Source organism: Barbus barbus (assembly GCF_936440315.1).
Source record: "Barbus barbus genome assembly, chromosome: 1".
In the NCBI taxonomy this organism is placed as follows: Eukaryota; Metazoa; Chordata; class Actinopteri; order Cypriniformes; family Cyprinidae; genus Barbus; species Barbus barbus.
The window spans coordinates 25,458,196-25,701,988 of NC_136729.1; the positions used below are offsets into that span (position 1 = coordinate 25,458,196).

General features: G+C 37.6%; 9 protein-coding genes across 24 annotated transcripts; 5 read left to right on the forward strand and 4 right to left on the reverse strand.

The window, feature by feature from the left end:
* Window positions 1-62,547: 62,547 nt before the first annotated feature.
* On the reverse strand, window positions 62,548-66,754 carry LOC306870999 (uncharacterized protein). The gene is made up of 3 exons (XM_079418639.1): window positions 65,823-66,754; window positions 65,499-65,687; window positions 62,548-64,234 (listed from the first exon to the last, which is right to left on the reverse strand). The coding sequence occupies exons 1-3, from the start codon at window positions 65,881-65,883 to the stop codon at window positions 62,994-62,996; spliced, it is 1,491 nt and encodes a 496-aa protein (XP_079274765.1). The 5' UTR covers window positions 65,884-66,754; the 3' UTR covers window positions 62,548-62,993.
* Window positions 66,755-66,834: 80 nt separating this feature from the next.
* On the forward strand, window positions 66,835-80,693 carry LOC306871009 (poly(U)-binding-splicing factor PUF60-B). Of its 4 annotated transcripts, none has more exons than XM_079418650.1 (12): window positions 66,835-67,089; window positions 68,653-68,735; window positions 68,952-69,047; window positions 72,213-72,302; window positions 73,231-73,281; window positions 74,470-74,631; window positions 76,438-76,530; window positions 77,407-77,620; window positions 77,919-78,109; window positions 78,316-78,433; window positions 79,154-79,416; window positions 79,972-80,693. In XM_079418650.1, exons 3-12 carry the CDS (start codon window positions 68,967-68,969, stop codon window positions 80,269-80,271), a joined length of 1,563 nt encoding a protein of 520 aa, XP_079274776.1. In that variant the 5' UTR covers window positions 66,835-67,089; window positions 68,653-68,735; window positions 68,952-68,966; the 3' UTR covers window positions 80,272-80,693. The 4 variants fall into 4 exon arrangements, with proteins under 4 accessions (XP_079274776.1, XP_079274778.1, XP_079274779.1 ...); XM_079418651.1 differs by having other exon boundaries at window positions 67,006-67,089; window positions 68,931-69,047; XM_079418652.1 differs by lacking the exon at window positions 73,231-73,281 and having other exon boundaries at window positions 66,856-67,089.
* Window positions 80,694-82,578: 1,885 nt separating this feature from the next.
* LOC306876063 (protein scribble homolog) lies at window positions 82,579-178,038 on the forward strand. Of its 10 annotated transcripts, none has more exons than XM_079426966.1 (44): window positions 82,579-83,709; window positions 131,517-131,634; window positions 132,178-132,256; window positions 132,618-132,707; window positions 133,442-133,498; window positions 133,619-133,682; window positions 133,969-134,043; window positions 134,283-134,427; window positions 135,071-135,189; window positions 135,443-135,642; window positions 135,741-135,907; window positions 136,233-136,363; window positions 136,461-136,592; window positions 139,121-139,297; window positions 139,500-139,895; window positions 141,874-141,936; window positions 145,448-145,537; window positions 145,630-145,707; window positions 145,805-146,134; window positions 147,747-147,827; window positions 149,709-149,951; window positions 150,834-150,944; window positions 151,057-151,233; window positions 151,476-151,592; window positions 151,718-151,906; window positions 152,237-152,356; window positions 152,436-152,492; window positions 152,951-153,007; window positions 153,254-153,334; window positions 156,589-156,660; window positions 157,751-157,798; window positions 157,951-158,076; window positions 159,112-159,162; window positions 160,259-160,408; window positions 160,849-161,008; window positions 161,107-161,317; window positions 162,051-162,140; window positions 162,225-162,407; window positions 166,368-166,507; window positions 166,626-166,663; window positions 168,145-168,219; window positions 171,154-171,208; window positions 171,307-171,340; window positions 175,730-178,038. In XM_079426966.1, the coding sequence occupies exons 1-43, from the start codon at window positions 83,551-83,553 to the stop codon at window positions 171,321-171,323; spliced, it is 5,319 nt and encodes a 1,772-aa protein (XP_079283092.1). In that variant the 5' UTR covers window positions 82,579-83,550; the 3' UTR covers window positions 171,324-171,340; window positions 175,730-178,038. The 10 variants fall into 10 exon arrangements, with proteins under 10 accessions (XP_079283092.1, XP_079283088.1, XP_079283097.1 ...); XM_079426962.1 differs by lacking the exon at window positions 171,307-171,340 and adding an exon at window positions 162,812-162,949 and having other exon boundaries at window positions 175,730-178,031; XM_079426971.1 differs by lacking the exon at window positions 160,259-160,408.
* LOC306876120 (kinesin-like protein KIF9) lies at window positions 177,471-185,263 on the reverse strand. Of its 3 annotated transcripts, none has more exons than XM_079427066.1 (21): window positions 185,207-185,263; window positions 184,983-185,083; window positions 184,065-184,230; window positions 183,877-183,983; window positions 183,566-183,796; window positions 183,091-183,174; window positions 182,848-182,940; window positions 182,526-182,673; window positions 182,239-182,303; window positions 182,078-182,155; window positions 181,876-181,944; window positions 181,627-181,731; window positions 181,468-181,523; window positions 181,295-181,385; window positions 181,063-181,193; window positions 180,064-180,198; window positions 179,732-179,940; window positions 179,426-179,605; window positions 179,086-179,198; window positions 178,418-178,513; window positions 177,471-178,309 (listed from the first exon to the last, which is right to left on the reverse strand). In XM_079427066.1, exons 2-21 carry the CDS (start codon window positions 185,076-185,078, stop codon window positions 178,223-178,225), a joined length of 2,340 nt encoding a protein of 779 aa, XP_079283192.1. In that variant the 5' UTR covers window positions 185,079-185,083; window positions 185,207-185,263; the 3' UTR covers window positions 177,471-178,222. The 3 variants fall into 3 exon arrangements, with proteins under 3 accessions (XP_079283192.1, XP_079283194.1, XP_079283193.1); XM_079427068.1 differs by having other exon boundaries at window positions 184,983-185,128; XM_079427067.1 differs by having other exon boundaries at window positions 184,983-185,097; window positions 185,207-185,244.
* Window positions 185,264-186,979: 1,716 nt separating this feature from the next.
* On the forward strand, window positions 186,980-191,386 carry LOC306872324 (regulator of G-protein signaling 9-binding protein B-like). Its single transcript, XM_079420826.1, has 3 exons — window positions 186,980-187,398; window positions 188,910-189,216; window positions 189,679-191,386. The coding sequence occupies exons 1-3, from the start codon at window positions 187,309-187,311 to the stop codon at window positions 190,044-190,046; spliced, it is 765 nt and encodes a 254-aa protein (XP_079276952.1). The 5' UTR covers window positions 186,980-187,308; the 3' UTR covers window positions 190,047-191,386.
* Window positions 190,886-196,477, forward strand: LOC306872311 (2-(3-amino-3-carboxypropyl)histidine synthase subunit 2-like). 2 transcript variants are annotated; one of them, XR_013784406.1, is made up of 8 exons: window positions 191,395-192,221; window positions 192,304-192,981; window positions 193,230-193,972; window positions 194,113-194,333; window positions 194,426-195,106; window positions 195,286-195,480; window positions 195,589-195,929; window positions 196,068-196,477. XR_013784406.1 is itself a non-coding variant. In XM_079420815.1 (7 exons), exons 5-7 carry the CDS (start codon window positions 194,626-194,628, stop codon window positions 195,744-195,746), a joined length of 834 nt encoding a protein of 277 aa, XP_079276941.1. In that variant the 5' UTR covers window positions 190,886-192,221; window positions 192,304-192,981; window positions 193,230-193,972; window positions 194,113-194,333; window positions 194,426-194,625; the 3' UTR covers window positions 195,747-196,092. The 2 variants fall into 2 exon arrangements, 1 of the variants encoding a protein (XP_079276941.1); XM_079420815.1 differs by having other exon boundaries at window positions 190,886-192,221; window positions 195,589-196,092.
* On the reverse strand, window positions 195,735-201,063 carry LOC306872300 (neutrophil cytosol factor 2-like). The gene is made up of 14 exons (XM_079420806.1): window positions 200,758-201,063; window positions 200,480-200,562; window positions 200,229-200,337; window positions 199,897-200,031; window positions 199,217-199,324; window positions 199,038-199,097; window positions 198,304-198,347; window positions 198,012-198,153; window positions 197,739-197,807; window positions 197,292-197,393; window positions 196,939-197,090; window positions 196,749-196,860; window positions 196,478-196,586; window positions 195,735-196,368 (listed from the first exon to the last, which is right to left on the reverse strand). Exons 1-14 carry the CDS (start codon window positions 200,929-200,931, stop codon window positions 196,271-196,273), a joined length of 1,497 nt encoding a protein of 498 aa, XP_079276932.1. The 5' UTR covers window positions 200,932-201,063; the 3' UTR covers window positions 195,735-196,270.
* Window positions 201,064-201,910: 847 nt separating this feature from the next.
* LOC306852949 (GRB2-associated and regulator of MAPK protein 1) lies at window positions 201,911-208,757 on the forward strand. Its single transcript, XM_079390072.1, has 6 exons — window positions 201,911-202,288; window positions 203,247-203,387; window positions 204,787-204,917; window positions 205,130-206,308; window positions 207,096-207,265; window positions 207,363-208,757. Exons 1-6 carry the CDS (start codon window positions 202,168-202,170, stop codon window positions 208,201-208,203), a joined length of 2,583 nt encoding a protein of 860 aa, XP_079246198.1. The 5' UTR covers window positions 201,911-202,167; the 3' UTR covers window positions 208,204-208,757.
* On the reverse strand, window positions 208,542-243,460 carry LOC306852852 (DNA-dependent protein kinase catalytic subunit-like). Its single transcript, XM_079389963.1, has 86 exons — window positions 243,172-243,460; window positions 242,752-242,828; window positions 242,539-242,643; window positions 242,333-242,407; window positions 242,020-242,128; window positions 241,724-241,836; window positions 241,543-241,642; window positions 241,400-241,455; window positions 241,279-241,309; window positions 241,037-241,194; window positions 240,785-240,931; window positions 240,487-240,651; window positions 240,023-240,191; window positions 239,888-239,937; window positions 239,663-239,797; window positions 239,321-239,470; window positions 239,058-239,170; window positions 238,784-238,943; window positions 238,607-238,693; window positions 238,361-238,480; window positions 233,916-234,075; window positions 233,625-233,731; window positions 233,356-233,446; window positions 233,050-233,213; window positions 232,225-232,377; window positions 231,638-231,745; window positions 231,293-231,519; window positions 231,078-231,172; window positions 230,878-230,977; window positions 230,620-230,753; window positions 227,202-227,432; window positions 226,846-227,075; window positions 226,476-226,684; window positions 226,065-226,197; window positions 225,810-225,968; window positions 225,478-225,681; window positions 224,978-225,166; window positions 224,781-224,885; window positions 224,408-224,575; window positions 223,998-224,125; window positions 223,698-223,905; window positions 223,399-223,577; window positions 222,875-223,043; window positions 222,593-222,658; window positions 222,455-222,518; window positions 222,126-222,268; window positions 221,886-222,023; window positions 221,697-221,816; window positions 221,464-221,607; window positions 221,182-221,333; window positions 220,867-220,998; window positions 220,583-220,694; window positions 220,307-220,434; window positions 220,077-220,226; window positions 219,788-219,961; window positions 219,081-219,179; window positions 218,709-218,919; window positions 218,359-218,551; window positions 217,976-218,182; window positions 217,748-217,863; window positions 217,538-217,669; window positions 217,256-217,435; window positions 216,859-217,070; window positions 216,636-216,774; window positions 216,043-216,231; window positions 215,688-215,912; window positions 215,338-215,446; window positions 215,063-215,165; window positions 214,739-214,901; window positions 214,433-214,607; window positions 214,090-214,274; window positions 213,307-213,487; window positions 212,961-213,118; window positions 212,445-212,656; window positions 212,283-212,370; window positions 211,936-212,079; window positions 211,607-211,814; window positions 211,440-211,507; window positions 211,136-211,356; window positions 210,952-211,044; window positions 210,772-210,852; window positions 210,563-210,634; window positions 210,224-210,425; window positions 209,859-210,047; window positions 209,469-209,608; window positions 208,542-209,249 (listed from the first exon to the last, which is right to left on the reverse strand). Exons 1-86 carry the CDS (start codon window positions 243,335-243,337, stop codon window positions 209,045-209,047), a joined length of 12,360 nt encoding a protein of 4,119 aa, XP_079246089.1. The 5' UTR covers window positions 243,338-243,460; the 3' UTR covers window positions 208,542-209,044.
* Window positions 243,461-243,793: the final 333 nt, after the last annotated feature.

The window sequence follows — 243,793 nt, forward strand, 5'->3', positions numbered from 1 at the left end:
ATTTATTAATGATGTAAATTAACAACAGTTAAATAATGTTGTTTTTAACATTGGTTAATTCACAAATAACATTAAATATTAACAATATATGTTTTACTTTATTCATTTGTGTTAGAATAAATTATTCATGTTAGTTAATGGAAAAATAAATCATTAAAAAATGCTTATAAATCATTAAAACCTTTGGTAACTATAATAATTTCTCATTTGTTAGCATTAGTAAATGCATTAACTAACATCAACTACCAATGAAAAATATATTTTCACAGAATTTAAAGTTTTATATGTTGTTCTGTGTGTGTGTGTTTCACAGAGTTGATGGTTTGGAATAACCCTTTAATTGCCGTATCCCTTAAAACCAAACTGCCAGAGGGTTACTGTAATGTGTGTGCTCGCTGGGCACCGTTTTATCGATGCCACCGGGATGGCGTATGCTGACGGCTTGGGCCCGTCATCGCTGCTCGCAGCTATATTTATTTATTTTTTTTATTTATTTTTTTTTTATTTCAATCATCCGGGCACTTTTGGGGGCCTTAACGTGCCCGAAAACTCTCGAAAATCGGCACGCACATTGGAACCTGCGGCCATTAGGACGCCGCTGAGGCTGGGACCCGGGCGTGGCACAGGGGCTCTACGGCGCCCCCTGGAAAATTGTCAGAAAACTTGATGTATAGCTCACACATACTTGCACGTATTCATATGAAACTCGGTACACATATAGAACTCATTGAGCTGAACAACTTTCACGCTGCATGTCTTAGGCTCCGCCCAACAGGAAGTCGGCTATTCAGGGCTGTTTAAAAAGCGCATGCTCTGGAATTTGATATACTCCTCTGAGGATTTCCATACGATTGCCACCAAACTAGGTGAACATGATCTCAAGACATTGGGGACGCTAAATTGCGAAGATATTTTTGATATGTCGAACGGTTTGCCCGTGGCGAGGCGATGAAGTTATGGCGAAAAATGAGACCCAGGAAATGCCTAATAACGTCCACATACATTGTATGATGTAGATCAAACTTCAGTGATTTGTTCGTTGTATGATGCCGATCGGATAGATGTGACTATTATGACTGAAAGTTATAGCGCCACCAACTGGCTGCAGGAAGTGTGTCGTTTTCAAAATGCTTTGAATTCAGCATCTTATTTTTACTCGATTTGCTTCAAACTTCACCAGAATAATGTCAAAACACGGCCGATGTAAAACTGTGAAGGGAATATTGATATCTAAAATTATGTTGCCATGGCAACGTGTCAAAGTTGAAAATTCGTTTCTGGTGATTTTGAGGCAGATAACATGTTTAGAATGTCATGAAACTCAACACACATATCAGTATTAATGATAGTTAGACACTGGAAAAAGCTCATAAACGGGCGTGGAAGAGGCACTCTATAGCGCCACCTTTTGTCAAATATGAGGGGGTTAGTTTTAGCTACAGACCCCAAACTCGGTACATAAATTGTTCTAATTAATCCGGACAACTTTCTAATTTACAGTCATTAGCTACGACCAACAGGAAGTCGGCTATATTTATTTTAATGTGGGTTTTTTTTAAAAACGGGCTGTAAACAAATTAATACTCCTCCAAGCAGAAACACGGAAATCACACCAAACATTTTTTATCATGATGCCAAAATACTGAAGATGCTAAATTGCGGACGGATTTAGGATATCTTGAACGATGATTTAATGGCAATTTATTAAAGTTACAGTAAAAAAGATAATTTTTTTTTTTTTTTTATCTTTTAAGAGCAGCTTCCAAACACTTCATAAAAAATTACATACACAGAACAATACAGTCTGAGGATATGTGATTAATTTCATGAATTTACAATACACTATGCAGAGGAGAAAATTAAAAAACTATCAGAGCTGCTTTTGAGTTAGAGCTCCCTGCCAGCCTGCCTCTGAGTGAGAGGTCCTGTCAGCCTGCAGCTGAGTGAGGGGTGGGGGTGGGGTGTGAGTGACTGTGTGAGTGACTGTGTGGATTGAGGCAGTGGGTGAGAGAGAGAAAGAGAGAGAGGGTCTGTTTTTTAAAATCTTTAAAAAATGCTTATAAATCATTAAAGATTTTGATAACACTTTATAATAAGGTCTCAATTCTTAACATTAGGAAATGCATTAATTAACGTGAACTAACAATGAAAAATATATTTTTACAGCATGTTAATTCTTCCATGATAGTATGAACTAACAAAGAACAATTTTTTTAAAGCATTTATTAATCTTTTTAATGTTAGAAAAATAGTCATGTTCAAAAGATAAACTTTAAAATTTAATAATATATAAACACATTTTGGATTAATATTGATCAACATTAAATGGTATATAATTATTAATGATTATATATATATATAATGATAGCTACAGACACCAAACTCGGTACATAAATTGTTCTTATTAATCCGGACAACTTTCTAATTTACAGTCATTAGCTACGACCAACAGGAAATCGGCTATTTTTTTTTTAATGTGTTTTTTTTTTTTTAAAACGGGCTGTAAACAAATTCATACTCCTTCAAGCAGAAACCAAAAATTCACACCAAACATTTTTTATCATGATGCCAAAATACTGAAGATGCTTCATTGCGGACCGATTTAGGATATCTTGAACGGTGATTTAATGGCAATTTATTAAAGTTACAGTAAAAAAGAACACTTTTTTTTTTTTTTATCTTTAAAGAGCAGCTTCCAAACACTTCATAAAAAATTACATACACAGAACAAGACCGTCTGAGGATATGTGATTAATTTCATGAATTTACAATACACTATGCAGAGGAGAAAATTAAAACTATCAGAGATCTCCTGTCACTGCGCTCCTAATGTGTGCGGTGGGTGACTGACTGTGTGAGTTCAGTGAGTGTGGAGGGGGAGAGAGAGAGAGAGGGTCTGTTTAAACTTCTCAATAAAATCCTTAAAAAATGCTTATAAAGCATTAAAGGTTTTGATAACACTTTATAATTAAGTCTCATTTGTTAACAGTAGGGAATGCATTAATTAACATGAACTAACAATGAAAAATATATTTTTTACAGCATGTTAATTCTTCATTGATAGTATGAACTTACAATGAACTAACAATGAACAAAATATTTTTAATATTAGAAAAATAGTCATGTTCAAAAGATAAAACTTTAAAATGTAATAATATATTAACACATTTTGGAATTGATTTTGATCAACATTAAATGGTATATATTTATTAATGATGTTAACTAACAACAGTTAAATAATGTTGTTTTTTAACATTGGTTAATGCACAAATAACATTAAATATTAACAATATATTTTTTACTTTATTCATTTGTGTTAGAAAAAATTATTCATGTTAGTTAATGGAAAAATAAATCATTAAAAAATGCTTATAAATCATTAAAACCTTTGGTAACTATAATAATTTCTCATTTGTTAGCATTAGTAAATGCATTAACTAACATCAACTACCAATGAAAAATATATTTTCACAGAATTTTAAGTTTTATATGTTGTTCTGTGTGTGTGTGTTTCACAGAGTTGATGGTTTGGATTAACCCTTTAATTGCCGTATCCCTTAAAACCAAACTGCCAGAGGGTTACTGTGATGCTTGTGCTCGCTGGGCACCGTTTTATCGATGCCACCGGGGTGGCGTATGCTGACGGCTTGGGCCCGTCATCGCTGCTCGCAGCTATATTTTTTTTATTTTTTTTTATTATTTTTTATTTCGACTATCCGGGTACTTTTGGGGGCCTTAACGTGCCCGAAAACTCTTGAAAATTGGCACGCACATTGGAACCTGCGGCCATTAGGACGCCACAGACGCTGGGACCCGGGCGTGGCACAGGGGCTCTACGGCGCCCCCTGGAAGATTGTCAGAAAGCTTGATGTATAGCTCACACATACTTGCACGTATTCATATGAAACTCGGTACACATATAGAACTCATTGAGCCGAACAACTTTCACGCTGCATGTTTTAGGCTCCGCCCAACAGGAAGTCGGCTATTCAGGGCTGTTTAAAAAGCGCATGCTCTGGAATTTGATATACTCCTCTGAGGATTTCCATACGATTGCCACCAAACTCGGTGAACATGATCTCAAGACATTGGGGACGCTAAATTGCGAAGATATTTTTGATATGTCGAACGGTTTGCCCGTGGCGAGGCGATGAAGTTATGGCGAAAAATGAGACCCAGGAAATGCCTAATAACGTCCACATACATTGTATGATGTAGATCAAACTTCAGTGGTTTGTTCGTTGTATGATGCCGATCGGATAGATGTGACTATTATGACTGAAAGTTATAGCGCCACCAACTGGCTGCAGGAAGTGTGTCATTTTCAAAATGCTTTGAATTCAGCATCTTATTTTTACTCGATTTGCTTCAAACTTCACCAGAATAATGTCAAAACACGGCCGATGTAAAACTGTGAAGGGAATATTGATATCTAAAATTATGTTGCCATGGCAACGTGTCAAAGTTGAAAATTCGTTTCTGGTGATTTTGAGGCAGATAACATGTTTAGAATGTCATGAAACTCAACACACATATCAGTATTAATGATAGTTAGACACTGGAAAAAGCTCATAAACGGGCGTGGAAGAGGCACTCTATAGCGCCACCTTTTGTCAAAAATGGGGGGGTTAGTTTTAGCTACAGACACCAAACTCGGTACATAAATTGTTCTTATTAATCCGGACAACTTTCTAATTTACAGTCATTAGCTACGACCAACAGGAAGTCGGCTATATTTATTTTAAAGTGGGTTTTTTTTTAAAACAGGCTGTAAACAAATTCATACTCCTCCAAACAGAAACACGTAAATCACACCAAACATTTTTTATCATGATGCCAAAATACTGAAGATGCTAAATTGCGGACGGATTTAGGATATCTTGAACGATGATTTAATGGCAATTTATTAAAGTTACTGTAAAAAATAGATTTTTTTTTTTTTTTTTATCTTTTAAGAGCAGCTTCCAAACACTTCATAAAAAATTACATGCACATAACAATACAGTCTGAGGATATGTGATTAATTTCATGAATTTACAATACACTATGGAGAGCAGAAAATTAAAAAACTATCAGAGAGTTATTAAACTGCTGAGTGAGAGCTCCTGCCAGTCTGCCTCTGATTGAGGGGTGGGGGTGGGGTGGGCTGTCAGTGACTGTGTGGATTGAGGCAGTGGGTGAGAGAGAGAAAGAGAGAGAGAGGGTCTGTTTTTTAAAATCTTAAAAAAATGCTTATAAATCATTAAAGATTTTTATAACACTTTATAATAAGGTCTCATTTCTTAACATTAGGAAATGCATTAATTAACGTGAACTAACAATGAAAAATATATTTTTACAGCATGTTAATTCTTCCATGATAGTATGAACTAACAAAGAACAATTTTTTTAAAGCATTTATTAATCTTTTTAATGTTAGAAAAATAGTCATGTTCAAAAGATAAACTTTAAAATGTAATAATATATAAACACATTTTGGAATTAATATTGATCAACATTAAATGGTATATAATTATTAATGATTATATATATAATGATAGCTACAGACACCAAACTCGGTACATAAATTGTTCTTATTAATCCGGACAACTTTCTAATTTACAGTCATTAGTTACGACCAACAGGAAATCGGCTATTTTTTTTTTTATGTGTTTTTTTTTTTTTTTAAACGGGCTGTAAACAAATTCATACTCCTCCCAAGCAGAAACCAAAAATTCACACCAAACATTTTTTCACATGCTTCCAAGATACTGAAGATGCTTCATTGCGGACGGATTTATGATATCTTGAACGATGATTTAATGGCAATTTATTAAAGTTACAGTAAAAAATAGATTTTTTTTTTTTTTATCTTTTAAGAGCAGCTTCCAAACACTTCATAAAAAATTACATACACAGAACAATACAGTCTGAGGATATGTGATTAATTTCATGAATTTACAATACACTATGCTTAGGAGAAAATTTAAAAACTATCAGAGAGTTGATATACTGCATCTGAGTGAGAGGTCCCTGTCAGCCTGCAGCTGAGTGAGGGGGTGGGGGTGGGGTGTGAGTGACTGTGTGAGTGACTGTGTGGATTGAGGAGCTGGGTGAGAGAGAGAGAGAGAGAGAGGGTCTGTTTTTTTAAATTTTTAAAAAATGCTTATAAATCATTAAAGATTTTGATAACACTTTATAATAAGGTCTCATTTCTTAACATTAGCAAATGCATTAATTAACGTGAACTAACAATGAAAAATATATTTTTACAGCATGTTAATTCTTCCATGATAGTATGAACTAACAAAGAACAATTTTTTTAAAGCATTTATTAATCTTTTTAATGTTAGAAAAATAATCATGTTCAAAAGATAAACTTTAAAATGTAATAATATATAAACACATTTTGGAATTAATATTGATCAACATTAAATGGTATATAATTATTAATGATTATATATATACAATGATAGCTACAGACACCAAACTTGGTACATAAATTGTTCTTATTAATCCGGACAACTTTCTAATTTACAGTCATTAGCTACGACCAACAGGAAGTCGGCTATATTTATTTTAATGTGGGTTTTGTTTTTAAACAGGCTGTAAACAAATTCATACTCCTCCAAACAGAAACACGTAAATCACACCAAACATTTTTTCTTATGATGCCAAAATACTGAAGATGCTAAATTGCGGATGGATTTAGGATATCTTGAACGATGATTTAATGGCAATTTATTAAAGTTACAGTAAAAAAGAGAAAACTTTTCTTTTCTTTTTTTCTTTTAAGAGCAGCTTCCAAACACTTCATAAAAAATTACATACACAGAACAATACAGTCTGAGGATATGTGATTAATTTCATGAATTTACAATACACTATGCAGAGGAGAAAATTTAAAAACTATCAGAGAGTTGTTAGACTGCTTCTGAGTGAGAGCTCCCTGCCAGCCTGCAGCTGAGTGAGGGGTGGGGGGTGGGGTGGGGTGGGGTGGGCTGTGAGTGACTGTGTGGATTGAGGCAGTGGGTGAGAGAGAGAAAGAGAGAGAGAGGGTCTGTTTTTTAAAATCTTAAAAAAATGCTTATAAATCATTAAAGATTTTTATAACACTTTATAATAAGGTCTCATTTCTTAACATTAGGAAATGCATTAATTAACTGAACTAACAATGAAAAATATATTTTTACAGCATGTTAATTCTTCCATGATAGTATGAACTAACAAAGAACAATTTTTTTTTAAGCATTTATTAATCTTTTTAATGTTAGAAAAATAGTCATGTTCAAAAGATAAACTTTAAAATTTAATAATATATTAACACATTTTGGAATTAATATTGATCAACATTAAATGGTATATAATTATTAATGTTTATATATATATATATATATATATATAATGATAGCTACAGACACCAAACTCGGTACATAAATTGTTCTTATTAAGCCGGACAACTTTCTAATTTACAGTCATTAGCTACGACCAACAGGAAGTCGGCTATATTTATTTTAATGTGGGTTTTTTTTTTAAACAGGCTGTAAACAAATTAATACTCCTTCAAGCAGAAACACGGAAATCACACCAAACATTTTTTATCATGATGCCAAAATACTGAAGATGCTAAATTGCGGACGGATTTAGGATATCTTGAACGGTGTTTTAATGGAAATTTATTAAAGTTACAGTAAAAAAGAGAAACCTTTTTTTTTTTTATCTTTTAAGAGCAGCTTCCAAACACTTCATAAAAAATTACATACACAGAACAAGACAGTCTGAGGATATGTGATTAATTTCATGAATTTACAATACACTATGGAGAGGAGAAAATTTGAAAACTATCAGAGATCTCCTGTCACTGCTTCTAATGTATGCGGTGGGTGACTGACTGTGTGAGTTCAGTGAGTGTGGAGGGGGAGAGAGAGAGAGAGAGAGGGTCTGTTTAAACTTCTCAATAAAATCCTTAAAAAATGCTTATAAAGCATTAAAGGTTTTGATAACACTTTATAATTAAGTCTCATTTGTTAACAGTAGGGAATGCATTAATTAACATGAACTAACAATGAAAAATATATTTTTTACAGCATGTTAATTCTTCATTGATAGTATGAACTTACAATGAACTAACAATGAACAAAATATTTGTAATATTAGAAAAATAGTCATGTTCAAAAGATAAAACTTTAAAATGTAATAATATATTAACACATTTTGGAATTGATTTTGATAAACATTAAATGGTATATATTTATTAATGATGTAAATTAACAACAGTTAAATAATGTTGTTTTTTAACATTGGTTAATTCACAAATAACATTAAATATTAACAATATATTTTTTACTTTATTAATTTGTGTTAGAAAAAATTATTCATGTTAGTTAATGGAAAAATAAATCATTAAAAAATGCTTATAAATCATTAAAAGCTTTGGTAACTATAATAATTTCTCATTTGTTAGCATTAGTAAATACATTAACTAACATCAACTACCAATGAAAAATAAATTTTCACAGAATTTAAAGTTTTATATGTTCTGTGTGTGTGTGTGTGTTTCACAGAGTTGATGGTTTGGATTAACCCTTTAATTGCCGTATCCCTTAAAACCAAACTGCCAGAGGGTTACTGTGATGCTTGTGCTCGCTGGGCACCGTTTTATCGATGCCACCGGGGTGGCGTATGCTGACGGCTTGGGCCCGTCATCGCTGCTCGCAGCTATATTTATTATTTTTAGGGCCCAAGCCAGTAAGGCGCAGGGCCCTATTGTTCTTCTAAGGATTATTAGGGCCCAAGCCAGTAAGGCGCAGGGCCCTATTGTTTTTCTAAGGATTATTAGGGCCCAAGCCAGTAAGGCGCAGGGCCCTATTGTTTTTCTAAGGATTATTAGGGCCCAAGCCAGTAAGGCGCAGGGCCCTATTGTTCTTCTAAGGATTATTATTTTTTTTTTTTTTTTTTTTTTTTTTTTTTATTTCAATCATCCGGGCACTTTTGGGGGCCTTAACGTGCCCGAAAACTCTCGAAAATTGGCACGCACATTGGAACCTGCGGCCATTAGGACGCCGCTGAGGCTGGGACCCGGGCGTGGCACAGGGGCTCTACGGCGCCCCCTGGAAAATTGTCAGAAAGCTTGATGTATAGCTCACACATACTTGCACGTATTCATATGAAACTCGGTACACATATAGAACTCATTGAGCTGAACAACTTTCACGCTGCATGTCTTAGGCTCCGCCCAACAGGAAGTCGGCTATTCAGGGCTGTTTAAAAAGCGCATGCTCTGGAATTTGATATACTCCTCTGAGGATTTCCATACGATTGCCACCAAACTCGGTGAACATGATCTCAAGACATTGGGGACGCTAAATTGCGAAGATATTTTTGATATGTCGAACGGTTTGCCCGTGGCGAGGCGATGAAGTTATGGCGAAAAATGAGACCCAGGAAATGCCTAATAACGTCCACATACATTGTATGATGTAGATCAAACTCCAGTGGTTTGTTCGTTGTGTGATGCCGATCGGATAGATGTGACTATTATGACTGAAAGTTATAGCGCCACCAACTGGCTGCAGGAAGTGTGTCGTTTTCAAAATGCTTTGAATTCAGCATCTTATTTTTACTCGATTTGCTTCAAACTTCACCAGAATAATGTCAAAACACAGCCGATGTAAAACTGTGAAGGGAAGATTGATATCTAAAATTATGTTGCCATGGCAACGTGTCAAAGTTGAAAATTCGTTTCTGGTGATTTTGAGGCAGATAACATGTTTAGAATGTTATGAAACTCAACACACATATGAGTATTAATGATAGTTAGACACTGGAAAAAGCTCATATACGGGCGTGGAAGAGGCACTCTATAGCGCCACCTTTTGTCAAAAATGAGGGGGTTAGTTTTAGCTACAGACCCCAAACTCGGTACATAAATTGTTCTAATTAATCCGGACAACTTTCTAATTTACAGTCATTAGCTATGACCAACAGGAAGTCGGCTATATTTATTTTAATGTGGGTTTTTTTTAAAAACGGGCTGTAAACAAATTCATACTCCTCCAAACAGAAACACGGAAATCACACCAAACATTTTTTCTCATGATGCCAAAATACTGATGATGCTAAATTGCGGACGGATTTAGGATATCTTGAACGATGATTTAATGGAAATTTATTAAAGTTACAGTAAACAAGAAAAAACATTTTTTTTTTTATCTTTTAAGAGCAGCTTCCAAACACTTCATAAAAAATTACATACACAGAACAATACAGTCTGAGGTTATGGGATTAATTTCATGAATTTACAATACACTATGCGGAGGAGAAAATTTAAAAACTATCAGAGCTGCTTTTGAGTGAGAGCTCCCTGCCAGCCTGCCTCTGAGTGAGAGCTCCCTGTCACTGCTGCTGAGTGAGGGGTGGGGGTGGGCTGTGAGTGACTGTGTGAGTGACTGTGTGGATTGAGTGTGGATTGAGCCAGTGGGTGAGAGAGAGAAAGAGAGAGAGGGTCTGTTTTTTAAAATCTTAAAAAAATGCTTATAAATCATTAAAGATTTTGATAACACTTTATAATAAGGTCTCATTTCTTAACATTAGGAAATGCATTAATTAACGTGAACTAACAATGAAAAATATATTTTTACAGCATGTTAATTCTTCCATGATAGTATGAAATAACAAAGAGCAATTTTTTTTAAAGCATTTATTAATCTTTTTAATGTTAGAAAAATAGTCATGTTCAAAAGATAAACTTTAAAATTTAATAATATATTAACACATTTTGGAATTAATATTGATCAACATTAAATGGTATATAATTATTAATTTGTATATATATATATATATATATATATATATATATATATGATAGCTACAGACACCAAACTCGGTATATAAATTGTTCTTATTAATCCGGACAACTTTCTAATTTACAGTCATTAGCTACGACCAACAGGAAGTCGGCTATATTTATTTTAATGTGTGTTTTTTTTTTTTAAACGGGCTGTAAACAAATTCATACTCCTCCAATCAGAAACACGGAAATCACACCAAACATTTTTTGTCATGATGCCAAAATACTGATGATGCTAAATTGCGGACGGATTTAGGATATCTTGAACGATGATTTAATGGAAATTTATTAAAGTTACAGTAAAAAAGAACACTTTTTTTTTTTTTATCTTTTAAGAGCAGCTTCCAAACACTTCATAAAAAATTACATACACAGAACAAGACAGTCTGAGGATATGTGATTATTTCATGAATTTACAATACACTATGGCGAAAAGAAAATTTTCAAACTTATCAGAGTTCTCCTGTCTCTGTGCTTCTAATGTGTGCGGTAGGTGACTGGGTGGGTGACTGACTGTGTGAGTTTAGTGAGTGTGGAGGGGGAGGGGGAGAGAAAGAGAGAGAGAGAGAGGGTCTGTTTAAACTTCTCAATAAAATCCTTAAAAAATGCTTATAAAGCATTAAAGGTTTTGATAACACTTTATAATAAGGTCTCATTTCTTAACATTAGGAAATGCATTAATTAACGTGAACTAACAATGAAAAATATATTTTTACAGCATGTTAATTCTTCCAGGATAGTATGAACTAACAAAGAACAATTTTTTTTTAAAGCATTTATTAATCTTTTTAATGTTAGAAAAATAGTCATGTTCAAAAGATAAACTTTAAAATTTAATAATATATTAACACATTTTGGAATTAATATTGAACAACATTAAATGGTATATAATTATTAATGTTTATATATATATATATATAATGATAGCTACAGACACCAAACTCGGTACATAAATTGTTCTTATTAATCCGGACAACTTTCTAATTTACAGTCATTAGCTACGACCAACAGGAAGTCGGCTATATTTATTTTAATGTGGGTTTTTTTTAAACCGGCTGTAAACAAATTCATACTCCTTCAAGCAGAAACACAGAAATCACACCAAACATTTTTTCTCATGATGCCAAAATACTGAAGATGCTAAATTGTGGACGGATTTAGGATATCTTGAACGATGATTTAATGGCAATTTATTAAAGTTACAGAAAAAAGAGAACTTTTTTTTTTTTATCTTTTAAGAGCAGCTTCCAAACACTTCATAAAAAATTACATACACAGAACAATACAGTCTGAGGATATGTGATTAATTTCATGAATTTACAATACACTATGGAGAGGAGAAAATTTAAAAACTATCAGAGATCTCCTGTCACTGCTTCTAATGTGTGCGGTGGGTGACTGGGTGGGTGACTGACTGTGTGAGTTCAGTGAGTGTGGAGGGGGAGAGAGAGAGAGAGAGAGAGAGAGAGAGAGAGAGAGAGAGAGAGAGGGTCTGTTTAAACTTCTCAATAAAATCCTTAAAAAATGCTTATAAAGCATTAAAGGTTTTGATAACACTTTATAATTAAGTCTCATTTGTTAACAGTAGGGAATGCATTAATTAACATGAACTAACAATGAAAAATATATATTTTACAGCATGTTAATTCTTCATTGATAGTATGAACTTACAACGAACTAACAATGAACAAAATATTTTTAATATTAGAAAAATAGTCATGTTCAAAAGATAAAACTTTAAAATGTAATAATATATTAACACATTTTGGAATTGATTTTGATCAACATTAAATGGTATATATTTATTAATGATGTAAATTAACAACAGTTAAATAATGTTGTTTTTTAACATTGGTTAATTCACAAATAACATTAAATATTAACAATATATTTTTTACTTTATTCATTTGTGTTAGAAAAAAATATTCATGTTAGTTAATGGAAAAATAAATCATTAAAACCTTTGGTAACTATAATAATTTCTCATTTGTTAGCATTAGTAAATGCATTAACTAACATCAACTACCAATGAAAAATATATTTTCACAGAATTTAAAGTTTTATATGTTGTTCTGTGTGTGTGTGTGTTTCACAGAGTTGATGGTTTGGATTAACCCTTTAATTGCCGTATCCCTTAAAACCAAACTGCCAGAGGGTTACTGTAATGCTTGTGCTCGCTGGGCACCGTTTTATCGATGCCACCGGGGTGGCGTATGCTGACGGCTTGGGCCCGTCATCGCTGCTCGCAGCTATATTTAGGGCCCAAGCCACTAAGGCGCAGGGGCCTATTGTTCTTCTAAGGATTATTATTTTTTTTTTTTTTATTATTTTTTATTTCGACTATCCGGGTACTTTTGGGGGCCTTAACGTGCCCGAAAACTCTTGAAAATTGGCACGCACATTGGAACCTGCGGCCATTAGGACACCGCTGAGGCTGGGACCCGGGCGTGGCACAGGGGCTCTACGGCGCCCCCTGGGAAATTGTCAGAAAGCTTGATGTATAGCTCACACATACTTGCACGTATTCATATGAAACTCGGTACACATATAGAACTCATTGAGCCGAACAACTTTCACGCTGAATGTCTTAGGCTCCGCCCAACAGGAAGTCGGCTATTCAGGGCTGTTTAAAAAGCGCATGCTCTGGAATTTGATATACTCCTCTGAGGATTTCCATACGATTGCCACCAAACTCGGTGAACATGATCTCAAGACATTGGGGACGCTAAATTGCGAAGATATTTTTGATATGTCGAACGGTTTGCCCGTGGCGAGGCGATGAAGTTATGGCGAAAAATGAGACACAGGAAATGCCTAATAACGTCCACATACATTGTATGATGTAGATCAAACTTCATTGATTTGTTCGTTGTGTGATGCCGATCGGATAGATGTGACTATTATGACTGAAAGTTATAGCGCCACCAACTGGCTGCAGGAAGTGTGTCGTTTTCAAAATGCTTTGAATTCAGCATCTTATTTTTACTCGATTTGCTTCAAACTTCACCAGAATAATGTCAAAACACGGCCGATGTAAAACTGTGAAGGGAATATTGATATCTAAAATTATGTTACCATGGCAACGTGTCAAAGTTGAAAATTCGTTTCTGGTGATTTTGAGGCAGATAACATGTTTAGAATGTCATGAAACTCAACACACATATCAGTATTAATGATAGTTAGACACTGGAAAAAGCTCATAAACGGGCGTGGAAGAGGCACTCTATAGCGCCACCTTTTGTCAAAAATGGGGGGGTTAGTTTTAGCTACAGACACCAAACTCGGTACATAAATTGTTCTTATTAATCCGGACAACTTTCTAATTTACAGTCATTAGCTACGACCAACAGGAAGTCGGCTATATGTATTTTAATGTGGGTTTTTTTTAAAAACGGGCTGTAAACAAATTAATACTCCTCCAAGCAAAAACACGGAAATCACACCAAACATTTTTTATCATGATGCCAAAATACTGAAGATGCTAAATTGCGGACGGATTTAGGATATCTTGAACGATGATTTAATGGCAATTTATTAAAGTTACAGTAAAAAAGATATATATTTTTTTTTTTATCTTTTAAGAGCAGCTTCCAAACACTTCATAAAAAATTACATACACAGAACAATACAGTCTGAGGATATGTGATTAATTTCATGAATTTACAATACACTATGCTTAGGAGAAAATTTAAAAACTATCAGAGAGTTGATATAATGCTTCTGAGTGAGAGGTCCTGTCAGCCTGCAGCTGAGTGAGGGGTGGGGGTGGGGTGGGCTGTGAGTGACTGTGTGAGTGACTGTGTGGATTTAGGCAGTGGGTGAGAGAGAGAAAGAGAGAGGGAGGGTCTGTTTTTTAAAATCTTTAAAAAATGCTTATAAATCATTAAAGATTTTGATAACACTTTATAATAAGGTCTCAATTCTTAACATTAGGAAATGCATTAATTAACGTGAACTAACAATGAAAAATATATTTTTACAGCATGTTAATTCTTCCATGATAGTATGAACTAACAAAGAACAATTTTTTTTAAAGCATTTATTAATCTTTTTAATGTTAGAAAAATAATCATGTTCAAAAGATTAACTTTAAAATGTAATAATATATAAACACATTTTGGAATTAATATTGATCAACATTAAATGGTATATAATTATTAATGATTATATATATAATGATAGCTACAAACACCAAACTCGGTACATAAATTGTTCTTATTAATCCGGACAACTTTCTAATTTACAGTCATTAGCTACGACCAACAGGAAATCGGCTATTTTTTTTTTTATGTGTTTTTTTTTTTTTTAAACGGGCTGTAAACAAATTCATACTCCTCCCAAGCAGAAACCAAAAATTCACACCAAACATTTTTTCACATGATTCCAAGATACTGAAGATGCTACATTGCGGACCGATTTAGGATATCTTGAACGGTGATTTAATGGCAATTTATTAAAGTTACAGTAAAAAAGAACACTTTTTTTTTTTTTTTTCTTTCAAGAGCAGCTTCCAAACACTTCATAAAAAATTACATACACAGAACAAGACAGTCTGAGGATATGTGATTAATTCATGAATTTACAATACACTATGGCGAAAGGAACATTTTAAAACTTATCAGAGTTCTCCTGTCACTGTGCTTCTAATGTGTGCGGTGGGTGACTGACTGTGTGAGTTCAGTGAGTGTGGAGGGAGAGAGAGAGAGAGAGAGAGAGGGTCTGTTTAAACTTCTCAATAAAATCCTTAAAAAATGCTTATAAAGCATTAAAGGTTTTGATAACACTTTATAATTAAGTCTCATTTGTTAACAGTAGGGAATGCATTAATTAACATGAACTAACAATGAAAAATGTATTTTTTACAGCATGTTAATTTTTCATTGATAGTATGAACTTACAATGAACTAACAATGAACAAAATATTTTTAATATTAGAAAAATAGTCATGTTCAAAAGATAAAACTTTAAAATTTTATAATATATTAACACATTTTGGAATTAATTTTGATCAACATTAAATGGAATATAATTATTAATGATGTAAATTAACAACAGTTAAATAATGTTGTTTTTTAACATTGGTTAATTCACAAATAACATTAAATATTAACAATATATTTTTTACTTTATTAATTTGTGTTAGAAAAAAATATTCATGTTAGTTAATGGAAAAATAAATCATTAAAAAATGCTTATAAATCATTAAAAGCTTTGGTAACTATAATAATTTCTCATTTGTTAGCATTAGTAAATGCATTAACTAACATCAACTACCAATGAAAAATAAATTTTCACAGAATTTAAAGTTTTATATGTTGTTCTGTGTGTGTGTGTGTTTCACAGAGTTGATGGTTTGGATTAACCCTTTAATTGCCGTATCCCTTAAAACCAAACTGCCAGAGGGTTACTGTGATGCTTGTGCTCGCTGGGCACCGTTTTATCGATGCCACCGGGGTGGCGTATGCTGACGGCTTGGGCCCGTCATCGCTGCTCGCAGCTATATTTATTTTTATTTTTTTTATTTTTTATTTCGACTATCCGGGCACTTTTGGGGGCCTTAACGTGCCCGAAAACTCTTGAAAATTGGCACGCACGTTGGAACCTGCGGCCATTAGGACGCCGCTGAGGCTGGGACCCGGGCGTGGCACAGGGGCTCTACGGCGCCCCCTGGAAAATTGTCAGAAAGCTTGATGTATAGCTCACACATACTTGCACGTATTCATATGAAACTCGGTACACATATAGAACTCATTGAGCTGAACAACTTCCGCGCAGCATGTCATAGGCTCCGCCCAACAGGAAGTCGGCTATTCAGGGCTGTTTGAAAAGCGCATGCTCTGGAATTTGATATACTCCTCTGAGGATTTCCATACAATTGCCACCAAACTCGGTGAACATGATCTCAAGACATTGGGGACGCTAAATTGCGAAGATATTTTTGATATGTCGAACGGTTTGCCCGTGGCGAGGCGATGAAGTTATGGCGAAAAATGAGACCCAGGAAATGCCTAATAACGTCCACATACATTGTATGATGTAGATCAAACTTCAGTGATTTGTTCGTTGTATGATGCCGATCGGATAGATGTGACTATTATGACTGAAAGTTATAGCGCCACCAACTGGCTGCAGGAAGTGTGTCGTTTTCAAAATGATTTGAATTCAGCATCTTATTTTTACTCGATTTGCTTCAAACTTCACCAGAATAATGTCAAAACATGGCCGATGTAAAACTGTGAAGGGAATATTGATATCTAAAATTATGTTGCCATGGCAACGTGTCAAAGTTGAAAATTCGTTTCTGGTGATTTTGAGGCAGATAACATGTTTAGAATGTCATGAAACTCAACACACATATCAGTATTAATGATAGTTAGACACTGGAAAAAGCTCATAAACGGGCGTGGAAGAGGCACTCTATAGCGCCACCTTTTGTCAAAAATGGGGGGGTTAGTTTTAGCTACAGACACCAAACTCGGTACATAAATTGGTTTTATTAATCCGGACAACTTTCTAATTAACCGTCATTAGCTACGACCAACAGGACGTCGGCTATATTTATTTTAATGTGGGTTTTTTTTTAAAACGGGCTGTAAACAAATTCATACTCCTCCAAACAGAAACACAGAAATCACACCAAACATTTTTTCTCATGATGCCAAAATACTGATGATGCTAAATTGCGGACGGATTTAGGATATCTTGAACGATGATTTAATGGCAATTTATTAAAGTTACAGTAAAAAAGAGAACCTTTTTTTTTTTTTTTTTCTTTTAAGAGCAGCTTCCAAACACTTCATAAAAAATTACATACACAGAACAATACAGTCTGAGAATATGTGATTAATTTCATGAATTTACAATACACTATGCAGAGGAGAAAATTAAAAAACTATCAGAGCTGCTTCTGAGTGAGAGCTCCCTGTCACTGCAGCTGAGTGAGGGGTGGGGGTGGGGTGGGCTGTCAGTGACTGTGTGAGTGACTGTGTGGATTGAGTGTGGATTGAGGCAGTGGGTGAGAGAGAGAAAGAGAGAGAGAGGGTCTGTTTTTTAAAATCTTTAAAAAATGCTTATAAATCATTAAAGATTTTGATAACACTTTATAATAAGGTCTCATTTCTTAACATTAGGAAATGCATTAATTAACGTGAACTAACAATGAAAAATATATTTTTACAGCATGTTAATTCTTCCATGATAGTATGAACTAACAAAGAACAATTTTTTTAAAGCATTTATTAATCTTTTTAATGTTAGAAAAATAGTCATGTTCAAAAGATAAACTTTAAAATTTAATAATATATAAACACATTTTGGAATTAATATTGATCAACATTAAATGGTATATAATTATTAATGATTATATATATATAATGATAGCTACAGACACCAAACTCGGTACATAAATTGTTCTTATTAATCCGGACAACTTTCTAATTTACAGTCATTAGTTACGACCAACAGGAAATCGGCTATTTTTTTTTTAATGTGTTTTTTTTTTTTTTACACGGGCTGTAAACAAATTCATACTCCTCCCAAGCAGAAACCAAAAATTCACACCAAACATTTTTTCACATGCTTCCAAGATACTGAAGATGCTTCATTGCGGACGGATTTAGGATATCTTGAACGGTGTTTTAATGGCAACTTATTAAAGTTACAGTAAAAAAGAGAAAACCTTTTTTTTTTTTATCTTTTAAGAGCAGCTTCCAAACACTTCATAAAAAATTACATACACAGAACAAGACAGTCTGAGATATGTGATTAATTTCATGAATTTACAATACACTATGGAGAGGAGAAGATTTAAAAACTATCAGAGATCTCCTGTCACTGCTTCTAATGTATGCGGTGGGTGACTGACTGTGTGAGTTCAGTGAGTGTGGAGGGGGAGAGAGAGAGAGAGAGAGAGAGAGAGGGTCTGTTTAAACTTCTCAATAAAATGCTTATAAAGCATTAAAGGTTTTGATAACACTTTATAATTAAGTCTCATTTGTTAACAGTAGGGAATGCATTAATTAACATGAACTAACAATGAAAAATATATATTTTACAGCATGTTAATTCTTCATTGATAGTATGAACTTACAATGAACTAACAATGAACAAAATGTTTTTAATATTAGAAAAATAGTCATGTTCAAAAAATAAACCTTTAAAATTTTATAATATATTAACACATTTTGGAATTGATTTTGATCAACATTAAATGGTATATATTTATTAATGATGTAAATTAACAACAGTTAAATAATGTTGTTTTTTAACATTGGTTAATTCACAAATAACATTAAATATTAACAATATATTTTTTACTTTATTAATTTGTGTTAGAAAAAAATTATTCATGTTAGTTAATGGAAAAATAAATCATTAAAAAATGCTTATAAATCATTAAAACCTTTGGTAACTATAATAATTTCTCATTTGTTAGCATTAGTAAATGCATTAACTAACATCAACTACCAATGAAAAATATATTTTCACAGAATTTAAAGTTTTATATGTTGTTCTGTGTGTGTGTGTGTTTCACAGAGTTGATGGTTTGGATTAACCCTTTAATTGCCGTATCCCTTAAAACCAAACTGCCAGAGGGTTACTGTGATGCTTGTGCTCGCTGGGCACCGTTTTATCGATGCCACCAGGGTGGCGTATGCTGACGGCTTGGGCCCGTCATCGCTGCTCGCAGCTATATTTATTTATTTTTTTTTTTTTATTATTTTTTATTTCGACTATCCGGGTACTTTTGGGGGCCTTAACGTGCCCGAAAACTCTTGAAAATTGGCACGCACATTGGAACCTGCGGCCATTAGGACGCCGCTGAGGCTGGGACCCGGGCGTGGCACAGGGGCTCTACGGCGCCCCCTGGAAGATTGTCAGAAAGCTTGATGTATAGCTCACACATACTTGCACGTATTCATATGAAACTCGGTACACATATAGAACTCATTGAGCCGAACAACTTTCACGCTGCATGTCTTAGGCTCCGCCCAACAGGAAGTCGGCTATTCAGGGCTGTTTAAAAAGCGCATGCTCTGGAATTTGATATACTCCTCTGAGGATTTCCATACGATTGCCACCAAACTCGGTGAACATGATCTCAAGACATTGGGGACGCTAAATTGCGAAGATATTTTTGATATGTCGAACGGTTTGCCCGTGGCGAGGCGATGAAGTTATGGCGAAAAATGAGACCCAGGAAATGCCTAATAACGTCCACATACATTGTATGATGTAGATCAAACTTCAGTGGTTTGTTCGTTGTATGATGCCGATCGGATAGATGTGACTATTATGACTGAAAGTTATAGCGCCACCAACTGGCTGCAGGAAGTGTGTCGTTTTCAAAATGCTTTGAATTCAGCATCTTATTTTTACTCGATTTGCTTCAAACTTCACCAGAATAATGTCAAAACACGGCCGATGTAAAACTGTGAAGGGAATATTGATATCTAAAATTGTGTTGCCATGGCAACGTGTCAAAGTTGAAAATTCGTTTCTGGTGATTTTGAGGCAGATAACATGTTTAGAATGTCATGAAACTCAACACACATATCAGTATTAATGATAGTTAGACACTGGAAAAAGCTCATAAACGGGCGTGGAAGAGGCACTCTATAGCGCCACCTTTTGTCAAAAATGGGGGGGTTAGTTTTAGCTACAGACACCAAACTCGGTACATAAATTGTTCTTATTAATCCGGACAACTTTCTAATTTACAGTCATTAGCTACGACCAACAGGAAGTCGGCTATATTTATTTTAATGTGGGTTTTTTTTTTAAACGGGCTGTAAACAAATTCATACTCCTCCAAACAGAAACACGGAAATCACACCAAACATTTTTTCTCATGATGCCAAAATACTGATGATGCTAAATTGCGGACGGATTTAGGATATCTTGAACGATGATTTAATGGAAATTTATTAAAGTTACAGTAAACAAGAAAAAACATTTTTTTTTTTATCTTTTAAGAGCAGCTTCCAAACACTTCATAAAAAATTACATACACAGAACAATACAGTCTGAGGTTATGGGATTAATTTCATGAATTTACAATACACTATGGAGAGGAGAAAATTTAAAAACTATCAGAGCTGCTTTTGAGTGAGAGCTCCCTGCCAGCCTGCCTCTGAGTGAGAGCTCCCTGTCACTGCTGCTGAGTGAGGGGTGGGGGTGGGCTGTGAGTGACTGTGTGAGTGACTGTGTGGATTGAGTGTGGATTGAGCCAGTGGGTGAGAGAGAGAAAGAGAGAGAGGGTCTGTTTTTTAAAATCTTAAAAAAATGCTTATAAATCATTAAAGATTTTGATAACACTTTATAATAAGGTCTCATTTCTTAACATTAGGAAATGCATTAATTAACGTGAACTAACAATGAAAAATATATTTTTACAGCATGTTAATTCTTCCATGATAGTATGAACTAACAAAGAGCAATTTTTTTTAAAGCATTTATTAATCTTTTTAATGTTAGAAAAATAGTCATGTTCAAAAGATAAACTTTAAAATTTAATAATATATTAACACATTTTGGAATTAATATTGATCAACATTAAATGGTATATAATTATTAATTTGTATATATATATATATATATATATATATATATATGATAGCTACAGACACCAAACTCGGTATATAAATTGTTCTTATTAATCCGGACAACTTTCTAATTTACAGTCATTAGCTACGACCAACAGGAAGTCGGCTATATTTATTTTAATGTGTGTTTTTTTTTTTTAAACGGGCTGTAAACAAATTCATACTCCTCCAATCAGAAACACGGAAATCACACCAAACATTTTTTGTCATGATGCCAAAATACTGATGATGCTAAATTGCGGACGGATTTAGGATATCTTGAACGATGATTTAATGGAAATTTATTAAAGTTACAGTAAAAAAGAACACTTTTTTTTTTTTTATCTTTTAAGAGCAGCTTCCAAACACTTCATAAAAAATTACATACACAGAACAAGACAGTCTGAGGATATGTGATTATTTCATGAATTTACAATACACTATGGCGAAAAGAAAATTTTCAAACTTATCAGAGTTCTCCTGTCTCTGTGCTTCTAATGTGTGCGGTAGGTGACTGGGTGGGTGACTGACTGTGTGAGTTTAGTGAGTGTGGAGGGGGAGGGGGAGAGAAAGAGAGAGAGAGAGAGGGTCTGTTTAAACTTCTCAATAAAATCCTTAAAAAATGCTTATAAAGCATTAAAGGTTTTGATAACACTTTATAATAAGGTCTCATTTCTTAACATTAGGAAATGCATTAATTAACGTGAACTAACAATGAAAAATATATTTTTACAGCATGTTAATTCTTCCAGGATAGTATGAACTAACAAAGAACAATTTTTTTTTAAAGCATTTATTAATCTTTTTAATGTTAGAAAAATAGTCATGTTCAAAAGATAAACTTTAAAATTTAATAATATATTAACACATTTTGGAATTAATATTGAACAACATTAAATGGTATATAATTATTAATGTTTATATATATATATATATATAATGATAGCTACAGACACCAAACTCGGTACATAAATTGTTCTTATTAATCCGGACAACTTTCTAATTTACAGTCATTAGCTACGACCAACAGGAAGTCGGCTATATTTATTTTAATGTGGGTTTTTTTTAAACAGGCTGTAAACAAATTCATACTCCTTCAAGCAGAAACACAGAAATCACACCAAACATTTTTTCTCATGATGCCAAAATACTGAAGATGCTAAATTGTGGACGGATTTAGGATATCTTGAACGATGATTTAATGGCAATTTATTAAAGTTACAGAAAAAAGAGAACTTTTTTTTTTTTATCTTTTAAGAGCAGCTTCCAAACACTTCATAAAAAATTACATACACAGAACAATACAGTCTGAGGATATGTGATTAATTTCATGAATTTACAATACACTATGGAGAGGAGAAAATTTAAAAACTATCAGAGATCTCCTGTCACTGCTTCTAATGTGTGCGGTGGGTGACTGGGTGGGTGACTGACTGTGTGAGTTCAGTGAGTGTGGAGGGGGAGAGAGAGAGAGAGAGAGAGAGAGAGAGAGAGAGAGGGTCTGTTTAAACTTCTCAATAAAATCCTTAAAAAATGCTTATAAAGCATTAAAGGTTTTGATAACACTTTATAATTAAGTCTCATTTGTTAACAGTAGGGAATGCATTAATTAACATGAACTAACAATGAAAAATATATATTTTACAGCATGTTAATTCTTCATTGATAGTATGAACTTACAACGAACTAACAATGAACAAAATATTTTTAATATTAGAAAAATAGTCATGTTCAAAAGATAAAACTTTAAAATGTAATAATATATTAACACATTTTGGAATTGATTTTGATCAACATTAAATGGTATATATTTATTAATGATGTAAATTAACAACAGTTAAATGATGTTGTTTTTTAACATTGGTTAATTCACAAATAACATTAAATATTAACAATATATTTTTTACTTTATTCATTTGTGTTAGAAAAAAATATTCATGTTAGTTAATGGAAAAATAAATAATTAAAAAATGCTTATAAATCATTAAAAGCTTTGGTAACTATAATAATTTCTCATTTGTTAGCATTAGTAAATGCATTAACTAACATGAACTACCAATGAAAAATATATTTTCACAGAATTTAAAGTTTTATATGTTGTTCTGTGTGTGTGTGTTTCACAGAGTTGATGGTTTGGACTAACCCTTTAATTGCCGTATCCCTTAAAACCAAACTGCCAGAGGGTTACTGTAATGCGTGTGCTCGCTGGGCACCGTTTTATCGATGCCACCGGGGTGGCGTATGCTGACGGCTTGGGCCCGTCATCGCTGCTTGCAGCTATTTTTTTTTTTTTATTATTTTTTATTTCGACTATCCGGGTACTTTTGGGGGCCTTAACGTGCCCGAAAACTCTTGAAAATTGGCACACACATTGGAACCTGCGGCCATTAGGACGCCGCTGAGGCTGGGACCCGGGCGTGGCACAGGGGCTCTACGGCGCCCCCTGCAAAATTGTCAGAAAGCTTGATGTATAGCTCACACATACTTGCACGTATTCATATGAAACTCGGTACACATATAGAACTCATTGAGCTGAACAACTTTCATGCTGCATGTTTTAGGCTCCGCCCAACAGGAAGTCGGCTATTCAGGGCTGTTTAAAAAGCGCATGCTCTGGAATTTGATATACTCCTCTGAGGATTTCCATACGATTGCCACCAAACTCGGTGAACATGATCTCAAGACATTGGGGACGCTAAATTGCGAAGATATTTTTGATATGTCGAACGGTTTGCCCGTGGCGAGGCGATGAAGTTATGGCGAAAAATGAGACCCAGGAAATGCCTAATAACGTCCACATACATTGTATGATGTAGATCAAACTTCAGTGATTTGTTCGTTGTATGATGCCGATCGGATAGATGTGACTATTATGACTGAAAGTTATAGCGCCACCAACTGGCTGCAGGAAGTGTGTCGTTTTCAAAATGCTTTGAATTCAGCATCTTATTTTTACTCGATTTGCTTCAAACTTCACCAGAATAATGGCAAAACACGGCCGATGTAAAACTGTGGAGGGAATATTGATATCTAAACTTATGTTGCCATGGCAACGTGTCAAAGTTGAAAATTCGTTTCTGGTGATTTTGAGGCAGATAACATGTTTAGAATGTCATGAAACTCAACACACATATCAGTATTAATGATAGTTAGACACTGGAAAAAGCTCATAAACGGGCGTGGAAGAGGCACTCTATAGCGCCACCTTTTGTCAAAAATGGGGGGGTTAGTTTTAGCTACAGACACCAAACTTGGTACATAAATTGTTCTTATTAATCCGGACAACTTTCTAATTTACAGTCATCAGCTACGACCAACAGGAAGTCAGCTATATTTATTTTAATGTGGGTTTTTTTTAAAAACGGGCTGTAAACAAATTAATACTCCTCCAAGCAGAAACACGGAAATCACACGAAACATTTTTTATCATGATGCCAAAATACTGAAGATGCTAAATTGCGGACGGATTTAGGATATCTTGAACGATGATTTAATGGCAATTTATTAAAGTTACAGTAAAAAAGATAATTTTTTTTTTTTTATCTTTTAAGAGCAGCTTCCAAACACTTCATAAAAAATTACATACACAGAACAATACAGTCTGAGAATATGTGATTAATTTCATGAATTTACAATACACTATGCTTAGGAGAAAATTTAAAAACTATCAGAGAGTTGATATAATGCTTCTGAGTGAGAGGTCCTGTCAGCCTGCAGCTGAGTGAGGGGGTGGGGTGGGGTGTGAGTGACTGTGTGAGTGACTGTGTGAGTGACTGTGTGAGTGACTGTGTGGATTGAGGCAGTGGGTGAGAGAGAGAAAGAGAGAGAGAGGGTCTGTTTTTTTTAAATCTTTAAAAAATGCTTATAAATCATTAAAGATTTTGATAACACTTTATAATAAGGTCTCAATTCTTAACATTAGGAAATGCATTAATTAACGTGAACTAACAATGAAAAATATATTTTTACAGCATGTTAATTCTTCCATGATAGTATGAACTAACAAATAACTTTTTTTTTAAAGCATTTATTAATCTTTTTAATGTTAGAAAAATAATCATGTTCAAAAGATTAACTTTAAAGTGTAATAATATATAAACACATTTTGGAATTAATATTCATCAACATTAAATGGTATATAATTATTAATGATTATATATATATAATGATAGCTACAGACACCAAACTCGGTACATAAATTGTTCTTATTAATCCGGACAACTTTCTAATTTACAGTCATTAGCTACGACCAACAGGAAATCGGCTATATTTATTTTAATGTGGGGTTTTTTTTAAAACGGGCTGTAAACAAATTAATACTCCTCCAAGCAGAAACACGGAAATCACACCAAACATTTTTTCTCATGATGCCAAAATACTGAAGATGCTAAATTGCGGACGAATTTAGGATATCTTGAACGATGATTTAATGGAAATTTATTAAAGTTACAGTAAAAAAGATAATTTTTTTTTTTTTTTTATCTTTTAAGAGCAGCTTCCAAACACTTCATAAAAAATTACATACACAGAACAATACAGTCTGAGGATATGTGATTAATTTCATGAATTTACAATACACTATGCAGAGGAGAAAATTAAAAAACTATCAGCCTGCTTCTGAGTGAGAGCTCCTGCCACTGCTTCTGAGTGAGGGGTGGGGGTGGGGTGTTGTGGGGTGTGAGTGACTGTGTGGATTGAGGCAGTGGGTGAGAGAGAAAAAGAGAGAGAGGGTCTGTTTTTTAAAATCTTTAAAAAATGCTTATAAATCATTAAAGATTTTGATAACACTTTATAATAAGGTCTCATTTCTTAACATTAGGAAATGCATTAACATGAACTAACAATGAAAAATATATTTTTACAGCATGTTAATTCTTCCATGATAGTATGAACTAACAAAGAACAATTTTTTTTAAAGCATTTATTAATCTTTTTAATGTTAGAAAAATAGTCATGTTCAAAAGATAAACTTTAAAATTTAATAATATATTAACACATTTTGGAATTAATATTGATCAACATTAAATGGTATATAATTATTAATGATTATATATATATAATGATCGCTACAGACACCAAACTCGGTACATAAATTGTTCTTATTAATCCGGACAACTTTCTAATTTACAGTCATTAGCTACGACCAACAGGAAGTCGGCTATATTTATTTTAATGTGGGTTTTTTTTTAAAACGAGCTGTAAACAAATTCATACTCCTCCAAACAGAAACACAGAAATCACACCAAAACATTTTTTCTAGTGATGCCAAAATACTGAAGATGCTAAATTGCGGACGGATTTAGGATATCTTGAACGATGATTTAATGGCAATTTATCAAAGTTACAGTAAAAAAGAGAATTCTTTTTTTTTTTTTTTTTTTTTAAGAGCAGCTTCCAAACACTTCATAAAAAATTACATACACAGAACAATACAGTCTGAGGATATGTGATTAATTTCATGAATTTACAATACACTATGCAGAGGAGAAAATTAAAAAACTATCAGAGCTGCTGCTGAGTGAGAGCTCCCTGTCACTGCTTCTGAGTGAGGGGTGGGGTGTGAGTGACTGTGTGAGTTCAGTGAGTGTGGAGGGGGAGAGAGAGAGAAAGAAAGAGAGAGAGAGAGAGAGAGAGAGAGAGAGAGAGAGAGAGAGAGAGAGGGTCTGTTTAAACTTCTCAATAAAATCCTTAAAAAATGCTTATAAAGCATTAAAGGTTTTGATAACACTTTATAATTAAGTCTCAATTGTTAACAGTAGGGAATGCATTAATTAATATGAACTAACAATGAAAAATATATTTTTTACAGCATGTTAATTCTTCATTGATAGTATGAACTTACAATGAGCTAACAATGAACATAATATTTTTAATATTAGAAAAATAGTCATGCTCAAAAGATAAAACTTTAAAATGTAATAATATATTAACTCATTTTGGAATTAATATTGATCACCATTAACCTGTTACCCTGCGCCCCTATTTTTGAGCATTTTGTAAAAAACGATATAACCAAATAAAAATGTCTGTAGCTCTTGAACCCTAAGGTCTATATTTAAAAATCTGGTGTTGTTTGAAACTAGACACTTGATCCTTTGTTACTCTAGAGTCATAATAACTCAAAATTAGTATAGCAATAGAGTAAAACAAGGTAAAATATACATGAAATTGACTCGCGATATGTTTTAATGAAGCTCACTAAGGGAAAAATGGATGAGACTTTCATGCCAAAGGCCTGAAAACACCATAAAGATAAAGCTGAACATCTGACCATGTTTTGATTCAAATTTGAGGATGATACTCCCAAAAATGTAGTTTCTGTAAGCTTTTATTTAAAAAAAATCTAGGCGTCCTTTCAAAAAAGCCATTTGGAGACCCCAAATAGACACTTTGTAAACAAATGTCCAAATGAGTCAAAACTACATAATACATATATGTATATCAATTCAGAACTGCTCTGCCCACCAAAACACACAATAAAAAACTATTTCTGAACAGCATTTGTAGTGCTGACTCATTTAGTCATTTGGTTAGTCTACAAATGGCATTTTTGAAAAAAAACGCCTAAATATTTCCTGAAATAAAATATGAAATAATAAATTTTTTATAGGTAAAGACTTACAGAAAGTACATCTTTATGGTATTTCATTTCAAGAAAAGCTTTGGAAAAGTCATTTGGATATTTTATTTCAAGAAAAGTCTAGGAATCCTTTCAAAAATGCTATTTAGAGACTCCATAAGACACTGCATACTACATATGTATATCAATTCAGAACTGCTCTACCAATGAAACCACAAAAAAACACAAAACTATTTCAGAATTTGAACATAACTAAACAGTCTTTATTCTGAACAATTCCAATAATGAAAACAGTGAACCAAAACAGATTTGATCATTTTTGAACTAGTGAAAACACAAAACATGCAAAATACATTGTTTTTACAACATTTGTATTTTTTATTTATTTTATATGGTGAATATTATGAATATTACTATTTTACTAATATAGTAATAGATTACTATTACTAATATTACTAAATAATAAAAAAAAACAACTATTTACAGTATTTACAGTGGAGGAAGACGCTCTAGCAGCCACTAAAATGGTTTTTTTTCTGACCATCTGGATTCACCAGACCTCTGAAAAGACCGGGAAGAGTGAGAGAAAAAGAGTGAGAAAGTGTGTAAGCAAAACAAATCAAACTTGCAACACTGTTTACATTTTGTACACACACACACACACACGCGCGCACGCACACACACACAATAACCGGGACATACCCACAAACAAACACACCCACCCACCCACACGAACAAAACTCATGTAATCCCCTCATATTATCCCTCTCCGTTGTCATTTTTAGAATCTAAAACAGCTAACATGAAACAAAAGCTGCAAATACATGATAAAGACACATAAACATTCAAGAGGAGGGTGGAGACACTTACGTGCTAATGCTATCCACGCTTCCCAGCGATCTCAGCGCGTATTCGGCTACTAAATTAGCCATTTTTCTCCCCACGTCCTCCAAAACACCACCAAACGCCACAGAAACACTTCTCAAGTCGAAGATCCACGATGGAGAGATTCAGATGTGAGCTTTGGACAACATCTGTTCGCTGATAGCCAGTCTGTGTAGCGCTGCGACGCCATTATGTGTACGCTTCATGCGTAACCCGAGAGCGCACGAAAACACACGGACAATACGCCGAGCTATTCTCTAAACAATCTTACGTAAACTATTCAAACTGTCAATCACTGTAAACGTCCTTGTGGTTGGCTAACACTTCCATCCATCAAAACTGTGCTGGCGAGGCATTGGCTGGGTTCAAACACCCCTATTGTGATGTGTCCGGATTGACACCTCGCTGACCCATTCACGGACGCGCTTACTGTCCCGGGTTATAACAGCTCCTGCGATTGAAGGAGAGAGACGAGGGAGGGCTATTCTTACTCGGAAGAGACGATTCTGCTGGAAATAGATGGCGTTTCAAAGCTGGAATACGAATTATAATCGATATTTATTGGAAAATGGACGCTATCGATAACTATAACTCGAATCGCTTATGTAAACAAAGGAGGATCTATCGTGTTTTCCCCTATTTTTTCGTTGTTTTGGATTAAAAAGTGGATGCATTTTGAAGAGTGGACCCTTCTCTTGAAATGTATGCTGGTGTGTCTTGGAATAGTCTGAGCTGACCAGCGCTATTGGCGATCAAACGTGAGTACTGCGGTTCGCTTTGTTCATTTTAAATGGCCGGTCTTTCAGCATTTCTGTTAACCCTTTCCTCTCTGGTGTATTGATTTCAAAAACAAGCTCACATCGTTAATCTTGAGTGTTTTAGCTTTCAAATGATATATAGTTAATGATAATTGATTGAATATTGTTCTAAAACAAAGGTAATAAAAAGTCCGACCACGCCCGACCACGCCCTTCCGGCCCGCCCGCGGGCCGATGCGGGTTAACAGGTTAAATGGTATATAATTATTGTTGATGTTAACTAACAACAGTTAAATAATGTTGTTTTTTAACATTGGTTAATTCACAAATAACATTAAATATTAACAATATATTTTTTACTTTATTTGTGTTAGTAAAAATTATTCATGTTAGTTAATGGAAAAATAAATCATAAAAAAAATGCTTATAAATCATTAAAAGCTTTGGTAACTATAATAATTTCTCATTTGTTAGCATTAGTAAATGCATTAACTAACATCAACTACCAATGAAAAATATACTTTCACAGAATTTAAAGTTTTATATGTTGTTCTGTGTGTGTGTGTGTTTCACAGAGTTGATGGTTTGGATTAACCCTTTAATTGCCGTATCCCTTAAAACCAAACTGCCAGAGGGTTACTGTATTGTGTGTGCTCGCTGGGCACCGTTTTATCGATGCCACCGGGGTGGCATATGCACTGGCGGCTTGGGCCCGTCATCGCTGCTCGCAGCTATATTTTTATTTATTTTTTTAGCTAGCTCTCACACGATAAGCTGGACTGAAGAGAAGACAAGACATCAATCAAGAAGCAACCACCCATTGCAAAAGCCATTGCAAGTCCCTCTCTAGGCTCAGCTTCTAACCCTTGTGTATCTTTGAGAATTTATATACTCAGAGATTACCAGAACCACTCAATAATGCAGCACATGTATAGTTATTATAGCTAATGTTTTTCAATCATGTTGGTTTGACCAATTTAGTCAAAACTGCTAAAGCAATCTGAGAGAAACAGCATCTTGTTTGTTATTAGATTATTTTGAGTGACCCCAATAAATAGATTTTATATGGATTAATTCATTCAATTTTGTCCTATATAAACACATCCTTACTTTATAAAGCTCCACTTTTCACCACAATGGTATCCCATTGAAATTAAAATCAATCATTCTAAATCCCAACATAATTACACAGTAAAACTATCAAAATTACTTTTAAACAGTTTTACTCTCCCCATTAAGTCCTGTGCAAAGCATGCTTGATTGGCTCACATCCGCCATGCAAAATGTACTCTAGGAGATTGCACATTTAGAGTTACATTAATCAAAAGCAAAAAATATTTTTTCTTTAAAAAAACAAATCAAGTTTAGAAATAAAACACGACAGCAATATGGCTAATTATTGACCCCCTTCCTCTCAAACCGTGAAAAAATATATTGCAATATATACATTGTATTCACAATGAGATGTTTTTAAAAGATAAAGCTATAGATACAGTATGTTATGACAAAGACCATTTGGACACTGGTTGTCAATTATTAATGAAAAAAATCTCATCTTAAAATAATAGAAAATGTTAGTTCTAGAAAAAGTTCTAATAAGGTGCATTTAATGACTATGGATGTAACTTGCAGTAGCCTCCATTTCTTGTGCCGTTTATATCTGACAATTTAATTTTTAAAAAGAAAATGATCTGCATCATTAAAAGGCTTTTTTTATCATCCAAATAGGAAAGTGGATTAATGAGGTGCTAAAGGGTATAAGAGGAAGCTTTCCAAGACTGACAGGCAAGCTAAAACAACCACTCGTGTTTCTTTGTGGGTGAGGACGTCATTTAAAAGAGTGCAACAGTTCTTGTGGCTTAGCATCTTTGCAATTAAAATGAATAAGATAAACACTGTCAACATCAGAACGAAGGCAATATACGCTGTCATGTAAACAAACACTTATTCATGCATGACTAGTTGCCTTTTTATCATCCATCGTACAACTCTGAAAAACATTAAATGAATTGCTCAAGTGACATCTCCGTTTCTCCTCACACATTTTGTTTAAAAAAATTAAAATGTCATATGACTCAGAGTAGTTAGGGACTTTTTAGATGTAATACAGGGTTTCTTTAGTTCTGCATATGCAAGTTGGAGAACACCACAGCACCCCCAACCCCCCAGATTTTGTCAATGTTATCAAAAACAGTAGTATTTATGGCACATTGTGCATGAAGGCTCAACAGTATTAATGCGAGATGACTAGATTGTTGTTGCCTCACCTGCTTTTATCCAGGCTGCCATCATTAGATCTGCTGAAGCACCAATGACACTCTACTAGAAACCCTCACCAAATTATTGCTTTGCTGCCTCATTAAAATATATCTTCCCTCCACCTTAGCCTCTAGGGATGCTGAATCAGAGGGTCACATTCACACAACCACCGCAGGGTCTAACCACCCTGACACACAACGAATTGAACTGCCTGCTCCAGATCTTCTAATGTAAACGTTCTCAAGCCAGCAACCCACACACACACTGACCTGCTTGTGCAATGACAATTACCAACACTGACACCAGAGGTCTAGGCCTAAGACCTCTGAAATCTGGTTCGTCACTGTTTGTATTGATAAAAACCATTTATAAAATATTTCAATAAAAACCTGAACCAAAGTCAGAAGATATATATACATTTGTATTTTTATCTAGGTCATTCTTTTATCATTGATCAGTGTATTTTCAGCTTTTGTATCTGGCTTGTAAAGGTAGTGTCCTTGGCTAAAGGAACAGCTAAAGGAAGAAATTGAAAATGAACTAACAAAAGCAGGATGCTAGCTGCCTTTAGGAATTGTCCTTAACTGGAAAAGAAATATTGCATGAATTTAATTTGCACACTACCGGTCAAAGTTTTGTGTACAATTTATTAACTGCTGCTGGCACATTTTTTTCTGTAGCGGCTTTTGCAAATTCTAGCCTGAATAAACACTTACAACAGACATCTAAGCACTTGAATATTTCTTTGCTTGGTCATATCCTGTTACAGAAGTAGACTCATACAGAGAATTAATAGAATAACCGGTATGTTTATTGAACCAGCAGAGGCAACGGGTAACTGAAGCAGGGGAGTATTAAATTGAAATATGCTGTTTGATGGATAGATATTAGTAATGAGAGCGTCTTTACAGGAACTCGTGGATCTGACAGATGAAGCACACACCTCACACTAACGAGTAGCAGTCTTGATGAGTGTCCTAATCATGTGCAGGTGTGTGCAATCAGGTGTGCGCTGTGATTGGCTGATGGATGAGCCTGGCCGATCTGTGACATATCCACAATAGGCAAAGGTCCAGTCAGTTACCTCAAACAACTTCAGAATGTGTGAAAACAATTGTACAAAAATATGGTAAATCTATTTGGTGATTAACTGTCCTTGATATATTTAACATAATTAAATCTTTATATTTTTTAATGAATAAAAGGTAATTATTAATTATTAATTTTATAAGATTGCAATATGAAAGTTTGTAATGGAAGAGACTTGCTATGTTTACATTTACAGTTTTTCTCAATCACTTTATAGCTCATGCTTTGAAATGGTAACATTCTCTAAACTGTAAGAGCAGTTGTCAACTGTTTTATGGGACATCACAACTCACCCAAACAACAGTTACTCAGCCATGCTTCAAAATGGTATAACAATTTGGCAATTGCCATCAAAATGAAATATTTACTTGTTATTCTGTACTGATCATAATGTTTAGATGGGTGTTTTTTTCACCATGGTAGTCCATAGCTCAATGCCATTGTGTATCACACTAAGCTTTTTAGATCCAGTATAGGTCAAATTTACTGGGAAAGGTCAATACTGTATTAGACAGAAAAATAATATGAATGTGTCCTTGTTACACATGTTACATATACTTATTATTATAATGACAAATAATTATGCATAATTACATGCAAATAACCTTAAGCCGAACCCTAACCATATAAGTACATGTAGTTAATTAATATTACTCAGTACTTAAATGTATGATTACACTGTAACAAGGACACCTTAAAATATGGTGTAACTATTTATTTTTTATACCAGTGTGTTACATGTTAACAGAAAATTCCCATTTGCATCTCCATTTTTTACATGTGAAGTCATACACAGTACAGGTATAGTGAACAGAAAATGACACAAAATGACATCCAGACAAGCCAAAGCTGATATGGTAATATTGTGATTCCGGTTTCATTACTATGGCAGGATTGTTTTGCATGTGATGGCTCAAATGAGAAGTTGTGAAGATTATGACAGTTGAGAGATAATCAGCTCATCAGCTTTTGCTGTGAACAAGAAACTCATTGTATCTGAAATGATTGTTTTTAAGAAAAAAAAAAATGTGAGAATTGAGTCATTAAAAAGCGCCATTAAAAAAACTGTAAATGTATAAACAAGGAACAAAAAAGGAATTGAATCCCTCAGTCCCTTCAGTGCAGAAAGGTTAGGCTTGAATTTACATTAAGAGCTTGCTGAGGGCTGTTTTAAGACTCTAAAGTCTCTGGAGAATGACAGTGGACTACAGTAAGCAGTACAAAGAAAACTCTTCTCCATGGGAACCAGTTTTATTTAGTGACGCATAAGCAATATGTTTAGATTCCATTCGTTTGAAACAGCAGATGTATCTACAATTCTAGTTCAATTTGTTTTAAACAAAGATTATTCGCCTCTGCATGTGTAAAACAGTACACACTCAAAATATTAAAGAATCATTGTTTCAGATGGTTATTAATGTAATGCACTGTCTTCATCTCACCCTTAAGCTATACCAGTGAGCAGGAAACCCATATTAAAGAAAGAAACAAAGAAAGAAAGAAGAGCGTGATCTGTTACAAACTAATTAGAGGTGAGCCAAATCTAATATGATTTTTCTGATAATTACTGCTAAAATGACTGGTGATAATTGAAAGTTAATGATTCATTAGAGGACTTAGTTTAAATTTCAGGAATAAGGCATTTCCCAGGTGGTCTTCAGCCCTCTGGGTGGACAGGCTTGGGGCAATGTCCTCTAAAGTTTGAAAAATTAGAATTGTGCTTCCCCAAGGTCATGTATAGCTAATAGATTCAAGTTGAGCTCAATCTTACAGTGTTTAATGAATAAATAAGCATAGGTAAGAACAATGTCAATTTGCAGCTGGAGAAGACAAAAAAATTACATTTACATTCTGTTCTGGTGTGAGTTCAGATGCCGTTTTTTAATATATAGAATTTTTGTCATTATGCAGACTGGTGTGAAAAATGCACTCAATGGAATATCAAACGGAAGAGACACATTCAGCCATCTTTTTGATTCATCAGCACAGCAGTTCTGCAGACACACATTATATTTTCCAGCATCTCATTTTCAAAACATTAAAAAACAACAACAACCGTGGTCTTGTTTCAGCTGAATTAGCAATAACGACCAACTGATTGTACATTTTGCCAGTTATGCAACAAATAAATAATTAAATAATATAGTAAATAATTTCACTGAGATGCAAGATGGTCCATTTGCATTTGTACAAAATGAGAGATAGCAAGACCATGTCATATGAGAGACATGAAAGTAGCTCTGGTTTTAATTACCCAGATGAGTAAACTAATAACACTGCATTAGATCAAATCAAGTCACATTTATTTGTACAGCGATTTTCACAATACAGTTGCACAAAAAATCATGATGTTAACATTTATAATACCTTATAGTCATATTTAGCAGATGTGAGAATATAATGTGATAATACAGTTTACATTTGTGACAACACAAACAATCAAGCAGCTGAGATTTGTGTGTAGTATATATTGATTTACATGAGTGTACTGTATGAATGCCGATAAAGTTGGATATACTATTATAGAGCTGTGTGATAATATAATTTGTATTTTGCAGCGATATAAATAATCATGCAGCTGAGATTTGCTTTATGCGAGTGTACCGATATGCAGGTAAAGTTGGATATACAATATGTGACCCTGGACCACAAAAGCAGTCTTAAGTCGCTGGGGTATATTTGGAGCAATAGCCAAAATACATTGTATGGGTCAAAATGATCAATTTTTCTTTTATGCCAAAAAATCATTAGGATATTAAGTAAAGATCATGTTCAGTGAAGATATTTTGTAAATGTCTTACCGTAAATATATCAAAACTTCATTTTTGATTAGTAATATGCGTGGCTAAGAACTTAATTTGGACAACTTTAAAGGCAATTTTCTCATTATTTAGATTTTTTTGCACCCTCAGTTTCCAGATTTTCTAATAATTGTAGCTCGGCCAAATATTAATTTTGAAAAATCGACACTTAAGACTGGTTTTGTGGTCCAGGGTCACATATATCCAACTTCTAATATACCACTGGGCAATAATAATGAATGGGCCATGATGAATGTTTGGAAATTTCTGACTGCTGAAAGTCAGTATCAAGTATTCCAGAGAGCTGTATAAAATGTTATTTAAAAGAGCATTATGTGAACGAGCTACACTTGAGCATGTCGGACTGTCTTGAGGGAGATGGAGTGCAGACAGAACCGGTGGAGGACAGAATACAAAGAAACTCAGGCAGGTGGTGTTGTGGTGTTCCGTGTCATCGCTTCAGATATGGTGTTGGTCTCTCTGTCTTTGAAATCTGACTGGCTCCGTGGCAATCAGACAAGGGCACACTCTGTGCTCTCTGTCCATCTGTCATGAACAGATACTTTTTAAAATAAAAAAAATAAGATTTCCAACCGTGTGAACTTTGACCTCGCTGTGAGACCTGCCTTGAAGCAGCAGCAAGCAGTTGCTGAGGGAAGATGTGCTTGGAAAATAATAATTAAAAAAAGCTATAACATTTTAGTAAATAAAATGAAAGACTTAGATCTTGTGTTTTACTGATCTCTTGAGCCTTGAACATTATTTAACCAAATGAGAATGTATTGAAGAGAGCTGTGTTAAGCAGAAGCAAGTGGTTTTGAAAAGAAACCTTCACAGAAAAAAACAAAAAGCATTAATTTTCTCAAATCATTTGTTTTTTAATATATAAAATTTTGATTTAATATTGTTTATTATAAAGGCCATATTACATAATCATATATTTTAGACAAAATTTTATTTGTAGGTCAATATAATATTTCTGAGGATTTTTTACAACTTGTTTTTTAAACCATAACCAGGAGCTAAATTAGCTATAGTATGTAAGGAGAATTTTCTACAGTGGCCGAGAGAGCACAACAAGATGCAACTTCAGAAAACGCATGCAAACAGAAAAAGCACCAACAAATCAAGAAGACATCTTCATCCGTTTGACAGCAGGTGCTGCAAATGCTCACAGTCACAACACAACCAAATAAAGTATGAAGTGAAGCGACATACTGCCAAGTATGGTGACCCATACTCGGAATTCATGCTCTGCATTTATCCCATCCAACGTGCACACACACACAGCAGTGAACACACACACACAGCAGCGAACATACACCCGGAGCAGTGGGCAGCCATTTATACTGCGGCGCCCAGGGAGCTGTTGGGGGTTCGGTGCCTTGCTCAAGGGCACCTCAGTCGTGGTATTGAGGGTGGAGAGAGTGTTGGTTATTCACTCCCCCCACCTACAATTCCTGCCGGCCCGAGACGCGAACCCGCAACCTTTGTCGGATCTGGTTATTAAGTCGGATTACGAGTCCGACTCTCTAACCATTAGGCCACGACTTCTATTTTATTTGCAGTGCGTTTCTTTATTTGGTTGCGTTGTGAGCATTTACAGCATGTGTTGTAAAATTGACGAAGTTGTTTTCTTAATTTGCAAGTGTTTTTTCTATTTGCAGCGTGTTGAGCTCTCTCGGCCACCGTAATTTTCTTAAGACAAAAATTTAAAACGTTGTTAGCTAATGTTTATTTTTTAAAATTTTTATAAATAATGCCGGTTTTAAAAGACTTCAATGTTGTTTCATTTTCTCTTATGTACTTAAAAAAAGTTATGAACAAAAACATACTGTTGGTTTTTAGTAGAAAAACGGAATTAATATGTTCTTGTTAAATGTACTCCAATAATCTGGAATAATCCAAAAAATATTTTTTACAGTATGTATTATGCATATGAAAACTCTGATTTTAAGCCAAATTACTATTTAAAAAAATAGCTTTTTTCTGTAGGAAGTGTTATGTGCTTTTAGATTAACTGGCTTTAAACCAGAAACCATGTTTTTAATTAGACCAATAAAATAATTAATTTGAAATAACACATTTTTCAGTGCCTAATATCTCACACACATGTATATACACAATTTCACTCTTCTGTCCTCATGACAACACTGTAACACTCAAAATGTGCAATAAATGAAGCGCCTTCTTGACTGAAATGGGAGTATGTTGTGTGCCACAGTTAACCCATCATACAGTCTTTTTCACACCCAGTCTCTCTGAACACTTTGCTCTCAGTCCATTGTGCTGCAGTCAGTCATGCGGCTTTATTACAGTGAAAATTGACCTCCGCTTATATGAGTATGCCTTCATCCTTTATCCTTCTTACCATCCCTGCAATTATTGCCCAAAGCATCAGGGGTCACTGGGAATCAGAGACCACAAAAGCAAATTAAGTTTACACTTAATGAATTCAGTTACAAATATTGATAATTGTAAATGTTATAGCTTTTAATGGAGGAGTTAATTATTGTAGCAAACAATAATTAATTGTGTGTGTGTGTGTGTGCGCGAGTGTATATAGATCCTTACTTCAGCTCTCTCAAATTGGGTGCTATCTGACATCACATTTCAACCTTGTTTTTGACAATAATTTGCCTCAACAAATAAATATTCAAATAATTAATATTTGTTGTGTTGCATGAAATAAATCATCTAAATCGCAGCAAGAGGACAAATTAAACTTGCATGAAACAGCTTCATGCTCATTAACATATTTGGTAATTAGAAATGAATGAAAGTTGTTGTCCCTTGATTAACTTCACAGGATCCTTGTTGCTTTGTGAGCATCTTTAAAACCTCTCTGTCAACAGCCTCATATGAGGCATCGGGCAGCGCTGCAAGGCTAATTAACCTGTGATGCTTTCATGAGAGATGATATTTTTAATTACTGTACTGTTTGGTTTTTCCTCTCCACATCTGGACCATCTTTCCTTCAGTTAAATACTCTACAGTTGGATTCAGGGACTATAGGCTAATTAGTGCAGTTGAGCTCAGGGATTAATCAACCAGTCTTATTTACATATTCATAGATGGTGTTGGCAAGTTAATTGAAAATTAGTAAGCATTGGTAGACACTCTACTCATTTGCAGCATTTACTTTCAAAATATTTTGTCTCAGAAACAAGAAAAGATTACAGTTCACCTGCCAATCTGTTGCTACCAGATAAAGATTGAAAAAAAGAAGTCGCTCATGCTCACCAAGGCTGCATTTATTTGATAAAAAAAAAAAAAGGTAAAAACAGTAATATTGTCCCATGTGAGCTTCCCTTAGTTCCTGCGACTGCTGTTCTTGGCTGGTCAGCTTCCTTCAGCATCTTAGCCATGCTTTCCGATTGCCTATACAAGTATGGTATGATAATGCAAATAAATACATTTTTTTGCATGTGGAAGAAAAAGTCAAGATCTGGTTGTGAGAACTGTCCTTCCATTCTGTAGAAAGATTTAGACACAGTGCACTTTTCACTTTTCTTTGTATCGATTTTTTATATTATTTATTTACTTTGCTGCAATATTTCCTTTTTCTGTCTTCCTTCATTCTTTCCTCTGTCCTCGCCATTGCTTCTTGCTACAGGACCTTCTCCTTTTACAGTTCTCTCACTTGGTGTTTTCTACCACATCTCGACTTTTTTCAACCTTCATCTTTCAAAGCAAGTTTTGCATGATATGCATATTCTGTGTTACAGGGCCACTGAAGAGCTTTTTTTTCATATAATTATGTTTTTCATACATAATGAATTACGTAAAAACCAATTTGAGTCAACTAAAAAACTTTGTTACTGTCACGAATCCGGTTTATGAACTTCCGTTCAGTCACCACCAGAGGTCACCCGCTCACCACATGGACTCTTGCACTACACTACTGTTGCACTTCACCCCGGACTATACAGTTCCCATCATCCATTGCACTGATGACACACAGCTGAATGCACTGATTACACAGCTGATTCCTATCAGACATGCTACTTAAGCCATGGACTTCCTCATTCAGATTGCAGAGTATTGTTCTAATGTTTAACACTCTCCTAGTGTTAGCTGCCTTACCGAGCCATTCTGTGTTTGTTTAGTAGTATTGTTCTGCCTTTATCACTCCCCAGATAGCAAGCACACTCGGGCCGATTCTGGCCGAAATGCGGCACTGTCAGTTCAGTCTCGACAACGGTGGGAAAATAATGGGCCAGAGCTGCGCCGACTCTACAAAACACTTCTGGCTGACAAGACGGCTTTTTCTATCTGGGCCGATCTCGGCTGAAACCTGTTGTATGCCCGGCAGGTCCGCACTCAGTGTAGTTGTGTGTATCTTCCTTCGGCCCGAGTTGGTTTAGTCTCTGGCAGGCCGCTGCTAAAATGAAGGAGATCTGCCGCCTGAGAGAAAGATCTGGCGGTTAATACTGAGAAGATTTTGGCGGGCACAGTTCTCAAGAGGAATACTTCAGCTGCAAAAAGTACGTTATTTAACTTTATTTAATATTCAATCTCGTGTTGTTTGTTTTAAGTGCCACGAAGAGTATAGTTTTTAGATGGTTTCTATTAAGAGGTTTGCGACGATAACGTCAAACCATTCGGTCCTAAAAATAGCCTATTGAGTCCTGATGAGTAGGCTCGGTCTCTTTAGAAAAACTGTGTTTTTTTTTTTTTTTAAGTAAAAAAAAACTGAGCTGTATCCAGTGCACGATAATGTTGGCTAATTAAATTGTAATGAGTTCTATTGATTGTTAGAATTCATTCATCTTTTTTCGAGTGATTGAATCATAGGAGTAAGCAGCAAGGAGTAATATCTAAAGTACTTGTTAATTTGTAAGAAGAATGACATCAATGCTTATATTAGGCGCTTGTATACCGTCTCACCCTTATCCCTAGGTTAGAGTAATCAGCTGATCCAGGGTGGACCTGCACCCAGTAACGACCACAACACATCCCTGAATGTCAACGGAGACCATGTCAACTAGATAACAGATCCCTGTGAAGACCTCACTGATGGCCCCGGCGCAGACCCTCAGCAAAGACTACGAGAACCAGACAAGCCCTCTGCATGGACCCTTTTTACCAGCTTCACCTACTGGCATGATGTTTCTTCAAGCAGAAAATGTTGTATGAAATATTCTGAATGATATCAATCCACAATCTGACTTGTGATGCAGCCTGGAATAATCGCACATTAATTTGTTTGGTCAAAGGAGAACTGGTTTCCTGACTGAGCCTGGTCTTTTTTGGGTTCCTTGTCACTGTTGCCTTTTGTCTTGCTTAGTTGAAGACACCTAATATTCAGCAATATTATTGACTTGACTGAACTGACACTAGTATTTATTAGTTATTTTTTACCTAATAAAAATAACCCGACTGCAGTTTGAGATTAATTGGAATGCACCATGAAAACATGATTTTTAAAAATGGAGTCTTCATAATATACAGTAAATATAATTTACTTGTTACTTTGTGGTTTAAAAATGTTAATGTTTATACTGTAGTCATTTGTTAATTGTTAATATTTATATTAAAGTATTTGGTGTCTTTATAATTTAAAGCCGCCTTAATGTTTTTAAATAATTATATTTGTGTTTCACTGCTGAATTACATTTAGCAGTTTCTGGGCCACATTTGGCCCGGGGATCAAGCCGAGTGTCAGCCGGCTCTGGCTTGAAGTGTCTAGAAGTCACTCTACAGTATATGGGCCGCATCTGGGCCAGAGGAAATCGTTTAAGCTGGTTTTCAGTGTGTGGGCCAGTTTTGGGCTGGGGGCCCGGCCAGAAGTGAAGCAAGGTTGTGGGAAGAAGTGGGCCACAACCGTTTGGACTATTGCTCATGTTATTGGACTACCCCTCTCAAGCCCTCTGGATATTGTTCACCGATCAAAGACTCACGCTTGCCCTTGGATTACTCTTTGTCCAGTCTGGTATACCTGTTTGCTGATGTTTTGACCCTGCTTGTGTTTTTGACCACGTCTTGGAATAAAGCTTGCAAATGCATCTGCACGTCTCCCGTCTCCGTAACAGAAACAGTGTTACGGTGCATTTCATTACTGAAGACTTCGACCTTAAGGTAAAATAGGCTATATAATAAGGATATATATATATATATATATATATATATATATATATTAGGGGTGTCCCTGACTAAGGATTTTCATAGTCGAATCTGAATTTTTTAATCTTGCCGATAGTCAACTGATAGTCGAATCATATGTTTTGGGGCAGGGTCAAAATACATAATACCAAGAGTCAAGTCAGACATAGTTACTGACGTTAACACACAGGGAAAATGTATAACGGACGCCTCACAGATACCAAAATTATGTTTTGCATAAAAGAGAGTTAACATTAAACACCTGCGAAACCGTAAGAATTCACAACATTTATTGCAATAGTGCTCTCCTTATAATGTTATATATTAGGGATGCACGATATTATCGGACTGAAATAGGAATTGGCCGATTATGGCTTTAAAGCAATTAGATCATGTCAGCAATGTGGCTCATTCTTGAAGCAAAGTTTTGTATGAATAAGGATTAAATTGACTGTTTTGGATCACTGCATTTAATCTGTGAAAGCACATAGAGAATGATGCGTTCGGTGTGTGATAGAGTGAATAGTAATAGCACGTGCAGGCAGCAGTGACAGCCTCCCCCCAGGTCCTAATGCCCGTTCGGTAAGGAGTTTTAATCTGTAGAGGGCGCTGTTGGCCTACTTCTAATTTAATTAGAAGTAAAATAGCTTACACAAATAACATTTAGACTGCGTTTCTGATTAAATAAAGCAGTAATTGATGTAATAAAATGAGTGTTTTGATTTAATGGTCAGAAGCTGTAGCTTACATGAAAAAAAAAAAAAAAAAAAAAAAAAAAAAAAAAACATGACATTTGTAAATTTAAATGATTTTATATATATGGATTTATTCATTAATGTGTAACATGTTTTATTTTTTAAACAAATCATGAGCTCTAAAAGATTTTCAGAATTTTTCCAACTCTTTTGTTTTAGACCATCTACAAATGTTAAATCTTAAAATAAAATATTAGGGTTAACACTGCATCTTTCTGGGGGGGGGGCGATTGATATAGTTTATTTATTTTCAAAGCTTCAATGTACTATTAAAAAACCTTTATTTCTTATTTAATTCTAATAAATAAGTTATTGTTAAAAACTAACCATTTCTGCACAGGAGAGACTTTTTGTTTCCAAACAAAAGGAAATATATTGGTATCGGCCAAAATGAGTTGAAAAATATTGGCATATCGGCAAAATCCAATATCGTGCATCCCTATTATGTATATGACAGTAGTTATTAATGTTCTGCACTTCTGTTTTGAGCTGCACGCACTGAAGATGACCAGTAGAATAAAGCATTTGATACCAGGCTTTTAATCAATGGGATTTAACTTGTTTATCTCATATAGAATACGCTTCGTTATTTATACAACATAGCCTACAAGTCGTAATATTAACGTTATCAGCACAAAATGCCCTGAATGCACATGAACGTGTCTGACCGGCTCTGAATTAACTCCTTTTATGGACGCGTTCTTCATGCAACAACGCGCAGAAACACGGCAGCTAAACTCTAAAAATTCACAGCGTTTTATTATAATAGTGTTCTCGTTATAATGTTATGTATATGACAGTCCCAGTCATAATTATTAATATTCTGCATTGTTGTTTGTATTGCTCGTGAAGCACGCTGACGAGATAATCACCGTAGTACTTCAATATGAAGCGCTTTACCGCAACTAAATCAAATGCATCTAATTCGAGATAAATAATACTATATACACTATATATATAAACTGGCTTAAATGTTTTGAAATCACTTGTACCCTACTTGATCGAAAAAACAGAGTCTTTCACTGCCTGTGTCTGTCTGTGCCTTGTTAAAGATAGATACGATCCCTGCCGCCAAGATGCTCCTCTGCCAGTCACGGATTATGGAAAGTGAAACTTAAATCTATAGGGGTGGTTGGATTTATTCACGCACGTTAAAATATTGATCTAAAGCTTTTTTATTTTCAGATTCTTATTTACAGCATTATCTTAATAGGCTGTATATTAACTTATGGGAGAAAACCGTAGTTCTATGTGAAATCAGACATTGAGCTCCCACATATATCCAAAATGCAACGAATATTCGACTGTGAGATTGAGATTCGAATCAGGCTCCTCCTATCGAATCGTCGTCTATTCGGGGACACCCCTAATATATATATTCTTATTTATTCATTTAAAGTCTGTCTAAAGTTAACAGAATGTTTAAAAAGTGCAATCCCCACATGTTTACATATGTTTATTACAGTGACTTTGAATTAATTACCTAAATACTGAGAGTGGTAAAGCAACAGATGTGTTTTTATATTTCTGCAATCTACTTTAGTTTGTGTAATTTGTTACTGATTTTATAATAATGTTTACACCAGGCTTATTTGTCAGTGCTATATGTTGTCATAATTATTACATGCGTACAAGGCTGGAAGTTCAACAAATTAGTCAACATACTACTTTGTAGTTGTTAAAAATGTAATTCATATCAATTTATGCATCACCTAATTTCATAATTTCATCATAACATATAGGCCTGGCCTACAGAAAAGAACATTTGATTAATCTAAAATTGTGTTGGTCATACTATACAATGATTTATTGCTTGTCTTTGTTGAATAATACAGAACATAAAGAGTTTAAAAAAAATAATTGCTTATTAAATCTCAATCGCAATATTGGTAAAAAAAAAAAAAAAAAAAAAGAGAAAAAAAATCAGGGAGGAGCAGCGCAATTGTGGCCCTGACCAGGGGGGCCCGCGTTGCCTTGAGTGGAGCAGCTCACGGAGTCGGCGTACGGGCCCTGCTAGCCATCAGAGCCTGCTAATCAGAGGACAGAGAGTGAGTAGCTGACCGAGAGGGCCCATGAAGCTTCCGACTGGAGATCAAAACTCCCGACGTCGGACGAGTGGGTCCTATTGGCTTGGCAGGTAAAAAGAGTTTGGGACGTCCGACAAGGAGGACTCTCGCGATATCAAGACTCACGGCATCAGACGGGTGAGCCTCGCCGGGCAGGTAGGGAGAAAAGGAAAACCAGACTGGGAGGGCTCTCGCAGCATCCGATGGGAGATCAAGACTCAGGACATCGAACGGGTAAGCCTCGCCAGGCGGGGAAAAAAAGATGTGAGGTTTGGCTGAGAGGTTTCGAACAGCGCTCGGCGGGGGGGGACGAGACCCATGGAGTCAGATGGCTGAGCCTCGCTGATCGTCAGACGGAAAGGTAAGGTTGGGTGGCCGGGAGACTCTCGCCGACGTCCGACGGGAGATCAAGACTCGCTGTGTCGGACGGGTAAGTCTCGCCGACCGTAAAATGTATAGGGTAAGTTAGTCTGGGTGGGAGGCTCTCGCTGACGTCCGACGGGAGATCAAGACTCACTGTGTCGGACGGGTAAGCTTCGCCAAGCGCGGGACTTGAAAAGGTAAGGTTGTCTCCCATCGTCCGATGGGAGATCAAGACTCATGGCATTGGACAGGTAAGACAGAAGGGTAGAGTTGAGTGGTCGGGAGGCTCTCGCCGACATCCGACTGGAGATCGATACTCACAGCGTTGGAAGGGTAAGCCTCGCTGGCCGTAGGATGGAAAAGGTAAGGTTGTCTGGCCGGGAGGCTCTCGAAGCATCCGATGGGAGATCAATACTCGCTGCATCAGATGGTTAAGCCTCGCCGGTAGCAGATTGAAAGCCAAGATTGCTTGACCGGATGGCTGCTGTAGCGTTCGATGGTGGTTCGATACTTGCGGCGCGAGCAGGTAAGCGTCACCGGTAGTTGAAAGAGAAACGTATTCTGAAGGCTCGTCGCATTCGACGGGAGATCAAGACTCGCGGCATCTTTCGGGAATGCATCGCCGAGCGAAGGGCGGAAGGGCAAAGTTATGTTGTCGGGAGGCTATCGCCGACATCCGGTTGGAGGTCAATACTCGCTGCATTGGATGGTTAAGCCTCGCCGGTAGGCAGACTGAAAAGCCAAGAATGCTTGACCGGACGGCTGTTGAAGCGTTTGACGGGGGTTCGATACTCATGGCACCGGACAGGTTTGCTCGAGAGGGAGGCTCTTGCTGCATTCGACAGGTCAATACTCGCGGCATCGGACGGATAAGCTTAGCTGGTAGTCGGCCAGAGAAGCAAGGTTGCTCGACCGGGAGGCTCTCGCTGGCATTCGACGGGAGATCAATACTCGCGGTGTTGGATGGGTAATCCTCGCCGACCGTGGGATGGAAAAGGTAGGGGTTTGTCTGGCTGGGAGGTTCTTGCGGCATCGAACAGGAGATCAATACTCACTGCATTGGATGGTTGAGACTTACCGGTAGACAGACTAAAGGGCCAAGGTTGCTTGACCGAGAGGCTGTGGACGGGAGTTCAATACTCATGGCACGAGCAGGTAGGCATCACCGGTTGTTGAAAGAAAAACATATTAGGAAGGTTCTTGCCACGTTCGACGGGAGTTCAATATTCGTGGCATCGGACGGATAAGCTTAGCTGGTAGTCGGACGGGAAAGGCCAAGGTTTGCTCGGCCAGGAGGCTCTCGCCGGCATTCGACAGGAATTCAATAATAACAGCGTCGGATGGGTGAGCCTCGCCGGTAGTCGACAGAGAAACGTATTTGCTCCACCGGGAGTGCTCTTGGAGCCAGGTGCTGAGACCCATGATTTTTTCAAATGGATTGCCTGATCAATGTCCTATTATTGTGAGAGAATTCGTCGAGAGGAAATCGAGGCGTTTATGCTTGAAATGGGGAGTTATGCAGAGCTGATAGATCGATTAGAAGTGCATTTCTTACCCCGGAAATTTCCCTAGCAGCCACTCCAATGGGCTAATTAATCAGCGTTTGCCTCAGGTTTAAATACGAACCACTTTCCGATCGGAGGGATTGTTGGCACGGATGATACTGTTGCGTCCAAATGATAAGAGGATGGAAGCGACACCAGTGGAGGCGAGGTTAAGCCTTGGCGTCGAGCAGAGAGCAGCGGCCGCGGCGAAGCCTGGAGATCAGCAGCCGTGTCTGGCGGAGAAAGACCAATCATGGGGCCGGCATATTGGCCAGAGGATCCAAAAAATCCTCAGTATAGGTCTCGTTGTTTGGACGGGACGAGTTGAGTCTGTAATGTAATGGTAAAAGGTGCAAACCGAATGCTGAATTACTACTGCCCATGTGGTCTGCAGTATATTGGCAAAACTAATCGCCAATTAAAGACCCGCATCAACCAGCACAGAAGCTCCATCAGAAGGATGGATATTCATTCTCCTGTGGCCAGGCATTTTGCAGGCAAGTTTGTGTTGACCACAAACTTAGTGATATGAGATTTTTAGGTATTCAGAGATTGACCAGTTCAAGAAGAGGTGGTGAGTCTAATAAAAGACTGTTACAATGTGAAGCTAAGTGGATTCATCATATGGACTGTGTGTATATCCGAAGGGATTAAACAAAGAACTTCAATTGTCTTGTTTTTTATGAATTGTATTGTTGTTAATTCCAACCGACAACCATTGTTCTCCTATTTGATGTAGATCATCTATTGTTAAATGTACACACATTGTGGTCTTTGTTTTTCTTTTTTTATCTTTAATTTTTATATATATATTTTTTTTTAATAGTGTATATTTATTTTATTTTTATTTTTTTATCAGTGTGTGGTCTGATGATCATGTGATCTCTTAAATAATCATATGATTTCTCAAATTAAGATGGCTCTTAGCTCTATTGTCAGCTTGGCATTGAAAAAGGTCAACATGTGACTGAAACGTTTGCCTTTTATTCAGTAAATTGCTCCAAAAATCATCTTGCTTGTGATTCTCTTTGATGTTTGAGAGTGTGCGGACCTTCTTCAAGCTTTTTTGGTCTACGCACCTCGTTTGGATTATTTTGAAGGCGCGGGGAGTCTCTGGCTGCTTTCCTGGTACTTGGAGAGCCAAATATTTTCTGAGGTGGTACTTGGTATAAAAAGTTTGAGAACCACTGGTCTAACACAGTATATAATCCCACAATGTGTTACTACCCCATATCACCAAGATTTATTCTTCTATTACCTGGACCACATCACTGCAGATTGATGATGCTCTGTTTGGTCACCCGCAATTCCAACAGTGATGTTCTTTGATGAATTCCTGCTCAGAACCTGTGTGCTTTAATAAAAACAAAGGGAAGCATTAAAATGTGTCTTACTTGACTAGTCAAGTTCGTACTTGACTAACTGGGGCCAGACTGGCAAAACGGATCGTCTACTAGCCGCCTCATGTCACAAAAGTCAGTTAATTCTCAGCACAGAGACTCTTTCACCTAGATATCACACTATAGAGACTGTGTCTGTTCCCCGAACTAGAAAATACAGAAAACATCCAAACCAAAGTGAGAGTAACAATTTAATTGATGTTCAACAAATAAAAAACAGATATAATACAGATAAGCAAATGATAAAGCTTGGCTTATTGAATATTAGATCCCTTTCAACAAAAGGACTTTTTGTAAATGACATGATCACTGACCATAAACTAGATGTGCTTTGTTTGACAGAAACCTGGCTAAAACCAGATAACTACATTCATTTAAACGAGTCTACCCCCCAAGATTACAGTTACAAACATGAACCGCGTCCAAAAGGTAAAGGGGGAGGTGTTGCCACAGTTTATAGCAATATTTTCAGTATTTCTCAGAGGTCAGGTTTCAAGTATAATTCGTTCTAAGTAATGGTGCTTCATATAACGTTATCCAAAGAAACAAGTGTTAATGATAAATCCCCTGCGATGTTTGTACTGGCTACTGTATACAGGCCACCAGAGCACCATACAGACTTTAAAGAATTTGCTGATTTTCTATCTGAGGTAGTGCTGGCTGCAGATAAAGTCCTAATTGCTGGATATTTTAATAACATGTTGATAATGAAAGAGATTCGTTGGGATCAGCATTTATAGACATTCTAAACTCCATTGGTGTTAAACAACACGTTTCAGGACCTACTCATTGTCGAAATCACTCTAGATTTAATATTGTCATATGGAATTGATTGAAATATTGCAGCAGAGCGATGATATCTCAGATCATTATCTAGTTTCGTGTATATACCATATAGCTAAAGCTGTAAAGCCAACTCCTTGTTACAAATATGGTAGAACCATCACTTCTACCACAAAAGACTACTTTATAAATAATCTTCCCGACTTATCTCAATTCCTCAGCATATCCAATAGCTCAGAACAACTTGATGATTTAACAGAAACTATTGACTCTGACTTTTATAGCACTTTAGATACGGTTGCTCCTTTACGCTTACGAAGATTATGGAAAAGAGTCCTACACTGTGGTATAATGAGCACACTCGGGCCCTAAAGAGAGCAGCCCGGAAAATGGAGCGCAGCTGGAGAAAAACAAAATTAGATGCATTTCGTATTGCTTGGTGGGAAAGTGCTCTATCCTATAGAAAAGCATTAAAAACTGCTAGATCTGCTTACTTTACGTCTCTTTTAGAAGAAAACAAACACAAGCCCAAGTATTTATTTAATACAGGGGCTAAATTAACAAAAAATATAACATTAGCAGGTGCAGACATTACCCAGCAGCACAGTAGTAATGACTTTATGAACAACTTTACTTCCAAGATCGAAACTATTAGAGATAAAATTGTAACCATGCAGCTGTCAGCCACAGTATCGCATCAGATATATGCACTATAGATCCCCTGAGGAACAATTCCACTCATTCCCTTCTACTGGAAATGAAGAATTGTATAAACTTGTTAAATCATCTAAACCAACAACCTGTATTTTAGACCCTGTTCCATCTAAGTTCCGAAAAGAGGTGCTTCCAGAAGTAATAGATCCTCTTCTGAATATTATTAACTCATCATTGTCATTAGGATGTGTCCCAAAAACCTTCAAACTGGCTGTTATTAAGCCTCTCATTAAAAAAACCACAACTTGACCCCAAAGAATTAATTAATTATAGACCGATCTTGAATCTCCCTTTTCTGTCAAAGATATTAGAAAAGGTAGTATCATCACAACTTTGTTCCTTCTTAGAGAAAAATGATATATGCATGGGCTTGACATTAAGCATTCTCATGTGGTTGTCCTTCGGACAAGTAAATTTGTCATTTACTTGTCCGAGTATAAAAGTTACTTGCCCGGAGAAAAAAATAATAATAATTGAGTTATAAATATAATTATTTATTGTGGTTATACAAAACAAATTTAGTTTAGTTAGATTTTTCTTTTTAAATAAAATAATGAAAAAAATAAAGTGTGATTATACTGTTATATTTTAAAATAAAAAGGGAGTATTAATTACAAATACAATTATTTTATATTAAACAAAAATAAAATGCTAATATTTACTATTTTTTTATATATTAATTTTCAAACTTAAATTTTACATTTTTTAATTAAAGTTCAATTTAATCAGACAATTAGTATAAGACGACATTTGGGCTGTTACCAAACAAATTAAATCAGTATCAACAAAATTCATCTTTGCAATGCAGAGGAAACACAGAAACTGCATCTGAAGTGGAATAGATATATTTACCCACTGTTAATCCAGCTCTGAGGGACATACAGTGGGACAAATAAGTATTTGATACCGTTGGCCCCCCACCCAAAGCAAAACGTCGCAAAAATAGTCTCATTCATTTGTGCTCTGTTTGTGCTGTAAAAAAAATTGTTTGTGCTGCTTTGGTTTGTTAGATATAAAACATTTATTTAAAGGTCATTCTGAGGTCACTCAGCCCCCCACATGCTCCAAATTCACCCCAAATAGCCTCGTTTGTTTGTGCTTCGTTTGTGCCGCTGAAAGTTTTGTTTGTGCTGCTTTGGTTTTTTACATATTAGACATTATTTTATAGGCGATGACGTCATCAGCCCCCCTACATGCTCCAAATTCACCCAAAATAGGCTCAAATGTTAGTGCTTCGTTTGTGCTGATAGAAGTTTCGTTTGTGCTGCTTTGTTTTTTTTTTTTTAACAATACAGTTGAAGTAAGACCCTATTGCACACGGAGTCCGAATTTTTCGTCCTAAATTTTCGCACGTTGAAAAATAAATACGACCTCACGTTTTGTCAATCACGTTTGCACACTGCCTCTGAAATTTTCGTCCGTCAAAAAAAAATTCGGATCGGGTGAGATTTTTTGCGTTTTTCGCATCCGTATAAAGCATTTTGAGATGCTTTGAGAAGGTGTTTTGACCATTCAGAGTGGTCTTCTTTTTAATATGTGGATTCAGTATCGCTAGCAAAGTATCAAACTGAGGCACTGACATCCTGAAATAAACTTTGAATCTCTCTTTTGAATAAAAATGTATCTGCATGGAGCCATTCAGGACAAGGAGAGAGGTAGGAATTCCTCTCTCTTTTTGGGTGGAAGAGCTAGGCCTCTCCAGTTTTCAACAGGGTCTTCCTCTGTTGGATGGATGTTTGTGACAAAGTCAGACTTCCCAGAACAGGAAGCATCCATTTCTGGTTTTACATCTACACTGCAAGTTATAGTTGGTAGTGGATTGGCTTCTTTGACGATCACTGTTGCAACAGCTGCATATTCTTCACCTTTTTTTTTCTTTACTTTTGTTTTGCAGAACAAATGCGCATGTTGCCTTCAACGAAGGACAGATGTCGAGCAATGAATCGATCCACTCGAATCGGCAAGTTTTCATGCTTGAAAAGGCCACGTTTAATGTTTTTGAACTCGGCTTCAACATTGGCTGAACTTGCGATGATGTTGGTGCTTCGGAAGTGAGGGAGGAAGTGCATATTATCATGATCTCCATTAGCCACGGCAAGAGACCTGCTTTCCTCACATATTTCTGTCACCCACTGCCGTAGGTCTGTCTGTGTTTGGTCACTGCTTCACTGAGATCCACAATAGTAATGCTCCGTAGTAGCTCTTTAGCATCGTCCATGGATTGTGAGGTCAATGGCACAGCTTCTTAAATTACAAAGAAATCTTTAATGCGATATGTTTTTTTCTTCAAGCAGTCCCACTGGCAGATCATCTTGATGCAGTGTGCAACATCAACCCAGACAAAACAAGGTGGCACTTTTGCAGACTGTTTACCAAGTAAGATGCCACAACACACATTGATGTAGGTCTTCAAATCAGGATGTGGAGTAAAAGCCTTGACCAAAGCTCCGAGCAAAGCCAGTGAAAAGTCACTTACAACCTCTTTTGGAGTTGGTGCACCTGCACGTATCCATTCTTTCAGCCAATGTGTTGTTGCATTAAGATCATGTTTCTCTGACAGCATTTGCACGACTGGAACACTTGAGCTCTCATCACCTGCCAGAACACCCTGCTATAAGAAGACATGGCCAGGCATGCCGTTTGGTCTCTGTAGTTTCCTCACTACTGAGCCAGTTGCATCAAAACTCACAGTGGGGTTAGTAGATGTCTTTGATAATGACTTGTACATATACATTTGTGTTTGACTCCAATAGTGACAGAAAAACTTGTCTAGTTCAATGTCTTTAATGCTACCACTGTGAGGTGCACTGTAGTTTAACATCTGCAGTGACAAAATAGGATCCTTGTCGCCTAGTTCTAAGGCATTTCTCTCTTGCTTTGCTTTGCGCAGGGTGGCCAAATTAGGCAGATGGCTTGGCTCAGGATCTCCAAAATCCATCAGCTTTGTTGCCTCCGATGCCCTCCATACATGGGATACCATTATACCCTCACACAGTTCTTTGGATATCTGCACACGCAAGTTACCAGACATTGGACGCTTGGAACAGCCAGTGTGCAGGGAGTCATCTGTGTTTTTAATGAAACACTTTAGCACCATTGGGCTGTTCATTTCAGGCTCTCTGTCACATTTTATGTGAATGTGGCCATGACACTGCTAACACGTGCCTCTGATTTCTATGTATTTCTCTGTGGCTGATGGATAGACCTTGGCTCTTTTAAAGGGAAATGTGCAGGGATTCTTCACCTCTTGCCAGATATGATGATTTATCACATGCGTCCAGATGCGAGGCTTCAAAATTGTGTATTCCCTTTTTTGTGTTTTAGAGATCTTGTTTTTGTATTGAACTGTTTCAGGCATAAATTCAATCCATTTCTGAAATGGAACTTCAAGATCATAAGTCCAGCAATCTTCTGGTCTGGGGGAAAGGGACCCTGGCTCAAAGTCAGTGTCATCACTGCTGCCACTTGTTTCATTAACACTTTCATGAGTAAACCCTAAAGCAGTAAACCCTTGTGTCTGTTTAATTTAACAAAAGTGTATAGAGCCTTTGCGGTGATCTTGTTCTCTAGCTGCTTACTAAGCTCTGTCCGGATGCTCTGATTAGGAGTAGCTATGTTGCCATTTTTGACTATGTTCTCTTTTGATGAACACAGGACTGTGAAAATGGAATCCCTGTCGACTGCTGGTTTCTTGGGCATCTGGCATAAGTAAAACATAATAACCCACTTAAATAATCCTGACTCCAAACATTTAATGTATAGTATAAACCTGTATTACTGTATTGTCCTGAATATAAGGATAATATAGTAATAATACAATTTTACTACAAATACCATGGTTAAACTATGGTTAGCAAAACTCATGGTTAATTTATGGTTACCATGGTGTAACTATAGTAACCATGGTTTTATTTGTACTAACACCATGGTTAATTTTTGTAAGGGTAACTAATAACATTGTGAACTGACATTTAAACATACTTACATTGGCCAGAAATTTGAGTTTGTAACTGTATCAACTGTATCTACTAACTCATTTTCCATAAGAGCATCTTGAACAGAAGTGTGACCTTGTGGTGGGAGTGAAGTGTATCAGATGATACTCCTTGTAAATAAGGTCAAAAAGGTGAGAACAAAAGCGCTGAAGTTACATAAAGCTACGACTTGATGGCGTTCGCCCATGCACAAAACCATTTTAAGTGACAGAAAGTGAAGGAAAAAGAGTCCGACAGCAGATGAATATTGAGCTGCTTTTAATAAACACAACGAAACTACAAAAAAATAAAAAATAACCTTGATAAAGAGTTGCTGTTGTATTAAAACATAACTAGAATATAATAACTTGGCAAGAAAGTGAATAAGTGAGGAACCCAAAATAAAATGCTAAATCAAAGCAAAAAAGCAAAGCAGCACAAACAAAACTTCTATCAGCACAAACCAGCACAAACGAAGCACTAACGTTTGAGCCTATTTTGGGTGAATTTGGAGCGTGTAGGGGGGCTGATGACGTCATCGCCTATAAAATAATGTCTAATATGTAAAAAACCAAAGCAGCACAAACAAAGCACAAATAAACGAGGCTATTTGGGGTGAATTTGGCGCATGTGGGGGGCTGAGTGACCTCAGAATGACCATTAAATATTATTTTAATATCTAAAAAAACCGAAGCAGCACAAACTATTTTTTTTTACGGCACAAACCAGCACAAACGGAGCACAAACAAACAGGAGTATTTTGGGTGAATTTGGAGCGTGTTGGGGGGCTGGTGACGTCATCGACCCAAAAATTCAGTATTTAATATTTTAAAAACTGAGGCAGCACAAACAAAAATTGTTACGGCACAAACCAGCACAAACGAAGCACTAACGTTTGAGCCTATTTTGGGTGAATTTGGAGCGTGTAGGGGGGCTGATGACGTCATCGCCTACAATATAATGTCTAATATGTAAAAAACCAAAGCAGCACAAACGAAACTTTCAGCGGCACAAACCAACACAAACGAACTTTAAAACCTCTGTGAAGTTGGGGGCCAACTTCACGGAGGTTTTAACCTGCAGTTACAAATGAATAAATAATGTTTTGATTCATAAAACATTGAAAACTGATATTTGAAATTATAAAAAATTAATTTAAAAAAATACTGTAAATGTGAAATTAAAACAACCAGGTAGGTGGCATCAAGTCACTGTTTATAAGTGAGTCATTGCGACTGAACCAAATCATTTAAACGTTTGATTCATTAAGGAATGAAATATTGTCATGTTGCTCAGAGACGCAAAACAGTGCTTAGGCTGTGTTTGGAATTATTTTTGTTGTTGAAATAGCACAAAAACAGGCAATATGGTGTCTAAAATGTAAGCCTCTTAATGTTAACTTCTTGTTTATTGAACTGTTATAAAATCACATTTGTAATCATGATGCTTTTTGGAGCAAAAAAACAGCGCTTTATCTTCGTGTGAAACAATATGAAATTATATAAATATATACATTTTCAGCTCCCATCTTGAATTTTCTGATCATTCTTCATGCATTGTAATACTGAATCATGAAGTGAAAGAACGCACTCGCACGTGAGCTAGTCTAACCTAGACAACTTTACGCGTGCACTCTGTAGGTGTGTTTTGTTTGATTCTTGCAATACACTCGTTAAAACAACAATTACGAAATTAACGATATATATCGCACAACCCCTTTAACAAAGGCTAAATCATAAATAAAGGCAGTTATTATTGTTTTTGGTATTGACTTTTTCAAGTTACTTGTCCAATTGGGCAAGTAAATTTCTCTTTCACTTGCCCGACCAAAACATTCACTTGTCCCGGACAAGCGTTAATGTCGAGCCCTGATATATGTGAGGATTTCCAGTCAGGTTTTAGACCATATCATAGTACTGAGACGGATCTCATTAGGGTTACAAACGGCCTGCTTTTATCATCTGATCGTGGTTGTATCTCTCTATTAGTGCTACTGGATCTTAGCGCCACGTTTGACACTATCGACCACAACATTCTTTTAAAAATAGACTAGAAAATTATGTTGGCATTAGAGGAAGTGCACTGGCATGGTTCAAATCGTACTTATCTGACCGCCATCAATTTGTGGCAGTAAATGAAGAGGTATCATACCAATCACAAGTGCATTATGGAGTACCTCAAGGCTCAGTACTGGGCCCCTTACTTTTCACGTTTTACATGTTACCTTTGGGAGATATCATTAGGAAACATGGTGTTAGCTTTCACTGTTGTGCTGATGATACCCAGCTCTATATTTCTTCGCGACCTGATGAAACTTACCAATTTGCTAAACTAAAAGGAATGTATAGTTGATATCAAAAACTGAATGACTGCTAAATTCTGAAAAAACAGGGGTGTTAATTATTGGACCAAAAAATTTTGCATGTAATAACCTAGATCACTGTCTAATACTTGATGGCTGCTCTGTAAATTCTTTGTCATCAGTTAGGAACCTAGGCGTACTTTTTGAAAGCAATCTTTCCTTCAAAAAACATGTTTCCAGCATTTGCAAAACTGCATTTTTCCATCTTAGAAATACATCTAAATTACGACCTATGCTCTCAATGTCAAATGCAGAAACATTAATGCATGCATTCATGACCTCAAGGCTAGAAAATGGGTGGTTGAACTCCTGCTGGTTCAAAATGCAGCAGCTAGAGTTCTTACTAGAACCAAGAAGTATGACCATATTAGCCCGGTTCTGTCAACACTGCACTGGCTCCCTATTAAACATCATATACATTTTAAGTTCTTGCTAATTACCTATAAAGCCCCGAATGGTTTGGCACCTCAGTATTTGAGTGAGCTCTTATCGCATTATAGTTGCGTCCGCTGCTAATGAACAAGAAAAAACTTCCCATCCGCTGCTATCTCAAAACTCTGGCCATTTGATAATACCTAGAATATCAAAATCAACTGCGGGCAGGAGATCATTTTCCTATTTAGCGCCCAAACTGTGGAACAATCTACCTAACACTGTTCGGGAAGCTGACACACTGTCGTTTAAATCTAGATTAAAGACCCATCTATTTAACCTGGCTTGCACATAATACAATATCGCATTTCTATAATTCAAATCCATTAAAGGATTGTTAGGCTGCATTAATTAGGTCAATCGGAACCTGGAACACTTCCCAAAACACCTGATGTACTTGTTACATTGTTAGAAGAATTTCCTTATTGCATGGCTTTTTTCAAGATATAGCTAAGCTATTATTACTGTTATTCAAAAACCTATAGTTTTTAACTTATGTTTAATGCAATACACTTATGGCCGCTATATTCACGCAGGATTACAGTGGGTTCTGGTGAGGCACTTGAACGATTTATTCAGAAATCTGAAAGAGTTTGTACCTTCAGAACTTCATCTGAACCAAGCTTATGTGAGCAATATCAAATGAACACGCTCCAAAAGGACTCATTCGTTTCCCTTATAAAGTGCAGAAAGTCAGTTAGAGTAGTACTATTGTTGTTTTTCCCCCCTATTTTTTATTTTTTTTATCCATGTATATTCTGACGGATGTCTTTACGGATTATAAATCGCTGTCAAGGTTTAAAGGGGTGAATTTTCTTATATTCCCGCCCTTCTAAATCCACACAGTTGTCCGTTGAGCTCTGTTTGAACGGTCACTGTACAGTACTGGGCTCAAATAACACATACCAAACTGTATTTTTAACGTTCTCCATTGATAAATGCAGCTCAGTACCGCATGGGAGAATATTTATTTTAATATTTATATGGAAAATACTGTGGAACCGTGTGTTTTTGAAGCTTCAGAGTGCCGCGAAACTAACACTGACATACAACTAGAAAATACGATTAAACCTACTCTTAAACTGTACTCTTCTTAGACAACATACATATATTTTTTACACACATTAAAGCAATAAATACAAATATTTACTTACCAAATTTGTCAAATTTGAGAAAATCTCCAAACATTGTGGAGCTCAGCAACATGGCGACCGTCTTCTCTTCTGACTGCAGTGATGATGTGATGAACGTCACGTGATGTTGTCATTGAATTGATTCCACACATTTTTTTTAAGTTGAGAGGACAAATACTCTAGTTCAGTCAACTTACAGCTAGCTGAGACAGTGAAAACGTTAAATTTTAAGTTGAATGAACAAATTCAGTAACTGAAAGTTGTCAACATAAAATAGATAACTGATTATTTATTAATTTAATAGATTTTTTTTCTTCTACAGTGCACCATGGTGTCACACTGATCCTGCCATCTGTTTTGCATGTTTTAATTGTTTTATGCATAATAAACACAGGATAAAGCAGCTTTAAACATTATGTATTGAAAACAGAAAGATACAACTAGGTGTTCACTGCAGCTCTGGACTTGTGGGAATGACTGCAGCATCTCCACACTCACTCACTCCGAGTCAAACAGAGCAAAGTGGCTTTAGCTTCACCACTCTGGAGGGAAATCAGATTATACCATTTCATTCAGAAAGAAGGGTCTCTTCTTCTTCTTTTAATTGTTTGTATGTTTAAGTGTTTATTTGTGTATTACTTCAGTTATGGTTATGTTTGTATGTTTATCTAAATTGTATGTCTATCATTAAATTTGTTTTGGATTACTGAAAGTTGTCTTCTAATATTTCTCTCCCTGTTGTAATTTGGTGTGAACCCTACTACTTCTGCAGCACACAGTATATGGCATATGAGCTCTATGGCACATTGCTGTATGCGGGTCATAATGATAAAAGGGGGAAAACTTTCAATTGTTTTTATAAATGTAATATTTGTATTAATATTGGTTTCATACATTTAAAAAATATATAGGCCTACTGACATTTAGAATAAATGGTCTAAAAAGTATAAAAAATAACAAAACATCTTTTCTAACTAATCATTCATTTTTGAATATCAATAGACATTATTTAAAAATGTGTTTATATTTGTTTTTAAAAAGCACATGCACTGATTATTTTTTAAATAGTCTCTGTACTGTATTTAGTAAACAAATACTCCATTTTGAATAGCTTGCATTTTTGTTGTCTTTGGTTGTTTTTATGAGCTGCTAGTTGCCTCAGAATGGCCGTTTACATTTTGTTTTACAATTTGGATCACTTTTAAGCCCTTCCCTGTATGTGTGTAAATGTGGAAAAACTAAACTTCCTACTTTTTTTCACTACTCATGTGTTGGTCAGAATCTGAATATTCTCTTAATGTTCCTCAGAAAAATCTCGACATTTACTGGACAAGATCTGATGATAGGTTTTGACTGAATTGTGTATTTTGGCCTGTTCATTATTTATCTTTACTCCCCTAAGCACCATGCTTCACTCAAACCCAAATTGAATTTTTTTTTAGAGTCCATTTTTATAGCATGTCCTTCAGTCGAGCAATTTAGTGTCTGTCAGGTGTGGTTGCTCCTCCTCTCCTTCATGGAGAAATATGGATGATGATAATATTCTGCACCATATACTTCAGACAATGTGTGAGCACAGCAGAATGTTATTAGATTTCCGAATACATACAGAGACCATTCACGCGGTTCACATGATTATTTTGCAATGTTTCAGCAGAATAAGCCACAGCTTTACAGTTTAGCAATGCATAGGGGACTGGTATCCACTCTAGAGATGTGCTGTCATCCAGAGAAGTGGTTGGAGAAAAGTAAAAGGATCACAATGACGCACAAGGTGAATCCTGTTAGATGTTTCAGTGTTTCACAATGTTTTGTACTGCCTTAGTCTCTGACAGTGCATTGATGAAATCAGATACCTATAAATAAAAATAGTCTCATGCTGATAATAATGAGCATTATTATCATTATCATAATAATGATAATAATGATAATAATTCAGCATAATGATGAATCTAGAGTTCAGTGAAGCATTCCTAATCCAAACTTAATTAATAAATTGCTGTTAGTAGCAGCTTTTCCAGACTAATTGCACATTGTTACTAAATGTAAGTTGAGATATTTCTTTTTTCATTTTGATTTTAAAGCATCTGTATAATCTTATATTTGTTAATGAAAACTGATGAATGACATTGGTAACACATACAGTATGAGTTTTTTCACTCTTCTCACTCTCTCCACACATTCTCAGGTTGAATGACATACATCAACATGACAAATGCTCCTTCCCTGTGACTCATGAAGAGAAATGATACCATACAGCACAGGATCATGTGCATCTTATGTCATAATAGCTGTTTTGGACAGCAAATATTGCAGCTTTCTACTGATTTTCTAAATAAAGAAACATTATGTTGTGTTTGAGCTGAAGGCTTATGCCCGGCCTAAATAGTCCAAATAACTTTTGTCTTGTTGGTTTATTATAATATCTAATTAAGTTACCCTTTTAACTAAGACTACCCAGTATTCATTACAATATCATTAAAAATTGAAATAACTGATCATAATCTTTCTTTGTACAGCTCTTCAGGAGTCAGATCAATTAAAGGGGCAATTTAGTAATGCCCACAGAGTGTCTGGTACAGGCATGTATATTTTTTTCTTTTTAATATTCATGATATAATTATTGATATAATTAAGGGAACATATTAATTGGATTAGTTCTCTTTTTAGTTCTCTAAGAGCTAAAGTCCTGTGAGATTAAGAAACCATTACAAACACTTTTGGAAAATGATTTTATCCGCTAGGTTTCTGTATTCCTTGAGGATAGAAGTATAATGGGATTTCTCCATTAAATTTACCTGTGCTATTCTTAGCGGAGCATATAAGGCAGCATAGAGCCGGATTTCTATGCCCTGTAAACAAACAGTTGTGTATAATAGATAAGAGTGGTACAATCAATTGTACATTTGTTGCTCTTTTTAGGAAAATCATTGCAGAAATGGTACCCAACTGTCATTACCTGCAGCTACTATTGACCAATCATTTACCAAAAAGAATGGAATAGTACAAGGAATTTAGTTCATGTCCAAAATTATATAAACATCAATCAGTCAGTCAGTCAAATCTGTCAATCATCTGCTATAAGAAATAAAGATGAACCTTTTAAGCCTTTGTGCAAAACATGGAAATCAGCAATTCAATTGTGCAAACATTTACTGTTGTTTTTTTAAGGAGTTGAATATAATTGCTATTCTTGTGTTTTGAAAAGAGATTTGCAGTGCAAAAGGGACATTAATTATTGCAAAACAACCAAACAAATTATGCAGTATCCTTTCCTAGTCAGGTGTACAACATGATGGACATCCAGGAAGACACTGCAATAAAAGTCATTTCAGCTGTTTATTCTACTTGAAAATAGAAAGTCCTCTGTGTTTCATTGATGTCCTACAGAGGATTCCCAAACAGATTTAATGATGTTTTTATGAACTGCATTTGGATAAAATGACAAACATTAATGCATAAACTGGCAAGCGTGCAAGCACTAACACTAATTGTGACATTCTCATTTACTTACATGAAAAGTAATGAACTCTCAGATTTAAGTGATTTAGCAGGTGTAAAATCCAAACTGCTCTCATTTAGAAACATCTTTTGGTATCAAACCACTGTTATTATTATTTTTACACAAGGTCCAAACCTGAAAAATGTCATTCCCTTTTGAATACATTTCAGTGTTTTTGTCTCCTGACTGTCATTATTTAAAGAGATTTACATATTAAGCAGAAGACATTGTCTGCAATATGTGACAATCAGAGTCAGCATTGTGTGAGTGAAGTACTGACATGCTCTCATTTTATCGCCTATAAACGAAGAATATCACATACAGTTCAACAAGACATTCGTTCCTCACTTAGATGCTTTCAGTGAAGAAGCTATCCTCAAAATCCTTTCTACATGTAGCCTTCTCTACTTTTATGACATCCCTGCCATCTTTTCTCATTTTCAGATCAAGGTTAACACCGCCATGTTGTAATGGTGGATGTCTACAGTAGAAATTGAGTGAGTCAGTCTCACTGATGAAACTCTATTAAATATGTGTTTTATGTAAGATCGCATGTTTTTTTGATGTGTTAACATTTGTTCATTTTAGGTCTGGTGGTGCAGAAAGTTGTGTTTTCAGACAAATCCCTTTTTGGAGGGAATTTTCTTGTTCATTAACATTTTTAAACAGATATTTAAATAAGGTAAAAAGAGCTATGTAACACATGTAACACTGTGCTTAGAGGTAGGTTTGACCTTGTGCAACATCATCCTAAAACCTTTAAATGAATAATGCATTCAAATGAACATACTGCCCTCTTTTGTTTGATCTTGAACTGTACAACGGCTCTTCTACAGGTGACATCCACATGTGTCTAAACTAGTGGCATTTTCAAAACAAAAATTTTGTCATACACTCTTGAAAATATAGGTTCTTTATTGCTACCTAGTTCTACGAAGAACCTTTAACATATGTAGGACTTTTTTATTGCACAACAGGCTCTTTACAGTGGAAAAAGATTCTTTAGATCATTAAAATGTTCTTCAGTCTAAAATAATGGTTCTTTTAAGAACTGTCCACTGCTTAATAATGGATTGCTTCTTTAAAGAACCCAAAATGATTCTTGTGTGGCATTTTAACATTTTCAAAGCTTTTGTCGCTTAGTTTTATGTGGTAATTTATGCTTAGTACACAGCCAAATATCAGGAAAGAATTCATTAAGGTAAGCTAAATCTTTTGATGGCACATCAGTTAAAATAGTTTCTGTTTTATTTTATTGTCAAATGTATTTATAAATGTAAAATAGAAAAAGCAAAAATGTATTCATGTAATGTCAATCTGTTTTTCCTGCAAGTTTTCTTACTAGTATTTTTGAAAAATGTGCTTGTGTACACAATATACTAATATCATTGTTATACATGAAGCATCTCTATGCCATTGTTTTCATGAATTCTGAAGCGTAAGCTTGTCCTTCCAGTAGATGAACTTCCTTAGGTCTGTTTGGTAAAAAAGTAACTTTCACTTTTATAAAAGAGAGAGAATTTATTTGTGTAGATGTATGCGACTAAGGCAAAAAACAGTTCTATAATACATGTAAAAAATAAGTTTACATTATATAAGTGTGTAAAATAAAGTCTTTACATTGTACCCAAAACGTTTCAGCATGATTTAATGATTTTGAATAGAATAAGAAAACAAATTACATATCAGATAAATACAAATGATTAATTTATATTAAATACTTCTCTGTTTTCAACAGTACAAATTAGTTACACCTGCATAAAAACCCTGAAAATCCATACGAATTTCTCAAAGAAAGGTCAAACTGCTCATTTCTTGCTGATGAACTCTAGATGTATAAATAATGAATAAGATATATGATATTCCTGAACATATACTCCCAAAAGCACCTTTGAGGGTACAGCATAAGACACAAATAAGAATAAAATCATCAGTAATATGCATTTACCCAACCGGGTATTCCAGCCAACATAGAGCATTCTTTACTGTGTTCAGCATGTTAAAACCTCACCACTGCAACACTAATAAATATACTGTTTAATCCAAATAAATATATCATATTAATAGAAGAATTTTGTTATTTATGGTGCACTCTCTGGTGTGTTAGCAGGCTTCTCTTGTCTTTGAAGGTCTTCCTACAGTCCAGGCAGGGGAATGGCCTCTCTCCTGTGTGAGTGCGCTCATGCACTCTGAGCTGTGACGTCTGTTTGAAGCCCATGCCACAGACAGAGCAGGGATAAGGCTTTTCTCCAGTATGTACTCTCAGATGTATCCTAAGCTCTGCAGTCCTGCGGAAGCTCTTTCCACACTCAGAGCAAAGATGAGGTCGCGCTTCACTGTGAGTGTTCATGTGCATTTTCAGGTCAAATGACCGGCGGAAGCACTTTCCACATTCAGTGCAAGAGTATGGTCTCTCGTCCGAGTGTGCGCGCTGGTGACTCCTTAGCAAATACAAATGCGTAAAGGCCTTTCCGCACTCAGTACAGTGATGGTGCTTCTCTCCTTTGTGACACTGCTGGTGTTCTTTAAGTTGACAGAAAGCGGCGAAAGTTTCACTACACACGCCGCAGTGAAACGGTTTCTCTTCTGATTGAGGTGGCTGGTGCTCCTTTAGTCTCCTGCTGTCGGTGAAAGTCTTGTTGCATATGGTGCATCGATAAGGCTTTTCTCCTGTGTGAATGCGTTTGTGTGCGATCAAATTGGCATGTCCTTTGAAGCGTTTCTCGCACACGGAGCACACGTAAGGCCTCTCTCCTGAATGAACACGTCTGTGAACTTTAAGTCCACCCAGCTGGCAGAACGTCTTCCCACATTCTTTGCACTCGTAAGGTTTTTCACCAGTGTGGGTTCGCAGGTGAACTCGTAACGCTCCGGATGTAGTAAAGGTCTTCCAGCATTGTGAGCACATGTACGGCTTCTCTCCCGTATGAATCCTTTGGTGAATTCGTAGATCTATAAGTTGCTGGAAACGCTTGTTACACTCAGGGCAGTGATGGCGTTTTTCATTTCTATGAAGTCTGCGGTGATTAGAAAAGGACCCTGATTGAGCAAAGCTCTTTCCACATTCGGAGCAGTGGTAAGGTTTTTCTCCTGAGTGAACACGCAGATGTACTTTTAGTTCAGAGGACGTAATGAACCTCTTGCTACATTCAGGGCAAGCATGAGGCCTCTCTCCTGAATGAACTAGTTTATGTCTTTTAAAGTGAACTGTTGTTTTGAAGCTTTGTCCACATTTAAAGCAATGGTGATTTGATTTGTTAGAGCGGACTGCTGTTTTTGTGCTCTTTGCTGAGCAACTCCTTTTTCTTTTACCAGTTTCTAAAAAGAAAAAAATGAAAGACAATGGACAAAAAGCATATAGTGAGTGTACCCTGAACAATACAACAATATACAATTGATTTTAAAATAGAATTAAACTTCACCACAAATCGCTTAAAATAAGCCAGCCCACTGCATTTTAAAATACATAAGCATTCAAAAAAATTGGGGCTAGTAAGATTTGGTAAAAAGAAATTGTCACTTTTGTTAAACAAGGATGCATTAATTACAGCTTTCATAATTGGGTAATTACTAGTACTGAAATTTAATTTATTTACTTACCTTTCTAGTGTTTTTAGATGTGTTTTAAGTATGTTTTCTGTGTGTATATGTATAAATAAATGTGTACATGTTTCCGTATATATGGGGGAAGTCGTGGCCTAATGGTTAGAGAGTTGGACTCGTGATCCAAAGGTTGCGGGTTCGAGTCTCGGGCCGGCAGGGATTGTAGGTGGGGGGAGTGAATGTCCAGCGCTCTCTCCACCCTCAATACCACGACTGAGGTGCCCTTGAGCAAGGCACCGAACCCCCAACTGCTCCCCGGGCGCTGCAGCATAAAATGGCTGCCCACTGCTCCGGGTGTATGTTCACGGTGTGTGTGTGTTCACTGCTGTGTGTGTGCACATTGGATGGGTTAAATGCAGAGCACGAATTCCGAGTATGGGTCACCATACTTGGCTGAATGTCACTTCACTTCTATTGTATGTTTATGCGTGTATAGGTACATATGTATGTGTATTTAGTATTTATGATTTTGGATTGTCACTTGGAAAACTGGATCCTGAAGCAAAACCAGTTGAGTACCACTGATTCATTTATAATTATTATTAAACTATTATTATCAATATACAGAACAGATCAAAAGTTTGTGGCCAGTACAATTCTTATTTTTTTATTTTATTGTTTTACATATGTTTTCTATTTAAATATATTTTAAAATGTAATTCCTGTGATGGCAATGCTGAATTTTCCACTCTTGTTATTATCCATTATTTGTTGTGCAGATTAAATTATTATTATTATTTTTTTTTAAGAAACCGTAATCATTTTCTTTCGGTATTTAATATAAAATCTATAAGAATTTAAGACATTTTTTTTAACAATGTAAAAGTCTTTAATTGTTTTCATGCTGTCATGTAATACCTGTGCTGTGCATAACTTACTGCACAGATTTATTGTGGCTAGTTGGGAAACCAAACTAAATGTTTCCTAATTCACCAAGGTGGTCTCTATGTAAGCACAGATTTATTGTTTGCAATTTTACCATGTTTGGGGATCCCAGGCTCCTCCCTATCTGTGCGCACAGTTGAATCCTGGTTGTCTGGACACATATCAGAAGCTTCCACAACCTTATCATCATCATCTTTTTTTAACTCCACACAAATGCCAAACACACTGGGGTGATCACAAGAAGGTGGGCTTGGATCTGGCCTCTCTTCATTCACCTTAATCACTAGACAATGTAATTAGGTACAACACATACATATATATATATATATATATATATATATATATATATATATATATATGTTTAATAAAATGATCATGTTATTTTTTTTAAATCATCGGGTCAAGCTGAATTACTCACATTGCTCTTGGTGTCCAGATGGGTTGGTCAGTATCTCTATAGCCGCCAGAAGAACATCCATGTCGGTCCTTCAAGCGGTAAAACACATCAACTCTGTCTGAAGCAGGTGCATATTGTCCTGCGGACCGCAAAGACTCTGTAAAGCACCGGTTAGTAACAGAAGGCTTGCATTTTACTCGCAGTGCATTTATTGGTTTAAAGCACAAATTGAGGACTTAATACAGGTGAAACTGATGACTTTCACCACTGCAGCGTTTAACAACTAACTACACCGAAGATCATGTCAATAATAATTTACGGCATTAAAACCAAAAGTGAACACACACGAAGTACACAAAAGTCGAGTTGCCATCGTAGTCCTGAAGGTGTAATTATTTTCAATATTTACTTCCTTCTTCCGCATTAACGTTTTGTTTCTGCGGGTTCTTCTCGTAAAACAGCTGGTTTACCGCTGACCTGTACTGTATCTGTACGAGCTAAGTTACATGATATTTCTGCCAGGACTTCACCTAAAAAGCAACTCTTTACGATTTAAAAATAAATAAATGTTTTAAACAAACAATCAAATGATGGTAAATCCTATAACGCACCACGACAGTGTTTTATACGGTCACTTCAATATTTATATATGACACATGCATGCTTATATTTACTTTAATAGCTGTGTGTACATACCCATGTACCAGTGTTATCTCAATGTAACTAAACGTGCATTATAAAACCTGAACCAAATATTTTATCTTACAGTAATCCAGAAAAAAAACATATCTTTAAACCAAAAGCATGACCACAACACACTTGATAGAGCAAATATATCTCTAAAACCGTTCCCATTTTGAACTCAACCTGGTGGAGGCGGTATACTTAAATAAGAAAGCGATTGCTAGCAACAGAGAAGAAGATGCTTCTTTGAAATCCTCTGTGATTCTTACAAAACTGGAAAGTAAATTGAAGTAATATCTGCTGGTTTGAGATGTAAAGCCTGCAGGGGGCGTGTCGTGGCTCAAATACCAGTTACGAAACTCACATTTCCACATAAATAAACAAATACATTTAAATATTTAAAAAGTAAACGCGTTTTTCAGAGGCGATAAGTTTAAACAACGCATTCCTAATATATATCAAGTGTTTGTTTGTTAAGGGCTGTTGTTGATCACGTGACCGGGGAGGTGCGGCGGAGCGCAGGCGCGAGCCGCTCCAGGTCCCGCTGTGTCTCTGCAGAGTCCTCAATGTGGATCACTACATGGCGGTAACGCGGAACACTGCGGTAATGATGATTACCTAACACGTTTACTTCAGTATAGAAATATTTTTAATATCTCCATGCTTCTAGTTAACTCTGGGTGAATTTAGTGGATATGAACTTCTTACTGTTTCATTATATCTCAAGTCGTGCCTACACGAGGCCTGCATGGAAGCTCGCTAGCTTCTGTTCATTGCTAACCAGGCTAGCATATTGCTCTCCTTTTCATTCGTGCTTTTTCTGGTTTATCTAGGATTTACCTTATTTTACGGAACGGCTACAGCTTGTTTGAGACTCATATAGATAGTAAGCCCATGAATCCAACACCGCTATCTTAAATCAGTGTATTTAACAGCTGTAAGTCTGCTAGCACCGCTGCTGGTGTAATGTGCGTTAGCAGTACAAGCGCGCCACTGCCGTGTCTTGAACCTTTCTTTGTTGATGTATAGCTATCTGAAGGTACAAAAACCCTCAGTTCACTTTAGTGATGATTGTGTGTTTATGCTAAGCCAAGAATTGCAGAAAAACCAAAACTCAAATGGAGGTTCCTATGAATTGTCCAGTTGTGCAGTGTTTCTTGTACGGTTTTTAAGTGACCACTGTTTTCAGTATGACTACTGTTGGCTTGTTAAGATGGTTTATGTTTCGTTCTGACTGGACCAGTTTGCATCTTGCAGAGGAAATAATCTTGTAGTAAGATAGATTGAACACGAAAAGCGTACAGTATTTTAGCACCATGCTATTGCTAGTAAAGACAATGTAGTCATACTGGAGATATGATAATGACTAGCAGTTGCTTAAAGGGATACTCCACCCCAAAATGCAGATTTGGTCATTAATCACTTACCCCCATATCCTTCCAAACTTGTAAAAGCTTCGTTCGTCTTCGGAACACAATTTAAGATATTTTGGTTGAAAACCGGGAGGCTTGCGACTGTCCCATTGACTGCATAGTAAATTGCACTGTCAAGGTTCATAAAAGTATGAAAAGCATCGTCAGGGTAGTCCATCTGCCATCAGTGGTTCAATCTGAATTTAATGAAGCGACGAGAACACTTTTTCTGCGCAAAGAAAATAAAAATAACATCTATCATCAGTAACGCATGGATACGCTGTTTCCGTTCAAATCAGCGTAAATAAACGTACAATGCGTATCCATGCGTTACTGATGACAGAGAATAGCGTACGCACTTTGCGTCCATCGGATGCTCTCCAAAATGGCGCTACGCTGACAGAGAGGAGGCGAAATGTAGTTATTTTTATTTTCTTTGCGTACAAAAAGTGTTCTCGTCGCTTCATTAAATTCAGATTGAACCACTGATGGCAGATGGACTACCCTGACGATGCTTTTCATACTTTTATGAACCTTGACAGTGCAATTTACTATGCAGTCAATGGGACAGTCGCAAGCCTCCCGGTTTTCAACCAAAATATCTTAAATTGTGTTCCGAAGACGAACAAAGCTTTTAGGAGTTTGGAAGGATATGGGGGTAAGTGATTAATGACCAAATTTGCATTTTGGGGTGGAGTATCCCTTTAAAGTCATAGCTCCCCTTAAACTCTGTCATTACTTTCCATGAACCACAGATCATTGTAAAATTGTGAGTGCTTTGCCAGCAAGTCTCTACTACTTCACAATCCTGGTTGGCGTAATACGGTTCGCCTCATAGGTAAGCTGCAAAATCTTTCCTTAGCATATAATTTACAATCTATTTTGGTTTTGATGAACATCTATATTTTTGTCTGTACCTATTTTGGGCACGCTATAGATTGAAGTCATAAATTCATATGTGCGAACGAATGCTGAGTAGATGGAATATCAGGTCTGGAAATACTTGAATATGTGCTGTCTTTTTCATTCCAAGTCCATTGTATTGCTTTCTCAGTGAGGCAAAGGTCTGATGATGGAGAATGGACAAGGCACAGGTGCAAAGCTTGTATTACCGCCTCTTACTCCAGAGCAACAGGAGGCGCTACAGAAGGTAATAAGAGACCTATACCCCCGGTTTCACAGACAAGGCTTAAGCCTAGTCCTAGACTAAAATATAACTCAGAACTGTTTCAACTGAAATAAACTTGCACTGATTGATCATCGAATATATCAATCCCTTTGTTTTGTCTCAAGATGCAGCCCAGTAATGTTTTTTTTTTTTTTTCAAAGCATGTTTATAAAAATTACTTAAATGTCCTAATTGAACTATGGCCTAATCCTGGTTTAGTCTAAACCCTGTCTGTGAAACCGGTCCTTAGTGTTTTACTTTTATTTTTGGAATTTTATATCTTTGTTAGAGACATGAGAGGGAAAGTAGTGGGGGGAGAGAGGGAATGGGATCAGTACAGGTCATGGGCTGAACTCCAACCTGCTTCACCTGCTCCAGTGTGTCAAGAGCGGGTGTACAACTGCTGTGCCACAGCTCCATCTCAAAATAGATTCTTAATTAAAAGAGTCAATGCCACAGGATGCTTCTCCACATGTCGAATGCTTTTTTGATTTTGTAGGCTTGTGGGTACAAATGTTTAGTTTTTTTTCTAGGCTCACTTTTTAATCAAACTTGACCAGCAGTTGTCTCTGATAAGCCCGGTACACACCAAGCCAATGCCGATGAAAGCAGACTGCGGGGTTGGCTCACGTCGGCAGCGTCTGGGTCCAAAGTTGCCCTGACACACCAAGCCGACACCCGACGGCCAAGTAGCATGTCCGTTCTGCACTTTTCTCGTGCACTGGTTCGCCAGCTGATCAGATGGCCCGACTGACCGACGAGCCCCGATGCCGATTCAGCGTGTCAAATTGGCACCGAGGACCAACTTCAGCCAACCGTGCGGAACACACTGAGAAAAAACTTAGTCGGCCGATGAACAAAAACTGCCCGACAGCCGACTGTCGGCTTGGTGTGTACCCGGACTATAGACTGTTACATGTGGAAAAAAACAACCTCCAAACAAATGTCCACCATTATCATGAATAGAAGCTTAAAACTGACACTGTAATAAGCAATCAGATATGTAGCATGTGGAAATTGGGTGAATAGTGCCCTTATATTGATATAAACTAAATAGCCTGTGTTAATAGTAGGGTTGCAATTTCCGGGAATTTTCAAGACTGGCAACTTTCCATGGGAATTAATGGGAATAAACTGGAAATTTGCAAAATTGCAGGAACTGGAAACTTAAATGTAGTTGAGAACAAAATCTTGCAGCATAATCTTATATAAAACAACCACATTTAATGCAATTTCAGTTTTAATTTCTACCCTACACATTGCTCAATCACATGCACACAGCACACTGCTTACTGCAGGGCTATTGAGGCCACACCCCCTACAGGCACTGTGCTTTCCTCCATAACATGAACAGAACACAAAATATCAAAATGTCCATCTTGGTAAGTGTCATGTAAATTACATGAATATTACAAAAAGTTGTTTAAAACTTCCTTGTGCTGTGTGTAATATGATGTGCAACTAAATTAGGCTACACCATTATAAAAACAAATACACTGACTGAACAAACATTGAGGTGAGAGAATAATTTTAAAAAAGTCTAAAAATGACCCTCCCCCACACACAATCCCTTCTGGTCACCTGAAAGAGGGGGATTCCCTCCATTTTCTCTGAAGCCACACTTGCTGCATTTGAACCCAAAGACTACATCTAAGTTTTGATCATCTAAATATATTTGATCTATGAGATTTAAGTTTAACTAGTAAATACCAAAAAAGTGTTTATACATTAGCTAGACAATTTATAAGGTATGTGCTAGCTAGCTTAAGCTGCAATGTTCTTTCTGCAAGCCAGTTGGTCAAAAGTTTGGACACAATGTTTTTAAACATTGCATATCTTTTGCTCATCAAGCCTTCATTTATTTAATCAAAAATACAGAAAAAAACTAATATTGTGCAATATTGCCCTTATTACAATTTAAAATAATGGTTTTCTGTTGTAATATACTTTAAAATATAATGTATTTCTGTGATCAAAGCTGAATTTTGAACATTATTACTCCAGCCTTCAGTGTCACATGATTCTTCAGAAATCATTCTAATATGCTGATTTATTATCAATTTTGGAAACAGTTGTGCTGCTTAATATTTTTTCTTTTTTTTATTACCTGTGGTTCTCTTTTTCAGGATTCTTTGATGAATAAAGATTTTATTTTATTTATTTATTTTTTAAAGAACACATTTATTTAAAATAGAAATAATTTTTTAACATTACACTGCCCTTCAAAAGTTTGGGGTCAGTGTCTTTTCTCTTTTTTTGAAATAAATTAATACTTTTATTCAACAAGGATGTATTAAATTAATAAAAATTAGTAGTAAAGACTTTGTTAGAAACAGTGTTAATTTTGGCAGGCATTTTTGATTTAGTCTTAGTCTTTATCTTGAGACGAAAAAGCTTAATAGTCTTAGTCACATTTGAGTCTTTCATAGTTTTAGTCTACGAAAAGTCATTGCATTTTTGTCAACTTTTAGCCATTACTTTTAGTCAAACTGCAGTTACCAACATTTATTTTGGTAGCTATTTTATATGTAGTATTCAAACAAAAATAGTCATTAATTCTTCTCTCTTTAGACCAAATCAATTAAGCTTAGTTATAAGAAATTTGAATCAAGGATTGAATTTGGAAAAACTGGAATAAATTTTAATTTTTTGGTAGAGATATAAATTAAACTCATTTTTCAAATACAGTAGGTTTACTTAACAAGTATACATTTTTAACATCTTTTGCTGGTTAACATTTATGACAGATAATTAGGAATGCTGTCCATTTAAGACGGAAGGTATGCATGTAATAGCCTACTGACATACATTCAGTTTTCACCCACCTGTTTAAGCTCACTTAAACCATAACGGACTGTATTTCAGGGGGGGGGGGGGGGGGGGGGGGGGTTGTGAAAAAAATCCTAAAATGTAATTTTAAACTTGTATTAGTTTGCATGCATGTGATCCTATGATCAAACAAAATGTTTATATTTATGTTTATATATAATGCAGTTTCCTAAATTTCCCCAAATTTCCAATGAATTCCCATAACTTCCTGGTAAGTTTCAAACTTGGAATATTTCCGAAGTTCCCATGGGAAGTTTCTGGAATTTTCTTGCCCCTTTGCAACCCTAGTTAATAGCCCATGTATTTTTTTTTTTTTAGGCTAAGAAGTATGCCATGGAACAGAGCATCAAGAGTGTTTTAGTGAAACAGACCATCGCCCACCAGCAGCAGCAGCTCACAAACTTACAGGTGATCTTATATTATAATCTGATTATGCAGAATGCTTTAAATGTGTTGCAAAGTAAATGTTGTTTTCTTATGTGAGAGAATTGAAACATTTGATTGTCAAACCAATAGTGTAACTGAAACTGCATAGCATCACCTCCTGGTGCAGGATTTATAATGCTTGAATTAACTGAAGCAAGTCTGCAAAAAAGGAACTGATCTTTCAGACTTGCATATTATTTCTTTTAATATTGGGTGATAGTGTTTTAATTATACATCAGGGATTAATGAAAATTCAGGCCATTTTAAATAATGTGATATCTGTAAGGACAAATCCTGCAAGCCTTAAATTCCCATTGATAATGGCAAGTTTTTACCCTTAGGTGGTCAGGTTGTCTTTTTTTTTTTTTTTTTTTTCATAAGTCTTGTGAATGCTCTTTTTATTTTGTCAGATTAGCCCCAAGATTAGACTGAAACACTCCACTGGAATAACTCCTCATGCCTTTGTTTGCCCTCCCTCTCTGCCAGTTTGGTTGAGGTCTGCAGTGCTCTTCTGTTTGATCAAAATCTAGAAATTGGACACCATGTACTGCACTACCAAAGCAGACATCATAATGACCGAAGAGTCAACAGCAGTTATTCAAAGGAAACATACTCATACTCACTATGCTCAGTTTATTTCTTGACTTTGTGAACCGATGGAAAATCTGAGCAGCCTACCCATTGCCTTTGTTGAACGTACTGCCTCTTAGTATCTCTGTTGCTTTAATTGTCAAATGTTTCAGGTCTTCAGTCAAATTAAGTGGTGTTTTAATGAGGTGGGCAGAGTTTAAAGTTGAATTCCGAGGCATTGACCAGTCAGAGAGACTGTCTGGAATACTATGTCTGTCTGCAAAGGATAAAAGAGATATCTAACCTTTTTCAGCACTTTTCCATCTTTACTGTGTTTCAGATGGCAGCAGTGACAATGGGCTTTGGAGATCCTCTCTCATCTTTACAATCGGTCAATAGATTAACTATATTTACCTTCTGTATGCGTTTTGGCATAATGACTGTTAGCCTTCTTTAACCGGCATTGGCCCGATACACTAGACATTTGCAGCAGCATATTTAAAAAGCAGACATGGCTTTGTTGTGAATGGAGTGTTTGTTTTTGGTCACCCATTTCATTAAGCAGGTTGCAAGATGACACAACAAGAACTACCTCTATGAACTGACTGTACTGTTTCAGTGTTAATGCCATGGGAGCTGTTTTAAATCACAGGAACAGGATAGAGGACTTGTAATATGACAATTACACAGGACATTCTTCATTTACTGACAGTCCATTTCATATTTGCCATTCTGAATCACTGCATGGCCACCCGTGTGTGCGCCCTCATGTCACTGCTTATTGATCGAAGTTTATTTTTCTACCTGAAGCTCCATATGTCTTAAGAAGTCTTGTGGGAGTTGTGTGTTGTGAATGGTGTGGATGCTCCATTTCTCCTTTGTGAATATGCTGTGGCATATAAATGTCAGCTTTGTCTGCTGTGAAAGAGGGCTAGCGGTCACTACGACAATCCAAATTGAATCTGCCTAAACTTTGAGCCTTGTGTGTAATCGTATACTTTCGTCATGTGGCTGACATGCAATCCAAAACTTGAATTATAAATAATGATTAAACAATGATAAATGTGGTGTTTGGTTGGACTAAAAGTGTTAAACGGATAGATTTGTGCTGATTCTCCCTCAACAGTGATCTGATATGTAAGTCCTAAAGCTCACCTCATGAAAAAGAGAACTGATTTCACCTCCGCTCATTATCCTGGGTATTTAGGGGTTACTTCCACATGTTAACTATTTAGGCTATCAGTATTCTTGGACAGAATTTAGGTCAGTTATAACTACATGTTTTAGTCTGCAAGCACTCACACTAATTTAGGAACGTGCAAGCAGCACTCTCGAAATGGTAAGAAGGGGCTGTGCCACATGTTCCTAATTCACGTTGTTGTGCTTGTCGTTAATGGTAAGTGATGTAAGCATAGAGGACCAAATGAGGTGGGAACTAGTACTAAAACAAGCTAAACACGTTTAATCCCTTGCTATATTTGATCTCATTGTCTTTGGTGCTTTGTGTTTTCTTTCCCCTTTTTTTATTGTTCAGTAGCTAACATTCTCTATTGTTGTCTCTTCCTTTCATGACCGCCAGGTGGCAGGACAGAGGCAGCGAGCACTGGCCATCATGTGCCGTGTGTATGTGGGCTCCATTTATTACGAGCTGGGGGAAGATACCATCCGACAGGCCTTCGCCCCCTTTGGTCCCATTAAGAGCATTGATATGTCTTGGGACTCTGTCACCATGAAACACAAGGTATGCTATGACCCATGTCTGAGTCATATTTCTGTCCAAAGTTTGCTAAATGAATTAAAGGGGGGCCCAATTATACCCTTTTACAAGATGTATTATAAGTCTCAGTTGTCCCCAAAATTGTGCCTGTGAAGTTTCAGTAAAAAAAAAAAGTGTCATGAAACCCCCTGGTTTGACCCCTATTTTTAAAAACCGTTAAAATAGTTGGCGTGGAGGGGGAAGAGGGGAGGCAGACAACTTTGGTTTGACGGTTTCATTTAGCTCCCATCGAGTTAAAAACAAATAAATGGGCGGCCTTTTGCACTCTGCATCGAAAACATATATATGAACACATTGTTGCACCTTCTTGTTGCACAGTCTTATTCTGCTGCATTTATATAAGCCTTTTGACAGGTAGCGCACACGCACAAAGCTCATGTTTTTTCTATATTCCTTGGGCATGATTTGTAGATAATGTAAAAAGCAGAAAAGGGACCCTTTAAATAACACATTTGCAAACAGTAGTGGTTGTTTTTGATGTATTTTTATGTTCAACAAATAACAATTGGATTACAGTCTTTTTACTTTAAAATACTAACTTTTTTTTTTTTTTAAGAAATGCCTAATATAATGCCAGTCTTCAGTGTCACATGATCCTTCATAAATGGTTCTAACATGCTGATTTGGTGCTTAAAGGGGTGGTTGATTGCGATTTAAATTTTTTAACGTTAGTGTGTAATGTTGCTGTGTGAGCATAAACAATATCTGCAAAGTTGCGGTACTGATAGTTCAATGCAAACGGAGATATGTCTTTTAAAATTATGGCAGTTTAATGCCTACAAAAACGGCTCATAGGGACTACAACGAGTTACTTCCCGGGTTTTTGATGTAAGGAACCCAGATAAACCCCGCCCCCGGGAACATGCAGCAAAGGGGCGAGGCCATGTTGTGCTGCTTTAGAGAAAAGGAAGAGAAAACTAGGGGTGCACGTAAAAATCTATTCATATATGAATAGCAATTCTGTCTTCTAACAATTCTAATGGATTCACAAGTTTCAAAATCAATGTTCTAAAGCAGCGGTTCTGAATCATGTTCCTCGCATCCCCTGCTCTTCTATCTCTCTCTCTCGCTCGCTCGCTCTCTCGCTCTCTCTCTCATATATTCAGATCATCAGCTCCAACAATGAACTGTTCCAATTATACACTTATTTTCACATAGATATGAGAAGTGTTATACATGGACGCTGTTGCTGTGCTCTATTAAAGCTTTAATCAGGATAAAACCTTATATTAAAAGCAATCAGAAGCTGTAGCATTTACAAAAAACAGCGTATCTAAAATTGAGACAAAAAACATACCATTAAGAGCAGTGCTTGCACAGGTTCTGCGCGATCCTCTTTACTAATATTGTCTCATTTGGGCTCAAATTGATAAGCAATATTGACGACACCATTGTTTACAATACAACCGGAGCACATGCCACTGAGGCGAGGGGTGTGATGTTTAGATGCGCACTCGGCGGTTTAGCAAATCACAACACACTGGGACAGCTTCATAAAACCAGGAAATCATTGGAACGTTTATTAGAGAAGGGACAGAGCGGTGTAGAATAAAGGTAAATTATGTGAAAAATAATGTTTAAATAACGAAGCATGAACACATGTTTGACTGCACCCCATAAACACAATCAAGCCTAGAAAAACCACCCCTTCAAGAAACATTTCTTATTTTCAGTGTTGAATCTGACATTTGTTAGATTCACATTGCTCTTAAAGGCTGATATCTTGTAGGAAGCATGTAAACCTTGTACACATTGAAAACTCTGTCTCAGGGCTTTGCCTTTGTGGAGTATGAGGTTCCTGAAGCAGCTCAGCTGGCCTTGGAGCAGATGAACTCAGTTATGTTGGGTGGAAGGAACATTAAGGTGGGTTCCAAACAGGACAATCAGTCTTCAACTCTTTATTTTTTTTTTTTTTTTTTTTTACAACTTTCCAACAATGAGCTAGTTTTTCTATTTTGTTGCTTTTGTGTGTTCATGACTCAGAGAAGCTATAAGCAGACTTTTTTTTATTTTTAGCTCTGCCAGTACCCGTGTTGTGTGTGTTACTTGAGTTATTGCTCTCGTTTTCATGTGCATATCTTTCCTCTTTCCTGAATGTGAGTGTATGCAATGCCATGCTTCCACACTGTCATACTGTTTGTTTTCGGAGCTCCGTTTCTCTAGGAGCTGCAGAGGGAGCATTTGTTTGAGACGTGCTCTTCTCTGTCCGGGATGTGCTGATGATGGGCTGCGCCTGGCTGGTGTTTGCTTGGCCGCCCCAACTGCAGCACAGATACCACCAATCCAAAAAAAAATTTTTAACAATCACAGACACAATTACATTCATGAATCAACTTTTTTTTTGTCTTCTGACACATCCATACTCACAGTTACCAGTGACCATCTGCAGGCAAGAATTAGCTAATGTTAAAGTGCTATCATCAATGCAGGGTTTTTTTTTCTCCTGCATTTTGATTTTATTCTGCCTTGAGTTTGTAAAATAATGCATATATTTGAGACTCTTGGGTCTCAGAACATATTTTACATGTATGCATATAGCTAGCTTGGAGAAAAGGTCTTTTAAAAACTTTATTTTTTAAAGGGTTGAGCTGCATTATATTTTTCTTTTACGGTACTTGAGTCTCTTTTCAAACAGGGTTTTTGTTTTCTCAACCACTTTCGCATTTGCATAAACAAGCACACACTCATTCCTTCATACACTTCCACTTAGTGGCCCTTGTGCTGGTATGTGTGCTGTAGGTGGGGCGGCCAAGTAACATTGGACAGGCGCAGCCCATCATCGACCAACTGGCAGAGGAGGCACGTGCCTACAACCGAATCTATGTAGCCTGTATCCACCCTGATCTATCTGACGATGACATTAAGAGCGTCTTTGAGGCCTTCGGAAAGATTAAAAGTTGTATGCTGGTACGGGAACCCACCACGGGAAAGCACAAGGGCTACGGATTCATTGGTGAGCCGTCTAGAAAGCACTGTACACCCTATGTGGAGAATGAGTCATTGCAGTACGTTGTACTTTTGTGCAACTATTCATTTCCAGTGTTCCAGCATCATATGTTTATGAGGTATCTTTCCAGATCCAGATATTTCAAGTGAAGTTGTGCCATGCTTTATACTTATAGACATGGCCAGTTGAAGTATGCAAGAATCAAATGTGTAGACCGATTTCTAAAGCTTCCAGAAATGTGAGGTATGAAAACATATTACAAGCCTAGATTGAAGAACCGCTTTCTCAATTTCACCATGGGTAGAATATGAAAAGCCTCAGTCAGCGCTGGATGCCGTCTCCTCTATGAACCTGTTTGACCTTGGAGGTCAGTACCTAAGAGTGGGGAAGGCCGTCACTCCTCCCATGCCTCTGTTGACGCCTACAACCCCTGGGGGTCTGCCTCCTGCTGCAGCTGTGGCGGCCGCTGCTGCGACCGCCAAGATCACTGCCCAGGTGAGAATTAACCCTTAGATCAGACTGAACACTAGATTACTATTATCGGAAAAATTGGTATATCTGAGATTTGTTAGATTTCAGAGAAGCTGTGGTTCATATGCTGATGCAATTACAGCTATATTATGCATATGTTGTCAAATTTCACTTTGACGTGGCAGCTATCATTTCACATTTGTTTTCACATTGTTTTGATGCTGTTGCAGGAGGCTGTTGTTGGAGCGACAGTGCTGGGTTCTCTCGCTTCACCAGCACACATTCTTAGTCAGCAAATGGGACTTCCACAGGCCGTACTGGCCGCCCAGGCTCCTGGCATCATCACAGGTCTGCAAAAATCAATGAGCACATATTTGAAGCTCGATGCTGTTTGAATTGAAATCCTAACCGCTCTGAAGGCCTGTGCACATCAGGATGATTGTTCAGTGTGAATAAAATTTTACTTTGAGTGAACAGCTGTTAATGCATCTCTTCAGAGACATAAATATTCTTGTGCCATCAATGCAACAAGTTTTATACAGAGAGGGGCTCTATATTGTCTTTTCAATAGTGAAACTTGCAACCTGTAAGATTCAAAGCTTTTGGTAATTTTTGTTTTGTTTGGTCACTGCTGTTACACGAAACTACAACTTGGTAGTTTGTAAAACTCCATAGCAAATACAAAAATCTGAACACTTAATTGAAAATATAAATACTTTGACTTTTTCTTTTTTTTATGTCAACAAGAGAAACAGAAATGGAAAGTTGTGCATCGCTTTATTTCTGTTTTTCTAAATGTGCCACTTACTGTTGGATTGTGAATTTGTGTTTTCATTTCATTTTAACCACATGCCAAAATTGGATTAAATTATTTTCTTACTGAACATTTGTGTTAGTGTAAACGGGTACCATTACAGCATCTTATACAGCAGACTTTCAGAATCATGAAAATCTAGCTGGTTGAAGCTATCACAAAAAATAAAAGTAGTTCAAATATTTTGTAAAACTGGAGAATTTATAGAAATGTTATATGAATCATTCATGTCTCTTCTGTAATCCATTTGGTAGGTGTGACGCCTGCTCGCCCCACTCTCCCTGTAGTCCCTCAGGTTGGTTTGGTCAACCCAGTACTAGCATCTCCACCAGTCACAACTTCTGCATCTGTGGGAACACCAACATCTACAGCACAAACGCATACAGAAGTGAAGAGAGAGGAAGACAACAGGCGGACTGAAGATCAAAGTGCACCAGTCGGAAATGGACAGGACCGTGAACTGGAGCAGCTAAGCGTCAGTGCAAGTGGAGGAAAACAAACAGTCACGCAGTCAAAGGTTAGACAGCATTACCTTGGTTGTATGTTAAAGGTTAGAGACACAATTGTAAATCGGCCAAAGCTCTTAATTAATTAAAGTTAAGAGTAATTTAAGAACAATAATAAAAAATACCTAAAAGTTTCATACATCTGATTTTCAACAACTGTCAGGAAACATTGAATTAATAAATTAAGTGTCTTCAAAGAAATCAGAAATGTTAAAGGCAATTAAGTTATTAGTTCACCCAAAACTGAAAATTGTCTTTTTTTTTAGTCCCAAACCTGTGGGAATTCCTTGCTGCTTTTAAACACAAAAGATGTTTTGAATAGCCATTGACTTCCATTGTATTTTTTCCCTTATACTATGGAAGTCAATGAGGACCATCAACATTTTCGTTACCAACATTCTTCAAAATATCTTCTTTTGAGCTTAGCAGAAGAAAGAAACTCGTACAGGTTTGGAACAATTTGAGGGTGTATAAATTACAACAGGATCTTCATTTTTGAGTGAACTATTCCTGTAATATATAATGTCAGTTTATCCCCTTTTTTATACTTCTTTGCCCATATGCAGTCAACAGTTATGGTGCTACGCAACATGGTGGGCCCAGAGGACATTGACGATGACCTGGAAGGTGAAGTGATGGAAGAATGTGGGAAATATGGCGCTGTTAATCGGGTTATCATATACCAGGAACGACAGGGTGATGAGGACGATGCTGAGATAATAGTGAAGATCTTTGTGGAGTTCTCTGATGCCGATGAAATGAACAAGGCCATCCAGGCTCTCAACAACCGCTGGTTTGCAGGTCGCAAGGTTGTTGCCGAGTTGTACGATCAAGAGCGTTTTAATAACAGTGACCTCTCTGCATAAGACTGTCCCGCAATGGCCTCTGGCCCCGTCTCTTGGCACCTCAAACTCACTCAGCTTTCATCACTGCTGCTTGAGATCTGGGCCTCTTTGAAACTTGTAATTATTTTTTTATTGGTGTTGATAGTAATAATATTATTGGAAAAATCCCAGTGGTGGGATTTAGCTTAGGACAAAAAACATGCTCCTCATTCATTTTCTTTGTGTCACCTACTGTGAAAGACTTGCATCTTTAACAGTCATTATTATTTGCAGGGTTTCGTTTTCTAATTTTGAAGAAAAGATGCAATTTTCCCCATTCCCACCCCACTTTTTTACAAATGGCAATGTTTTCTCCACTTACATTGTGTTCAGACCCTAAACATTGTGTTGGTGACATTGGTCTGCCTTTACCAAAACAATAAATTTCTCTAATATGCAGTGTTGTCCCAGTCTTTAATATGGATGGTTGGATGAGGTCTTAAGGCCTAAGCCATTTCCCTGATGTACAACACACACACACCCCATTATACACACAGTAGAACATAAAACGTAAGATAATTGCTAGCGATTTCATACCAGATAATGTTTGCATGAGTGATGCATTTACTGCAAAAGAAATGAGCATTTGCCTATTTGTGTACATAATTATGAAATAAATTAAAGCTAAGTATACAGATAGTATTTAGAGTATCACCTATCAAACTATGTGTATGAACCTTTTGACCAAGGGTTGAAACAAGTTGAAGTGCATGTCGCTAGCATGTTTCCCGTCTATTGCTGATTCATATACTTCATATACGTATACTTCTGTGTTTAGTGGGGATATTTCTCATTCCTGGTTTTTGTCTCCCAGTGAGTGCAAGTTTAGATCCTAGAGAATTCAGAGTTCTCTGCTCTAATATGTTCAAAGTAGCAAGCCGCTTGGTCATAACTCGTTTACATACAATTCTTTAAAAGTGTAGTATTCCATAGAGTGTGTTAGAAGTGTATTACTGGTCCAAATAGTTAGGCTTAAAGACATCTTTAAGTAAGAAATTGATGTAAATTAAACATTAATATTTTAGGTGAGAATATATCATCTGACATCTATCTTAACCACATAGCAACCATCCTGAATAGCCTAGTAACAATGGCCTAGACACAACTCTTGCAAAACCCTACCAATCAGTTGTCCTTTAAAAATAAAGAAAAATACCAGTTAATAATAAATGGGCTTACATTCAACTGATCCAGCTCTTTAATCAACAAGTGACGTTGAATTGTATTAAAAGCAGAACTAAAATAGATAAAGGAAACGAGCATAAGCTCTATGATCCCCCAAACCTTTCAAAATGAAGTGCATAATGTTAACAGCATCCTCAGTTCCTCTCCCTTGTTTATATGCAAACTGTAAAGGATCTAAATGGTTAGCAACATGGGCTTTTAACAATGACACACTAGCAACCACAGCAATCAATTAATCCTAAAACTTTTGACTTTGATCTTTAGAAATTAATTTCAATGTAAAACGGCTTCAAACTTAATTTTTGTTATGTTTGTTTTTTAAGCATTTCAATCTTAAAACTGCTTCAAAATCTGTCTATCTAGCCTATCTCTCTCTCTCTATATATATAGCTTATAAAGCTATAGCTTTTAAAACTGCTTAAACTTTTAACTACTTCAAAATTAAAACCCTCTGAGTTAAAGCTATTAAATCTACTTTCTGGTCAGGCAAGACAACATAAAGTTTAAAAAAAAAATGTCTGTAAACATTTACTGATGGTTAGTTCAAATATAACAATCAAGAATACGAAATCAGAATCTTGAATCTTTTGGAATCACAAAATGATTCCGGATTAATTCATTTCAATATATCAGCACTCCAGTTTCTGTTAAAAAGTAGCTACAAATACTAAAGGAAACACTTAAGCCAACACGTGTGGCCTTTGAATATTATGTTGGACAATAGAGGGGCCAAAAGTTCAAGTGAAAAAATTTGAGAACTGCTCACACAGAGAGAGATCAAATTAGTTTTGTAGAATGTTGTCTTTTGAGCACGCTTAGCCTACTTTAGAACATTAAAGGTACATGATTTAGCTGTACCCGACAGGGGAACAAATATAGGCTACGTGTCTTTTTAGTAGATAAATAAAAGAAATATCACATGAAAAAAAACGGTGTTTGTAATGAGTCGGTTTTGTGAGGCAACAAAAATTGTTCCGACTGTAGACAGTCCTTTCCGCAGGGCGGCGCAAGTGCACTAGCTAGACTCCAGCGCTCCTCTCCTCCTCCAGACTCCTAGAGGTCGCCATCCGGGGGAGTAAGAGAGATGCTTTGCGCCGCGGAGTTGCGTGCGAGAGGCGCTCAGAGACACTCACAACAGTGAGGCGGAGCTGGGAATGGGTCAGCTCCTGAAGCCATTCTTAACTCAGAACCTCCACACACTCGCCTACAAGAACAGGAAATCCCGCGGCAGATAAAGCCCAGCTGGAGCGTCCTGAGGCCAACCACCTATATGAGGAGGACAGAGAGGTTTGTGACGGATCAGTCCGGACTCGATATCAGGACGGGCAGCAGAGGAGCACAAAACCGGTGGAGTGTCTCTGGAGCGGCTGAGATCAGCCCAGCCCCCCCCACATACACACACACAGAACCGGCCTGCTGCTTCTAGCCTGTTGCTGCTGTGTATGGGATATCTCAGATCGCGTATCTCAGCGACACACACGTCTGTAAGTAGTTCCGAGTGGTTTTGTCTTTGTTTAGAGGCTGGCTGGTGTGTTTTGTAGCGGTTGGCGGACTGCAGCTGGCTAATCAGTTAGCTGTAGCATAGCGTCGTGTTTAACAATACAGCAGCCTCACGAGCGCGATGTAGTTTGATTATTAGACCTCATTTTATTATTACAAGACAAAACATGTTTGATAAAAGGGCGCGTGACATGAACCAACGAGTTTGTCGTATTTGAACTCCTCTGTATGTTAACGCGGAGTCACTTATTCCGTGCGATAATCTCGTTTAATTCAACGAGGAGCTGTTTATGGTGCAAAACTGCGTGCAGCACATAAAATGTGTGTTTTGTTGACTTCATTCGGCTTATGTTGAACCAAACTGGGAATGTGCTGAGTAACTCTGGATCTGGATGTCCCCTGCCATCACTGGAGTTAGTGGACACTTGCGGGAGAACCGTTCGCACAGGGGCTTTTATTTGACTGTTTTCGGCGGATAAAGTCCAGGGAGTTACGAGGCGGCAGTACCAGTCTGTATCCCCATCGTTTGGCTGCTTGAGTGAGTCCCCGATGCGGAGGGGCTGAGTGCTCCGGGACATGCTGAAGTGTATCCCGCTGTGGCGGTGTAACCGTCACGTTGAGTCCGTGGATAAGCGGCACTGCTCGCTCACTGCGGTGCCCGATGAGATCTACCGCTACAACCGCAGTCTGGAGGAGCTGCTCCTGGACGCCAACCAGCTGAGAGCGCTGCCTAAGGTAAGACACTGCTGTGTCCCATCACTTACTCTCATGTGTGTCTCTCTGCATAACAGCCTCAATTGTAAATTATGCAGAGACCTGTTGTGACAGACATGAATGTGGTTAAACCGTTGCTCTCGTTTCAAAGTTTCCCACGGTCATAGAAAGCTTGAAATATCAGGGAAATTTGAGAAGTCACCTTGTATGCTTGGTTGTAAAATGTTTCATTGGCTGTGTTTTGTGTTCTCTTGGTGTATTTGTGTGGGTACAGTCTCTGTAAAGTGATTTAGGGCAAGACACCACAGGCGAATAGCTTACAATTTAAGCAACCATTTCACCATAATTCCCCTGGTGATTAATTATAGTGCATTAAAACATTTGTTTTGCATTACAAGTTTTCTGAAATGTTGTATTCAGATATGCAAAGGAGGCATTATCATATGAAATATTCAATCATTTGCAATGCCATATTCAAAGTTCTTGTTTCTCTTTGTTGACAGGTTAGATTTAAAGGTATTACAGAAGGGAACATTTTTCTGCAGCCAGAAAAAAATCTTATTTTATAGGAATAAAATGTTATAGAAATGGCATATGAACAAAGTCCTTTGTAAAAAAAATAATAATAATAATTTAGGAAAAAACTGGAAAGTTGTGTATGTGCTACTGTAATGTGCAACTGAAAAAAATGAAAAAAAGCTCATTTTGAGAGAACAGCCATTGAAGATATGTATTGTAATTGAAATCTATAGATGCAACTATATAAAGTGCATTAAAATAAATATTTAATGTATGTTTTGCATGTTCTCAGTTCTCTAGTCTGATAGATAAAATTGAGTAAAGTATGAAAAAACTATGGTTTTGCCTGCAGTGTTTGTAAAAAAAAAAAAAAAGGTTCTCATCCAGTAATCTGAGCATTTTGAAAAGTAAGCGGAAGAGCAATTCATTAGTCAAATGTTGTGAATTATTCTGTACTATGGTAAAAAATAAGCGTTGTCTCTATAGCATGTATTCATGGAGTATTTGGTGCCTTGTTTGCAGGTTTTGTAAGATGTTGCAAGCATATGCTCTGCCCCACGCTTACAGAAGTGAAGAAATAATGTTTCTTGTGCAGAAATGGCAAAAAAGGCTGCTGTCTAACATCAACAGTCTATCCTCCTTTGGGTGCACTATAGTGTGTTGCACATCTGTCTCACTAACCACGCTAAAAGCTGTTTGCTTTGTCCTTTTAATTTGGATTTGCTCTGTTTTGTTAGTGTGTGTGTGTGTGAGAGAGAGAGAGATCCTGCTGACTTGGCTGTGAATCAGGTCTAGTAGTCTCTACTTGCAGTAAACACCCAAGTTGTTTTTTATTATTACCTTGAGCATTTACATCCACACATTGGAGTCACGAGACTGTTGGTGGGTTGCCAGAGCTAGCATTCTCTAAAGTACACTGATAGCAAAATAAGCAGACATGCTTAATTCAACATTTAAACTACTGTAAGTTGTTGACAACTGCCGCCCAGTCATTTGAAGTGCTCTTCTGTAGGCTGTATAATGCCAGGACTGTTGGCATAGCCTCATTGGCAGAAGACTCAATCTGTGTTAGCTGGTCTACAGTCAGCATTGCTAACAGGGTCAGACAGAATGGCACAGGATCCTCTGACTGTGATGTGGAATAGCTGATCCGAGCGGACAGGTCAGGCCCTGAGCTTGGGGGTCTGTGTATGTGTGTATACTGTGTGTAGACAGTTGGCATATGGTTTCCCCTCAGCCCTGTGGCAGAGAGAGAGTGAAAGAGAAATGAAAACTCAGGCATCTCTTGTCTGAAAAAAGGTCTGGAGATCAGAAGTGGTCGACTGATACATCTCGTACAGATATAGGGAGAATGAAAAAATTAAGCAGCTGTTTTCAACATTGATGGTAAGAAATGTTTCTTGAGCAGCAAATCATCGTAATAGAATAATTTCTAAATCTAAATTCTAATTTCTTTCTAACACTGAAGACTGGAGTAATGGCTGCTGAAATTCAGCTTTTAAATAAAAAATTCGTAAAAATAATAAAAATAAAATGTTATTTTACATTGTAATATTTAACAATATTAGTGTTTTTTTGAGTGTTTGTGCATTAGTGTATTTTTGTAAGTATTTTTGCCATTTAATGTTCGAGTAAAGTTTTTTTTTTTTTTTAGTTAATATTTGTATGAATATATATATATATTTTTTTCAACTTGTTCCAGGTTTTGTAGTAGTGCCCTTTTCGTCCGAGTTGTGCTCCGTCACACATTTACTGTAATGTTTAGATTGAAGGTCTCAGCAGGCCTGAGCCTGTGCTTTTGAGAAGGCCATATGGTGACTCCGTGTGTCGCTGCTCCGCCATGTGCTTCAAGATGGGCTTTAAGCTGCTTACAGCTCCTTCTCCACCAGACTCACTCTGGACGCTCTGCTGCACTCGTTACTGCTTGTGATGCTCTCTCAGTATAACATCAGATTTCTTTCCCGTTTTTCTGCTTTTCAGCATTGATAATGTCCACATCTTTAGCTCCATGTACATGGTCATAGTGCAGGATTTGGGATTAGCACTGTACCATGACTCATCTTAATGCTTCTCAGGCCGTGAACCTTTGCAATTGGGTGTGTGAGGCGATGTCAAGTATTTCAGTGTGTTGGGCTGAGGCTGTCTGTAGAAGATAGTTTATGTAAAAACTTCAGCTTCATATGTGTGACCTGGCACAGTTCTTTAAGATGAACAGATGGAGGTTTAGGGTCCTCACCTGAGCGGCTTATGTTCACTTTAACACTTGGATATGTATAGTTCAGAAAAGCACCTTTTATAGCAAGTCCGAAAATAGAAACGTTTGAGAGTTTAACGCAGGGCACAAAGCAGGAGTAAGTGTGGGAAATTACCTCTCAGACAAACAGATGAGCAGCAAATGACTTCGGATCAAGTGTTCTGCCAATTCATATTTTAATATGAGCACCTGGGTGGCTCACAAAGTGCCTTCAGCTTTTTCCAGGAGTTGGTTTAAATGGGAAAACGTCTTGCTAAACAGTCTGGGAAACTGAAGCTCCTGTACTGCCACTGATAAAACTGTAGGCCAAAGCTGTCAGCATTCGAGGAATTCCCCATCACACCCTCCGAAAACATCAACGTGAAGCTTCCACCGTGTTTATTTATTATGCAGTCCCTAATCCTCACTGTTTCTGTGCTATTGTGTGACAAACGAGCACCCGCTCGTCACAGTAAAGACCTCACTTTGGAGATGTTGAGCGCTAACTGGATTAACCCAGAATGCCCTTGTCCACGTTCACAAAGCACAGAAATGGCATTAGCTATAGTTTAATATTTAACAAGTGTATCACACACACACACACACAGTACGTCTGTGGTTTAGGATGTTCCTGGGGAAGCTTTCAGAAATGTGAAGTCTGTTCGTTTTCCCTGAAGGTTTTGGGAGGGAGAAACGCTCCTTGGCTTTGACAGTTGTGGAAGATCTTGTGACTGGTTACATAGTAGGCTCTTTCAGCTAATCTGACGTCTCCCACCCAGCTGCACATATTAAATGTCCAGGCTTATTATCGCAGCTTTGTCGGCATTGTCCTCCTTTATCAGCCGTGACTCGTATGACGACTGTGAAGAAAGAGAAGGAAATGTTTTTTATGCAGCTGGAGTTTCGAATGGGTAAAATACTAGCTGTATGTTTTTATTTGATTTTAGGTCAAGGTTTCAAGCCTTTTATCGGCACCAATACAGCTCTTTCATAACAGATGTTGTCAGACCATTTGGTGCAACATAAAGTAAATCAGCTGACACCACTAACAGGGAACAAAGTATTGAACTCTAACAGTGGAAGTAAGCGAAACGAGGAAATCGAATAACATATTTGACCTATTGCCTAGAATAGCTGTGCTTAATTGCTTTGAACCAGAAAGTGGTTTTTCCAGCCCAAGTATGTGCCTGAGTTTCAAGGAGTTGTTTTAATAGAGGTTCTTAATACAATAGCCCTTAGAAAGCTTGAACGGGTGTGTGCGTTGTGGCAGGTTTGTGCTGTGTTGTCTGCATAACAGGTTTAATCTATGTAGGGCTCCTCCCTGCCCTGCTCTACACATCATATGTTCATTCATAGGTGCCTGTCCAGCAGGTGTTCCTCTCTTACCTGCTGTGAACTATATGTTTGTGCATTGAAAGGGTGTGAAATGATACTTCACATTATATCCTGATTAGGGTTGTAACGGTATGAGATTTTGACGGTATGATAATCGTCTCAGAAAATATCACGGTTTCACTGTATATATTAAACAATTCTTATCAGTAACAATGACTCTTAAAAGAATAAGAACAAGTTATTTGAGTGAACAAATCCTTTATTGCAACAAACTTGAAATCATTTTAATGAAAGTAAGCCTCCCTTCTGAGAAAAAAAACAAAAATAAAGCCATAAGCCTTATGTATATCTATATCACACTTTAACGTTTTAATTAATGTTTTAAAATTTTATCAAATGAAAATTTAACAACACTTATTTTTGGCAAAGTGCTGCACAACAGAGGTATTCTAAGTTAAAACATGGACAAACATGATAGTCCTTAAAAATAATGTTTAAATAAATTACTATAAAGAATATTATTATTGTTGTCATAACTTTTAAGTACATTGTACAATGCTAATTTATTTCTGTCAGGACTTCAAGTTAAATTGAACGTTTATTTTGACGGGTTGTAGCAGACCTTTGAGTTTAGTGTATTTGACTGTTTTTTCTCAAATAAAACTGGTTTTCTCTCAGAGCAGCTCTGCTGATGTTCATGTTTATGTAGACGCTGAAAACACCGTTAGTGTCATGCACGCATACTTCAGTATGTCGTAGATAAAACGGCGCCACTCATATCTACTTTTGATTTATCCATCCATCAGATTGCACGTTTTAAGTGACAACCTCGTTAACGTTATACTGTAAATCCCATGTTCACAACTGCACCGGGATTCCCTCTGCATCACGGAAATTATACAGCCTTATAACTTCTTATAAATGTGACATACCTTTACCTGCGCGGAGGGATGATGTCCGCGAATATGAGCGAACATGTTGGATGTATTGCCTGCTTTTTCAGCTACTTTGCGTCCACATTTTTTGCAAATTGGATTCATCCTCAAGCACAACCCCACGTTCGTTTTTTTTTTTTTTTTTTTTCCAAAGTATTCCCATACTGCAAATTTAAACTTTTTTTTCGGCGGGGGATGGAGATTCAATCTCGGTCTCTGTCATTTCAGCAGAATGAAGCAGCCGAAATAAATTGCATACGCGCGGGTGAGATTATTATATATATATTTTTTTTTAAACCGTAGATATGCAAATGTTTACGGTATGATAACCGTGTACATTCAAACCGCGATAGACCGTCATACCGGTATATCGTTACAACCCTGATGCATCATGCTTCATGAAATTCAGTGGAGAAATGTTATATGCCAAATTTCAGGACCATGTTTTCTTTTTGGGTGCCTTTGGATGCTTAGTCAGAATTGAAAGTAAAAAGTAAATAAAATTTTCTTTAAAATATTTGGCAACACTTTATTTTAATGTGTCCTTGATACACTTGTTACATACATTTGCTATAGTAATAACAGTAAATTATGTATAATTATGCATGAAGCTCCGGTGAGAATATGCTAGCCTCGCAAGAACCAAGTTTTGTTTACAGCAAAGGAAAACCAGTCTCCTCTTGGCTTATATCGAAATCCTCAAACATTTTTCTTTAAAAATCCTTGTTGTGTACTTCTAATTCTTGAGTGGTGTTTTGTTTTCTCCTCTGTGCTTCCACGTTCATCACTTCTCACCGGCGCTTACGCTACACCTAAGTCCTACCTCATCCGCTGGAATGCCACTCTCTCGTGAATGCATGTACAACAGTTAGCGGAAGCTAGAGATTACAGTTCATAAAGTTTTAAATATGGCTATGTTTCTTACACAAACACATCACTTCACTTGAGAAGGCCTTTATTACCCCTCCCCCAACTTTATTACCCAATCCCCTCCTCCAGGAGCCGTATGGAGCACTTTTTATGATGGTTTGATACACTTTTTTGGGCTTCAAAATCTCAACCCTTATTCACTGCTACTGTAAAGCTTTGAAGAGCTAGAACATTTTTTTAATGCATACGATCACACCGGTGCACATTCAGTGTATCATGTGATCAATTGCTGAATTCAAATCTGCTATCGCGCTTTGGCTGGCGCGAAGCCAGATCGGACGCGTTGAACGCTTGTCATATTATCATAACTATTCAGTGTTTTCAACCATAGAATGCTTATTTTACATTCAGCAGTAGCGTTTTTAGTCATTTCTGCATATTTTATGTTTGCATTTTAAATACACAAGTACAAGCAAAACCATACATTAATATTTTGTAAAATACGTGCTCCATGTGTTATACAGCGCTATTGTGGCTGCGGTGTCACATGACAAGCATGACGCATCGCCATGGAAATAATAAGGCGAAACATTCTAAAGTAATGGTTGCCTAAAAAAACTCACCCTGGGGGCTCAGCTAGTAGCTATATTTTAAACTCACGTGTGAATGGGTTGATACAACTTCGACTGTATTCGTCTTGACAGAAGTCATATACACCTAGAATGGCTTGAGGATGAGTAAATCATGGGGTAACTTTAATTTTTGGGTGAACTGTTATTTTAATTAATATTACTTGGTACAGCAGAAATGACACAACAAGGACACATTTTAAATAAAGTTTGAACATGCATACATTTGCTTACATACACATTTTCATTCCGTTCATCTAGCTGCTGTGCACTTGAGTTTGCTAATGCTGAACTTTTCAGTCATGCACATTTGTCATTTACTTGTTTCTGGGAATTAAAAGGTAAATCTCTCTTTGTGACGTCCAGAAGTGTTAGAATGACTTATGCTTATCAGTTGTGCATGAAAATGTCACACTTCTAAATGAGCATAGCAGCAGTCACAAGGTCTGTTTTAGCTTTCACTGCAAATGTGTCTTGTTGATGGGATGTTTCAAGGCTGTACAGTGTGAGAGTTTCAGTCATTTGCAAGTGATAATTACTCTACAAATGTGAAATTGTCATCTGACACCTGATCAAATCTCAAACTTTTATTCTATATGAAAAACTCCCTTAACCTTGGACACTTTTACATTTCTCACACTTTTTGTTGCTTTCCATAAAAATATGTTTAATAAGTTGAGGTTTTCACACAAGATGTGTGCTTCTATTCTGGCTGTGTTTTTTTTTTTTAGGTTGCATCTTGCCCATGCCCCTAAGAGTTTTGTGCTGTGTATAGTGATACTGAAATCAGGTCAGTTTTGAGCGCAATTTGAGGCTTGTTTTATACTGTTAAAATCCTTATTTTTAGTCAAAACTATTTCATTGTCCAAACTGATGCCATCTTTGGTACACTGTTTGTGTTGAAGCTGATTCAAACTGAACAAAATAGGCCATCTGAGCATATGATTTAAAAAACAAAGCAAAAAAAACCCTATAAGTCTCTGTAGTAGTGAACAGCTCATTTTGCCATTACTGTACCCCAACCCAGCATCCCTTCTTTATGTGACTGCCCTGGGACCGATTATGGCTTTCATTCATCTGTAAAAACATGTTTAACCCCTTGTCCCCTTCCTCTCTCTGCTGCACGAGCCGTATCGTCCCACTAAGCCCGTCCCTCGAGGGTCTCTTGAGTGGGGTGGCTGTCTGCAGCTGTCCTGCTCCAAGCATACAGTCAGTGCTCGCTGGATGGATGAGATCTGTAGAGAAGTGAAATCAACTACCTTCTGTCTGCCGTCCAGGCCTGTGTTTATTCTGGAGTGTGCAGTCTTCCATGAAATACAGCAGCTTGAGGGTGATGCTAGTGTTTTGTTATGTCGTCAACAGTATTTTTTTTTAAAGCATTTTAAACACATTTTCTAGTTTCTTGGCATCACAGCAATGCTTCGAACATAAGCGCAGTTTATTACTTTGCACAGTCGTGCTCTGCTGTAATTGCAGCAGGTAGGGTCTAATTAGTTTGAGGCCAAAATGTAATCCCTTCACTCTTATTTGGCCAGTTTACGTCATACCACATGCAGCAAAACCATTTAAGATGTGTGTTAGCCAACAGGATTACAAGAGCATCTTGAGAACAGCCAGTAATGTTTTCAGTGGCAAATCCAGCTTGTGACCTGCCATCCATTGCTTTTTTTTATTCTCAGTGGACTTATACAGGATAGTATTCTAGTTACTAGGTCTTTTAAAGTTCATAATGTTTTAAAGGTGCACAAAGCGATTTTTACCGAACATTGTTGATATTTGAATGCACCAAAACAAATACACCCATAGCCTAACAGGACCTCGCACCTATTTTGAAATCTCCACCCCACACGTACATACACAACCCTGGCATAACGACTATCGCGGAAACAAGCGAACAAGACACGCAAGCATATTTAAACAAAAGCCAACACAAAGTTGTGTGAAACAATGCAAAATCAACATTACTTGCCTATCAAAAAGAAACCATGCAAACTCAGCGTCCGATTCGAGCCGTTCCTGCTCCTTGAGTTCTCTCCACTGCTGGAAAGCTGCTCCGATATTTACGCGGGTCCTACCTCTTGCCTGATTGTAACCCTTCTTTTTAATGTTTTGTTCCCCCGATATTTTCCTCTTTTTTTTTATTATTTTTTTTATCTTGCATTTGTCTGTCTATAGTTGATCTGCTAATATCTGTCCTGTACACTAGGGCTGTGCAATTAATCGCATGTGATTCTCGCGCATCTCGTCAGTAAAGCCGGCTCCGTGATTGGCGGTAAATCTCCATCACCTGTTTTCAGATGGAGCGGCAGTTAATACACAGAGCTGTAGTTCACTGTATAAGATAGGCAATATCGCGTTCAATATCGCAGATGAATCGCATTCGATTATGAACGCGATATCACGTAGCTTGTCAGTGAACTAGATCACAGAGCCGGCTTTACTGACGAGATGCGCATGAGAATCGCATGTGATTAATTGCACAGCCCTACTGTACACTCCAATTGAGTGCTCTCTTCTCACTATCATTACAAGACACACCCCCTTACTGCTGATTGACTGCAAGTGTGTTTGGGTCCAACACTGCAGTAAAAAGCATTTTTTTCAAAAATTAGGTCGGTAAGGTTGGTAAGCTTTTGTTTGTTTGTTTGGTTGGGTGGTTGTTTTTTTTTTTTTTTTTTTTTTTTTTTACTATTTTAATATATTTTAAAATCTAATTTATTCCTGTGATAGCAGTTGAATTTTCAGCAACCATTACTCCAGTGTCACATGATCCTTCAGAAATCATTCTAATATTCTGATTTGGTGCTCAAAAAGCATTTCTTAATATCAATGTTTTTTTTTTTTAATTCTTTGATAAATAGAAGGAAACAGCATTTTATAGAATTTAATCTTAATGCCTCAAGGGTATTAATGGTTTTATATAATAAGACTTTCTTCCCATTTGCCTGCTAAACTTCAGTTATTTGCTGTATTTACTGTGTAAATGTTTCCCATTCAAATAATAATTCACAGAATGCCAGCATGCAGTACTTGAACCTTAGATTGAAATATGGTATTTGGACACTAGCTTGGAACATACTACACTGCTGTTTATTGATCTTTTATCAGCTAATATAGAAATTATGTAGGCGTTGTTGTATGTCTTGACTTTTCAGAATGATATTGGGAACTCTGAAATGAGAAGTTAATTAACTAGTGAATTAGGAGCTTTCTTTAGATTATATCAAGACCCTGTCCATCCTTTAATCTGATTGTTTTAGGGTGCTTTCACACCGGTCTCATTTAGTTCGGTTGAATCGCACAAGTTCGTTTTCCCTCTTTGTGTAGTTCGTTTGGGCAGGTGAGAATGCAGCAATCGCACTCAGGTGCGCACCAAAAGCGGACCAAACAAGCGGACCGAGACCTCCTTGAAGAGGTGGTCTTGGCACGCTTTCAAACGAACCATGGAGCGGGTTCGTTTGTGGTGAGAACGCGATCCGACCTTAAACAGACCCAACCGCAAAAAGAACTGCGCATTTTTGGACTAAACCAGCTGCTGTAGTCAGCTGCGCTGTGCATTATGGGATGAGGAAGTGTTTGTTGACAGTTTGCAGTTTAGCATGGCAGGTCGCGGACAAACTTGGGGTTGTGAGGAGGTGCGGAGCCTCATAGAAATTTAATGTAATAGCAATGTGCTGTCTGCTGCATTTTACTCCTGTCTTTGTTTACTTCCGGGAGCACCGTTGGAGTTTTCCCGCACGCTCTTTCTGACCAATAGAAAAGCAGTTTAGGGAATGCGTTCAAAGACACATCTAGCCAACAAGTGAAGTGGATGTTTTCACGTGACTGCATTTTGGTTTGTTTAAGCTGGTTCGATCAGAGGTGTGGTGTGAAAAGGAACCAAAATGACTAAAAATAGATACAATGTAGAATTTTTTTGCCTTTGGTCCGGACCGAATGAACCGAACTACAGATGTGAAAGCACCCTTAGAAACCACAAAATGGCACTGAACAAAGACATCCATTTGAGGGGATCCATAACTTTTTTATAAGTGGATCTTAGAGTGGGTCGGTAGGTTTACTACTGTACCGCAGTCAGAGCTTGTTTAGTCTGGTCATTGTCTTGACTTACTGCTTCTGTCTTGTGAGCCAGCACATGAGATGTTAGTAAGGACTTCCCCCTACGGCCCACAGAACTGGGCCAGCAGTCCACATAAATCACAGCTGCCATTGTGTGTGCTGCAGCAAACCTACCCTCATCCCCCATCCCTTTCCTCCCTCTCGCCTCTTTTCTTTTGCTGCTCAGACTGCAGAGGACTTGGAGATCACACTTTGCTTAGCCTCTTTCACACAGTCTGTTCTCTTGCTCACTTCAGAATTCTGCTTCACTTTAACCACAGCATAAAGATTAGGATAAAGATTTTTAGTTTTGAGCAGTAAAAGTTGCTGAATTTTCATTCTGTAGTCATTTTTAAAGAACATGATTTTTTTTTTAATAAAATGGCTCCTCTGTGTGCATATTTTTTAACACTCACTACCTTTAAAAATGCTTTTTTAAAGAAGTCTCTTATGCTTACCAAGGGCATGCTGTGTTTATTTGATCAAAAATACAGTAAAAACAATAGTGTGAAATCTTTTTGAATATAATTTTATTTATTCTAAATCACTTTATGTAGGGGACATAACGCACAGTTTCGCCCAATCTCATGTTAAAGCGTTAGTTCACCCAAAAATGAAAATTAGCCTGTGATTAGGGTTGGGAATTGAAGATCGATTCCGATTCCAGAATCGGATACTTCAGGTCAGGAATTGGATACTTGTTGTCAAATTAAAATTCTGCCTATCGATTCCTATGCGCTTTTTTTTTTTTCTTCATCTGTGAGGTGTGACCTAGCGATCTGCCAGGACCTTGCTCGCTAATCTAAGCGCTCCAAAGTTTCACTACATTTGCAATCAGAAGCCAAAAAAGCTAAGTATAATATGTGATAGCTAAACATGTTGCAAGAGAGGGGTCACCACCAACATGACATTTAATAGATCGTTAAAGATCGCGAACATGATTCAAACACGTGATTCTATTCCTAAATTACAATGATTCATCGGTTTCATTCCTCACCCTTTGACGTGTGCGATCACAATGTTGTGATCACTTGGTTCGTGCGTGCAGCATACGATCACCCCAGTGTGATTTGAACAGTTAAATCTACATTTGCGCTGCTGCTGACCTAAAGAGAGCAGCTGTCATAGCTTCACAGTCTTTTCAACCACTCAGTATCATTATTTCTGTTACAAACATTCAAATCACAGAAGCACTGCTATAAAAGTTTATAGTTCAGATATAAACTCTGATGTGTACGGTAGCAATTAAAATAGAGTAAATCTCCTTTTTAAAGTAATTTGGCACTTCAAATGAAGATTTATCGATTACATTGTTACGCCAGTAGGTGGCGAAAAGGGTCTGTTAAAATGTATTTGTCATTGAAACATGCAAGAGATTTGTTCAAGGACGCTGATTCATCCAGTAATGAAACAAGTACATCCTGAGTGAGTCATTCATAAATGACATGTGATTTTGTTTAGTTGTCTAATATTTTTTTCCTTCAAGATCATGAGAGAACCACAATTTCCATTGGGGGGGAAAAAAAGAAAAACTAAATTTATCCAGAATCATGCAGTTCGATTTGGCACACAAACAGCTCTTAAAGAGTCCAGTTTTTATGTAGCCTGTTGTTTTTTGTTCATGGTATTCAGCTCCAATAAATGGTTTGCAAAAAAGAGACAGGATAAATGGGAATCGAAAAGAATCTGAATCGATAAGCAGAATTGGAATCGATAAAATTAAAACTATACTAGGGCTGTCGCGATTCGTCGATTTTAGTCACTAATTTTTAAAAATCGTCGACTTCATTTTGCTCGCGTCGACTAACCGGCAAAATACCGGAAGTGGCGCATTTCACGGACGAGAATCCATAAAACACCTTTTTAGACTATTTTCCAAGGCTGCATGATATATTAAACCCATTTAAAAATCATAATTAAGCATAATTGTGAATTCACAAAAGCTATGATTTAATTAAATGATTATATGCGATGCAGTTTAATTATTTCCATGCGTGTAGTTTAAGTTTGTGCGTCTCACAGTGGCTCCGTTCACAGTATTTCCACAGAAACTGTTATCATTTACATGTGGAGCGTCTCAAACTCATCTCTGCATGTTGTTGTGAGTTTGTGTTTATTATAACGTTCATCTGGGAATGCAACGCACACCGTTTCATCAGATTTGTAAGGTAAATCATTTATAAATCTACACAAACACAGGAGAATACATCGCGATTTCAAAATAAAAGCTCAAACCCTCACTCTGAGTTTACACGGTTTGATGTCCACATATTCATTTAATCACAGCGGCTGTAGCATTTCTGTCCTAAAGAAATGGCCAAATAATAAAGATTAAGTGGACATTTGAATTAAAGGGCGCTTGGTCAATATTAAACAGTAATGTGTAAAAACAATCATCAGGCCGTCGGCGCCCCCTGCGGTCCTTTGTTGTGATGCGTAATCTACATTAGCTCTGTTGTTTATAATACAGTATGTATTTTAACAGTTTTGTTCAATAAAACCATATGATTTCTTGCTTTTGATACTTTATTTGAACTAATTATTATTGCATCATTGCTATTATATATGTACTTTAAGTCATTTTAAAAGCTGTTGTTCACTTAGATCCATTTTTATTACCACAAGAAAAATATTATAATTATAGGGCCCTATGAAATCCGTTTTATTTCCAAATTCAGTTTTTAAAATTTTATTAATCAAAATTAATTGTTTTACATTTTTATCTGTACCAAATTCTGTTTTCCATTATTTTCTGGATTCCATTTTAATTGTTCCATTCAATTTTAATAATAAAAAGCATCTCCAACTAATTGATTTTATTTTATTTTTTATATATTTTTTCAGAAATACTGCACATTTACATTTTTCACCAAAATAAATTCTGGTAAATTATATTTCTGGTAAATGCTCCTTTAAAAAGTGTTTTTGCTGATAATTGTATTATTAGACTAGAACACATGGATATGTTGTCATTCTTACACTATAATACTGAACTTTGATTTCAGTGATTTGGACTGAGACACCTGCTTCTTGCACTCTGTTGCACTTGCTTTAAAGGATTTCATAGAAATTTGGATTTCATTTGGTTTAATAAAATATTAAGTAAATATAAAGTATTAAGTTTCTCTTTTTTTGCGGGAAATTAATCGTTTAGATTAATCGATTAATTGAAAAATTAGTCAATAGATTAATCGAAATAAAAATAGTCGTTAGTGGCAGCCTGAAACAATACCCAACCCTACCTGTGATGTACTCACCCTCGAGGCATCCTAGGTGTATATGACGTTCTTCTTTCAGACAAATCCTATCGGAGTTATATTAAAAATTGTCCTGGCCCCTCCAAGCCTTACAATGGGGATAAGCGGGTGCTTTTTGTCAACAGTCCAGAAGACGTGAAATAAAGTGCACGCATCCATAATAAAACATGCCTCACACAGCTCCGGGGGGGTGAATAAAGGCCTCCTGTTGCTAATTTTCATTTTTGGGTCAACTAACCCTTTAATCTTGAGTACCTATTGTCACGGCCAGCTCGTTCCAGACCATAATAAATAGAGAATCACACGCATGAATGAATATTTTCAATTGCGAGATTATTTAAGAAGAAAAAGTGATTGGTTACAGAAACAAAAACAAAAAAACACAAGTCTAGGGATTGAAGTAAATATAAAAAACAATAATTCAATGTGGTAAAGAACATTGACAAAGGAATAAACAACCAAAAGTGTTGGAGCAAAAGACCACCAGAGGAAGTGTTGTTGAGCATATCAGTAACACCTTTTATACTCTTCGCCTATAATGTCTTTACTTAGCAGTGACATCACACGTAGATGTTACACTGCCACCAACAGGCAGAGAAGAAAAGACAGGGTCGTCAAACTATAGGGTAGTATTGCATCCTTCATATCTCCAAAGAGACTTTAGTTTTATTATATTTATAAAAGAAAGATACAGCTTTACGATTCTCTTCGTAAACAGCCGAGCTCCTGCAGATGTGCCGAGGGAGGAGCTAAAGAGTCACGAGCACTTGCACGCCGATTGCCAACAAAATACAGAAATTAGTTTGTTTTACTCACCGCCTGCAGGTACGAATCATGACCGGGATCTTTTATCACTGGGATCGCTCCATCTTTCAGTACCAAACGATGAGCAAATCCAGCGTCGAAAACATTAGTCTCTGAATTTACAGGAACAAAAAAAAACACACTTGCGAAACTCTGTTGCTGCCCCAGAAAAACAAACTGCATCCACTGTTCACGTAACGCTGGGTTCTTTGGGAAGCTGAAGAAGGTCATCTTTCTCTCACAACCAAAAAATCCTTTAAAAAGTCGTTCTGACTCCTAGTTTAATTACCTGTAGTGTAAATTCTACTACTATGTGTTTTTTAAAATTAATATAAATATCTCAGTTAATCTTTACCAGTTTTTGAAATTGAAAGTTTTTAAATGTTTAAAACATCACCAGTTTCCATGACTTTTGCCAGTATGGCTAATGATCATGAAGCAATATTGGTAATTCCTGGTTGAGGATGAAATACCATATATAACCTATCATAGAGTGGCAGCAGGTGCACTGATGCGTGTGTAAAATCAATCCTGTTGCAGAGAGGAAATTCTGGTTAAGGGCAGGAATAGGTCTGTGGTGTTTTAACACGTTGGCACTTAAATCTTGCAGCGGCTGCCAGTTCTTCCAGAAACAATGAACACTGTCTCTTCTCCTGTCATCTTCTCACACTCTCACAGTCACTTCTTTCGTGAGATTATGCTCTTGATTTGGCCTGGGCTGCAGACTGAGAAGCCTCTACTTAAACCGGCCTGAAATGCGTTACCCTGCTTCCTTTTGTCTGAGCCGGGGAGCAGCTGGCTCACACATCCTGTCCCCGCCCTTCTCTGGGAGTTTGATTCCGGAGGAGGATTAACGCTGGGAGCCCCTCACCCTCTCTGAGACTCACTCACTCACTCACTGTCATCTGTATTTCTGTCTTCACTATTGATTGTAGAAAGTGTGTAGACTTGGTGGCATTGTAAACTAAGATCAGCATGGACATCTGTTTTCATGTCCTTTTAATCTCACACGCTTGCACCAGAAACATGAGCCAGTCACCTGTCTCTCTGGGTAAACATGGGCGGCACCAGTCGTTATCCAGTGCGTCAGTGTTTAGTACAGGCCACTTGACTCAAGCTCCACTTCCCTGTGTTCACCTCCGACCAGGAAACACCCCCTATAATCATTTACAGCCACTAAACCTAATGCTTTACCGTTCTGCTTGTTATTCAGGCTCATAAACACACACATACAGCCACAGCGGGGTGTATCTGTTCCTGTTCATACTCTATGGCTGCTTTTCAGCTGTCAATTTTTTTTTTAATGGTCAGTTATTTGGAAAATATTCATATTGTGTTTATTTAGATTAATTAACCTCACTGCCTATTGTTTTATGTTATAGATTTGGGTAGGGATTTTTGGGGCCAAATTCACAAAACATTCTTAAGAATAAATTTATGCAATTTTCTATTATTTTTAGCCTAATGAGTAAAAAAAATCTTTTTTTTTTCTTAAGATTGTTCTAAAGGCAAAACTTAAGAAGAAATGAAGAAAAGAATGGTCGTAATACATATACTATTATTAGGGATGTGCATGAGTTCTCTGAAGTGACACCAGTGGTCGATAGTGTAAACAAACAGAGTTTTTCTGAATTCAGAAACAACTATACAAAAACAAGTCAAATAGGGGCTTTGTTTTTTTGGATTATTAACTTTTTCTGAAGGAGGCACAAAAAGACAGCCTTTGAAGTGTTGAAATTTTATCACTAAGAACCGCCATACAATCAGTTAACGCTAAAGCCTGTCAAGGAGAAAAAGATTCTTGGGATATTTAAGAAGTTCGTAAGGGTTTCCAAGAATTGCACATAGGAACATTGTTGCAAACTACTTCTCTTGTTTTCCTTGATGATTTTCATGAATCCAGCCCCTGGTCACACTTTTGTCCAATTGTTGTTTTGGTGCATACTTCATTTTTATTTGCAGTTTTTGAAGCGAGTAAGTTGTGAGTCTTGATACCTGGGCCGTCTAGACGTTTGAATGGGTCACAGTTACTGTACATTCACCCCCAAGCATATCCTCATGATTACTGTTTACTTGTCACAATATGAATGTTTCCATGGATCTGACCCTTCCAGCAGCTCCTCCTCTATCTGCCTCAACACCTGTCGTGTAAATCTCTCTCTGTGTGTGGAGCACATTGTCCGTGCGTGTTGTGGGACAGAGTAAACACACAGACTCCAGTACAGATGGCCCAGTCTGGCTGATCTCCTCCAGATACTGGGATAGGTGTTACTGTAGATGGCGTCTGTGTGGCACCCTGTCGTCTGAACTCTGATCTCCTGCTTTGTCTGAGAAGGTACAGATCTTTTATTGTAGTAAGCTATTAATAAGGCAAGGGTTGGGCAGGTTTGTCCTATTTGCCTCGTCGTAGATTGTAAATGGTGTGTTTTGCCTGATAAAAGTGATAAAGCATGTTTGATTGAGCGATTTGGATGCAGCGTGCTGATACTATGTGCTAGTGGTCTTTTCTCTCTACAGTTTGCTTGTTCTTGTTGGTGACTCATGCAACACACAGAAGCTTTATAGCAAATCCCCACGGACTCACGTTTCCATGGCCACAGGATGCAAGGCGAGCCCACGTGGAGAGAGCAGTGCTGTTGCTATGTGGACATGTAGCATCTCCCACTCCTACGTTTTATCTTTGTTGGAAGTTAGATGCATTTGCATTTGACTGTAAATATCAACTTGGTATGAACAGCACTGACAAAGGACAGGGTGTGTGGTACCTTACTGAAAACATTGTGTGGTAACTGGCCACATTTTGTTTTTAACAACTTTTATTAAGCTTTATCTGATTTATATTTGAAAAATCAACTTCTTGTTTTTTAAATTTGGAGCATTTGTCATGTGAAAATGCTTTTATTGACTGCAGTGAAAAGCAAAGTTACAAAGGTCTCTCAGTCGAGACAGGAAGTTCATCAGCTATGCACTTTCATATTTTGTTTAATCTCATTGGTGGTCAGGCACTCTGACAGATCACTTCTCTTGCAGCTTTGAAGGTTGATGGACCTGAACACTAGTCCAGCTCCAGAGAAAGAGCTTTTAAAATGGCACCTAAATAAATGATGACTGTCAGCTGGCAGTGTTGGACAACTGCTGTGATTCTCGTTGTGTTGAGGTCATTTCAGATGTGTTTTCATACATTTTGTTTGATTGAAATTAAAATTATGTGCACTATGCATGAACAATATATTAGTGTTATACTGGTTATTTTTGCTGTCATCTATTGCTTGTATGTAATCTTTAATAACACCAATAATAATTGTATCTATAGACAGAAGAGAGTCAACGTAGGACCCTTCAGGAAGACCAAATGATGGATTGGCTACTGTCATTTAACAGATGGTTGTGGGAGGTACATGAATAACAAATTGTAGGGCTGGAGAGAAGGATCTCCAAATGGGACTGAACCTGCAACCTTTTGTATTATCATCCCAGTTTAATACTGAACACTTAACAGCACTTAACTTGTGCATGTAGCTTTTGCCTGGAGATTGAGCTTAGTCTGAAACTGAAAAATCTGTATTTAGGGCTCCTTTTTGGGTCTAGCTGAGCTTTGAAAATGCATTTCTCGTATTTCTCGCCAGTTAGGAATGCCTCCAGTTTCTGCTTCGCAACTGGACATATTTGTAAGAATATCACTCTCTTCTTTTTATATTCTGCTGCTCCAAGGAACTTAATACAATCCAAGTAAAGCCTGAATTCAGCACTGCCGTTAATTAATTGGACATTGATATAAATGTTTGTGTGGGGTGTGTTTCTTTCCATATATCCAACAGATAAACACAACAGCATGGAATTAGAAGCTGAAGTTCATATTTACCAGCATCCTCTGATATTAGAATGTTCACAAGCTTGGTGCTTGGAGCATCTAGATTATTTGGACTATAATGGGCATTTGTTTAAAATGCTAAATTGTTTAAAATATTTTCCATTAATAGTAGAGTAGTGAAGCATCCTTGAAGTCACAGGAGGCTTTAGTCATGCATCTCTCGGGGGTCCAGACTGAACCTCAGAGACAGATGTACTACACAGACCTCATAATACGTGCTGTAAACTCACTCTAAAGTCTTATTCACACCCCAAACAAATATTCGCTTTGAACAAACCCTAAATCAAAACTGCATTCCTGTGGATCTTTTTATACCAAGACCACACTTTGTCCAGTAGCAGAATAGTTGAAGCTCTAAAAACTGACCAGTAAGTTTGTTGTTTTTTTTTTGCGATGGTTGGCAAACCTCAGTATTTTTCTTTTATGAATGTTGAACCAACTAGGAAATCAAGCTCATTGTAGTTTAACCAAGCATGACCGCATTTACCAGTTATTCCTCTGTGTTTCAGTCTCCTGCTATAATCAAAAGTTTCTTTCATGTATCACAACTTAACTAATATTGTACCAGTTTAATGGGCTCGAAAGAAGGACTGTTTTCTGTGTGCTTGTTCATGCGTGTTTCTGCCTGTCTGTGTTTATATCTGTCAGCGTATGACTCCTTCGGTGCCTCGACATGCACAGTGACCAAAATGGCCCTTTGTTTACCACAGGGTGTGTGAGAGTGAGTGAGTGAGGGCTCGGGCGCTGCTGATTTGTTGACCTGTGTGTTTGTCTTGTTGATTCCTCTGTTTTGAGAGTGCTGTGGTGGACAGGAAGTGGGAATAATGGAGAGAGCTGAGGAATGTAGTGTTTTTGTTTTTCAGAGCCTCTCTAACCATCACACTGCTGCCGAGACCAGAGGAACCTTCGCCAGATCAAACGCATCTCTCACTTGCTCTCTTTCTCTTTCTAGCAACGTGGCCCAATCAGACTTTACAAGCTCTTCTGTGTATACCTGAGCTTTTGAATTAACCAGACAAGAGAGGTCATTTGATCAATTTGGTGGTGTCCTATGTTTCCTACTGGTAGCCCTCCCTACTGTCCAAAATCTTGCTGTGGACAGACAAATTGCTTAATGCTGGGAACTTGCATTGTGTCTGGTTTGGACATGGTGTCCCACAAATGTAGAATCTGCTATCATGACGTTTTGTGTAGCAGATTTGGCTCACATTTGTAGTATGGATTGATAATAAGTGTACAGCTCCACAGCCTGAAATGTTTAGTGTGCAGTAGATTTGACTCATAAATCCTGCTCTCTTAAAGGGATTGTTCACAAAAAAAATGTACTCACCGCATGAAGTCGTTCCAAACTTTTATGACTTTTTTCTATGGAATGTAAAAATATATTTTGAAGAATGTTGGTAGCAGTTTAGGTGACAGTTGACTTCCATTGTATGGATAAAAACACTAAGAACATTAGGCAAAATATATAGGGGCCCTATGATTTCCACGATGCAAAAACATGGACGGAATCGTGGATTCCAGTCATAAAAATGGAGTTTACTGTATAACGCAGAATGTCATTGAATTTGGCAAATTTGTAATGGATAAATCAAAAGTAGGTCTGTACACACATAAAAAAGGGTATGGACGAGTGTCTATGAATATTAAGTTGCAAAAATACCCTTTAAATATGAATACAACATGTTCTGTGTGAATGAATGGTGCAGACATGTGGTTTTGTTTACTACACACATACTGAAGCGCACGTGATGCTCACAGCGATTTCAGCCTCTGAAACATGACCATGACCTCATCGAGAGTCACTTCATGAGCATTTTACCATTTCTTTTGAGAATAACTATCATCATATCACAGGGCTTGACGCTTACCTTTTCCCCAAGGAGCACATGTGCTCCTAAGTCAAAAAATTTAGGAGCGCATTAAAAACATTTAGGGGCGCAATGCAAATTTTTCAAATTAGGTGTTTTAGCTTAATAAGGGGATACAAAGAGACATTTACAAGCACAATTATTGAATTTATCAGAATACAGAAAGTACACAAGGTTTTTAAATAATTTTACTTCAGACTCCATTTAATAGGCTAATTATGTAATTAGTTATAATCCTATTAAACTGTCGGTATAAAATTTTCACAATAATCATTGAAGCTTTTGTCACGGTATGTTTTTGTTTTTAAATCACAATATATAATTTCTAAGTGAAAAAAGTGTTGTCCTCCTAACAGGTTAAATAACTTTATTAAAGATCATTTACTAAAAATACATAAAAATATAAAGTAAACAAGTGTTTCAAGATTAGAGTGCAAAAGATTGTTCAAATGAACGAAAGAACAATAGGTAAGTAAGTGTTAACATTAGTTAAAGCAGGTTAACATTAACTAAAAATGTGCAATAGCTAATTGTTGCAGTAGTTAATATTCTTTGTTAATGTTGATTAATATAAAATACAACTATGTTAGTTAATGTTAGCTCCATTTAATTATATTAAGACAACTTTTGATTTTATAATGTATTATTAAACGTTGAAATTAAGATAGCATTATTAATAAATGCAGTCATTGTTTTTTTCATGTTAACTAATGGAACTTGTGTTACTGAACAATAATAACGAATCAGCCGTTGATATATAGATAGGCCCATTGTTCTCTATTATAGATCAGTGGATGGGCCATGTTTTAGCTTAGAAAAAATGTTTGAAAATAAATAGCTCATTAAGTAAGAATTATTTGATGCTATTGTGAAGACTAAAGCGAATATAAATATCTAAATGACTGCGAGTGTGAAACATTATTTACAGTTTTAGGAAAGTAGCTCAGCTGATTTGTTTACTGGGTTACCGGGGTAACGGCAGCGCCCTCTAGTGGCGAATGTGCGTCATTCAGCGCGTCTTCACTTTAACTTGCTCCGCTTTTCTTCTCATCTGTGCTCATTTAAATTAAACCGTTGCCTTTTTAAAGTACTAAAGTAATCATATGAGGCTGCATCGCAATTTTTCCATAAATAAACAGAATAAATTAATACGTTTGTTATAGGCTACTGTATAAGTTAGGCTGTTTTGTATTTTGTTTTGTATTCGCACTTGTGCTCCTAAATACATTTTCCAGTTCGCACACATCTATTTTTAGTCGCAAATGCGAGTGAAATGCTCGCACTGTCGAGCCCTGTATCATATACAAACAGAAACATAAAAGTCTTCTCAGCAGCCCATTAAAATACAATTTTGGTTCAACTTGAAGAAACCGTTACAGAAATTACTTGGTGAAATGATAGTAGTACTACTACTATTACTACTAATAAAATTATTTAAACATTATTTTTAAAGGATATTTTAATTTTATTTAGCAGATCAATGTAAATGTCTGTATTAATGTAAATATCAATTAATTAGAGATGCTTTTGATCTATCTATCTACACTGTAAAAAAAAAAAAGTTAAAGCAACCAGCTTCAGCAGATTGAGTTTTCTCATCTTGTTGTTTTAAGTTTATACAACAAAAAGTTGAGAATCTCCTACAAAAATAAGTTGAGAGAACTCAAATCTGCTGAAGCTAATTGCCTTAATTTTAAGTTGGCTCAACTTTTTTTACAGTGTATTTATCTCCGATCTGACAGCTGTGATCAGTTAGCTTGACATGAGCTGTTAAGACTGAAGCTTTTAATTAAATCAAATTAATTGGTCTTGTCTGTGGAGGGCACATTTTAGCAGAAGTTCTTCATTAAAAGAATGTGGTGTTTATAGTTGTGTGTGTGTGTGGTCTGTCGTATGCGCTTCCAACAGTACTAATCATCATGCTTGAGCTCCTCCAGTGTCTGTCTCAGTTGTAAGTGGAGGAGGTCTGTTCACTAGTAACAGTTCAGCAGTGATAATACAGCTTGGCTTCAGAGTCCGCTCAAGCAAATGGATCTCTGTATGCTCAAACAACACGTGTGATGTGTCTGGTCAGTGTCCCTCATGACTGTTTGTCTAAGCTCACGTTACAACAGATTTGTTGAGTCTATTTGGTGGTTGAACCTCCAGCATGGCCTTTTTTCCACCATGTTTCAGGAAAAAGCAAATCACTGCTGGTTGAGAAACCATTTTTATTTATTTTCTTATTGTGGGGAAGTGTTTTTCACAATCTAAAAATTGTTTACCAAATTCTATTACAGCAGTCCTCAATCTACAATCTGCATCTTTTAAATAAATATGACTATAGGAAGTATTGGGAATTGTGTGTTTTTATGTTTGGGTGTGTGTACATGCAAGTAGATGTTGACACATTGTTTTCATTGGCTTTTGTTAACATGATGATGAAGTGCAGACATGATGTGACTTTACAGGAGGCTGCAGTGCCCTACACATCTATTTCTAGGGAAGAATGGAAAAGCTCAGTCTTTTCTCTTGTCATTTTTTTTGTTTATTTGTTCTTTTTAAAGTACAACTTGGGAAAAAAATAGAAAGGTACATGTAATCTCTTACATTTTGTCGCTGCCTTGCATGTAATTAAATTTTTGTAGAACATGGCTCAATATATTTTTTATACATTTTCTTTATTTAAAATAAATGCAACAGTTCCAACAAAACAAAACAGTAGGTCTTAAAGGGTTAGTTGACCCAAAAATGAAAATGATCCTGTTATTTACTCACCCTCAAGCCATCTTAGGTGTATATGCCTTTCTTCTTCCAGACGAATCCAATCAGAGTTAGGAAATTGTCCTGGCTCTTCTAAGCTCAGTACTGCAGTCAGCGGGTGTTTCTGTTACACGTAAAACACGTAAAATAAAGTGCGCGAATCCATAAAAAATGTGCCTCACACTGCTCTGGGGGATGAATAAAGGCCTCCTGTTGCAAATCCGTGCGTTTTTGTAAGAAAAATATCCATATTTCAAACATCATAAATGCATCTCTCTCACTTCATCTAACTGTCATAAGCGGAAGCTCTTCCGGCGGGTGACGTAGGACGTCAGCATTGCGTGATCGTTGCGTTGCATCACGAATTAGCACAAAACGAGGATTTGTAAAGAAAAATGTTGGAGGATTTCGATAAAAGCCAAGAGGAGACATTGGTTTTTGCAATACTCTAGGGCTGCAACAACTAATCGATAAAATCGATTATTATCGATTATGAAAATCATCGACAACGATTCTCATTATCGATTAATCGGGTCTGCCCACAGTGCACGTCCAACTTCAGCTGGTTAGTCAAATTACGGCACTGAATAATGCATTTCTATGGACAAAATGCATCTAAAAATAGTGGAGGAAACAGAATGAGATTCTGCCGGAGAAGCACGTGATCCAAGCTGCCCAAAACATGATAATTCTTTATTTTAAGCTTTAAGTTAATGCATAAGAGTAATGGCTTGCCCTGTCAGGCGCTTTGACAGATGCGTGTGCGTCCTCAGCGCAAAAACATTCAGTTTACGGTCATATCCTTATCTATAAATGCCACAAATTCACGCGAGCATTTCCATTTTTGCATAAAGGTCCGTCCTGACAGTCTGTGTTAAGTTTAAAATACCGAATGAGCGCCGGCGCGGCGGGCGCGCGCACGCGCGTCAGACGGACAGAACACAGTAGAGAGGGAGACAATTAATAGGCTTTTCAGCGCAAACATATCCATTGTGCTGAATTATCTGATGTTGAAAGTTAATTTAAGGTTTAAAATAAATTAAAATATTTTATGAGAGTAGGAACTTTAAAGGGATAACAGCCTGTAATTGTCTGTCTGAATATAAACATGAGACGCTCCATAACGGCCTTTTACAGGATAAAGAAATGACGAGGTGACTGTGATCAAAGTAGTTCCTGCAGAACATTACTCTTACCTGTTGGTTAACACTGAGTTTGTGTTTTTATTCGTCTTTATTATTATCTTTATTATTTAAATTTTTAATAGAGGTTTAAACTATATTCAATTTTTACAATGCTTAACAAATTTATGTAAGTTTTTTAACAATGTGTTTATGTAAGGTTTGTGCCACTGCTGCTCTAAAGTAACAGTATTGGTGATAACCAAAATCATTTTTCGGCTTTCTGTACTGGTTAGTACTCCAATATGTGTAAGCTCTTTAGTAACAGTAGTAGGCTATTTTTAATGCTATAATATCATTATTGCTGTTATCTATGAAAGAAAACCAGAGCACTTATTATTTATTTATTTTTTTATTTGAGTATTTTTTTTTCGCGATACCCAATTGCAGTCAAAAAGTACATAAACAATACCAGCAAGAATGCAAGCTGTTATGAGGCCATTTTTTATTATTATGTCTAATAAATGACAATAACATTTTTAAATTTAAACAAATTTTTGACAAATTGCTAAAATATGTTTTCTCTTTATTATGCTAAGTGGTCTAATAAATTAAGCACTGTATGTTTTCATAGCATTCAGTTGTCACGTTTGTTTGTAGAACATTGGGCAGAATGTGGAATAGTGTTTTTTTTGGTCAATATTTTTTTAATCCGATTAATCGATTAATCGAAAGAATAATCGGCCAACTAATCGATTATCAAAATAATCGTTAGTTGCAGCCCTACAATACTCACATACGCATGCGCTGCTCCGGCGTCCTACATCATCTGCTTCTCGTGAACCGCGCGTACGACAGATAGCGGAAGTTTCACAAAACAGTTTACATCGTTTAAATATGGATATATTTTTTATTACAAAAACGCATGGATTCGCTACTAGTGTTGTCACGATACTGGAATTTCTAACTTCAATACGATACCTTGAAAAATATCGATACTCGATACCATTTTCGATACCATGGAGAAAAAAACTGCCACAATATTAAGGGGGTAATTTTTTTAAATTTAAAGATAAATGTAACAAGTTGAGAACATGCGGTATATTTTACATGAACAAAAAAATGTCTTGAGGTACTGCATTTGTTGATTTATTTATTAATCTTTTATTAATCTTAGTTAAATGTTAATTGAAACTAAAGTTTACTAATACATGTACTAATTAAAATCCAAAGTTCTATTTGTTGATATTCTCATTTGCTTCATTCTCATTTGGCCCTATGAAATCCGTTTTATTTTTCCCCAAATTCCGTTAAAAAAATTTCTACATTCAATTTTTTCCATTTTAATTTTTCTGGATTCCGTTTTTTTCCGTTTGAATTTTTCTGGACTCTTTTTTTTTTTTTTTTTCTAATGGTCAAATTAAATGCTATTAATCTAAAAGCATGTCTAATTCATTAAAATCATGTAAATTATACAATTTAACATTTAATTTATTAAAAGTGTAACAAAAATGACACGTTTAGGGCCGTATGAAATGTTTTATTTTTTTCTCACCTTATGTTTTATTGTTACCAAATTCTGTGTTTTAGCATGTCTATTATTTGAATGCATACAAACAATTTTTATTTATTCTTACAGTAGCCTTATGAAATGTGTTTTCCCCCTCAGAAATTCTGTGTTGTGTATTTAAATTTTACTGGATATCAGATGAAGGCATAAAATAATTTTAATTCATTTATATTTGAATTAATGAAAATTAAACATTTACATTTTTGGCAAATGAAGGGGATTTACTATTAAAATTTAAATATTTTGTGATTATTTGTTTTAAAAAAATTAACAGTAGTAGTAAGTAGTCTAGGGCTGTATACCTTGGAGAACCTGGCGATACGATACATACCTCGATACACAGGTCACGATTCGATACGTACCTCGATACAGAGCTGTCTCGATACGATTTGATACAATGTGACACGATTCGATACGATTCAATAAAAATACATGGGCCAGAGCCAATTAGTTAATGCTGAACACATTTACTCAACAAACAGAACTCTGCATTTTTCTTCAATTTATTGAAGACAAAAGTGCATTATAACAAAGTGCATTTTGCTTAAATATTTGCAACTTTAAGTGCTCTGATTAATTGTACACAAATTGTATTAATCTGGAAATTACCACAAGTCAACATTTAACTTTCCAAGGGTACAGTCTGAGCTCACACAAGCACAAAATCTTCTTCTTATTATTCTTAACTTCTTATTAAATCTTCTTATAATTCTTTTTTGTGACACCATGTACTGCCATAACATATTTCACTATGAAATCACTTAAATGCTACATCTTGCTTTAACATTTTCCATGAGTTTTTTTAAACTCGCGGGCGCCACTGCGTCCCCTAATGGCTGGGCGGAGTATCGATACTAAGGGCTAGAATATCGATACTGTATCTTTTTTTATTATGTCGGTATGTATCTAAGAATCGATATTTTGAGCACACCCCTAGTATTGTGTACATTCTACTAAATAATAGTAATATAGCCTATTTCTGGCACACGGTAGGCTAAGTTAAACCGAACTTTTATTTTGACGGGTTGCCATGAATACTTCTAAAGTTCTGTGTGTGTATGATATGACGCTAGTTTTACTCAAATTAAATGGTAAAATGCTCGTAAAGTTCAAGTTCAAGTTCAAGTTCAAGTTGAGCTTTATTGTCATTCCGCTACATGTGGGGACATGCAGTGGAACGAAATGTCGTGTCTCGCAGGACCACGGTGCTACATAAATACAGACATTACAACAATGAAGTAAGAAAAAACACTATAAACCTATAAACTACTAACAGATTTAACTATAAGTATACTATATATAAGTATTTACCCTATACAAACTAAAAGGATAAAAAATACAACTATAAATACAAAATACAAAAATACAAGTAAAGTGCCTTTCAGATCAGTTCTGGAGATATTGTTGATGTATTTATGTCCTCATTGAGACGGCAGACGCTGAAAACACCGCGAGCGCCACATTAGTAAACACAACCGCACGTGCAGCACATTCACACAGAGACGCGCAGAACATGCAGGATTCATATTTAAATCCACTTTTGCAGCTTAATATTTACAGATACTAGTCCATATCGCGATTTGATTTAAGTGTAATGACCTACTTTTGATTAATTCATCCAAACTTTGACAAATTCCGTGACATTCCGCGTTAAACTGTAAATTCCGTGTTTATGACTGGATTCCGTGCGCGTTCTCTGCATCGCGGAGATCATAGATCCCTACAGATAGCGCTCCTGCTGTGTTCTTTAACAACCAGAGCAGTCATCTTTCTATTCACTTCACTTTTGCTATTTAACCAGAGCGAAGGAGACGAGTGCGGTCACGTGTGGTGCTTGTCCACGCGCCTTTGGAGAGAAGTGAAAGTGACAGCTCGGCTAGTATCGGTGTATCGATACTTCGGGAAATTAATATTGGTACCGTTCAGATATTTCAGTATCGATATTTATCGAAATATCAATATTTTTGACAACACTATTCGCTACAGGAGGCCTTTATTCACCCCCTGGAGCTGTGCAAGCTCTAACCCTTTAACCTTTTTGACTTGAAGGTTCCCTATTTTCCAACAAAATATCTATGTTAAGATTTTTCGTCTGATATTTGTCTAATTATGACAGATAGGTATTTTTGTTTTTATTTTATAATGTAATTAAATAATTTCAAGTTATCCTGTGATGGCCCCATGGAAGTTTGGCGATTTGTTTGAGAACCACTGACCTAGACATTTTTTGCAACATGTTATTCAGAGTTTGGTTTTTGTCAAGATATGTTATTAGCGCTATAGTTTAGGTGTGTTGTTAAGGTTAGTAATGTGTTAAACAATTGAAGGAGTTATGTTTGGGTGTGGTCTATCCTCTTTTGGTGGTGCATCGTTGTCATTTGGTCATAGCAACGGTTGCTTGGAAATAGAGCTACTGGTAGCTTAAACGAAGCCGGTTCTGCTCTATGGTTGGACTATATCCAGTTGGAACAGTTGACGTGTTTTGATCTCCTTGTAAGTTTACCAGGAATGTGCAAGGAATTTTTGCAATTCAGATTGTCCACTTTGTTCAGAAAGTCCTGCCTGAGTGATCACTTAAAGCTCCAGTGTGACATGAAGTGTGTGCATTTTAAAAGTTTGGTTTTTAAGCAATAATTTGCCGCCTTAAAATGTAACCACTTTAATTCAATTGAAATCATTCAGTCCACTTTTCTTTTTTTTTTTTTTTTAAATCAGACAGGCTTCATCCTGCATCATTACATAATATGGCCACAATATTATGTTTTTTTTTTTTTTTTACCATGGTTTACAGTTCGTTCGGTTCTGTTGGCTTGGCACATCAGAGTGTTTTCTGAGATTTGAAATTTAAAAATGTGATTTTTAAAACAAATTTTTCCTTTACACTTTTGTATGTTGAAGTTAAACATTGATTATCATATGTCTATTTCAAATTTCTTTTGAGAGAAGTGTTATTTTTCCTATTTTTACCCAAAATGGGATAAATCTCAAGTCTGTATCTTCTCATTAGCCAGTTGAGTTACATCATCTGAGCTCCGCTTAACCATGTCACTAACCTGGTTTCATAAACACCCGTCTGCCATAGGTTTAGCAAATAGATAATGTCCTCCCAAACTCAAGCCATTGCTTGAGTCGAGAGTTGACGTGTCAGAGCATTTCTAAAAGCATCTCAGAGCCACAGTGTTTAAAAAGACCTGTAATGTGTTCTTTTGTTTCATAAACTCCTTATGGTGCATTTCAAGCTCAAGGCTCTTATAAATGAGTAACGTATGTAATGCCTTAAAACTGTCGTTGCTAACAGTATGATGACCTGTACATGATTTTGTTTATCTGATTCTCATAGCCCAATTCACGACCCTTACATTAGAATGGACTTGTACTAAAAAGAGCTGATGAATGTTCAGAGAGATGCACAAACACATCTTCACCATAGATCAGTGATACTCAAATCTGGCTCGCGAGGTGTTTGATTAGGGTTAGAGCTAAACTCTGCAAGAAAGTGGATCTCGCGAGCCAGATTTGAGTATCCCTGCCATAGATCAATGACTGCATGCTTTCTATGGCCCCGTTTAGTTCGTTTTCGTTTCGTAAAATGCATAACTTTTGCTACGGTTACACCTAGGGGTGCGGTATGATGATTTTTGATCGTGGACGATAAAAATGTCTCCATGATCTGCTTTTGAAGAAATATCGTAGTATCGTGCTACAGCACACATTATGTCAAATACAGTTCTGGTCTCCGTCTCTATATACTGTACAACAGGACATACAGCAGTAGAGTTACTCTGACAGGACACTGCACTTATTCACGATCGCAAAAGTACATTATTTGCACACAAGCCTTGCTGGTTAAATGTTTCATTCGCGCGCTGGTCTGAAGTGCGCTTTTTCTGAGCGCATACACCTGAAGCACGCGCACTAAAACGCCTGTCTAACAGCGCCTGATTACTCAACTAAGTTATTTTTTGCGCTAATACTGTCAAAACACACAAGGTTTACATACAGACTGAGTTGGTTATCTCTAAAATGAAAGTAAATAGTTAAGGGACAGGACACTAAACGCAAAGAGAAAAATCACTCACTACTCTTGACTGAAAAACTTTAATAGAGTTGCTTTAGGAATCAGTCTATAGTGTTTTATTTTTTATATTTGTTCATTTAATTTCATTGAATGCTCTGCTAAATACACCTATTGTACCTGGAAATAAAGCACTGTTTGTTTTATTTGTATATTGTGTATTTGTAATGTGTATCTTTTGTTCTTATTTTTTAATAAGAAAGATAAAATAATGACAAAGATTTTTATCTTTGCCCACTTTGGCCTAAATATCTGCCATGTCTTTTTTTTTTTTGTTACCTTGAAAGGCTTTGTCTTTCGTGATATTTCTAAAAAAAAATTGTGATATTATATTTTTTCCATATCGCCCACCCCTAGTTACACTTTTCGTTTACACTACTTCGGCATTTTCGAGGTCGAAAATGGAGATTTTTGAAAACGCTACAGACCTAAGGCTGTGCGATTTAATCATAATCGAATAGCAATCGCAATTTGAGACGTTGCGATTTGCTAATCGCAAAGCCTGCGATGTGGACGCAATATAACTCTGTTCCAGAGTCTTACTAACCAATAGAGTGAGCGCACCTCCGTTCTCTCCGGTCAGCACTACTCTAGCCAACTGCGTAAACGCCCACCATTTAAAAAGGGTCAGATCGATAGTTAGGCAAATTAAAACTAAAGAAAAACGTATGTAACTTCATGCGTCACAACGCATATCAAGAGCATCCGTATCGGTTTTGCTTTCAGTACTGGAGAATAAAAGATACATTTTTAGATGTTTTTATTAGTAGGCTACATGAACGTTATCTTACACATTTTATTTCCCAACAGATTAATTTGAAAAGTTTATAATGCATGTTCGCTAATTCAGAAGACCGCACACACAGCCCGCGTCTCTGAATGCTTCTCATACTCGCTCCGCTCTGCCCCATGCTGCGCGTCTACCGCGTCTCACAGACGAGCCATTTACACATAGTACTCGTGCCTGGCTCCGCGTTTAAAGCGAATGTAAATTAAGTCTAACTGCTTGCCAATTTCACTTGGATGAAATGATACATTCAGCACATTTCCCACTTGTTCTTAAAATCCCACATACTTAAAAATGAATAAATCAGCCGGTGTAACATGTAATACTTTAATAATTGTATTACTATTCTTCATTTATAAAAAAAAAAACAAAACATCTTTCCTGTGAAATTCAATGTAGTAATACCATTATAATCTTCCCTGCAGAAAAAAACAACAACAGTAGAACTTCTCCCAAAACACAATAGAAAATGTAATGTATTTAAGGGTTATAATGGGAATTGTATTGGTTTTAATGTAAACCTATAATGGTGTCTACTGGTATTTGATGCATTCTATTGGTGGGATGTGATCTAGCAGATGGCAACCAATAGAATGACAGTAATTCCTATTGGAATAATGCCCAAAACAAAAAGGAATTCTGTAATGGTTTTTATGGAAACTATAAGAATTTCTGGTTCTGTTTCTGTTGTTTTTTTTTAAAAAAAAACGATACTCATACTGTGCTGCACATTAGTGACAATATTGAGCTGAAGCTTGACTTTGCAAATTTAAAATTGCAAATCAAATCGCAATATCTGTCAGATATTAGATATTTTCCCCAAATCTCACAGCCCTACTACAGACCCCATTTTAGTTTGAAAACACCAGGGTTGTGTTTCAGTGTAAACGGGCCAAAACGGAGACTTTTGAAAACGATGGCGTGGCTGCCCACATTCGCTCTGCGTATCCTTGATGACCGTGTAAACAATAACATCATGCTCATTGTTTTACTCATAGATATGTATGGGTAGATTCCCCATTTGACGGCTCTAAACACGTAGACGTGTCTTCCATCTAAATAATAGGGAATCTACATACATATATACATATCTATGGTTGTACCTGCATGAATTGTTATGTGACGTGTTTGCGTTTGTGTAGTGCAGATGGAGATCGTTTCTGAAATGCAGCGGAAACGCCAGTGTAGACCAGGATCGTTTTCATTCTAAAACGCCGTTTTAAAATGAATACACACTAGTGTAAACGGGGCCTATGGCTCATCAGAACACTTACTGGCTTAATTTAAAATGGTACATGGTATTTCTGCTGTGACCCATCAGCGCACGCACACAAAAGTGCTGAAAACTGTACAAAATGTGACAATTGGCAATTTTCATTTTTGGGTGAACTATTCCTTTATGACACACTTATAACTATAGCTACCTGCATAACACATCCATGTAAATAGCACAGTTGTTTGAAGTGACTCTGTTGCCCCCTTGAGTACTGTCTGGTTTTATCGCTTGTGTTCTTCTGAACTTGAATTCTGGGAATGTTGCTTGAGCTGCAGAGACTTGACCACATGATTGTTTGACAGGCCTACAAACGCTCGCTTTCACAATGAGGCTTTGTGATTATCTGCTTTCTAGCTGCCATTTCAGGACAGACTATACCGTGCACAGTTTGCAGTTGTTCTGCATTTCTTTTCTCTTCTATCCCTCTCCATCCAGTGGAAATTGGCTACTACTGATCATGGAGATTGGATTGGTCACATGACTGAATGCCTCTCCTGTATTGTTTCACACATGGCAGACACAAAGACATGCACAGGTTCAAACACCATTCTAGCAAATGGGGAATTGAGACAAGTTAATGTGGAATTGTCCATAAATACAGTATATCAGTGTTGTGTAAAATGTCTAAAATGTATGCGTGTGTGACACTACAGACTGATGGCAATGGTAAAACTGTGCAGATCCTAATATCAGAATGGAGCTGTGGCCGGAAACAGGAGGAACACACACGCAGCTCTGAATAAAACATTTAATGAGCAACAACAACAAGAGTGTCATCTCTTTCTACTTGAACAAGCTGGCACCTTATACAACATCATCTAGGTTGTTGTGCTAAATACTTAGGACAAGGAAAATATAAGGGATATTCCAGGTTAAATGAGCTCTACAAACAGTGTCTATGGTGTGATGTTGATTAACAATGCAAAAAAGTGTTGACCGTTATGAACATAAAATGGAAGTTTATTGGGCAAACATAGTAGCCATAAAAAAAACTTTTATTCATAGTGTAACACCTCAATCTTCCAATGAAACTACAGACATCTCTCTGATTATGTATGTCAGATTTCTACACTTAACACTTTCTTGCAATTGTCTGCAAGCTTGCATAATTTCTTCTGTGTTTACTGATGTAATTTTGCAGTATAACACACTATTTTCCTATATTTAATACTGTAAAGCTGCTTTGACACAATCTGTACTGTTAAAAGCTCTATAAAAAAATAAAGATGACTTGACATCTCAACATTCAATGGACAGAACCAAATCCCCCTGCCCTAATTGTTTAGTTTTTTTCTCAATAATCTGTTTCACTCAGATGCATGTCACAATATAGAAGAAAAGGTATCGCTACTTCTGTTTAATTGCTACTTGAACATGAATATTCTTGTAAGACATTGTTCTGCAGATACATGAAAATCGGTTATTCCCTTTAAGAGAAGTTCACATATTGGATAAACTCCCACTAGACTGCTTAATTTAAGATTAAAACATGGCGCATACTAATTTGGTTTAGAATTTATGACGCTGCTGTACTAGCTGTGATGTACTAAAACGGGAAGCAGTACATCAGGCACAGCATATGGCGTCTTTGGCACCAGATTTGGGATATTCTGATCATGCCTGATATCTAGCACACTTTAAAGGTGAAATTTGTCATTTTATTTTAAAGAGGTTTCCAAAACCTTTTGTGGACCATGTTTGGACAGTTATCACTGCCTCAAACTCATAACATTAGTTTAGCAAGTACTGATGAAGCAATGTGTGATATCTTGCTTCCTTTTGGTTCTCGTTGGAACCGATTGACAGTTTTTGGGATCTGAACATTTTAAGATGAGTCTTGGATCATTATACTTGGATTATACTTGGATAAGAGAAGTATTTTAACTTTTGAAAAAAATGACACAGCTTGCCTTTAATGGTGATTCGTCTGTATGTTCACCTGAGCTCTGCATCTCATTTGACTTTGGTTTGGAATGCAAATCAAATCGCTTGTTTTAGCTCAATCACAGAGGCCCGTGTGGATGAGACACGCTCTTCTCCTCCTGTTCTGACTTCACTGGTTTGGCAGTGACACCTCAGCACAGCATATGACAATGAAAGGAGGCTGTCTGCATCAGAACGGTCTGTACGAAGGGGAGGAAGACTGATTTGTGCTTGCATTGTACACCCATTTCCTCTTGTTAATTGGCACTTGTATCAGCACAATGTGATGTATGACGAGAGTAATTTCTGGGATCATATACAGGAAGACTAGTCCTCTTATTAAAGCACCTTCATTTTAAGAAAATCTTAAATTTGAATTGATTGTGGACGCAATAATCTACTTTCATAGGAGCTGTAAGTAATAAATTAAACCTGAACCTGTTCAAAAGAAATGTTTATTTTGTTTAGTAAGGATTAATTCAATCAAAAGTTGTTGGAATATGCTGTCCTTTTGAACTTTCTATTCTTCAAAAATCCTGATAATGTATCACAAAAATCTAAGCAGCACAACTGTTTTCAACATTAATGATAATAAGAAATGTTTCTTGAACAGCAAATCCGTGTATAAGAATGATTTCTGGATGTAATGACTGCTGAAAACTAAATTTTGCCATCACAGGAATGAATTACGTTTTAAAATGTATTCAAATTGAAAAGCTTTTTTTAAAATGATAATATTTTACAATATATCTTTTTACTGTATTTTTATCAAATAAAGTCAACCTTGGTGAGCTAAAGAGACTTTAAATTAAATATTACATTTTTTTAACCTTGGTACAAATGTTCAGTCCTCTAGAGGTCATTTCAAGTCTCTCTCTCTCTCTCTCTCTCTCTCTCTCTCTCTCTCTCTCTCTCTCTCTCTCTCTCTCTCTCTCTCTCTCTCTCTCTCTCTCTCTCTCTCTCTCTCTCTCTCTCTCTCTCTCTCTCTCTCTCTCTCTCTCTCTCTCTCTCTCTCTCTCTCTCTCTCTCTCTCTCTCTCTCTCTCTCTCTCTCTCTCTCTGAACAGCAAATCCGCATATCAGAATGATTTCGGTTTGATATTAGAGGTAAAAATGGTCTACTAGTCTGTCTGTACTTTCTATAAGGCCTTTTCTGCTTTTTACTTTTAGAAAGTCACTCAACTTTTAGCAGTCATCATGCTTGACAAACCCTAATTTTTAGGCCATTCTTAATGTGATTAAAGCCCGGCTCACACTGTGCGATTTTGGCCACGATTTGTTCGTCTGAGACAAATTTTGAAAATCCTAACATCCTAAAAGATTCCTATAATCCTAGGCTAAAATCGGTTGTCTAGATCGCTGGTTTGACATGTTCACCGACAGCCGATTAATGGCCGTTGCGATCAATTTTTTCCTCCGATTAAATTCTGGCAGTGTCAGAAGATTTCAGACACTTTCCTCAAGTTTCCTGCAGTGTGACATCTCCTACGACGACCGTCAAACCAAGAACCAATAGGAGCACTGAACTTGATGACGCAATTAGCGTGACAACTTCAAACCATTCATTATTTGTAAAAAAAACAATATATGTACAACGTAAAGTTTACTTAAAGTTTATTTATTAAGGGGCAGGATGTTTAAACTCGAATAACAAAATTACCTCAAGTTCGCTCTGTAGAACTGGAAGTCCATAAAGTCCTCTTTTGCCCAGCCATGACTTGCTCCACACACGTCGTCTTTTTCGTTTTTTTTTTTTGTTTTTTTTTTTTTTTTAACATCAAGGCATGTAATTAATAAAACTAACGCTACAAGTTGCTGTTGTTTGCTAGCTACCATTATAGCGAGAGAACGCGGGTCACGTATTGATGACGTAAAACTCCGGACAAGTCTTCTTGAGTACGTCCGTTTTTGAAAAAAAAAAAAAAAGTACGTCCGTTTTTGTCGCGTCTTGACTGTCGTACAGTCTGACATTTAAGACAACTGAGATCCTACAGTCTGACATGGGGATCATGTTCGTACAGTGTGACAAGCAACAATCGCAAAAGATTATCAATCCTTTTGTACCCAGCAGTAACTTCTGCTGTGTTCAGGTATGCAATGAGTGGCGAGGATATCACAGCGACATTGTGTGAGTTCAATGTCTCATTGACCTACGGGATGAACAATGTCACTAATGTACCGTTTCATCCGTCAGCCCACCTCTCTGCTCATTAATAATCCACCACTCTCTCTCTTTCTCTCTCTTTTGCTCACTTTCCCCTTCCCCAGTTCCTGCACTCCATCCTTCCTGACCACATTTCTCATCTCTTCCCTTTTGTGTATCCCACATTCTTGCCATCTTTTATCTTCTCTTTTTTTAGGCTTGCCTATGCCCTTTGCTTGCGGACAATAGAAAAGTCCTTCACTCTATTGGTGCCTTTAGTGGGAGGAGCTAAGTGGTCTTAGTTTTGAAGTGTGACTTCAGAGGCTTTGTCCCAATGCTGAGAGAAATGAGGGCAGGGGGTTCATTCATACGAAGGACCCTCAGTGTAATCCCCACATATCAGAGGGAGGACAGGGGAAAACATTCTCATATATATATATATATATATATATATATATATATATATATATATATATATATATATATTTATAATTTTTTTTCCTATCTCACAAAATGGAACTAGCGGACTAGGACTTATAATGCTGGTTTCCCCATTTCATTGTTTGTTTGCATTTATGTGCATTCACCTTTCAGGTTTTTTTGTCCGGGTTACTGATGTGACCAATCCCACAATAGCCTGTGTTCTCTTTATTCACAGCTGAGAAGAAGAACCATCTCAAAGCTTTGTTTCCCCCCCCCCGCCGTGCAATCTTTTCATTCAAAGAGAAGGAAGGAGGCCATGCAAGGGCCATTCTGGCCAGGTAGCATTTTTAAATCTTTTGTGTTTTTAATAGTGCATGTGCCATTAAGACGAGTAGCATGATTGATGACAATACACATTTGATTGGTGTTTTAATTTCAGGAGTTTGTCCTCTTAGTGCACTTAATGTGTTTTTGCATATGTTCCTGGATGCATTAAGCATTAATTATATAAAAGTTGAGGGAATTAACATGATGTGGGTTTGACAATTTGGCCTTAGACATGTCCCCTTAATGTCTGTATTGGTTATGGCCTTACCGTAAAGTGACAGAGATATTATGATAGTGTGAGAGACATCAGTGTAGTGGCTCTTAAAACATAGTATTGTCTGCAGTCGCTTTTCCAGGTTGAAATAATGTTTGGCAATGTTGGTGACTGAAGGGTTGGCTGAAATGGTTTAATTGGAGAAAGTCATGGGGTAAGCAGTCACTTGACTAAACTTAACACACAGCAGTCTCTGTACTGACCTGAATGTCTGAGCCAACTATTCTTCTCATTCATTCATTCAACCTTACTCCTCTTTTTTCAGTCTCTATATGCTTGAGGGCCTTACTCTCAGAGAAACCTTTAAGCTGTGTTAATTCAAGATTTGATTTGAGTTTCAGCTGTTGTGTTAATGTCACTTCGACCAGGACAGTATTAGGGATGCATCGATCCGATACTCAGTATCGGTATCGACTCCGATACGGTCATTTTCTGCGGATCGGGTATCGGTCAGATGAGACCGATCCAAATCCGATATTGTGTGTATACTATAGGGATGGGCGATATGGCCTAAAAAATTTATCACGATAATTTCAGGTATTTATTGCGATAACGATACAAATGACGATTATATATATATATATATATATATAGAGATTAAGTTTTAAAGATTAAGTTTATTTCATATAGTATTATTAATGCAATTAACTTGAAACTTTCTGTACACAGCCAACTTATGGCCATGCTAATTATGATCAACAGCTCATCTCCATTAATTGCTCTTATCAACCATAATAATGCGTTATGGACGCTTCATATTAAATCATATGCATAGGCTACTGGCACACGTTTACCACGTTGCTGATGACTGAAAGCCTGTGTATGCCTATACTGCTGTGATCTGTTTCAGGCTTTCCATATCATAACATTTTAGAAATTAATTCATTGTAATATCTCAGAAATGGCATATTTAACTTTATTAAAAGTATGGCATCTTTTATGTCAAATTAAAATTGGACGTGTTTCCACTCTTTGTAACCACCATTTTTCTGTACACTTTGCATATTACGGTAGTTTGCTCCTCATCTGATTTTCTGTAACCAAACCAGTAGCAAATTGTGGAGGTAGCTCCTCGCGTAACAACAAGCTCCTCCTCATGGTGCGTTCACACCAGACGCGAATGAAGCGTTAAGCGCGAATGATTTACATGTTAAGTCAATGCAAAGACGCGAATAGACATCCTGCCGCGCAATTCGCGCGAATGACGCAGCGCGAATTGAGCGTTTAGAGCGAAATTCTATACATATGCTCTCTGTGGCAGTCATACATGTGCGCCTGGCAGAAGCCCTGCCCATGACGCGAATTCGCGTCTGTTGTGCAGTGAATTTCACGCGCGAATGAAGCGCGTAAACCCAAAATGTTCACGCGTCCAAATACGCGCGAATAGCACGATTTATTTTGTGTGCGGGCGCGCACAAAACTACGTCATCAACTAGACTTATCGTTATTATCGTGAGGAGACAAATTTTTATCGTGAGGAGAATTTTCAACGGTATATCGCAAACGATAAGATATCGCCCATCCCTAGTATACTATTGTGTTATTGTTGAGCCCCACGAAAGGCACAAAAACATTATAAAGCACCATAAAGTTTTCGTGCACTATATTTCAAGTGTTCTGAAGCTGTTCCGTAGTTTAATCTGAGGTACAGATGAATATTTAAGTCTTTAAATTCAAGTTCAGGTAAACTATTTTCTCCACCGCGGCTGTCTGTCATCCTCCATTCAGCAATCAAACTGCGTGTCACGTTCGGTTACTACAGTCAAACTCTCTTCAAGAGCGCACAGTTAAAAAACTGTTCAAAGAAAAGGCTTAATAAACTTACGCACATATTTAATACACTACGCATCAATATCTCTTCCCTTTGTACTTTGAACGTTTCTATGCGGACTCCGTGTCGCTTCAAGCGCATCATTCTGTGCACGGGATGCGCATAAACGCTTTCTGCTGCTCTATATAGGAGCCTTACTTTTGCGCAATGAAAGATCATTAACAGTCTTTCTTGTTCTGTCCTATCTATGTTGCTGCCTTCATTACTGTGCAATAGATTTAAAAGAAATGCATTTAAATTTTATAGTAGCCTATATATTTATATATAAATGTATTTGCTTGTTTTTTCGTGAATGTATTTTCCAACAATTCAAAGAGCAATGTGTATTATTTCACCAGATTTAGTCCTACACTTAGTCACTTTTATTTGTAAATAAAAATGTTTCACTAGGTTTTATAAAATGATTGTGCACCCATGATTTTTCTAGAGTATCTTTTGCTATATTATAAACCAAGTTTATAATAGTATTTTTGTCATAGATTATGATTATATATTTTTTAATTTGTTATTTTTCATTCAAATGAAGTTATTGATATGTAGTAGATTGTGTTTAACACACAAAAGAGTAACACACACAGACACACAGAAGTATAGAAATTCTACATGGATTTAAAAAAACTGCGCTGGTATCGGATTGGATCGGTATCGGCAGATACTTTTCAGGATCGGATCGGTTCTGAAAAAATGGTATCGTTGCATCCCTAGACAGTATAGGCTGTGACATATTTTTTGACTATGGACTAGGGCTAGTTATCGATTCAGGTGTCCCTATTCGATTCTAATTAGATTGGCAAGCTTTCGATTCATGATTCGATTCTTTTTCTTTTTTTACATTCAGGGAATATAGGTTTAATACAAATGCTATTGATATTTCTAAAAAATGAACAGTAAACATCAGTGTGCAAATGGTGAATTAATAAAAATAAATTATTTGTGTTTTAAACCTAGGCCTATTCTTTTTTGTATAGGCTCCTTTTTTAAACAAAAATAGGGCCCTATAAAATGTTGTTGTTTTTTTTTTTTTTTTTTTTTTTTTTTTTTGCTTTTTTTGAACGCAGTAAAACAGTCCAAACTTAATTTAAGGAATTGACATTAACAAAACTGACTTAATATAACACTTAACAATAACAGTCAGAATTATGACATGAAAATGACATCTAACAATTGCCCCCCACCCCACCCCAAAAAATAAAATACATAAATATATAAATAAATAAAATGTTTATTTACAGACTTTACATATATTTCTGACATACATTGATATTATACTTGTCTCGTTATACCATTTTCTCAATCAAAGTAAGAAAAGAACCCCAAATTTTCATATACAAATCCAGGGGCCGGTTGCATAAACTGTTTAGACTAGTCTTAAAAAGTTAGTAATTTTTTTTCTTCAAGACTGGTCATAACTTTTTTAATTCAGTTATGAAAAGGTAGATTGGTATTATTTGTATTGGAAAAGTAAGACTTATTAGCCCTTTGCAACTGCTAGTTGGTCAAACTAGTTCTTAAGACACAGTCTTAACATGGTGGCTAAGTTTACGCAACTGGCCCCAGGCGTCCTGAGACTCTAAATATCACATGTTCATAGCTAGCAGTACTGGACATGAGTTCTAGCCATTCATCAAACAAAGAATGACTCTACATCCAGACACCATAGCTAGACGGCATCATTGCCTTTGTTGCCGGGAGAGGCATGCATCTTTTGATAAAATACCCAACATACAGAGAGCAGAGTTCTTGTGTAGTGCTAGGCTAAAAATGTTATTAACAAATTGTACAATCTTTTCCCACAGTTCTTTAACCTTATCACATTCACACAATATATGAACCATAGTACCAGTATCAGTATTACATCTCCAGCACAGGTCATCATCTCTTAATTTAAGTCTAGCCATTTTGCTTGGAGTCCAGTAACATCTGTTAAAAATTGTATAGTTTATCAGTTCTGATTGAATTTCACGAACACACAAGTGTGCCATTTGGACACAACCTGCTTCCACATTTCTTCCTTGATTGTTTCCCCCAGATCTCTTTCCCATGCCACTTTAAGTCCACTTAAATTAGGTGCATTAACTTCTCTAATTAAGGCATAGAAAGCGGAACAACCTCCTTTTTTATGACTAATAGTAACAAAGACATGTTGTATATCCGTAGGTGGGTCAGGGCCATTTTTAATGGTCTTAAGTTGACAATGGCTTATTTGCAGGTATTTCCAAAAGTCATTATTTGGCAGGTTATACTTTTGTTTCAATGATTAAATGAGACCACATGTTCTCCTTCATAAAGGTTATCCAAGAACCATATCCCTTTATTGGCCCACTGTGTCCAGCAGAAAGGCCTCCTATCTATTTTTAATTTAGTATTATACCAGATCGAGGCTCTAGTTGCCAACCATGGAGTTTGTTTGAAGTTTTGGGGATACAATTTCCAACTTTATCTTACAAATCTAAGAACAGGATTCTGGTCAGGTACTGGTCGAGCTAGCTGTGTCAAGAAAGCCTCTGCTGGAAAAGGGGCCAACAGTTCCTTCTCAATATGCACCCACGTAGGGGCTACGTTGGGCGCCATATTGATTTTAGTCCACTGCGAAAGTGAAAATGACCAATGATACCAGTCAACTCTGGGCAGAGAAAGCCCACCCGAACTTTTAGCAGAATACAATTTGGTACGATTAAAGAGGGCTTTCTTCCCTTGCCATATAAAGGATTCTACATTCTTATTGTACTCCTTCAGAAGTGATAGAGGTAATATAAGGGGGAGCATATATGACAAATAATTAGTTTTGGGAACAATGATCATTTTACAAATTTTGGATCTCTTGAATAACTGGTTGAAAGTTAACCTGCATATTTTTTTCTAATCCAGGTACGAGTTTGATTCCCAGATAAACTAATTTAACCTAACTAATTTTCCCAGATGAAACCCATTTAAATGGCCATTGCACTTCTAACATATTATTATTATTATTATTATTATTATTATTATTATGGTTTTTAGACAGAGGCATTACTTCTGATTTACTCCAATTAATTTTATATCCTGATATTTGAGAAAAGTCATCAATTAATGAGCACATTGTGGGTACTGTTATTTGTGGGTTACTAGAGATAAGTAAAATATCGTCAGCAGCATACAGAAATATTTTATGCTCCTGCTGACTGGCCATAACACCTTTAATATTTGAGTTGCTGCGTATAGCTATAGCTAATGGCTCTAAGTCCAATGCAAGGGGCGAAAGGGGGCATCCCTGTTTTGTGCCCTTATGTAATTCGAATCGCGATGACACTATGCCATTACACAACACTGATGGTTAGGGTCCGGTGTATAGTAATTTAACCCATTTAGTAAATATTGACCCAAAGCCAAATCTTCTAAGGGTCTGAAATAAGAAACCCCACTCAACCCTGTCCGCGACACCTCTCATGTTATCCGCCGAAGACCTAGGCCCTAATAAACCCAACTTGGTCTGGATGTATAATAGTAGGTATTAAGTTTTCTAATCTCTTTGCGAGTATTTTGGCCAAGATTTTCCCATCCACATTGCCAAGTGAGATGGGTCTGTAATTTGCACAATATTGTGGGTCTTTTCCTTTATGAATAAGAGTGATTATGCTGGTTCTCATACTCTCCGGAAGTTTACCAGTTATCAGTGCTTTCTGAAAGACAAAGAGTAATTTAGGTGCTAGAAATTCTGAATATTTTTTATAAAAGTCAGAGAGGAAGCCATCTTAAAATAAAAGGTGTAAAATGTTTATATGATTCACAGATACTGAATTTCTTCACCAGTGCTGATAGCCGTTATTCAGAATGACATCTTCCGATACCGATAGTTTGGTTTTAAGCAAAAAAAAAAGAACTCCCTCCCAGCTAGGGCTGCACGATAAATCGCATGTGATTGTCATGTGCATCTGGTCAGTAAAGCTGGTTCTGTGATTAGTAGTAAATCTCCATCACATGCCTTCAGATAGAGCGGCATTTAATACACAGAGCCGTAGATCATTGCGCATGACAATCGCATGCGATTTATCATGCAGCCCTAATCCCAATTAACACTGTGTCCAAACTGCATGTGCCACGACGCTGCGACATGGGATAAAAAGCATCTTTTCCATGTGAATCAGTTTTTGTCCCAACTAGCCACAACGGTGACACACACAATTTCTATTTTAGAAACGTTTCTAATTCCACGATGCAGCGACTAGAGCAACGCAATACAAATTATATGACAGTAGATAATCTCAGGTGATTGTGCTTTTTTCAAAGTTAAACGAGTTTGAATATCATTTTGCATGACCTTACCAATATTGAAAGCAACACCTGATGTTCACCTCAGATCTTGAAAATAAATGCAAGCAAATATGTACGTTAAAACTGAGAACTCAATGCGACCCCACAAGCGTATTCCATAAAGATGGTATCAGTCACTCAGTATGTACATTTAATGATGTTTAAAAGGTTTAATATTTATGAATTAGATTATAAACTTATCCATTTCATTGCGAGTGCAGTGCACTTCCAGAGAGATCCCGCCCACACACGCTTTTGATTGGTTGTAATATTTGGTTGATTCTGTCATGTCACGTTGTGTGTAGTTCAGACACGGTGTAATGCTGTAAACTATACAGGGAAACCTCCCATTTGGTTCATTATTATAATATTAAATGTTAAAATTAATTACAGAGCCTGAAGTATTATATTCGGCTTCTATGTACTTTATGATATAATAATCACTCTCAAATATAAAATCAAAGGAGGACTGACTTTGCTTGGCGGAAGATTACTTTATTGTGATTTTGATCAGTCATGCATATTTATAAAACATTGGTGTCATTTATCATTTTACTGTTACTGGTATATACAGACACAGTTAAGGCATGTTCTCACAGTTAAAGCAACACTCTGCTTTGTATAGTGAACTATCATGACTTCTTTAAACCCACTCAGTTCAGAAACATGCAAATAAATGCTGAAAAGCCAGATTATCTCCAGCATTGTCAGAATGCCTGTAATTGTCAGTGGCGTGTGTAATTAACAGCTGCAAACGTTCAGTATGCTTGACAAGTCAGTCTGGATTAAAGGCACTCAAACTCACTTCAGGGTGATGATGTCTGACTTTTGTTTTTGTGTAGTGAAGTTTAAGGAATTAATAGATGCTGAATGTCTTTGTTAGTCACCTGTTGTCCAGAGAGACACAAGTGACAGAGGGACCCAAGACATGCCTGACCGCCGAGTCTGTCTAAATGCAGGGGACGCAGATGGATTACTGGATAATGAAAAGAGTCTTTTTGAGTGTGTGAGAGCAGTAGATTGGTAACTATATGGTCTTGGGCTTGCCTGGCATCAGGCCACAGTGATGAATGGGCCGCTTTGTGTGTGTTTATAATCAGGCCTTCACTAGAGAGCTTCCTCCCTCCAATAGACCTCATGGCTCCCACTCAGGACGGCCTGACTAGCAGTCGACAGTCAGGCACCCGCTAGCGATGCTCTGCTCTTCCCCTCGCCCACCGTGTTGATAATTGAAAGAAGTTAGTGCTGGTACGTGTTTTGTTGGCCTCTGTGAGGTGACGTGTGTAGTTCAACCATGTGTCATCACACCACTTGTTTTCAATTATTTCAGTCCTGTTTGCGGCAGCTGTACTGAGTTTATTACTTGATCTATGTGTATTTTGGTCTCATTTCTAACCAGGCTCACATTTCCCATTGCTTAGTCATGTGATACGTTTCACCTGCCACCATGGTGGTGGCAGCAGAGCCTCCAGTTGCCCACAATGAACCACAGAGGTGAACGATAGCAGTGATTAGAAGAGATGTTTACATTAGCAAACATTATTACCTTCCATGTTTAACTTCGTACGAAGTGCCATTTTTACAAGTGAGCACCTTCAGCGCTTCTCAACCATTTGACAAGGCACTCTGTTGCCCACATCAAAATTCAATGGCTTCTCCCCATGTAGGCTAATAGGTTTCCTCTGGAATATCTGCAGCTGTGACAGATTTTTATTTTTTTATCTATAACATTAACGTAGAGAAACTGTGAATGTCCATAGATTAAAGCGCATAATCATTTCAATTTTAAACAATTGGATATCAGAATTCCAGATGTTTTAACAGCTGATTGTTATTCAGGATTCCTCAATTTGATTCCATGACTTTTCTAGTCTTTCACGATTTACTGGACAAGAATATCTATAATGCTTACAAGAATAGGCTACATCCTAAAATATAATTAGAAGTACAATTAGCATCAAGCTACACTTGAAAATTTAATTATTAATGTATTTGCTTACCCACTTTAAACCATCATCGAGTGCTTGTAAAGACTTCCGATTGTGATTTATAGTTGATTTTGATTCTATAATAATAAACAGACACATGCACTCTTTGTATGTTTTATGTTACACTGCCAATATGTCAAAAACATACTTTATTGCTATAAAAAAATAAAATGAGCTGCATACAAAACACATACAGAAAATATCGTCATAATCATGTCTATTTGCTTTCATATTTCATGTGTAGAAAAATGTTTAACTAAATTTGTTATTTTTTATTTTATTTTAATAAGGAAGATCTAGAGCAGGGATCCTCAAATCTGGACCATTCCTGCAGAGTTTAGCTTTAACCCTAATCAAACACACCTGGTGCTAATCAGAGTCTTCAAGATCATTAGAGAATCACAGGTAGGTGAGTTTGATCAGGGTTGGAGCTAAACTCTGCAGCAGATTGGACCTCCAGGGTAAGATTTGAGGAGCCCTGGGCTAGAGAGTGAACGCGCTCTGACTCATAACACTCGCGCACGTGGAAGAAAACGGACGGTGCTCTACAGATCACATGATTCAGTGGAGAATTATTAGAAATGTTATTCTGTATAAAAAACATGTGAGAATATATCTGTTCTGAAATACCAACGATAACAAGAACTCAGCATCCACACTCTTATCCAGTTCTTCATTTTTATTTTACATCCATTTTCTCTTTTTACAGAGAGTTTTGATGTTTTGCCCTTGTGTACCAGTGAATCAGAGTCACAACAAGCAACTGCGCGCGCACACACACACACACACACACATCCCGCAGTATCAGCCTTGTTCTTGGCAGTACATAGTAAGCCCTCTGTTGGTGTTCAGCGGCCAGCCCTGCATAAAAAGAGGAGAGGGCATGACGGGCCGCAGCAGCAGGAATGTACTGAATGTGACCAACTAACAAGCAAGCTCTTGATAAAGTAGCATGGCGTGCAAAAACAGACACGCACACTTTTGCCTTCACTTTACATGATTGTGTGTGTGGATGAGCTCTTGTCAGGTAGTTGAACAGTGGTCATTAGTTTCCAATCTGGCTCGTTTAAAGTAACATGCAAATACAAGTAGTTTTGCTAATTTGAATTTCATTGGCTTTCTCAATTTTTTGGCAAGCTGTGATTTGCAATTGCAGCATAGGATTGAGTGCATAACCTTGTTTGTTGTAAATCTTTCAATGCTCCAGTATTTTTCACCATGCAATGTCTGACCCATCTGTGTTTTTCATTGTCACCAGCCACACTGATTTCTACAAATCAGTCAGATATAATGTTATGGAAAAAGGCAGATACCAGTTGGCCTGTAATAACTGATAAAAGAAGAGTTCATTTGCAAAAACGATAAACGCCACTTTAAAAAAAAAAAAAAAAAGCTGATTGCCATGCTTTATTCTCCACATATAGCGTGATCTGATCCCTAAACATGTTTTGTTGTCCCCTTTCAAGGCATCGCGAGTTCACGTTTTACTGCAGAAGCTGACAAGCGCCCTTGTTGTTTTTGAACAGAAGCCAATAAGTCAATTTTAGCGAATCAGCGTGCTGTATTCAGGTCAGTTGCCAAGGCTACTTTCACTTTGAAAAGACATGCTAGCTGAGAGGAGTTTCGTCAAAGCTGACTAAAAGTGATCGAGGATGGATAATTTCGAGGAACTTGATGAACCTCTGATATCTTCTTCAGGGCGATAAAGGAAAATAAAAGCTGAAACGTTTTCACGGAACCTTGCAAAAGCAACGCATTACAATGGTGAAGGAAAAGCTCCATGTATTGCGTGTAATCACATCCATAAATCTATGATCACAACAACAGCATTTGTCAGGCATCTACATTGTCATCTGAGTAGATTACAAAGATTAAACGAGTGTTTTTAAACTAAAACATGAAATGTGGAGTTATCTGCTTTTGCCAAAAAAACGACTGTTGGAGTTATCTGCTTTTGCTATAAAAACTTTTAATGTGTAAAAAACATACTTTCAGTTAACTTTAATTTTGTAAATTACCTGTATTTGTTATTATTATTAATACTTAATCAAAACAACCCAACTGCAGTTTGATCGCTATTACTTGAAATGCGCAATAAAAAAATGAACTCTTCAAATGGTGACATGAGCTCTTAAAAGGGAAGCACTCTTCAAGAGTGAGTGCTCTTAACAGGAGAACCATCCAAAAATGAATATTTACTAATATTTTATTCACACGTTATTTCACACCTGTATGACTTTCTTTCTTTCTTCTATGGAAAAAAGATAAATTGAGAAAAGCCTCAGTGTTTTCTTTGTCTATAAAATGGAAGTCAGTGGTCACTAAAATGGTATCATCATATTTTGTGTTCTGCAGAAGAAAGAAAGCCATGCAGGTTTGGGAAAATGACTGGATAAATAAACAGTGACAGTTGTCATGAACTATCCCTTTGAAGTGTTTTTTTTTTGCCATAATCTATCGCTATTGTTAAAATATTCATAACAAATGTAATATCCAATATTTGGAGAGTGCTTAAACATCACCAATATTGGCCAGTAACCAGTATGGGGCCTATCTATATTGTGCCTCCTTTGATGCATTTGTCTGGCCAGTATATAACTGCGTTTTATCTGATCTTACTCTTTCTTTACCTTTCAGCCTTTCTTCAAATTGCACAATCTGCGAAAGCTGGGCCTCAGCGACAATGAGATTCAAAAATTGCCACCCGACGTTGCCAACTTCACGCAGCTGGTGGAGCTAGACATCTCTAGAAATGGTATGTAAAACCCTTTCTTAAACGTGCACTGCTGCTGAAAAATAAACCTGCTTTTAAACCGCACCCATCTAGAGATATTTACACGCTTTCCTACACATCCTGTGTGCCACTTGAAAGTTTCTTTACACAGTGCTCTAGAATGTTTTCTTTGAGCCATGTCTGTTTAAGAAGTGTACATCAATTTCAACACCCAATTGTCTTCTCGTGTGCCTCGCACAGCCGGAGAAACATTTACTGTTAGTCTCAGGATTGATTGTGGGAATGTTGAACATATTGGTCTTTATTTAGACTATGCAGTGTTATATTCTGCAACTCAGCAAATGAAGCGACTCTCACTAGGTCCCTAACGTGTGGCTCGGATCCCATATAAGATACACACACAAACACTTACAGAAGACTCACCACAGTCAAATCACCCTCTCCTCCCGTTCCTCCAGGCCATCTGGTAGCCATTATTAAGAAGCCTGAAAAAGTGCTCAGTTTGTCGTGACACTCCTTCAGTATATCTTGCTGACTGTGCCTTTCTCTCTTTTTCTCTCTCAGATATTTCTGAGATTCCCGAAAACATTAAATTCTGTCAGGCCTTGGAGATTGCAGACTTCAGCGGAAACCCCTTGTCCAGGTTAGTGTGTTGGAAGTACCCCCAAAGCTCTAGCTCATACCAAATAACACTTTCTTGATTATGAAAGGTGGAGAAAGAAATGTCTGACACTAAAAAGTTTACAAATGATCAATTACAGCATTCTGTTAAAATGCTGTAATGTTATTTTTATAGCAGGTGAGAATGGAACATACCCTTTGTTTGGGTCAGTCAGTGCACACCGCTATAAGAGGATGTCAACTTAATTCATCACACAAGTGCTTCCCGCTCATTATTTACATTAGAGCAGGAAGATGGGCACTGATGTTAGCAGTAAGCACTTTCACAGACCAAACCTTTTCCATTGAAAGTCTCATTTTCCTTTTGTCTCTGTCGGTCTCAGGTTGCCTGATGGCTTCACACAGCTTAGAGGACTGGCTCACCTATCACTCAATGACGTGTCGCTGCAGTCTTTACCCAATGACATTGGAAAGTAAGTCAATACGAACATGTTCTATTCCAGAGGGGTTTGTTTATTTTTTTGTTTTTTAATAAAACTGAAAAACCTGAAAAGTCTCTTCCACAAGAAAATGTATTGGGTAAAAATGTATAATTTTTTTATACACGTATCCACGTAAAAGATGATTGAAGAAAATGAAGGATGGTGACTTTGTTTTATCCATCTGTTGTCCTCGAGAATTCCATCGTTTTCATTTTCGACAGTTTGATTAAACCCTACGAGTTCAAACTTTTGATGAATCTATTCATAATCACACATTCACATAAGATCTGTAACATGCTTTTAGAAAATAGATGGTGTTAATATTTATTTCATGCTGATAGATATAAAAAGCATGCATCATAATATGCATCTATTATGTCAGTCATTTATATGAAACTATATGCATATTAATGTAGTACAGCCTCACAATGCAACCCCTAATTTTATGCAACCAAAGTTATGGATAAAAGCAATGAGTAAAATTATTTTAAAATATCTAAATGCATTTTTTTTTTTTTTTTATAATTTTTATTGCCTTTTATAATTATACAAAGCAGGCAACTCATTCACATACAGACACACACTGTCTCTCTCCATTTCACACATGGTTTTTGGCTACTGTTGATGTCGTGCAGATGGACGAGCCCCTTACTCTTCCAAACTGAGCGACACACTCACCATCTGACTCTCTCAACTCTTTCTCTTTTTTTTTTTTCTTCTCTCAGCTTGTCAAACCTGGTGACTCTTGAGCTGAGGGAGAATCTACTGAAATCTTTACCCTCGTGAGTATTTTCCCATCCAACTGCAGTTATAAGATCCACAGCGTTTATGCTCTGAATATAAACCCAAAAAAATGGATAAAAATAATGTTAAATGTGAAATCTGTCTCGATCATCCTCTAGCTCTCTTTCCTTCCTGGTTAAACTGGAACAGCTGGATCTGGGCAGCAATGTACTGGAAGTTTTGGTAAGAAGCAGATAGTTTCGTTTGGTCCTGAGAATAATTTAGATGTTTTAGTTATGAAATCATGCGCACACATGCATGCCATGTTTTCAGGTTTATTTAGCTTGTTATTTTTATTTGCCTCAGTGGATCTCTGATTATCATTTCCTTTGCTGAACCAACACTTAAGTGCCTGCTGATTTAATTTATCATTTAACATTTTTTATTTTTTTGTAAATTATTGTTTGCCTCATTTTATTGCCTCATATCCTGTCTTTTAATCTGCTTTCTTTTTTTTTCTTCCGTTCAGCCTGACACACTTGGGGCACTGCCCAATCTTCGTGAGCTTTGGTTGGACAGGAACCAGCTCTCCTCACTACCTCCTGTGAGTACAGGCAGCTTCTGATTGGCTCATTATCATACTGGTCATCTGTCCTGGTGATTTAAAATATCTAGTTCAGATAAAGCTTCAAATTCTTGCAGATGTTGTCCTTTCAGACGTTGTTTACCCTCAGCACAGCTGAATGCATGTGCCATGTGCTTGTTTTGGTGATAACTGAAGTGGAAACTAGAGTGCCTTAATTCACTTTCGGCTGACTGAAAGATGACCTCTGTGTTTAACAGGAGCTGGGGAACCTGCGGCAGCTGGTTTGCTTGGACGTGTCAGAGAACCGTCTATCAGAGCTTCCCACAGAGATCAGTGGCCTTATCGCCCTCACGGACCTGCTGCTCTCTGAGAACCTCCTGGAAGTCTTGCCAGACAGCATTGGTGAGACTATACCCCTCTTACAAACATCAATAAATATGAGATTGTTCCTGCTTTTTGTGCAGAGACATGGCTGTTAAAATAAACATGTTGTCCTGCCTTCACCATAAACTCTGAATCATCTTATTGAAAACTAAGTGCTGCCCAGTCTAAAATCAGTCAGCACTGTAAGGTGACAACCAAAATGGTCTCACTTGCATTCAGTCTGATACCTTATTTGCTCACAAGGTGTAGGCATTTAGTTACACATGTGACTTGTGAGTCTTATGATTAGCCAGCGGCAAATTTTGAATCCTCTGGTGTCAAAGTTCCAATCAGGTTACAACAGAAATGTTAAAATATTTGGTTTCTTTCAGGACAGTAAGATACACCTTTAATAATGTAAAATTTTCTAAATTAGAACTTTTTATACTTTTTGTTTACTACTTTTTTATGGTCATAGTCAATGTTTAAAGTTGAGATGAGAAATGTTTTTATTAATTAGAGAATCACAACACTGCCCCCTAGTGTTAGCAGGCTTAGGTAATCCTATGTCATAAATTTAAGGTTAATGGTTTTTTTTGGGGGGGGGGGGGGGCGGCGGCATATGACTACAGTTGTTTTTGTACTTACTCAAGACATCCATGAAATTTGTCTTTCTCAACAGGTTCACTTAAGAAGTTGTCCATTCTGAAAGTGAACCAGAACCGCTTAGTGCATCTCACAGACTCTATTGGCGTGTGTGAGAACCTGACAGAGCTTATGTTGACGGAGAACCTTCTCCAGGTACGCAACCTGCACCACCTGATCTCAGTTATGCCTGGCTTTATTTGGTTTCTGCACCTTCTAATTCTGTGACACTGATTTTGGAGCATCAGGTTATATTTTAAGTAAATCTTCCATATTATTTTGCTGTAAATTACTTAGAAATGAGTAATCACAATTAATCCTAACAATATTAGCAGGAATGCATTACCAAATTTCAAGAGGAAAGCAGACGTGTCAGAGCAGAGCCTATTGTGAAAACTTTCTCTTTCAGTCCCTCCCTCGCTCACTTGGGAAGCTGAAGAAGTTGACCAACTTGAATGTGGACCGTAACCGCTTGAGCAGCGTGCCAGCAGAACTAGGAGGTTGTGTCAGCCTGAACGTGCTCTCGCTCAGAGATAACAGTTTGGGTAAACTACCCGCTGAGCTGGCCAATGCAACAGAATTACACGTGCTGGATGTAGCAGGCAACAGGTGAAAATGCATTCTCTGTATCACAGGTTTTGGATGTCAGAGTGACCATAAGAATTGCTACCAGCTGAAGTTTCTGCATCTATTGCTCTCTGTCCCAGGTTACAGAATTTACCATTCACATTGGCCAATCTGAACCTGAAGGCCATGTGGCTGGCAGAGAACCAATCTCAGCCCATGCTGAAGTTCCAGACAGAGGACGATGAGCGGACAGGGGAAAAAGTTCTCACCTGCTACCTGCTGCCTCAGCAACCCTCATCTAGCCTTGGTAAGACACTCCGCCGTCCTTGTGAATGGAGCTGTTATGTCACACCCAAAGAGGCTTTGCATTGCCAGACTTTTGACTAAATGGCTAAATGTCTACCCTACTTAGTAGATAGTTTGACTTAGAGCTGCTTAGTCAGGAACAGACCATTTGACTGAAAAATTCAACTAAATTATGCTGTGGTGTTCTTTTTGTTTGAAAAAGTGCATTTAAAGTCACTACAAAGAGGACCGTGGCTGGTTTGTGCCCATGCTGTCCGAGGCTGAGACTACACACAGTGAATCTAGGACACGCATCATAATGCAATATTTTGTAATACGCTTTGCAGAGAATCTACTGGACAGGAGCGTCGATGAAACCTGGCCCACAGACACTAATTTGAACAGGGTATCGGTCATTCACTTCCAGGATGACTCCAAACACGAAGAGGAAGATGAGGAGACTGCAGCAGATAAGAGGGTGAGCGTAGAGATGTGTACAGGATGTTTATGATTCCTGCACAACTGTTTACATGAAATTGTTTACATGCGCTAACACTCTTGCTGTATATGTGAAGCAGCAGGGTCTTCAGAGGAGAGCCACTCCACATCCCAGTGAGTTGAAGGTAATGAAGAATGTCATTGAAGCCAGAAGAAATGAGGCTTATACAGCCAAGCCAGATGAGGATCTGGAGTCCCCGGACTCTGAGGTAAATTCAAACAAAGGCACAATTGTTTTGTTTTATTTTTGTTTTTCTTGTTTTGTTTTTTTTTCCTTTTTGTTTTAGGTCCAAAAGTGCTTCTTTTAGTTTCCATCATTTTGAATGGAAATAAATGCACAGAATCAGTTTATTTGTAGAACTATGGTGCACTGATATTATACCATATTTTGCAAAATATGTCACGTTTTTATCATCTAAAATGTGCCACGACTTGTTTATTACGAATGACAATGCAGTTTGTTAATTTTATACTTATATTTAATACTATTGTTCTCTATACTGTTACCTTGAAAGAATTTCTTTGTGGAATATGGGGAACTAAAATGTGTTTATAATGTTTATAAATAATGCAAATTATATTCAGATGCAACTTACTAAATACAGTAATTTTATACAATTAGTTTACAAGGCAAACTATCAAGATTCCAGGCATGAATAAATGTATTGCTGTTCACATAAACTGACGACGACAAATTTTATGTCTCTTAGGATAAGATTGACTAAGATGGGCTTTGTTGTAAAAATCACATTATATTTGAAAAGATATTCATACGAGAAAATGGTACTATATTTTCCTGCTTGTGCATATATATATATATATATATATATATATATATATATATATATATATATATATATACACACACACACACACACACACACACACACACACACACACACACACACACACACACACACACAGTTGGGCTAAAAAATATTTAGTCAGCCACCAATTGTGCAAGTTCTCCCACTTAAAAAGATGAGAGAGGCCTGTAATTTTCATCATAGGTACACTTCAACTATGAGAGACAGAATGGGGGGAAAGAATCCAGGAAATCACATTGTAGGATTTTTAAAGAATTTATTAGGAAATTATGGTGGAAAATAAGTATTTGGTCAATAACAAAAGTTCATCCCAATACTTTGTTATATACCCTTTGTTGGCAATGACAGAGCTCAAACTTTTCTGTAAGTCTTCACAAGGTTTTCATAAACTGTTGCTGGTATTTTGGCCCATTCCTCCATGCAGATCTCCTCTAGAGCAGTGATGTTTTGGGGCTGTCGCTGGGCAACACAGACTTTCAACTCCCTCCAAAGATTTTCTATGGGGTTGAGATCTGGAGACTGGCTAGGCCACTCCAGGACCTTGAAATGCTTCTTACGAAGCCACTCCTTTGTTGCCCGGGCAGTGTGTTTGGGATCATTGTCATGCTGAAAGACCCAGCCACGTTTCATCTTCAATGCCCTTGCTGATGGAAGGAGGTTTTCACTCAAAATCTCACGATACATGGCCCCATTCATTCTTTCCTTTACATGGATCAGTCGTCCTGGTCCCTTTGCAGAAAAACAGCCCCAAAGCATGATGTTTCCACCCCCATGCTTCACAGTAGGTATGGTGTTCTTTGGATGCAACTCAGCATTCTTTCTCCTCCAAACACGACGAGTTGAGTTTTTACCGAAAAGTTCTATTTTGGTTTCATCTGACCATATGACATTCTCCCAATCCTCTTCTGGATCATCCAAATGCTCTCTAGCAAACTTCAGACGGGCCCGGACATGTACTGGCTTAAGCAGGGGGACACGTCTGGCACTGCAGGATTTGAGTCCCTGGCGGCATAGTGTGTTACTGATGGTAGCCTTTGTTACTTTGGTCCCAGCTCTCTGCAGGTCATTCACTAGGTCCCCCCGTGTGGTTCTGGGATTTTTGTTCACCATCCTTGTGATCATTTTGACCCCACGGGGTGAGATCTTGCGTGGAGCCCCAGATCGAGGGAGATTATCAGTGGTCTTGTATGTCTTCCATTTTCTAATAATTGCTCCCACAGTTGATTTCTTCACACCAAGCTGCTTGCCTATTGCAGATTCAGTCTTCCCAGCCTGGTGCAGGTCTACAATTGTGTTTCTGGTGTCCTTCGACAGCTCTTTGGTCTTGGCCATAGTGGAGTTTGGAGTGTGACTATTTGAGGTTGTGGACAGGTGTCTTTTATACTGATAATGAGTTCAAACAGGTGCCATTAATACAGGTAACGAGTGGCGGACAGAGGAGCCTCTGAAAGAAGTTACAGGTCTGTGAGAGCCAGAAATCTTGCTTGTTTGTAGGTGACCAAATACTTATTTTACCGAGGAATTTACCAATTAATTCATTAAAAATCCAACAATGTGATTTCCTGGATTCTTTCCCCCCATTCTGTCTCTCATAGTTGAAGTGTACCTATGATGAAAATTACAGGCCTCTCTCATCTTTTTAAGTGGGAGAACTTGCACAATTGGTGGCTGACTAAATACTTTTTTGCCCAACTGTATATATATGTATGTATGTATGTATGTATATATATGAGAGGGAGAGAGAGAGATTTTTTTTTTAAAATTGTTTTCATTTTATTTATTATTTAAATATTATGTCAGTAAATTATTTTTTTATATTACATACAAACTGTTTTTTAATAATTATTTAAATATTAGATACAAACTGCTCAGTTTTTTTTCCATTGATTATGTATTATGGTTTTTCATAGGAAAAACGGTTGAGTGGGCTGTCCAATCAAAGTCATGATTCTCAGGCGTCCAGTAGCACCGCCTCTGCCACTTCTCATGAAGAGAAGCGGGGTGTAAACAGTACAGGGGTGGAGATTAATGATAGTCATGGTCAAGAGGAGGAGGAGCTGGATGAGATGGAGGTGGAGTATACTGAGGTATGTATGAAGTATTTTCAGCACATCCTTGAATGTAACTGTGACCACTATTGTACATGTGCAAGCTACTGTAAAGATAATGTTTTGGTTTGTGTGAGTATGTTGCAATTTGTTTCACAAAGTCCTTCAGTTTTTTTTCCTTGATTCTGAACAATAATGATTCTGTCACTGCATTGGTAAACCATTTTTCTTGCCTTCGCAGCCTACTGTGCACTTTGCTGAAGAGCCCATTATCCGTGGCGGTGATGAGGAAGAAGATGAAAATGAAGACACTGAAAGGAGCGATGAGGACTTTCGAACGCCGCCTTTTCTTGCAGAGAAACAGCGGCTCATACGTAAAGACACACCACACTACAAAAAGCACTTCAAGATCACCAAGCTGCCCAAACCAGAGACTGTCGCCGCCCTGCTGCAAGGCTTCAGTCATGACGGCCTCTCACCTACTGCTCACACCCCTGAGGACGAGAGGGATGGTGAGGAGGACGAGGAGGATGAGGGAGAAGTAACAGTCAATACCCCCTTTCAGCAAAGACTAGAAGCAGCTGAGCTAGAAGACAGCAGACTGAGTCAGATGAACTCGTCCCTGCAACCAGTGAAGGTAAGAAGGTCTCACTTCTTGAAGCAGTGGTGTGCGAAATCCTGGTTACTTAACTGAAAGTTGGTGAAATCAATTTATATTGTCTGAGGGTTTAAGTGGAGTTGTTTGACCATAATCACACATCATAGTGGAGAGTGCAAAATTTTTTCAGTCTAAGAAATTCAAAATACAGCGCTAAAAGTTTGAGACCCCTTGTGTAATTTTGTCCGTTTTACATTTTTAAAATTCAATGCAAATTTTTAAATGCAAGATTATATTATTAGCAGAATTTTATTTATAATACTGTTCAAAAGTTTGAGGTTAGTAGAAGTCTCCTAGGCTCACTGAGGCTGCATTTATTTGAACAAAAACTCAGTAAAAACAGGATTTTTGTGGAATGTTATTGCAATTTTAAATTACAGTAATATAGTAATATTGTAATTTTATTTTTTTTTAACTGAAAAATGGCAAATCTGAATTTTCAGCAGCCCATTACTCCAGTTTTTAGTGTCACATGATCATTCTACTAGTCTCTCCTGTCTCTTTTGATGAAATGATATATTAATTCTTTCTGACCTCTGACCTTTTGAACAGTACTGTGCAGAAAAGTTCAGAATGTCTTTTGATTCGTCCCACTTTTGTTTTAGTTTGTTGTCTCACACTTTTAGACCCCGCTGTGACAATATTTGTTCATTCAGCTTCATTCGTGGTATCAGAGCCATTGTGTCGTTGGCATGAATATTGGCAGCATGCAAAGTATGCCATAGATATCTTAGACTCTTTGTCTGAATGATAAATGCTTGTTTTAAGATGGCTTCTTCCTTTGAAAAGACAGAACCTCAAATGAAAAAGCTTCCACTTGTTTTGCCCCACCCTTTGGCTATGTTTAGCTGCTCCTCCACGGCTTGACTCCACCGCATTGAGCAGTGCTCTTGCTTCTCATCGTATCATTTGCTGTCTCTGTTGCCTGGGGAAATCGGTGCACACTGCCCTCTTTGCCCACCTTTTCCACAACTGTCTGTTTGCTGATCATTTTAAATTATACCTGAACTTCACATCAAAGTTTTTTGTTTTTTTTCTAAAATTATTATTGTGTAGAAATACGAGGACTCTCATTCGGTCTTTAAAATACATACTTTAACCAGAAAGATTGTATGAACACTTTAGGGGTTTACTGGTAGCAAATATTTAAAAAATGTAACAACCACCGATAGTGAGAATTTATTTCCTACAAACATGCAACATAATGCTTTGCAATCATTCATTGAATTCTATATAATATGATTTAATTCAGCTATACAAATTTAAAATTAATCTTTGAAGCCAAGATTTATATATATCTGGTTTAAAATATTTTGAACGTGGTCAGGAAGGTGCGTGTGAGTGTGTGTGAGTGTGTGTGTGTGTGTGTGTGTGTGTGGTCTCCATGACTGGGTGAACGAGTGGCTGAGGAATGCTTGTGCAGGACTTGTGTGTGCATGTTTTCAGTTTGAAAAAAAAATATCTGTGTTTTATAGCATTGACACGCTAGTGATTTGTCTGGGGTTAATACTGACAACCTGTAACTTGGGTTGCTTAATCCAGACAGTTGGTTGTTTTGATTTCCCTGTCAAGTCTTTTTAAATTGCTAAACATTTTAGACTTCCTTTGTAAAGTGTGATGTGACTGTACAGACACTATATGAATAGCAAGCCTTTTCAGATAATGGACCTTTTATTTCATGAGCTGAATCTGCTTGCTGAATGCAGTCTAAGAATTGAGCTGTGCTGTTTTATAGCTCTTTGTGTGTAGGTCAGTGTTGTTTGCTGTATATGTGGTGGTTTTGGAAGCGCCCTGTCTTTACTGTGGGTGTGTGCATTTGGAGGTGTGTCTGTCATTCGGTCACCTGTGTGAATGTTTGTTCAATTTATTTTAATTTCCTGTCATACAGCTTCTGTTTTTTTGTTTTATTTTGGCCTGACTAATCTGCATGCCTTCTCGCTGGTTCCTGTCCTAACAGGGGGTGTCATTTGATCAAGTCAATAATCTCCTGATTGAGCCTGCTCGAATTGAGGAGGAAGAGGTCTGTACCTACTCTCTTTCCGCCCAAACTCCCGCTCTCTCCCTCTTTTGATCATTCATTCATTCATTTATTTACTCACTCATCGTTCACCTGCAGTTCAGGCAATCACAACCCACCACAAAATTCCTTCATTAATCCACACCGAATGGCTAGGGAAATTGCTGACTAACATTTACTTATAAGTCACAGCTATAATAGATCTTAGTGTTTGGAGAAGAAAATGGTCATGGTGCATGTTAGCTGAAGAATATTCTGGGTTGAGTACTTTTAGAAAAAAAAATATATATATTTTTTTAAGTTAAGATTTTGCAGTAATGAAGTTAAAATGTAAGTCTATGGACCAAAGCATTTTCTGTGGTTATCAAAAGCATCTCATAAACTATATTTTTCATCTTAAAAATTGCCCTTAAATTTGAAAGAAACATTGTGTTTCCATTACCATGCTTTTCTCCAAACTAGGTTCTATTACTGTCTGCCACCTGTTTTTCTGTTGTTTTCTTGTTTTTCTTCCTCCTTTTCCACCGCCTACCCCTCTTGTCAGGTTCTGCCACCTAGGAGCAAGGAGCACATATAAGCTAGTGGAAACTTTTATTTATCTTTTGCTGCATCATATTACAAGTGTCTTTGTGTTGTCTGATTGAAATGAAAATACCCACAAAAGTAGTTGTTTATAGTTCCGTAATGAAATTATTTCCATTTGTTACTTGCCATGTAAAAATATATGCATACGTATGACTGATGTTCCGGGTTCCCCTAAAATCTGTCAATTCTATAATTGCACGTAAGTCAGATGGAGTAAGATTTGTGGTTCTCCAGAACCAAAACCCACCAAATTATTGTTTGTTTCTTTTTCAAAGTGCAATATAAACATATGTAAATACAATCATGCAACTAATTTCAACAGTGTTGATGCCCTCTCTGATATATCACAATAATGCGGAGGTCAGTTATTTTCATAAAGTCATACATTATTTTTTTTTGTTAACAACTGTTTAAGTTTTATTTTGTGGAACAGTAGTACAAAACAAAAAGCAGCTGTACAAATTTAAAACCGACCTCAACCCATCCTACCCCTTGTTAGACTCAATAAATAAATAATAATAATAAACACATTAATTAATATTAATAGATAAACAAATAACAATAAAATAATGTTTACAAAACTTTTAGAAAAGACAACATTAAAAGCTGAATGCCATGAATTTACAGTTTTCACGTTAGATCCATGTATACGAGAAGCACAAAGTCATTTAGATTTATTTTTCTTTTTTGTATTTTAATGAATGGATAGTACTATTTTTTTTTATTTGACCAAATAAGATAATTACTTTCCACTTTGTTGAATATGCCTGAACCTGAGCATTTATTCATATTAGTCACACAAAGGGCTGTACGTCTCTAAAGATTTCATCGTCCAAGAACATCGTTCTCTTCTCTTCACTTGAGTATTGTTTTTTCCCATCTACCCACTCACTATACCCACTTTGCATGGCTGCTGCTGTAGAATCAACCACATCTAGTCCATCCCACAAAAAAGTTCACCACCCCTCCCATTCATTTTGTGACTATTGGGTATGTCACGGTGTGACTGTTTGGTGACGTGTGCCATCACTTAATCAGTCAATACAAATGTTAAGTGGTTTAAGATTAAATTATGCTCGGTTGAACTGTTGATATTAGGTTTTCTGTTATCTCATGTTGTTATTATCAAAAAAGGACAAATAACTATGAATTGAATTGGCTTCAGCCTTTTTTTAGGCCATGAATGTGTTACAGTACAATGTTCAGTAGCATTGAACTAGATGTGGAGTCTTTTGCCATTAATCTGCAAAACTTGAATCAGTGCAAGTTTTGAGAGCGGTGATGTTCAAACTTGAGCATGTGTTCTTTATACAGTCTGCATTAATCAAACAGATCTTTGTGTCCTGTCCCAGCAATGCTGGCCTCCTTTCCTTGATTTTTCAGACTTTTGACTTTTTGATAAAATGTATAATGTTATATATGAAAAGTAGTAAATATAGTGTTAAAGTAGTTGAATTTGGCTCTATCAAATGTCTTTCGCTGATTCTTGGAGCAACTTTGTTCTTGGTGTTAATAATTTTATATACACTATAGTTTGAAGTCAGTAAGACTTCAGCAAAGATGCATTAAACTCAAAAAGGAACAGTAAAGACTTTTATAATGTTACAAAAATTTCTAATTCAAATAAATGCTGTTCTTTTGAGCATTCTGTTCCTCAAAGAATCCAAAAACATTAAAACAAAATCTTACTGGCCTATTTCATTCATCACATTAATCTTATAAGGAAATTGTCTACTTGCGATTCATTGATTGCTTACATGCACAACCGACTTGTGTGACCCGTTGAACATTAACATAAAAGATGTGCATGTAAACAAACTTTCTGTATAGAATAGATCAACGTACATTTTGTATGGTGTTTGTTAGTCCTGTCAAACGATTAATCGCATCCAAAATAAATGTTTTTGTTTAGATAATATGTGTGTATGTGTATATTTATTATGTAAATACAAACACATGCATGTATAAGAAAAATTCTCTATTTATTTTCTCTATTTATATATAATATAAGAATATAAATGTTTAAATATTAAGTATATACGGTATTTGTGTGTATTTATATTTACATAATAAATATACACAGTACACGCTCAGTACATATATTATGCAAACAAAAACTTTTATTTTGGATGGGATTAATCATTTGACAGCACTAGTGTTTGTACATATAAACTGTCCAGTGTGAGTAAAGGCTGGAATACCTTACAATACATTTCCCTGGAGTTTTCTACATTTGACCTGATTTACGGTCTGGGTAAGTCAATGGTAGCTGCAAAAAGTCAGAGCCAGTGTGCAAAAATTAAAACTGCATAATATTTGTTGGGCACAGACTTTTTTTTCCAGTTGTTAAGTCTATGATGCCCAGTTTTTCTCTGTAACAATTTACAAAATCGTAGCCGTCTGGCGTATTCCTGAATCATGCCTTAACTGTGCATCGTGTACATTTCAAACCAGTTCTTTTTATAATCCTGTAATGTTGAATTTTTCACTCCAAAGATTAAAAAGTTGTAGGTAAACCACTTAATCGGTCACATTCCCAAACTGCTTCAATAAATAGACAAACGCAGTCAGAGGTTTTGGGCATCTGTGTTATGTTTCAACTTGGTTTTTAAATGCATGTCTGAATATAAAAAGGTTGTCCAATAATCCATAAATTAGATGCATTTAATTTTTTAATATATGTAAATGAATGCATTGTGTGTACATCAAGGAAAGAAGGCTGGTTGGGACAAAATATTTGATCTGTCTGAACATGGATGCAGTCATTCATATTATAAATACTTCCTTTCTAAACAAGCATGTACTGCATGAAAACTTTTTTATTTGTTTTTTGTTTTGTGAGTAAAGCCGTGCATATTATAGCAAACGTTTTGAAGTATTTCGTTCTGCTTTTGTCCGTGAATTTCTGATCTCTCTGCTTCATCTGTAGCTGACCATGACTATCCTGAGGCAGACCGGTGGGTTAGGCATCAGCATAGCAGGGGGGAAAGGATCTACACCCTATAAGGGTGACGACGAGGTACATTTCAATGGGCTTTAACACAATAGATGAGTTTCAGTAAATGCCTGTGTGTGTGGGTTGTTTTAATGTACTGTATATGTCCTTTTCAGGGTATTTTCATCTCTAGAGTGTCAGAAGAGGGCCCTGCAGCTCGTGCTGGGGTCAAAGTGGGAGACAAACTTCTTGATGTGAGCATCTGTTTTCATTTTCTCATTTGAGTTGCCCCATTCAGAACCAGTCATTCAAGCTGCTTTAAATCCTCAATCCTTGCATTCGCTCTCTCAGGTGAACAGAGTAGACCTGCATGGAGCAGAGCATCACACAGCTGTTGAGGCCTTGCGCAACTCGGGGGCGGCTGTGGTTATGACCATTCTGCGAGAACGCATGGTTGAACCAGAAAACGCAATCACCACCACGCCACTGAGACCAGAAGATGATTATTTTCCCCGGGAGAGACGGTCCAGTGGGCTGCCTTTCCTCCTGGACCCTGCCTCTCCTGCTGTCAGTGCTGGACCGATGCTGCAACTAGCCACTTGTCTTGTCCGCAACGATAAAGGTTTAGGTTTCAGCATTGCTGGAGGGAAAGGGTCAACCCCGTACCGAGTGGGAGACACGGTAAACACAAGACGCTCTTGCATATACTCGTGACTTGCCTTGTAGTGAATATTTAATGGTGTATTCTTTGCCTCGGTGTCAGGTTGTTCAGTGTGGTTTAAGGAAGTCAGGACATGTCATCCGTTCTCTCCATATGTTTAACATGTTTAGCAGAAGAATTCTGCATGATGCTTCTTAGCACCTCTAGGATGGCTGACCGAGATGGCAATGATTAGAATTACAGGGACTGACACCTGATATGGCCAGTAGATTATCGGATGGCAGGGGATGAAGTATTTTTGGATCTCCGCTGCAGACAAGCATCATACTGCCCTCTATCTTTCTGACATTTTTGCACCACTTTCACGAAGGAGACACAGTCACACATTAGCACATGCACACACTCTATGCTGAGTAATTGTAAGTCACGTTTTTGTCCTTCTGCTTGACATTTGTACTTGTTTTTTACTAACAAGTAGATCTCACTGTCTTGTCTGCTGGTCTCTTTGCTGCTTTGAGTCTTTGGCATGAAACGTTCTGATCACAATTTTAGAGAACATACTGTGAAAGTGCTGACAAAGGCTGTTTGCAGACTGTGTATCTGTTAAACTGTTCAGATTTGTTTTTGAAGAATAAAGTGGCCTTGAAGGTCATAATGGTTTGTTCTTTTAATACTACATAGTCTGAATTACACATTTAGAGTTTTAAATAAGCCCATATAATACACCATTTAAAGCAAAGCAGGTCGTTTTAAGCTAAGGTCAGCAGGATCATTTCTATATTTTACATTTAGTCATTTTGCAGATGCTTTTATCCAAAGCGACTTACAATTGCGGAATGCATAAAGCGATTCATCTTGAAGAGGCAATCAGACAGACGAAGTGCTCGTAACACCAAGTCTCAGGCATTGTTCAAATAAGTACAAGCTCCCAAGGGAATGAATAAATAACAAGAAAGTGGTTTTTTTTTTGTTTAGGATGAAGTCAAGTAATGTCGAAAGAGATGAGTTTTCAGTTGTTGCTTGAAGATTGACAGGGATTTCTGTTCTAGAGGCTTGAGGCAATGCAGCATGTTACACCAGCATACTGGACTAGCTCTTAACAGCTGTATAGGAGCACTGAACTCTGTTGAAGCCAGCTCAAGTCAGCAGCTGATATAGCACTGCAAGAGATACTAGCATTGTTTTACTACAAGAGTATTACCTGTTTTTAATTCTTTGTGAAACTCTCCTAGGACTCTTTACTTTTCTTTTGATTCTTATGAAAAGAGTGTTAATCAAATGAGACCTGATTTAGTTAAAAAAAAAAACATTTAATTCAAGGATAAACTTTTTTTCTTTTGTTGTTTTATATAGTTTGGTTAGCTACTATTTACTATGTTTACTTTTTCTATATTTTTCATTTTTTTCTTGCCATGAGTGATAGCTCTATATTATATAAAAAAAAATCTATAATTTCCTTGTGAATGTTCCTTGTGTATTATTTTAGAAGACAGTTATATTCATTTCAAAATAGTGCTTTTCAATGTATTTTTGGTCAAATAAATGCATCCTTGGTATGTATAGGAAAGTTCCTTCAGAAACTTGTATTAAGATGATGATATCATTGGCTGTGTTTTTCTGCTTTTCTCTCAGGCAATCTTCATCTCTCGTATTGCTGAAGGAGGAGCTGCTCACAGAGACAATATCCTGCACGTGGGAGACAGGGTCATATCAGTGAGTTCATCCATCTCTCATACAGTCTCTCTTTCTAGTTAATGTAGTTTATTAGTTTAATTTAGATTTAAAAGGATAGTTCACTCAGAAAATAGTAAATGTTATCATTTACTCAACTTCGTGCCATTTAAAAAAAAAAAAAACCTGTCAGAATTTGTTCCTTGGAATGTGCTTAGCACCTTTTTGACGCTTATTTTCCATACAAAACAGGAATGATTACCAGGGTCTTTCAAGCTCCAAAATACTAAACAATGCCATGAAAGTAATCCATACAATCATGGGCTGCATTCTAAGTCTTCTGAAACCATATCATAGTTTTGCAAGAGAGAGACTCATTTACGTAGTTTTCAACTCTTTCGTCTTCCCATATATTAAAATGTGGCACATAAAGACCATGAAACGATGAAGTGTGTACTTGTGAACTTCTCTCCTAGTAGCCTTGTATTGAGACTCAGCATTATAACAATTATAATAATAACTGTTCTGTCTCCCTTAAGCCCTCTCTTTTTTTGGAGATTTTGCTGCTTCTCCCTCTGTCCTTGCATGGGTTTTCACTAACACACTTCTTGCCTGCTTGATGTCGGGTGTGGTGATGGGAGGTTTTTGACTTGTTTTGTGGGCCTGCTGTCATGGTAACTGCATGTGTTACCCTAGCAGCTGCCCTTCTGTCACCCTGTGGTAAGCGCCGGTACTGAATGGTCAGTGCTGACCTCTCTGTTTGGCACCATGTTGGAACTTCTTACTGCTGAACAAAGTAACCAGAAATCAAGAATAGTCTTCCCTCACATGGTAAGCAGGACAGGTTAGGCCACACCCCTTGGCTTTACAAAGAGGATCTCAAATATTATACAGTCTTTGTGAACGTAAAAATGCAGCAGCATTAGGACTCAGTTTCTAAACAACATATGGTGTCAAGACATAAGCCAGATCATAATTAAAGGGTAGTATTTAAAGACCCATAGTTAAAGGGTAGTAGTTAAGGCATTAGCTAATTTGATGAATCAGTAGTACTTTTATATACAAAGTTATAATGGAGTTACGACAAGTTTTTATGTAGTCAGGTTACAGTCTCTATCTGTCCAGGTGATAGATGATAGATGACATGATGCATAATCCAATATTTGAAGGATTAAATGCAGGTTGTATATCAGATCAATCCCGAGCCCTTTTGTAGTTTGATTAACATGTTAAGATGTTGGACAAAGCCATGTTACACTCACATACAGATCTGTTAGCAAAAACCAGACTGATACTATTTCAGTGAAACTAAAGTGTTTACATGGCATTTTAAAAGGTGTTTTATTGCTTTAGTACATGTTACCATTATAACTGTAATTTGTCCTGAACTAAGCTCACTTTTTATGAGTGCAAGGTCCTCTTATCAAAGTATATGAGATATAGCTAGAATACATTTAAATATGACAAGCTGTCGTAGAGTTTGGTCACGGTCTTCTTGAGGCTGCTCTTTTTATACTCTCTCTAACACACTACGTGATCTTGCTACATAAAGCGTCTCCATCATTTCCTCTTTCTCCTATTGCACATTCCTCTCTTCACTTCCCTGGTTAAATGTGTCTCAACGTTTTGATTTAATGCATGATTTTTCACTGAGAACCCAGGTTTTAAAACCAAGTATATGTAAGTGAAGTGGAAATCACTTTCTCTTTGAATGCATGAGAGAGCTCTGATTTAGCTGTCACATTATCCAGATCAGTCCTGTACAGGACTCGAACGTTCCTTGAAAACCTAGCTAAATGAAATGCTGCATATAGTAATTAAAGAGCCCATAAGACATAACAAGCTCAGCACAAGGGGCTTTCATATGCCTGTTCTGGGCATATTGGCCTTCTCTGATCATCTGGTGTTTGGCTGTCGCTCCAGATCAATGGTGTAGACATGACAGAGGCCAGACATGACCAGGCAGTAGCGCTGCTTACTGGCACCTCCCCCACCATCACCCTCCTGGTCGAACGGGACCAGGCCAGTGCAGGGGGTGCCTCCCCTCGAACTCGGCCTCATTCGCCCCCTCCTCCAGAGCCGTCTGACTCACCTGAGCAAGAGGAAGGAGATGAGCACCTTGGAAACCATCTCAACTGCCCCATGAAGGATGAATACCCTATTGAGGTGAGTGCTGGAACTAATGGTATGACGTTGAACCTTCAGGGAGAGAGTGTGTGTGTTTCTCCCTATTTGAGGAAATATTTAAAACTGATAAAAAGCTCTTAAAACTGATAAATGCTGCTTGCTGTAGTGTAATCTCATAAGTTTCATTTTGCTGTTTTAATGCCTCACTCAACAGAGAAAATGGTGCACGGTATGAACATTGCATAGTGGATTTGTGTTAGGATTGTGATTTGGCCTTTTAAAATTTACTCTATTGCTTTTGCATTTAATTAATTTTCCCTTGATATTTTTATTCGTGCCCACTTGTAGTTGTGTAGACTTGCCTAGAAGATGTGTCTCCATTACAAATAGCTGTACATTCAGCTTTACTGTATTTGCCATTACCATTGGGGTCTGTAAATATACATATATATTTTAAGAAATGAATACTTTTATTCAGGTAGGGTACATTTTAAATGAATCAAAAGTGACCGTAAAGACATTTCATTCAATAAATGCTGTTCTTTTCATCAAATTTTTCTCTTCATCAAAGAATCCTGAGAACAATGCCACAGAAAAATTAAGATTAAGATTTTTTTAAGAATAAAATATTAAACAGCACTTCAGCAGTAAGCAGCTGTTTTTAACATTGACAATACTAAATGTTTTTGAGCACCAATGATTTGAATGTAGTTTTAAAAAAATCTGTGATTGCTTTTGTGTTTTGGCTGTATTTTTAATCATTTTAATTTTAAGCAGCCTTGGTGAACATGAGACTACTTTCTTACCAACCAAAAAAAATTATAATTATTGATTAATTTCAAAGATTTTTATCACTGCATTTATCAGACCTACTGCAATCAGTGCTCCTTTTTCATACATCTGAATTTCCTGTCTGGACAGGAAGTGACGCTGATCAAAGCAGGTGGTCCCCTGGGTCTGAGCATTGTAGGGGGTAGCGACCATGCCAGCCACCCGTTTGGAATTAATGAGCCAGGGGTGTTCATCTCAAAGGTAAAGTAAATCATGTCGAATGATGCAGGTTTATGTAAAAAATTAATGGCATGATTTTTGTTCTGTGACACTTTTGTCCGAATTGATTTCTGACCTTTTTGTTTCTGGGTAGGTCATCCCCAATGGCTTGGCCTCTCAGAGTGGACTTCACGTGGGTGATCGTATCTTGGAGGTGAACACCATCGACCTACGACACGCCACACATCAGGAAGCTGTCAGAGCCCTGCTCTCCAACAAGCAGGAGATCCGCATGCTTGTGCGCAGAGATCCCTCGCCCCCTGGCATGCAGGTATACACACTGATAAGTAGAGGAGAAGTGTAAGCAAAACCTGCAGTATGGCAGGTTACCGCCAGCTCAGTCAGATCTAATAAATATTTATACAGACACTCGTTCAAATTCTAATGCTAATTTTGGTAATGATCTAAAAAAACGTTTGATTGGTAATGATCTCAATCTCAAAAACGTTTGAGACTCTTAATGAGACCAGAACATCCTCACATAGCCTCTAAAACATCCCTGTGATTTTGTAGGAGATTGTCATTCACAAGCAGCCTGGTGAAAAGCTGGGCATCAGCATAAGGGGCGGAGCTAAAGGACATGCAGGCAACCCCTTTGACCCCACAGATGAGGGCATCTTCATTTCGAAGGTAACCAATACTATGATATAAGACGCAAACCCTGCAGTATTCTGATAACACAACAAATGCTGGTCTAGTTACCGACTTCACTACTTCCTCACAACATCAGTCATTTAAGTCCTTGATTTTTATAGGTGAGCTCCAGCGGAGCTGCTGCACGAGATGGCCGACTGCGGGTAGGCATGCGTATTCTTGAGGTGGGCAACAACAGTCTGTTGGGTATGACACACACGGAAGCAGTGAGGGCCTTGCGTGCTTCCGGTGATTCCCTGGTCATGCTTGTGTGTGATGGCTTTGACCCAAGAAACGCTGCAGGCATCGAGGTAAAGACCTAGTTTTACAGCTCAGGAGGACATGAGATCTGCTCTGGTGTCCAACTGTGGCTTAAATTCTTACAGATGTAATAAAATATAGATTGACACTACCGGCCAGAAGTTTGGAATAATTAAGATTTTGAAAGAAGTCTCTTATTATTAATGCGACTGCATTTATTTGATTGCAAATGCAGTAAAAACAGTAGTATTGTGAATTTTCAGCAGCCATTATTCCAGCCTTCAGTGTCATTTGATCCCTTAGAAATCATTCTAATATGCATGGCATGCATGCATGCATGTACTACTACATATTTTGCATATATATGTTATTTCTTTCAGGCATCCCCTGGTGTTATTGCAAACCCGTTCGCAGCAGGTATTGTTCGTAAGAACAGCATGGAGAGCATCTCATCAGTAGACAGAGACCTGAGTCCTGAAGAGATTGACATCATGCATAAGGTGAGCTCTATGCATCACAGAGCAGGAACAGCAGAGGAGTGGATGGAAAATAAATCTGTCTGTCTGACCTTTCCTGCAGGAGGTGGAGATGGCAAGAGAGACGTCCCAGTGGGAACGGGAGGAAATGGAAAAAGTGGTGAGTGATTTCCTCCCCTAAGCACATTTCTTTATAACAGATTATTATTCTAATAAGAATATGCTATCAAAATGACGACCACTTCCAAATCTTTCCTATAACTAATATATGTGGATCTGTCTATTTCTTTCTCTCTTTCTCTTATCTTATGCCCCTCTTTTCCCCCAAACCCTTCTGAATGATCTTGGGTGCTGCTCATTCCAAACATCACATTTTGTTTCTGCTCATTTCCATTCATCTCCTTCATTAAATACGTTCTTGTGTCTTCATGGTCCCTGGTTTTAATGTTCATCCATGATTCTGCATCACCTAAACCTCATTCCCATCTGTTCAATGGATGTCATCGGAATGTGTGTGGATGTGTGTCCATATTTGTGTGGGCAAAATGTGTGTGTGTGTGTGTGTTTGGGTAAACTTTATCCCCCCACCCCCTCCTTGCTTTCCCTCTTTCGGTAAAGGAGCGTATGCGCTTGGAGCGCGAGGAGGCAACTCGTTTGCTGGAGGAGGAAACTGAGGTGAGGCTGTATGCCCTACCTGTCTTTACAGCCCACATTAGGGCTCAAGGAGCGAATCAAGGGACCTGCCGTTACCTTGAACATGAACGAATGAGTCACATATGAACTTCTGAGCTCTAGAAACTCTTTAGATCTAGTGTCCTCATGCTTAATTAAATATCTAATGAATGTTTAGAAGATTTTTGAACAAGTTCTTTCAATGAACAGTGATCATACATTGTGCTCTTTCTAACCCTCTCTCTACAGAATTTGAGCACTGGACCACTGAAACTGGACTACAACACACTGGCGGCTCTACCTACCACTAGTCTACAGAAAGTTAATAGAGTAAGTAAACGTAACTTGCAGAAATGTTTCCTTACTTGCTTTTGAATGCTTAGCAAATTGGTCTTCTAAAACCCTATCAGGTCAAGCTATACGTTTGTCCAGTAGTGCTGCTTTTACAAGTAGTGCCAAGGCTTTAATCTTCAGCAGCAGCAGGGTTGGATGTCATTCCAGCCATACCTCTGACAGAATACAGATTGTATTTGCTGGTGCTTGAGCTGGAGTGAGGGGGAGGTGCCGGCCAACAGCTGACAGTAGCTCAAGTTATTTTAAAATGTGTGCTGTGATCTGATTGGCTAAATGGTTTAATGGATGGGTGTGGCCTTTGAGGACGAAGGGACCCTTAGAGGATCTTGACAGTTAAGTTATCTAGAGTCGAGCTGCTTGGAATCTGTCATCTTACTGTGAGTGTTTCACTGCTATTACTCTACAACTCTTGTCTTTTCTGTCATTTCTTAAGCACTCATTCCTTCATGACTTCCTTTACTATTTTTTTTCTTCTTTTCTTTTTCTGAATGTTTTGTGTGTGTGTAAAACTTGTTACAATTTATTTAGGATTTGATTACTGTAATAATAGCAATAGCCATTAGTTGTTGAATGTCAGTAGTTACTCGGAGTCAATTGTATTATGCTGACTACACATACAGTGAGCATCCCTTATACAACAATTAATTGCCTTCAGTGATATTCAGTAAATGTTATATAATGCAAATTGTAATTTGAGCTGTTTTTACAAACTACAAGATATTCCTTATCTCTTATGAGCATTTTTAGCCTATGTCTCTCTTCTAGAAATGTTTAACCTACATAGCAGTAGCAGCTGTTAGCAAAGTCAAGTGAGGAATGGAGAGGGGGTGGACTGCTCTTAGATTGGGAAACACTAGCACACAGTTATATCCCTCATGTGATTTTGTGGTATATGAAGTAGAGTTTAGTCATGGCTATTTATAGATCAGAGCAGTATCTTTTATCTGCACAAGAGCCATCGAATGAAGCTTTTATCAGTATGAGGCCATTAGTTGTATGCGACAGTCACATCTTAAGCATCACAATGTGCCACCAATTGCATCCGAATAGTTTTTTGTTGTTGTTTTTTTCTGTAATGAGAAGCCAGTGTACAGTTTCATAACACTTTGTAAAATTGCATCTCTAATAGTAAAAACAGTTAAGTAAATGTTTGTGTATTGTGGTAAGGGCTCACTCAGAAGTGTTTGTAAGTTACATGCACTGCTAAAAAGTACTCTATGGTTTCTATTAGGTTATATGTAAAGCAAGCATTCATGGTAGTTCATAATGTTGAATGAGATTTTAAACTGTAAATACCTTCATAATGTAGTAACTGTCAACACTAAAAGAGTAGTGTTATTGTTAACTTAAACTGTTAAACATAATTTTTGCTAATTTGAATAAAGCTGAAATAATTTTTTTTTTTATAAATATTAAATTAAAACCTTGAATCAAGAAAGAAATGTTGCTTTGGAAACTAACTGAAATACATTTAAGTACTTACATTTCATAAACTAAACCTGAAATAAAAAATATAATATTAAAATAAAATTGTATATAATATATAAAAAGCAAGCACAAAATTACGAAAACTAAAATTAACTGAAAATATAAAAGCAAAGTCTAGATTAGAGCACAGAGCAGATTCAGTGCAAATGTTCTTCTGGATTGAGTGACTGTCTAATGTGAGATGTCTCAGGATGATGGGATAGCTGTATTTAGCTCCTCACTCATCTGAATCGGCGTGACCGGTAGATGATTATGACTTTAGCACGGCTGTTATTTCTTCCAACTCTGACATACTAAACCCATCTGTTTCATTCTATACTGCTTTTCCTTTCTTTGCTTTTACATTTGCTATGTTCTAATCTTTTTGTGTGATGCCATGTCATTTTCTTCCTCCTTTTGTATATCATTCGTTGTTCTGCTCTTTTTTTTTTTCTTTCCTTCTCACTTTATTTCTCCCTTTTGTCTCTGTCAATCATATTCTCTCTCTCATTCCTCAGTTTTCTCCCTCCTTTGCTACATTCGTCACAATGGAGGCTGCCATGCCGGCCGTCCCTGTAGACCCCCTGGGTTTTGAGAAAGTCCATGCTTCTATGTACCATGTAGAACCTGTTGCCCTCCCTTCGCCTCCAGTCTGCCCAGCCGCATGTTCAGCGGCTTCAAAACCTCCCCAAGCCGACACTTGGGACCCCCTCCCAGCTCGAGAAGTCCCTCAAGAAGCTAAAGAGGAAGAAGAATGTCTTGTGGACTCCCAGCCAATCTGCTTTAGTGAAAATCCTTTCCTTGTGGCTAATCGCAAGAGCAAAGGCTGCCCTCCTGAGGAGTGCATTTTATCAGGGCCACCTGTGGGTTATGGCAGGCATGGGCAGCTGCAGCCCTGGTTGTACAGCAAGGCAAGCAGCCTTGGGGAGTGTGTTTTCTGACTGAGTGTGTTTTCTAGTCAAGCATGGTGTGTCATCAGTAGCTATTTAGAGTTAACATAGCACTCTCAAATGCCATTCAGAGATTTCTACTGATAGCTGCTTTAGATTTACAGATGTCTTTGAAAATGTTCTTAGGTCGTTTCACTGAAATATTCATGTCTATATAAGCATTTCCAATATTTAGATGAAATGAAACGGATACAAAAATGGGACCCTGTAATGTGTGTAACCTTATGGTCTTGAGGCATTTGAACATTCCCAGAGAGACTGAGAATGCTTTGAATGTGAAGTCAACAGGTGTTAAACAAAAAGGGTGAAGGGTTAAGGCCTTTCACCTTAAATACAGACTGGCCACCAACCATTTCCAGGAATGTAAAACACTATGGTCTAAAGTAACATTTGAGACATTCTCGTTCTGTAGCATGATATTGTTCTTGACGCTGTTTGAAAAAATGCATTTTATGGCACCACTGCTTGATTTCAAATGATCTGTGGCACGTAATACAACATATTTGTCATCAAGCACGTCGTAAAAGCAAAAAACAGAACAACTGCAATGTGCAAGCATATTAAAACCTGCTTAAGGCAGTTGTTTATGGTTTGCTATTAATGTTATTCTAAAATCAAGATGAACTGCTTTTATAAAATTGCACATGATTGTTTATTCTTAATACACTACTTTGTAATTTGGCCAATTTTGCTTATTGGAAACAGCAGACCTCATCTTGCTTTATGAAATACTCCACTGACCTCGAGCAATTTCTTTCCTTCTCCTGTTCTCGTGACATGTTGTGATGGATGTTCCTTTTATTTGTATTTCAGTCTTCACCGTCTGAGCCGCACAGGATTGACAGTCCTGTCCGAGATGCTGCACACTCTCCACACAACTCACAGGTCAGTACAATTTCAGAGCGCATTCACTCCCTTTTCATCATCAGACCTTTCTTTTCTCATTTGTTTTCATGTGACTGTCAAACATTATCATGGATAAGTCTGTACAGGTTTATGCAGGTGGTTTGCATGGTTAAAGGCAGGCCTAGTTTACGTGTTCATTAAGGTAGTGTTCAAGGTTGATGGCCTATGTGCTCTCATTCCACTCCTCGTCATAACATTTCCATATTTCTCAGCAGTCCCACAAATCTTCCTCTGTGATGCTTGGAAGGGAGGTTCGATATGTAAGTGGGCTGACTAGCCCTTGTATGGCCTGCACTAGCTGCACTTGAATTAGATGTAAGAGCCGAATGGAAGACGGGCCTGTGTAACTCTGAGCATGTCCTGCTTTTCATGCTCTGCAGCAGTGAAATGCTTGACTCTTATTCAGTATTTCCACCAAACCAAGCAATTGAGAGTGTAACTACGGCTTGGTAAATTAACACTGTGTATTAAGGCCTTGTGAATCATATGCAGTGTATATAACATAATATATATACACTACTGTTCAAAAGTTTGGGGTCAGTAGGTTTTTGTTTTGTATCTGTATTTGTCTTGCTCACCAAGGCTACATACATTTGATCATAAATACAGAAAAATCTAATATTGTGAAATATTATTACAATTAACCATTTTCTCTTTCAATGTATTTTCAAATGTAATTTATTTCTGTGATGACAAAGCTGAACTTTCAGCAGCCAATATTCCAGTCTTCAGTGTCACGTGATCCTTCAGAAATCATAATTGAAAATCGTTTTTGTGGAAATTGATTGAGTTTTTTCCCAGGGTTCTTTGATGAATAGAAAATTTAGAAAGTAAATGACAGTCTTTACTGTAACTTTTGATCAATTTAATACGTCCTTGCTGAATACAATTATTAATGTCTTTTTTAAAAAAACTTGTATGAACCCCAAACTTTTGAACACTAATATAATTTAATACGAGTCTTCGTCTCAGGCAGTTACTTGACTCCAGAAAGGTAATCCCAAATTCTTTCTTCCTCTTAATTTTATATCATGTTCATACTTTTTTTTTTTTGTTTTTTTTTTTTCAGTCAAACATTAATTTCCCTTCAAATGCAAACATCAAGGATGATTCATCAGTAAGTGTCCAATATGCAGATAACTTGAAAATTATTCTTGAGCAAGATGATATGATAATGACATATGTTGGAAAAATTGTGTAAATTTATGGTTGGTTGATTGATTTGCAAAAATTAGATTTGTTGTCAATTTTATTTCTCTCTCTTTCTAGACTAAACCTGGTGCCATCCAGCCTCTCTCTCGGGTGCGACCCGCGGTGTCTCCAGCCAGTCAGGATGGCCACAGCAGTCCCAACCCTTTCCAGCATGGCCTCTCTCCCATCAACTCTCAGACCACTGTAAGATCCATCACCACTGTCTGAACCCTAATGAGGCCCCCTTTCATCCTCAGTTACCATTGCCTAAAGACCAAGAGAACGTGACTGTTGTTTTATTTTCTCCATATGCATTCCAATTGTGCCTGTTAAGCCTTACAAACGATCGCACCATAATCCAGGTCAAAGAAACGGGTTGTTTAAAACAAAACAAAAAATTATCAACTTCTCACTGCAAGTAACATTGTGCCTGTTTTCTATCAAAAGAGGCCTCTTTTGGATTTTTTTCTTCCCCTGATCACATAAACCACATTGTTTGCCCAGCAAGGTTTACACTCACATTATCTCAGGATACCAGTGTAAACCAAAATATTGCCCTGAGTCATCACCATAACCACAGACTTCCCTCATACTATCAAACTCTCCTCTCCCTCCATCCGTTCATTGACATGATCGCAATCGCGGGCTGCATGCGGTCTAGCCCTGCATTTTCCTCCTGTGCTCTGCCTTTGCTGCTCTGTCTCTCATTAGCTGTTCCATCCTTTTTGTCCTTTGTCTGTTTCTCTACCCTTCCACCCCTCCGTCCTCGACCCCCACCCCGCCCCCTCGTACAGCCTCGTGCCCCATCCCCTGACACACATGAGGAATACCCCATCAATATCAAGCAGGTATATAAGGCCTTCGCAGCTGTGCCACACTCCCTGGCCGTACTGGAACCCCCACAGGTAGGACAAATGCTCCTCAAGGTTGTGAGCATGTCGTGGTTCCCCCGTCATCCAGTGCTTGGTCTTCCCTTTGGACGTCTTGTTCCTTTGGGAGCTTGTTTGCTGTCGTTGTGCATGAGTCACTCATGGTGCTGTCGAATCCTGGAGTTCATCTGACAGGGACACTGATGTGCGTCATTCATCTGTCACTTGGTTGTTTGATGTTGGTTTTGATATTTGACTCCTTGCTGCGTGTAAAGTGTTTCCTCTCGTCCAACTCAAGTTTTGTGTCTGAGGTTTGTTTGTATAAAGTGTCTTGACTGAATCATCTTTCTTTTTCACTCTCATTTGTTAGGATCTTTACTCTCCGCAGAACAATGTCAATGCAAAGCAACCGTCACCAGAGGTATGTCTTTATTTGTAATCTGTATCATTTTTAAAGTGATATTTTAAAGCTGGAATACACTATACAACTTCTTCCCAGAATTTCATGCTTCAATTGTCGATTTGGACCAGTCGACACTAGTTGCCAAAAGTCAGAGGTTACAGATTTCACAGAAAACAGTATAGTGTACGATGGCCGCTGACTCTGCTGTTCAGTTGGAGGATATCTAACATGTTTGATATTTTGAGACGATTTTAAAACATGTTTTTTTTATCATAGGATCACAGGATCGCAAAGTAGACTAAACCAATCAACGAGTGAATTACCCACTGCTTTAAAACAGATGTCTATTGGACATGATTCAAGTTTAACGTACAAAAGCAGGCACACAAACATATTTAGTAACATTTAAAGGGATAGTTCACCCAAAAATGAAAATTCTGTCATTAATTACTCACCCTCATGTCGTTCCAAACCCGTTAGATATTTGTAACACAAAGTAAGATATTTTTGATAAACTCGGAGAGCTCTCTGACCCTCCATAGACAGCAATGGAACTGCAATATTCCCAGGTCCAGAAACGTAGCAAGGACATCGGTAAAATAGTAGTAAAATAAATTATATTGTTGTTGTTTTCTTTGCGCACAAAAAGTATTCTCATAGATTCGTAAAATTACATTTGAACCACTGATGTAACATGGACTATTTTACCGATGTCCTTACTACATTATAATAACTATATTAAAATATATTAAAACAACTACATTATGTGCATATATTAGTTTTGAGTTGAAAACATTATTAATGAACAAATATTTAATCAAATCTTTCCCCGCAATCTCCACCCATGGTTTTTATCCATCATGCATCTCCTAGCAAAAATCACGTTTAGTGTTCACTATAACCAAGTCGACAAGTGTATGATACATATTGTGTTCAGAATTAAAAAATTTGTGTAGTGTATTCCAACCCTTTCTCAACATGATGATGACTTTTGTATGAGCCTGACCCATAACCCTTGTTTGGTGCATACTGTCTCACCACAACTCGATTTTGCAATAACGCAATATTGTCTGCAAGTGTGTTGTTGATATACTGTACATGATGGGTCTTTCAGCCTGAGCTGAGTAATGAGGTGTTTATGGATGAGGCTGATGGTGAGGGCAGTGGTCCTCTCAGTCCTCGTCCCTCCCTCTCATCTGACCGCCGCGAGTACAGGAGCCTGGCAGCCGTGCCACACCTGTCTCGCCCCTCAGTGGAGTCGAAGGTACCCAGCTGATCTCCAGCAGAACCACTCTCGCACTTTAGATTCATCTAAACTTGAGTGGTGGTGGTGCAGGTGTATGTGTCGCTTCAAACTGCAACAAAGAAACATGATAAATTGTGTCCGCAATGTCAAGAAAGCCCGGTCATCTGGCAGCATGGGTTCTGGTAAAATATGGGAACTGTTCTGAATCAAAGCAATTATTATTGGTGAGAAGAGGCTTCGGGAGGGCAGTAATTTTGAAGTCTTTTTGCAATGGCAGCACATTATGCAATCATCATCATGGTGGTGGATCGGCAAAGTTTTGGTATCTTTGTGCAAATGATTAATCATTTTCTGAATTTCAGAATTAACGGGACTTGCTCTTGCATGTCAGTGCATGTAAATTTTGGTTGCTTGTTCTTTACTATTGGTCTGAAATCTGAATCCTCGCTCTCTCCCAGACCCCCTCCTCTGTTGGCAGAGACAGCCCAGAGCAGCGCTCCTTCAGAGACAGGCAAAAATATTTTGAGATTGATGTTAAGCAACAGACACCAGACAAACCCAAACCTCGCATCTCACTTGTGGGAGAAGATGACTTGAAGAAAATGAAAGAGGAAGAAGGTTTGTGTTTGTTTAGTTGTTGAATGTTGATGTTAAGCTACAGTAACTTGAGTTCATTGTTGAATCATGTTAAATAGTTTGTCAATGACTTTCCTCAGCAAAGCGAATTGAACAGAGGGCACAAGAGTATATGCTGGATGAAGATGAGGAGGATGATGTGGAAGATCTGGCGAAGCAGGTGGCAGATATGAAGGCTCACGGAAAGGTTATCCTTGATGGTGTGGAGTACAAGGTGGAGAGCTTGGGAGGCCACAGTTCCCCATCTCTGAAGCAGTGTGCCACACCGCCCAGCCACTGTGGCGGCTCAGGGTGAGCTACACGTTTGCTCAATTGTTTGCTAGTATTTCAAAGTTGCAAAGTTGTTTTCATATGGTAGTGTGGTTTTTTTGTTTGTTCTCTTGCTTGCGTTTTATCATTTTAATTGCAAAACACACTGAACATCTAGAACTCTAATTCTGATATCTTTGATTATTAAAATTATTTCATACAAATATAGACTACCATTTAAAAGATTGGGGTTGGAACAATTGGTTTTTAAAATAATTATAAAAAATAAAAAAAACTAGACATTTACTTGGTTAAAAATATAGTAAGACAATAATATTATAAAATATTACAATTTTAAAACTGTTTTTCATTTTAATGTATTTTAAAATGCTTTTTATTTTCCTGTGACAGATGAATTTTCAGCAGCCATTACTTCAGTGTCACATGATCCTTCAGAAATCATTCTATGTTCAAGAAACATTTCTTATTAGCAATTTTGAAAACAGTTGTGCTGCTCAATATTTTGTGGAAAATGTGATGCACCTTTTTCAGGATTCTCGGATGACTGGAAAGTTCAAAATAATAGCATTTATTTGAAAAATAAATATTTTGTAACATTATAAATGTTTGTGCTATTACTTGATCTCATTTGTCCCAGCTGAAAAAAATATATATATATTTTTTTTAATGTTACTGACTGCAGACATTTGAAAGGTGCATCAAAACGTTTAATAATAATAAAATAGTAAAAAGTATTTATCTTTTTTTAATCCAGTCCTTCCTCTGTGGACGGTAAAGGAGACTCTCAGCGGAATTCAATGGAAGACAGCTTCAGACTGGAGCAGAGACCCAACTCCATGACAGGGTGAGGAACGCTGAAACCTAAAGCTATACAGTTTTGCATTTTTGGGGATATTTGAATTGCTTGACCCAGTGTTTGTCTTGATAGTTTGATCCCAGTTTATCCCGGTGAATCTGTGGCTCCCATTCGGACGGCCAAAGCAGAGCGCAGGCATCAAGACCGATTACGCATGCAGAGCCCAGAGCTGGCTGTCACCATGGACAAAGAGCTATCACCTGCTGAAAAACGAGCCCTGGAGGCAGAGAAGAGGGCCATGTGGAGAGCAGCTAGGTATGGCGGCCACACAGAATGATGTGTTTCCTGAAATACATCGCATCAGGAGCGTTTGTCTCTCCAGTATCATCCTTTCCTCTGTAACGCTTATCTCTAATGAGCTGTCCACTTGTGTTACTTAAATTTCATCTTCCCCTTGATGAACGGGGCTTTCGAAGCCATTTCCACGTTATTTGGATCTAGGAATCCATGGAATAGATATATATTTTATTTTTACATGCACATGTCATATTGTGGATTTGTCTTGGAAGGCCCTGAGTTTCAATGTAGACCTTCCTTTCTTAATTTTTACTCTCCTTTTCAGAGTGTTTTCTTTCATCTGTAGTCTCTTTCCTCTCTTTCCTTTTCTTTGTGTGTTACCATCTTCTATCCTCTCTACTTTGTTACTTGCTGCTCCCAAGGCCTTATGGTCTAGAGGAGGACGTAAGGCAGTATGAGCAAGACCTGGCTAAGCGGCTGTACCAGTCCCGTGTGAGGGCCTCTCTAAGCAGCGCTGCAGCCCCTCCCACTTCCTGCTCCTCCTCTTCCTGTCAGCCCAGGTCTGCCCTTAACAGCCAGAAAGCATCATGTGGGCTTAGCTGTGATGCTTGACAACGCTTGGAGTGCTTGGTGCTTGTGGACATTTTATAGTAGGGATGCACGATATTTATCGACCAATATGAGAGAAAATTATGTCATTTTTATTGCTCCGATAAATAAATTAAATCAGACAACTAGATCCGATAAAGTATGCTTGCTGGTAAATCAATCAATCGGTCTGATTTATCTGAGATTCATCTTCTTTCCGAGTGCAAGTGATTGCAGCTTTAAACTGCAGTGACTCTCAGCATGTGTTGTGCTCATTATGGAACAAATAATTATAAAAGGTAGAACATTTATTAGTGAGATGGAAAGTTTTGAGGCACGGACTGCATACACCTTGATGTAAAATAATGGGAAAAATATCATAGTTTAAATAAAATAAAAATCAGCAAATACTGTGGAACCAAATATGCTAAATGAGAAACGATTGTTTAAAAAATAAATAAATAAATAGACCTTCCAATATCACCTTAGATAAATGGCAGGTCAACAGGCTTTTCAAAATCCAAAAATATTTTTAAAACAGGCGCTTTTACATTTAGTTTTGAAACTCTTCTGCCATCGTCTTGTCTTTTTCACCTCACTCTTGTCAGTCAGCTCGACTCACTCTCCTCAGGTGATAAATGAAATCTGATCTGTGATGCGCGACTGTCGTTCGTTCACAAAAATGAACCGAAATACATGCCTTACAGACATGATAAATTTATCTAAAGAAAGCTTTAAATTGCTACTTAATGAAATAAATAAAAACGAAAACAAAAACTATTTAATACAATCGTTATCCGTGAAGATTCACTTCTCTCTAAAGGCGCTTCTAACCAGGAGATGACGAATCCTTACTATTTCCCGCGGACACATTCATGGTAATTATTTTTGCTGGGGCTTTTTCTTTATTGTGTGTATTTGAAGCAGAACTCTTCATCTGTGCTGACGGCTCGCTGCTGCTGCGGGACACTAAACACCATCGAGTCGCTCTTGACAGTCGCGGCAGCACGGACTCATGTTGTTTCCACCACGCGGCAATTGTTTTCATCAATAATTGATGGATGTCTAAAATATAAACATAAGGAGAAGCCTAAAACAGGCCCGAGTCTGAACTATGACGTTAAAATTGGCCCGAAGCCCGGCCCTAGGGACATAAAAAATTAGGAGCCCGACTTTAAATTAAATTTTAAATAATAATAATAATAATAATAATTGGGGGCTAAAAGTGTGTTGTAATGCAAGCGTTACTGAACATGTACAGAGTAAAATATTACTGAAAATTGATTAGTAATGCCTTACACTACTGCGTTACAGCAAAAAGTAATACGTTACTGTAATGCATTACTTTTGTAACGCCTTACTCCCAACACTGCTTAAAGACTATATAACTTTCTCATCCTCGTGCACTAAAAACGTTGAATAGATGCATTTCTTTATGCATGAAATATTTGAATATAAATTTCTTGTTAATGAGTTGTTAATTGCAGATAAACCATAGTTCTGTCATAATTCTGTTAAACCATTTCCGTTACAAAGTATTGTGATGCCTTACACAAAAAATAAAAAAACATTTGAAGAGTCAGGACTGATGTTTGCTATAGTTAGGCCAGAGCTACTAAAATATCAGTTTAATCAGTGAATCTTTTTGTGATTTTGGATTCTCCTGGGTGCACAAACTGCAGATTATATGAAAATTATAATATAAAAATATGAATTTATCGGTATCAGCCATGAGAAGGACTTAATTATCGGTTATCGCTATCGGTTAAAATTTTTCATATCGTGCATCCCTATTTTATAGTGTATAGTGTGTAAAGGTTGAACAATTTTTGTAGTGGCTTTTCTAAACGAAGAACATGTCCTACAAGAACCCACTACTGCTTCTGCACGTGTGCTCTTTTATCTATTATTTAGTTTGGTAGCACACTCCCTCTTTCTCTTTGCTCACTCACTTTTGCTTCCCATCTGTGTAAAAGTAAAGGTCTTGTATTGTCCTAATATCATGCGTTTATCTTTTGTCGTTATTCAAGTTGCTTGCAGTTGTTTTATTAGAGGTGCACTGATAGTAGTTATAGTCTTTAACAAGACCTTCGTTAAAAGCACTGATGCTGGTTACCTTCATATAGAAGCTGTGGAACTCATTTTCACCAGTGAATAAAAAAATAAAATCTAAGTGTGACTTTTCTGAAAAGGAAATCTCAAAATTCTGACTTTTTTTATCGCAATTGTGAGTTTACATCTTGCAATTCTGACTTGCATGATATAAACTCAATAACAGCAGTTGCGAGTTAAAAAACTTCCAGTTCTGAGGGAGAAAAAGACTATGTTCTCAGAATTGCAAGAGTATAACTCAATTCTGAGACAAAAAAGTCTGAATTGTGAGATGAAAAAGTTGCAATTATCTTTTTTTTCATTCTGTGGTGGAAACATGCTTCCATAAAAATCTTTTAAACGGTGTGGCATTTTAAAACCTGACAATTAAGCAATATTCACTGAGTTTAATGCATGTGAGATTTCAGCAATGTTTGGTCCACAATGCAAGGTAAAGACAACCAACCACACAGCTTTTTTAGGTGATGTTTAGGTTTGGCTAAATCTGAAATTATACCACAACATACTTGTTAAAGATTAGAGCTTGGGTTTTTGGAACACTTGTGTCATTTTTGTTTGCAATACAAGCCTGGGCATGGACTGAATGCACCATACTGAGACTAACTCTAATCTAAGGAAGTTTGGCAGAGCTAATTTTCTTGGCTGGCTTAAATAGATAGTTCATCCCAAAAAAACAAAAATTGAGTCATTATTTACTCACCCTGCACCAACACAGTCTTGTACACCTGCCGTTGTCTACATCAAACCAGTGGCCAAGGTCAGGTTTTCACCAAGTAATTAATTAAAGTTTGCTTTGTCTTTTTACAAAACTCTATTGTGTGTCCTTGGAAAATAACGTCACGAGTTGTATGGGATCACTCTGATACTTTTGCATCTTTTTGTTAAAGCTGGTCACTAATCTCTGCCATCATTTAGACGAGCACATTTTTTGTGGTCTGAAAAAGAAAGAAGAGCATACAACATTTATAATAATGTAGATTCAGTAAATAATGGATGAATTATCTCCTATAGTGCCTATATAATATTCTTCCCCTTGACCTTTCACGGTTGTTTTATAGCATGAAAGCTAATCGGTGCATCTCTAGTTTGTATGATTCTCTCATAACTTTCACAAATTTTTTGACAGCCTTCATCAAATTAACTTGTTCTCCTGTATTAACCAATCAGTGTGCACAGCACCTCTGCTTATTTTTCATCTCTCATGCTGTCTCTCTCCACGCACCGTTTGCATTTCTCCTTTCACTCTCTGTGTTTCACTGTATCTCACTCTTTTTCCAGGATGAAGTCTCTAGAGCAGGATGCTTTGAAGGCCCAGATGGTCATTGCCAAGTCTAAAGAGGGGAAGAAGCGTGGAACATTGGATCAGCTGTCAGAGTCGCCGTCCCCTGCGCCCACACCCTCACCAACACCAATGGAAGGTAACGATCTCATTTACCTTTGTCAGTAAAACAATGCCAGAGTATACTCTGTTGTGTGTTGCTGGGTCATTTTTAAGAGTCAGTTGTGTTAAATTTATGTATTGTTATTCCTAAACAGATATCAGTGCACGGGCGGTGACTTCACCAGGCAGACTGGTATGAGACAATCGGTTTTTCTTTCGTTTTTCATATTGTACAAAGTAAACAGCACATTTTGAATCACCAGTAATGTTGTTTTGGGAGACAAATTCACATAGTAGGATGTAGGGGTGTGCGATATATATCGTCTGCGACAATATCGTAATTGTTGTTTTGACGATGTGCAATTTGACTATCGAGTATTTAAATTTTTTATTTTTTTTTAAATCACCTTTGGAGTGCACACATACATTAGCCTACGTGGTGATGAAGCGGGTTAAACGGTGCACGTGCATTTAGAGTGTGTTATTTCACTGCATGATTCAGTCTATGAAAATGCATTAAAAATGATCGCAAAATTCAAGATATTGGGGCAGAAAATGTATATATTTACGTCTCATATAGTTAAAATCACATGAAGAGTGCCGTTTTTTTCTTCGAAAATAAACATGATTACAAATGTGATATTGATTTTATACAACAGTTCAATAAACAATAAGTTAATATTAAGAGACTTACGTTTTAGACACCATATTGCCTGTTTTTGCTCCATTTCGCCGACAAAAAATTATTCCAAACAGCACTGTTTTGCGTCTCTGAGCAACATGACAGTGGTTTGTTCCTGAATGAATCGACCGTTTAAATGATTCGGTTTAGTTGCAATGATTCACTTATTAACAGTTACTTGCTGCCACCTACTGGTCGTTTTAATTTCACATTTAAAGTCTATTTTCATTTTATTTTTTATAATTTTAAATATCAATTTTCAATGTTTAAAATGTCAAAGAAAATATGCATTTCTAACTGGTTAAAGCACTCCATGTCCCTCTGAGCTGCATTAAACAGTGTGTAAATACATCTAAAAGCCACTTCAGATGCAACTTCTGCAAAGATTCATTTTGATGAGACTGGTTTCATTTGTTTGGTAACAGCCTAAATGTGTATTATCTTAATTGACTGATGAAATATAACAATTTGACTCAAAAGATGTACACTTTTAGATAAAATTGCTTTATTGCAATTTAAACTTAAATGAAAAGATTAATTAATCACTGATGTGAAATGACCACACAGAATATGAAGAATATGAAAAACTGCAGCTGTCCACAGTAGTCAGATATCAGCACAATAACACACTCTGCAAAATATCGTCTAATTATCGTTATCGGAAAAATCCCCAATAATATCGAGATATCATTTTTCTTCAATATCGCACACCCCTAGTAGGATGTCAAACCATCCTTTTTTTTTTACTTTTATTGATAGTCATTCTTTACTCTAACAGTCATGTCCATAGCATATAGAGCAACATCCTTGAACTTTTCCTTTATCTCTTTTCTTTGTTGTCTTTTCTCCTCCTTTTCTTGTACGTTTACACATCTCTGCTTCTCACCCTCTGTCCATCCTTCCATCTCTCTTTTGCAATATTGATCTCCCCCCCCCCCTCCCTTTTCTCTCTCCATCTCTCCTCTGCTTATGCCTGTTTGCTGTCCTTTTAGTCCCTGTCAGAAAAGAAGTTTGACTACCGACAATTTGCTGCCATTCCTTCTTCCAAACCAGTTTACGACATTCAGGTATTGCCTGCATGCAAAGCGTCGAGGAGTCCAGCCTGCCCGATCCCTTTGAGCCACTCCTGTCCTCCTGGCTTTCCCTGCTCCCCTGCTCCTTCTCTCCCTGGCCCTTCTGATAACTAGTTCAAAACTGTGAACTGTCAGGGCCCTGTACTCGCCAGCGTGAGCAGCATGGTCATTCGTGTGACTGCAGCTTTAAGCATCATTCTGGATCATAGTTGTCAGTGATTTGGGTTTAGTTTTCGGCTCTGAGGATCATTTCTACAGCTTAACACACATCCTGTTCTTAATCTACTTACATTGTCAATACCATGTGCTTCTCTTCTGGGTATGCGGATGTAGCGTAGAGGTGGGGTTTACAGTTTGGTCCATGGGCTTTGCATTGATCCAGAACATGGGATAACATACTAATGCACTAAAACACTCAAAAGGAAAACATCTTTGCGTTGTCTTCTCCCTCCCTCTGTTCTGTGTACAGCCTCATGCACATTCAGCCAAACCGCTCTGACTCCTACAGCATGTCTGAAGGCCATTCTTTTGATTATCAAATTGAGTAAAAGAGCTGAATGTGGCTGTTCCATGTGGTGTCACTGGGAGAGACCGTTCGACTGGGGATGCAGGGGGTTATGGGAACAAAGGAACGTTGTGTTTCTTGATCTTGGTGTTTTGTTTTTGTGTTTCTGGATCTTTGTATGAAGGGAAATTGAGCATGTGGGGGTGAAGTCATTTTTATCATTGTTAATGTTTTAATACTTTTCCTCTGATACCAGACCAAAAGACCACCAAATCTGTGAGACTGACACAATCCTAAATTGGAATTTACAGTTTTTTCAGCAAATCCCTTAACAATCAAATTTGCTCAATCTTGATGATTTCAATGACCGCGGATTCAGCAAATCTTTCTTTGGAATGTCTAATTAATGCAGAACGTTTTTTTTATTTTTTATTATTATTTCTTTGATTTGAATTGAGTATCGTGGGTGGAGGACATGGTTTTTAAGACCTGCATTATTTACTTGATAAGTTAAGCTGGAATAGTATGTCTTTATGTCATGTATGGGGTTTTACTTACAGCTGTGATTCTCACATTGTCCTGTTCAGACAGAAATGGGTCTAATAATGTCTGTGTGATCAGGCAACAGAAGTCAGTCCTCTTCTTTAACTCATGGCCACCTTGTATAAAGCCTGTAACCAGAGTGACAGATAACAATAGTAATATCAAGAGTTGATATTATTATATATGGATATATAAGGATTTTTTAATATTCTAAATACTTTCTGTAATTATAATTGTACTGTTTTTATATTTTTGTATTTTAATTCTCAAGCATTTTGTTTTCTGATATGCAGCCAAAACTTTTTAACTTAACTGAGATTTTGTTTCTCTCACAATTAGCCACATAATATGACTGTTTCAGAAATTAAATGTTCAATGTTGCTAGTTATTGGCTGCTGTGTTTTTTTTTTTTTTTTGGTGTGTAAAAGTGTGCGTAAAACATTTTAGCATGAATAACATCAAGCACACTTACAAGGATATATATTACAAACATAGTCTATTTAAACGTTTATGGTTGGTAAGATGTTTAAGGAAATTAATACTTTTTTCAGCAAGGAAACATTAAAATGATCAAAAGTGACCGCCAAGATTTTAAATTCTATTTCAAAAAAATACTGTTCTTTTTAACTTTCTGTTCATCTTTAATTTAAATTGAAATGTTTCTTGAGCAGCAAATCAGCATTAGAATGATTTCTGAAGGATCATGTGACACTGCAGACTGGAGTAATGATGCTGAAAATTCAGGTTTACCATCACAGAAATAAATTACATTTTAAAAGATATTAAAATAGAAAACAGGCTTTTTAAATTGTAATACTATTTTTCAATGTAATTCTATTGTTTCTTTCAAAAACATCAAAAAACTTACCGACCCCAGACTTCTGAACTGTAGTGTAAATTCCCATTTTAAAAATCGCCTTTAAAACATAGACAGGTTTGATTTTTTGGGTTTTGTTAGAAGCAGGTCATTTAAAATGCCAGCTAGTCAGTCTTAATTTATTGTGCACTGTATTCAAGCAGAGCAATGTACAGGAAGCCAGGTGAATCCTTGTTATTTGGTGGCCTTTTGAGACTGCCATGATTTGATTGTGTGTTGTGAGTTTTTATGTTGTGTTATGTGACTTAATGTGTGAAGAAGCACCTTCACCCTGACTGCTCTTAGGGGTTTTCAGAGGGTTTTTTGAGCCTTTGAAAAAGAAAAAATTAAACTTGTTGGCAACATTTTTTGATGGGGGTGAAGGTTTGTACAGCATGCCTGTGTTGTGTTTGGAAGGACTGTTGTGTGAAGTTTTAGTGGACTTTGTGAAAAGCAGAGGTTGGCATGTTACACATTTTCTTCTATTTCTTAAAATTATCAGGTGAAGAGATGGTAAAAGTTGTTTTGTGGGTAATTTTGGGGCATTATCAGCATTATTCGGTCAATCCTGTAACAACACATCCCTGGCCCTCTAACAGAAGAACATATTGCAGGGTTTATGGACCTGAAACAGGAATCTGAAGCATTTTAATCTAGATATGCCTCAGTAAGTCTGTTAGCAGTGGTGGTGAGTCTTTTTGGACTGTTTTGAAACATCAGCTCCCCTAAAAAGTGCTTGAAGGTGAAGGTGAAGCGGCGTCTCCCAGAACAGCTCTATGGTTCTGATATCAAGAGCGAGTTCCAAACAACCTCTGTGCCATCTTGTCATGTACATGTGTCTTTTAAATTGAATGAGAAATTATTATAATTATTTATACCCAGCATTTCAGAAATTCAGCCAAAAAGAGCTTTTCTTGGGAGACACCTAAAGGTTTCACTCTTTCAGTTGTCTACTCTGGTGGAAAGCTGGTGAATTGTTACTGATCTCTGTTTCCTCCTCTCACGCTCCGTCTCTCTCTTGCAGTCTCCTGGTGCAGGTGATGACGTGCGCTTCATGGATGATGCCTCCAGTAACCCAGGTAAGATCCTCATGTGTGTCAGTGCTGTAGTCTACAGGGTATCTTTATGTGCTGTGTTCACTAGTACTTGGCTCATAGTTATTGTCCTCTTGACACAGGCGACTTCCTTGGATAAGTGCTCTTCTAATTTTGGTAGGAGATCTGTGTGTGTGTGTGTGTGTGTGTGTGCATATGCATTGGATTTTGATGATAAGCCTGCTGTACTGCACTTGTTTCATGGGCCAAAACTTATAATCTGCAGGAGGTTCAGATGAGCAGTGGGTTTCTCTGTGCTTTCATCTTCTGTGTTCAGCATTGGCTGACACAATAGGTAACTAGGGATGCACTGATATAAAAATTCTGATAATTATTTTTATTTTGATATTATAGCTGATAACAATTATCTGTATTAAATTTTGTACACTTCTGTCTAAATAAATTAAAAGTAAAACCCTAAAAACTAAAATCAGTCATTTAAAATGTAAATTTGCAGTATGACGTTTTGAATTAGATTTCAGTTGTTTGAGCGTTAAAGATTACATATAACAGTGTTATTAAATTATTTGTTTTAACTTTGAGTTAATTTTGAGATGATGGCAATGGTGCTTTTAATGTAAAAACCGGGGAAACATACACATCTAATATTGACATATGTCAGGGTAGCTGGTTATTGCAAAATAATTTTGCCAGTTGTTTATCCGCTTATTATATAGATTCTTGCCACATGAGTAAATAATTGGACATAAAATATTGATTTTGGGTTGACAATTTAAAAGATGAACATTTAAAGGGGTCCTATTATGCTCTTTTATAAAGTCTTGATTTTGTTTCGGGGGTGTACTAGAACATGCTCTCATGCTTGGTGGTTCGAAAATTGCATTATTTTTCACATAATTTACATTAATACAATAACTTTCTCCCTAGCCTGACACAAACGTTCTGGGTTTGATGAAGACCCGCCTTCCGAAAAACTAAATATGTTGTGATTGGTTAGCGGTCCCAGTGCGTTGTGATTGGCGAACAGCTTAGACACGTTTCAGTATTGCCCCGCCCCTTGCCAAAACAGCAAGTTCCTCAATATTGCCATATCAGTTCAGACCCAGAGAATATTGAACAAGAGGATCGGGCAGAACCTTTGCACACACGGATATTGCAAGACATATTAAAGTGGTAATGTTATAGTTGTTTCTTTTTTTTTTTTTTGGCTAAATCACATTTTAGATAGGATGTCAACAACAGCTTAAAAATAACTGCATTGACTATGTACAGATAAGTGCAACGGTAATATGTATTGTGTTTATTGTTGTTTAATTCTAACATATCATGAATTGCACTGAAACTGTTATACAGTTGAATTTATTTATACCATAATAATGATTTACACTATTTGTGGCCGCATATATATGCAAATGAATTATCTGCCAGCAGGGGGCGCTGTTGGAGCGGGAGAGATCGAGGTTTCCCCGGTAACGCTGTACGCAAAGCAGAGCTCCGCTCACAAACGCTGCTTTATCAGACATTATATGCAAGATTAAATGAAAATGACATTCAAAATTTTCTGAAAATATTTGGTTTCCATCAGAAATACAGTGATATAAAAACACTGGGTTTCGATTTTGAAACATGCAGTGCTCCTCAGCCCCCAACCATTCAAATTTCTGTAGGCTGGATTTACAATTTGTGATGTCACAAATACAGGAAAACAACTTTGTAGTCTAAACGAGCCGTTCGTTGTAGTTCTTGAAAAGGGACTTTTTAAAAACGAAATATCTCCCTTTGGAGTGGACTTTGAGATTTGTAACTTTGTAGATCGTTTTATGCCCAAACATACACACTACACACTGACTAAAATTCAGAAAGTGAAAAAGCATAATAGGACCCTTTTAAGAGATTATGTACAGTCATACTACTTACTAGATGGCTTTCTTTTCTTTCTTTTTTTTTACCAAATAATGTTACCAAATAATTCATTCATTCCCTCATGTGAACAAGAAACATTGATTTGTAATGAAACGTTTTTTTTTTTTTTTTTTTTTTTTTTTTTTTTTTTTTTTATGTAATCCTTTTTAATATTCAAAACATTCTGGCAACAATGTTGTTAGTGATGTCATTATCAGTAAATATCAGACCTTGTAATGTCGAGACTGGCAAATCAGAATCAAGTATTACAGAAAGCCATGTAATTAGAAACATTTCTTTCAAAATCTTTAATATTAGCCAAAAACTGATATGGTTCCAATATATTGTGCATCCCTATTTTCAATGTCCAAAAAAAAAAAAAAAAAGCATGTCAAAACATGTCATTTTTCAGAGCTTGCATGTTTTATATTTAGAAAAATTTGGTGAACCTGTTGTTTGTATGTCTAACAGGAGATCTGTCACTGCAACTTTTATTAAAATAGGGATTGATCTCAAAATCCAGAAGGCATTGCTGTACAGTGCATATACAGGTCCTTCTCAAAAAATTAGCATATTGTGATAAAGTTCATTATTTTCTGTAATGTACTGATAAACATTAGACTTTCATATATTTTAGATTCATTACAACACAACTGAAGTAGTTCAAGCCTTTTATTGTTTTAATATTGATGATTTTGGCATACAGCTCATGAAAACCCAAAATTCCTATCTCAAAAAATTAGCATATCATGAAAAGGTTCTCTAAACGAGCTATTAACCTAATCATCTGAATCAACTAATTAACTCTAAACACCTGCAAAAGATTCCTGAGGCTTTTAAAAACTCCCAGCCTGGTTCATTACTCAAAACCGCAATCATGGGTAAGACTGCCGACCTGACTGCTGTCCAGAAGGCCATCATTGACACCCTCAAGCAAGAGGGTAAGACACAGAAAGAAATTTCTGAACGAATAGGCTGTTCCCAGAGTGCTGTATCAAGGCACCTCAGTGGGAAGTCTGTGGGAAGGAAAAAGTGTGGCAGAAAACGCAGCACAACGAGAAGAGGTGACCGGACCCTGAGGAAGATTGTGGAGAAGGACCGATTCCAGACCTTGGGGGACCTGCGGAAGCAGTGGACTGAGTCTGGAGTAGAAACATCCAGAGCCACCGTGTGCAGGCGTGTGCAGGAAATGGGCTACAGGTGCCGCATTCCCCAGGACAAGCCACTTTTGAACCAGAAACAGCGGCAGAAGCGCCTGACCTGGGCTACAGAGAAGCAGCACTGGACTGTTGCTCAGTGGTCCAAAGTACTTTTTTCGGATGAAAGCAAATTTTGCATGTCATTCGGAAATCAAGGTGCCAGAGTCTGGAGGAAGACTGGGGAGAGGGAAATGCCAAAATGCCTGAAGTCCAGTGTCAAGTACCCACAGTCAGTGATGGTCTGGGGTGCCATGTCAGCTGCTGGTGTTGGTCCACTGTGTTTTATCAAGGGCAGGGTCAATTTTTCAGCACGACCTGGCACCTGCTCACAGTGCCAAAACCACTGGTAAATGGTTTACTGACCATGGTATTACTGTGCTCAATTGGCCTGCCAACTCTCCTGACCTGAACCCCATAGAGAATCTGTGGGATATTGTGAAGAGAAAGTTGAGAGACGCAAGACCCAACACTCTGGATGAGCTTAAGGCCGCTATCGAAGCATCCTGGGCCTCCATAACACCTCAGCAGTGCCACAGGCTGATTGCCTCCATGCCACGCCGCATTGAAGCAGTCATTTCTGCAAAAGGATTCCCGACCAAGTATTGAGTGCATAACTGAACATAATTATTTGAAGGTTGACTTTTTTTGTATTAAAAACTCTTTTCTTTTATTGGTCGGATGAAATATGCAAATTTTTTGAGATAGGAATTTTGGGTTTTCATGAGCTGTATGCCAAAATCATCAATATTAAAACAATAAAAGGCTTGAACTACTTCAGTTGTGTTGTAATGAATCTAAAATATATGAAAGTCTAATGTTTATCAGTACATTACAGAAAATAATGAACTTTATCACAATATGCAAATTTTTTGAGAAGGACCTGTATATATTTTTACCTGTCTGCTTCTAATCTCAATAACAGTGTACTCAAGGTGATCAGTGCTCTGCAGGGTTTTTCTGCATGGTGTGCAGCTCTGCCTTTCAGCTTATGCACCGAATGGCTCTCCTGAATCACTGCTTTGCGGGAGTTTGTGGGATTTAAACTGAAATCTACATGCATTTAAAGACAAGGGGATGGTTTGGAACGTCGGCCCTGGACAGACAGTCCTGCATAGTTTTGCTCCAGCCTTGATAAAAACTAACCTGTCTGTAGCTTTCTAGTAACCCTTGGTTTAGACCTTGATTAACTTGATAATCAAGGGTTTGAGTTGGGTTGGAGCAAAACTCTGCAGGACTGTGGCTCTCCAGGACTGACTTTGGCCACCCCTGGTATAGAAGCATATATAAAAGCAGGGCTTTCTCATTTCTAAAAGCTGTCACTTGTCAATTAGAAGATTGCAAATTTCTTATTTTCATTAGATGAACTTTACATGTGCAGCGTCAAAGACGACAGCTCCTCTTTACAGTGCAATATTTAATACATTTGTTGTCTCTCTCCTTTCAGTGTCTGTTGTAGAAGTTCCTGTGGCTACCACATCTGCTCTAGAGGAGATGGCTCTCTACAGTAACAAGCGCAAACTACGACAGGGCCGCCGCAGCCTAGAGGCTCCTGTGCCCACATAACCATACACTAATGCATCTGAACTGTGAAGATAAAACACACATATTGATCATCTAATGCTAAGAGATACCACACATGGCATAGAATGCTCTGAAATACATATTGTACACAGATATTAAGCCACTCTTAGTTCAGTGCCGACAACAGGTTGGGAGGTGAGTCTCCCAAACACTAGTCTTGTCTTTTCAGTTGAAAAGGGTTGCTCAGATTTTACTACGAGAAGTCCAGATGATGGCTTATTGATTGACCTATTTTTCTGTCTGTCAGAAGAGTTATTTTAAGAGATGCTGTGGGTTTAACACTTTGGAAACCTCCTCTAGAAATGGAAATATGGAAAGGCAGAAAAGGAGCTATTTAAATGTAAACGCGTTCTTGTTTTGGGAGATTCAGTTTGCAGACAACATACTGCTACCTTCACTGTCCCATGTAAGCCAGACTTTCACTTTTGTTGCTTTAATTCACAATCAGAAAAACGTTTTTATTCCTTTTAAATGTAATTTATTAATGTAATATACTGTTTTTAATCTATGGGATTCCAATACAATAGAGGAACAAATTGAGGCTTTTTGACATGTATAAGCTGATTACTTGTGATTTTGTGACATTTTGATTTTTGGTTTTGGGATAAATTTTCTTGCACGCAACATTTTAAAATTGAAAATGAGGCCTTGGCGTAAAGCTTTATTTCCATTTTATATCATCAGTTTCAAAACAGAATCTCTTTTTTTTTAAGGTGATGCAAATGAATGTAATATTTTTGAAAGGTTGCATCTGACCTTATTTAAAGATCTGTTATAAACATTTTGGTAATATGTATGGTCATGCCATATCATAAAGTCAGTCCTACTGTATTGAGTAGCGTCATTCTAAACCTTTTAATTGATTTCTAGTCTTCCTTTACTGGACTAGGAGAGTAAAATGAAGTGGATAATAGTTTCACCAGATTTGTTACTTTGGTGATCCTGTTTCTCAAGGACACTAAAACACATCCTCCGTTTTTATTTCTGCTTCTTGTTCTGGGCCATGTATGCATTAAATCATTCCCTTGCCTACACAGAGTGACCAGAGTGGAGAATTCACATTTGCTAGACCTCACTTTACCTCTCCATAAACACATGGTACCATTTTGGGAGTGGGAGGAGGAGGAAAGTGAATCATCTGAAAACATTTGATCTCTATTGACATCTACGAATCTTGCTCTTATCTTTTCTTTCTTTATTCTGACAGGTGTGTGAAGGTAGTAGATGTTTTCTAATCTACAATTTAAATAGTTCAACTTTTAAAGCCACTGAAAAGCTCATTGTGTGAATAATGTATAAATGCTAAAAGAGAAGCAAAAATAAGAGTTGAATCTGAGCCTTTCTGCCCCAAGACCAAACTAAAGTCTGGAGGGTATAGATGATTCTACCAGGGTCTTGACTGACTGATCCCTGTGTTTGTATATTGGCTTATTGCGATTTTACTGTCAATCCTGTGTGAGGACTAATATGATAGACTTTTATTATTCCTTCAAATAAACCGTTTTATTTCACTGTTCTCAAATCAGTTGTTCACCACCCTAGCTGCCATCAACACTGTGTCCCGATGATCCTGTCAAACATATGAACTTTTTTTTTTTTTTTTTATATATAACTAATCTTAGCTTTTGTGTTGCTCTCATCGACTGAAATTCAGTTTTAGTTAATAACAGTTTGGGATTGCTCATTGTATTTTTTTTAAATTGTAGTTTGAGGAAATAGAAGTTGGTTTTCTGTAACCAATGGGATAATGGGATTCACTACATTTTTACTTTTTCAAAGCAAAAGAGTTCGATCTCATTGTTTTCGTGTCTTGGTTTCTTGTTGGGGAGGATTTTTTTGTTTGTTTTGTTTTTTGCTAAAGGGGAGGGTGGGACTAAAGGTCTGGGGATAGAGCTCATTCAGGACTGTAACTAGTGAATTTGTACAACCAAAGAAGTCTATTTTGTGGTTCAGGAATAATAAAGTTTACTTTTCATTTAACAACCTGATGTATTGAGGTTGTTCTTGCCTCTGATTATAGCAAACTATGGTTTTTCTCAAAGTGGAAAATATATTGTAAAGTGTAAACTGATATTTAACATTTCTAACAAAGAACTAACAATAGTAATGTACAGCTAAAAATACACAGCATGTTATTTTCAGAAACTGAAAAATTAAAACATTTTTAAGATGGATTGTCTTTGCGTTTGAACAATATCAATTACAAGTTTAAGGATAGATTAGCACATGATGCAGCACAAGCAGATTTCAGATAGCAGATGTATTCATATGTCCTAGTGATTTCACACGTTTATGGAAACGTTCTTCAGGAAGTGTCAAGTACTCCTGAGACAGACTGAGCATACAGAGACCTGCATCAGATGACTGAGAGAATAGGGAGTTTTGTTTTACTCCTGCTGCCCCTCACAGACTCTGGACTTCGAGACACCTGTCTGCTTCCCCTCTGTAAATGAAAGACAACTTCATTATATAGTTAAATTTAGCATTGCATTCAGCATCATTTGAGTGCTGAATAATGAAATCTAGTATTGGGTGTATGTAAATGTCTTACCCTCTTTAGAGTCCTGTTATAGGCATTGTAAAATGACACTGTACTGTCTGCATGCAGCTTGTGATGGAGACCATCGCTTTGCTCTTCATCATCCATCTGTTTAATAATACAACATCTGACACAAGCACACTGGAACAAGTCTCTCACATTATCAATCTGAATAGTTTCTGCTCATTCCATTGTTTCCAACAAACATGTAAAACCTTTCCTGAGATGTTCTAATAGTGGTAAAATGCAGACTAAGATCTCCACTCTTTGACATTAAAATGTGTTCAAAAGAAAATGAAAGAATTATAAAAAAAAAAAAAAAAAAAAGAGTGGTGCCCTTTAATAGATAGTATATCCATTATAGTTCAAAAGTTTGAGATCTGTAAGGTTTTGTAATTTTTGGGAAAAAAGTCACCAATGTTCACCAATATTTCAAAAATTACCATTTTACTGTATGTTTGATCTGTTGGATCAAAAATACAGTAAAACAGTAATATTTTGAAATATTACAATTTCAAATAACTATTTTCGGTTTTAATATATTTCAAAATGCAATTTAATGCTGAATTTTCAGCAGCCATTACTTCAGGCTTTGTGACATGATCCTTCAGAAATCTTTCTAATATGCTGAGAAACATTTCTTTTTATCAAACATGAGCACATGTGGGAATGTTACTGACCAGTGTTAAAGCTTTGTCCACAGGTATGTGACCTGGTCGAACTGGTCCTGTCTCTAAGACTGACAACACTTCATCCGGAAACAAGAAAGACTCATTGTACCATCTCTCAAACTCTGGCAAACACAAAACAAAAACATTTTAATGGCATTAGAAAAAGTTGAGCTTGTGTATAATAGTGAGGTGCAGTAAATACAACTATGAATATATTTGTATAGATCAGTTAAGCAAATGTGGAGTTATTTAATTTCTAAAAATCGGTGGAGTTATTTAATTTCTCATCAAAAACAGAAGCCTATACAGACTATAATAATATGCTGTGTGGAGAACCAGAGGAACTCACCTGTTAGCAGCCGTGTGCGGCACTGATTCACCAGGTGCTGACAGTAGCTGACTTCAGTCTCTGTGCTTCTGATATCCTCGTAGGCTTGTCTATAACGGTTCTTGAGCTCTTTCAGCTGCATCACTAGAGACAGCTCAGCCTCCTCCAGCACAGGCTCCCCCTCCGTACTCACAAACTGACCTATGATACAAACCAACATCCTTCAGTTCCATGTGATGATTACATCGCATTCAGAAAGTCTCTATTCCTACACTTCCCTACTGTAGGCAAATTCATGTAGATTCACATACACCGTGTAATACTCACCCTGGCCTTGTTTTTGCTCTCTGAATTGCCGCAGCTCATATGTAATATAGTCAAGATCCCGTTTAGTGGCATTGATGACATCTGAGAGTATGCGTAATTGGGTCGTGCGCTCCGACAGCACAGCCTTGTTCTCCTTCAGTATGCGGTTGATCTCACTTCCTCGTTCTGCCTTGAAATCCTCAAATGCCTCCGCTTTTGGTGGAGGAGAGCTGAGAAATACATTAATTTCGACATTTATTTTCCTAGTCCACAGTTAGCTGCTGCAGTACTTGGTACCGTCAGCAGAGGTCGCCTCAAGCTCACCGGCTCTGCTAATGTTAAGAAGTACGTACTCGGTTCTGTGTTGTTTTTCTGGATCATCTTGTTGGGGTTCGTGTGTGGTCATGTCAGATTCGCTCAGGTTTAGAGCCGGTTCGGCTTGCACAGTTGTATTTTCCACTGGCGGTTGACTCACTGCTCCTTCCTTTCTGTTCAAGGTATGATTTGAAGTACCATAATTCAGTCTTGTAGTCAAAATTTGGTTCGTTTTTCTTTACTTCAAATGCTCCTATTTTACAGTGGTTTTTACTAATATACATGGATGGAGACATTGTTTGATGACCAAAGTATATTATTATGGCCTTTTATTAAATGGAAATAGTTTTTAGAATGAGATCATTTTAAACATTGAAATTTCTCAAATATGATTGTCATGTATGCTCTTTGCGGTTTTATTTTTTCAAATTAAGTACAAATATTTACATTCCCAGAAAATTGTAGATGTAGATGGACACAATTGCATCAGACTATCTTCTATATCACGGAGATTTCATCACGTTTATTGACAGAGAACATGGCAAACTAAAGGCTGGAATACACTTCCCAGATGTTTGCCCCTGTTTGCAGTCTGGATGAGTCGATACTAGCTGTTGAGAGTCAGAGCCAGGCTGCAGATTTTGCCTATATAGCCAGAGTTGGCCAACAATCATGCGGTGTTTGATGGGCACAGACTCTGATTCTTTAGCTTCAGACTGATGATATAAAACCAGTTTGATATTTTGAGCTGATTTTAGAACATTTTGTGTTCATTTATCATGCATCTCGTAGCAATGAAGTGCCTGTTTCTGTGTGAGTTTGTTGTGTTCAGAATGACTCTGGTTGTGCATGATCCTCAGTCGTGTAGTGTATGGTGAGCAGTTCTCCTCAATAAATATTCACAAAGTCAGCAAGTGTATGATGCCTTACATTTTAAAATGTTACATTGTGTATTTCAACATGAATCTAGATCTAAACATGAATACTAAGCCAATTTTTCACATCCTGTCTCGCACATTAGAGAAAGAGATTGTCACCTGCTGATCTGTTTGTCCTTTCTTGCTTTACTTGGTTTTGGTGACACAGTTTGCTGATGTTTCTGTGAAGATTTAGCTAAACCAAGGCCATATCCACAACTCTCCACCTCTCCAAAAGCACCTTCAGACCACTGCACATGTAGCACAGTTAATGAGGCACAAGACATCAGTTTCTACCTTTTCAGTTCTCACTGAAGTATTGTTGTCCACCAAATATCTGTAAATGGCTAACCTCTGCAACAGTAGATGGTGTGGTGTTCATTGCTTTCTCTACGCAAGAGTTTCGTGGCCTTAGCTGCTCTCGCAATTTCTTTTGCTGCTCCCTATTTAATAGACATTCAAACATTACTGTATTGACTTCCATTTTAAGTGTTAAATTGTTTATGAATAGGTAACTGTACTTACAACACCACTTTTTTGAACTGGGCAAACACCTCTTGAATTTGTGTCATGCTCACAATCTGAAAGATTCAATCATTTATTCAGTTCTAATAAAATAAGACTGATTTATGAAAATGTGGACTTGAATATTTGAAGAATTGAGGTAACAACTATGGTGTTTACCGGGATCTCATCCAGTAATCCAGACAGATATCTCTGCACCTGACTCCTCACTTCCTCCACATGTGTCTCTGACAGAATATCATTAGAAACTCCAACCCGATTAGTCTACAAGTAAAGAGGACATCAAATTAAAAGCCAAAGTGTCATAGCTTGGGAAACCAGAACTTGGTAGTTGGGATGATTGTGCTTTGTGAAAAGCATCACAGATTTTAGGCACAGATTCTGGATGTGTGTATGTTGTGTACTCACCAGTGTGTTACACATTGACAGCTCCTCCTTAAGAAACTGGATTTCTTTCTCTAGTCTTCGCACCTGGAGCTGATAAACAGTCACAGTTTTAACCATCATCTAAAAGGATTTTGTGCATTAACTGAATGTGCACATGAATCTTTCTTAGATATTATTATCAGATGATCAGAGTATTAGCTTTGTAATACACATAAAATCTTACCACTGGGTTGACATGTTCATTGATTGACGGCTTTGTCTGCACACATTTCATTCTGGCGGCAAAGCGAAGAGTTGAAAGCTGCCAAGAGAACCAGGAGGTTTTTTAGACATATATTTTTTAGACTTGGATATATTATAAAAAATAAAAAAAAACCATCTCACAGTCTCCTCAATTTGTGCCGCTTCACCATATATGTTTGCCACAAGCACTGTGTTACAGTTTCCTCCTGTGTGGTAACAGTTGAGCCAGAGAGAAATCATTAGGTCACACATGTCCCATTCAAGATTGTTAATTTTTTACTTATCAGAAATGAAGATTTCCCCATTGTCCAAAATGAATGTTTACATGTTGATGGCTGAAAACTAGTTGCTGCTACAGCTCAACTTCTAATTGATGTGGGTTTGTTGGTGAAGTTCTACGGGAGAACTAACTGCAGGAGCACACTAACCGAGCGAGTCTTTGAGAGCATGGGTAAGTTTACTCTGTCTGAAGGGAACATGTTCCCTACGACTATCAGCTAGAGCCAAGATGACCTGCTCAAGGAAAGACAGGGACTTGTTGATAAACATGGCCTCCATTTGGACTTGACCTTCTGACTAGAGTAAAAAACAGAAAGTAGAGAGTAAAAACTGTCAAATGTAAGCATTTGAGGAGCTTGCCAAGATTAACACAATAGTGCAAATGGTGCTAATATTTGAGAAACTACACATTCAGCAGTTTACTGCTAAACTGTAAGGCGCCTATGGTTATGATAAGAGAAATAAACTCACCCCAGTTTTGCCAAGTCTTTCAGATCCCGCCAGGTCCACCAGATTCAGTTTAGAGGTGATGTATTTTGCATCCGACAGTGTGCGAGAGCGAGACTGTGCCACACAAACATATTTAATGTCATGCCAAATAGTACCACCTTGTGTAAAAAGGCAGGTTTACTCAAGCGTTTTAAGATCCTACGATGTGCAATATATTTTAGACTTGAGATCATGAATCTAATGAGGCACATGCTGTGGACTTACCTCAATGTGCATAGTAAAAATGCAGTGAGATCTGGAGGAATGTTTATTAAGGGCATGTTCTCCAATGATTCTGTTCATCTCCCCCTGTTAATGCAGCGGGAGCAATGTTATTTATCACATATGTGCTGATTTTATAACAAAAATATGAAAATCCAATTCTAAATGTCCTTTAGTTTTTGCTTTTGATCATGTGGGCAAAACATTCATGTTTTTGGAAAACATTTTAATGTAATGGGACCGTAATAAAGTTTCTGTTTTTTTCTGATGGTGGTTATGTTGTGTTGTTTTTCATTAGCCAATTTGTCAACAGAAGTGATGAGAGATAAGAACAAACCTTTGCCCCTAATAGTGCAAACACTTTCTGATAAGAATTCAGTTTACTGGAAATAGACTATTTTTGCTGAGATGAATGTGCATTCAACTTTTTTTAATAAGCTGTACAAATACCTAATGGTTTTATGACTTGACCTCTTACCTCGAAAAACAGATTAAGAGCGTCCTCTTCATTGTGAACCAGATGTAAAGACAAACCTTTAACTGAGACTCCAGCCCCTGGTTCTTCTATCACAGTTAAGACCCCACTATTCAAACTTTTTCCTTGCTTTATGCTGGAGAGCAAGTCTACCATAGTCTCATTATAGATTTCCAGAAAGGAAAGATGAACAGAGAAGGTATGATCTGCACGATGTTCCATCTCCTGGAAAACCTGAGGAAATGAGAGATGGTTTGTTAGCCATAAGAGCAGAAACATTGACTATATGCTTCTTTATCATAAATCTGAATCACCTCCTGTATGGCTCGAGGAATGATGCCTCTGTGTTTGTAAGTCTCTGCAGCACCTGTCATACTGTATGTTTTCCCAGCTCCAGTTTGCCCAAAGCACATTATTGTACCTAAAAACACATTTTATTTCAAAGTATAGACTGCCTATGTGAATGTTTGTGATTTCAGATGCATGCATTTGAATGACCAACCATTGTAGCCCGCGAAGGCTCCCAGCACTACACTCCGGGCAACACGATCATAGGTGTCCTCTTGTGACACATTATCCAGCACCCCATTCAGCTGAAATACCCATGAGCTCAGCTGATTATTCCTCTTTCCTTTACTGGAGTCTTTCCTTGATCTCACTTTCAAAGTCTTAGAGAAAAAAAAAAAGAAAGACAGGCATAATTAGCATTAATAAATCTGTTTTATTCAAGCATGTTTCCTGTGGATTTGGCCCTGTTGGTGATCCCAAGACTATGTGATTTAATCATTTCTGGCCTTAATTTTATGCAGGCGGTTGTAATAATAGTGCTTTAAAAAGTATTTTGAATGCACAGGATTTCCCTTTTGAAAGTCAGAGTGACCCCTTGCCTTTTATTTCTCCAAAGAGAAAGTGTCTCAAATTCTCTTCTTTTCTACTGAAGGCTAAAGAGGTTACGTTTTAAATAATTAATGAAATTTATTCTCAGAAACAGATTTAAACTGGATTGTAATGAGAAAAAATAAATAAAACTGGGACAACTTTAATGTTGGCTAAGTTTTAAATACTTGAAAACTATAAAACATGTTTTCTCTCTCTCTCTGAATTTTGATGTTGAATTTTTAGTTTCTAATATTGTGGATTTGCCCAATTATTTAAATGTGGATTTTATTCAAAGTTTGGAGTATTAGGCCAAATCCTCCTGCATTTCCAGAAGGAATTCGAAATCTTCTTCTATGTCTTTAATATAATCTTTATAACTTGCACAAATGTATTTTTATAGTAGCTACTTATGTTTTACTGCTGTTTGAATTTGTTGGAGTAAAAACAGGCTCCAAGAAACAATACAACACTAACTTTACAGATTGGTACATTTACAACAAACATCTGAACAAGATAAAATTGGGCACATGGCATAGGTTACCTGCTGGTCAGGAAGGCATTCAATAAGCTCATGCGCAAAACTGGCTGTGGGCCTGATGCGAATGAACACCTTTACCGGAGACGCCTGCGAGCTCATCGTTCCTGCAATATATAGGCTATCTCTCACACACAGCGCCACAAACGAGTCTGTATTAGCATAAGAGTTGTGCTTTTAATCTCGAGCAAGAGTAAACGTGGTGGTTTAACAGCGTCTCGAGGAATCACCTCAGCGGCCCGTACGCTAGCACACCATTAGCCTCGCTGTTGTTGGAGACCGTTGTCATGACAACGCCTTGAGCTGCGTGTACTGTATCTGACCTCAGTGTGTTTCCCTGCTGTCTACAACACTGTGGTATGAAATAGTTGTTACACTGTTTATTTAAGTTTATATTGTAATAGTGTTTTTATTCTATTATTTTGATCTTTTCATTGTTATTATATTTCTCCACATATATTTTAAGCTTGGCAATATTGTATTTTTTACAGTCATGTCAATAAAGCAATTCTCTCTCTCTCTGTGTCATTTTTCATTATTAAGACTTTATCATTATTACAAAAGTCATCAAAACGGACTCGTGGCATAAAAACTAATCACGTTGTGACCAAAAATTCTAAAAAATGAATCTAAATATAAATGTATAAGTTGCACGACACACATCACGTCACATGTGAAGCTCGTTCGTGAAGTCACCAGCAGGCGCGCAAAAGGACAATAAAGGCTGGAATTGTGACATTTTCACTTGAAAATTTGACATTTCAGTATATTTGAAGTCTTCAAAATCAGGGTATCTTCCGTTCATTCGTTTTTTAATTTAATATTAAAAACAGAAAAATACCGTTATAGCTAAACTCCGCCTCCACATCTCTAACTCAAACTGTGATAATCCGCTGATTATTTGTTCTTAAATATAATATATAAAAAAACATGAAGTAGCCAACAAGCCTGCTAAACTACCAATGTTAAATGCCAAGATTCTGAACTGACATATGGCCAAGTATGGTGACCCATACTCAGAATTCTGTGAGTTTGTGCTCTGCATTTAACCCATCCAACGTGCACAAACACAGCAGTGAACACACACACACAGCAGTGAACACACACACACAGCAGTGAACACACACAAGGCAGCCATTTATTCTGTGCACCCATGGGGGTTCAGTGCCTTGCTCAAGGGTCTCACCTCAGTCGTGGTATTGAGGTATGGAGAGAGCGCTGGACATTCACTCCCCCCACCTACAATTCCTGCCGGCCCGAGACTCGAACCCGCAATCTTCGGATTACTAGTCCGAATCTCTAACCATTAGGCCACAACTTCCCTCCGATAATCTGATTTATAATCTCTTGGGTAGAGGTTTAAACCCTATAGGCTAGCTGTTGTGAATGGAGAAATCACAAAACCAATAGTCTGTTCATAATTTAGGCCTATTTCTTCTCACATGCATGTGTTTGTATTTGTTTTCAAATTACTTCATATATTATCCAAAATTATATTCCATATGTTAGTCAAAAAAGAATTTGCACCTGTATGGTCTGTATGGTCATGGTTAAAATGGGATAACCAGACCAATTCATCAGATACATTTCAGGGATTATTTTAACATGCCCCTAATCTAATTTGACCTAAAACAGAGGAGACTAACAATTGCCTGACTAATCCTTGCTTACACTTTTTATATTTTTATTGTATATGTTTAGAAACTTTAGATTCTGTTTATTGGAGTTCATTTTGTGTAAGCGTGTGACAAATCTGCAATGTCACCCTGGACATGTTGGTTGACCGTTACATGAACCGCTGCAAACACTGGACCACAACTTGCCCCTCAGAGCCTGGTCTGTCATTTAGGCACACACACAAAGAGAAAAGAGAGAGAAATAAAGAGAGAGTGATGGAAGAACAAGAAGAGGGGGGTCCTGGAGGAGCTAGTGACGTATTCCCAGGCCCCAGCATCTCTGCACCTCTCAGCAGCATGTAATGAGCTTAACCACACAGCTTCAGTGCAAAGGGGTCAATCGCTTGGATTATCACACTCGACTTTCACATTATAATGCTCTACACCTCTCTGTTTTTATGCTCTTTTTTTGGAAACCTTTAAACCTTTGTAACCTTGACCTTTTGTAATCTATATTTTACTTTCTAAGATTTTAATTTTTGTAGATGAAAATTGATATATTAAGTTTTCACAGGAAAGAGAGGACCGGCAGATCAAATATGGTCCGTAGTTTACTCCAGCTAAGACAAAGAGTGTATAAGTGTTGTTGAGTTTGGGGGTGGATGGTAGCTTTTGGAACAGGGATTCACCCTTGTTACCTTTGAAAACATAATCCAATGCCACTGTGCAACAACAAGGTCGCTGACGATGGAACTTCAGCACAGCCACTGCAAGAGGGAAAAGCAATGGTGGACTCCCTCATCAAGGTGAGTTGATATTACAATGTCCTGAATACAATATTTGAAAGTTCCTCTAAACAAATCTCCACACTTTTCAGAGTTTTGTGGTGACATCATTTCTAATCATTTTAATCATCATGGACACCATTCATAAATTTTTTTGCCAACAGACTGAATATTATATAAAAAATATAATGCAAATATTTCTCTAAATATTATATGTTGTCACAAATTTTTGTTCTAATACTATCATGATAAAAAAAATTAGGAGGGTACATTAATTAGATTATAAATCTGGAGAAAATCATTTTCCATTGTGTTTAAGATGTGATGACAACCTTATTGAGGTTTAGATTGTCAAAGCATGTGTGTGTCCTCATTTCTCCTTATTTCCAAGCTGAACATGAAAGCATCTTATAATGGTGTGTTCCTCAAGCCTTAGGCTGAAAAGCCACTATCTCTAGTAGGGAGTAGGGATGATCCACGCTCCACTGCTTGATTATCTTCAGTGGAGGCATGTGTCAGTACTCTGACTAGAGCAGAAAAATGACCTGTTTACTCCGTTCACCTACTTAAGCATTTTAAAAGAAAAATTACAGTTTAAAGAAAAATAAAAAAATGCTTAGCACTGATCAAATCTTTTTACATATTTTTCAAATCCAAATGATCATAGACAGCATGTACTAAACCAAGATCCCAAACGTTTCCAGAGCTTATCCTGAAATAGCCATCTTATGACAAGCAGATTATAATTAATATTTGTCACTCAAACTAATCCTTAGTCTATCCATAATGATGTTTGATAACCTAAACAGTTATCTAGCCTTATAAAAACCAATGATATGTGTGATTTTATAACATTAAAGGATCATGTGACACTGAAGACTGGAATAATGGCTGCTGAAAATTCAGCTTTACCATCACATAAATAAATGACATAAAACAGCCTACATTAAAATAGAAAACAATCATTATAAATTGTAATATTTCACAATATTAAAATTTTTATTGTATTTTTGATCAAATAAATGTAGCCTTGGCGAGCATAAGGCATAATTTAATTAAAAAATCTTACCAACCCCAAACCTTTGCATGGTAGTTTAGTATACAGTATATTCAGATTTGGCTTGGATTTAAAGAACCAAACAAAGATATCTTCCAAAAACTCTTATACATGTCCTTTTTCCTGCTTCTAGAATTGGGAAGATTTTTTTCCACCACAAGCAGTATTGTTTAGTCTATAAAAGGCCTAATGTATGTCAAGTAAACCACCTGCCTTGTGCTCCATAAAATGTGGGATGGAGGTAATTAATGTTTCTGAATCTGGGTCAGTGAGGTATGTAATTATTATTCATAACTGCGCTCAGAACAGTTTGGCTAATGTATGACCTGTTATTCTGAATTAAATATTGTGCCATAAAACCTTTTCTGTTTATTAATATGAGATATCAGGCTCGATATTGAAGAATGATAACCATATATTATTTTGTTTCTAAAGTTAAAGTTCATAACTCCATAGTTGATCTGAACTGACTCAGGTGGTGGCATGTTACCGGCACTTGGCCTCCTGTGTTGGTGGATGCATGGACAACTCCAGTCTACGAGGTGATCTTCAGCAAACACGAGAGCGAGCCCAGACGCTAGCGCTGTCCTGCAGAAACCACCTGACAGCTCGACTGAGGGATAAAACATTACCGGAGGCTGAGAGGAAGGAAACAGAGCTGCTGTGGGTGGCATTTTCCTCTTGTCTGGAGCTCTTACATGCAGACATGTGCAAGGTTTTCACCATGGTCAAGCACTTTTCCCTTGCCAAGAACAGTGCCATGGTGCAAACAGGCATACAGGGTAAGCTTGCATAACTGTAGCAGTTTCATATCAGATTACTAATTATTTAAGACTAGTGACTAACTTCTGACTAACCTCTGTATATTCCTCAAACATGTGAATGCACAGGTGCTGTCAGATTTACAAAATTTCAACAAAATTTGCCATGGAAAACCATTGACAAGTGTCCATTGTTCATAGGACAGTCTTTACAGAGCCTTACAGCTTTTTAAAACTGTTATGGATTTTTTGTCTACTCAAAGGATTTTTTTTTTCTTTTCGGAAAGGGATTTCATCAGCTGAACAATCAATATGTTGTTAAACAACAGTAGAATCCATTGAAAGCACTTTACTTCCTTCTCTTTAAACAACCCTGATTAAGGTCTTTTGGACTGACTGTTTTCACAGAGTAACAGTAAGTGTGACCGCACCTTAACTATTACAGTCCTGTAATTAGTCTGATACACGTATTTGCTTAAGCAGGGGGGACAACAGAGGTGGCAGCACGGGCCTTGAGCCTGCCTGACCTGCAGGAGGCAGGTGACGGGTCCCAGACATCCAGCATGGAGGGTCAGGAGCAGAGTCAGCTGGAGCTGGAGATCGCACAGGTGGACCGTACGCTGGAGGACATGGAGCTGAAGGTCAATGTGCTGCGCTGGACTGTAGAGGCGTTGGGTCCTCAGTATGCTGACCCCGTCAGCACTGACAGCGCTTCGCTAGCACTGCTGTCCATCGACGAAGAAGCAGCTCAAGGCTTTTGCAGTCGCAGCCATCTGTTTGCAGTAATGATTTTGTGTGGTGTGGCAATCTTTGCCGTGGTGCTATCAGTGTGTGTGGTGTTCCTGGTCTGAAGTCTTATCATCACTTGTGTTGTGTAGGCTTTTTCTTTTCCAGAGGTCTCTTTAATTGTGTTCAGCCAAACATCAACAGTCTGCGTATTTATTAACTATGTAACTGTTTCTTACTGTTGATCTCAACAGAGCCTGCGAGTCCTTTTTACACATCAAAAAACTGCCATTCATTTTGGGTGTGTGATCTTTTAAAGCAAAAGAGAGCATGATGAATGAATCTTCGCTCTAATGCAGAACTGAAATGTGAAATTTGGGCAAGTAGTAAAATCTGATTTACTTACTTACTTACTTACTGATTTACTGATGTACGTTCAGGATGCTGCATAAACATAAGCTGCGCTTACTGCATCTCATGTCATGGGCTGTTCATAAGCCGGTTCATCATGTCGTACCTTCAGAACTCATCAACTGTTTTATTATTTGACTATAGCAAATACAGTATCAACACTCACACAAGATTTAATCCTAACTATACCTAGCAAGTCTGTATTGTATTCTCAAAACACCACCAACAGAAATGCATAAGGCTTTAATATGTTATCCACATGTTTTTTTTAATCTATTGTGACTTCTAATTATTTAGTTTACGTCAAATGTTTAAAAACCCGGTACAACAGCCAGAAACAACAGAACTGTTTGTTTTAAAATGTTAGTCATAATTAACTGGTATTAATACTCAGTCACTAATTATAAACAAGTAGAGGTTAATTAATGATACAACATAGGTAAGAATAGATTTACAGAAAAAGAATATTGTAATTACCTCAATTTGAAGGTTGCTTTTTCAAAGAGATATGAAAAAGATTATTTCAATGGTGTTATTTTACAGAGTATTTTGAGACACTTGATAATCATTTTGTTTTCCTTCATGCACTTTAATTTCTTCACTTACAAATATTATGAATATTATATTTTGTAAAATAAATGCATTTTAAAATAAACTTTCAGAACCAGTTTACTGAATGTGTTGTAAGATCAGTCAGGCAACATCAGACTGACACTGAGAGTCTCTCTATACTGTTTCTCTCTTTCTTTATTGGTCGAAAGTTGTAATATCACACACACACACACGCGCACACACACACACACACACACACACACACTGTGGGGATATTTGGTCCCCACAATGTTGCATAAACAAGTACACACACACACACACACACACATAAAATCAGGGGGTTATGCCAGTCTTTGGTTATGCTGTAAAGGTGCATGTTTTGGTAACAGTGCCAACAGTATTGTAAACAATATTTTGTTTGACCTCCTGGGGTTGAATAAACAATAAACATGTTCTGAAGCACCTCTCTTCACTTACTATTTGTTAAACAATAAAAATGCATAATCATTTGAGGCACTATTTTGTACTTAGAAAATCCCTGTATAAAATTTAGATAAACTTCATGACGTGCTTACGCTCAGAACGTATATGTTTTGTATGAAAAACCATCATGTGTACGTGAAACATCATTGTTTACTCGCTCTGACAGGAAGTGTGACGGGTTACAGGAAGTTTACAGTTAGGTGGATCTGTCACAGAGAAAGGAGAATAGTTTGGAAACCTTTGTAGTGTTTATTTTTTCACACTATAACGTTTCAGTTATATACAATTCTTCTGAATTATTTCAGGAATTTAAGAAGCTTTGTTGTATGTAATGACTTTAGGGGACGGACACAGAGGAGAAAAGCAAGATCATGCGGTCACATCAGGTCCCCCGCGACGATGCCCAAACATTTTAAAGTCCTCTACATATTTCGTTCTCTATATACAAAAAAATGCTTATTTTCTGCAGAATGAGTCTGCACACAGTAGACATATAATCTCAGCGATTAGAAAGTGTTTTAACAGAATAGGAACTAATTATTTAAGGTCTGACACGGAGTCCATTCGGCTTTTGAGAGGTTCACGCATGTTGGTCAGAGGTATGTATGTATGCACATATGTATGTTTTTGCTATTAGAAGTGATACACACGTCTAGGTTTGCAGATATTTTATTTATTTACTAATGACCAGTTCTCTATGATTTGCATATTGCACTCACTAATTGTTCCCATTGTCTTTATTTCAGAGTTGAGTACCTCTACAGTATGACCTGAAAAATCAGACATATCTAAGTCTGGCAATAGGAAGTTATTCTTTGGCACTCATGCAATGGTTCAGCTGCTTGAGGAAAGCGGTAAGATTTCTTGTCTGTGTTTCTAAAATGCTCTGGCTAATTCTAGTTCAGTGATTCATCAAATTGTTCTGTGTCCTTTCAGGTTTCGTGACTCAGCAGGCAGAGGTCATTGTCAATATGATGGTAAATATCACAAATTCAAACATGGATGTTATGTACGGTGGCATGGCTACCAAAACACAGCAGGTGAGATTTTCATTGTCCTTCCATGCTTTTCTGATTGTTTGAGTGGACCATGCCCTGTGGCCAACACTTATTGATTTAGCTAATGTGAGGTGTGAACCAGAGCTCTCATGAAGTGTTTGTGTATTCAACTTTTTTTATTATTTATTGAAGGAATAGAAGTAGCATACAATAAAACAGTAAACATTACAACTTCCTTCTTTCTTTTTTTCTTTTTGCTGTAACATATTTATCACAGTATACATACTTGCATAAAAGGAAAATAATTTGGCCATTCTGCAAAACAAGCTACATTGAAGTCAAAACACCAAATAAAGCGTCACGAAGGGGATAAAGAGAGAGATACAGAATATAAATGGAAAATAAAACATTAACAGCTGGGTAGTTCTTTCAAATTTTTAAAATATGACAAAATAGGGTCCCAATTAGTGTAAAACCTGTCCACAGATCCCCTTTATGTAAATTTGATCTTTTCTAATTTTAGAAAAAACATCCCATCTTCCAACCAAGCTGTCACAGATGGAGGGGTGGGGGATTTCCAGTTTGACAAAATTCTTCTGCGGGCCAGTAAAGAAGTGTAAGCAATAATGACCCTCTGAGTTGCTGTTAAAGTTATGGTCATGGTATCACTGGGAGTCCCAAAAATGGCTATTAAAGAACAGGGTCTCAACGTCTCCCCCAGGACCTCACTGATAGTCTTAAAAACCAATGCCCAGTAGTTATCTAAAGCAGGGCAAGACCAAAGCATATGTGTCAGATCAGCTGGAGAAAAAGAACATCTATCACAGGCTGCATCTAATCCTTTTTTTTTTTTTTTTGCTGCAGGATGTGATAAACAAACGGCGTGCAGATGCCATTTTGGATTTGAATGTAGAAAAAAAGCTGTGTTAAGGAGTTGGTAAGTTCAGTGAAATAATGACTCGCCAGAAGAACAGGTTTGGAAGATTCACCATATCTGAAATCCAAAGATTTGTGGGTTATTTGAGTTGTCGCTGGCAATTGAGATGCTTTAATTGAGATGTTTGCTCTTGGTACAGACAGCCGACTTTGACAGAAAGCTTATTGGGACCAGAAATGAATTGATGGAAATGGTGAGACACGCCAGTGTTAGGACAATGATGTCATCTTGATTTTTATTTTTTTTTGTATGAATTCTTTCTTAGAATTCTGAACAGGATCGTCATGTTTATTTGTTTGCAGATTTTAATGATCAGTAACTTAGGGTGCTTTCACACCTGCCTCATTTAGTTCGGTTGAATCGCACTAGAGTTCGTTTTCCCTCTTGGGGCGGTTTGTTTGGGCAGGTGAGAATGCAGCAATCGCACTCGGGTGCGCACCAAAAGCGGACCAAACAAGCGTACCGACACCTCCTTGAAGAGGTGCATTTTACTCCTTTCTTTGTTTACTTCCGGGAGCACCGTTGGAATTTCCCCGCACGCTCTTTCTGACCAATAGAAATTCCATTCCATTCCAGATGAACTCCTGCCTGATGCCGTCCGAGTCTCTGTTGAAATAGAGAAGGAAACCCAAGCCAAGACCTTCATTTTAGGAGACACATCCTATGGCAGGTAAGAACTGTTTTCGTGTACATTACATTTTCACAGATGTTTTTATCCAGAGTGACTCGAGTTCATTTTGTGTAGCTGCACAACTTGTAGCTGTATGTCTGTAACCTGTGTAGCTGTTTACCTGTTTATTTTCTTTTCAGCTGTTGTGTGGATGAGGTAGCCGCAGAACATGTGAGAGCAGACTGTATAGTGCATTATGGGCCATCTTGCCTCAGCCCATGCAGAAGACTACCCCTGCTGTATGTGTTCGGGAAGAGACCTATTGATGTCCAGCAGTGTGCCGCAGCCTTTAAAGAGCTGTACCCTGACCGCCAAAGTCATGTCATCATACTGTACGATGTCACCTATTCACATGCTATAGGTAATTGTTCCTGTTCAGTCTATGCTAATGTTTAACAATGTTCATTTTCATGAATGTGTGCATGAAAGTTCATTTATTTCATCTCTCCTCAGGTGATCTCAGGACACTTTTGTGTGATATCTACCCCAATGTTGTGGTCTCTCTTCTAAAAACAGATCATTCCTGCGGTGCTGAACTGATTCAGGACAGCTGTGTGGATAGTGATCGCATAGATTCACAGGATAATAGAGTCACTTTTAAATTTGGCAGACAGTTTAGTGTAAAAGCAGAACAGAGTGTTGATAATTACAGTATGTTTTACGTTGGCCAGGAAGGCTTGACTCTTACAAACTTCATGATGACCTGGAACCAGTGTGCCTTCAGCTCATTCAATCCAGAAACACACACAGGACGAGTGGAATCGGTTAAAATCAACAAGGCACTGATGAAACGCTATTATGCCGTAGAGCGGGCCAAAGATGCCAGTGTGGTGGGCATTTTGGTGGGCACCCTGGGTGTTGCTAACTATCTGACCATCATAGAGCAGCTAAAAGACATTATTCACAAAGCAGGCAAGAAGAGCTATATGTTTGCTATGGGAAAGATCAATGTTCCCAAGCTCGCTAACTTGGAAATTGACGTTTACGTGCTAGTTGCCTGTCCGGAGAACTCACTGCTGGATTCAAGTGAATTCTACAGACCTGTGGTAACTCCCTTTGAGATGGAGTTGGCTTGCAATAAGCACAGAGAGTGGACTGGAGAATATGTCACAGACTTCAGCGATTTACTGCCTGGTATGTTGTTGACTCATTTCAACAAATCATTCTACAGAGCACTAGAAAAGTATTGTGATGTTGATATAGTGTTGTTTAATACTGCATATTTACAGTATACTAAGAATATGGGCGTTGACTGATGTCAGTTTTCCTATATGGTATTGTTCTAGGCATCTAATAGGAAACATATATTATAGGTGGAAGCAGTCATGTGGTCTCCCCTGAACCAGACCAGTCTGCCAGTGAGGAAGAGACCACAGATGCCTCTCTAATCACAGGAGCTCTGCGAACATGTTCCACCACCTCATCAGAGATCATAAATGGCACATCAGAGTCTTGTTCACTCGTCCCGAGAAATCAGACTCTCACTGTGGCCAACAAAAACACAGCAGGTATAGAGTCTGAGGCTGTACTGAAGTGTAGTTGCAGTAGTAATTCTTCAAATTAGTTATTTGAGTCATGCAAATGCAGAATATAATCATGATCTTTTCATTTTGCAGCTTCATTTTTGTCTGGCTGTAGTTGGCAGGGACTGGAGCCCAATCTTGGGCAGACGCCAGTGGTGAAAGCTGTGGAGGGACGGAGAGGCATTGCCATTGCTTATGAGGAGGAGGGTGTGGGAAATAAAGATGCTTCTACACCTCTTCAAAAATCATAAAAGTCATTTATTATTGGATTGTCATAAGAAATCTTCAAAGGACTAATTTCACACTCGCAGCAAATGAATTGCATCAATATACTGAAAAGGATGTAATTGTCTGTGATAATACAGAATATCTTTTGGGAACATGTTTTAATTCCCAACAGTGTTCCTTCTGCTACTGGCCGAAAATCAAGGAAGGTAAATTAATATTTGTTCTATTGTGCTAAAGTTCTATTGTGCTACCAATGGTAGCAAATTATAGGAAGCGAATAATAGAAAAATGTAAATTATGTCAAAAGTAATTTAATGTTGTGTTATGTCTTTATATTCAAACAGAATAAAACTCAGTTCTCCTGACTTCAAAAATATGATCTCAATATGTGAAATGTGGAACGACTACCGCACAACCAAAGTGGGACAGTGAAGCAGCAAGCTCTGGCATGAATTTGACAATATGAAAAAAACAGGCCCTAAAATACTGCAGGTTTCTCCCAGATCATCAAATCAACACATTAGTTGTAACTTGGATGATGAATGATTCATTCGCATTGCTGATCCCCATTAAGTGCTTTAACAAAGGATGATGGGAATATGCCAATCTTCCCGTTACATTGACCCTCAAGCCACTCATCATTGACTGAAAAAGAAACAAAAAGTCACCAGAAATAATCTCTAGAATGCCTTAGTTCATACTGTATTTTATGCCCATATTAATAAATTACAAGTATCGCAGTTTCAGTTCCTACCTTTGGAAAGAACTGTGATGACGTTTCCCTGTTTGAAATCCAGGTCTTCAGGGGTAGAAGAGTCATAAGAGTACAGAGCCACCACTTTCTCATGAGGCACACTTTTACCCTTTCAGACAGCAGTTTTGGAAAGTGCCAGAAAATAAATTTTGCGGTTAAGTTACTGGTAAAGCTGAACAGCAGTAAGTGTTTTTAAGTGTACTATACAGTAAGCTATATTATGTTAGTTCAATCTGTGTGAACATAGATGAGTTAAGCTGTTGTATTTTACCTCAGTCACTGAACACCACAGCGTAAGATAGTTATCCTTCACGCTATTCCACACAGCCTCCATTTCTGAGTCCTCAAGATTCACTCTTTCATCAATGCATTCCTTGGCATAACTGAAAAGTACATTACAACTTTTTTTCTCCTGAAATGTTTCAGTACAGTTCTGGGAATGTTATAATTGGTATAGTTACCATAAAGTTAACGTTGATGCAGGCAGCTTAAGTTTAGAGCTTATCGTCTGAAGCATGACTCCATATGATTGTCCATGTGCAATTCTGACTGCTATGGTGAACTGAAAGTGCACTTTCACAATGCAGCCTGAGAATTCCCTAATGTTATTAGTCTGTGAAGAATACAGCAGAGCTTGAGATATAATCTTATTAATAATAATCAATATGTTGATGATGCCATAAACATGAGGTCGAATCAAATAAAAGTTGGCCTTTCAATACGTTATGTAAGCATTGTGTGATAGCAATGTTAGTTGATATCCATTTACTGTTAATAAACTGATTATATCTTGAGTATGTAGGGAATACTGAACCTCTGCATTCACAGTCTTCAGGCCTTCTGTACCCACTGGTCTGCTAGGTGGTGCTCTTCTTGGTGGAGCTGGTATATCATCATTTTCATTTAATGGTTCAATCTATAAGAGGTCACGTGATATTTCTTAATAATGTAGGACACAAAAAGTAATTTAGCTCAAATTATCTAAAAATAAATCACTAATCTTGCACTGTTTGCTTTATGTAACAAAAACATTTTATTGTGATATCTTGTAAGTGATAGAAATTAAAATGTGTCATCATGTTTGCTTATGCTACGTCCGTGTTATCATAATTATGAATGCCTGACTCAGAGGTATGACTTTCCCAGGTGCACTTGAAGTCATCAAAAGTGGATTGTATGATAAATATTCAATTTGTTACGGTGTCCCTATTGGTGTTTGGAATACTGTACTGTATATTTGTTTAAAATGCAGCTGCTGTACCTGCATTGGTTTTGATGTCATTGTAACAATATCCAAAGGCTCAAGGAAGTTATAAGGTACAAGACCCCGCTGTAAATAACAAGAGAAAAAAATTAAACAGACAATAGGGCATTATTATCTGTACTTTAAACACATTGATTACATTAGCATTGGACACTGGAATGTTCTCTTGACAGTGAATGCCGCCTCTCATGTGGGAGTTTTTGTTCAATTGTTTCTGTTCTCATTGTACTTTCCTTTATGATTCACTTTTTTAATTTAGCAAAAATATACCTTCTCATTGAAAACAACAGAGGCCCAGTTATCAGCTCCTTTCTGAAGAACAAAGACAATGTTGCCAGGCAATACAGCTAGCTCCTCTTTGGTCTCAGGGTAAAACTCATAGAGAACCATGTGTGGCTCACCTTCAAATACCCTGATGATTTTGTCATTTACATTTATGTAAAACAAGAAGACAAAACAACACAAAAACTCCATAAATTGATTTAATAGATTGATAAATAGATTTAGTTAGAAGTTAAGATGCATTAAATAGTGTTTTCCATGTCCATGACCATAAACTTACCTTAGTACTTCTGGGACCTTTGGTGTAGATGGAACATTGTCAACCTAACAATTCACAAATTAAAGAAATGCACTGTGGTCATTAAAATGGCAGTTTTGAGCATATACATTAAATGTGTATCATTAATGTATATGCTTATCATTTACATTATCTTGTAGTGGTGACGGCCCCGCTGAAAAAAAATTCTACCAGATTAAGGAGAGAATATTAACTATTACAAAAAACTAATTTAACAGTCTATTCTGATTTGTTCGGGCGCCAGACAAGCTCAGTCTTGTCAAATATAACTGTTTTACCCAGAGTAGCACTTTAAGCCACCAGTTACACAAATAATTTAAACGAAATTCCCTCACAGAGTAAGCTCAGGTGCATAGTTTCAAAGTAGTATTTAACAAAAAAAAACAAAAAAAAAAAAACAGAAAACTTTCTTCTGGTTCCAGTTTAAATGCAATCTCAGTTCACAGTGATATTTTCAACAAGCAATGTGGAATCAAACAGAAAACTTAGCACTTTAGTTCAAGTTCAAATACATTCTTTGATTCACATTCATATTTTCAACAATCCACCAAAGTAAAAATAAAAAAACTAGCTTTGAGGCTAAGTTCCAATAGAGTCACTGATTGCGTAGTCTAACAATCACAAGAAAATAAAAAAAACTCTCTGTTATGCTTATATTATGCAAACGTTAACATGTTAACAATTTCATTACTTGACTTGTTAACAACACTATTTACTTGAGGCTGAAGTGGAGCAAACCCAGAAAACTCATCTGCAGGTACAATAGAAGATACAACCTATAAACAAAAAACAATCATAATCAGTTTGTCTGATTTACTGGCCAAATTGAAAATGGATCTCTTCAGTAGCGTTGCACACTGTACTGATGTGATAACTGATGTGATAATGGGGATACCTTGGCTTTTCCAAGATAGTCCCTTTTCTCCAGCTCTGCCACATAGTGCTTATTGGGTTTGAACAGCAGCCCAGCTCGAATCTCTACCAAAGGAAAGAGCTTCTGCTTCTGCAAAGAGGAAATCACAGGGTTTTTCAATTTTAAAACAATGCATTAAGACAATCACCACATACAATTCATGCTGTTCGCACTATGCTCATCAGTGTAATATAATTTGAGTTTATCATTTTTTTTTTAGATTTGTTTATTTATTCCTTTTTCAAGAGCATCCTTGTGCAACAATTTTAAAACATATTAATTTGTCATTCAAATTCTTACAAAAAATGTCACAAGAAGTAGATTGACTAGTGACTAGCGTCTGAGTAGAAGTCAACTGTCTTGTGAATTTTGTTCCTTCTGCAGCTTACACAACATCCCACAAAACCTACCCCGAAGCAATAATTTTGCAACACCAATGTTCACTAATTTCTACTTAGGAAAACTGCGATATGTTACAAAACAACAACACATAAGATCGTGCCCTTAGATTTTGTTGCCTCAGATACTAACAATGATTTTAAGATAGACTTCAAAATTGGCTTTATATCACTGCAAAAACTGTGCAAATTATTCAGTGATTAATGTTTAAAATTGTAGGACTGATAATTATGTTATGTGGAACACTTTTAGCAGTTACATACCAATATAGCATCCAGAGCATGGTCAATATGGCTGAACTTGGAGTCTGCCTTCAAGCTTAGTGCAGTAAGAAGGTTCTCTTGAGCTTTCTCCCATTTTCCCAACTGAGCCTGTACTAGTCCTGTGTTGTGCAGCACCTAAATCGCATATGACAAAATGAGACTGAAATAAGTCATCAAGTGGAATTAACCAATCACTCACACCACAACTATTAAGTATATTGGTATACTATTAGGTATAAAACCAATGACGGTCAAAAAACAAACAAACAAAAAACAATATTCTGTGCACATTACACAAAAGTGTCCAATGTATGGCACATCTCTGGTCTTACCTCACAAGCATACAGTTTATATCTCAGCCCTAGAGGTTTGTAAGCTATTAGTTGATTTCCTCGTAACTGCTTAAATGCCTGCTGGAAATCCAGAAGAGACTCTTCAAACCTTAATATACAATTATGAACATTGTCAATATATAGATTATGAACAGTGTCAATGTATTTCTTCTGAAGAGAGAGTACGTGGTGTTTTGTAGTCCCCTCTAAGAACAAAGCATAAAATATATTTTTTTAATTAATGGCCTTACCTTTCCTTTTTGTAGAATGTTACTCCTCTCTGAAAAAATGCCACAGCCAGGTGCTCATCTTTGCCAATACTTCTGTCAAATGCCTTCATATTATAATAGAAAAAAGAAATCCCCATAAAGAGTTAAACCACTTTTACTTCGTTTTTACAGCCACAAGCTTGATTAAAATGGCCAAAAGTGTGAAATTATAATTAAAAGAGACCATGAGTCTAAAAAATACCTTAAACTTACTGTTTTCTTCAGTAGCATAAGACACAGAATCTGCCATGTAACTGTACCTTTTCAGCTTCATCTAACTCACTGTTGTTCAAATAAAGACAGCCAATGTTGAAGAAGATCTTGGAGCTTTTCTCCTCGATGTTGAGGAATATCCTGAGAGCAGAGGCAGGGTCTCTTTGCTCTACACAAGCCACGGCCTCGTCCCACTGACGGAGAGTGCTTACAAATGACATGTTCCCTCAGAAGACTATTAGCACTGAACAAATGAACGCTGTTCTTCTCTGCTGTGAGCCAAGCAGAGGCAATCTGAAACTTTTCTTAGAGAATAAGCCCCAGCCCATGCTCTGAGAGAGAGGAAGTGATCAGGTTCACGTGTCACTGGCTTTATTTCTTGTTTCCTCACTTGCAAGTTGAGTAAGTTCACGTTTTTGGTGTTAGTAAGGCATATTTATTAAAGAATAAAAAGAAAAACAAAACAGGCACTTATTTTATTAGTTGCTTTTAGGTGTGAAGCACACATTCTGTCTCTTACAAAAGAAGTGCTGTGGTGTCATGATTGAATCAGGTGGTAAAAATATACATGATGCCCTCATATATACCATGGTGCTAAATGATTACCAAATTAATGTACTTTGGTATTTACATGGCCTTTCAATGCCTGAAAAAAACAAAAACAAAAAAAACCTTTCCTAAAAATCAGGGTCCTAAATACCATGTTTGCATATACATTACTCTGATTAAGGTTAAGTATTTACCAAAAAGATGCTGTAAAAAAAAAAAAAAGTTCAAATTTTCAAAAATCATTAGGATTTTAAGTAAAGATCATATTGAAGACATTTTGTAAATTTCCTTCTGTAAATATATAAAAACTTAATTTTTGATTAGTAATATGCATTGCTAAGGACTTCGTTTGGACAACTTTAAAGGTGATTATTTTTTGCGAGTTGTATCTCGGCCAAATATTGTCTTATCCTAACAAACCATACATCAATATGCTGATAAAATGTAAAAACTGTAACTTTAATTCAGTGTAAGTCGCTTTGGATAAAATCGTCTGCTAAATGCATAAATGTAAATGTAAATCAATGGAGAGATTATTTATTCAGCTTTCAGGTGATATATAAATCTCAGTTTCAAATAATTGACCCTTGTGAATGGTTTAGTGGTCCAGGGTCACAAATGTCTCCTGAAAATTCAATTAAAACGCACGATACAACCAAAATGGCGCTGGTTGCCCGAGCAACCGCTGGAGAGACAGGGAAAAGGAAATAGCCACTCCAGCTCCGAGATCGCTACGGTTTGGGATTCATGGCATTTCCTGTCAGTGTAAATAGACAGTCGGCAGACATGGCTTCACTTACAATCCACGACTGCCTTTGAGTAAACCAAAGGTTTTCTCCATGAAAGAGCCATTCTTCACTGCAGATGCATGCGGCGATGGGTTAACGTGCTGATGTTAGCAAGCTAACATGGACCTTGGATCAATGCTGTACAACAGTTTGAAAGATGTAACATGGAGTACGACGACACTACCCTTGGATAGACTTGTTAGTGCCTACAGACTACCGCAGATTGTGAAGTTGGACAGCGGTAAGGTTTGTCCAGAGTTGTGTTGTTGTGTGCGGCTGCAGCTGCGCGTGGGCGGTCGCGCTCCTGTGGAATCCAATAACTAGCCGCTTCGCGCGCTAAGCTAACGCGAGCCTCCACTCCCTGAACACATTCAGCGGGATACCTTAACGGAGGGCTTTATCGACATATCTTACAGGGTCGACATTAAGAGTGATGCGTTTTGTCGCTGTTCCGACACAGTTACAGACCAAACAGCCAAATACAATGCGAAAAAGAGAAGCATAGATGTTGGCAGGCTAACGCAAATTAGCCAGAGGCCAGAGACTGCAGGCAGTCAAACACCGGACTCATAATATTTAATGTGTATCATCTATTGCAAACCTCTTTGAGTTTTCAAACTAGACAATAACCTCCGCAACCCCTTCAATCTGAAACTTTAGAAAGGAGCCCACACAAGTATATGAATATTTATTGTTTGGCGAGCTGCTTTTTATACTCGATAAATTATTGTCGTTATGCACGAGTAATATAGTCTGATAACTTAACAGGGTTGTTTGCTATTCGCCGCTTTATTATAAAGAGACTGAAGTGCTGTTGTGTGTGAGCTGAGCTCTGGAGGAAGTGATAATGTCAGGGGAACTAGATCATTATCATTATGGGAACTATCATTAGACTCTCTAACTGAACCCTTATGAGTACAACAGAGTTAAAGGCACACAAAACCCATCTCACCTCATAATATTTTATGTAAACGACCTGTTTACAAATACTATATTTTGTCAGTATATAAAAAGAGTAAATTATGCCCTACATGTTATTTAAAATCTGTTTATGGTGCACTTGCTAATAGTTATATCCTTAAGCACCACTTAACCGTCTAGTTTTTTTTTGCATTATTGTATGATTTTCATATATCATTACAAAAATACACACTATTAAGGTTACTGTTCCATACTGATGTGATATTGTTTCGCCTCAGGGGAGTCGGTGGAAGGACTGAGAGAAAATGACTACCTCTTGATTCATTCATGTCGGCAGTGGACCACAATTACCGCCCATAGCCTAGAGGAGGGCCATTATGTCATCGGACCGAAAATCGAGATCCCTGTCCATTATGAGGGTAAGGCCACTCAGTTGTTGTAGTGCAGCATGTACTGTACCTAGAAACGTCTTTCCAGCACTTGAAGAATTCTCAAAAATAAGTCAAATGAAAGAAAAGTTATTCTGCTAGGTTTCACTGTCTTCTTGCAACTTATATTAAAACAGAAAAAAACAAAGATCGGTGCTTCTGTATTTCCCATCTGCTTTTAGTTGGGAGATCATTAGCTAATTGGTCTCTTCATATTGACATTCTGCTGACTATGGAGAGGGTCCAGTAGGCCACTTAAGGAAAAAAAAGACCTTCCTCTGAATTTGGTTCATACAGACCTAGTAAACTGCCTATTTTATGTGCTTCTTTCACTGTTGCAGCACTTTTAGATAATTTGGCAAAATGTTATTTTATTTCAGTTCAACATGCCCAAATTGAAAAAATTACATTCATTTCTTTGCTTTGCACTGATTTGGCAGAATAACATCATCTACATGAAATAATGTATATTTTATATTAAAGCTGCATTATATTAAAGTTATCTAGTAACTTTCAAGAGTGCAATACTCCAGAGTGCAATCTGGACGATTGGGGCGGGATGACACATTGAGGTGAGGCGACACGTGTCGCAAAAAGTGCAATAATATCTGACTTCATTTAACGTGCTATGGCATAGGTAGGCCTATATCATGGCCACGAATTAAGAATTTGTTCCCCAGACTTAATTTGTGAGCCGCTCATATTACACAGCTCTGTTCTGCCCGAAGTACTCGGAGATGCCGCCACCATGCGTTTGACAGGAACTTAATCTTAATTCGTCATTAAAAAAAACAAAAAAAACACATTTGCTAATTCATTCTAACTGAAATCGCTGTTGTTAGCACTTAATATTTCTGTAGTACAGCCAAACAGCGTAGATCATTCATAAAAACGTATATAAAAAAATGCTCATGCGCAAACGTCTACACCGATAAGCTCTGCTGTATTATAAACCAATGAAATTGGGGGTGGGCGGAGCAACACGTGTCGCCCCACCTTAATGTGTCACCCCGCCCCATCATCCAGGGTGCACTCTGGGGCTACTTGTAACTTTTGACACTAGCGTTTATTAAACACAACTGCGTGTGTCTTGCGGAAGAACATTGTAGCCAGAGCTACTTCTCTTTGTTTAAGTCTATGACGAATTACACCGGTACCGGGCTACTCCGCAGCGGTACCTACCCGAACCAGTCTGAAATAGTCTGCATATAAACACTTATTATAGGTGTACCATAATGATTCAGGACAAGCCAAAAAATGCGGTTTGCAAAATGGATTCATGGTGTACTCGCTTATATAAATTTTGAACACAAATGTTACGGACTGCATATTATATTGTGCATATAGAATATGAAAGTGTGATGTTACAAAATTGCTCTGTTTGTTACAGGCCAGTTTAAGCTGCTGGAGCAGGACAGGGACATTAAGGAGCCAGTACAGTACTTCAACAGCGTGGAGGAGGTGGCCAAAGCATTCCCTGAGCGAGTTTATGTCATGGAGGAAATATCCTTCAATGTCAAGGTCCTATTTTTGTGCTTGCAGATTTAGACCTCCTGCACTAATATTGGCATAATCTAATATGCCTTTATCAGAATAGCTCTCAGGCATTGTGTTTGTAATGTGAAATATCTGTTCACCATTTCTTTGAAGTAGTCAATGGTCTTCTGAAGACTAGCAATATATAGACTACATTTTTAGGTGATCTGTTCAAATTGCTGTCGTTTTTCTCCCAGATGGCATCAGGAGAATCCAACGAGGACACGGAAGTGTACAACATCACGCTGAGCACTGGCGATGAGCTGACATTAATGGGCCAGGCTGAGATCCTCTATGCCAAAACATCGCGAGAAAAGTCACGCTTCAACACAATCTTCAAACGCATCGGCAAGCTTAACTCCATCAGTAAGCTTGGCCGTGGAAAGATGCCCTGCCTTATCTGCATGAACCACCGCACCAATGAGAGCATCAGTCTGCCTTTCCAGTGCCGAGGTCGCTTCAGTACCTGCTCCCCGCTGGAGCTACAGATGCAGGAAGGAGAACACACTATTCGCACAATTGTGGAGAAGACCAGGTTACCTGTGAATGTCATGGTGCCCAGCAGCCCGCCACGTAATCCGCATGACCTCCATTTGATCCGCGAAGGCCACCGATACAAGCTGGTCAACATCCAGACCAAGACAGTGGTGGTGTGTTGCGTGTTACGTTCAAACAAAATACTGCCAGTGCACTTCCCCTTGCATGTCTCCACAGCACTGCCACGTTTACTGGTGCCTGAAGGGCTGCTTCAAGGAGAAGCCTGGCTGGAGACTGTGGTCCACCGCTGGTTTGCTTACTGCCAGGAGCAGTTCGACATTGATGATTATTCTAGGGCGGTCCGTGACGTGCGGGTGGACTGGATCGAGGATGGCAAGAGCCCAAAAAAAAGTAGCGCAGGTGGAACGGGAAGTGGGAGCGCCATCTGCAACAGCAGCGGAAGCAATGGCTGCCCCTCACACATGCATTTGCCAAGTTCTCTAAGCTCAGCCCGAGATGAGCTCACGCAGTCATTTCATCGCCTGTCTGTCTGTGTCTACGGAAACAATTTGCATGGTAACAGCGAGGTGAATCTTCAAGGTTGCGTTAGTTTATGTGGAGATTGTGTGCCAGCAGAAGCTCCGGATGCAGATTATCTGTTCCCTGAGCTGCAGGAGAGTTCTTCTGGCTCCCTTAAACCAGACGTGCCATACGAGGAGCTTTGGTTGGATCATGTTAAGAACCCTGGATCTGTGCTAGACCACATCGAGGGGGTCCGAAATTCGACTGTCTCTGGCTGCACGACTGTACTGCCATACCCCACAGCAGGTCCCACAACCGCCTTGCTTGGTGCAGATGTCAATCTACCTCCACCTCCGGTGCCTCCAAAGTCTGAAGCTGTGAGTTCATTTATACTAGATTAACCTTAGTAGTCTCTATTTAAAACAAATAGAAACATTTAAAGTTACTTGTATTCAACATTTGCACAAATCTACACTACTGTTTAAAAGTTTGGGGTCTTTAAGGATTTTTTGTGATATATTTTTACAAAAGAAAAATCTATTTCAAATAACTGCTCATTGATGAAGCCTGAAAAAAAAAAATCTTTAGTAGATCTTCGTGTTTTCAGCATTTGTTTCTTGCACCCCAAATCAGCATATTAGAATGATTTCTATATGCCATAGCATATGCCAAGCTATAGCAAAATGTGAGTGAATTGTTCTTTTGGTTGAGGCAAGGGTTAACAAAAAGATTAATCTGTGAAATCAAAATAATTTTTAACCACTAAACACAAACAATTGGAAAAATCACTGCTCGAACTACTGCTCGAGTGGGAACCCTGAATATTAAGTTGAAATTAAAGTGTTTGTAGAAATCTTTATTCATTGATTGTCCTGTTAATAAAAACCCATGATTTTAAGGCTCTTTGTCTGTTTTCCACTCTTAGACAAGGCAAAGTTTACTCTGTGCTTACATAGTGACTTATTTGTGTACTCTGTTGGTCAATCACTACAGGTCTAATTATTTTCCAAGTAGGAACAAAGGTTACATTTAATCTATTTGATAAATTTGCACAGCCTGTCTCAAAAGATTTGTATCGGTGTTCATTCACTCCTCCAATAATGTATTTGTAATATTCACATTTCTAGAGCCATGCAGTTTTTTTTCTTCTTGTTACCTTCGCAGGTGAAGGAGGAGTGCCGGTTGTTGAACGCTCCACCGATTCCACCGCGGAGCTGTAAGCAGGCAGGCTCAAGCAGTGCCACAGTGCCATACCCTCCTGCCAAGCCACGTCAGACAGACACGCGCTCCCCAAGCCCAACACTATCCTATTACTCGTCTGGCTTACACAACATGTGAGTTATGCACTGTTTTAATTGACAAAATGGACATTAGTTTTATGTGAACTGCACTACTTATGACTGAATGATCCTCTTCTCCATCTCTCAATAGAGGTGGAGTGGGCGAGTCTCCAATTGAGTCCGATGATCAGAACCATGCATGTTACCCATGTAACTGGATCAGACCAGATGCCAGTGAAGGCTCCAAGCCTCTCCCTTGCCTCAGTCCTTCGGTTGATGCCTCTTTCTCCCGCCTTTCCTGGCCAAACGATTTCTATGGTGCAGACTCGTATAAAGGTGAGGACTTTCAGTCGCTCCACTGCCGGAGTTACTCTAGTTATCCTCGGAAGAGGACCCCTGGTACTCCCAAGGCTTGTCCCTCAGGTTTGTTAGACTTCAAAAGGCGAGCGAATGGTGAGGGGGGCGCTGCAGCCTCCAAGGCTCAACAGGTTTCCCAGTCTTGCACCAAATCCACCAGCTACACCATGGAACTGTGCAGAGACAAATCTACAGAGGAATGTAACACTAAGCAAAACCAGTCCTGCCCTATCTTGCCTCCAAGAACACCTAAATGTAATGATACAAAGAAAGATACAGATCCCGCTACTACGGCCACAGCCGATGTGGACGCCCTGGAACTTGAGTCCAAAAGCTGCTCGCTCGATCAACCGCATCATGGCACTACAGATGTGTTCTCCATTTCATATCCTGTAGCTACAGTGTCTTGGCAGCCACCAAGCAATCTATCAGGTATCTCCATTGAGGAGGTTTCTAAGTCACTACGGTTCATCGGTATGTCAGATGATGTTGTCTCTTTGTTTGTGCAAGAAAAAATTGATGGAAATTTGCTCCTACAGCTAACAGAGGAGATTCTGTCAGAAGACTTTAAGCTAAGCAAACTTCAAGTGAAGAAACTCATGCAGTTTATCAATGGCTGGAGGCCCAAAATGTAAGGCTGAACAAGCAAGCCAGTATAGAGCAAAACACAAGCAATGTGCTGCAGTGATGCAGCCACAAATATTGGCCTTCAGTATTGCATCTCAATGCTATGCACAGTCTTGTAATGATTTTAATTGCCATTTTAATATATACATGTTTATAAATCTATATATTAATTGCTTTGTGTATTAACCTGTACCCATCTCTATGTAATCTCTCTGACTTTACGGTACCTGCACAACAGACTTTATTTGCTCAAACCCAAAGCCTTTGAAAAACCTGAAGATATTTTGACCCAATCCAACTGTGGCCTACGTTTCTTTGGTTGTTGATCAATAAAGACAATTGACTTGATTAGGTGGTTTTTATCACTTACACTTTTTCTTTACCATATTAAGAAATAATATTATCCTTTACCAAGTTGTGACACCAAATAAGGTGGTTGTTACACTAGCTCAATGTAAATAAAAATGCTCCTAACATCATTTTTACACCAGTGATTAATAAGGGCTGATGTGTCAAAAAATAAAAGTGGAGAGGATGAAGTCTCACCCTTTCATAAAAGATCACTTTGGCTTTGACAATGTTGACATGTATATATGCTTTATTTGATGACTGGTTTCCTTCAGAGCAGTGCAAGGGAATATGACAACTGTGTTCAACAGTGTTTCCTTCATCAACATGAGGTCTGTTAAGTGTAATCTCATTAAATTCTGCAGTACAGTTAAACATTACTATAAAAGTATATGACCGTAGTTGTTCTTAAATCAGTCTTCACACTGAAAAAAGGTTTAGAAAATTTAGAATGATACAAAAACCTTGTATTTCAATACTGTATGTTACCCACTATTTGGTTCAAATCCATGGTTCCCAGCCTATCCACACCCTGCCCAGAATGTTGGGGTCAGTTGCCTGATCGAGCATGCAGTCTACCTGATCTTCAACACTCAGGTCCTTCTCATTGTGTCGAGCTCGTATGTTGTGCTCTTTTTCGCCTCGAGCAACAACCAACATTCCCTTATACTCTGGGTTCTTCTCAAATCCAAGACAAAGCTCCTCACTAGAACATTAATAACAATGGTTAGATTACGCAACACGGTTAGAAAAGTCTCTGGAAAATAAGTTTTTTTAAATAATTTTGTCCAGCCTATTTTTAAAACTTACTTCACAAGAATTAGGAAGAAGAATTTATTCACTTAATGCAAGAGAATATTATCATGATATGCTGCCTATGTAAATATTAAAATGGTTATTTGCCAGATGTTGTGGTTGGATCTACCTTGTTATAACCGAGGGATTGGCTCCCTCTAGCTTCCTGCGAGCAAAGTTGACCTTCTGTAGAGGGAACCAGTTTATTTCTTTGGTGTTTACACTCTCTGTCCAGGTACCTCCTTTCTTCAGCTGCTTCAGCTCAAAGTTCTGTAACATGAGGAATAGAGCTGTTGTATTTCGCAATTTAGTGAGCCTGTCTCTCTGATAATGACTCAATGTCTAAGCTTTTTATAGATCTTAGGAGTGAAAAAAATAAAATAAAATTGGAAACAGGTCTTCAAGGAGGGCAGATAACCTTGATGATTAAATTGAGGGCTACCTATATGTGACAATAAGGAAAGCAAGCAATTCATTTCTGTTTACATGCTTCAAATATGCTTAGACGGAGTTCTTTTACCTTCCAGTCAAGTGAAGGTTCCTTCACAAAGACATCCATGGTGTTGAGCAGCAGGTCTGGGTCATCTCGGAAGGCTCGCAGAGAATGTACCATCACACTCTGGATGAGACCAGACTCCGCCATGGGTCGCATCAAGTTTATAAACTGCCGTGTCAGCCTAAATGGCATCATTTCAGGCACTGGGAGGAACTACATGCAACATGTAACAGGTTATTGTTCTGAACTCTTAATCTAACCATCAAGTCAACCTGTTCATCAATCTTGTATCTCTAAATTGGTACAGTAGTTCTTTGTACCAGTACTTGTCTCCTTACAGAATAATTGAACTGTCAGTCAAACTAATCAATACTAGACAAAAAGCCCACCTGAGTGGCTGATCCAAATGCATGACCAAAGTCAATGCCGATCATACCGCCGGTCTCTGTGTTAATCATGAAGTTAGAGAGATGCCGATCACCAATGCCCAGAATCCAGTGACTGATGCAGAGCACAGCATGAGAGCAGCTGAAATGGGACCTCAGCGAAAGGAAGGCTTCAGGTGTGGTACTCATTCTTACAAAAGCACGTCTGAAAACAAGCATTCATGCCATCATTAATTCCTTTTAGAATTAGGAAAAACATCAATAAATTACTATGTGATCAACAGTAAAATTGAAATGAAATACTGTAATGTATAACGTGAAATAAGTGAAATGCTGCAATACTTTAACAAGTCATCAGGCACCATCTGCTCAATTCTCCTAAAATTGTTCACAGTGTCCACACGTTTTGCTTTCCTGCAGTGAATCAAATGTAAATGCATTAAGAAGTATTAATATAATTTATACAAGGTCAATTTATACAAGCTCTAAAGCCATTGTAGAATATTGAGTCACTGACCCATGACAAATGTTAAAACGAAGTGATGACTTACTTGTATAGTTCAGCATATCGTCTAATGCCGTCCACCTTCCCAGCAACTTTACTGATCCAGTCATCATAGGACTCATTGGGCCTAAAACAAATTAAACCAAGTAACGCTTGATTCACTCAGTGCAGGGCATGAAAGCATGATGATGTGTTTTATTTTCTGGGATAGGGAAGGAATATTCACTTTGTGACTGTCCTCTGCTCCTGTTCAGTCCTTCTGCTGGAGAGGAAGTCTTTCAGGGTGCAGGTGTTCTCCATCCACTCAATCAGGCCGATCCTGTAAATGTCAGCATACATTAAAGACCCTGTAGGACCAGTTAAAGACAGGCCAAAAAACTAATTGAGTCATGAGAAGCCCATCCAAGTACCTGCTTGTGATGGGAATGACCTGATAAGTGCGGAGTGCTAGGCTTCGCTGAGAACAGGCAGTGTCCTGACTGAGAATCATGTTCATCACGCCAAAGAGCTGCTCGATGCGCTGGTCCTGCCGCAGGTCCTCACCACCCTTCACTAGGAACAGATAATCCCGCTCGTCATCTCCTCGTATGATGATGCGCTTCGGCCGACGAATAGATGTCATAACCTTTACCTAAGTTTGGGAAGATGGACTGTTACACACTGAAATAATCATCTCAAAATGACATCTAATAATAAGAATATTATTTCTCGTACTCTTTCATCAAAACCTGTGATTTTCGCATGATATTCTGGCAAAGGCTTCGATTGACCATCATATTGACCTGTAGAAAACCAGAGCCAGAGGAAAAAGACAAACGCTTACACTAAATGCAGAACTTTAATGAAGTGACATTATTCACAAAAAAAAGTTTTGAACTAACCTGGTACCTCCAGTTCATTTTTGAGTGTTTCCATTTTGAAGCTGCTGAGCCAGGGTGAATATTCCTTCATGTTCCCTGGTTCCTTTTGAACATTTCTCATTGACATAGCCAGGCGGTCCACCTGCTGAAGGAACTCCTTATCTTTTCTCTTTTCATACAACTTGGACCCACCAGCACCAAGCAGCTTCTCTACTTCTTTACAGTATTTCTGCAACAAGGACATAAAATGTATCTATGTAAGAAACAGAGAAACCAGCAGAGGCCTGACTAATCTCTATGGTTTTATTTCGATAAATCGTGCACCCCTATAAGTAATGCAAGTTGTGAACCTGAATGAATTTTCTTCTGAAAGATCCAAATCCTGGAGACTTTGAATCACCAAGCATTCCAGCCATTTCCTCATAAAGCTGCTTCATTTTCTTTTTGTCCATGTCTGGTTTGTCCAGTTGATTCTTCACCTCATCCCACCAATCCTGCCAAACCATTACTTGAGAATCAAGACTACCACAATAGCACCATAAAAATGTCATGTCTCAATAAGTTAAATGTAGCATATAATTACTGTGCCAGTAGCAGCACAAACTGAAACTGCAATCTGTTCAAGCAGCTTGAATGGGTCTGACATCTCAAAACTGGCTCAACCAATGGATCTTTCAGGGGAAAAATAAATTTGTACCTTGAAAAGCATTTCAGGGTTAGTGAGCTGCTGAAGGGCGTCTACAAACTCTTGGACGACGCCACCTTTATCCAGTAATAACTTCAGCCTGGAACACAAACAACACATTGTCAGTATCAGGAAGGCCAAAGCCACTTACAAAGCCTCACAGACTTTACATACTTTTCAACAAACTCCCGGTTCCTCTGACCACTTGCAGACTCCTCAAAGGTGTAGTTCTCACTGCTGATCATGTATGGGTAGATGAGGGCTTGTGGATAACACTCTGCGATCTCCTCAATTACATGCTGAACTGCTGTCGCCTGTGGCTTGTCAAGCAGAGCCATCATTTGACTGATCCATCCAATTAGCATCCAGCAAGGCACACTAACAACCTATCGGGACAAAAACATGAGAAAAATGTATTCTTCTTGAAGAAGATAAAGGATACAGCATTGTCATGCAAATTCTTAACTCCTCTAAATGTAAGAATTTATATATATAGTTGTTTATGGTGGCGTTGTACCTTCAGATTTAGCTTTTCTTCTAAAATATTTAATCTCTAAATATTATTTTAAGTAGCTTCAGCGCTTCTGGACACTGATTTTCAGTTGGTTGCATCAGGCTTTATTTTGCTATAATGATTGTCTGACTGTATTGTACATGAGCCCTAAATCAAAGCAAATGTTCTTCTCTCACCTCTCTGACCATCAGGTCCAGGGTCTCTGCAGGGTAGATTTCTACTAGCTGCAATAGACGAGGAAATTTGAGCCTGGCCTCATCTGAGTTGAGCTTCAATGCCTTCAGCATCATCTTCACTACATGTCCAGGCAAGGACTGCAGTTTAGAACTGATTGCTAGAATCAAACATCTAAAGTGTTGTTATAAGCACACCAACTTCACCTGCAATGCAATACTTGGATGCACTGAATCACAAAAAGACATAAATCCTGTGAGACACTCACAGGGTGCTCTACATTCGTTTTAACTTTCTATTAGAATTATGAGAACAGTTGGGTGCTACACTGGCACACAGTTGCCTCACCTTCTTCTTTCTGTTCACTCTCTCTTAGTCTTCTGTCGCAGAAGTTTACCAAGGTCATGTAGGCCTCCACAATACCATGAGTGTTCACATGCTGCTGGCTGAAGGACCGCTCTTCCTCTTCTGCCTTACGTGCAGCACTTCGCAACATCTCCAGAGCCTGCATCTGCAGACCCTCCACCACCTGAGCAGAAAAATTACTTTTTAATAAATCTGTATATACAATGAATAATTTGTGTTCAAACTGTAAGAATCTAACCTTGATATCAGAGATTGCATGGGTTTTTGCCCAGTTAAAGAGGTGAAAACGTACACTACAGTGCAAAAGTTTGGGATCAGTAAGATTTTTAGACATTTGAATGTTAAAAATAAACTTTCTATTCATTTAAATATCTTGAAAATAAGTATCAGTTTCCACAAAAACATTAAGCATAAACATGTTCATGTGATACTGAAGACTGGAGTAAATTAAATAAATGACATAATATATATTAAAAAAGAAAAGTTATTTTAAATAGTAATAATATTATTTCGACTTCTTTTGCCAAACCCCCCCCCAAAAAAGATAAACCCCAAACATGTTTTGAACGGTAGTGTATTTGCAATATTGTGCCATTTCTGGCTTTTTTCATATTGAGGACATAAAAAATATGCAGCTTAAATACAAAGCTAAACACCTCTGTATCAGCTTATTTGAAACATCACCAATTCTACAATAGCAATTACCTAATCTGCGGTTTCAATAAACAATATATCCCAAAAAGCTACGCCTTAAGAACTCATTACCTGGGTGATGGATGAGGCCCCTGAGAGTTGGAGAATTTTCTGCACTTTATCTTCCCCGAGAGTCTCCACAGCAGAAGGACTGCGATCCGCAGCTCTGGCCATGAGGTCATAGGTGGTGCCCAGAAGGATCTTTTGGTCACAAAGCATTCGAGCAGATGAGCCTTCACTCTGTCTCCCAACGTCAACTGTAAAATAAAGTAATGTGTCTACCATGAAAATTGCTCAGTACACTGGTATTACACTGGCAACCTAAACTTGTTTTCAGCAAAAATTAAAAACTTGAAAAGTAAGCCTGGTACAGAGGTTGAAATGATGTGAAATGATAAAAGGGGATCATTCATACTCAGAAGTGGAACAGTCTTGAGCAAAACATTAATCTTTTCAGCAGATCCAAGGCCAGCGCTTCTTCTGTGACTGAAACGGCTGAAGCTGTGGACCCAGCGGACCAACCAGGCATCATCCATCTTTGCATCACGGTGAAGTTCCTTCAACAGCTTGGATGCCACTGGAAAATTATTCTGTCAAACAATTTTAACAGATTACATTCAGCTTGTTCCTAATTCTTCTGTTTCTGTTGTTTAAACACAAAAACATGATCTTAAGTGATGGTGACTAGGCCCCAACACGGATATTTGTAAACCCTGAGCACCTGTTTCCATGCACTGTCTGCCATTTGTAGTTTCATGTTGAACTTGCAGTTCTTCACCAGCGCTCCAAGTTCCTCTCCACTCGCATGCTCTGCACCATCCACCTCCATGCTGTTTTCAGGGGTGGAAGTCAGCCTCTCCAGAATCTTATCCAAGAAGAAACAACTAAAAAAAAAAAAAAAAAGATGAACGCAAGGATGGGACATTTTCTCCACAATTAAGCTTTATAACATTACAGACATCTCAAGGAGAACCATTTCTTCACTATAATAGCAATAAAAATAAATCTGTATTTCCAGTAAGTTATTGTAAATGACCAGACTCACCGAGATGTGATGATGTCATCCCAAACATTCATGGGGTCCAGTTTAGCATCCGGATAGTGGCTGGTCCACCGTCTGATCATGAACTTCAGAGAATTCACTGTGACTAAGAACAGATACAGTTACACTTTAAGGTGATTCTGTTACCCTGTAATTACACAAATAAGTCAAGCAATATTAATTAACTACATGTATTTACTATAGGTAGGTATACTTGGGGCTAGTTAGTTGTAATTTTGCATAATTTACTGTTTTTGCGTAATTGCATAATTACTCACCCTCTCCTGAGATGTAATTCAGGAAGTCTTGGATCTCTGTCAGAGCTTGGACAGACTGTAGCACTGTCAGACGGCTGCGGTTCAGCAGAGGGTCGATACTTGAGTAATTCTACAAAAAAACAAGTTATATAGGGAAAAAAATCAGGTATTTGCATTTCTGACAATATTTGTTGAAGGAATGGAGAAGCCCTCCATTCCTCCAGGTCAGATCTCAAACTATTCAATGACTAATAGACACAAATAGAAGTCTGTTTTTGTGTCTGTCTGCATGCCTATGTAACACCCCATCTAAAAAATATATACTTACTGTGAAACAAGTCATTGATTTGTTGGTTTTTATCAAAACTGACCTGCATGAAGACTTGCATGCAGTTGTTGGCATAGTATTTGGCCCTGTCATAGTCCTCTTGCAGGATGTACAGTAGACTCAGCTCCTGACTGTAATGGGTCTCCATGATGATCTTGTGCTCTTCTTTCTTCATAGCAGCATCAACAAAGCTGAGCAGATCCTGAGATCTCTCCCCCAGCTGCAACTGCTTCAACATACTACGCATCATGTACTGTAGGTATGTTTCCTATTAGAGAGAAAACATAAGCAATTACTGTAGGATAAGATATTATTTGATCATGGGTGTGATTCCAGATGATCTGATGATTCATGGCAAAATAGCCAAATTTGAAACGGCTCAAAACGACTTATAGTACCACATAAAACGGCTCTGTCCACATATTTTCTAGCTTAACAGGTGAGTTGTCATCAATGTTGACCGTGGCACAATACTGCAGAGACTTCCACTCTGTCAGGTGATTATAGGCCTCCAGCGCAGCAATTTCCCAGAAATCTTTCTCTGTGTTTGTGGGCACTCCATCATTCCAGTCTTCTTTGTTCAGTGCCTGAATCAAAACAGCACATAACAATTAGGTAATCTCTAAAAGTCAGCTATCCAGTCCTCTGTGTAAACGCCCAATTGTTTTTGGGAAATATTTTTGTATTTACAGAAATTAATATACATGTTCTGATATGCAGAAATAAAAAAAAAACAACTAGCACTGCATAAATATTTAATATTCCTAAATTAGAATTCTCTAATAGTTGTGTTCCGAAATAGCAATATTGACGATAACCATATGGTATTTATCCAGTATTGCACTGGTTGCCACCTGCCATAAAAGAGAAAAAGGAAGACACTGACAGAGTGTGTAGTTACTACTGCGGCACAAAATCATTTCAGAGGAAAACAAGGTATTCGTTTATGTTCCCATATTGTGTTTGTGACCAAGAAAACACACATCAGTACCTCATTGTAGAGCTTCACAGCTTCAGCATAATCACTCTTTGCCTCTGCTTGCAAGGCTGTGAATGTTACTGACTTTGTGCCAATCTTGCCACTAAAGATTCCTCTGACCACATCATAATCTCCCAAAGACCTGTAAAGTCTACAGAGGAATATAAATCAGTAAAGAACTGTTGAGGCTGTGGCATGATAAACAGTGAGCATTTCTGAGGGAGTTTGATCTTACTTGGCAAGGTGGATCCATCTTTCTGTGTCAGGTGGCAGCTCTCGTTTGCCCCGTGCTCGTTTTGAAGGAGGTTCCTCTGATGTTCCAGTACCATGAAGCAAACTCTCCTCCAGTAACAGGATGCCCATGGGCTGCTGCAGACTGGCGAGACAGCTGGCACTGACGAGAGCCGGCTCAACACCAAGAAGGGCCTTATGATGATAACTCATATCCTGTAATGTATAAAATGTACTTGCAATAAGTAATACAATTAACAAGCTTAACTAATTTAAACTAACTAACTTAACTCCAATTTAAAGACTTTTAAATGAGTTCAAATTTCTGCATAAGACTATGCAAACAATAACTCCGTTTAACAGTAGCTTAACACACTTATCACTGCACTGTGTGAACACACCTGCACACAAGAAATGAATGGAGGGAAGTAGACAGTGCTCATGTTGAGGAAGGTGTTCAGGGTCTGCACTAAATCCTTAAGAATGGAAGTTGTTTCTTTACTAGACTTGGATCCCTCCATTTCTACCAGCACTCCAGCAAACAGTGAGCTGAACAGCTGCTTCGCCAATGTGGCATCCCTCTGTAAAACAAATTTAAACAAGAACTGACTGTTATAAATTTGTTTACATTTAGGAAATTACTTTCAAACATGCTGTGAAAATAATCCTAAATCACAGTGAACCTGTGCCAGAGCCTGTAGCGGGGCGATGAGGCTGCTGTACTGAATCTGAATATCAGGAAGATCTCCAACTCTATAGCTGCGGTACAGCGTGACCTGAGCATCCTGACGGATTTTCAAATCTGCGCTTCTTTCCTGTAGAACACAGACAAGAATGTTATGAAAAACATCATAAATGATAATGCAAATGCCTATCTATGAAAGACGACATACCCTTTCAGTTCTTTGGGACTGAATTTCTTTCTTGGCGAATATGATGCTCTCCTTCTCTTTATCCTTTAGAAATCTCCTCCTGAGCCTCAGAATGTCTGCACGCCGCTCCCGCTCAGCTGTGTGAAAACCAACCAACAGAGTTTCACTGTGGAAGTGCTTGATGCTAACCTTTAATGGCGAACTGTCAGGAAACCATTTTAAATCAAATATATTTTTTAGGTGTCTCACCTGCACTCCGACTGTCTGTTTCGTCACTGGCAGCGGTCAAGCGTTTAGAGCCAAACCCTGCACTCACGGCTCTCCAGGCAGCTTGGGGCCGTTTTGATCTCTTTTTCTCAAATACCAAGAGTGATGATAAAGTATCAGATGAAAGAGAATAATCAGCCAGTGTGTCCACATTACTCCCGGTTAACCAGTTATATGCTGAACGGCGTCCTGGAAAAACAGTTGTTTATTATTACACCGAAAGATACCTGAAGTGTCATTAGTCAACCTTCATGAAATTTCTCCTCACATTTTTTCAGATAAATCTGAGCTGGCTGTTACAAAATCAACTGAACAATACTACATAAGTGAAAGAACCGAAGTTAATTTTATACTTCATGAGGTACCTGCACCAGGAGCCAGAGTCTGAGAGAACTCCAGGGACGTCTGTGTGGCCCTGATCTGACCTCTCACTGTGGCTGCCTGGCTTCCTGCGGCCTCTGAACCCTGAGTGCTAGAACCCTGGGTTGCTTGGGTCTCCATAAACATCGGTGTGAGGACCGTACTCCGCAAACGCCAGTTAGAGTCAATGGTATATTCCTGGAATACATGAATAGAACAGAAAGCACTGAAATTATGGTCTTGGAAAAACAACTTACATTTAAAGTCATCAAATACTAGGTATGATTTAAAGACCCAGGGAAAACAAACAGCACGTAGATAGGAATTTTTCAATGTTGTAATAAACAGTTCTTACCTGAAACTTGCACTCAGAGAGTGGGAACTCAAACATGTTGCGTGCATAGTCAGGGCTGCGACTGGTCATCTCGAGAAGCAGGTCAGTGGCCAGACTGAGGAACTGTTCTTCAATGCGGGAAGAATACAGTGACTTCAGGACCACAAGCATACGCTCCAGTGTGTCTGAAGGTAAACGGCTCTCATGACTCCAGAAATTACGCACATAAAGCCTAAAGAGAAATCACATAGGAATGTGAGAAATTACTTTAGGGTCATGTGTTGAGATTGATTTGTGAGAATGGCAAATTCACAAATGCTAATGCTTTTATTTAAAATTCAGAAAAATCAAAGTGAAATTAAAATGATCAAAGCAGGTAACTAGTTTGCGTACTGTAAGCCGTAGTTGTCATCTGTCAGCCCCTGGAGGAGAGTTTCTCTAGCTGCACTGAGCACTTCAACAGAGGTGCTGTCTTCCATGCTCTCAGAGTCACTGCAAACACAGCATGATTATATGTACACTACTGTTCAAATGTTTGGGGTCATGCTCAGTAAGATACAAAAACTAAAATATTTATTCAGCACAGATGCATTTATACATTTATTGATCTTTTACGTAGTTACAAAATTAATTATCATGGTTTCCACAAAATTATTAGCCAGCACAACTGTTTTCAACACTGATATTTAAAACAAATGTTAAACAAATGATTTCTGAAGGATCAAGGATCATGACTGCTAACAATTCAGCCTCGCCATCACAGGAATAAATTACATTATAATTGTAATAATGTTTCACAAATTATTGTTTTTACTGTATTTATATTCAAATAATGCAAGCTTGGTAACAGAAATCTTACCGACCACAAATATTTGAATGGTAGAGTACATTTAATTTGTAATGAAATATTAAATGTAAAACATTTAACTGTAAACTAAACAAAAAAAACTAATAACAAACTGGGAGACTGAGAGAACAGCACAAAATCAGTAGAAACACATTAGAGAGAGGAAATGAACAACAAAAGTTTTTTTTTTTTGTGATGATGATGAAAAGGAGTAAACAGGACTGGATAAGAGGAGTTTTGTAGAGTCGGTTACCTGTAGTTGTCCTGGATCCACATCAGGATGTCATACATTCTCTCTCTGCAGACAGGAGAAGGGTGAGACACAAATGCTGTGATGGCTCCCAAAATCTCCTTCAGCTCTTGGGGTTTCAGACATGCCAGGATCTTATGTATGATATCCAGACAAACCCGCTGCCTGCCTTCATCTCTGAAAGACACAGCATGTGATGTGAAGAGGGTTTATCTGTAATATTTTACAATCACAGGCATAAAACCTGAAATAACACAAGGAAATGAAATGAACTCCTGCAGTATTAACAAACTTGTGGCTCATGATCTGTGAGAGGCCTTTGGTCTTCAGGTGCAGGTATATTTCAGGGATGACATCAGCACGACTCAGCACACATTCAAGGCAGTGTGTCTTCAAAATGCCATGCAGCTTTGGCAGCAAATAAAATACAGGATTTACAAATCTGTGGAATATAAAGACAGACATTATTAACAGAAATAGCATTAAGCCTTTAATTCATAAGATGAAAAATTTTCATCTCACCGATCCATTAAGGGTGGGAAGTGTTTGGACACTTTGCTCAAGCAAACAATAAATTTGTCATCCACCTCCTTCTTTCTCAAATCCATGAGCTTCGTAATAGTAATATTAAATAAGGGCCCTTCATTTTGCTACAAAGAAGAAAAACAATAATTTGTTACTGGATACTATCTAAAGACAATCTTCACATTTAAAACAATACGTATATTGCAATGTTAAACAAAATATCTCAGATGAAAAATGTGATACAATTTGGCAGGAACAAACAGCCACACTTACACTTTCTCTCTCAGTCATGTAGTTTAGGATTAAACCAATGATCTCAGCAGCTGCTGCGTAAACCTCTTTATATCTGATGAATGACAAGTTGTTGGCCAGTGACTGAAAGTATCTGTAACACAGGAATTGTAAGAGAACAACACTGGTTTTAAATTCATATTTATAATTACAGAAGAAAAAAACAACAACAACAGGAGATAAATTTAATTCTAATGCAAATTCACACATACACACACTCTCCTTCATACATACATGCATATACACATATAAAGCAAAATCTTTACCTGTCATGCTCAATGCCACATGCAGAATCATGAGGAGGAAGATTATTGGCCATTACAATGCCTAAAAGCTGTAGTCCAACAGAGTTATCCTTGCTGTTGGGATCTGTTCCAGCAAACCGTTCATATATCAATCTATGGGAGGAAAAGGGAAAAAAATTCTCTGAGATTTTGCATCTATTCATCTATGCATGGCCATCACGGAATCACAAACATCTAATCCTAGAATTTCATCTGAAATATTCACATTCTGAAACATTTTCACTTAATTTACAAACTAATAAATAATAAAGTACTTTGATCGATTTGTTTTCTTACTCATAAGGTATTGTGAGGCAGTTCTTCCAGCATTCCACAACTGTGCGGATGATCTCCAGGTTGTGGCGGAAAACAGCCCGTTTGGAGTCGAAGCAGTTCTTAACCAGAAACCCAAGGAGCCTATTGGCCAAAACCTCATCTCTTGTGCTACCCTAAACAGTAAAAAAAGATAAGGCAATAAAGAGACAATGTGTTAAAATTTATGGAATGCATATAAGATTTTGGGGCAAATAATGTACTCTGAGAATCAATATATGAGTGAAAATACCATTGCATACACACCTTTGGTGTAGCCACACTTGCCCATGAGAGGACAGTCACAACAATGTCCACTACCATAAAGTGAATGCCCTCTCCTCCATTGCTACTAGAAACCACCAGCTGCACCAGTGGGCCCAGCCAATGCTTCGCATATGGACGAAATATCTGGACATAAAGATGTCAAATAAAAACATCATATACACAACATACCAATAAATCCAGAGAGAGGCAAAGAGAACCCTCTGAAGCAGTACCTCTTCAGCATTGATGATAAGTTTGGCTATGAAGAGTCTAATGTTCAGCGGGGTGGATGGATTGTCAAGCTTCCCCTGCAGGAACTTCATCCAGGGAGGAAGATCACTAGGTGTCACTCCCTAAAACAAAACATATTCAGAAATGCTCTGACTCAAAATTTAGGCAAAACTGTTCAAGCTGAGACTGACCTCCTCTATTTTAGGGGTGATGTTGTTCCTTTGCATGTGGCGCAGCAGTGCCGTCATATTGGCCATACATTCATGCTGATTCAGCTCATCCATCTCAAGCTCCACAGTCTCATCCTGAGACACAACCTCCTTACGCTCCTAACAACGCAGATAGTTATTCATTAAAATTGTAGATAACTTTCTGATATCTATAACATCTGCTTTCCAAAAAAACAAAACCTAATCTGTCCTGAGATGTACCCGAGTCCTGCTGCTCCCGCCTGAAGGATTCTGGGAGTTGTAGGAGAAGCTCTGAACTCCAGTGGAAAAGTCAAACTGACTCATCTCCTCACTGAGACTGCTGTCTGCCATGTAGGACTGAGATGAGAGGTATACAGGTGCATCTGAAAAAGAACGAGGACTTATAAGAGAGCAGATAGCATCTATAAAAGTGTCTTGTGAATTTATGCTAAAAGAAGTCTGTCCAGGAATATCCATGACAACAAATGCATTTTCATAAATATTCATGGAAGACATTTATCTTTCTAAACATGTAGTTAACCAGCTTGTAGATATCTCAGACAACTCACCTCCATTTTCTCCACCCACTTCTTTCCTGATCATGACATATTTCTTTTTCCTCTCAATAGGGACCTGTAAATGCAAGTAAACATGATACAATACAACACAAAACAAATAAAAACATAACATTTAAAAGTTTTACTTACATCAATCTCTATAGGAAAGTTGTAAACCCTTTGTGTATCAATGAGGTTGTCAAATATGAATTGATTCTGGGGTAAAAACAAACAACAAAATTAACTTACAAATAGAAAAAAGTTCAACTTCAATCAGAGAGAAGGACACACTTGAAGTTATAAGTCTGTTGTACAAGGAATGAACAAATCATAAATAATTATACTGTAAAAATGAAAATAATAAATTTAACAAATATTATGAACACTGCTTGTACAGAACACATATCGAGTCCTTGTTGTACAGTAACAGACCTTGTCAGGTTTCTCAGTGAAGAGGAAGCCCTGGTAGAATTTGGTCTCATTGAAGCTGCAGCTGATCAGGGCGATGGCACAGTTATAAGCAGCACAGTGATACTGTCTCCTCAGCTCCAGCAGAACCGTCTCTCCTGTCATGTTCTCAGTGAAGGCCTCAAAACACGATCTGACATGTATTTTATTGATTAGGTTCACATTTTAAAAATGACATCTACTTCACAAGTATGGCATTTGCAGTAGTTTGCTCCTGAATTCCTGAAACTTAATTGTATTACTTATAAACATATTTAAAGGAATAGCTCACTCAAATAAAAAAAAAAGACTTTTTTACTTGTGTAGAATACATAAAAAGTTCATTTTTAATTGTGGGTGAACAACTTTCCAAACAACAATATATATAACTTTAATAAAATAAAAGGGGCACAAGAGAGTTAACATAACTGGATCACCTGATCATGTAAAGTGTAATATTTGCTCTTAAGGGTAAAAAAGAGAAAAAAATGCATATTTCAAATACATACTTGAGGAGGTTCTTGGAAAGCTCATTGCCTTCTGCACTGCCTGTGCCACAGTAGGCTTGGTTGATAGCTGAGTTTTTAGAATAGACTTCCTCTTTAGGCAGACGAGAGTATAACACCTCCAGCAGCTTACAACAGCCAATCTTCATCATGATCTGACTCTCAAACACAGACTCAACAGACTGGAGGACAAATGACAGGAAAACACACAATAGAAGTAAAAGTGCAAAAACATGTTTTTAGATTTGAATGGATCTACCTTAATCATATTTAGTGTACTTTAATAACCCAATGTAACTCACCTTGGTGAAGCGTGCCTGTAGATTAGTCATGATATCAACAATATTAGCAATGAAGAACTGAGAGAGTGCTTGAGGGCTGCAGTGAGAGGCCATTGGTAGCAGGACTCTGTCTATAAGACCCATAAGCATGGAGTTTGAAGGCACATCTTTGACTTGAAATGACTGGTAGACAGAGCTGAGGAGAAGAACCTGTTTTTCTAACTGGGACCTGACAAAAAGAAAAAATATGCAACGTGCATATTACAAATAAATCTAAGCAACTGTAAATATAGACATAAAGATGAATCTTTTTTAACTTACTGGCGAGCAATATTGTGAAAGCAGGTCTGAAAGAGCTCCTCCATTATATGTTTTTTGTCCCAACACAGAACTCTAGCCATGAGCTTCAATAACACGGGACTCTGAGACAGCTGCAGGGCCTCTAAAAACTGAGGTTATCAAAATGAATGACCAATTATTATCCTTTTACATCATTTTTGTTTAGCTCTCCCTGTTCACTCCACTTTAACCACGATTCCATGAAGCAACAAAATGTTGTAAAAATTCAAGTCAGTGTTGTTAATTTACTGATTTCAAGACAATGTAATTGTGTAAGAAAAAGATAAAAGTAAATCATGGTATCTGTAGAATTAAAAGTATATTCACTTGTGAGTATAGTCATTAAGATGAATAAAATAAATATTGTCTGACATCTAGTTTAAGCATCTCACCTTGCGAATGCAGTCCATGTAGTTGTTACACTGAAGTGATCCACGAGGGAATTCATCTGACTGCATAGGGAAATGTGCAGCCACCAGAGTCTCCAGAGCCCTCCTGAGCTCCTCCAGGGGCATGCTGGGTAATGTAGTGAAGAAGGGCAGCATGATCAAAGCCTGGCTCTAATAACAGAGTGAAGAGAAGAGTGTGAAATCAGAGAAAGATGATGAAATATATGCTCCATAAGTCAAAACATGCACTAAAATGAACTTTTTCCAGTTTTGAGCTTAGTGTCAATATAATTTTGTCACTACAATAATGAGTATAATGTATAATCTGTGCAGATTTCATATTTGCAAAATACAGAGTAATGCTGGAAAAGGTTACCTTGAGATTTAATGGCATAGATATATCTGTGAGAAGGGCAGTGAAAGTGGTGAAAACAGCATTGAATGCTTTGTGATCTGTATTGGAGCATACAGAGGAATCGATCTGTAGGGGGGTAAATGTAATTAAAATCTCATGCATGTACCCATTTTAGCTCTTAAAAATGCACAGAAAATAAAGTATAATTGATGTGGTACCTGGAGCACTTTGGCAAGCAATGAAAGGACTGAAGTTTTGCTCTCTGGCGAGGCTGCAGGACCCTCCCACCACGGCCTGAGTAAATCCCAGCCCTTGAGCACCTGTTCAGCCAATAGCGAGCCTTGGGACTTTCTGACTGAACGCTCACGGAAACTATGGTCCAACATGCCGTTCAGCAGAACACTAACCTAAAGAGACAGTAGAACAACTTTTCAGATCTCAGTGCTTATGCAGAAAATGGTCATGCCGTTCTTAATAGCACTTTATTTGTAGTCTTTATTTATGTCCAGCCAATCAGACAGAGAAAGAGTAACAACTAGAGTTTACTGTTAACTAGGTCATTTTATCCTTCTGGTGTATTCCTTTACCAGTACTGCAGTTTCTGTCAGCACCACAAGTCTAAGCAGATCATAAGGTCATTGGTGCCAGTGGTTTCTTCAATATACACAGGCTTCCAATGCTTTTAGGATACATAGTCCAGTCTAGTTTGATGGCTCACCATGCTAGGGTTCTGGTTGGCTGAAGCCAGCAGCAGCGGCACTGTGTGCTCCACTCTGCAGAGTAACTCAGTATTGAGGGATGTCTGAAAGAGGCTGTAGAAGTACTCTCCATGAGAGAAGCTGAGGAAGTGAGGATTCAGGCTGCCAGAGAGAGGGACGGAGAGCGTAATGGTGTTCAGCAAAAGGCCAACAGTCTCTTCACTCTGAATTTTTGAGGGAAATAAAGACAGGTTTCAAGAGCTGATTCACTGATTCAACAGATGCATACAAAAACATGAAGAGCCAAACATGATTCTGCTCCCTTATTTTAACTGTAATTCAAACCACTTGCCTGATCACCCAAACAGAATGCCAACTGCACAAGCCTGTTTGCCAATTTCCTGCTGCCAACATCCATGGAGGGCAGAGACTTTCGGTCACTTCCAGGCGCAATGCTTTTATACACACTAGTGAGAAGTTTGGAGCCCAGAGAGCAACCATAACTAGCATCCTACAGAGAAACGGTAAACATCACAACCTAAATGTCAATGTAATCATTGTATAGACTGAACAGAATTACAGTGACATTCATTTATTCAGTGTGTACCTGACTGTGTAGAATTGAGTTGAGCAGCCCAGACTGGTGAAGCTGCTTACAGGCTAAAAGTAACAGATGCATGCTAGCATGACTGCCCCTGTTCTCCGCTTCATACAGATCAATAGCACACAACTCCTCCACACTGTCCAAAAAAAGACAGAGAACACAAACACATAAATGAAGAAGTGCATGTATAAACCATATACTCAAATTTGTTCATTTAAAAATATCAAATAATATTTCATTTGTAATCCCAATTTATAGCAAATGTACATGTGGAAACAATAGGAAAAAAGAAAGGGGATATAGAATTGGGGAATAAACTAGATTTGAGCTTTCATGCACGTTTCAGAGTAGGTGCAAAAAACCACAAGACCACACAACACAATTTACTGAAACTTACTAAAAACATGAACAGACCTCTGTACAGTTATTCTCTTCCTAATGCCACTCTCCAGCTGTGTCCTGTAAGGCGTTGATGCCAAAGCTTTAAGCAAAGGAGCGCACACCTCTGGCAGCTGAGTCATCACCTCCAGATCTGCCATGTTAAACCCAATGGAAGAGGGCTCACACACTGTCAGTGCCACCAGTGTGAAGAAAGAAGAGTTGAAAATATCTTGCTCCATTATCTAAACAGAAAGTGAAAATGTGTCAAGAAGCATGATGTTGTAATATTCTGATAGCTTCACTAGATGTTTTGAAGGTAGACATTTAAAACAAAAGTAAATACGGCAAGTCACTATATTTTGTTTTTCAATTTATTATGTTGCCTTTAAAATATAAACCATACCTTCCAGAGGTCCTGTGGACATTTCTGCAGTACCATGGTCGAGAACTCCAGAATTCGGACAGTGATGGAGCATTTGTTGTAGTTGTACTGCTCTGTCTCACGAGGGCTGAAGTGTGACTGACCGGCATTACCCATTTTGAAGCAAGCCCTGGCAGCCTGAACGTCCTGCATGGACAGCTCTGTAAGGAAGAAACGGAGCGCTGGCAAAAAGCTGGACTTCTCACCAGTGCCTGGATGAGAAGAGGAATGGGAGACAGACAGTATTAGCATTAATTTAACAGTTACAGATCATTTCAGGGATATAGAAAAATATTAGCATTATATCTTAAGGCACTTCTTGATGTGGATCCACCCACCCAGGATCCTCTGGGGTTGCATATAGCGCAGGTTTGTGAAGGTGTTATAGCAGTCAAGAGCAGCCAGCAGCAGATCCATCCATTGTAAGGTGCCTCTGATGCTAAAGGGGCCTTCTACCTCTCTCAAAGTAGGCTGGGAGAGTAAACCACCTCCCTCTAAACACGAAATTAAAAATCCTGGACCACGGTGCTTCACCTGTTCATCCAGCCATGCAGCAGGAGATGCATTACCTGGCAAAAAAAGAAAAGAAAATATTTTTAAGAAACACTGCATGTGCATTTATATATAAAGCTGAAAGCCATATTAAAGAAAATGTTTTGTTTTGCGCCCCTTTCTACTGCATTGGCTACAGTCTACAGGCCTCCTAAGACTAATAAATAAATATTTTGTCTTTTCTCTGCCTCAAATTTGAGAGAATCCTTCTTTTGGGGGATTTCAATATCCATATGGATATAAAAGACTCCCCAATAACAAAATACTTTTTGTCCTTATTGGAGTGCTTTGAGTTAAATCAACTTGTGGACTGTCCTACACATGACAAAGGCCACACTTTAGACCTCGTGATTTCCAATGGTTCATTTGTGTCTCAGCTGTCAACCTCTGATTTAGGACTGTCTGATCATCGGGCTGTCTATTTTAGACAAATGGAGATCTATTGTGCCCACTGATTTCTCAGATTTTATTGACTCTTCTTGAAGTTGTGTTTCTTTTTCTGATGATCTGGATGACAAAGTCTCTATGCTGAATTCTGTTCTCGTCTGGTCTGGATAGGTTGGCTCCCTTGAAATCACGATCGGTTTCTTTTGTATGCTCCACTCCTTGGTACAATGATGATCTGCGTGCTATGAAGGCCTTGTGTTGTAAAATGGAGCGTAGATGGCGTATGTCAGGTTTAACTGTTCATCACCAGGCCTGGAAAGACACCTTACTTGAGTATAGGGCTCAAATTGTGTCAGCTAGATCAATTTATTTTTCCAAAAAATGGATGTCTGAAAATTTGCTCTGTCTAAACAGTGATAAGACCGAAGTGATGCTTATTGGTTCCCCTCACCAGTTGTGCAAAGCAGAGTCCACAACTTTAGGTCTGGATGGCTCTGCTTTACATTTTCAAACTAAACAAAAAAATCTGGGGGTGATATTTGACGCCAACTTAAACATAAAAACATGCGGATCAAATGTTATGTTTTTTATGAACACTTGAAATATAGTGCACGAAAACTTTATGGTGCTTTATAATGTTTTTGTGCCTTTCGTGGGGCTCAACAATAACACAATAGTATACGCACAATATTGGATTTGGATCGGTCTCATCTGACCGATACCCGATCCGCAGAAAATGACCATATCGGAGCCGATACCGATACAGAGTATTGCAGGGCTCGCAAAATTGCTAGCCCGACGTCCTGGGGCTATTGTGTTTTCCAGTCGGGCTACCAAAATGTATCACTGCCCTGCCCGACGGTCTATCTTAAAATACAGGGCTCCCACGCAGTGTTCTACAGCGACCAAATGAGTCGCTGTAGAAACTCAATACTTCAATGATTGCGGTGCTCAACACGAGACAAACGTCCTCATGAATTAAAGAAGAGTGGCTTGATTAAGTGCTGGAAATAGCGGAGGATGAGCAAAGAACGGTAACAAAACTCTGAAACATGTTCAGTCACACACAAGAGTATTGGACAATCTGTACTTCATAACGATGTTTAGACCGCTATAGAAGAATTCATATGTTCACTTTTTTTATATTTAAATTACAAATCTCAGCTTAAGTTTTGCGTCAGTTTCTATTCTGTTCTATCAGTTTAAATAGTTTGTTTTGATAATATATTATGTTAGGGCCATATTATAAACCTGATCAATAATTGACCTTGTTTTTGAGTCTTTGACTTTGAGTCTCTTGCTCATCAAGGCTGTATTCATTTCAAAATACAGAAAAAACAGTGATAAAGTGAAATATTATTGCAATTTCTAATATTGGTTTCCTATTTTAATACCGATACTATAAATACCATTTATTCCTGTGATCAAAGCTGAATTTTCAGCATCATTACTCCAGTCTTCAGTGTCCCATGATCCTTCAGAAATCAGTCTAATATGCTGATTTATTATCAGCGTTGAAACTGTTGTGCTGCTTCATATTTTTCTGGAACCTGTTACTTTTTTCTTTGATTCTTTGATTAATAAAAAGTTTAAAAGAACAGCATTTATTCAAAAATATTTTCTAACAATAGAAGGCTTTACTATCAATTTTATCCATTTAACACATCCTTGCTGAATACAGTTTATTTAACTTTCTTTAGACTTATTTTTAAAGTATCTTTAAAAAAGAAAGAAAAAAACTTCTGACCCCAAACTTTTGAAGAGTTTATATTGTAACAAAATCTCTATTTTGACTAAACACTGTTCTTTTTAACTTTTCATTTTTTATAAAAATAAAAATATCACATGTCCCAAAAAATACAGTATAAAAAATAAAATAAAAAAAGCATCATCATATTAAAATGACTTCTAAAGGATCATGTGACTCTGAAAATATTGCTTTGCTTCACAGGAATTAATTACATTTTAAAGTATATTAAAATAGAAAACATTTATTTTAAATTGCAATAATATTTCACAATATTATTTTGTGAAATAATATTCAGTATTTTTTATCAAATAGATACAGCCTTGATGAGCGTAAGAAACTTCTTTAAAAAACTTTATTGATCCAATCTTTTGAGCTGCAGTGTATTGTTCAGTAAAAATGTTTTCTCAGGTAACATAAAATCTACATCGTTTAGTTACATCAAGGGTCAAATCATATATAAATAGCACATTAAAGTTAAAAGTTACACACTTTTTTGTGTGCGTGCTGTACAGGTCTGGTATAAAGAATAATTTTGCTCAGCTGACCGAAAAGTTTTGCTCAGCAAGAAAAAAAATTAGAGGGAACATTGCTCCCACGGGTCCTTAAATTTGATAAAACGAAACTGAAGAGTTTTTAAGGCCTTAGACAGTTTTAAATACGTTAAATGGTATAAGAAATAATTTTTCAAATTGCCTTAAATAGATTTTTAAGAATTGTGCAGATGCCTTGTAAATAGTAAAATAAAACTCTTTCCTTGATATTTGTGTATTGACAATGTTCTTGATTGACATTTATGGTCTTTATTTTATTTGGGCTAATTAAATTAATTTCCGGGCAACCAAAATCTGAAGAGTACCTGCCCAAAGGGCTACTAGGGATTTAGAAATTTTGCGAGCCCTGTATTGGATCGATGCATCCCTAACTAAATCCATGCAAAAATTCATAGACAATTCTACAGATTTTCTTTTATGAACAAGCTTTCTAGAAAATGTGTAATGATTTACAATTGAAACTACAGGAAATAATTCAGATCATATTTCCAGAAATTCTGAAATTCCTGGCAGTACCTGGCAACAGAGGCACAAACTCATAGAAGAGCTCTATGCTTTTGTGTCGGCATTCAGTCTGCGGTCTTCCACACTGGGTCAGCAGCCACATGACTACATCTGACAAGCACAATGTCTGATCTGGAGGGAAACCTCTGAAAAGTAGAAAATACAGGTCTGTCAGCTAGCGACAAAATGTTTACTCTTTAACCTTACATTACTCATTTGATTTTTAAATGAAGTTTGTAAAGATAATAACAAAACCAAATGTACATGTACCTAGGTATACGTCTCTTTGAATTCTTATTGAGCGAGTCTGCCTTGTGTTTAATGATTCTCTTCAGATGATCCAGGGAGCTACAACACTGCTGGACAGTTCCTGTGTAAACAATGAAAATTGAAAGCCAAGATAATAGTCATGAAACAAGCCATCAAACAAGATGTCTTGATAATGAAAATAGTTCAGTTTAGTTTCTTACCCAGGGATTTTTCATCAAAGTGGGCCAGAGCTAGACTCTCAACAAACACCACTAGCACCTCAAAGACAAACTGCTCCACCAAAGAGCTCTCTTCTCTGAGAAACAAAACAATATTTGGATAAACACTGCATAACATTTGCCTTCACTACAGACATATTTCTTACATTTACTCAAGATGACACAGTATATGCAGTCCATCTAATGCGACCACTGACCTGAATTGCCTGTACATGCTGTTAAAGGCAAGTGCAGCTCCAAGCCTCTTGAAGATGTTGGGGTGTAAGGCCAGGCTGTAGATACGTTTGAAGAGAGATTTTATGTTGGCTGGGCTCTTTTCCTGCTGTTTGGGGGTTGTCTGTTTAATGGACCATTTGACAAATTCCTGGATACAGGTGCCACTGAAGTCTCTGAGGGTGCTGTCTAACGGATCCACAATGCCATCCTGTGCATCACAAGCATACACAATTACAGCAAATGTTTGAACAAATTTAGAGGTGTAATCAGAGTCATCTGGCTCAATTTTGAATAAAATAAAGTTTTCTACTAGGGGGTTTACTCACCAAAATGGCCTCCAGCACTGCCACTGTGTCTTGGCTCTCAAACTTTCTGTTGTTGGTGAACCAGTGGATAAGCTGCATTACCAGAGGTTCAAAGAGCTGCCTTGTCACCTGAAGAAGTATTAAAGTTTCAATGTTTGTCAAACTTGCACATGATTGTAACAGAGACTGATGAAAGGGGACAAAAATGTACATATTAAACCACTTCAAGTGGTTTTCAAACCAGGGGCCTCAGTAAACCTCCAAGGGGGCCATAAAATCACTTGAATTTACTTAATAAATCACTCATACATTCGTTAAAATAATTTTAGGTTTTTACTCAATTAAATAACTTACAACTGTAAAAATTGAAATGCAAACATCAACAACTGTTGTTTATATTGAAGAACAATTATTGCAACATCCCAGATACTGTTATTTAAAATGTTTGAAAACAAGCAGGTGTGTCATCATTACAGGAGAATAACAGAGGAAATATCTCGGCCTACATGGGCAATCTTGGATGCAGGTTGAGAACCACTGCTTTACAGTGTCTGATGAAGGACAAAATCTGTTCATCACATTTAAAGAGCACATATAGGGTAAAAGACCTGGTCGACGTCACAGGCCAAGCGTAGAAGAACAGGAAAGACTTTTCTGTGTAGGTTGTACATGGGAGGAGCAGACTTGTCGTCTTCTGTCATCTGGGCTCCTTTTCCCACCATGTATATGACCAGACTATGCAGAAGCTCACACGCTGCTACCTACACGTCAAACAGAATGATACATTTTTGCCTGAATTTATTGGGTTAATTAATAAAATGTTAAAGTGCCCCTATTATGCCTTTTCGAATATTACCTTTCATGCAGTGTGTCATATAGCAGTATGTGAACATAAACTTTCTGCAAAGTTGTGAAGCCGAAAATGCACAATATATAAAGTTATTGTCTATTAAAAAAAAAAAAAAAAAAAAAAAAAAAAAAAAAAAAAAAAGGAGTCGGCTCGCAATCACCTAAACGAGTCGTTAGGAATTCGAATCTTATTCTGTTACGGCTGTACGTCACAAAGTAACACATTTGCGTAATGTCCGCCCATGGGCTGTCATTCACGCTGTACGCAGTAGACCAATCACAAAAGGACTGCGCCATCTGACCAATCGCAGCAGCGAGGGCTCACGGAAAGGAGGGGTTTAGAGAGACTGATTCTTTGAACTGCTTCGCACAAGTTGTTTAGGAATCATTTAGAAATTAGGTAAAATTAAAGCTATTTTTTGATCAAACTAAAGTGTTTTTTGACCTTGGATGCATGTAAACCTGTTTTAGGAGACTCATAAAACAATATTAGCAACCTTAAAAATGGCATAATAGGGGCACTTTAATTAAATTTATCAACAATGATAAGAAAATTAGATAAGATGGTTCAGGACTATGATTACTTTAGTTTGTCTGTCACTGGAGGACAGTGCAAGCTCTGTGACCCGTGGCAGGAAGGAGCCCAGATAGATCACAGGCTTCAAGTCTTTAAAAGGCACAGCAAAACTCAGCCTCTTCTCACAGTCCCATGCTACAAAACGCTTCATCATGTCCTCCGCAGAAACAGCTTGGGTTGGATAAGAGAAAACTTTAAAAAGAGCTTGTTTTTAGGCAAGATAAAGCAAAAACAAGCAAACAAAGTTAGCAAGTACTGGCTGTTTAAGAAAGCCAAAGATGAATTTATTCAAAAGCAGCAGAAACAAAACAACCTGTCACGAGGCTCCTATTAAGCTGTCCTCCCAAGTGTCCAAGCAGACGTACCACCCTGCGTCTCACAGCAACAATCGGAGACTCATCTCCCTAACGAAGACCACAGGAACATCAGAACACTGCTCTCAATGTGTTTAATTAACCATCGCTATAAACACGCTCTTGAATGCTCGTGCATGCATGCAATTATATATCATTTCAGAGTTACATCAGAGTAACGAATTAAACAGACAAATTCTAAATATGGCACACAAATCAACTTTATTACCACAGAAAAGTGTTTTGATTTCTTCAGAAGCCTCATCATGACTTTTCCATAACTTTTTGAACTTCCCGTTGACACAAATGTCACTTCCATATTGCCATCATCTTTTTCTAATGGGATGATTAAAAACAAATAAAAAATTAAAAAATGACTGAAACAGCTCCTAGAGGAATAATTCCATAATAATCACTGACCCTTAGATATATTAAAACTAAATTTACAACAGAAAACAGTGAACATTTCTTTGAAAATACAGTATTTAGGAAATATAAAATGAGATTATGGATAACTGACCAGAGTTAGTGGTTGTTTTGAGGTACCCATCTAAATGTGGCAGTATGTCTGCGTAGTGTGGCTGCACGATGGCAGCAGGAATAAGAGAAGACCAGGACTCCAGAGCATCCAGTGCTGCTGTGGCTAAAGGAGCATGACTCAAACCTAGCCGCAGAGCAGCCTGCAACCAAAACAAAGAAAATAGATTATGATATTCCATCCCATAATAATATCATGTATCAGTTTGTTTCTGAATGACTTTAGAATGTGATATCTAGTTGCCATTAATTAAAAAAATATCTCAAAAGTTTTGCAGATGATGTTATGATTTATTTAGCTGAACCCAAGAAACACTTCACAAACCTTATGAAAGTGTTCAAGAAATTTTATGAATATGCCGGATATTATAGTAATTATGATCTAATTACTAATAATATAAAGAGCGATATTGAGAGGTGGTCCACGTACCCCATGAGCTTCAGTGATAGGATAAGAGGAGTAAAAATTAATATTTTACTGTGTTTGCTGTATCTGTTTCAATCACTCCCAGTGGAAATCCCACCAAAGCAATTTTGTGAATGGGATAAATTAATATCCAGGTACATATGGGCTGGTAAAAGACCCAGAGTGCAATATTCAACACTCCAACTACCTAAAGAAAGATGTGGTATGGCTCTTCTAGATCTTAAAAATTATTTCTATGCAGCACAAATACGTCCCATTTTTTACTGGTGTACTTCTAGCTACATAACCAAATGGAAAGACATAGAAACAAATATACAGGATCTTCAAGTTCAGTCCTTTATAGGGGAGAGCGAAATTCATGGACATAGTAAAGACAAACTGGGCCCAATTGTGACATTTTCATTAAAGATCTGCTATTGTCAAACACTTCAAATTGGAGAAAGAGATTGGAATACTTAGGTGGATTTCACATGATGAGGAATTTAAGCCAGGAAGGGAAGATCCAATATTTCAACTATGGAAGGAGAGGGGAATAACAATAATAAGACTTAAAGGATGATTTTGGACTTAGAAATCAGGACTTATTTAGATATTTCAAATTAAGGGATTACTACAATAAAAAAGGAAAATTAGAGCAAATGATATCCATTCCCTTACTAAAATGATGGATGCCAGAATCAGAATTAGCTTTATTACAACGCATGTTTGCACATACGAGGAATTTGTTTTAGTGACAGTAGCTCCACAGTGCGACAGAATGGCAGCGACAGGACAGGACACAGATAATAATAATAAAAAAATAATAGGAGCTTGAGAGTGGGGTCTTTAGCAATGCAGTCGTTGGTGTAGAGGGAGAAGAGCAGTGGGGAGAGAACACAGCCCTGAGGAGCTCCAGTACTGATCGTACAGGTGCTGGATGTGTATTTCCCCAGCCTCACTAGCTGCTGCCTGCCAGTCAGGAAGCTGTTGATCCACTGACAGACGGAGGTGGGGACAGAGAGCTGAGTTAGTTTGGGCAGGAGGAGGTTTGAAATGATAGTGTTAAAGGCCGAGCTGAAGTCCACAAACAGGATGCTCACACAAGTCCCTGGTCTGTCCAGGTGTTGCAGTATGTAATGCAGTCCCATGTTGACTGCATCATCCAAAGACCTGTTTGCTTTGTAGGCAAACTGCGGGGGGTGCAGTAAGGGTCCAGTGATGTCCTTCAGATAAGCCTAAACCAGTTTTTCAAATGACTTCATGACCACAGACGTTAGAGCCACAGGTCTAAGTAGTCGTTAAGTCCTGTTATCTTGGGTTTCTTTGGGACGGGGATGATGGTGGAGCGTTTGAAGCATGAGGGGACTTCACACAGCTCCAGTGATCTGTTGAAGATCCGTGTGAAGATGGGGGCCAGCTGATCAGCACAGGATTTCAGTCAGGCTGGTGTCACACCGTCTGGGCCTGGTGCCTTCCTTCTCTTGTTCTTTTTGAAGACCTGACGCACATCATCTTCTCTTATCTGCAGTGCAGGTGTGGGGGAGAGGGGGGTTGCAGGAGATGTGAATGGTGTTTTTTCAAACCTGCAGTAGAACTCATTAAGATCGTCTGCCAGTTGTTGATTCTCCACAGTGCTAGGGGATGGTGTCTTGTAATTGGTAATGTCTTTCAGACCTTTCCACACTGAAGCCGTGTCACTGGAAGAGAATTGGATCCTTAGCTTATCGGAACAATTCCTCTTTGCCACTCTGATCTCCTTCTCCAGTGTGTATTTGGCCTGTTTATACAAGACTCTGTCCCCATTCCTGTAAGCATCTTCTTTGGCCTGACGGAACTGTCTGAGTTTTGCAGTGAACCATGGTTTGTCATTGTCATAAGTTAGATGAGTCCTGGTAGGAATGCACATATCCTCACAGAAACTGATATAAGATGTTACAGTCTTTGTGAGCTCGTCCAGATTGTTTGCAGCAGCTTCAAAAACACTCCAATCAGTAAGGTTGAGACAGGCTTGTAAAACCCGCTCTGTCTCATTAGTCCATCTCTTTACAGTCCTTAATACAGGTTTAGCTGACTTCAGTTTTTGCCTGTTGGGCGGAATAAGATGAACAAAGCAGTGATCAGAGAGTCCTAAATCTGCCCGTGGGACAGAGTGATATGCGTCCTTTATTGTTGTGTAACAGTGATCCAGTATAAAATTCACTGTCTCTGGTGGGACATGTAACATGCGGTCTGTATTTTGGCAGTTCACGGGAGAGATTTGCTTTATTAAAGACCCCTAGAGTGATTAAAACAGAGTCCGGGTGTTGTTGTTCTGTGTCTGTGATCTGATCAGCGTGTTTCTGTAAAGCTGAACTCACGTGCGCTTGCGGTGGAATGTAGACACTCACGAGAATGAACGAGCAGAACTCCCGCGGTGAGTAGAAAGGTTTACAGTTGATGAAAAGCATTTCTAGATCTGAACAGCACATTTTCTTTAACACTGTTACATCTGTACACCACCTTTCATTGATGTAGAAGCATGTCCCGCTGCCGTGCAATTTCCTCGTAGATTCTGCGTCGCGATCTGCTCTGATCAGCGTGAAGTTAGGCAGATGAAGTGCGCTGTCCGGGAAGGCGTCATTCAGCTAGGTTTCCGTGAAACAGAGCAGCAGAGTTTGAAAAGTCCTTGTTTAACCGGGAAAGCAGGAGTTTGTCCGTTTTGTTGGGTAGAGAGCGGAGATTCGCCAGATGGAAGCTAGGCAATGGCATTCGAAATCCACGCTGTCTGAGCTTCACGAGCGCGCTTGCTCACTTCCCCCGTCTGCGCGTCCTGAAGCGTCTAAACAGCGCCACAGCTCCGCCGACTACTGTGTTCAACAAAACATCTGAATAATCAAAAACCGGTCGGAGCTTTTGTGGTGTGTTCTGCCGAATGTTCAGCAGTTCTTCCCTGGTGAAACTGATCGTGTTTGACAAACAAAAAACAGGAAAAACTAACAAATACACTAAAAAAAACTGGAGAGCCAAGCACAATGGCTGCCATTCGCGTCGCCATCTTGAGCACATATGTAGTAATTATACACTACCCAGAATAATTTCCTCCATATATGAGGTGTTTATGTGTTGCAGCCCTTCCTCCACTCTATATATAGAATTGAAATAGGATAAAGTATTAAAGACTGAAATACCAGAAATGGATTGGTACGATATGTGGATAATACACCAAAGTACCACTAGCTCACTAATATGGAGTGAGTTTTCCTGGAAGTGCCTTATTCGCTTCTTTATAACACCTAAGATCAAAAGCAAACAAGTCTCCAGACAACAGGTTTGCTGGAGACAGTGTGGACAGTTAGAAGCAGATCACGTACATATCTTTTGGAGTTGTAAGAAAATCCAATCTTTTTGGGATGATGTGCAGGTACTTATGTCTGAAGTGCTTGGATATAGAATACCCAGAACCTCTTTATTTTTGCTTATGGGTTCGACCAATATTTGTGTAAGATTCTTCTTGTGGCATATAAAAAGACTATAACTAGGAATTGGCTTAAAGACAGCACTTTGAATTGTAAACAGTGATTTGAGATCAATGAAGAAATCCTGGTGATGGAAGAACTTACGTATGCGCTTAAGATGAAAAAAAGTGCTTTCAGAATGGACTGGGAAAAGTGGTTGATATATAAAGAATATAAAGACATCCTCAGCTAGGTAAACTGTGAATGTTATAGAAATGGTAACCTCATCTGTTTGGCTTTGTGTGTTTTTTCTTTCTTTCTCCCTTTCTCCCCTTAATTGGGGAGTTGGTTCATACACATATGTACGTATATATATATATATATATATATATATATATATATATATATATATATATATATATATACCCCCCCACCCTTTTATTTTGTTAATACTACTTTCTTTTGTGCGCATTGTTAATCTTTTTTATATATATAAAAAAATTATAATAAAAAATAAAAATAATAAAATTAAATTAAAAAAAAATAAAAATAAAAAAAAAATCACAAGATGGGCATTCATTTTCTAACCTGCAGAGGTGGGATATATGCCTTGATATCCAGAGCCACTATGTCAGGATGAAGGGAGAGGATGAACATCAGACAGGCAGCCAGGAGCTCATCTTTATATTGTTTCATACGCACACAAACCTGAGGAAATAACAGAAACAAAACTTTCTTTTAGAAAAAAAATCCTTTAAGAATGAAACAAAGGTCACTGTAATGTTCAAGCACCCACCACAGAAATAAAGTGGCAAAAAGAGTTAAAAAAAGCACCTCCTTTCCAAACTTTGCAAGCAGCGAAAAACAGGCATTCTCCATGGTTGAGCCACCACCAACACTTTTCGAATCTTGCTTTAGGTCCTATAAATAGGAGGTGGGTTATGATTGTTTTTTTTCAAAAAGTTCATCAAGACATAAAATTGGCATGTTAATATGTCAGAATGTGCATACCTGAAAATAGTGGATTTTCTTGGCAATGCCCATAGAAAGGGAGAGGAGCTTATAAAAGCCGCTGACCAGAGGGAAACGTATCGATTGCAGAATAAGCTCGTGACACAGGGGGTGCATCCACTGGGCAAAATACTCAGGATTTCTTGAAGGCAATAATTCACTATAAAAAGGATAACAATGATCTCATATATTCAATCTCATTCAATAAGAGCACAAATAAAGTGTGTTTTTGTTACATTGATTTCTAACTGTTCAAGTGAAAGAGTTTTGACACCTGCAAAAGTCAACCAAGTTGATAAAGGCAATGAAATCTTTGGGTTTGTTGGGCATAAGGTTTGCTGTGGGGTCAGATGAGGGCGTAAATACAGAACTTGCATCACTCTGTGCCTAAGAAAAAGTAGAAACATTTCACTAAACTGGCCACAATACTCAAAACTTATTGAAAGGATTTTTTTGTTTTGTTTATTATTTATGCTCTGTTTCTTTAACCATCCACATTTTTTACTATTCATTCAAGGTGCAGCACTGCAACAGTACCGCCTCAGCTGCATTGACTTTCTGCACTGAAAGATCAAGTTTCTCCACAATCTTCATGACTGATTGCACCAGTGCGTCATATAAATGTCGGTTTATGTCTCTTAGGTTGTAGTTCTTGGCAGCTGGAGCTCCATCCATGAATCCTGTGTCCTAAAACGCAGCAAATTAAATCAGTAAAGACATTTGATTAAACTTTCAAAACAAAGTAACCAGAGTACACATAAAACTACTTTTTTAATTAAAGGGTCACATTCTAACCAAATAACACATTTTTAAAGTAGTAACAAATTAAACTATTACTAATACCACTGTGTCCTACATAAAGAAAAAAAAAAATCGTACTTTAAGGTTTTCACAGTCCAGAAGCCCCTTAAAGAGGTCCAAGTAGTCCTTAGAGGAAGGAACTTTCCATTTCCCAGAGCGCACCAGGGTGGAGTCCTCCTCAGTTTGAGAAGCACCCGAAGGAATGTTCTGCTCCTAATGGGTAGGAGTGAATATTATGATATCATGATAATCACAATATGAACAGAGAAGCAAAAGATCAACACTTTCAGCAAAAACACTTACGTCTGACTGAGGAACTGGCTTAGAGCACACTCTGATTAGGCCTTGGTGAACTTGTTGAAGAAATGAAGAGTGTGAACACTAGTAAATCTAACCATGAATCAGACCAGCCAAAGCTAACCTCCATTTCATCCTTACCCACAGAACTAGTGAAACTCCAGAGGACTGGACCTCGAACTGCCATGGCAACAAACACCTTGATGATGGAGCGGCAGGTGGCATACTGCATTCTCAGACTGTACTGAGGGAAGCTGTCCATCTGAACCACAAGGAGGCGCTCTAGCACGGGAGTGTACACTTCAGGGATCTGCATCCAGTTACACAAATTACATGAGAATCTGTTAGGTGAAAACAGGTGAACTACAGGCAGAGTGAAGAAAGGCAACAGCAACAAATATTGAAAAACTGCATACATTCATTTGACTCTATGACATGAGACACATGAAACTACATTTCTGGGATCTTAAAACGATGACCAAACCTATTAGGTGCAGTAGCATAGAACAGAGGACTAAAAACTGACCTACAAATTGAATATTTATTTAAAATGCCATGATTATATCGAGCATTGCACAGCTCACAGTAAAGGAGATCTATCATACCCGGTCAAGGTGTACCAGAACACTAGCTATGGAGTCGAGGAAGCTTGGCAGCTGGTAGACATTGTCATCATCCCGGTCAGTCTCAGTCAGATACATCTGCTTGCACCGCTGAATCAGCTCTGTATACATCAGATCTACATCCTGAGGGCACACCACCTTACACGGCTAAAGGCAAACAAACACAGAACACAGTTGGAGAATCTTAAAACTAGAAACAGAAAAAACTAGAATAGTGCAATATAATTTGACTTGCTGAGAGACATTGACTATTGTTACTATTCTGTTCAAATGTACAAACCGCAGCAAACAGGCCATATCCTCTGATAGCAATGGACAATTCTTTATTAGTGGAATCCATGGTCCTGATGATAGCACAGAACTTCTGCATGAAGTACTTCAGCTTGCTCTTGTGCAACTCAATGTTCTCTGCCACAAGAGTGGCCACCTTTACCACAGCGAGAAGAAAAGTTTCACAAGATGTCATCAAAGTTAAACATCCCATAAAAAAAGAAAACAATCATACATTGAATAATCAATAAACAGAAAATACCTGTTTTAGGAAAGACTCTAGTGCTGTGTAACTTCTCTTTTTCAGCTCTCCATTTATATGTCCACAAAGTTTGGACATAACATCAAAGATAGACATATATTGATCCATGAGACAGCTGCCGAACTGGCTGGAATGCTTAGCAAACAGTTTGAGACCGGCTGTCAAGAGTGGAAAAAACAATGAACAAGCTAAACATTGGATGCACTGCATCAAATTACACAACGACATCAAAGTCCACTCACCAAAGATGACTGCATATCGTTTCATATCAGTCTAGAGATGCAAAGAAGGAAGAAATGTATGTATTTGGGAGCCCTGAACAGAAAATGTGACATACTACACAAAAAAGGTAAACTAATCTACCTGTGGACAGATTGCCTTCAGCGCATAATCAAATATTTCTTTTGACGTAACTGGGTCTGTTTAAAGAAAAGTGAGCGTATTCATTCAGTAACAGTAGGTTAAGACCAGTTCAGGACAGTAAATTCACACAAACACATGCCCACCTTCTTCCATTGATTTGGTGAAGTTCACCATCAGAGCTGTGATTCCTTTCAGGCATCCAGCAACAACAGGAAGTTTTGGTTCCTTTGTAGTGGATGTCATCTGAAAACCATCGATTTTAGCACCTCTATACATACATATACTGTAAGATCACTTTTCCATATGCAGATAGGACGTCTTTACCTGTCCTTTCAGTTCACCCAGGTAGGCCTTGTAGAGTTTGTCAGAGTTGTTGACCATCTCACTGGGGTGCACTTCACCAAGCACTCCGAGAAGTTCATAAATGTAACCCAGTACTGTTGGTAAGGAATTTGGTGTTTCAATAACGCATACAGTATGTGCTAAGGTTTTTGTTTGTATACTGATATGCAACTAATAATACATCATAACGTTAGTCTTGTTAAAATGACCAATGACAACACCAACATACTTTTGCTATAACAGAAAATTAAATAAGACAATAATAAGCCTCAACTTGCCTGTATCAGGTATCTTACTCTTCTGGGACAACTCTCCGTAAAATTTGTTGAACATATCACCAACTTTGAGATCCTGGGTGATGCTGGAGTCTTTTGTGAGATACAGTATCTAGAGAGATTTGTGGGATGTGTTAACACTATTTGTCTGTAAATATCAAAATATGTCATTAGCACAGGTTCTCTGTCTCCAAGTCAGAGGTATCATGACATTTAAAGAAAATCCTTCTCCTTGCAGAGCTTAAATCAATTGGCTACAAGTCTAAGTTAAGTCTCAAGGGCAAGTTGCAGCACACAGTAGGTCAACAGAACTTACTTTGATTAGAAGGTCTAAAGCAGGGTTTCGGCACTTTGCAGCTTTGTCCTTTGTGTAGACAACAATACAAATGTCCTATCCATGCAGAGAAAGTAAGTTAGTGTTACAAATGGTATATGTAATTTTAGTCAACCTTTGAAAAGCACATAAAAATATGACACCAAACCAGAAAGAAATCTGCCAACTACTGCTTTAATGTACTGTACCTTAAGTTCAACTGCATAGTTCTTCTCCCATCCTCGGACAGTGACAGAGATTCTCTCCAGAAATGTCCCTAAAAAATTCAGAATGTCCACTCTTGTATCCCGCAGCTGTGGAAAAACATTTCTTTTTAAACTTTATAATAAATACGTAATATGTCAGGAAGATTTACCATATAGGCCTATCATTACTAGAATTTGCCTGTAAACACCTCTTACCATTTCATTAGAGAGAGACTTTCGGAGAAAGCTAAGCAACCCCTCTTCCTTTGCAAAAAGCAAAGACGTCTGTAAAACTGAAAATATATTCATATTGATATTCAAGATCAACTTAACTTATTACTGTATGCACATACAATCAATGACAAGATGACTTTATATGCACACTTTTTTTGTAGTGAAGGACAGCGCTATTATTTTCAGCTAAAAGGTGATTTTTACTTTAGGTTACATCTTTATATGAGTTTATGTGCATGCAGCTGCCCATCCTAGATAATACTGGAACCGAGATAACAGTTTTCAAATCTCTGTCAATCTGCTGCACGCGCCCCTGTAATCTTATTTTGCTTAACTATCCAGAAAAATTATAAATAAATACATAAACACAACGCAATGCTTTTTGCATGAAGAAATTCTTACCCAGATCATTCTCATTCTTAGTTATCATGCATTCCTGCCCTAAGTCTCCAACAATGTCATGGCAGACTAGAGCAGCATTCCTGCTCTCTGTGTCTCCAAGAAACGAATGAAGCTTTAGGAGATAACCCTGGATACCTCCAACAGTGGAAGTATCAGAAGACATCATTTGTCTCTGTTGCTTACATCAGAAACGAATAAAAGTTGACCAAGAGCTTATGTAAGTAAAGTGAGTTTGCGTCAAGGCGGCAAAACAGAACAACACGCGAACACGTGAACGCGCTCACTTCCTGCTTGAACCGCACGTCACTCTGGAAGAACAATAACTCACGTTAACCGCTGGATGGCGCTGTTTGCTCGACAACAGATTCTGTCCCCGCCATGCAGCTCCTGCAGAACTCTCCAGAGGTAATAACTCTACAGGTACATCTAAAAAAATTAGAATATCAAAAAAAAAAAAAAAAAATTCCTGTAACTTATTTCAAAGAGTGAAACTTTCATATATTTTAGATTCATTACACATAAAGTAAAATATTTCTTAAGTTTTTTTTGTTTTAATTTTGATGATTAGAGCTTACAGCTCATGAAAGTCAAAAATCAGTATCTCAAAATATTAGAAAATTTA

Coding starts and splice junctions, on each gene's coding strand:
- LOC306852949 (XM_079390072.1), top strand. CDS start 202,168: ATGGACCTTGGATCAATGCTGTACAACAGTTTGAAAGATGTAACATGG. Junction 206,309..207,095: donor TGCCTCCAAAGTCTGAAGCT/GTGAGTTCATTT, acceptor TTACCTTCGCAG/GTGAAGGAGGAGTGCCGGTT. Junction 207,266..207,362: donor TCGTCTGGCTTACACAACAT/GTGAGTTATGCA, acceptor ATCTCTCAATAG/AGGTGGAGTGGGCGAGTCTC.
- LOC306872300 (XM_079420806.1), bottom strand. CDS start 200,931: ATGTCATTTGTAAGCACTCTCCGTCAGTGGGACGAGGCCGTGGCTTGT. Junction 200,032..200,228: donor ATAAACTGTATGCTTGTGAG/GTAAGACCAGAG, acceptor TATGCGATTTAG/GTGCTGCACAACACAGGACT. Junction 198,348..199,037: donor TTGCTCCACTTCAGCCTCAA/GTAAATAGTGTT, acceptor GTGAATTGTTAG/GTTGACAATGTTCCATCTAC.
- LOC306872324 (XM_079420826.1), top strand. CDS start 187,309: ATGCCACTGTGCAACAACAAGGTCGCTGACGATGGAACTTCAGCACAG. Junction 187,399..188,909: donor TGGTGGACTCCCTCATCAAG/GTGAGTTGATAT, acceptor GAACTGACTCAG/GTGGTGGCATGTTACCGGCA. Junction 189,217..189,678: donor GGTGCAAACAGGCATACAGG/GTAAGCTTGCAT, acceptor TTGCTTAAGCAG/GGGGGACAACAGAGGTGGCA.
- LOC306852852 (XM_079389963.1), bottom strand. CDS start 243,337: ATGATGTCTTCTGATACTTCCACTGTTGGAGGTATCCAGGGTTATCTC. Junction 242,829..243,171: donor TAAGAATGAGAATGATCTGG/GTAAGAATTTCT, acceptor ATATATTTTCAG/TTTTACAGACGTCTTTGCTT. Junction 239,171..239,320: donor AAGTCAATGCAGCTGAGGCG/GTACTGTTGCAG, acceptor ACTTTTTCTTAG/GCACAGAGTGATGCAAGTTC.
- LOC306876063 (XM_079426962.1), top strand. CDS start 83,551: ATGCTGAAGTGTATCCCGCTGTGGCGGTGTAACCGTCACGTTGAGTCC. Junction 145,708..145,804: donor TGGGAGACAAACTTCTTGAT/GTGAGCATCTGT, acceptor TCGCTCTCTCAG/GTGAACAGAGTAGACCTGCA. Junction 147,828..149,708: donor TGGGAGACAGGGTCATATCA/GTGAGTTCATCC, acceptor CTGTCGCTCCAG/ATCAATGGTGTAGACATGAC.
- LOC306870999 (XM_079418639.1), bottom strand. CDS start 65,883: ATGGATGTTCTTCTGGCGGCTATAGAGATACTGACCAACCCATCTGGA. Junction 65,688..65,822: donor ATCTGGACACCAAGAGCAAT/GTGAGTAATTCA, acceptor TACATTGTCTAG/TGATTAAGGTGAATGAAGAG. Junction 64,235..65,498: donor GCCTGGGATCCCCAAACATG/GTAAAATTGCAA, acceptor TTTTCTTTTTAG/AAACTGGTAAAAGAAAAAGG.
- LOC306871009 (XM_079418650.1), top strand. CDS start 68,967: ATGATGGAGAATGGACAAGGCACAGGTGCAAAGCTTGTATTACCGCCT. Junction 76,531..77,406: donor TGGGTGGAAGGAACATTAAG/GTGGGTTCCAAA, acceptor TGTGTGCTGTAG/GTGGGGCGGCCAAGTAACAT. Junction 79,417..79,971: donor AAACAGTCACGCAGTCAAAG/GTTAGACAGCAT, acceptor GCCCATATGCAG/TCAACAGTTATGGTGCTACG.
- LOC306876120 (XM_079427066.1), bottom strand. CDS start 185,078: ATGAGCTCGCAGGCGTCTCCGGTAAAGGTGTTCATTCGCATCAGGCCC. Junction 182,674..182,847: donor AAAGACTTGGCAAAACTGGG/GTGAGTTTATTT, acceptor TTTTTACTCTAG/TCAGAAGGTCAAGTCCAAAT. Junction 178,310..178,417: donor ATAACAGGACTCTAAAGAGG/GTAAGACATTTA, acceptor TTTCATTTACAG/AGGGGAAGCAGACAGGTGTC.
- LOC306872311 (XM_079420815.1), top strand. CDS start 194,626: ATGTTTTACGTTGGCCAGGAAGGCTTGACTCTTACAAACTTCATGATG. Junction 195,107..195,285: donor CTTCAGCGATTTACTGCCTG/GTATGTTGTTGA, acceptor CATATATTATAG/GTGGAAGCAGTCATGTGGTC. Junction 195,481..195,588: donor GGCCAACAAAAACACAGCAG/GTATAGAGTCTG, acceptor TTCATTTTGCAG/CTTCATTTTTGTCTGGCTGT.